At 40.9% G+C, this 288,358-nt stretch overlaps 5 protein-coding genes across 11 annotated transcripts; 1 reads left to right on the top strand and 4 right to left on the bottom strand.

The window, feature by feature from the left end:
* Positions 1–64,588: 64,588 nt before the first annotated feature.
* On the bottom strand, positions 64,589–138,602 carry CLIC5 (chloride intracellular channel 5). 2 transcript variants are annotated; one of them, XM_061460975.1, is made up of 6 exons: positions 136,518–138,602; positions 90,311–90,420; positions 89,834–89,959; positions 88,362–88,468; positions 67,726–67,907; positions 64,589–65,224 (listed from the first exon to the last, which is right to left on the bottom strand). In XM_061460975.1, exons 1-6 carry the CDS (start codon positions 137,157–137,159, stop codon positions 65,057–65,059), a joined length of 1,335 nt encoding a protein of 444 aa, XP_061316959.1. In that variant the 5' UTR covers positions 137,160–138,602; the 3' UTR covers positions 64,589–65,056. The 2 variants fall into 2 exon arrangements, with proteins under 2 accessions (XP_061316959.1, XP_061316960.1); XM_061460976.1 differs by lacking the exon at positions 136,518–138,602 and adding an exon at positions 116,387–116,764.
* A 7,118-nt stretch (positions 138,603–145,720) lies between these two features.
* On the top strand, positions 145,721–154,411 carry ENPP4 (ectonucleotide pyrophosphatase/phosphodiesterase 4). The gene is made up of 4 exons (XM_061460974.1): positions 145,721–145,869; positions 147,768–148,632; positions 149,904–150,074; positions 152,506–154,411. The coding sequence occupies exons 2-4, from the start codon at positions 147,810–147,812 to the stop codon at positions 152,868–152,870; spliced, it is 1,359 nt and encodes a 452-aa protein (XP_061316958.1). The 5' UTR covers positions 145,721–145,869; positions 147,768–147,809; the 3' UTR covers positions 152,871–154,411.
* A 5,805-nt stretch (positions 154,412–160,216) lies between these two features.
* ENPP5 (ectonucleotide pyrophosphatase/phosphodiesterase family member 5) lies at positions 160,217–166,794 on the bottom strand. Its single transcript, XM_061460994.1, has 3 exons — positions 165,882–166,794; positions 161,929–162,105; positions 160,217–160,625 (listed from the first exon to the last, which is right to left on the bottom strand). The coding sequence occupies exons 1-3, from the start codon at positions 166,771–166,773 to the stop codon at positions 160,261–160,263; spliced, it is 1,434 nt and encodes a 477-aa protein (XP_061316978.1). The 5' UTR covers positions 166,774–166,794; the 3' UTR covers positions 160,217–160,260.
* A 6,162-nt stretch (positions 166,795–172,956) lies between these two features.
* On the bottom strand, positions 172,957–246,774 carry RCAN2 (regulator of calcineurin 2). 3 transcript variants are annotated; one of them, XM_061461003.1, is made up of 6 exons: positions 246,668–246,774; positions 239,559–239,785; positions 233,058–233,111; positions 187,839–188,012; positions 184,960–185,131; positions 172,957–177,753 (listed from the first exon to the last, which is right to left on the bottom strand). In XM_061461003.1, the coding sequence occupies exons 2-6, from the start codon at positions 239,781–239,783 to the stop codon at positions 177,593–177,595; spliced, it is 786 nt and encodes a 261-aa protein (XP_061316987.1). In that variant the 5' UTR covers positions 239,784–239,785; positions 246,668–246,774; the 3' UTR covers positions 172,957–177,592. The 3 variants fall into 3 exon arrangements, with proteins under 3 accessions (XP_061316987.1, XP_061316988.1, XP_061316989.1); XM_061461004.1 differs by lacking the exon at positions 233,058–233,111; XM_061461005.1 differs by lacking the exons at positions 233,058–233,111; positions 239,559–239,785; positions 246,668–246,774 and adding an exon at positions 212,834–213,263.
* Positions 246,775–260,373: 13,599 nt separating this feature from the next.
* LOC133273057 (24-hydroxycholesterol 7-alpha-hydroxylase) lies at positions 260,374–286,839 on the bottom strand. Of its 4 annotated transcripts, XM_061460967.1 has the most exons (12): positions 286,472–286,837; positions 279,213–279,348; positions 277,982–278,156; positions 276,125–276,274; positions 275,167–275,260; positions 273,579–273,677; positions 271,553–271,643; positions 270,331–270,464; positions 268,656–268,751; positions 265,759–265,847; positions 262,114–262,201; positions 260,374–261,039 (listed from the first exon to the last, which is right to left on the bottom strand). In XM_061460967.1, exons 1-12 carry the CDS (start codon positions 286,646–286,648, stop codon positions 260,959–260,961), a joined length of 1,410 nt encoding a protein of 469 aa, XP_061316951.1. In that variant the 5' UTR covers positions 286,649–286,837; the 3' UTR covers positions 260,374–260,958. The 4 variants fall into 4 exon arrangements, with proteins under 4 accessions (XP_061316951.1, XP_061316955.1, XP_061316952.1 ...); XM_061460971.1 differs by lacking the exon at positions 265,759–265,847 and having other exon boundaries at positions 286,472–286,839; XM_061460968.1 differs by lacking the exon at positions 268,656–268,751 and having other exon boundaries at positions 286,472–286,839.
* Between the last annotated feature and the right edge of the window lie 1,519 nt (positions 286,840–288,358).

Below are 288,358 nucleotides of genomic sequence, written 5' to 3'. Positions count from 1 at the left end.
GGAGGAAGGAAAAATTCTTGCTCTTAATGCACCATGTCAGGTGTGACCTGCTGCAGCAAAAGGCTTTGGTGTTCTTAGGGTTCCTTATCCAAAACAAGCTCCAGGATGAAGGCTGAAACAAAACAAAACAATTTTTTCTGGCTCAACTGAAGTTTCTGCATTAAGGGTAAGGACAAAGATTTCTCAATGCTTGGGCTGAGTTGTAGAATTAAATTCCCCAGGAATTAACAAACATCACAAAACTTGCCATCTTCTTCTGAAATGCAAGACACCTACTTCTGAGCTGCTTCCTTTAGCACAGGACAGTGAGCAAACACCTAATAATCTTCCTTGGGAAAGCAAAATCCCCTGTTGCACGCATTGTCTCCTAGGAAAAGTACGAGAAAAAGCAGATAGCAGATGACAAGTCTCTCAATTGGCTACTGGAAGGCAGTCATACATTATGGTGCTGAGCCCAACATATGAACATACCAACACATACCAACATATGATGTGTCAGCCCATCATCAGACAAACTTCATACCGAAGCCAGGAGGGGATTTTGTCTCAATGTAATGCCCTTACTCACATCCTCAGCATTTGTTACTTTAAAACTGTAGAAGGGTTTGTTGGTTTGTTTTTTATATTTTTTTGTTGTTGCATTTAGCTTTTTTCCAGTAAGTTTTAAAGGAAAAAAAAATATACAAGAAATTCCTTCCTTTTAACAATGCTGTCTCCCTTTTCTAGATTTGCAGCTGAGGAAGGGTGTGTTCGAGAAGGAGAATGCCAGTTTCTTGAGAAAGCTTTTATTTTACAATAAAAAAAGCCAAATCAAAATACGAACACACAAAAAAAAAACCAACCTGAATAAACCCACAGAAAGCAGGAAATCAGTCCAACAGATCAGAACGCAACAACAAATCAGAAACTAAACAGCAACGTCAGTCAAGCCCCCAAAAAAGGAGCATCAGATTCTTAAGTAAAAGCTACAGAGTGAACCAGATGCCAAACTGATTTTATTATGCCTCCACTTTAGCATAAATAGGCAACTGTCAAAATACAGCATCTTGTCATTCAACAAAGTGAAATTCTACTAAATTGAATCAAGTTGAACAGAGAAATGACTGTAGTTTAGACAGGCTCTCCCTCCCCTTCTGACTTTGTGGGCCTGCTTGGCAGAGCACTCAGGTTTCAAATGAAAGAAATGTGTTGGAATAGAGCTAGTGATGAAAAAAGTGTCCTTAACAGGAACTTCGTTAATTAAACCTCAAGAGGCTGACAAGCCTTGAGCTAGTATCTTGCAGTGTTGGGGTGAGGGGTATATATTACTCAGAGCTACAAGCCAGGTTTATCTCCCACCCCTATTATCAGGACTTGTGGAAGTTTCTTCTGGAATTTAAACAGTATTTACTGTTGGAAGAGAAAAGAAAAGAAACACAACATCAATAAAACTGAGCATGTTGCACTTCTGCTAACCTTAGGGCATTGTGTATCTCTCATCATTTATGAAAATCTAGGCTATAAATTTCAGGGTGATATACTGGTGTCCATCACCAAAATATCTTTCAAAGCACCTAAAGTAGATTAGCCCCAGACTAGCTTTGCATCAGTTTTCATGGACTTAGTGGCTTCTGGCATTTAAAAATCCACCTTGGACAGGATATCCCTTTGGTTTGTCTGTTGATGAGTTACGAGTTTTTCTTAGCTTTCTACAATTAGATTTGATGTTAGGCTGGTGCTTCCTCTAGGTAGAAGAGGACTGGTTGGGGGGTTTTCCAGCATCTTGCTTGCAATAGTAGAAGAGATGGTAAGGAAGAAGGGGTACAGCATTTCCTGAAGATCAGATGTACCTTATCTTTTGTAAGGTCTATAAAGCAGATTTTAGCTTCAGGATTTTACAGTTGTTCTGCCTGCCTTAATGCTGCATGATACTTTTCATTGCAGGATCCTGTGTTCATTTGTCTGTCTCTGAAAGTTTTTCTGAACTCTTTCCATGCCAGATGCTCTCTTCAAACTGAATTTGCCCCAGAATATCACCAAAGTGCTTCCTCCCTTTGTAAATACAGAGCGTAGAAAAAATATTTACTTCTATCATACAAGACATGAAGAGAGTAAGTTGAGGGGAGTTAAGATGAGACAAGGAGCTAGAGGTCTGGTGGAAAACAGGAGTAATTAAGTAGGAGCTCTAGGGTGAAATGGCTCAGATCACACCCTGATGGAGCCTGAAAGCAAGGAAACAGAAGAATGATTGTTGGAAAGTCACATTCTTGGGCATTGCATAGCTGCGTGAACCAGGCCACATGTCTTTTTCTGCAACCTTCATTTTTTTTTCATCTAATTTCAGCAAGTGATAGTGAATTTTTGTGATAATGAAGCAGGGACAGCTATCTTTTCAATCAGGGAGTGTTTATTAACTCCAGTGAATGTCTGTCCTGCACACTGGCAGAGACAATGATCCACAAGCTGGGAAATATCACATCTGATTGGGAAATATGAAATGGACTGTTTTCCCTTAGAACAATGAAGAGGGCAGGAATTAATTGCCACCTGGCTCAGTGTCCAATCATTTGCACCACAGCAAATGAAAGGATCAACAGACCTTGCTATGAAGCTCCTATTCCCCTAAGCATCTGTGGGATTAACATGAGGTAGAGAAAGAAGAAATCAAAGCTTAAAAATTAAAATATTGAAAAGGAGATTATAAAAGAAACTGGTCTGTTATCTTTCTTTTTTCTTTGGCTTTAAATTAAAGTATTTCACACACAAAAGAGAGCATTTTTCAAACAAAAGCCTCAACATCTGGAAATTTCACCTTTTCACCATGGACTAGACAGACCTTCCTTCCTTTCCTTCTGCTGGTCAGTTCCAGCCAAAAGCTACAGTCCAACATCCATGCTCAATAATGTATACAGAAAAAGACATGTACTACGCTACCAAACAACTGGTAGTAATCAGTCTATTGAAATTAGGGGATTAAAAGAGAAAGAGTTTGATCCATTTGCAACAAGAAAATGAACCCAAGGCTATTGTAAAAGAAGAAGGGAAAAATGTAATGAGAAAAATGTATTTTGTTAAACAGAAATTGCTTACTAATATCAAGGTCTCTTCAGGTCAGAGGAAACAGCCAGATGTCTCACTCAAGCTAATAGCACTTTTGCAGACATATCCATCTCATAGACTTTCCACCTCCAGCTGTATGGCTGTTCGAGATGCCTTAATGCAAACGGTCCTGCCATCAATTGTCTCCAAGTAATTTCTCCATCCATTAGTTCAGGCCATATGAAGGTTTGCATCCAAATGTAAATACCAGCTTATAGCCTAAGCCTATCTCTAAGACTTTCATTTGCGGCAAAGAGGAAAAGAGATATTTTTTTTTTAGTTTAATTTTTTTAGTTAATTTAATTTTTAGAAATCAGATAATCTCCAATTTTGTCTGACAGAAAAAGTGAATGGCTTCTGCATGGGATTAGGTCAGTAAAATTATCATTAAGTCAGTCACCCTTTTTCCACAGACCTTTCACACAAAGATTGACGTCATGCCTCAAATTTAATATGTGTAAATGCAAAAATGTCTCCATAGGATCAAAGGTCTGACAGAGGATCAGAGTCAGGCACTCTTCTTGAAGCAATGATTCAGAAAAGGAGCTACTTCACATGAACTCCCCAGAAAACACTATTGGGTAAGGACAAACCTTAAATATGAATAGAAAGGTGGTAGGCAGGAAAGCAATTTTATACAAGTATTAGTGAGACCAGTGCTAGAATGTTTCATACATACATTGCTATTGACTCCAAATTTAAAGAAATTTTGGAAAACTGGAAGAAAGCTGTCAAATTATGAGAAATGTCTTTAAACAAGAAACTCATTCTCCGTTAAAATTGTTCAGTCCATGGAGTTTATGAGCAAGAAAATTAAGCAGTCATGCAATTAGAGTCTGTGAAAATATTCTCAGTGAGGAAACACCCAGGATACAATGGGTCTTTAGTCAATCAGGAATAATGGGAGTATAAACCCTAAAAATTACAACTAGAAATATAACAATGGAAGCGATAAATCATTATCACAAACTGCAAGGGAAGCAATGAAATATTCACCTGCGAAATTTTTCAAGGGGCTATAAAATGTCAAAGGCATATTTTGGCCAGTACAAAATTATGGCTTTATGAAACAAAAATTATTGTAGTCTATAATCAGTTTTCACTACCTTTCTGGCCTTGCATTAACTGACTCAATTAATTTGCTATGTTGTCCCCATTCCAAACTTGAACATCTATGAAACCACTGATTGAACCTTTGCACAATAAATGCATGGTTGTAGTGCTTTGGTACAGCTGAGGGACGATGATGGTATTAATGTTAGAAATTAGTTGCATGGGTCTAGTTTAAAAGTCAATGTTATGTATAGCTTGCATACGTGATGCCCTTTAATGATCTGAAAAGGGGGTTGACTAATTTAGGAGGAGGCTGTAATGCTGTCAGCCTGTGCAGATCTTCTCTCCTAACTGAAATATGCAGAGCAAACTGCTGTTTATCAGCATAAAAGTTCTGCCAAGGGAGAAATGAAGAACTTCCCAGTCTCTCACACAGAGCCTTTGAATTCAGGCTGTCTTCATAGACAGTAATATTAAGTGATCTGAGGAGCCTGCCTTATAGTCGTTCCCAGGCTTCTTTTTGGACTAGCTGGCAGAAAAGATGGGAGGGAAATCTCAGAGAAGGTAAAAGATAAAAGGAAAAGTTTGAAGTGAAATGTTCCAGTTATTTAGCTGACTAAAGTTCACCATCTGTGTAGAGCTGTTTGAGAGCCAAGGAATTTGCATGTTACAGTGAACCATTTATGAAATACACAAATATGTTATATAAATATACTAAGTTTTCTTGTATTTGGGGTTTCTTTACCAGTGAAAGACCCTAATTACACTATTGTTTGTGGCTCTATATAAATCACTCACAATCAGGAATCAACAGATTTCTGAGAAATCTTGAGCTTATGTGGGCAGCTTTTCAGGAGTACGTATAATATACTCTTCAGCATTCACTTTGAGCTTTCATTTCCAAAATGGAACTCTTCCCCTCCATCTCCCCACAAATACTCCCATCATGTTTTTTATCAGCCTGATTTTCAATTAATTTTTTTCTTTTGGACTGTATAGTATGTATCAATATCAGCTCTGGAAGAATAACACAGATTAAAACTTTCAACTTTATTATACAAAGTGAGCTCTTTAATCCAGCCAAAACTTTCTAACACAGAACAAAATCCTCTGGAGTGTCAGGGCATGTTGACACCTCTCTGGGTTTTAGTCAAGAAACATACTTTTCAGCTTAACTTTTTATGTGTGAAAGGCTTTGGTTTTGCAGCTTTTGAGGCTTAGCTGCTGAAATCTAGTAGATATTTTCACATGATGAAGTTCTGGGCCCCTGTGGTCACTTAAAGGCACTGTGTGTAGTCAGAGAAAGAAACAAGAGGAGTTGCCCAGAGCTATCTTGCTATGTGCCACCTTTTGCAATATTTGTCAGTCTATCAGTGTGTACAGCTGTATGTTATTCTGCACCCTGAACACCCACTCCAATCCTCAACTAATCTTTATGCATTTCTTTAAGGGGATCATGGTGGTCATTCAATGCTATTAAACTCAGAAGTTCTTCTATCTCCCCCCTGAAAATCAAGCTCAGGTTTCAGTAAACAAAATGCATGGAGGGGTATGTCCTGGTCTGTCGCTTTCAGTATTTTCACAAATGACTTGCGTGATGGACAGCATAAATGTGAAGGTATCAACATTGTGGGAGAGGCTGCATGCATGCTGGAAAAATGGATTGGGATCAGGATGAGATGACAAAGTGGAGAAACGGTCAGAAAGAACAGAGTGTACTCTAATAACAGCACGTGCAAAAGTCCAAACGGAGGAATAATCAACTGTACAAATACAAGATGAGGATTACCGACAGTTCTGTTGAAAAAGGGGAAGGTATTACAGTGGGTTAGAAATTGAGTGAATGTGCATCAACACTGTCAAGCTGTTAGAAAAAGGTGAACACAACAAAAAGCATGAAGAACTCCTCCTGCTCTCTTCAGTATCAGTGTGTCCCAGATGAGATACAGCTGAGATCCAGTTCTGACACCTCACTTAAGGAAGAGTATATACAAGGAGAAGCCAGAGGACAGCAGTGAAACTCACACAAGGATAGGAGAATGTCTAGAAAACCTGGCCTGGGAGTTAAAACTGCAAAAACCATTTTAAAGAAGACAATAAACCTGCAACAGTTCCTGAAGGTATCTGCTTTATATTTCCCTTTGTGTGCCATGTCCATGAAATACGTTCACTTTCTTACTTTAGCAAACACACCTGAACACGCCTCCCTCTGCCCCCTGTCAGGGATGATGCTTAGGCATATATGTACAGTCCTGGGTCTCCAGGACTGCTTGGAATCCTCCAAATTTGGGATCAATCTCTTAACCTGAAGCTTTAAGTTAACTCCAAACCTGTTAGCACAGTGGGACACTCCACTGCCAACTGCCTTACAGCTTCTCAACGAGGAGTTGGCTGGCCACCAGCTGCTGTATACAAAATAATCTGTGTTTAGGCAACAACATGTAAATGATTTCTTCCCTCTGTGGAGCAGTGTCTTTCCCAGAAAAATTACTAGAGCTCTTGTTTGCCTTTAACTAAGAGAGCAGGAAAGTAGTCAGCTACAAGCTATAAATGCAGATCCATTGTCTTATTTAGCTCCAGGAAATGGCAACTGCTCATCTTTCGGACTGTAAAATTAACTGTAATAAAACATGCTTTCCTAAAAGGGGTTGTGCTTGAGCAGAGCTGAAATAGCATCTGCCTGAATACACAAATGCCCAGGTACTGGATCCAGTCTCTACCGCAGCTGTATCATTTAGACTAAATCAACCATTAGTGTTCACTGGCAATGACTAGTACCTGTGATTTACAGAATTTCTTCTGTACCATGTATGGTAAAACAGCTGAAGGCTGCAGGACCATGTGCACTTCCATTGTATAACTTACTATTGTACCAAGCTAAGGCGTTAGTGATAAAAACTAAAAGAAAAACCCCAAAAATCCAAAACCAAAAAAACAAAGCCCACCAAACAAGCTAAACAACACAACCACCACCACCTCCTCTGCCTTTTCGCAGAAGAGTATTTGGTGTAGCAAACAGTTAGCTTCTGAAGCCTCAGTCAGATCTCTAACAAACCAGAAATGTCATAGGCTGCAAAAACATTTGATTCAGGCATTCATTAGAAACACACACAAAACCACACATACACACAAAGAAACACACAGTTCATATGAGCAGACAGAATTTATATTCTGACAATATTCATGCATGTAAACACTTCATCTACAGATCAATTTTTTTTGTTGCTTGTGTTCTGTTGTTTGGGGTATTTTTACTATTAATCCAAACATTTTTAGCAAATAAAAACGTTGCTGGGGATTTTCTCCAGTGCCATGATTTACAAGGAAGTCTTCTAAGAGTTTTCAAGGAAAATAATGTGCATCATCAGATATAAATATTCATGGCTGCATCCATTTTGCAAATAGCTTTGTTTAAAACAATGAGTGTATTTACGACACTTAGATCGTGTCAACAACTACTCCAAACTGGGTAAATTGTGGCCACTCCCACTGAAAAATCTGGCCTTGACAGACCAGAGAGTGAAGAATCATATGCAAAAATTATTCAGTAAGTAATCACAGATATGGAATATAGAATAAAGAGAATCACGGAATCCAGAAAATGAGATAGAATGTGTTGGTTGCATATGTGCCTGCAGTCAGCACATAGCACATACATCTGATAAAATAAACTGATTTTCTTATAATAGAAGTCTTAGGACAGACTTGAACCACAGTTCAAGTAGTTCTGTCCAGCTGTTCAGACTGATTATGTCTCCATGAATACAATTCAAGCCTGTTTATTCATTTTTTCAGTTGTACTCAAGTTACTACTGAATGAAAGCTGTGACTCCAAGTGTCCTTTTTGTGTTCTTAAATGAACCAGACTATTGACATTTCAGTCCCCTTAGTCTTTAAGCAGTATCTCCAAAGGAAAGCTTTGTTTGAAGTGAAAGTATATTGGATGTGACCTTCAGTTTGTTGTGGTCATTATTAATCCATGTAATGAAGCTAAACCCAAAGGAATCAGTTTTAAACATGTGTTGAACAAATCTGAATGCCCTGGAAAAACTGAGTAAAGGCGAAATTTGAAGAAGAAAATACATTGCCTTGTCTCAAATGTATCACGTATATTCATCAGTCCACTTTATGGGCAGGTTCATGCATCTACATACACACATATATGCATGCACTGAGACAGATACATGCACATACACATCTACATGCATATGAATAGCTTTATGGCAGCTGTCTTCAAATGGCAGTGTTCTCACGGAATCTCCAGTTCTGTTCCTTGGCACACAAGCAGATTTTTCTGCCATGTAAAGACATGCTGTTACGCTGTTATGAGTTTTAATTTTCTGGCGAATTTATTGACAGAAGGTCATGACATCTCAGGGCACCAAGTGAACTCTGAGACTGCAAAGAAAAGTGAAGAGCCTAGATACAGTTAGGAGCTCTTAGTAACTTGTTGAATCTGGTAATCTGATTTTTTCTTGACTTTGGCCTTTGTTCTTTCTCTTAATCAGTGCTTGGAGCTGGTTTGTGTGTGAGATATCTTGGGATCCAACAAACAGCATGAAAGGAAGGACTGCTTTGCCCATTCTTGTAATCCCTTCTCTACAGGAGAGGTACAGACATCTAAATAAAACAAATTGCACTTTCTATATCACCAGACTCATCCTCTATCATGTTCCTTAGTCAAAATGTGTGTATATATGCCTCCAGTGAACTATCTGTGGCGGAATACATGAGAGAGCAGAAGGAATTGCAATGTCTGTCTGGTTTCTAAGAAAGCAAAGGACTTCCAGCCTAGCAAAAGAGTACGTTCAGATTAGAGCACCACAGCTTTTTCTGATTCATTGCCTTGGAGAAGTAAGAGCAGCTTTGGCATATACCCCTGTTATTGTGTGCCAGCTATGACAGAAGCCACACACCGTAAGCCTTACACTGTAAGCAAAAATTTAAGTAAAAATCCACGGCAGTAATTGCTTCTTGTTAGTGCAGCTCCAACCCACAGACTGCAAAAGGTTAAGCTTTTGGTCTAAAACCTAAATAGAGTTTGTCATGTTGGTCCCTCCTAAATACAGTACTCTTCTGTTTAGTTTGTTGTTTAAATCCTCTTGCCAGTGCCTGAGCCTTCTGCAGATGTCTGAACATGGGAGAAGCTTTCTGGTGTCAGATTCATTTTGAGACTAACCATTTATTTTACTTTGGGTTTTGCTTTGGGTTGCTTTTTTTTTTTTTAATTTGTTTTGTTTTTATGTTGACTTTTTAAAAAAAAAATCTTTTTCTGTTCATTGGAATCAGCCTTCTGTGTTTGACATGCAGAAACACACACATGTGCATGAAACAATATTGTGGCCACTTGCCAAAAAAAAGGTCAGGTCCTCAGGACATGAGCTGCTGGATTTGTATAAGTGCACTTATCCACAGTGTGAACACGTTCACCATGGGAGCACATCTGAAAGTGCTGTAACAGAGCTCTTGGCTCTCACCAGGGCTGCCATGGAGAAGCCACAACCCCAGTAATTGCCTGGGCTTTGAAAGGAAAGCAGATTTCTCAAGCACTGCTAATACTTCCTCAAAAGCCTTTGTGCACAATTAACTTGGACTTGGGGAACTGATTGCCGCTAGATAGATCGAAACCAAGGTTATACTAATATTCAAAGTACGGATGCAGAAGCACAGCACAGAAACACCCAGCGGAACCTTAGCTTGCATGAAAATATGTACATATAGAAAGCAGCACTGAATTTATGTTTACAGGCAAATTTCTGTGGTCTATACTCATTAAAAAATTTCCTTAAAAGGCAGTTAAACAGTTAATCCAGGCTACAGCTCACTGCAGAAACTGTGCATAAAAATGTAAAAATGTTGTTTTCTTTCTCTGTATCAGCTTGTGTCCCAATGAACTGCTATAAATTATTCTGCAATACAGATTCTGAGCAGTACAGTTAAGCTCATCCCAGATAAGAAAGGTTTGTTGTTTGCAAAGATGTCATGGTTTTACCCACAGTAATAATGTATCCCTAGACACTGTAATCTCAGCTTGCTCGTGTGAATCCTCGTGACTTGCTACAGTGGGAAAATGTCAGACTTAAAGATGGTTCAGAAGATGTCAAGTTAGTGATCAGCAATGCAGTCTCCTGAACTAACCTCTGGAAACCATTGCACGAAACTCAGAGGTGAAATAAAAGTTCAAGCTCAAGCCATTTCAGCACAGCCTAAACTGTGTTGTTCAAGCTGTACAGACAGCGACTAAGCGTTTCATAGCAATTTCTGTAATTAACAGCTATATTAATTTAACAGAGTTTAAACAGATTTCATTTTCCAATGACAATTTTTGTGAAGCATCTAATTTAAACACATCAGTATGACAATCAGGATATAAAACCAACTTTGGAGAGAATGATGCGTCTTTAAAATGTATCAGACAGCTTGCCCTTTTTTAAAGTAAGAAATTTAAAGGATTTTGTTCACCTGTTCTAATTTTTTGCTTGAAGCTATTAAACATTCAGTTACACTGATTCGAGATTGCGATCACATCTTGTGTGATGAAAAAAAGAAAATGTGTTAGATTAGATTTACTCTGAGGAGCCTGGATCACAACTGCTTCCTACTCACTTTAGAATGAATCTCAAATAATTCCATTAAAAATTATTTTCTGAACCTCAAACCTAATTCATGTCTTATTTACAGGGCTTTTTACAAAGGCGTATAACCTTATCTACCTGCTGTCCTGACATCCCTTGTCAGATTAATGGGTTACTACCTCTTCTGCTCTACCAACTGGCTGACGATTAGATTTGGTTTCATCAGGCATGGCCCAAACTACTTCTGGAATGTCTGTTGCTGGTCTCTGCTTTGATGGTGGGTTCTACACCTACTTCCTATCTTCTACCCTTCCCTTTCGTGCCTTTCCCTTGTCAGGTCTGCCCTGCCTCCCATGTATGGGGCTTACCCCCAGCTGCTTCTTGCTCACCCATGCTAAGTGCAGATAATCTTGTGGCAAGCCCAGGACTTGGCTGATTTCCCTTTAACTTTGCTGACCTTCTAGCTAAATATTTTTTAGTGATTTTCAGACAACTCTGCATCCTAATATTAGCCCCACCTCACCATTTGCCTCACCATTCTCACCATTTCTTCTTGAACTTTCTCCAAATCAGATCTCAGGAGTGTTTTCAAAGGCATAACATAACCTTCCTTGTTTCTTTGGTGCCATTTCTCTTGCTTGCTTTCTATCTTACAGCACTCCTCTTCCTTCCTTCTGATACAGAGGCACCTGTGTTTCTCCTTTAGCAATGTCAGGCCTACCTCACATGGTTTCTTTGGAGATGCTGTCCCTCATTCCTCTGAATTTTTCACTTTTCTGTCATTTTTACTGCATTTTCCTCTTTCATACCCCACCTTAAAACATTGTTCTCCCATTGCACCTCCAAAGATACTGGTCAGGATCTGGGGTGCCAGTGTACTTTGACTCCTGTTTGTCACACTGAGTAGTAGTTGCCTCCTTCCCTTGCGATTGTTGACTGTAGCTATCTGTTGTTTCTTGCCTCATACCTACTGCTGAGGTACATGCTCTCATTACCAACACTTGGAGAGTCGCCAGGACCCACTGAGCCACCAGAAAGGCCTGTGTGTAAGCCATTAGCCATCAACAAACACAATGTAAGACAGCTTAGGTGGTAACTTTATTAACACAAGGTCTGTATTTATACAGCACCTTGTTGGGGACCTGACCCTAAAATTCAGGTGTCCCAGGGGCTATAGTATGACTAATAATACTACTAATCCCATGAACATCAGCAAGGGAATGTTTTTTATTACAATACAGATGCTGATGTTTGAACACAAGGTTTCAAAATCTGCTTGTATTGTAATTTAAAAGAAATGGTTATGCTGTGGAAGGTCCTTTGACCCGTTTATACTTGCTCCCAAAGTGATGTGAAATTCATCCCCTGAAGAAAGACAGTGCAATAAGCCAATTAGACCCCCTAGACCTACAAAGGGTGAGTTATGCCCAAAGAGCGCCTGCATGTTATGAAAGTACATTGGTGAAAAAAAGTACCCTAACTGTGTAACAGTCTCTTTGAACACAATATAAATGCTACTGTGGACCACAGGGGTTAATCCATTACAACAAGGCAATTAGATTTAGTGACTGTTTGGAAGATAAAAGCAGCGAGTCATAATCAATCCTGAGAACCCAGACATGATAAATTTCTATAATTTCCTCTTACTTCATAGATCTGAGCATGACAAAGAGAGTTAGGGTGGAGTGGTTACAGTCCCATGTCAGAAATGCAAGAGGAATTTTATTTTTATTAAACAACTTACATGTGAAAAGAAGTCTTTCTCTCGCTCTTTTTCTGGCAATCCCATTCCAGATGGTGATATATATTTAGCCCTCAAACATTTTGTGGATGCCTCTTGCTAAGCTTTGAATGGCAGCTTCTGTAGAGAAATGGGAACAAAGGCTTTTGTTTTTTTTCCTGCTGTAGCCAGGAGACATCAAATTGAAGGTTCTCATTCCCTATCTTCTGGCTAAATCCTGCCCAGGACAGTTATGCTCTTCTTAACAACTTGTTTCACTCATAGTGGATAGTCGAAAAGCATGTTTTCGGTCTTGTCTAGAGGTAGTATGTAGCATTATGCAAAGACACGTGTTTCCCAAGGAGGTTTCAGTAGTGGGCCAAACAATTTCTGCAGCAGAGAGTGGCAGGTCCCCTAGTCATAAACCACTATGCTGTCCTCAGAACCAAGACCCCAGGCAAGTACAAAAGACTCACTTAAAAAGAAAGCCACTGCAGCAGTTTGAATTGTGCACACATCGATCAACTCTGCAGCACAAGTCATCCAGCCTGGCTGAGGGAGGATCCTGGCTCTCTGACAGTATCCTCCAGCAACCTGTGTGTTGGCATAAATTAGATATGTGAGTTTGGATGCAACTCCACTGATCCCACTGCACTGTGGTATGCCTACAAAGCAAAGGATCTTATTCTCGTAGGATATGAGTATCAGGGTGATGCCCTTGAAATACTGATCTCTGTGAAGTTGTTGCTCAAATTTTCTCTAGAGACTCAAGTTAGAGAAACTGCAATGCAAGTGCAAGTCACTGCCATACCCACACAGCACAACTGCCCTTGGCATGTGCTACCTGGAGCTGATAATAGCTTGGTGGCTCAGATTCCATCACAGATAGTGGGACTTATCTCACCTAATCTTGGCTCTCCAAAAATTAGTGACATAACCTAAGCAAGTCATTGAGATTCCCTCTGCACTCAGGAGGAAAAGATCAGGCAGGGACTAGGATCAGGAGTAAGCAGCTTACCAAGAGCTAAAATAACCCTAAATAAGGGGGATTAATGCCCTTTTAAGGTGCTAGCCATACAGAAGGACTAAGCAATTTGTTTAGACAAGAAGCTTAGCTTTTAAAGAGCTAAAGTTCAGTAAGATAAATACAACTCGTTAAATCTGTACCAAGCTAGAGGCTAAAAGTAAGCTCAGGTACGTGACATCAGCTATTTAGTCTCCTGCTCCCTTTTTCCTTTTGTCTGATGTAAAGTCCCAAATGAAGCAGGTTGGGCTGCACCCAGACATTGTCCTGGCCCCTTGTAGAGCTATAGGTTCAAAACCACCGCATAAGAATTCTCAGGAAGAAGTGTCCTTGTTGGGACAACCCTAACTTTTCCTAGGAGAACACTGACAAGCTGTCTTCTTTAGTGAGGCCACAGATCAGCACTGCAGGAGTAGAGTGCCAACGAAAAAGGTGACACAAAGAGTAAATAAGCTGCGCCCCCCTTCTGTCCCCACGCACGCATCACACCCAGCAATGTGCATCTGCTGGCAGCATTTGAGTAAAGAGAAATGGGCTTAAGCCACCTCGCTGGCTGTGTTGCTATTCAGTGCCTTAAGTGACACATAAACCCCTGTTTGACAACTGGCCTGCATATCTGCGGTGATTCGACCAGCTAACTGCAGTTCGAGCATTCCTGTTCTGCATGCAGTTCATTAGGGCTTTCAGCATTTTTTCTCATTAATATAAGAATATGTGAGGAGGAAGAATATGGTAGCAATTAAGTGCAGCCATGAGTTCTATGAACAGTTTGCTGGAAACCACGTTAATGACTTCATCAAGGCTGAGTGTGCACATTAGCCCAGTGGTATTTGCTTTTTAAAATAAATGTAGTGCTCGGGAAAGATGTCCAGCTGACAGCCCTGAAGGCTGAAGCCCTCTCATAGCCACGGAAAAGATACAGAGAAAGCAACAGTGGGATATACCTCACTGCATTGCCATGCACATATGGGCCTCAAGCCTGTTTCAGAAGGGTCACCTCTAGACTGGCAGAATAATTTGATATTACATCCTTTGCTGCTTATCTGTATTTGGAAAAGGTTCCTGTTTATGCCAGCAGTAACAGTATCTTTAGTGCTAATAGTAACCAGAGGCTGGATTTTCTTCCAAACTGTAGCTGAAGAAATCAAATTACAGCTCTCGAAGAGTCAGCATCATTCTAATGTACTTCTTTGCCTAGTAGGAGCTAGAGGCTCTGAGCTACCTGTAAAGTTAACCTTTCTTGTCTATTTGTTATTTATTTTTTATTACACATAACTTCACACCTCTTTTCCAGGCTGCCCTTTGAGTTTGGAAGAAGTTTCTGATAAATATCATAGAATTATAGAGCAGCTTGGGTTGGAAGGGACTTTGAAGATTCAACCCCCTGCCACGCGTAGGGACACCTTCCACAAGACCAGGTTGCTCAAAGCCCTGTCCAGCCTGGCACTGAACATTGCCAGGGATGGGGCAGCTGCAGCTTCTCTGGACAGCCTGTGCCAGTGCCTCACAATCCTTGCAGTGAAGAACTTCCTAATATCTGATGAAATCTCCCCTCTTTCAGTTTAAAGCCATTCCCCCTTGTCATAAAACCTCATTCCTTTGTCAAAAGCCCCTCTTCAGATTTCCTGCAGGTCCTTTTAGGCACTGGGAGCTGCTCTAAGGTCTCCCTGAAGCCCTATCTTCTCCAGGCTGAACAAGCCCAGCTCTCTCAGCCTGTCCCCACAGTGGAGGTGCTCCAGCCCCTCAGAGCATCTTTGTGGCCTCCTCTGGACTCCCTCCAACAGCAACACATCCCTCTTGTGTTGGGGCCTCAGAGCTGGACACAGGACTGCAAGTAGGGTCTCACGAGGGCAGAGTAGAGGGAGACAATCATTTCTTTGACTTGCTGTCTATAAAATCTGTAAACCTACCCTATTTTCATTACGTTGGTTCTCTTCTTAAGTATTTCCTTTGTCATATTGCCTAAAGAAGATCAAATTGGAAAAAAAACCAACAATCTTACCCCAGTGTCTAACATACTAACCAGCAATGACTCACTGGCTCTAACTCCAGGGCTATCTGTTCACTTGTTCTGACCCAACTGGTGGCTCATGGTCAGCTGTATACTGCAGGAGGATATATTTCAGTCCCAGACACCAGACACCTCCCACTGCATTTGTACACCTAAGAGATGGATAGTCTCAGACTGCTCTCATGAGTGGTTGGCTTTTGAATACAGAAAAGTTATTTTTTTAGACTGTTGACTTCTTAGTGGAAGAAGCCACTTTTAATGCAGTTTATGCAGAAAGCGCAGTGAGGTCCAGGTCTCCTGCAACAACAACAATTCCAGACAACCCCACCAAAAAATTCATATCCAATTCAGGATTCAAAGACCCATAAATTTTGTTCTTGGTTATGAAATTCAGCTTAGATTCTCATTACAAATGATTGCTAAGGCCAGTGTCATAACTGGACCCAGGCCATCCCTTGCTAGGAACTGAATCACTGCACATAGAAAAATGGAAAATTATCAAGTGAAAAGAAAAATACTGCCAAAAAATGTTTATAGACTACCCTTTCATCAAAATGCTATTACCTGTGGACTCCATTCTCAGTACTTAAGGCTACTTCACCCTATTTTTCACATTTTTATTCCATTGTTAGTGAAATCTATCACATGCTGGCTTTGCATAGGTAATATTTCATGAGAAGATATTTGAGATAAAAAGCAAATCCATATTTATTTTTTTATTTCCTCCTCCTCATAGTATATGAGCTAGAAGAAAAAAGAAAATTCAAACACATGAGAGGAAAGAACTTTTTAACACAATGGGTAGTAAGCCTTTGAAATTCATTACTTTTACATAAGGTTACCAAACGTACATGAGGACCTAAAAGAAGTAATTGATTTGAAAGCAACCTTATGTATAAGCAGAGCAGATTTTAATTTTTGGAACAAAAGCCATCGTTTCGTTTCTCATAAACTTTTATGGGTTTTCATGAAGTTAAAAAAATGAGGAAATAATTCATCATGTAACTCCAAACAATTGTGTTCTTTTCAACAGAATTGCAAAATCACAGAACTGCTGAGTCTGGAAGGCACATCAAGAGATCACCTAATCCAAGCCTCAGCTCAGAGCAGGGTCACCGACAGTGGGTTGTCCAGGACTGTGTTCAGTTGTGTTTTGAATATATCTGAGGATGGAGACTCCACAATCTCCCTGGGCAACCTGGTTTTGTATCATCTGCAGCCTTGCTGAGGGTCCACTCTGTTCCCCCAAGCATGTCACTGACAAAGATGTTAAACACTGTTGACCCCAGTATAAACCTCTAGTGCAAGCTGCTGCTGACTGGCCTCCAGCTGTATTTCATGCCACTGCTCACAAGTCTTTAAGCCTGACATATTACATATACATTATTTTTTTCTTAACTAGATTCCATATCGCATGATCCTACAAACATATATATACATATGCATATATATCTGCACACATACCTGAGTATGTGTCTGGCTTTAAAACTGGATATAGTCCTGATCATTTTAGACTTACTCCCTAACTATTCTATGAGTCTATGATTCTTGTATGCAAGCTTGTACAGGATCAGAACTTTTTAAATAACCTATTTGGATCCACACAAGAAATATTCATCTGACCTCAGAGTGCTGGGTATCTCACAAACACAGCGGAGAGTTATGTATGTCAGGAAACTTATGAGTAGAAAGACTAGAAATGGAAACTATGAATATTTAAGCATTTCCTTGGGTTTTTTTGATGTAAATTTCAATGAGGCCAATCTCTTCAGTCCATGTTTTTTTTAAACATTTCCGTACCTCTCAAAGTATCTAAGGTATGCTAATAGCCAGCTTTTATGCAACACAAGCAAACTACACCGTTTCAAGTTACCAGAGTTCCTGCTTTGGAAAATGACACCTTCCTAAGATTTTGCACTTATTATTGTTGAGCAGCAAGGTCTTTTCCTGTGTCTTTTCTGAATTAAAAAAGGGATGTCAAAGGTGGTGGTGAGATGTGCTGTGGAACATAGTTGTATATGAGGAACCATGCATGTAATGTGTATTTTCATAATGTCCTCAGCAACAGCCAAAATTCCGCTTCAGAAGAGCTAGTCTTTCACTTTTTTTTCCTTTTTTTTTTTTTTTTTTTTAATATGGGAGGGAAGATTTCCAGCACTTCTGTGTTTAGTTTCCATATCATGCTTTTGCTGGAAATGTCCTCTTTCCATACAGTACTTCTGAGTCATGGCTCACTGGGAACACTGACTGTAATCTCCTCTTGACATTAAGATGTTGCTGAGCGACTAGAGGATATTTCAAGCAGTGGAATTCATGTTCAGCCACATGTTTGGGCTGACAACCAGTTAAACCTTGCTAGAGCAATATTTTTCTATGCCGTTAGTTTTTATACCAAACAAGGTCCATAGTAATTGGATGCCTCAATTGAGCAAAACTGTTTACAAGAAATAAATCACTCCTGGCATTAAGAAAACACAAGGCCTATGACTCGCAAGCACAGCATCATTCACATCTTTATTTCTCATAAACCTAAACCCCTAAACGTGTATTCTCATACACTGTGACTTGCATGTTGAGTTGTGGTCAGCACATTTCCATAACCCTTTATTATCATGCTTACCTAATCTTGTAGCCATATTTAGCTGCAAATGCATAAGACACAATTTGACTGCTCAAAAGGGGGAAAATAAAAAGAAACGGAGCTGAAGACCTGACACAAGGTAAGCATTTTATTTGCTTAACACCAAATCTTACCTTTAATGCAAAACTCCCAGTGATGCACGAGGACCAAAACTTGACCTCAGGAATGGTGTGTGGCTTTCTCAAGCCACTGGTGCGCCTGACTTTCAGGTCCTCTTTCTACCAACCTACAGCGGATATGAGTTACTACAACTTCTAGCTAGGCTTTCCTGTCTGGAGGTTTCTGAGTTGCACCATGACGTGTCAGGTAAGAGGACTCGTCTGTCACTTGTGAAGCTGTCAGACCTGTGCTCCAGACAAGCTTCCACTGAGTGGAGGAGGAGTGCAATCCCCTGATGACTTGGAGCTTATGGTTTCAGACAAATTTCAGACCAGAACGTTGTTGTTCCATTTTGTTTATGGAGTAGCACCCTCTGCTCCGCAAAGCCCCAGAACACAGCTGCTGAAGGAAAAGAGCACTGAGCAAACCGCTTGGAAGAAAAGAAGGAAATGGAGTCCAGCACCTTCCTTGCTTCCCTCTCCATCACAATAACATGCAAGCAGAGTGCTGGACCAGAACTGGATGTCAACCTTAAATCCCTGACAGTGTCCATTTTTTGTCCAAGTGACAGTGACTGGGTACAGCCTCATGGCCGTCTAGCTCCTTCAACTTTGCAATACAAGATCAGACCCTACTAGAGAGGCTACAGAAACTGATACTCCTTGGAATAGATTTTTTCTTAAGCTGCAAGTTTCTCATCTCAGATAAAATTGATATTCAATCCTCTGAGTGATGCGTGTAGTTGTTAGTTCCTCTTTTGTGATGTAAGAAAAACAGTACTTAGATTTTAATACCCGTAATCTCATCTCTCCAGACAGTTATCTTTTAGCACCACAGCCTTCTTCTTCCTCTCTTTCTGCACAATATGCAGCATAAGAAGGCCTTGATTTTTGACTCAGACCTTTCGTTTCCTCACTGTGGAAAAGAAAAAAAACAAGGTATTTTGGGACTTTAATTAAGTTCCCACACTACAGAACTTCAGAATTTTTCTCTCATATAGATAGCAAAATGTTATAAAAAGCAGAGAGTTTCTGCTCAAACATCAGATGTTTTACTTAAATTATATATGTTACATTGCTGATTGTTTTAAATGGATTGTCTCTGTTTTGAAATATTTTTTCAAGTTTCCTATGGGTTCTCAGCCCATTTTCTAACCCTGTGGATACTCATTGAAATGAGCCAAAATATTTTATCTTAGCTTTAACAAAAAACTATCATTTCTGCAGATGAATAACTAAAAACCTTTGTCAGTCAATCTCAAGAGTGTGTGTGCAGAAATTTTGCTTTCTTCAGAGAAGGTGATTGACTAAAATTAAACGTGTTATTTCTGGTTCTAAAAGCACAGCTTACATGCACATAATGACAATTTTCTGCATTGTTTTCAGTTACTTAGTTAATTTTAAGTTATTTGCCAAACTTCCCATCCTGGAAATGGCTCTTGAAAGATGTAAGTTATGAGAGAGGCCAGAGGATCCCACTCAGAACAGTTACATTTATAAAAATAAATTAAATGGGGTCAGACGCCTTTCTCTGGTCCTGAGCGCAAATGGCACAACATAAATCATGTCTGTGTCTTCTTCTCCTTCCTTCCCAAAACCCCCAGTGCATCATTATCTGCACTGCTTGCCAGGAACACCATGCCATAGCCAGCCAGTACAGACCAGGTGCGTCCTTATTGGCAGCTATCAAAAGCATGCCAGGGAGCACTTTTGATCATATGATCCTATGCTTGATGTAGAGGTAAAATCAGCCCCATGATATTAATGTCTTTGTTTTTTCATCTGAATAATGTTTTTAATGGACATAATTTTAAGGAAAAGTTGCTCCATCATGTTTCCACCAAGATGTACTTATTTTTTTTTAGAAATTACCAATCTGATCTAATATCGATAGTAACATACACCTGACACAGGCTGAGTTTGAATGCAGTGGCTTAGCAGAGGTTTTTCCAGGGTTTTTAAGATTTATGCTTGTTTATATTCTTGAATAAAATAAAATCCTAGAGAGACAACCCAGAAAGCCTCCTTTTATATACTTTGGCTACGGCCAATCCGCTGTCGTCTTCATGCAAACCCAGAAAATTTCACTTTTGAGCTAATTAATGGAAGCGAAGGTGAATATCGCTGTTTCAGGCTCACTTCCATAAAAGCAGGAGCTGGGCTTCTTGTGTGGGCACAGGTTTCAGCTGAGTGGGCAGATTTCCAGGCTTGGTAGAGAGTGCAGCAGGTAGATCTTGTGAGACTCATGACAGGAAACTCTACAGCTACCAAGTGCTTTAAGATGTGTTTGAAGTCTCATCTGTGAATAATCATAATATTTCCACAAAATTGACATAAATTCTATGGTGATTATACTCTTTTCACCTTAACTGTGGAGCCAGAGTTATAAAGCTGTGGCACCGGGTGGCAAGTGTGCTCGTGAAATCGGATAGCCCACACTGTAATTCGTAAAACTGGAGCACGTGTTTGGCTGTTGGATAAAATTGGAACAGCTTAAATTTGTGTCATCAGTCCTAATAATATAAATAACACTTTTTTCCTAGATGTTCATTTTTGCCAATGATCCTCAAAGTCTTTTACAAAGCTGACAAGTATAATTAACTCTAGTTTACAGGATAATAATTCAAGGCACTGAGAAGTGAAATTTCTGGTGTTAGGACTCACAGTCTGAATTTTGCATGCCCTGCACATCAGTCTGCTTTCTTGATGATATTAAATCCAAATATTGGACTTGCAGATTCTGAATTCTTGTCTTTTTCCACCCCAATGCCCTATCAATATTGTATGCGTTATATCTGTCTATAAAGGATTTAGGCTGGTTGCTTAAAAAATCCTATTCATTGTTATTGAAATATTGTTCTACTTCCAAAGCCCTGTGAGAAAAGAAAGCAGGTGAAAAGAAAGCAGGATAACTTTTTGAATGTAGTAATATCACTTTTGAAGTCAATATGTCTTTCCTAAACTGTCCAACTGCCCCAAGAACTGTTGTTCTTTAGAGATAGTGAAATAAGAAAACGCAACATATTGGCATAAACCTCCTAGGCAGATAGATTAAGAAAAGCAATTAGTAGGCATGAAACACTCAACCAGCTCTACTCTTCCTCTAAGCTCAAGTGTTGTCTTTACCCTCTCACATAGCAGTAAGTAGGAGCAGAGCCAGACATACTAGGTTTAAAGGTTCAAACATTTCCTCCTCCCCTGCCCAACAGAGAAGAGAGACGTCCAAATATCTCCAAAGCAAATTATAACGGAGCCAACCACAAGAATGTCCTGACATTTCACAGTGGTTTGCATGAAGCTGGTCTTGCTGTTTTCCCAGTGGAGCAGAGCAGAAGAGACGCAGCTTGGTGCACTTCGACCTCAGCCCTGTCAGCCCTTTCCAGCCTCAGGAATCTCAGGGTAGTTTATGACCAGCTGCCCTCTGCCTCTGTGGCTATCTAGGTAATTAGCAGTGTACCAGAGGGGACTTGAAAGGGTAAGAGCCATGCACTTTGGACCATCTGCCGTCATAAATGCATGGATCTCTTGGTGCACTTGGTGCCTAGATTGCGGGTGGGCGTGTCATGTACATGGCATTGCTCTGTCTTTGAAATGCACCACTGGAAATGCAGGAGGACTACACCAGTGTTTGTTCTTACTTTCTGACAGCTTGGTTTTCTCTAGAGGTTTTCAAGTCCTTTCTCTTGGCTTTGTTAAAAGTGGTTTCCTGTTCAAACATCCACTTTTGACAATATGCTTCATTGCACAGCTGTTGGGGGCAAGAACCACAAAAGGTCTTGGGTGCTTAACTTGTCCTCTAAGCTGTTCCTCTAAGCTCCCATGAAATCCAAATCCCTGTGTTACCTCCCACCTAACTTTGGAGATGCCTCAAAGGCACCATCAGCTTTATTTCCTAAATTTGCCACAAATCTTTGTTCTTGGCACTGATAAATAGCAAACAGCCTAGCCCGTTATGCATCTCTAAGTCCTTCTAATCCTCTTTTAAGTATACACCTGTATTTACCCAGGAATACACTTACCAGTGGGGAGGAGAGGTGATTCAGTAAACTCTAGCCCTTCTTTAACACCACTTGGTGTGGCATATACCCTCTGTAACAGCACTGGGATGAAACTGGCAGGAGCATATTCCTTCACCTGCAGAAGAACTGCATGAGCCCTTAGCTCTGTACCATTCTTCAAAGGACACTGTCCTATAGCATATACATGGCTTTCATATCCTGGCCTACAGTAAAGGGAGCCTATACTTCATCACACTATGACACTATTTTTATAGCTGTTCATAACTTCGTAAATTTAACCATTTGGGATGAAATTTTACGAATGCAGTTCACCTGTTTCCAAAAAAAAAAAATCCCAAGGAAAAAAAAAATCCATTATTTTATAATATAAAACACACCAAAACCCAAATAGGTGTTTCATTAAAAAATTCTACTATCCCTTTTCTCTGGAGCAGAGATTTGGAATTCAGTAAGGGGCTTACCCTACTGTTAGAGACATGCCTTTTCCTGCAAAAACCTTCTCCAGTGAAATTATCCTACAAAATGAGCCTTTGGGAACTCTGAGGTCGCACACACTCCACAGAGACTTTTTTTCAAGTTTAACAGCTTTGGAGTTTCCTCCAGCCCTGAGCCAAACATGAGTTTCCAGATAATTTGCTGCTCTTGGCTGTGGAAGGGGTGCTGGTAATGCTGGGGTGATGGGGGACGCCTCTCGTGTGCTCCCATTGCTCCTCCTGCTGGAGTAGAGCAGCATGAGGGAACCTGCTGGGAAGGGAGATGGGTAACACAGCAGTCGGGTGGGAGATGGGTATAAGTAGGGCAAGGAAGAAATGAAATCAAGTGTAGGCTTTGACCAGTCATTGCTGCTGGGATTGTCTGTTCAGGTTTTTCCCACAATTACTGTAGTTGGTAATTTATATAGTTTTTTAATGAAAATTTAACTCTCTGTGCGAGTTTTATGTTCTGTCAGCTGGAAGAAAAGAGGCAATTCTAATTACCAGGGGAGATATAAGCACAAGTGTTCACAGCACCAGGAGCAGAAAACACATCAAGAAAGCAGATGGAGCCTCTTACAGAGCTCTTTTCTTTCCCTGTAGTCCCCTACTCCATTTTCCCACATCCTCACTTGAGGTATGGTACTGCCATATGGCAGATCCTGGGACTTTATGGTTCTCCTTCACCCCTGAGAATACTGATCCTGAGCATTGGATGATATTGAGAAGAGAAAAGGTGTGATCATTTTATTCAAGACTTTACCATGGACTTTCTGTACATGGACAGAAAACAGTTGCAAAAGCTACCTAAACTGTGGCTTTTCCTAATTTCTTGCTTGCCTTTGTGACCTAAAGCTCTTGAAGCAAAGAGAGATGTGTGCATGCATATGTACGTAACATACATTTTTCCCAGCTAATTTGTGTCTGGGTTAACACAGACATCAGACTGTCTAGTTTAAAAATATACAATATGCAAGGTAAAACTGCAGTCAGAAACTGCCATTTTGCCATGGGTTTCAAAGCTGAGAGACACCACAAATAGGATAACAAGGAGAGTTTCATTAATGCCGTTGCTCAATAGCATCATGCAGCCTTTTTAAAGCCTCAGTGGTGGATGGCTGTCTCCAGGCTCTCTTGTGGTCAAGGAAGTGTGAGGAGCCACAAATGACAGCATGTTCTTGGCAGCAGCATGCTGGCATTGCAGGTCTTGTAGGATTCTCGTACTTCAGGACCTCAGTTTTTCATTCACTGAAGAAGGAAAAAAGGCATGTGCCTGATTTATTTTTTTAATTATTTTTTCTGTCTCCTGCACTTCATGCACCCCCCCCCCCCCCCCCAGTGTGTGTGCGTATGAGTCTGAGAATGAAAGAGGAAACTGAAGTATTTATCTATTTCACATCACTTTTCAGTAATGTTAGACGGAAAATGAAAAAAAGAGAAAACCCATCAAGCAGCAGAAAAGCATTTTAAGAAATGGAGACAGCAGACAACTGAAAACACCTGTCTGTGAGATGGCATCACATTTGATACAGACGTGTTTGAAATTTCTCAGTGAATAGGGAAAAGATCACAATTATTATATGTAGTTGTTTCAGAGGGTGATAGCTGGCTGGATATTCACTTTGAATTTCACTTCAGTGGTTTTCTAGGTAAGTATTTCTCACCACAAGAAGTACTTAATGTTAGAAGCCCTTTCAATACTGTAAAGACAAAGCTCTTTTTTTAGACACTGTGAAAGAAAGACTTGCCTGTTGAGATCCCTGATGGAAGAAGGTGGTCAGAAATCACTTCTGGTAAATGGGAGAGGACTAAAACACCATTCCCTCACCATAAAAGCAACTCGTCATTGTGCTGTGGGCAGCTGTTCTTTGAGAAGGTGGGGAGGACAAGTTCCTCCAAGGCTGGAGAGTATCAGAGCTTCCTCTAGAGCTGGCTAAAACCAAGAAAGATCAAAGTGAAAAGAAAATCCTATTCCTTTAACCATGTCTAAGTAGACTAATACAAAACTGAAGTTTAAAATTCCTTTGGGAGACAGAGATATTCAAAACCACTTTAGACAGCTCAGTTCACGGGCTCAGGCGCACAAGGTGCACATGAAGAGCAAGGGAGGATAAACAAGAAGTAATGAGTTTAAAATTCAACAAGAACAATTTAGGTTTGACAAAGGGACAAAATTTTTAAAGCTAAAACAGCATACTACTTGTGTATTTGAGTTTGTCATCACAGGGTGATTTTTAGAGCAGGCAAACATGTGAAGGACAACATGGATGACGTTCAGCTTTGTCTTCAATGTCTGCTTGAAGTCTTTTCCAGAATTCCAGAATTATATTTCTCTAATTGAGATGTCACATCACACACATAAAACTACATTAGAAAAACATCAGTAAGATTACAAAGCAGGCTTCAAAATGTTCATAAAATCTAGACTTTATGCTTCTCTGTGTCATTTTTCTATCTTTAGCCCCCTGCACACATGCATGATGAGACAGCCAGCATCATTATTATTTCCTGTCTGCCATTTTCATTAGTAACAGTGGCACTGGGTCTGGTTTGTACTGTTTGTTTCACTCCTGTTTTTTTTGTCCTTTACTAATATTCATCTGACAGACTTACAAGTACATCCTGAATGTCCATATTTTGGTCTCAGACATCCTTCTGTGGCAAGTAAGTCTCTGCTCTGACACAGAGGAAAACTATCTGGAGGACTTCAGATTTGGGGAGGCATGTTGTGGGATACAGACTCAGATTTTCTATACAGAACTACAAATTCATACCTGGAATATGCTGTAAACAAGAGTGGTGGGAACATCCAAGCTGTCTGTCTTTGATGAGTGTCTGAAATTCAGATCTGGACAGGGAAAGGAGGAAGCATGATAGCATGGTGTACATGGAGGCTAAATGCCAGGTCTCTTTCTACTCCAGACCCAAGTGATAATTGAAGGGCAAACTAACATTTGTGATGCATTGTCAATGACTGGAGTGAATTTGCTACAAAACAGATTAATTTGTCCATCAGTCTCAGGCTTGTTCACCTAGCACTTTTAGTAGGATGGATTTAAGTCCAGTTTTGGAGTAGATACAAAAGTAATGTTTCACCTCTTTGCTGCTAATGGTGAGATTAAAGGTGTTTGAATAATACAAAGACTGAAGAGATGGTGTAGACCTTTTGTTTAGGCTATCTTTGATTTGGGTCTTCTGCAGTGCTTGGACAAAGACCATCAGATCTAACATGAGTGTGCTTGACCATATGGATATATGTGGTCAAGAAGACCGTACATGTCCATGACTTATAAGTGTAAGCACACAGGTTTGGTTGATTGCCTGTAATAAAGATGTCTTCTGAAATAGAAGAACTTTTAATTGTCTTTTCTACCAGCAAGAAAGGAATTAATCAGATTACAGAAGAGAAGGACTGACCAGTTTGCTGGACAAATGCTCCATCCCTGGCAGTGTTCAAGACCAGGTTGGACAAGGCCTTGGGTGATATGATTTAGCATAAGGTGTCCCTGCCCATGGCAGGGGGGTTGGAACTAGATGATCTCAAGGTCCTTTCCAACCCTAACGATTCTATGATTCTATGATTCTATATCAGTATTAAGGCAAACAGTTAAGGTCCAATAGCAATTTTGGTACATCTCTATAAATTTTCTAAATTTGTATGGGTGTGTACGTTGTATTTTTGGTTCCACAACCAGCTCAAATCTTCAATGCCTCAGAGGAACCACTTTGTCAGAGTGATGGCTGCTCAGGTGACTGGTTATAATCTAAGAAGTTAGCACTTCCCCTAATACAGAGATGAAAAAGGCACTACAGTAATTGTCAGAAATTTATGATCTCAAAATTAGTGGTTTAACTCCCTTTTTGCAGCTATTAGCTCCTTTTTTGCAACTCATTTTTTACCTTCAGCTTTACTTCATTTGATGTAAAATTAATAGGCAGCCCTTCCATTTCTTTTTCTGCTCCTCACTGTTACATGTGCAGTTGCAGACACGACCCTTGAGGAAAAAAGTGTATGTGATGAGATAACTGAAGACTGTATCATAATTTGCAATGCCAGAAGGCAATGTTTTGAAGTTGATTGACATCCTTAATTCTGGCATTTATCACCTTTAAGTGCTTGATTCTACAACTATAAAATATTCTTTCAGGTTGGCTGGACTATTTGTTTATTTATTTATTTAAAAGTGTATCCCAGGTCTCAATAAATCCTTACTCTCTTCCTACTCCATGGTTCAGCAGGTGCTATCGTGCTAACATTCGTTTGGGTCATGGGAAGGGCTAGACACTATTGATGCAGACTATGGACCAACCACTGCTAAAGTTAAGTGGGAAAGTGGTGGCGAGAATAAATGTCATCTTCTACCAGACCTAGGTAGAGGTGAGAAAACTTCACCAGCAATTTTCACAGACATTTACTGACTCCAAAGGAATAAAGAGCAATAGAAATGATGGGAGTCATCCAGACTACAGTGAGCACAAAACCAGGGCTCATTCCTTCTTCCTCTTCCTCTCTGACTTCTCCCACTCTTCTTCCTTCTTCTGACACTTTACCCAATCCCAGGCTTCTCCCCTATAGAGCTGCTCAAAACAGAGCAGAAAAATATCTGGTGTCAAATTGTACATGTGGGCATTTAATGATTCTCTGGACAGGCAGAACAGAAAGACAAACAGGTAAAAGCTCCTAAATAGGTGCACTAGAACATGCAGGGGTACATTTTTCTTTGACCTGCTACATATCTGATAACAGGTTTCATATTCTCACTGTGTTCAGAAACTGTATTAAAAATGTTTTGGGACACATTATACTAAATTTACAAAATCTAGAGTCAGCACTTGCTCACACACATCAAAGCCCCGTATAAACGTGGGCACATTTGACTCCATAGTACAGATGCTAATGTATTTTTTTCCTGTAGAGGTTTTCTATTTGGTCACTCATGTGGTGGAGAAGATACATTTCAAGAAGCACAGTAAGTAAGTTCAGTAAGGCCCAAGGAAGTGGGTATTGTCATCTGTTAACTACCATGTTGAGCTTTGAAGTTAGGAGAAGCCACAGCGCTTACCACACTGCCATGGTCAATTTCTGAGTGGTAACATCTTCCTCCAGATGTCATTATGTCAACCACTGCAATAATGTGCTCTCTCTCTAGCTTTGAAGGTTTTTCTTCCGATCAGTGTCTAGGATTTTATCGGAAGAGTCACGGACCTTGGGGGAACAACTGCCAAAAGCTCACTGTGAAATTTTGCAGGATCAGATTACAGTGCTGGAAAGAGGGTGAGAGTCCAAGACAACTTTAGACAAATCTGTCTAACTCAGTTTATTTGATACAGGTTGTCTGGTTGCACAAAGCCTTATTTCTTTGTCAATATGAAATAAGAAAATATTGCTGCTTAACAACAAGACAATTATATGGCTAGATTCCAACTCAACAGAATGGACCTTGCAGTAAACTCTTTTTTTATTTCCCTTAAGATAATAGTTTTCTCTTCACATGAAGGTCCAGTGTAAAAAACCTTTGTAAGAATGATGCTTTATGAATGACTAATGTTCAACAACTTTTTATTACTCAGATGTCAGATGTTATCAAAACGTCATGGCTTGTCCTCTAATACTTTTTATCCTTTATCTTGTTAATCTCTGTATCCTTTGAGTAACTATTTCTATGGAAAGACCTTTTTAGGTTTGTAATTGTTGTGAAATTAAAACTAGCTTGTTTAGACCCTCATTGTCTCAACTAAAATATGATCTAGAGTTAGCCAAAAACCCTGTGTAGCATTCATTACTATATTAACCTTACCCATGGTCAAACAGGAAGACTGTGAAATGACCAGAAAGTGAGTTTATGGATCCTATACCTAACTCCAGCTCCTTGACCACAACATCATCCTTCTCATAAATCAGTCACATTTAGTTTTGGTTATCCTCATTGATGAGGTTTTGCATAAGCAGAAAAATGTCAATGTTGGGCTAACAGTAGCAGTCAGCTGGGCTATCCCAATCCTCATGTCTTCTGTGGGTTTGAATTGGTATTAATGAGGGCAGGATTTGCCCTTCTGTTACTTGGCCTACAAAAGGATTTCAATATGCAATGCTTGAGAGATATGGACAAGGGGAGAAAGATGTTCAAGGTATGGATTTGTGCAAGTTGCTTGGTCTTTTTGTTCAGTCATTCCTCAACTTTTTTCAGGATAAGAAGTACCATATACTGTTTGCAGCAATCCATGTGTACTAATATGTTTCAGTCAAGACATGCATAAAGCCAATATAGAATCATAGAACCGTAGAACAGTTAGGGTTGGAAAGGACCTTAAGATCATCTAGTTTCTACTCTCTTGTCATGGGCAGGGATGCCCCACCCTAGGCCATGTTTCCCAAGGCTCTGTCCAACCCGGCCTTGAATAAAAAATAGAAAGAGGTTCCCCTCTTTAGGTAAGCATAGCTCTAGAAATAAGTAGTGCAGACTGTGCACAGGATCTTCAGACCAGCAGCAGATATTTTTCTGGAAAATATGGGTAGATGATACATTAATGTTATGCTTTGGCCAGTCAAGTTGTGACCCAGGACAGGCATAATGAAATAAACTGTAACAGTCTGTTAAGTACAGTAAATCAGATGCACTATTTCAAACTTTTCAGTTTTAGACCACAAGGACCAAGTTCACCTTACCATGGGTATACACTAAAATACAGACTTCCACCAAAAAACAGTGACTCTAGATTCTCTTTATAGACACAGTATCATAGAATCATAGAACCGTAGAAACATGGCAAGGTTTGAACTTGAAGGGACCTTCAAAGGTCATCCAGACCAGTCCCCCTGCCAATGGCTGAGGCATCTTCCAGTAGATTAGATTGCTCCAAGCCCTGTCCAACCTGACCTTAAACACTCCTAGAGTAGGGGCTTCCACAGCTTCTCTGGGCAACCTGTTCTAGCGTCTCACCACCCTTTTGATAGAAAAATTCTTCCTTATGTCTAATCTACATCTACCATATTTTAGCTTAAAACCATCGGTCCTTGTTCTGTCACTACAGGCACTAGTAAAAAGTCTTTCTTCACCTTTCTTATAAGCCCTCTTTATATATAGAAAGGCCACTACAAGGTCTCCTTTGAGCCTTCTCTTCTTCAGAAGAACAGCCCCAGCTATCCCAATAGCCAATAAGGACAGATGCATTTTAAAGTCATAACATATCTCTTCCAAATATAGATAACAAAAATAAGAAAGATGAAGCAATCCCTAAGGGATCCCATTTCCTTTGCTTATAGAAGATACCTGGGCAATTACCCTTAATGTTGATATCCCCATTGTATCTTTCTAAAGTTATCCAAGATGAATCTCACCTCAAGTGACAACAAAGGAAACAAATGCAGTCAGGATATATTAACATATCTCTTACTAAATTAAACTTTTAGAGTGGCATATATCAGGAATAACTCAATTCACTCTTAAAGAGACTTCAATTGACAACTTATTTTGAAAGATAGTCTGATAAATGGTGAAAGGGCCCAGTTTTCAGAAGCAGTTTCTCCCAGTTTCACAGTGCATTTTTTGAATCATAGACTGTGTACCCCTCAGGTGAGGTTTGCTTAATCAGTAGTTACTTTCAAGGTCTCCTATTTTATGTATCATGATATTGCAGATTTTGTGAAATGGTGTTTTCATGGTATAAATGACATTGGTTTTCTCTAAAAATCCATTCTTTGAAGTGAAAATCAACATTAACATCAATGCATTCTGATTGGTGGAGTCTTCAGAGAGTCTTTATCACAAACTCAACCACATCTGTCTTTCAAGCAAGTCTACTGACTTTTCTAATGATGAGGAAGGGAGAATGGCAAGCCTGTTCACTTCTACATGTCTGGCTTGCCTCCCTGACATGACATCATTGCTCATGCCCTACTCTAGCATAATCGAGAAGGTCAGTGGTTATTCCAAGCTTCACCCACTCCAGATTCCACCCTTAACCCTCCAAAATGAGTCTTTTATAGTTAAATGATTCACTTATTAGGTAAAATAAACACAAAAATAATGTCAAATTAAAATAAAGTGAAGTAGCATGAAGTTAAATTCAGACTGACACTGAGCAAACAGTCTGGCTGGAATCATTATACCCTTTTGGAAACAGGCACGGATATCAGAGCATGGATCCAATTAGTTTCAACTGGGAGGACCCTTCCTGTTCCTGGCTCCCTGAGCTTAAATCTCACAGTTTAGATGTTCAATTAGAGTTAGGGACAACTCTCCTGCAGTTGCCATCTACAGGAACTCCAGAAACCTGCAAGGTGTTCTGAGTCCAAGACAACAAAAGGAAAGTATTGAAAAGTATGTAATTAATCATTTATAAAAATCTTTAAGACTTTGGTCATGTAAATGCTCAACAGACCATGGCTTCTGTGACAGCTTGGAGAGAGAGTCAAATCCAATTCAGGTTCTCCAAGTCCAAGCACTGCTCTTCATATCCGGAGCCAACAGACAGGCCAATGTACACAGAAGAAAAATGAGTGGAAAGAGCTGTGTAAGGACTGTTCTGAAAGTCCTTAGAAGAAGTGCTAGACCACTTTTTCAGGCTTGCCATTATTAATGGGGGCCACAAATTGTTTAGTTAGATTCACTACCAGACGATTGCTACAAGCCTTTTTTTTGCTTTCCTGCTACATCCCCTTGCCTCAGTCCAGCAGATACAAAATGATATGCAAAGTGGCATGAAAGAGCAAGTAAGCAGTATGGAGTAAGCTTTTAGCTGTAAGTAACTTTCTGCCTTTCAGACATAAACTCCATTGTTGAAGTGGCAGTATCTTGGGGGAAAAAACAAAACCACAAAATTAAGTCGGTGGTGCCACTTTAGGATACAGCTGGATGCAGGATCATCACTGAGCACAGCTATTATTGGTGCCACCCAAATACTAACCCCAGAAGAGGAGGAAAGCACATTTTCCAGGTAAGATAAGCTTCGCTGAGCTCACTGAGGAAAAGACATCTTTCACACTCATTTAGAAGAAAACTCTCAGCAGTGCTTTTAAGCTTTAAACCACTATTGAAACCATATCCAGGGTGTGTATAATAACAGGTATAGTATAACCTTACTTGTTTGTAAACATCTCGCTATCCTGAGAACTGTCAGTGCTCCTCAGCTGTATCACAAGGGGTAACATTTTAAATTCCTGACCCAACAGAACTCAGAAACGTCTCAACAGCTACCTATCATGAGGCAACCATGAGCTCCATGGATCAGATTGGTGTAGTTCTTGATTTTGCACACAGTGAGAATCAAGAAGAATGTCCTGATGCAATTTCAAATACTTGGATTTTTATTTGCATTTTGGTGACAAATAGGGACATTAAATTCCTATTTTCCTGTGGTTTTGGTTTTTTTTTTTTTTTTCGAAAAATCTCAAAGCAAATGGAGTCATAGTACTTCTGTTGGTCTGCACCACTACTGTTCCTCTGAATTCTGTGTATTTGATGGAAAGCAGTTTTCAGATCTCTCTGCTCTACCGTAAATTGCCAATGCACATAAGGGTATTATATATATGCTTAAATTACCTTTCAGCCCAAAGAAAACCAGACATATATTTTTAATTATCAAACTGTTGACTTTAAAAATGGGGCAACAGTGATTAAAAAAAATATTAAAGATGATATCACCATCTCAGCCAAGTGAGACTGATCCAATCAAAACTTGGCATAATCAAGTGGTACGAATTCTTCCAAGCATTCATCATGATCTTTAAAACAATCCTTCATCCAAAAGGCTGATACAGCATCAGTCATCACTCCAAGGAAGCACTAACAATATAGGTAAGAGAAAAGGCAAATGAAAAACTCTCTTATTAAAAATCATGCAGATTAGGCAAGGAATGTCTTAGCTTTGTTTTTCTCAAATATGACAGCCGATGTTGACTACTTGTGCATGTCATCTGTGTAGGGTGAGTGTTCTCTGGATGTGGACATCAGCTTTTCTGCAGAACATTTTCACCTTGGCATGTGGCACAGGCCTAAGTCCACACAAAAAAAAGAGCCATGTCTACATTATTCTTAAGAAAATACAACCAGCAAGATGGTATCTCTGTAGAATTTCTTCCTATATTGTCCCAGGGAAGCTGGAGATCAAAACTACAAGCACAAATGAAAAGAGGTGGAAGGTATCTTTGGCTGGGGAAACTCTGCAGCCTGCCCTTCTGCAAGGGAAAGGCATTCTTGGTGCCAGTCCCACCTTCCCAACATGCCTTTCTGCAAGACAAGCCACCTTCCCAGCATGTCCTTTGATAGCATCTTGTCCCTGTGGTTAATATCGCCACTAATTTGTGGTTAAAATGCTGCCAACGGAATAGTGAGATTTGCTTTGCCCACACACCCCAAGCAGAGCCAGCAGCCTGGCTCTTCTCACAGAACACAAATAACTACTTGCACCTTCCTCACTTTCTTAAAGATAAACTTCTGCCTCACCAGTCTGTCATGATTGTCAGTCCAGCACTGACACAATCCATTGCGATCCCCCTGTCCTTTCTCCACAGTCTTCAAGGGCTAAAACACCCATGACAAAGAAGACATTGTAACAGGTTAGTCAGCCTGTTGGAATATTTCTGGTTTGGAAAGTTTGCCAATAAAAGAATGTCCAATGCCCACCTACATACAAAAGGAAGTTTCTGTAGGTTTATGCCCATAAACATCCTGTTTACTAGGAAAGAGAGATGATCAGGGTGAACTATGGGGCCCAGAACCATTGCTATTGATGACCAGACCCAAAGCATTACGTACAAGACTGTTGTCTGGGTCCAGTTTGTTCCATTCATATCTTCAAAACGAGAAAGTGAGGCATAGAATTAGAGGCCAATTGCTACTTTAGGACATCTCTGGTCTATTCACTATCCCTGTCATCTGAATGAAACCTGCAGAGCTTAACCTTTTGAAATTTCATGTGAGTAACTACTTATTCTACATGATCCATATCTTCCAAGCAAGTCCACAGATTGCAAGCACAACAAGAAATAATGACTAATGTCCCTTACCAGTCTGGAAGTCTGGACCAAGGTGAGACTGCGCAATCATTCACTACTGTTTGTCCTCTGAGGAACTATAAATCTTTCTGTGATTCTCTTATTTTTACCCTTAAAAATACAGAACAGAAGTCACAAAGAAGACTCAGCTTTTAGTAGTACTTAAGATTCAGCATCCTAGCACAATTTTAAAATCCTACCAAAAGAATGTTGTTAAGCAGATGGTATTTAGAAAGAAAACAAGTGATGATTGAAGGGATTGCCTTCATAGCTTCTTAATGATGGATGGTCTGAGGATATTCACCCTACGAGATGATAGTGAAGACTGTAGTCTGGCTCCTATAGACACAGATGTATGTGTTTATATAAGCAAATCAATATGGCTCTGCATGATACCTCTACTCCATTTTTATCACACAACATTGGAGCAACTTCAGAGTCAGCTTCATTTTTTTCAGCCCAAATATTGCCAGTCACTGTTTTATACAATACAGCATATCATCTATATTAGTACTAAGAATGTCTTATAATCAAATACATAAGACCTATTTTCAGTGTCAGACACTGCAAGCTAGTTGAACAGATGCTACAGAAGCTGAAGGCAATGCTCCCATTGACCTCACAGAAATCAGAGAAAGACTAAGAAATGTTTCTGGAAACACCACATTGAGGACACTCATGAAGGAAATATTGCTCATCTTGACCTCAGAAATGTGTTTCCATAGTTTACCCTGATGCAATGAAAAAGGCACAAATCAGAGTACCTGCTGATGTCTATCTTACAGCAAGAGATTATGGCCCCTCTGCCTCCTTGAAGTTTGTAAACAGTGAAGTCCCAACACACTGGCTACTGGTTTGTATATTAAGTTGTTGGGGAGGTGGTATCAATAAACAGCTGCACAGTTAAATTAGTACTGTTTACTGTCAAATTAACAAGGAAAGTGATACTTTCTGCTCTTTGTTTATAACTCTGCACAGTTGGCCCTGGCACCAGAAAGTCTAAATGAAAATGGACAGCTCCCAATGGTAGATGCTCTCCTAGATCAAGCAGAAGGAAAATTTTGTTTGTCTTGTAAAATAAACAGTATCTTTTCAGGTTCATGTGCTCAGAATAACAGCTATTCAGCTGCACCAGCTGTTTTTTATTTCACTGCTAATTGTATGTCTCATTCCTCAACTGACTTACAGGTCATTGTTTGATTGCTGATGTTCACTGAGGGAAAAGGAACAGGAGTCCAGCACACATGTGAGTGCATGAGGTAGTAGAGTAGGGAGATGTTTAAATTCCTGGATGAAAGTTGTGTACATTTGTAGGCTTGTGTTGTACTGAGCTTTAGAAGATACGCCCTGGCCTTTCATCACGCTCCCTGAGCTTTGTTCTTGCAGAGATGGTATGAAGGGGATTCCAGACATTTGCGACAGTTATACTGTGCCCATACATACAGTCTTTTACCCCCAAAATGCCTCCAAAACCTACAAATAGTCTTTGAGCGTAAAGAAATCCTGTGAGCTCCTCAGTTAAAATATAAATTTTGAACAGAATTGAATTACTGCCTTATTAAGATGTCTATTTTGATAGGAAAAAAGTAATTCTTTCCAACTGAGCCTCATTTTTAGACGTGGTTGAGGGTCCTTGCATCAGGAAACCATTATTTCTGCACACTGCACTTCTTGCCATCCACTCACTCTTCTGACATTTTTTCTTTCACCTTTCATTAAAATTCCTCTTGCAATTACTCATTTTCTGAAATCCCAAACACTCAGAAACACAAAATGTTGCCATCACAAAGCAAAATAAAAAAAAAAGTCACAGAAACTGTGCACAAACTTTGTTTATGACAGATTTCTCCCTAATTTTACATGATTTGTGTTATTGTCACTTCAAGACAGGTTTCTGCAAAACACTTGATGTTTTCTGGTGTATATCTGCCTCCTTAATTCCAATAATAATTTTACCATGTATTTTCAAAAGTACAGTTAGGAAAGCTGTGTGGGGAGCTTTATAGAGCTATATTTCTTATAAGAGTAAAAATTGGAGAAAGTAAGTATACAGGCCATCATAGTTCACTCTTTGTCTCTTTTGTTAAATGTTCAGAAACTGTGTGAAAGAGTGTGACATAAATGCTTGGATGCATTAAAACAAAAAGACAGCACTTCTCTGTCCCCAGTTAAAGCATTTTTGTGGTGATATCATGTTGATAAGAACTATGAAATGTTATAAATAAATAGAAACGATCACTAAAGAATGTACTTGAGGCATTCTAACTCATCCATCTCAAGAAAAAGGTCACTGCAAGCATCTTTTGCAGATTACACAAAGTTTATTAGGCAGTTATGTCAGTGAGAGCTGGTCATTTCTCCTGACTTGGTAGCTTACAGATCAGTATTATAGTTGGGAATCCTCACCTAAGTGATTTACTTTTAAATTAGACATGAAGGTTGGGACAAATCAAGCCCAAAGTGCTTTCAAGACACATTTACATGTTCCTGGTCATCCAGACCCCTGTTTTAGTCAGTTCAGGTTTAACTCTAACAGTCAATGAGGTTCATTTTGCTGTAGACATCTACATCTAGTCAGATGATCTTTGGCCAAAGTTCCACTAACTGTACCAGTAAGCTTTTAACTACAATGGTAGTCCAGACAATGAGTTCACAGGTAAATATCTACGTCTATAAGCTCCTGAAAGTACGAATTAAGGTGACGCATAAGTTATTTGCCTAGGTTCCCTGTATTAAGGGTGAGAGGAATGCCCCTTATTCCACACTAAGAGACAACTGTAAAATAACTGATGGGATGTCATACAGCACTAACTTCTGAGGAGCCTTAGATGAATGATTAAAGCTACCTACACAGCTTTGGAGGACTAAAATTCAATGAAATGAAAGAAGGAGGAGAGGGGAAGAGAGAGAAAGACAGAAAGAAAAAAGAAGGAAAGACAAAAAGAGAAAGAAGAGTGATTCCTTTTTTTAAATAGAAAATAGCATCATATATTGAGGAATTACACAGCCATCTTTACAGGCATTTTTAAAGAATAAATCCTTAGTTGCTATAAAGCGAGATATTTGAATCAGGATCCTACCAATTGAAGTTTTCCCTGTGCTTTCATGTGGATGTTTAATGATATACTTGTGATCCAAAATCTTCTGTAATATTATTCCTTCAGTATGACGCTTCACAAACAACTAAACTTCAGAGACAAGTGAAGCAATTTCTGAATACTTCTGGACATTTGCAGGCTGAGCAAAATACATCAGAATAACACAACAGCAAAAGGGGCCTGAGTACCATATCACAGTATCACAGTATGCTAGAGATTGGAAGGGACCTCAAAAGATCATCTAGTCCAATCCCCCTGCCGGAGCAGGAACACCTAGATAATGTTACACTGGAATGTGTCCAGGCGGGTTTTGAATGTCTCCAGGGAAGGAGACTCCACAACCTCCCTGGGCAGCCTGTTCCAGTGTTCCGTCACCCTCACTGAGAAGAAGTTTCTTCTCAAGTTTAAGTGGAACCTCTTGTGTTCCAGTTTGTACCCATTACCCCTTGTCCTATCGTTGTTTGCCACTGAGTAGAGCCTGGCTCCATCCTTGTGACACTCCCCCTTTATATATTTATAGACACTAATAAGGTCACCCCTCAGTCTCCTCTTCTCCAGACTATAGAGACCCAGCTCCCTCAGTCTTTCCTCATAAGGGAGATGCTCCACTCCCTTAATCATCTTCGTTGCCCTGCGCTGGACTCTCTCCAGCAGCTCCCTGTCCTTCTTGAACTGAGGGGCCCAGAACTGGACACAATACTCCAGATGCGGTCTCACCAGGGCAGAGTAGAGGGGAAGGAGGACCTCTCTCGACCTACTAACCACCCCCCTTCTAATACACCCCAGGATGCCATTGGCCTTCTTGGCCACAAGGGCACAGTGTTGGCTCATGGTCATCCTGTCGTCCACTAGGACCCCCAGGTCCCTCTCCCCTACACTGCTCTCTAACAGGTCATTCCCCAACCTATACTGGAATCTGGGGTTATGCTGTGGCTCTGCTAAACTCTAATCATGGTAGCTACTTTATTTAATTCTAACAGCATTTCTGTTGTGTGATGAACAAATGCAGGGTGACTCTAAAGCCAAAGAGGGTAAAGGAAATATTTTTTTGCAAATCGTTGTCAGACCCCTTCAAAAGGAAACTAGGAATGTAGCAAAACTGATCAAAGACAAAAGAGCCTGCCAGCTTTGTTTACTCTCTACCCTCTGTCTGTTGAGGATTGACATTTTTAATATTTTTATTTCTTTTTTAAAAACAATGGTTTAGACAAATGTGTCTAGACTGATGGTAGAGCAAATGTGACATTAATTATGGATTCCTGCACAGTGGCTCAGTGTACGTGGGCAGTCGCCAGTTCCCAGAGAAACAAAAATTGCCAGGCTGCCAAACTGGAAATAGCTGCTCATTTTACCATGGTTACATCTCTTGAGTGTGACTGGTATCAGATGCTTCAGAAGAGGTTGCTGGCACATTGAAGAAGACAAGGTAGCAGTGCTGGAAATATGCTGCTACATTTCCAGCAAAAGAGGTGAATGGAGAGAAGCCTACAGGAAGATCTATTTTCACAGGTCTGCAGGAGGTAGTTCAGACCAAGTCACATGCCAGGTAAAAGCTAGCTGTTGAGAGTGTTTCTGCAACCCAAGCTTGCTCATTTAGTGGCACCCCTCAGTCTGCTCTCACAGGATTGATTTGCTCAGGTTTGTCCACAAGATGATGAGTACACAGAAATAGGCAATACTGCAGATCTTTTACAATAGTGTTAAAATAACTTCCTTTCTGGGAATATCTTCCATCCTGGGAAGACTTTCATAGAATCATAGAATCATAGAACAGTTAGGGTTGGAAAGGACCTTAAGATCATCAAGTCCCAATCCCCCTGCCATGGGCAGGGACACCTCACACTAAACCATCTCACCCAAGGCTCTGTCCAACCTGGCCTTGAACACTGCCAGAGATGGAGCATTCACAACTTCCCTGGGCAACCCATTCCAGTGCCTCACCACCCTAACAGGAAAGAATTTCTTCCTTAGATCCAATCTAAACTTCCCCTGTTTAAGTTTTAACCCGTTACCCCTTGTCCTGTCGCAATAGTCCCTAATGAAGAGTGCCTTCCCAGCATCCCTATAGACCCCTTTCAGATACTGGAAGGCTGCTAGGAGGTCTCCATGCAGCCTTCTCTTCTCCAGGCTGAACAGCCCCAACTTTCTCAGCCTGTCTTCATACGGCAGGTGATCCAGTCCCCTGATCATCCTCTTGGCCCTCCTCTCCATGTCCTTTTTATGTTGAGGACACCAGAACTGAACACAATACTCCAAGTGAGGTCTCACGAGGGCAGAGTAGAGGGGCAGGATCACCTTCTTTCATGTTATTCTGGTTCCATTATGTTGGTGACTCCAAATAAATGTGATTATCAGCTAACAAACTAATGCCTTTCCCATCTCAAGTTACTTTCAGTTGATGTCTCTGATATTCCAGCAAAAATTCCCATTATTAATTCTAAAATGAAATCCTTGTATTTTGCTCAGTTGAATATCATCTTATTTCAGCTTTTCTCACCCTTAGGACATTGGTTGTTGCTGCTTGATACCTCAGTCCTTTTTATGTCATCAGAAAATCTCAAAAGCCTTTTGTGCTAAAGTGACTAATGTCCATATTAAATCTGTTCTTAAGAAATGGATAATGACAAACATTGTCCTTGAGAAAACTGATGTAATAGCCTCCTTCCAGCCAAATACGTAAATTGTTTCATCACACTCATCTTTACTTTCTATTGAGCTAATTTCTTACACATCTTCCATCCAATTCATATTTGATCACTGATCAGCTACCACATACTTTTTGATATCTTGTGGGGTTTTTAGAGGGCAGAGCAAGATATAAACACATGATAATAACAAGACAATATCATTTAGTATAGAACATGCTGCTGACCATACCCTTCTACCCTTCTCAGTTTATACTTGAAAGTCTGTATTGTAATAGTGTTCCAGATTGGATTGTCAGCTTCTGCACAAGTCTCTAGGTAATGTTTTCAGCAAGAAAAAGACTTTTTAACACTTGGGCTCATGGCTGAGCCTAACAACAAAAAACAAAAAAGAACCCTACCCACTCCCCCTCTGCCAAAAAAAAAAAAAAATCCTAAAAAAAACCTTTTTTTTTTTAAAGATAGTAGACAAAATGGTTGAATGGTTGTTTCTTTTAATAAAGCCTCAGCAGTACAATTTTTAGAACTTGCCAGTGACGCAACCTGTTGTTGGTTTGTCCATATTAAAAACTTCCTGGGTTTACTTTTAATTAAAAATAGCTCTGACTGGCAGAAGTGCTGAAGGCTGTAACCTTCTGGTTATCCACAAAACTAGAATAACAAGGGCAATGGGGCAACCTTTCCTCACCCTGACTGTTCTCTCAGAGGGTCTAACTCTTCCCACTCAGTCTAGTGCTGTTTTGCTGAGTCTGACACCAAAACTGTGGAGCTGAATTTCCTGTAGGGATGCCAGGGACAAAACCAGAGTCAATGTGTAGCCACAAAAAAATCCCTTAAAATTTAAGACTCAGAAAAATGACTCAGACTGGCTGAGGAAGCCAATTCATACAGATAACTTTTCTCCATAGCATTCAGGCTAGGGTGAAAGAGGTGGGTGAAAACTCTTGCCCTGTTATTAAAAAAGCAATTTCCCCAAATTCTTCCTGAATGGAATTCTCCATTGCCATGTGTGAGCCACTGGTGAAAGTGCAGCAGTCAGCTCTGCCGGTGCCAGAACCACAGGCGCTAGGCATTGCTTGAGCGTCTCACATTCTCTCCAGAGGTAACGCACCTCCTGAAATCTCTGGTTCCCTACTTTCATCAGGGGTTTGAATATGGAGCCAATCAGAGTAGAGTGGGTAGGGATGGACTGTATGCTTCTCTGCTGTGCCTGATACATCAAGGATCTGAACCAAATTGTTATGGCATGTATGTAGATAGCTTTAACATTCCATTTAATGACCAAGAGGAACCTAGCACATTTGCATGTAGTGTGTCCTCCTGAGCTTAATGAATGCTTCAGGCATGTTTTGACTCTATTCACTGGTGCAAGTGGGCAAGGCAGGTAGAAAGAGCTGGAAAACTAGGGCTCCAAGAGACATGCCAATGGGAATGCCACATCCTGAGGTCTATATCACCTCCATCTCACAGGTAGCGTCCAATTAAATTTCTGCCTGTGTATGGACTGAATGATGCTGCTGGTGTTTTCATGAAGACACTGCTGTGAGTAGAATGGCAGGGTAGTGACCCCCAACAGAGAGGCAACAATCATGCCTGGAACCCATCATTGCCAATTCCACCAGCACTGTTTGTCAGACTCCTCATGCTTCCCCTTTCTTCATCTGGTTTGGCTTTTAAGATTGAACATGTTTATTCAAATCGGCTCCCTTATACCTAGAAGGTGAAAAAAAATATTTTTTATATTTTTATATAAACTTTCTATATAAACTTTTATATAAAATCTTTTAACTCAGACCTTGCCAGTGAAATGTTGCTTTTCTGCAAGAAGAAAGCAATCCTTGAAAGAGCTGCTCCTGGCAAAGATGTATCATGAAGACAAACAGATATGACACACTGAGGAAACTGGAAAGCCCTTGAGATTCTGTATCAAGAAGGGGTTTCCAAAGATTCAAAATGAAGACTTATTTTACCCAAACCAGTCCAAGGAGCATTGCCATACCTGCCAAGCTATGTGACCACATGCAGTACAGCAACAGCAGCAGGAGCAGAGAAGTGGGGAGATGAAAGAGCATATGGGGCCAGGGCATTTGCTCCTGGCATGAACATCAATTCATGTTTCTAAACATGCAAAGAAAATCAAGATGTACAGCATTCCTTTGGAGGGTCCACAGTCTTCACTAGAAGCATTTATTTCATGAAAAACCGGCAAATCTGCCTGGTGTGGTAGGAGCTATAAACCCAGGTAGAGTAAGATCACCTAGTGACAGTGAGACTCTGAATGACATTTTGGGCTTCCTAAGCCACCAAGTTCCCCCTAAGCTTTTTTTCCTCATTTGGTCTGTCTGACACCTTTGACATTGCCCACATTTCAATTTTGTTTTCAAAAATTCCAGAAGAATATTCATTTTCCATGAAATCTTGGGCAAAGAAAAATACCTCTTTTTCCAACTGAATCCATAAGTAACAAGGATGCATGGATTATAGAAACAAATTAACTGCTTTTCTGTTCCCACTGTGCACAGTTGTATAAGTTTACTTAAACTTATTTAGTTTCAGCCAGTAGTCAAGTCCTGAACACCAGTGCACAACAGGACACCAGCTACTTTCAATCAACTTCAATTTAAAAGATGTATCTTTAAACACAGCCTGAGTTTATGCAGGTGGTATTGTTCCATGGATAATTCATTAGTGAAGAAGCTGGAGATACACTGTACATATTCTGTATTCAGGTACTTGTCTTATTAGTATCTCTCTGCGCCTCAGTTCCCCTACCCTTAAAAGACAACATTAATATATCCTGATGTATTATTGATACAAAGTAATACAGTAAAATTAACCAGTCCTGTTTATTTAAGAAATTTAAAAACCTAGAAGTTATATACAGTATTAGTTAATATGCATGCAAATATTAAAATATTTATTACTGATGCAGCAGTTCCTGAAGACAAATAAAAATCTCAGTTCCCTCCTGCACATCGCCATCAGCTAATTTTAGTTTTCAATAGTGCCCCAAAATACTAAAGCTTTGCAAAATTGTTGACTGGGGGTTGCTTGAAAGGGAGTTAAAGGAAACTATTTTCATCATTTTCCTTTGGTTTTTAACCATCTTTTTTCAGCCTCTTTTAATTTGCTAGTACTTTTCCTGGTTTGTTCACACTTGAATAATGCCTGTGTGTTAGGTTGACTTTCTTTGTTTTTCTCCTTCTAGTATATTTTTTAGTTTCTCACTTCTCGTGGGAGGTGATGACCTTTCCCTATCCTCCTCCTGATAAGAAATGGCTATAAGTACTGAAAATAGGCATTTTTCCTGTATTTTTTCATAATTGGACTTTTGGAAAAGAAAATCCCTTAAAATCCTTAAAATAAATAAGAAGCAACCTAGAATAGTTTTTTGTATTGTACTAAAACTTGATTTCTTTATGTGGGTTAGTCTGAGGCTGTTGCAATGAATTATATGTTCCCAGCATCCAAAGATTCTGAATGCTCACTGCCAAATGCCAGGAGTTACTATTAATAGTAAGCTTTGGACTACTTCCCGCTTGGTAAATGACTGTGATACAGACTGGGGTCATACTCAGCATGAGCAACATACACGCAAGACTGCACATTCATAAAATACACATGTACTCTATGAAAACATGGGCCAAAATGCACATGGGCCAAAAAAAAGGGAGATGAGAATACTTTATAGATTGAGAGAAGAAAGAGAAAAGGCAATAGGGGTTCGACAAGCAGCAGTGCAAAGAAAGAGAAGGTGCAGGACTGTGAGACCCTGGTGTTCAGCTGTTCCAAGAATTTCCATCCCAACACGTTCCAGAAATCTACCTCTAGTTGTTTTTGGTAGATACATAATTAAAAATGTCTATGCATTTATACTAGTACATTAAATATAGGAGCAACACTTCACTGGATTGTCCACGTCTACACTGCTAAATACTGTTCCAAAAGTGGTCAGCTGCATCCTTTGCTGCTGCTACTGGGAACTGGGAGCAGTTCCTGCTCTATGCTAACTCCAAGCTCACCACCGGGCCCTGATGGGATAGGGCCAGAAGCACGCTGGGGAAAATTCAGGCAATTTAACAGCAGACGCAACCAAGGGGCTGCACAAAAAAATGCTCCTTGGCACTGCTTAATCTATCAACATAGGTGAAGACACAGTGTATTTTGTCAAAAAAAAACAAACAATAGCAGCAGTAGCAACATAAAGCCATGGATCAACTGAAGGAGCCAAAACCACTATTGCTCTCCCAAGACACTGAGTACTCCACATTTTGATTTCAGAGCCACTCCTAACAAGATGCCTTGAGTCAACAAGGTATTTACTTATTTATTCTAAATTTATCCCACTGTTGAGTAACCAGTCTTTTATCGACTTCCTTCCTTTCCTGAGAGTTCCTTCCCTCACCTCCTCTTCTCTACCTCAGATGATGACACTGTCAAATAAACATTTCCCAAGCAATCCAAGCATGTAGACCTCAAGCTGTCTCTTCTTCGAAACAAGTTTCAGGACTCATTTTTAATGTATATTCAGGGTGTTGGGGAAGCAGAAAGGAGGGGAAATGTGCACAGTGGATTTATTCCTTTTTTGCACTAAAACAAATCCAAACTAATTCCAGTTGTGCTGATGAAAGAGAAATTTGTCTTTGTGCTGCCCAGCAGGGACCTTGTTAGCTACAGAATATTCAACTCCTTGGTTGTCGACCAACACAACCTTACAGTACACAGGGCTCTCTCTTCACAGCCCTTGTTTGGCTCAGCCCTGATTTGCAGATGTCAATAAGAGCTTTTCTCCTGGCTCCAGTGGGGGATGTCTACAGCTTTTGCCTGGTTTGCTTACTACTCATCACATTTTGCTGGCAGCTACATCTACCACTGGAGGAACAAATGTGTTCTCATATATCTCCTAATTACTGACCTATGATGCTGCAATGAGAGGAGCCTTTCTGGGGCTGGAGCGGAATTTGTCCCTTGCAGGGGACAGTGGTTCAGTGAATGTGAGCAGTGGTTCAGTGAATGTGACCGCAGATAATCCTGAGGGTTGGTTAGAGCAGCTGCTGATTGCCCAATCCAGCAAAGTGTGCAAGCTCAGTGCTTCACTTCAGGCCACTCATAGTCCCATTCATCTCCATATGAGATTATTCTTGCTGGAGTTCACCCATCATAAAGCTAAATTAGTAGTCTGAGACAGTCCTCTTGAAAATAGGTTTGTTCCTCCCATTCTAAGACATGTGTCTACAGTCAGCAAGGAAAACAGCTTTGTGGAGGTGCTCATCACATGTCATTGATAGCAGAGACACCTTGGTCTGAGGTAGCCAACATTAGATAAGGACAAGCCCACGTGAAGTGTTTGGCGTGAACCCCCAACTTAGCAGAGTCACACCAAGGTGCACTGGGCTCTGCAGAGCCAACATTCAGCCCTTACTGATGCAGCAGTTCCTGAAGACAAATAGAAATCTTGGTTCCTTCCTCCTGCACATCACAATCAGCTAATTGATCCTGCTGGTTCACAGTAATATAAATAAATAAGCAGACCTGTGATTCGCAGCAGACATGTTTCTAAGAGGGCTTAACATCTTTATGAGTGAAGCTTTTTGCAGAGTGAGGTAACAGTGTCCCATCAGGAGACACCTAGTGCTGCTGACTGAATTCATTGGAAAATCTGGCTCAACCTGCAGAGACCAAATGGGAAAAAATCCAGCTCCTGGGTCTTTAGAAAAACTGGCCCTTGCAGTTCAAAGTTTCTTGTTTATTTCCTCCTCATCTGTCACCTCTTGCAGCCCTACAAGGAGTCAGAAGAAACTCAGTGCTAGAAAATAATAAATAAAGAAATATAGACAATTGTGAAGAGAGTGCCAGCAGGCCTTATTTCCAGAGCTCATCTTCACAGGTACTGCAGACATGGCACATATTTGTAGGTCTCTGGGGCTCAACACTTGCTATTCACAAAGCTGGTGCAACCACCTTTTACCCTCAGCCACCGCATGTGTGTAGCCTATGTGCTCGGGATGTTTTTACTACAAACTGCAGTCATTCCTGGTTTGTACAAGTCCAGGCTGTGAGAAGCCATACAAATCCTCACAATGCCCCTGACGCAGTGATGGCAAACACCAGGAAGCGGCTGACCACCACCAAGCCATGGCTCAGCTGGAGTGGCAGCTGCAGAAAACCAGCTTCAACGCAGGTGGGGATGGACAACGTGAGGTCAGATGTCTGGTCTGAACCAGGACCTCGGTTTCTTTCTGCCTAGAGAGCATTTGGGCACATACCGCTTTAGAGTGACTGAGCAGATACTTAAAAAAAGGAGAAAGTGCTTTGAAAACATCATCTCCTCCTCTGCCTTCTGTGCCCACAACTATGTTTGTACAAATATATCAGGAGCATCAAGAATTTTATAATGATACCCCCTTACCCATGGTTCCAGTTTAAACCTCCATAATAAACAAAACATACATAGCACATCACTGGCACCAGAGTCTATAATTTTCTCTGAGTAGAAATATTACCAAAAAAGAAAAAAAAAAAGGAAAAATAAAAAAAGGCAGGATTACATCCAATTTAGGAAGAAATCTGCACAGATCTTTTCTTCCCTTTCATTAAACTTCTCAACTATTATTAAAGGAAAGTCAGTAGCCAAAAATTCTTTGATGATGACATTGAATTATTTGATGATAGAGTGTTTTGGGAAAGGCTGCAGATGCAGATCACTGGTAAAAATCTTGATTCCCAGGAAGAATAATTTTTCAAACATTAGAATACTTTCCCTTTTGTGAGAGAACACTTTTAACCCTCTTCTTCAAGTGAGCTCTACATTTTGTCTGAAAGACTCTGGTTTTGCAGCTATGAGAAAAATAACATACATTCTGAGGCTTTTTATTCTGAGGCTACAGAAGATTTTGAATGATGGCAAAGAGAAAACAATTACCAAGGCAAGAAATCTTGATACTGCAGAATATGAAGCATGCAATACTCAAGCATTCTGGGAGAAAAGGTATTTATTTTCTTATTTTCCTGCATGAGACATTTCATAAAACCACAAGGAAAACATGGGCTACATAGTGAACAATTCAGGGCTGCGTAACTCCTCATTATTCCAAATTCTACTTTCTATATATCTCTAAGTTTCAAATATCCCTACTGATTTGTTTTTCACTAGTTTTCAGTGCCTGGCTGCAGACACTTTAAAGAACAACTTTTAAAGGTGCTGATCATTGCTGTTCAGAGGATGCTGTCTAAAGGTGCTTCTCCTGGTGTGTCACCTCTGTTCAGTGACAGCGACCTTCTCCCTTACCTTGCCCTTCTTTTTTCAGTCAATCCATTTTTCTTTAAACTTGATGGAAATGCTCCCATTCAGTAAACAAAATGAGCACATCTTCAAGCACACACTAAACTCTATCCCAGATCAACAGACCATATAATCCCTTTGACTTCAGCCCTGGATTTAAAGATAAGTGTGTGGCCATGATTTTTTTCCAAGTGGGAGTCAAAGAAATGAAAGATCACATCCATGCTGCATCTGACCAACTTTGGGCACGTGCAAAAAGAAACCAAGCGGCTGCCTGCACCCATCCTTATGATGAATTATGATAGAATCATGGAACCTTTTAGGTTGGAAAAGACGTTTAAGATCATCAAGTCCAACAGTTAACCCAACACTGTCAAGTCCACAGCTAAACCATGTCCCTAAGCACTTATTCCACCACTTCGCTGGGCAGCCTGTTCCAACACTTTGTAACCCGTCCAGAGAAGAAATTTTTCTAATATAGAACCTAAACTTCCCCTGGAGCAACTTGAGGCCATTTCCTATTTCCCTATCACTTGTTACTTGGGAGAAGAGAACAAACCCCCATCTCACTGCAACCTCCTTTAAGGTAGTTGTAGACAGCAAGAAGGTCCCCCTGAGCCTCTTTTCTCCAGACTAAACAACCCAAACTCCCTCAGCCACTCATCAGTCGTACTCTAAAGCCTTCACCAGCTTGTTGCCCTTTTCTGGACCTGCTCCAGCACCTCAATGTCTTTCTTGTAGTGAGGGGCCAGAACTGAATACAGGATTATAGGTGCAGCCTCACCAGCGGCCAATACAGGGGAACAATCACTGCCCTGGCCCTGTGGCTATGCTATTGCTGATACAGGCCAGGATGCTGTTGACCTTCTTGGCTGCCTGGGCACAAGCTGCTCATGTTCAGCTCTGTCAGTCAGCGCCCTCAGGTCCTTTTCCACTGAGCATCTTTCCAGCCGCTCTTCCCCAGCCTGTAGCATTGTATGGGGTTGTTGTGGAACAAGTGCAGGGCGTGGCACTTTGCCTTCTGAACCCCATGCAACTGGCCTTGGTCTATTGATTCAGCCCATCCAGATCCCTTTGTAGAGCCTCCTCTTCGTGTATTCCTCCACTTCATTCATATTTCATCAGTAGTAGACTGTGAGTCCCTTGTATTGTGTGCCATGGTACTCACCATGTTCACTCAGCCCACTTGTCAGGGGACAGCAAATGAGTAAAGCAAGCAGGGGGAATACAAGGTGACAGTGACTACCAGCCAAAAATAGTCTTTTTTGGTGCATAGGAAGGATTAATTTCTTCTGAGCTGCCCTCTTACTTAAATATGTAACTGCATTTCCAAATACTGGCTTTCAATGAGATATTTAACGTTGGCATCCTGGTTAGTAAATGAAGATTAATTGTTTTGATGGGGTTTTGTGTGTGTGTCCAAACCACCAATTTTATATGGAAAATTTTGAGAAGATTACATTTTTTAATGAGAATTTCCTTTTGGCTGAAAAGTGTTTTTCATTTGGGATAGACGTTGCTCAGAAGAGCCTCTACTTAACTGAGAAGTCAGACACAGAAGATGTATGAGCTGTGCATTCAAATTTTTCAAAAATGTTGATAAAAATTATTGTGCCCTGGGACCTCAGGTCCCCAGTGCAGCAAGAGGTTCCTGACCAAGTCTCTACAGGTGATGAGCCACTCTCATGGCTCTCAGGTACTCCTAGGAGACATCAGGATTACACTGGCCTCACTACAGAGTGGATAAAGACAAGAAAGGTGCCTATATGTGATATCCAATCCTTTGGTTGTGTGCTGGTTTTGTCTGGGATAGTTTATTTTCTTTATGTTAGCAAGTATGGACTATATTTTAGATTTGTGCTGGAGAAATTGTTGATAATACAGGGATGTTTAAGTTACTGTTGATCAAGTAACTAAAGGCAAGGCCTCTTATGCTCCTCAGCCCACCCCACCAGCGAATAGGTTAGAGGTGCACAAGGAGTTGGGAGGGGACACAACTGGGACAGCTGAGCCGAAGTGACCCAAAGGATATTCCATAATGTATGGCATGCTCAACATATGATGCTGGTGGAAGGAAGAAGAGGGGGAACATTCAAAATTACAGCATTTGTCTTCCCAAACAATTGTTATGCATGATGGAGCCCTGCTTTCCTGGAGATGGTTGAACACCTGCCTGCTGACGGGAAGTAGTGAATGAATTCCTTATTTTGCTTTGCTTGCGTGCACAGGTTTTGCTTAATGATTAAACTGTCTTTATCTCAACCCATAATTTTTCTGACTTTTACCCTTCTGATCCTTTTCTCCATCCCTCTTGGGGAAGAGGGAGCTGATGGTAGTGTGGGGCTTAGTTGCCAGCTGGGGTTAAACCATGACAGACTGCTATAGTGGTGGTGGCACAGAGAATATGAGGGTTTTTGATCAGTACTATTTATTAACTGCATTATCTTGCCCAAGTGCTGAGCATGACTTCAACCCTCTACATGAGACAGGAGGTCAAGAGCTAACATGAAGCATGGCAAACAGAACAGGGAGGAAGAAATGGAAATGAGATTGTCATGGTTATTCAGTGTCTGGTATCCTACATGGTTCCAGAAATAAGTGAAGACTTGTGGACTCAGAGGGGAGCTTTTCAGAGCATGGTCTGGCTATAATTTTTTCTAGAACCATCAGATGGCAAATAGGCCCTAAGTAAACACTATTTTTTCTTAGCTCTGGTTTTTTCTCCCTAACCCACTGTCTCTAGGTTTCAATTGAAACTCACCACTACCCTTTTCCTCTCACCTTCATGTCAATGCAGTAGAAAACCTTCCTTTATTTATGCTAGAAATAGGAGGGCACTGATGATCCTTTGCTTCATACATTAATTTCCAGGATATGAGGGCTGAACTACTAACCTGGCTATTTGAGTGATGAGTGAACATCTCTGGACAAGCTTCTCTGCAAATGGAGGCTCCAGTAAGGCATCTTCATCCCATTTGGCTTACAAACACATGGGAGTAGCACAATCACTTCATGAACTTATTACATTATTGACATAGTGTGTCATATTTTTTCATAGAGAAAAATCATTATTATATTGCTACATCACTAGAATACGATGTCAGGCTTTGTGTAAAACCTCTTTCAAAGCTTGTGTGCCAAACGATGCTCGTGTTACCCATTGGTTCTATGTAGATAAACCAAATCTGATTCATTGGCAGAGAAAGGAGGACTTGTCATGGAGGATCTCATCCTTATGCACTTCCCAGGATGGTTTGGTGGCACCATGGTCCCACTTGACCACTGTGGCTTGCGGCACTGGTCGGTACAGTGAATTTAAATCAAGCTGTGTCTCTCCCTAAAAAGTGAAAGGTAAAAGCACATTAAAACATGATTTGTTGAATGGCAACCAACAGAACAAAACTCCCTAGGCAGCTGCTTTTCCCAAGTGTCTCTTCAACAGGCAGCTGGAACGGCTAAAGCTGTAATTGCCCCTTCCATTTAAGAGAGCAGTGCGAGGAGGTGTGCACCCAAAGTAGTCTCTGTCTTGCCTGGTGGGTACAAGAGTCTTATGCAAAGCAGATCTTTGAGTAGAACTGGTGTAAAAATGTAGAGAAAACATTTTACTTTTTTTTTTGTTTACATAAGCAAATATCACATCACCCAAAACCCCTTGGTCCCCCTGCATCTCTTTACAGATGGTCTTGCTGGTCATGCCTGTAGGACCCTGGTACAAAGGGAGAAAGCAGAGTCCCATGTTGCTTTTCCATGCACGGCACAGATGCTCAGCAGTCAATAGTTTGGCTGCCAGAGGAGCCTCAGAATCAGTCTGGTCTTGAAGGAAACAATGGCATTGTTGCCACTGGAATAAACATCCTGGTGGCCCTTTTGTGTTTATCTGGTATTTCCATTCGCTGCTGATTAACCCAGCCAAGTGAGGTCTTCATGTGGTAATTACAACACAGCTCATTTGTGTGTGTTTTACAATGGTGTTGATATAATCCCACTAGAGAACCCCAAGCATGTGCAAGGAGTTCCCACCAGAAATCTAAATAACGCCCCAGCGCTGCTGACAGCTTAATAACATGACAAAGTTCAGCCTCGCTGGATGTCAGGGACAGGAATGCGGCTCAAGCTGCTCTGACCTGGAGCTTTCAAAATACCTTACAGTTGAGGCTGAGCATTTGACAAATAACCTTTTCTTTGCCTGCTCGAACGCATCAGACGTTACCAGGTGCCATGGAAAGGCCACATGCCACTGTTAAAATGTTAAATTGAGTGGCACAGCCATCGAAAGCTCTGGGGAGGAACATTTATCTTTATTATTATTGTTATTAATAATGCAGATATTGCTGTGTGTTGCATTCCAAGGTATTTTTGCAGCACTTAATCATCCAAATGCCCATCTATGGCCCTGATAAATCACACAATAAACCAAAATTCAATACAGCTGTCAGCCCAGACCCCAAGCAAAATCTCAGTGAGCTTAATTATAAAGTTCAGGCAGGGATTGAGCCAGTTTGAATGGGGACGAATGGCAGCATGGCACTGCCATTTCAGGCACTGAGGAAAGGCTGTATCAGCCTTCTCCTCCTGCTCCTCAGTATCCCAGCACTGACAAGCAGCAGGATGGGGACAGCTGCTCATGACATTTCTCATTGTTTTCTTCTCTGGGCTTTTTCCACACTGTTTATTTGCTTCCTATTTATTTTCTCCATTTGTATTATTTCTACTTTTCCTTTTGCTCCTCTCTTTTCCTCCCATCTTTCCCTCTCCCCCATCACTTGTCTTCTATCTCACCATCCCTTTCTTTCTCTTTCCCTCTTCTTCCCCTCCTGATCCCCCCCCATCAAAGCAAGGAAACCGTAACCCAAAGGAAGAACAAGAATTGAACCTGTGCCAATGCAATGGGCCAAGAGGCTACATATGGAACCAGCAAATCACAGAGCCTTGAAAGATGTTAGTGATTTAAAGTTATGTATATTGAAGTCTGGATCTTAAAATGAATCCATAATGGTAGAGGTTACTAATGGGAAGACTTAACTGACAGCAAGCAAAGTTTTTTCTTTAACATTGTTATGGTCCCACAAACTCCTCTTTTCCTGTCCCCACCCTTTCTCTGCTCCCCTTTCTGATTAGTTCAACATCCACGCTGACAATGAAAAGCTAAAGCTGCTGCTTTGTGAATAAAGATTTTAGCCCATACACCATAAATATGAGTGTTACTGGTTGGATGCACAGCAAGGCATCCAACTGGCTCTGACAGCAGTGGGGCTCTCCCTGGGGAATCGTGCCCTGTGGCAAGGGATAGTGAATTTTCCCAGCCGACTGGGCATGGCAGCACATCTCTCACTGCAGTGTGATAAATAACCTCACTAGGACTCTGGCTTCAGTGAAAATGGGGTACAAAAGCCAGCTGGTCCCCTGTGGCAGCCCAAATAGCAACTGCACATATTTTCTGTGATTCTAGAAACCCAGACTTAAAATGCTTCTCAGAGGGAAGGATGACACTATACATGTATACATACATCTATGTAAATAGATGTATGTATGTGTCTATGCATGCATATTCACACACACACAAGACATTACACAAAGAAAAATTACACTAAAACATTACTACACTTGCAAAGTCAAACACTTCAAACTTAGCAAAGACCAAATACTGCTCAGTGACCCAAATGTGCTACTTTTTATACATGAGCATTCTGGCAGAGCTAGGACCTGAAGCAACAGTTGAGGTGCTGGAGCAATGAGCACTCCCAGCTGCACTTACAAGCAGCAGGATCTCAAATACCTGCCTTTACTACTTAGCGTATACATATAGATGTATGTATTTCTAGACTGGGAGATCCTTTTTGGCTCAGGCCACCCAGCACCCTCTCAAACTAAACTGTCCCCAGCATCGTTTGCAGATTCATTTGCCTAGGGTCTGTTTCTAACAAGCAGTTTGCAGGCAGCCATCCAGTTTGGGAGAGTAAAGCCAGTATGGACAGGAGCCATATTGCACCAGTTTGTCTCAGAGATCAGGAAATTCCCAGCACATTGAATTTACTGATACAGCAGAACCCTGAAATTGCTGTTTAGTGCAACATACTGCAAAAAACTACATGTTAAATAGATGAAACTGAGCACCACGATCCCATGATACCATGGCAATTTTAAAGAGCTTCCTAACAGGCTGAGTAATAAGGAACAAAGAAGGCCCAGCACCACACACTGCTGAGAAAACAAATGGCATCACCTGTTCAGGGGTAGGACCTGTGCAGGATGTAGTACGTGAGCTGATGAAAGCTGGTACCACAACCCGTCTGCAAGAGGACATGACTGAGGATTACATGGGTGATCTGAACTCCAGCAGGTTCTTTAAAGTCCTTCTCTTGACACCTACCATGTTCTTTAATGTTGTTTTAACAAAGATTTGAGGGAAGGGAAACTTCTTGCAATAAATTCTTTCTCACACTTCTCAATTAATATACTTTCAGCTAGCTTTTCCCAAACCCTGTGGCTTCTAATAGAATAAATCCCCATTATCTCTACCTGAGAAATCAGGAGCATAAGGACTTAAGCACCAAAGAAAACACCCTTTCTTTTTTGGTTTTGGCTATTTAAGCTTTCCAGGCTGCTTTACCTTCTTCCCTATGGCATTAAATAACCCTTCGCATTCCACAATGCTGACTTAAGGAGAAATTTAAACAGATTAAAAGGCCCTGGAGTGCGCATAAAACACATGGGAGAGAAGGGCTGTGTTTCCCTCTAGTTGCTGAACAAAAGGAGACTGGGCACCAGCATCGTGACACTCAGCCCTGTGATGACAGTGCTGGTGGAGGTGGTTGCAAGCCTGCTGTGGAGTGACTAGACTGCGGGTTTTTCCTTTTCCTCCAGGCTTCACCAGAGAAAGGCTAGATACTGTTAGCGGTGGCTGAACATTGGCCAGATTTTGGGGCATGTGGGTATAGCCCATACTTATTTTTTAAGTATATATTTATTTGATGTTTTGCAAGCATCTGCTTAAGATTTCTGGGCTTATCTAACGGGAGGAAAGAGCCCATTCTTCCCAAAGCCAGTTCAGTGCAAGAAAATGTCATAACACTGCTGGGCCCCTTTGTTTCATCCTTCGCCAGAGGGACTCCATAGTTCCTCTGCTACTTCTTGGAAAGCCAACAGCAGTGGCTGGCAATTAAAGGCATCTGCTGGGCTCATGAAAAGAAAGGCATGCACGAGATATGAAGGATGGATGACACCTGAAATGTCTAAACTCTTGTCTGGCGCAGACTGGACTGATTGCAGTGTGTCTAGCAGGATGTGTAGAGTGTTACAGCAGGTATTGAGATAAAAAAGGAAAACCAAACTAAACCCTCCTTCACAAAACTTCTCCCCCCCTCCATCCCTGAAGGAACTGGTTCCAGCAGCTCTGTGCAGCCTGCTAAGGACACTATTTTTCACATAGCAAGCAGGGAGAGACAACAGTACAAATCCCTTGTCAGATAGAGGGATTAGCTGGGTAGAAGTGATCCTTCAGAGACCAAATGACCAAAGAAATGACCATCAGCATATGCACATGGTTGTGGAAAGGGGAAATGTTGTTCAAAGCAGACATATAAGGAATGATAAAATAAAGACAGGAAAAATGATGAGTGATCCAGCTTGTTACTCACCCCATTTTTCATCATTCAGGTCTGCAATCACAGTCACTCACGCACAGAAGCCTCTTTTCTTACACAGAGCCGAATGAATCTGATGCACTCACTACCATAACATATTACCCAAAGCAGTGTTCGTAAAGCCTTAGACCAGTGTCTGGTCTGTTTGTACAACAAGAGCAGCCAGACCTATAGGTAGCTATTTTTAATGAAATAAACACTGAAAAAACACCACCAGTGTGGCATATTTTTTGTGTGTGATCAGTATGTTAAATCCTAACCTGGGGCTCCTGGCACCACCCTTTGAAGCATTCAGTACAGACCACTCTCAGAGATGCTCATCAGGGTGGCACAGTCTCGTGTGTGTGGTTCTGGCAATGCAGCGACATGATGGACCTGTGTAAGGTGTGAGTTTGTATCAGAAAATGCATGGCAGTGTTACCAATCAGCCACAGCAACCCTAGCCATGGCTGACCCTCATGCAATTGAGTGACCAAACAGCAAGTTGTACTACAGGACCAGTTACAAATTAGGCAAAAAAAAAGCATCACATTACCTTATTTATTCATTCTCTGATATGCCTGATGGTGAGCTTTGCAGATAGATACTCTGGTTTTCCTCCATGCTGTCAAAGGGAACGACTACATCTGCTATAAAGGTGCAATTGAGTATACATTGAGAGCTTAGTCCAAAGGCAACCAGCTGAGGACCAGGGCTTCTACAGTTCTGGACAACTGAATGGCTACTTCAGCACTAGTTAAAGCAGAAGCATTTAACTGACACTTAAGAGCTTGGGTTAGAAGAATCTGAAACAAATTATCATTTGTATACCACACATCATGAGAGATGCTGTACTAGAGGGATGTGGCCCAAAGGTTTCAGTCTTTGGTCACCAGAAAAAAGTTGATGTGTAAACTGGGAGAAACCCTACATGCTCCTCTCCAATTGCAGCTGTTGATGATGAACTGTTGTTATTCCAGATAAATGCTGATTCCCTGTCATTTGCTGTGAAAGGGACTCTGAGCCTTTGTCTCTAATGCTTCTCTGGAAGTGGTTTGCTTTTGGGAAGATAACTTCAAACTTTTGTGCTGGAATAAAATTTTCAATACTTCATATTTATGTATCATAAGCCCAGAAAGGCCATTCCAGAGCCAAGCCACGTCTCACAGCAGAAGTAATATAAGAAATAAGGCAAGTGGAAATCTGTGCCCTCTTCCCGGACCCTCTCCCAGCCTTGATATTTAAGGACTACTTGACCTCAAAACTGCATCTAAACTTTCCTGTTTAAAAACATTAATGGATCTGTTCCTCATGAAGTTGTCATATCCATATTTGAACCCCATTTTAATTTTGATCTGCAGAGCATCCTCTGGTAAAGGTTTCCAAAGTTTAAGTATACAATGCGTAAAAAGGCAGTGCTTTCTGTTTGCTTTTGACTTGCTGCTTCATCGTTTCATTAAGAATACATACTCCCTGATATGAGAAAAACTGAATAATCATTCCCTGTTTCACCCATTTCATTATTTTTTAGACTTATAACACCACCAGTTCTCATATCCTGTGTGCTGCACTTGGACGCTGTCTTGGAGGGAGGTTACTGGTCCAGGCCAAAAAGGTTCCACTAGCTGCACCATCTATACGGCACCAACATCCCGGAGACAGCGCGTGAGTTATACCCTGGCCATGTTTCTTCTTCCAGTACGGATGTAGCTTACTTGTCCTTGCTCTCTTTCCCTTTATTTCTATTAAATCTATTTTTAAATCCAGTGATGAGTATAGCTGTATTCAAGCTGTGAGCACAAGGTTTTTTTGATTGCAGACAAGGGAATGGTGCCTGTTCAAAAAAAAACCAATGGACCAAACAAACAAAAAGACCCAATTAACAAATTAAACAAAAGTTCAGGAATAATCCAATGAGAAAATAAACCATTTTTATTCAAATTATCAGGTGTTAATCACTCTTGGAATATAAGATTATAAACAGCTCCAATTCAGGAAGGTGCATTTCTTCATTTAACACATACTCATTTGAAGGATACAAAAGAAATGTTTGATTATTTATCCAAAAGCTTAAAGTGAAACAATGAGCAGATTCTTCTTTGCTTTTAGAAATTAAATTTGACTATTTCTTCAATAATAAAATATACTACCTATTATACAAAAAGGACATTAATTTTGTTCACAGTTGACAGAATACAGCCGCACAATCAAAATAATAAAAGTGAACTGCAATGACATTTTAATTATATTATTCCTATTATTATATATTATGAGGGTTAGAGCAGCACACACAGGCACTAACCAGGTTCCTTTAGTTTCAAGAGCTGCACATACAGAGAAGAAATATATTGTTCTTACCCGAAAGGTTACAGTCTAATCTAAAATTATCCATTAACAGAGGATGTGCCTCAACTGAAAATCACGGGTATGTGAAGGGATTTCTCCTGCTTTTCTTTCATAGCTGAAGCAGACCCCTAGATACACAATTACTTTTCATCATCTACCACTATAAATAGCTGTTTACAAAGAAATAACTTTTTTTTAAGCTTACAAGTTCTGAGTTCAAAGGTCATTCCTGCTTCCTTCTTAAGAGTTCCTCATTTTGCTTTTACCCCAGAAGTTCAGGTGGTGACAATGCCAACAGCCATTTGGTAGTTCTGAGATTAATGACATTTTGGAGAAGAAAATCCGGTCCTGGACTTGCCTCTGGGCCAACACCTAAAAATCTGAGTGTCCTACCAAATTAGATATTTTTTGCCTGTATAATGTCCCAAAGAGGAACTCTTCCTGGTCGTCATGTTAAGTGTTCACATCCCAGGTTTTGCTTTTAACATCATTTCAATTTTTAAGGAACTGTGTGTCATCTTAGGGCCATTCAGGTACAGGCTGCTTTCATGCTGAACATCGGAAACTGTCCATATACCTCCTAGGACTTCCGTATCAGTTCCTGTTATCCTCTTACAGTGGAAGGACAGTAGCACATACAGTGGGTTTCCCTTCCTCTCTTACAACCTCAGATCCTCCTCAGAGTAACCAGGATTGTGCCCCAAATGAGTCAGGATTTGGAAATGGAGTTTTAAGTTTTAATTTAAAAAAAGCATTTCCAGTCACCCCTGAGTCTCAGTATGTAACTTGATTTGATCTTCAGGCTTTAGAAATGAAAACAGACAACAGAAATTAATCTACTGATCACTGGGTCATACATCTCCAGGCTACACACAGCAGCACCCTGAAAATAAAAATGAAAAAAAAAAAAGAAAGAAAAAAGGAAAAAAAAGGGGGATACCATCAGAGTTCTGAGGATTTGCACAGATGAGGACCCATTCTCCAGAAGCCAAAACAAGGAGCTATTGGGAATCTATTCACAGATTCTGAAAACACATTCACATGCCCAAGCAGTCAGTTTTGCACTAGGAAATGATTGAGTGGGGTTTGGGGTTTTTCATCTTAATTCCTTATGGTTAATAATGCCCAGTAATTTCCAGCACTAAACAATGCAAAATACTCCTGGTTTATTTGAAACACGGGGCTTAGACACAAAATGGGTTTGGAAATGAGAAGTGAGGCAGCGTGGCAGCTCAGCACACTTAAGGGAACATTTTTAAGCCGTTTAGCAGGAGTTTATTGCTTCAGCACAGGAGTCTTTGAGCATTCAAGCACGACAGGGAGTGCATTGTTGTGCCAGAATTGCCCGCCTTGGGTGTGTGTGGTGTGCGGCAAGGGGCCAAAGGCTGTGTTTAAACGCACCCGCACGAGAAATGTGATTTAGGCAGAACAAAGTACACTCCTGTTGTGCCTCCCCGTGATTATAAAATGGATCTGTGTCATTATAAATAGAAAATGACTGGTGACAAAGATGGTGCTTTGACTCACTTCTGAGGCCAAGCTCTTACGCTGTGGTTCCTGATGTCAGACCTATTTAGTGGCTGGGCTGCAGGCAAATGTGTCTGTTTCGGGGTTAGCCATTCCGCATCTCATGATGGCTTAATCTCATTTTATAACAGCAGGGGATTCACTGTGGTCCTTCACAAGCAATGCTATCCGTTCACTCAAGGATGGTCCCAGACGCCTTCTGAAATGCACTGTGACTACTGCAAGACTCAGATTGCTAAATGGCAAATTACTCTGTGCTCCAAAGAGACTGCCAAGCTATCTGGATCTATGAATTTGAGATCCTGTTCCTACACAACTAAATGCTGCAGCTCTTGTTTATTCTAGTGGAAACAAAATGGAAGACACAGAAATAATAGTGGTGTTTCAAGAGTGTAAGTTTTCCTCTTTATGCCACCTTCCATCCTAAAATGATTTATAGCACATTATTGAATTAAATAATGCAGTTAAATAAAGTAAATATATATATACATAGTTTCTATGTTGTACAATAAGTAATTAAAAAAACCAAAACATCAGAGATTAAACCTGAATCTTAAGTCTCTATTGCAGTATATGGAGTATTTTGTCGGTTTATTCCTAAGAATGCTCCTTAAACCAAACCGGAGTCTTCCTGCTAAAATTATTTAATCAGAATCACACTTCTATATATATTTTATACCACAGTTTATTCCCAAAGCTGAGGATAACCTCTCATCTCCTTAAAGCTCTTAAAAACTTCCTTAATGGAAAAGCAGAGAAATCTGCTGTTTGCAAGTTCTATTTGTTTATTGCTTACTTCCAAACTAAAGTAGTTAATTTAATGAAGGGGGGAGAAAAAGATTAATGTGGTGCCCGTAGCCATTTCCCAAATTTTTCAGAGTTTATAGACCTAGGGAGACGGGGAAAAAGCAACTTCTCAGCAGTGGAGCAGAATAGGCTGAAATGACCCTGTGAAACCAAAGTGATTCTGGGAATTAAAGGATGTTCACTCCTCTTATGTTTCTATGCTGCAAACTCCTTTTAGGGCTCCCAGTAGTACCCATTAGCAATAGCCAAGCTTTTCTGTTTTAATTTAATTTAATTTAATTTCCACCAACAAATTCTACCCTGTGGTGAGAATTGACAGTATCATGTTGAGAACCATTAGAGCATATTTGGATTGTTTTTACTCCATGTATATATAAAAAAGAAAAAAAATCCCCCACCCTTCTCAGTATTTTTTAGACAAGCAACTTCATAATAAGAGTGAGGCAGACATAATGGAGGCATCGTTATACTGTGGGATACCACCATAGGGAGCATGGTTGGAGATACAGCAGAACATGCTGTGGCATTACACTACAGCGTGGCCTGGTCCCAGCTCCATTCTGAACCTCCCTATGCTAAACCAGAATGGAGCCTGGCAGCACTGGTGGTGTCCTGCCAGGTACCACTGGAACATAGCTGGTATCCTTTTTCTGTAAGAAGACCCTATATATCACTGCTGCTTCCTTTTCTCCTTAAGAGTTTTCTGTTCTCTAAGGACATCTTCACACTTGAAACATCTTCATGCTTATGTAGCCTTGGGCTCTACTAGGAATTCCTATTGGGAATTCCCCCACTGGGAATTCTGCCACCAGATTTCAAAGGAAAGAGAATAATAATGCTCTTCATTAATATAGGCTTTTCTGTCATGACTTTTAGGCCCCTCTCCAGGCAAGCAGGCAAGCACATGTTTAACATTAAACACACGAGTAGTCTCCATTCACACGCTGCAAGCTAGAAATGCTCATTAGTGTTGGATCATGGCCCCAGCTGAGCTGCTAACACACTTCAACTAGAGAGCTTGGCTGGAGGAAAGGTGGCACTGAAACCTTTCACCATCACTGCTTTCACCATCACTGCTGCACCAAGCTGCACCATCACTGGCTGAGCAGCTTCAGCGTTTCCTTCCCAAGCACTGCTACTCCAATGGCCGATAGGCTGTCCGCTTGGCAGCAGAGGCACAAACTGTTGAGCTGCCACAGTGTCATCATTCAGGGCTAGTTAGCTGATGAGCACAGCTCAAAATACACCATATTCAAGTGTATCCTGTGGAGTATTTTCAGCTTTAGCATCTTTGCAATGAATGGTGAAAGGGGAATGATTTGAGGCAGCAGTGAAATAGCATGATTGCTGCAGGCTCTGAGAGAGTGCTGGGTCCTGTAACACTGTGTGGTAAATGCTTGAGAAGTTACATGGGGCTCCTCAGACCATTATGTTACATGTTAAAACATGGATTGATCAAGCTTTCAAAACCAGCATTGGATGGAGTTTCTGTATATCTTTATGTATCCTGGGAAATACCTAAGCAAAGCCACCTTACACATGGTGGCTTGCTCAGGTCTGTGCAGAAAATCACAGTCCAGACTAAACAGTCTATCACTCTTAGTTTTAAGTATCCCAGATGAAAAGACACATTTTTGTTTTAAACTGCTTTTAATACTGTTTTCTCAAAAAAAAAAAAAAAAATTCATTACCTCCTCGATCTTCTCAACAAGTTTAAGCCTCACAGCTTCCCTGCCTCCTCTGGAATTACTAAGTCATTGCAGACATCAAAAATAATGAAGAGGTGAAAGATTCAGCAGAAAGGCAAAATCTTACTGGAAAAAAAAATATTTCTTGATATCAAAAGCAATTTAAGAATAATGAACATATCTATCAGAATAATAAACAAACTTCCTGATGCATACAAGAATGCATATGAAGGAGGACATAAGACTTTGGGGTTTGTTTTTTTTTCTTTAAAACACCAATTCATTTTTAAAGTGAAAGTATCTATGTGCTTCTGGGGCTTTACATGAGTGGGATTTGCACTGCCTAAACTTTTGCTGTACTTTAAACTCAGCTAAATTAGCCAAACTGTGCAGAATGGGGGCTCTCTTTGCTTCATCTTTCAAGACAGATGGGTTAAGCTGAAACACAGTTCTCCATGTATCCATCCATGAGTATCCTGTTACTTAACACTAAGGAAATGGCAGAATGGTTCTGGCTAGCTTGAGATTGAATTTGAACAGGGATGAGAGATGTGGAAATGTGACTAGGGGTTAAAATTAAATGAATACATATTCAAAATAAAAGCAATGTGCAGTTCAGCTGAACCTTCTTGTAGGAAACTGAGATGTTTAGTTTCTTTGTGATATAGACTCTCAGTCCTCCCTGTCAGTGGCTTTGCAGCTGTTGCAAACATAGAAATAACCTGTAGCTCTATATTCCACACTAGACCTGATAAAGCAGTATTATTATAAGATTCTTGGTATTGGAAGAAAATGTTTGTCATAAGCCCTCATTTAAATACTCCTGAAACAAATACTTCTTTAGTCCTACCTGTACAGCAAGATGACTTCTTGGCAATTCAAACAGTCTAACCGAGAATAAGTGTAACTAATGTATGGGATACTGTAGCACTCCCATACCACTGCTAATAGAAGAAAAATTAATATTAGTTCCAATATGAATGGAGTGCTGGATTGACTGAACAGGGAGCTTTGAAATAAATATCTAAGAAATGTTTGGATGAAATGGACATCTTTACAGACATTTGGTCTGCATTTCAGAAATGTAGATGATTAAATCCACATTGTTGGCTTCTTCCCCCTCTGCACTATGTCTTTCTTTACATCTTGCAAAAAATTTATGAACAAAGTAATTGTAAATCTGCAATGTCTGTCTTGTCACTTAGATTCTTTTCAGAAATGCTGCCTTGCCAATGTAGATATACAATCCTGAATGATTAATATCTATTACTTATAATTCTAAATACAATGGAAGGTCACCAAACATACCCTGCCTAAAGGAGTCTGGAGCCCTTTAAAATCTCACTAGTGATGGATCCTGAGTGAGCTTAAAATCTTAGCAAAACACTTTTCTATGTAGGATTTCCAGTATTTCCTGCTTCTGACTATGGCTAAAGCCAAAAAAGCACAAAGGTGAGCAAAAGATACAGATCTGAAAACATGAGCTTGGATTTCGAACCCAAACAAAGGTCCGGGAGTGCCTGGATCTTGGATCAGCCTATAATAGAGCTATAAGTAAAATGCGAAGTTAGGATGCAGGGTGAGACTTGAATTCAGATAGAACAGGCATAGTAGGTAAAAACTGTTTCATTTTGCTCTTTCTTATATCTTTCCTTTTCTTATATCCATCAATACATCTATATAGAGTATCTTGGGGGTGTTAGAATAATGAAGATATTTAAGGATTTTTTAATTCTTATTAATTAAAAGGAAGGTAGCTTGGGGATTTTCAGATTTTATAATGAAATTCTAGAAAAATTTTACATAAAAATCATCTTAAAAAAAAGCTCATTGCACTAACAGCTCATTTTCTTTTTGTTATAACCTCAATCATTTTTAAACACAGTTTTTTACAAATAGATGCAACTGGAGGTCACTGAGATCAACTGATTATGATTTAGCCCTCTTCTAGCAAACCTAAAGAAAGACATTAGAACATATCAGAACCACAGGATCCAGTAAACTGGTGAAGATTCAGGTGGAAATCAGGTCAGACCCTGAACCGGTTCACTTACCCTGCCTGAGATCTGCTTCGTATTTGGACAATCTTCTCTAAGGAGCTAAATATAATAAGCACATAAGAATCTGCATCTGCCTCTGCGTCTTTATTCAAAGATTCACTGCAGCTGTGATTAAGCAAAAGAACTAACTGAAGTACAAACCTGGAAAAAATCAACTGAGAAAAATGTAGATTCTGTTGATGGGCATGCCCCTAGCGAAATTATAGTGAAAATTAAAAAATCCCAGTGACCATTAATCAGATAGAAGACTTTTCTCTAGAAATGAATTTGCCGAGCATTGCTGATGACACTTTTCTAAACAGGCAGCCATGTTGACCAGTGTGATGAGTGAAAACCAGAAAGACAGACAGAAAGGACTGAGTGAATTTAAATAAATAAATAAATAGTTGCCATAATTAAAAAAAAATAAATTACAAATAATTCCAATCTCATGAAGAAATGTTTTTAACAAGCCACATGTGCTTGTGCAGACACTTCTAATCTCATTAGATTGTTCTGGCTGCTATCAGTGTTCTCTGAGCCAGTTGATTTCTCAGCAGTGTTTTAAAGAGTGCGAGCCTTTGCTCTCCAGTCTAGCCACTGTTAAAATAGCCCATTCTAGGAGAAGACTTGGGAGTTCATGTACTTTCTTCCAAGGTTTTGAAAGTTTGGAACAAATTGACTATTACATGTGAAACAATAGTCAACCACAAACTATCTTCACAATCAACAATCAACATTCTGTTCCCAGCTGGTTAGTGTGAAAAGTGGAATAATCCCACCAAAGCAAGAGGATGGCTTCAGATTGTCATCAGCATCACATGGCAAAGGCTGATTTTCAATCCTGTCTCCAGTCCTCCAGCTTTTTGGTGCCAAACAAGAATCTCTCTGCTGTGAGATTCCCCTCGGTCAGAGTTCACAAGTTTGTGGTTCCCTTCAAATCAGTGCAGCTCTAGCAGATCTCATCAGAAGGGAAGACACCTTGGGTTACATCTTAGCCTTATTTTATCCTTGAAAACAACACTAAATCTCCCCAGACTGAAAATCAAGAGCCATGTGCACTGTTGTACATATCAGGGCAGCTGGGTTTCATGCAAAAGAGCTGTCATTATGAATTTGCTAAAGTAAGGTGCAAATAATCACTCACATAAAACAGATTGTGTCACGTAGATGCTACAGATAGAACAAATAATTGGTTTTAGAACATAATCCTAATTCAGAATCATGTAACCTGAATGGGTCAAACCTGGATGAATGGGACTAAGGCATAATGAATGGATTTTGGCTAGCATACTTGTTGAATTTCTGGATGGAAGTGTGCCTCTCTCTGTTTTAGCCTGCCCTCTCTGAGGGTCTCAGAGCAAACTTCTGGGGTGAGATGATGAGTGTTTGAAAGTGATCCATTTGGAGCCCAACATGAGGAAAATGCCCCCCCCCCACCTGGAATTCATGTGCAGCAACAGCTTTCTACTGCCTATCCAAGTTTCCCAAGATAGCAGTCATAAAGGAACTGGCAACCACACAGTCAAGATGACAATACCCTGCATCGTTTGGTTAGCTTTGCCAATTTCCTCTATAGTCACTGGAGACAATATGCTGTCCCCATTATCACTGTGTCTGCATGTCACTACCAACTTGCAGATCCAAGGTCTGCCCACCCAATTACTTGTTCATTCTTGTTTGTTTAAATATTCAGATCCAACAATATCACGTAAATTCTATGCAAAGTAGCATCTGCAAGTCTGACATACTCGTTCAGGTTTCCCCCTCTTGTGCCAAGTTAAAAACAAATGCCCTATAAACTCTTGGGCCTGCTAAAACAGAATATGCAGTCTGAGAGTTGGGGTCATACGCCTTTCCCCCCAACCCCTCTCAGATCTTGCTCCTGCCTCAAGGATGTCAACAGCACTGGGGAAAAAAACGTCCTTGAAATAGCCTACAGAAGAACCCGTTCTATGTGTTCCTAACTCTTGAAAATTCAGCTAACATCCTATTTTTAAAACTCCAAAGAATACAGGTGGTGATATACCCCAACATGAAAAAAGAAACTATTAAAGTGGATTAATTTCAAATACTGATTGCAAATAATACTAGTTGAGCAAGATCTCAGGTTCAGATTTCAAAAGGTCTCCATGATCCCACACTAGAGCTGCCTTCTCTTTTCTCAAGGGAGAAGCAGATTTGTCCCTTACCCATACACTTGAACAGATGAAGTCATAGGGATGCCAACCAGATAGCATAACAACAAAGTATATCTTAAGGCAACAAGGAGAAGAGTCTGTAAAAGGGGATAATGAGCCACCACTGAGGTCACTTAGGACTTGCTGAGCCGCTTGGCCACGTCTGCATAAGCTTGCTCAATTTCCTTGTCAGCTGCACAGGTGTTGGTGAATTCATCCCTGGCATACGCGTTCTTCAGGTACCGCCACAGCCCTGTCATCTCCGTTGGGAACTCAAAGTTGCGGTATTTCTTTGCAACAATCTAAACAAAGATAAAAGAGAGAAAAAAGTTAATTATTAGTGGTATATCTCCAGATTCTCTTTTAGAGAGCTTCTTACTCTTTCTTATTACATAATTAATCATAGAATCATAGTATAGTTAGGGTTGGAGAGGACCTGAAGATCATCAAGTTCCAACCCCCCTGCCATGGGCACTAATCCATATCACTCAAGGCTCTGTCCAACCCGGCCTTGAGCACCTTCAAGGATGGAGCATTCACAGCTTCCCTGGGCAACCCATTCCAGTGCCTCACCACCCTTACAGTAAAGAAATTCTTCTTTATATCTAATCTAAACTTCTCCTGCTCAAAGTTTGAACCCTACCACTACAGTCCCTAATGAAGAGTCCCTCCCCAGAAATAGGAAAGGACAGAAATGTTTGGAGGCTCAGGGACTTGAGAAACACAAAAGCCTGAAAAGTGACTGTTTGTTGTCCCATATCTTGCAAGGATTCCACTTGGCCTAAAGACACTCTAAACCAATGGCTTGATTACTGTCACCATGTTAAGATTTCTATGGTATCTGAAGTTCATTAATTTTACCATACTGGGTTTGGGGGTTTTTTACCAGTCTTCAGTACATTACTTGAAGCTGAGATGCCACATCAGAAAAAGCTGATAAGCTGAATCATAAAATGCAAGATAGGTTTAAGAGAAAGGTATTAGCAACAATTGTATATAACATATTTTCATATTAATTTTAACATTTATATTTACCATTATATTTTATATATCCTGTATCTGTATTTTTAATGTATGCAATTTATTTTGCCTGGCCAATGATGTCAGAGGATGTAACCACCTACAGCTGTTGGAAGGCTGTATCTGTCTTCATGCAAAAGAAAAATTCAGGGTGATATGGGTACCATGATTGAGAAACCAAGATGATTTAGCAGACATTAGAAACAGAAGTATTAGAACAAACTGGGAGAGAAAATGGTTATTTCAAGACTTGTCAGACTAGGAAATTGTCTATCAAGGGAAATTTTTGATTTCTAAAAACAGTCAGGCCCTTATTCAGGAAAATAGTTAAGTGCATACTTAATTTTAAGCACCTGTATAGTCCCATTGAAGTCAATGGGACTAATCTGTGCTTAAAGCTCGCTGGTGGGTTAAGTAGCTTCCTGGATTGGGACATTTCAGTTTTCCTGTAAGAATATACCATATAGAATAATCCTGCGGTGACAGAATGAACTGCTAATAGGAAGGGATGGATTAGCTAATTTAATGAGTGCTTCCAATCTCTAATTTTTCTGACAGTATAAAATTGTTCCTGGGCATAAATTACATACATATGTGCCACAGAGTTCCCCTCTATTTTTAAAGCACATGGTAGAGCTCTTTCCCATCTCAGATTTCTCAGGACAGTCATGCTCTTAGAAATGACTGTGATTTCTTTTTATTAGCAGGATTCACTTGGTATATGCAAGTCCAAATCCTGTCCTAAACTGCATTTAATTAAGCATTCTTGCCTTCAGTGACGCTTCACACACACATGGGGAAGATAAAACCCACTGGGCAACTTAAGTCAAGATTTTCATAATTTCCAGCACACATCTTCCATCAAATTAAAAACTAATTTACCCTTTTCTTCCATCTGTAAAATGTTTTTCAGGCAATATCCTATGGCTATGCTTGTCTGAGAAAGATTTTAATTCTTTTTTAACATCTTTCATTTCATCCAAGGGGACAAGAACCAGTAAAGGGCCGCATATTCATTTTGCACTGTCTGATTCCAATGTTACCAATGAAGACAAGCCAAATAAAGAGCTAAATTTGTGAGGATATTATCACATTTCTTACCTGGTGACTTATGCACTTTTGTATTGTTTTTACCTCCTTTGCATGCATGCAGTCAGCTGCCAGGCTCAGTTTATGTTTTGGCTCACGGAGCCAAGTTAGACGCATGTCTTTAATTCCTAGCTTATTTGCTTGCCAAGGCCTGCCAGGTACTTGCTTTATTCTAAAGAAACATGTCATCTTATAAATAAAGTAAATGCAACATTTACAAGTCAAGATGATGTACACCGTTTGCACTATACCAGTGACCATTGTACATCTTAAATCCTGGACCTCAGCAGTGACTTTGATTTGCTAACTTCTCTGTGTGAAGTATCAGCTGGAACAAATATTCCCTAAAAAGATGGACTGCTGCTCTTAAGCTATAAATGGATGGGAACTGACTAAAGCTCTGATTTCTCTCTTAAGAATAATGGAAACTAATAAATATGAAAGACTGCTGTTACTTGCAGCAGGGTAAAAATAAAGAGATGAGATACCTAGATCTTAATATTGTCTTTGCCACTAATTAGTGATGGGACAGTTTCCTCATGTATTTAATACATTATTTAAATTACCTTTAGGAAATAGTGAGGAGCAAAGGTACTTAAGGTATCTATGCTGAAATACTTTAGCAGGCAGCTGTCAGAGCAGGACACTTCATTGTCAGATAAGGCTTCTTTGACCATCATATGACATCTTTTACCTTGACAACATGGAGCTTGGGCAGAAGATTGCAGTCAGCAAGGGTCAGGTCATCTCCATCCAGAAACTTGCGTTTAGACACTTTCTCCTCTTCAGTGCTGTCTGCATCAATCTCCTCTGGCAGAGGGGTTCTCAGATAGTCATCCAGCTTCTTCAGAGCCTTCACCAAACCTTTTTCAAGGGCTTTGTCAAAAAGAAATGAATAAGTGATTAGGGCAAAGTAAGAATTATTTAGAAACACCCACTGTCAATGGCTATGGTAGTATCTAGAAAAAAAAAAATAAGGACCATCTTTTTGTTGTTAATTTGCACTCCAAAGTAGCCCAGCTAGGTCTGCCTGAAGGTAAAGTTCATCCTAAAATGGAAAAAGTGGACACAGGAAACTACTGTGCCACGTCTTCTCCTGACTAGCACAAAGAGGTCATGGAAGGAAAGAACAGCTTGTCAGCATGATACACCAATAAAACACATACACCCTACAGCATTCCTCTGGTCTGTTGAGGCCATCACACAGTAAACTGGAGGCCTGTACGCTGTTACTTTATATTTCTAAACAGCTAGGTAGGACTGTAATGAAACAGAATTTCCCAGCATTACTTCAGTTCTAAGAAGCTGTAGTTTTGCAAGTTTCAAATTTCTTCCCAAGTAATTAAAGGCAATAGCATTAATTCTGAAGATGCTAACCAGAGCTCTAAGGAGCTGGAAGATACACTGCAACTGAAACAAAGGTAAGATTTGTGTAATATTGTTGATATTTAACAATAATGAAATACATCGCTACACAGGTGAGATGTTCAACCACTGTTAAGATTTTCCCCACTTCATGTTCAACTTAGGTGCAAATTCTCTTTCTGACACGTCTCCAACAGGGTATCACAATGGAGAGGATATTTTAGACCTTTTACTGAAGACCATGTCCCACACTGCTGCTGGCTCCAGCAAATTCCAGTCTTTAAATGCCACTTAGACATAGTATAAAGAAGAGTACAAAGTTTTTACTTTAAAGTACCAACCCAGGCACAGAATTTGTGTTCTTATACTTTACTGCCTGGATAATAGAAAAAGTTGATTGCAATAATGCACTTACAGAAAGCTGAATGACTGTGCCCATGTTTGCACGGTATTTAAATGTCAAACACTCCGGGGTAAGAAGGGTCTTCTGCATTTCTATTCGAAGGTTGATAAGTACAGGGGAGTCCTTGCCCCTCACAAGTGCCCCAAAGTGAGAAAGCAATATAAATAAGAAACAGCAAGAATTTACAATGTGAAAAAATAACAACATGACTCATGGGCTTAGGGCCAGAATTTCAGCTGGTGAAAATTACCTGTAGTGATTTATACCTGCTGCAGATCTGGCCTGGAGTCAGCATTTAAGGCCTAATCCTGTAAAATGTTATATCCCTGAGTAACGTACTGCCATTTAACTTGGGGAAGACTACTCAATGCTTCAGGTTACTCAGGTGGTGTAGCACTACAAGGCCTATGGAGGTAAATATATTTATGGAGCACCACACAAGCCTCAAAAGGCTTCAGGGATCATCCAGCATAGAGTAGCTTGCTAGCACAGGTAGCTCTGCTGTCAGCCACCCCTGTGCTTTTGGCATGGAGAGAAATGAGGCATGCATAGGGCCATTGAGAGAGCAGGAGCTGGACATCACAGAACATGATTTCTTTGCTGCCTTAACATCCATTAAACCTTGTGCCAGCAGGGGAAGTCAGATTAAGCTGCCTGATGTTTTGCTCCCACTGAAGCCTCTTGGCCAAGCACCAGGAGCCATACCAGCTCTTTTGTGGCTGACTCCTAGACACAGTGGCAAATCCTGGCTTAATTGATTGACTGGAGAAATGACTGCAATCCAACTGAAAACACCCCAACAAACATAGCAGGGAGGGAAAGAATTTTATTTCTGAAAGCAGAGCATCTAAATCGACTGAAGTGCTGCCATCCATGAAACAAAAGTGTTGCCATCCCTCATTTAATCAATCCAAATTGAATTTTGACACTGACATTCTGCTGTCAGATGCTGGCAGTGGTGTCTTTAATTGTCTGCAGCTGTGCTCTGCTGCACAACTTCTACTGAAGGGTAATAATTTCATCGTGTGTAATATACCCCCACGTGGCAACACTCAAAAGATTCAGCAGTCTATGGTTTGACCCATGACACCTGTTGAACAGATAGTTCTCCTTCTCTTGGTCAGCTTCGGACTATGCCCTCTTAGAGTGCATTCATTTAGAGACAGTGGAATCAAATTACTGTTATTTAATTCAATTTTGCTCATCCAGACTTTAGAGAACTGGCTTAGCACTGAGCATTTTCCAGTATCGCCTTCACCCAGTAGGATTGTTGGTCAGCTGAGTCCTCTCTGCAATATTTCCAGTATCGGTACTATGTTAGATGTTTGGTGCTAGCCCATGGGGCCAGTTAGGTGTGTGTACAAAGACAGGAGCAGCAGGTGAGATGCATCTATGTAACTTTTCTTTATAGGTGGGTTTTTTTTGCTCTTACTGATATATCAAAATGCTTCATGGCCGACGCAAAAAAACAATAGCTGGAGTGAAGCCTATTTGTGACAGTGGGAAAAACATCTATCTGGATTCATACCTGGCACTTGCAGACAGCAACTTTCAGCCAGAAATAAGTATATGTTCAGAGTTTAACACATCTGTAACCTTATTCACAGGCACTGCTGGAACCCACAGGATCCTGTTGACATCTTACAGGCAGGGCCATCTCATACCCTGATAGTCAAGAACTGAATCACTACTTGTAACATGAATGACCCCATGTAATTAATCAAAACTCTTCTGATTCTAGTAGATCTCTCATAACAGCCATGAAAATTGAAGAGTAGTGAAGAAGGGCGAACTGCCTTTCTTCCAACTGAATAGTGACAGAATTTTTAAAAGCTAAGAGAATTAAGATCCTAAACCTGCCATTTCAGATGGAGTTCAGGTACAGGATCAGATTTTTAAAGTCTGTCAATGTTTTTTAAGCCATTTTTTGAAATCCATATGCAAACATCCATGTTTCAAATCCTACTTTCTAGGTGCCCTGACAGATTCAGATTTATCTATATGATTTAAGTCATGTTCCTTGAGAAGGTGCTCAGAGAAATGCCCACTGAGAGTAGGAGGATGAATAAAAGAGTCTCAAAAATATTGAAGCAAGAGGTTTCTAAGTGTCGTATCTCAGAAAGAATCAAAAGTATAATGCTGGCATGACTGAGGAACTCCCCCTATGTTTGAATTCACCAGTGACCTCCCAGAACAGAGAGGTATCAAAAGGACAGTTTTTAGTTTCTTAGAAAAAAAACTGGGAGAAGTGCTCCTTGTGACCACAAAGAGTTGAGGTTAAAAGCTTGATACAATGGAGAGCAGTGATGAGTGGCATTCTTCAGGGATCAGTATTGGTTTTGTCAGTGACATGAACAGTGGGATTGAGTGCACCCTCATCAAGTCTGCCGAGACACCAAGATGTGTGGTGCAATCAACATGCTGGAGGGAAGGGATGCCATCCAGAGTGATCTCAACAGTCTTGAAAGGTGCACCAGTGCGTACCTCATGAAGTTCAACAAGGCCATGAGCAAGATCCTGCAATTTCAGAAACATTTAAACAGCCAATTCCCTTGGCAACTTAACCTCTTGGAAACATCATTAAGTAACTACTTTAACTGGTAACAGCTGAGGCTCCACTGCAAATCAATGGGTGGGATTAATCTCTGTGAAGTGAGTAAATTAAATCAGCTTCCTGTAGTCAATGGAGTCTCTTCTACATTTGGTTTAGGTGTCCCCTAAATCAGCTGTTTGGAGAACTTCTCCTGAAGTGTCTAATCTCAGACTTGCATTGTCTTGGTAGTGTCAGGGTGGACAATTCGGTATTACAACACTGAATGGAACTATGCCTGAGGATGTGGCTCTGCTGCTTTTGGAATTTCTACTTCCCCACTCTGCAGACTTTCAGTATTAATATAAAGATCCCAAATGTGACCCATTCTGCAAGAGGAGCCCTGCTGTTAGCTTACCCATGCAACTGCTGCAATGTCTGAACTCTTAGAAACCATCTTCCTGGATAGTGAATTCACCAAGCACAAAGGCACAAGCATTGTATTGCCTCCACGGTGACGTATTTAATGTAACTTCAAATTTTAAGAAGCTCTAGCTGTGTATATACAAAATCCACGGTGGGACCATCTGTCTCATCCTCCACTCTAGGCTATTTATGCAGTCCAAGACAATTTATAGCAATCACAGTCCTGCTGTGTCACCCTACCAGTAGTAAACAACAGTATTAACAAAAAAAAACCCTCACGAACTCTTTGTGATTTTCCTTCTCCCTTCAAAACTATGCTTTATACAACTTTAGTTAAGAATCCTGAGTTAGAAGCCAGAAAAATAGCACTTTCCAACCTCAAAGCAACCACAGAACACTTAATGAATGTATTACCATCTGTCAAATGCACAGGGTGAGGTTCAATTTAGCTGATGATACCTAATTCACAATGACGCTCTGTTTTCAGCAAAAGGTTACTTGATGTTGAACAATGACATTAACAAATCTTGACATGCACAGAAATATAAATAATGTAACAGAAGTTAATAATTGGCAAAATTGTGCTCTCAGTTACACTGACATAAAAGAGGAGTAACTCCACATTGTCAACAAGCTATTCCGTATTTACTCCAGTTCAACCAAGAGACATACTTTGGCTCTGTTACTCAACTCTTCAAGCAAAAACTTCCTTAAACTATTAGCCTGTGCAACTATTTCCAGGGGACGAAGAGAAGCTGTTGTGTCTTGAAGTAGTTATACCACAATGGAACCAAACATGGGAAAACGTAAATGCATGGAGCAATACTTCGGGGGGGGGGGGGGGGGGGGGGGGAAGGAAAGAGTGAGCAAATGTCAAAGATTCATTACTAGGTACTCAGGATGAAATTTTGATCATACCAAAGCCCATGGAAGTTTTGCTGTTGACTCCCTTGGAGTTAGGATTTCTACTGAAGCTTTTAAAGCCAAAAAGGACTACTATTACCAGTTAATCTGACCTCCAAAATAATACTGGCCATAAAACTCCCATCATCACTGGCCATTTCCATCTCTACTTTCTGTGGGTCAAATAAGGCTGAATTAAAGTGGAAAGTAACTAGAAAGTAGTAAAAGAAAAACCGTTTGGAAAAAGTAAAACTGATTCAGGCTGCCCACACCCACAGCATTTGCAGAGGTCAGACAAGGACTCTTCTTCCCCTTCCTTGAACTCCAAATATTTCCTTCCTTGTTCAATGCTGGGACGAAGTGAAATAGCAAAACAGACAAAGCACATAAATGCCAAACTCTGTGGCCTGAAGGAGCCACTGGAAGGCAAATCATTCCATCCTAAAATAGTAGCCTAGGAAAAGCTGAATTACCACCAGAGGAGCCTCTCTCTTTTGAGAACAGGCAGACTGGCTACCTAAATTTAATATAGCTAAAATTAGGTGAGATGACTCCTGTTTTATGTGTCTGAGTGGAACCATTGCAGAATGAGAATTTTACTTGATAGTTATTATGAGAAGAGATGCAAAGCACAGAGGGCACAATAAGAGCATTAAGAACAATTGTTTCTTTGCCAAACTGAACATGAAAAACTGTTTGATTTATGTTATACAAGAGCAAGATTAGTTCATTCTTTAAACAAAGTTTAAAAGCAAACAAAGTAGTTTAAAGAAAAATAACATAAGATTTCCAAACAAGCATGAAAACAAAAAGAAAGCCATGTTTTGGGATGGTTGGTTGAGTAAATCATGCCTAGACATTCCATAATTTTCACATCACTTTTAAAATGTTGGTAATCTTCAAAATTAACATCTTTTCCAAATTGAAAAAAAAAAGAATAACCTTTAGTTTCAAAAGGTTTAAGAGAAAATACTTTCACTTTTCAAAACAAGTCATTCTTCACCAAATTCAACCTACATTTCCCAATAATTCAGGTTACTCACACCGCACACGGCATTTTTCTGTCAAATAAACATTTTGTCACAAAATATTTTCTCCAAGGCAAAGTAAAATACATGTGGCCCTCTTCATAAGAGAATACCACTGAAAGCACAGTGACAACAAGGCTTCGAAGTCATCTAAGCCAAGCAACATAATGACTTTTGTAGCCATCATCTGAAACCACCTGAGACTGACCTCAGCAGAACCGCAAGTTTCTTAATTGTCAAGCCTGGGCAAGTTCAACAATGATACATGGGTACAAAAATGAACAACGATTCCTGCTGCTACCCTGGATCACTGATTGATGCTTTTCCTTTTTACTGCTTTCTTCCACTGCCCTCCAGTAAGATTTATCCTGTAACACACGCAAATGAACTTGGTGAAATATGCAATGAGGGAAAAGGGGGAACAGTACATAAATATTCACAGTCTCACACAAACAATCTGAGATTTATTTTTCCTTTAAAAATACAAACCACCTTTCCTGATCACTTCCAGATTCAGAGTTTGATATTATGTGAGACCCAATACTGTTTTCTGGTAGGAGAGGGAAACCAGCTAAGAAACAGCAATTTAAGGTAAGAAAATATCATTCTACCAGCCTGACAGTCTGATTAAAGACCAACGATTCATATTTTCACTCTCTTTTTTTCTCCATCCTGCTCATTTTTTTTCCAGGCAGGCTCAACAGAGTATTGTAACTTTAATCTGTATAGATTAATTCTTCTTACATGGAGGAGCTGTGACTGCAATATGTACACCACTGTATTACATATTGAACAGCTTGTCTTCCTCCCTGTGATTTCAATATAACCCTTGGGATTTGAGTGCTGCCTTGATTTCTTTTGTTTAGCCATTTCAGAGTCAGGTATCTTGTCTAAGCTGGTTACGTAGGTTCCCTCTCTGCTCAGAGGTACTAAGCATCTCCAGAGAGCAATTCCTTCCAACTTCCTGAGACACCTGATTTAAACTGCTGTGACTCACTCCACACAAGCCCTCCTTGATGCTTGAATTATAGATAAAGCCTAAAGGACTAATTCAGACTAGACACCTAACTTTCAGGGAGGTAAAATTAGGTGAGATGAATCCTACCCTTTAAATACAATTTCACGGTTCACCTAAGTGATGTAGGATTATACCTCCCATTTTATTTCATGTTACTTAAATATTAGGGCTTACTCCCCAAAGTACATTGCCAATTTGAGCATCGCAACATCCTTTCCAGGCATGTTTCTGCCTTGTAAAATCCCCAGCTCTGAGCAGTGCCTATACTGAGAGGCAAATGAGTGGGCAGTCACAAAGAGAACCATTAGAAATTCAGAGAAGGAGGATGGATGTTGTATACTCCCAGGAACCCAAGGCATACAGATGCCTAACTCTGGGCCAAAGGGAGTTTCAGGGTGAGTCACCCTCCTATTAAAGATGTTCCACTCTAGATAAATAATGCAATATTCACTGGAACAGAGACTTCTGCATGTTCCCACAATAAAGATAAATGCCCATACAACTATGCTGAAAGGTTGTGATCTGTTTCTCCTAATTTAATGAATCAATGAATACCTAGTTGTGTATACAGAAGAAAAATAGATTAGTTTTTCTTATTCCTCAAGTCTACTTTCCTGGTTAGGGATTTCTCTTAGGAATTTTTCTTAGGGCCCTGGGGATCGTAATCATCATCAAAATCAGTCAGAGCTGTGACTTGAAAATGGATTTTTACTGCTAGTCAGTGTTCAGGTGAGCTCACACCAGTAGTGGGATGAGCCATAAAAACACAGGTACACACATGCAAACAGCCACACAACTTCAGTCATAAGTTGCCTTTCAGACGTGGTCTAAACCATGCATAAATAGGTATATATATTTCAGTATATGTTGGCATATATGTTCTGTGTATGTCTAGTGAGAGAAATGGAGGTGCTAAACCCCAGGAGCACTTCATACATGACTTCAAGGAACATGGAGCTGAAATACAGTTGTTAGATACCCAAAGCAACCTTAGGAACACAGACACATCAAAAGTCTAATGATTGACTTACAGATAAGGTTCACCTTGCCTAACTTCAGCCATCAAAGCATTAGGTAATTAGTCCAACCTAGTTGTTCAAGTCTCCTTTATAGATCGCAATGAAAGAAAGGCACTGCCAAACGTTTATATCCATATTTTAAGATCAAACTGCCCTTCTGAAATGGACCTATTTCTCTCTCCACTGACCACAAAAGAAGCCAGGAATATTGAATGGCTAATGTTTACCTTTTAGAGAGACTTAGGTGAACTGATCCCTCCCTTACCATCCCTCTTCCATTCCCTCCCTACCTTATCTACAAACTCTTGATGATGTGAATTGATCGATTAGCACTTCAAACCTGAAGTCTAAAATATTTCAGCAGACTTGACTCAAAAACTCCACAGAAGGCATCTCTCAGTCTCAGAGGGACTGACACCTGAATTCCCCAGGTACCCCTTCCTAAGACTGAGCACAATGATCCAAGTTTAAGAGGTTAGCTGGATTTAGGACACCTGAGTCTCTTCTTCTCAAGCTTTTCTACATGACCTATATAAGGTTTAATGACTTAAATTCCCTGCCTTCCAACTTCCTATATATAAAATAACGATAATAGCACTCTTCAGCCACAAACTGTACATTGGTAGAACCAGTATTTTTAGCAATCAAAAAGAAAGAAGTAAAAGCAGTCCACCAGCCACAGACTTACGTTTCAGGTTAGAGGGGGATAAACAGTAAATATGAAACATCTTTCTATTTTTGTGATACCATCTGTCCTACTCCCAGATTAAATTTAGAGAAACAGGTGAATCAATAATGTTTTCAAAGCAAAAAAAAACAAAAAAAAAAATTAAACACATTTTTCAAATATCTAGAAAGTTTGTTTTAACTTGTTTCTAGTCTTAGACTAAAAACTCAGTTTTCTTCCTTCTCTTTTCTTACATGGCTTTACAGTGGAGGTAATAAATAAATGTAATACTTGTAACTTTATCATAAAGAATGAAATTGGAGCTCCTTCAAATGCTGTTTTTTAAGAAGAGAACCCAGGTGTTCCAATGACACCAAAAGAGGGGTTCATTTCCCAGTCTCTTAAGAGGCCAAGTGACCCTGAGGGCAGGAAGCAAGTCAATGTAAAACTACTGTCCTACAAGTGCCCCAGGAAGAACAGCACCTAACGTGCATTTCACAAATCATTGTAACCTTGCAGCAGCACTTCAGTGACAAGCATCACTCCTAGAGCATGTCCCCAAGGGCCTATTCCTGACCCCTGTAATGCTAGTCTTTTGCAGGTGTCCCTAAAACAAATGCAGAAAAGGAGCAGCTGATTTGCATCAGAAAACTGAGAAAAAAACCACCCCAAAACCCAAAAAAAACCCAACCAAAACCACCAAGCCTGGCTGATTATAAAACCACATATGTATAGCATGAGATTATCACTCTTGTATCATGATTTTTAGGATGCTGTATCTGTTTACTCAAAGTGTAAAGTTTTGGTTTACTACCAAAGAGCAAAAAGATGATTCTGGGACTAACACAGGAAAACTAACTACATGCTTTTGCACTAACTTCTGGTAGGGACTGCAACTGGGCTTTAGAGACAGTGCTGTGGGGACCCCTTGTGTTCTAATATTTAAGTTCCTCTACAGGCTGTTGATGCTTGCATCTTTAATATTCTTTCAATCCCAGGCATGTAGAGGAATAAAGTCTGCTTTTGTTTACAGCAGGATAATAATCCCCATTTCACTCCCCTGTTTTCGAGTATGTTATTTAACTTCAGCAATAGTGGAGGGAAGACACATGAGAGGGAAATGCAGCAATGCAGCCCAGAAGCACCTGAGGATGAAGTTTTAAAGCTTATTGAAATCCCACATTAACTTGGCAAATCTCAGTCTCAAATTGTTGCATTTTAATGTTTCCAGTATTTTCTGCCCTTTGTGTCCAAAAATTGTTACTGAGATACAAAAACCATGAGATGATGAGATTTACAAATGACTCACATCTTAATTCTTTTCCATTGTTTTTCTGTTTTTGAGATTTCTTGTTTCAAGCCCCATGAAATTACTTAGAGATCATCATGACTATGCCTCAACTTAACCTCTCTGAAGGGAGCAGAGGCAAAAAGTTATAATTATGTCTGGATGTATGTAAAACTTCCAAGTGCTACTAGGGAGGTCATATTCTCTCTGTTGGAACTGTACTGCTGAAGCAAGTATTAAGAACATTTCTCCAAGTTCTAGTGTCCCCAGTTTAAAAAGGCATTGGAAATCCCAGCAAGTGGTCAAAGGAGAAGAGTGTTTTAATGAGACTAAGAAAAGGCAGGCTTTAATCCATTTCTGACAGAAACAGGAGAAACTGGGATGGAGGAACACAGAGTTGCATAGGCAGGTCATGGCACTTTAAAATCCCTAACATCAACCTTTAGGTCCTGGAACAAGAACTGAAGTAGGTTGATTGTACCATCATCGATGTCACAGAGAATTTGCCATTCAACATTAAGAGTTCATGCTTAAGATGTTTTCAAAAAAATCACAGTATCTTTTCTCCTAGTACGCAATTAATCAGGTGTGTTATGGGCTTCTCCATGGCTATCAGGTCTCTTCTAGACATGGGAATGGTTGGAATGGCAGGAACAACCCCAGGTTCCAGTATAGGTTGGGGAATGACCTGTTAGAGAGCAGTGTAGGGGAGAGGGACCTGGGGGTCCTAGTGGACGACAGGATGACCATGAGCCAACACTGTGCCCTTGTGGCTAAGAAGGCCAATGGCATCCTGGGGTGTATTAGAAGGGGGGTGGTTAGTAGGTCGAGAGAGGTCCTCCTTCCCCTCTACTCTGCCCTGGTGAGACCGCATCTGGAGTATTGTGTCCAGTTCTGGGCCCCTCAGTTCAAGAAGGACAGGGAGCTGCTGGAGAGAGTCCAGCGCAGGGCAACTAAGATGATTAAGGGAGTGGAGCATCTCCCTTATGAGGAAAGACTGAGGGAGCTGGGTCTCTATAGTTTGGAGAAGAGGAGACTGAGGGGTGACCTTATCAGTGTCTATAAATATATAAAGGGGGAGTGTCACGAGGACGGAGCCAGGCTCTACTCAGTGGCAAACAATGATAGGACAAGGGGTAATGGGTACAAACTGGAACACAAGAGGTTCCACTTAAACTTGAGAAGAAACTTCTTCTCAGTGAGGGTGACGGAACACTGGAACAGGCTGCCCAGGGAGGTTGTGGAGTCTCCTTCCCTGGAGACATTCAAAACCCGCCTGGACGCATTCCTGTGTAACATTATCTAGGTGTTCCTGCTCCGGCAGGGGGATTGGACTAGATGATCTTTCGAGGTCCCTTCCAATCTCTAACATACTGTGATACTGTGATACTGTGACCAATGCCTTGGAGTGGTGCACAAACTCTTGCTGAGTAGATGCTTTCCTCACATGTTCAGAGTCATCCTGATTCCAGGTTAAGGTCTGGGAAATAACTGGTTTTGAGCTTTGAGTGGGTGAATCACTGGGGGTTCACCTTCCCCTGCAGTACAGAACATGGACCAGCTATTGCCACCAGCTGGGTATCCCTCACCCAGGATATCTTTCCCCTTAAAGAGGCATTGTGACCAAAGACACTTAAGTTTCTCCTATTCTCTGTTCTGATAGAGAGCAACTTTTGTGTTAAGAGATGAACTCCTAACATGTTTGCTCAATGGGCAAAACTTACCGGAATATAATTTGCAGGAGGCCATAGCAAATAATGCAAAGGTTCTTCTTTCTTCAAATCCATGAAATTCTGATTCTTTTCCGCAATCAGAAGAATCACAATATGCAGACAAGAACTGTGTGTCCAGCTCCCATTTAGTCATCTTATTCCCAGCACTATTTTCAAGCTAAAGGTCAAATATTTAGGATCCAATCTAATAAACAAAATTAGCAACATTGATTTTAATTTATGTCTTGTTTCTTTTTATTCCCCATTATTTTATGAAGAACATTTGCATGCATAAAACAAAAAAAAATCTGTTTTGGGAAAAACAGATTCCAGGCCAATCTTTCTCCCTTTGAAGTCATCAACAGTGTTGCAAACTGACTTCCAGAAGAGCCAGTCATTGGACTCTGTCATGTGATAGCTTGCTCTACAATTGTTAAACATAAGCCTGCGTACAGTCCTCTTGGGACAGTAAGACCAGCTGGGTGCTTAAATCTGGACATTTGCTTATGTAAGATTTGGACACTTTACTGAGTAAGACCATAACTTCATCTAAATCCTTGCTGCGGGGAACATACTTCAGATGCACCAAGTATATTGCAATGAAGGGAGTTACCCACCAGGGTGAAACCATAAAGCAATGAAGTTAAAATTCAATTCTAAATAATAATGTAATTTAGGCCTCCCATTCCAGCAGCGAGGCGCTTAATTCCTCCCAGGACTGCTGCCGCCAAATTGCTCTAATCCACTTCCAGCTGTGCTACTGCTCCTGTGTGCAAGCATGGGAGCTCAGCTGGGAAACAGAACAAAGCATCTGAGTAAAGCCAGCAGCAGTTGGAGGAATATTCAAGCACACAGGGGAAATAATTCCCTCTTAAAGAACAGCATCTGCCAACTACTGTTCCCATTGCAAGTATTTTAGTCTAGGCCTGGCCTGTGCATATACGCCTGTGCAGATTCAGCAAAGGCTTGAGCATATGCCTTTATTTGAGTATATAGAATCATAGAATCATAGAATAGTTAGGGTTGGAAAGGACCTTAAGATCATCCAGTTCCAACTCCCCTGCCATGGGCAGGGACACCTCACACTAAACCATATCAACCAAGTCTCTGTCCAACCTGGCCTTGAACACCGCCAGGGATGGAGCATTCACAACCTCCCTGGGCAACCCATTCCAGTGCCTCACCACCCTAACAGGAAAGATTTCTTCCTTATATCCAGTCTAAACTTCCCCTGTTTAAGTTTTAACCCATTACCCCTTATCCTATCACTACAGTCCTTAATGAAGAGTCCATCCCCAGCATCCCGATAGCCCCCCTTCAGATGCTGGAAGGCTGCTACGAGGTCTCCACGCAGCCTTCTCTTCTCCAGGCTGAACAGCCCCAACTTTCTCAGCCTGTCTTCATATCGGAGGTGCTCCAGTCCCCTGATCATCCTCCTGGCCCTTCCCTGGACTTGTTCCAACAGTTCCATGTCCTTTTTATGTTGAGGACACCAGAACTGCACACAATACTCCAGGTGAGGTCTCACAAGAGCAGAGTAGAGGGGCAGGATCACCTCCTTCAACCTGCTGGTCACGCTCCTTTTGATGCAGCCCAGGATACGGTTGGCTTTCTGAGCTGTGAGTGCACACTGAAGCCGGCTCATGTTAATCATATCATTAATCTCTTTGACTTTGTGATATGTTGTCAACTGATTTTTAGGGGTTTGCATATTCTGTGTCTTGAACTTATTTAAATATATATATATATTCTTTTCTTTTTTTTCTCTCCCTCCCTATGGTATGCTATGACTTCAAAGCTACTTCAGCACAGATGTGCCAGAAAATTGTGTTTTCTAGTACATTAATTGTAAATATTTACAGTTCCCAGAATAGCTGCATCTAAGACTACTATTCAGGCATACCAAGTCCCTGCCTTGTGGGCTTGCAGTCTGATTGCATCTGGACTTACAGAGAGTTTGTTTTTTTATTGCTTTAGAATAGTATTTTTTACATTTCCATCAGGAAATCTTCATACCTTAATTAGCAAGGTCTTAGAAGAAGGAAAAAACCCAGATAACAGGAAGGTCAAGAAACATTCCCTAGTAAGGTAGATATTTCTGAGATTCAGATGATGGTTTGTTATAATTTTAGAAAATGAAAAACCTCTTCCTTCCAATGGCATAAAATTTCAGTTCTTAGTTTTGGCAAGTCAAAAGATATTGGTCCTTAAAGCTGTCACTGGTACCAGACAGAATACTGATGGCTCTGGGACTCTGGCCAGCATGATTTTGAGGAGAACTTTCAAGAAGTTAAGCAAACTTATTTGCAAAGTGCTGTTTCTGAGCATTTTAGAATCAATCTTTGATTGCTGGTTTGAAAGTAGATAAAGTAGGAGAGATGATAAATGCAACTTGCAGTGCTACTTAAGTTAGCACACAGCTATCACCACTGTTTTAGCCATCTTTATACGTGTATTTTCACAAAGAGACAGAGTGGAGACCAGTTTTATTAACATATCATGAGTGAGTTATATGGGTCATCCCAAATGAATGGCAATAAAAGCTTTATATCACACTCACCAACATGTATGTGGTACTTCATGTGCCACAAATGTTGCAGAAAAGCTATTTTACATGTGTTTTAAAGACTGGGGATTTTTTATATTAAGGCTGGTTTGTAAAGCTGCCAGGCACTTCAGCTACCACGAGCCCAACAGTATTCATAGAAACATAGAATCATAGCATCAGAGGGAGTCATAAAAACTTGTTTAAAATGTTCTGAAATAGCTTTTTTGTGCTTCAAAATGCCAAAGTTAAAGATCTGTCATCCTGATATCTTCCATCACAAAGCAAGTCCTTTTCTCTAAAAAAATTTTAAAAGCTATTATCAACTCCTTCCTGGTTGCATGACAGAAAAAACTTAATATTGTCATAGCATAGGATGAATTGTGGCCTGTGCTGGGCCTTGGACAGGTGTTGAGTTTTGTAGTGGAAAAGGGAAAATCTTCAACTAAAGAGGAAGAAGGAAAACTTTTAATGGCAAGTTGATAGACAGCCATCACACACACAAATATATTTATACCTATATATTCATACGGCACCTTGGAAATTTGTACAAAAAGCATAAACCATTAATGTTGGTTCCAAATTAGAACCTGACCCAAGATCCCTGCCACAGGAAACTCACCATCAATACAAGGGCATTCAAACAGCTTTTTAAACTTGCTTTGTCAAAGTCAGGAGGAGTTTTGCCCGGAACTTTGCTGAGCACAGGGTGAAGCCTTTAGGCACGGAATAGGCCAGAAGGTTCAAAGAGTCAGGACAAGCTGCATCAGCTTTTCAGTTATAATCTGACCCCTCTGGAAGTCAGAAGCCAGGTTGGAAGGAAGAGAGGTGAACCCCAGCCCTTCCCCACCAAGCATGGAGATGCTCTGGGGACAGATGTTTTCCTTTCCTACACTGACTTGCTGCCGACCCACAGCATTGAGAGGCTCCTACCCAGGTACATACATCAGCTCAGGTGCCACAAAGGGTCTGCACCGCAGAGCTGTTATTACTGTAAATACTCTGTAGGTTTTTGAAATGAACTGATTTTCTGCTTATTAAGGAGGCACGTAATGACTTCTAAAAAGAACCAGGGCACACCACCGAGTATGTGCACATACCTATGCTATTAATCTAACTCTCTTCTTAGCAGGAGTAACTCCACAGCATAAAACTGATGTAGGCCAGTTTTAATTCCAGCCCAGTACGTGTGTATGCATATCTATCTACTGTATACATACATACACAGCACACGGAGACATTTCCCATCTCACGCACTTAACCACAAAGTGTGATGTAGCTACTGAAAGAGGTGAACAGCATTTAATCACATGTAAGTTAATGATTTAAATGCGCTTTTATTTTTGGCCTCTTGATGTAAATCCAAACCAGACAAGCAGAGTCCTCTGGTCAGACGGCTGGAAATTCCTCTGCATGAAATCATGTTGGTGGTCTCCCAGCTCAGCGCCTTCTGAAGAGCCATACAGTCAAATATCCTTCCGTACCACTAATGAATGCGCCCACCCACACTGGAGCTGGTGCCCCCTAAGAACTCAATTCAAGAACAACTTTTTAAACTCATAAATGAAATCAAAGGGTTCATTCTATGAGCCAAAGAGCTTACAATTTTAGGCGGGACAGTTAATGGGTGGTTACTATAGGTTGTCCCCTTGGTTTGCAGTATACAGTCTCACAAGAAAAAATAATAAGCAGGATACCAAATATGTACACAGCATTCCAATTAATAAAATTTCATCCTCCTCCAATGAATACATACATTGTTGCTGCCCTGGTTACTGTACAAAGCTTGAATGACTTGCCTAACATCAAGCAAAGGAACCAAAGTAAACACACAAGATGCTTGTTTACTTTCCTGTGCTCAAACAAGATTGCTTTCTAGATATTAAACAATTGCTAAGCAACCAAAAACCCTCAAATTGGCCATGAAAACTTGAGCAACAGCATCCAGAAAACAGTTTTTAAGATGACTGACACTAAACTCTCCCAAGGACCCCTGCTCTTGTGTGGATGAGTACTTGTCATTTCAAGTACAAGCAGTGAAGCCTGGTGGCGACGTCTGGAGAACTGAGTAACTCAGTTGTGCCGCTGAAGTGAGGTGTGGATCTAATCCTGCAATGAGGAGATGACTCCTTCAGAGAGGCCTGTTATAAAATTATCAAGTGACACGGGGGGTGGAAGGAATCAAGCCTGTTGTAATTGAAGTGACTTGAAATAATAAATGCACACACTTTCTTTAAACACAGCTTGCCACATCCTGAGAATCTGGAATCAATTCCTTCCCTTTCAAGAAGCTTAAAAGTGGTGGGACTTTGATATGGCATGAGCATGTTTGCTTCTGGGCTTACAGCCCTAGCCAGCCCGTTCCAAGCCTTTTAACGTTTTTATATTATAAGACAGAAAAGTTAGGAAAACAAAGATGGAAAAAAATAATCAGAAATTCAGGGAACTATTAAATCAGGGCAGCCTGGCTGCCAAATGCCTTTGGTAAGTAAATGAATCATGATCAATAACATATTGCCTTACAGACTTACAGAGAAGGTTATCACCTGCTTCTGTGCCAGACATAAAACATAATGGTGTGTGGCTAATGAAGTACTGCATGAATCCAGAGAAATAAAAATGCTGTTTTTCTTTGTAACATTAAAGCATTTTACCTCAAAGTAATTTTAACCCATCCAGAATAAACAAGATTTTCTTTTTCCATGAAAACTTTGTCAAAATTGATAGGTTACTGTGAAACACTTTTCTTTTGATGATGTTGCATTTATAAGAGGAAATTGTCTTGATAAAAGGAAACCTATTTTGTTAAGGGGATGTTTCAGCCCCAATTGTAAAGCTGCTTCCTTTATGTATTCATATATTTGCCAGCAGAGGGTATCACAATCTTAGAAACAGGTATATATGCATCGTTGCATCTTATCCTTTACAGGCAAAAAAAATCAGACATTCACTAAACCAAAAAATTACAAATCTTGTTTCTTCTGTAACTTTTGCACTACCAGAAAAAAAAAACACAAAAAACAAACACAGAAATCATTTAACTAATTAAAGGATGCAGACTCTGTTACCTGTGCCACCTTACCACCTCTCTCAGGATAGGGAATACTGCAATGACATGGCTAAGTGTTGGAATCATTTGAAGTCTGAAAGTGTTGCATGACCCTGACTGTAAACCGTCTTGGGAGGAACACCGCCTTGGTCTTATCTTTAGCATGCATTAAGTTCTCATTAATTCTCACATCCAGTATTCTCATACTGCACAAATCTCATTCATTATCCCAACCACTTCTTGCTACTTTTCAGCAAAGGGGTAATAGCCACAGGCTGTAGTGAGAGCTCATGTTACGCAGACCGCACGATCGCTGCTAAACCAGTATGCTATGAAGAATTATCATACATAATTACACTTAACTCACACTTCTCACAGCTACAGATAGGCTGATGCTACAAATTCCCAGTCTGATCTCCCACGCTTTAATGAATTCACCTCCCTGACTCCCAGTATAAGAGAACATAATTTAAAGAACCTGATGTTTGGTGATTTAACCTACTTGGTAGTCAGCACTCCCCTGTTCCCAACTAAAATAAATTACGATTGTATTTTTATAACAGTCTGTGTTCTGCTTTCTATTCTTGATTTATTAACAAGTCTTAATCTATTTGTGTATTTTGATCATGCAGAACTGCTGTCCCAGTCACTGGCATGGCTTTCCAGATTAACACAAGAACTTGAGTCAGCTGGAATTACGAGCTGATCAGAGGGTGACTGTGAGACATGTATTACATGTATTACCTTTTTCTGAGAGCTAGGGTATATGGGAACAGTTTAAGATTAACCACAAGCAGCAATCTCTTTTCTTTTTGGATGTCACCTGTTCATACGGACACAGGGAAAGGGACATTCATGTACATAAGCACATTTTATATTTATAAAATGCTTTCTATTATTACAGATCTATATACAACTATTTCTATTGTTATATAGAAACAATAATGCATGAGAACCTTCTGCAAAATGACATGCATCAGAGCAGGGCTAGAGCCCTGGACCCCTTTCTAATTGGTCTTGCAATTTAAAAATAAAAATACCCTTGCAATTTTAAAAAATGCCAGTCAAAAAGCAATAGGTTCACTAGGAAATAGGCATCCAGTGGTGTTGTCCTTTCCTTTTGTGTAGTCTTTTCACTGCTCAAGAAATCTAACACATTAACTCATTATTTGCCATCCAAATCAGCCTTCAGAATAACTGCTGTAGGTTCAGAAGAACTGGATAAGAAACTGGGTAAGATATCCCTGAGATAAGGGAAAATCTATTACTGCTTAGCCCTTGAAAACTGAAAGTCAATTTTCCAAAACTGAGATCTACTTCCTGCATGCCTATGGCGGGGGGGGGGACGACTAGATGATCTTAAGGTGCTTTCCAACCATAACCTTTCTATGATTCTATGGCATAAGTCTGCACTGATAGTCCCAAGGACTCCAAGGTCTTCAGGTACTTTACTCTGTTGATAGAAAAAGCATTTAGGTACTACTTATACTCTGCTCATCTCTGCTTTATTCTCCTTGCACTGCAGCACTCCAGCTGTAAAAAATTAAGCTAAAAATTTTCCACTGCTTCAAACACGGAAGTTGAGTATCAATATGTTTAGAGATTGCAGTGTGTCTGGAGATCACAAGATCACAAGCCAGATAACAAAAAGGAGTGAGGATGTTTGAAGGAAACAAAGATTGTTGTTCTACTGCCACTTAACACCTCTTCCCTATAGCCTTAGTGTGCATAATTGCCACTGGGAAGCATTTTCCTTTCATTTTTAAAAGTACCTAAACCAAGAGTCTGCTGGGCAGAACTAGGGAAAGTTCACATTAATCACACTGCAGCTAGTAAAAATGTGCAGACCTGGTCATGAGCACTTTGCAGAGTTAGATTCATTATCTTACAGGAGCAGATATATAACCTTGAATTCTAGCTCTGGTTACAACCAGATGCAGATACCATTTATTACTGGCTGGAGATGCCAGCCCTTATGAGTCCAGATTTGACTGTTGCAGAGTCACTAGAAGCAAAACATTGGGATTATGCAAGTGGACAGATACCTGTGGCTGTTTTAGAATGCAAGGGGAAGCGCAGATGAATTTAAGATTTACAGTTGCAGAGCAGACCATAAAAAATTTGTTTTAAATAGCCAAGATATTTTATTTTTGCAGTAACATCTATTTAGTCTAACTCTTCATTTATCTTCCTTTTACAAATTCCTACAGAGGTTAGCAGAGCATCCCATTAGCATTAGACAAAAAACCACAACTTTTTAGCATCCCTGAGAAGTGAAGCACTATAATTATTTCCTTCTGTTAACAACACAAAAATATTAAGGAGCAGATTGTTATCTGACATAAATCATCATTTACCCATTTTCATCTCATGGGTCAGCCCCAGGCAATGAAACATAATCACACAGATGAAAACTGTGGCAAAGCTGGAATCTGAAAAAATCTAGTCTTCTCTGAATGATACAATACAAGCACATGGTATTTAACACGCCTTAGGTCTGTCTGTGAAATTAGTAATACACAGTAAGATGTACATCAGTGAGTAGCTGCAAGTATTCTTTTAGATCATTTCAAGGGATATAGCAGTGTAAATCCATTAGCTTTCACCCAGGAAGAGGAGCTTAAACTAGCTGAAGTCTTGCCTTTCCAGGGGGAATATGAAGAATAACAGCAGTTTCATTAAGAAGACAGTGTAGGATGCACATAAATATGCATGGCATCCAGCTTCTGGGGAGTTCTTTCTTTTGACACACAAACATGTGAGGAAAAGTCTGAAGCTTACAGAGTGCAAATTACAATTATTAAAGCCACTTCTTTGATTTATTTATTTTACATTTAATGTCTTGCTGTAAGTCAGTTTACATGAGCAAATTAGCTATAACAGTGTAACATAATCCTAAGTGAGCCAAGAGTATGATGGCTAGATCCAACCAATTATGAAGGTTCAGGGCATGAGCTGCTCTCACCCAGTCATTCACTACTAAACTTTCAGTACTAGCACAGTTTTAAACCCAGTCAACACATATTCCTCTAAGAGGTGCCTGGGCAGAGTAGAGGAGGCGGTCAGACCACGAGGCACTTCTGGTAAGCAGTATGGGATCCTGTTCTGGAGGAGAAGCTGGCTCTGTGGACAGGAGCTGTGCCATGACAGTTGGTAAAGGCACTACTAAGTATTCTGCAGCCTGTTTTATTTATTATTATAGATGTAGTTAATGGACATGTGAATTGAGTCCAGTGAACCAATCATCTCATAGTGGTCAGTAGCAGTACCTGATGTCATGTGAACAAAGTTTACAATAAGACTATGGAAGAATGGCAAAATTATTACACATCTAAGCACACAAACTCCCTGGCACATTTAATAATGAACCTACTCACCAGCATTATCCTGCTGCTTGGTGTTTTTGATGTATGCAGAAAATTTGGAAAAGATATCAATTCCAGCAGTGTTTGATTCCCGGTGCTTGGCAGCCAGCTTGGGGTACCTAAAAAGGGAGAAGCAGTGTGGAGAATGACATCTTGTTACCAGCAACATAATGATGATTACAAATACAATTTGCAAGAAGAAAGAAAAAAGCCCTGTACGAGGAACTGCAATTAACACTGTCATTTCTCTCGAAACAGCAGCTTGGCAAGTCCCTCTTAATAATAACTGTGTCAAGGCAGGCGTTTGCATAGTTACAGAGGGATGGCTTCATCACAAAGGTAATTGCGCTGGTGCTTTATGTTACCACAATCCAAGATACAGTGGCCTTAAATCAGAAGGAAGCATACATTTCCAGAAAGGTGCAGGCAAGTTTGGCAGCCAGCTCTCTCCATTATGAATGTCAGTCGTGTCTAATTCCCTATACTGAAAATGTACTCCAGAATGTAATAGTGAGGCATATTAGTATTACCCAGGTGAAGGAACATAAAATTTTCAGTCCCTGAATTGTTTTTTATAGACATCTGGCACAAAGGAATACATCTATTTGAAAGACCAACACAAACGAATGACTCCTAGTGCCTTCAGTGGTCCTGGAACAGAGTATAGAAAATTTAAATATCTGATCTCTTGCCTCAGGACTGGCCTATAGCTGCTGATTCACTTTGAGGTAAAACACCCTGCAAGGAACCAAGCCAATTTTCATTGATTCATAGATTTTAAAGTCCAGATCACAAGCCAGCAATTCCCTTCCCTCCCTCCCCTCTCCCCGCATTATCCTTGTATGAAGTCCAAAACGTTGGACTAACTACGGTGTACCTGGCACATCTAAATCTTTCTTTGGAAGCTTGTTCCAATGGTTAATCATTCATACAGAACAAAATTGTGACTCCTTTGTAATCTGAATTACTTTGGTTATAACTTCCAGTCATGGGCTCTTGTCACTTCTTCACTAGAATAACAAGCACTTTTCTGCCTCCAGAGCCTCTCGTACTCTGTAATCAGTTCCCCTTCCAACCTTTCTAATACACCATAGAGCTCAGAAACCTCCAGTTTTTCACTGTAGAATGCTTTTCCTGGCACAGATATTTTTGTGTGGCAATTCTCAACATCTATTCCAAGTTATTTTTAGCTTTGTGAAATGTGGACAGCAGACCCCTACAAAATTTTTCTAGCATTGGTCTCCTTAATTCTGCATACAAGGGCATCCTGAAATGTGTACAGAGAAAACATTCTGCAGTTATTAGTCATACAAGCAATCTTCACACATGGAAGTCATCTCACTGAAGCCAGTAAGTTTCATAAATAAATATTACTCCTGTAAGTAAAGATTGTAGGATGGAGTGCTTTTTAGGAACTCCTCTTAAGACATCTTTCATTCCTAGGAAATGCAATACTGACTGAAAGAAAAATCGCAAGTTCTTACTTTGGAGGTGCAAGAGTCTCTTCCAAGAATTCCTCAATCTTGTTAACATCTGTCTTGACTTCTCCATTAAAAGTCAAAAAAGGTGGGTGGGTCCCAGGAGCCAGATTGTGCAGGTCAGCTGGCTTTCTGCAGAGACAGAAAAAGTCATGAAATCACTAACCTTTATGGCCAAGTATTTGCACAGACATGTATAGATCCTAAAAAATCAGTTTGTCTTTCTGGTGTTTGCCTTTTTTTTTTTTTTTTTAATCCAGTTTGTGGTTAGAAGACTTTGAAACTACCCCAAGTGCCCTGTTTAATATAAAAACATTCCACAAATGAAAAAAAAAAGAACCAACAACCCAGCCTGAATCCCAACTATTTTATTGTGTACCACAGACTCTCTAGGCTAGATACCAATCTGATTGAACCTGGGAGGGCCTTTCTATAGGCAAAACACTGGATCATATAACTATTTTCAATTAAACTGATTTGTACCTTTTCAGATCAACAGTGGTGACGTTGAACACAACTCCTTTGAGCCAGAGGATCATGAAGAGACGCTGGGAGAATGGGCAGTTCCCAATGCTTTCTCCATCTATCCCAGCCTGAGGGATGGAAAGAGAAGAAAAACAGATTTCAGACTTGTTAATCACTTACCTCCCTCAAGATGGAAAATTGGATGTTGAAAGAAAAATAACCACTTTAAAAATAACCATCAGTGCCTGCTATTTAATACAGTTTATCATCAGCACAAAAATGGAGTTACTCCAGGATTTGGCCATCATCAAGAGCTTGAGAAAGTCGCCTGAAGTTTCTCTTGAGGGGAGCTCTGGGTAAAGGAGGTGTGTCCCTTGCTGATGGCAAGCAGTATCCAGGAGAATATATTCTCTGAATTACTCACATCCCTACAGGACTGCTCACCTTGTGGACATGCTAGAAAATTCGGGACAGGTTTTCTGCTCTGTTTAATACTGTGGACTGCAGCTTGTATCAGCTCAAGGTCTGTTTCACTGTATTATGATCCAAAATGCGAATTTTTAGATTTAAATTTAAACCCAAGCACTCTGGACATTCACTCATTCCTGTTCATATCAGTAAAGCAACAGCCTCAGACACAAACAAGCAGATCTACACAAAATCTCTATTTGAATCCTTCCAAGGTTCAAAGCAGATTTCAGCCACCACCTTCAGTCCATTTCTACCTCTAGTATCTAATGAGCTGCTTACAAACCACTACAAAACAATAAAAAAATGCTAGTGTTAGCATTGAGGAAACAGCCTATTTTTTTCCTGTGAAAATTTATGGTCCTTAGGCATGCAAATCTTGACTTTGAGCCATGAAGGGATACAAATAACACTAGCTGAACTGAGCCAGAGCTGCGTCCAAGGACAACATCCTTCTACAATAATTATGCTTGTGGCCAAAGTTTTCAGGACGATAATGGTTTTGATAGATTTCCATTTTAATTTGTGGTACCATTGTGTTTAAAAGATTCTTTTAATCCTGGTGAAGCAACCAACCTTCCGTTGTTGAACCACATGGGTTGCATAACGGTATTTTATGCACACTGTGCGTGTCTGAAAACGGCTGATGAAAGAGCTAAGTAAATAGATGCCCTTTTCCTTTGGAGAAAATATTATATTACTCTGCTTGCTCTCATAAACTTTATCTTGTTAATATTCAAGCTGTGAGGTAGCATTTGTCTGTCTTAAGGAAAGAATCATTTCTAATTATTGCAGTTCTATGAAACATTCACAGCACAACAAGAAGCACTTTGAGATGTGTCCAGTTGCTACAGATTCAGGCCTTGCATCTGAAATGTTTAGCTGAGAGATTTTATGGATGGCATCAGGAATCTTTCTCATGTCTTGAACATAGCTCTTGATGATTCTGGGTTTAAAAACAAATTCCACAACTCCTACCCACCAAAACACAGAGAGACTGTGCAATCAAGGCTTGGAGACAACCCGCTGTGAAGTTTAGGAATATGTAAAGAGTTTTTCTCTGAGTTAAGACTGGTTTTAAGCACACAGATTCTAGGGGTATTTGGATATGGGGGTACAGTTTGGCTGTATTTTTACCCAGAATTATGGATCTGCAATATGCCTTGCACATAGCACATGCAAGAATCAGCAAACAATGGGGTGAAAGAGTGATATGGCGTGAGGATGAGCAAAAGAATATGCATTTTCCCATCTGCCTGAGGTGTGGTTAGCATAGTTCTGCAAAATTTCTCTAGTTAGTTAGCTCTGATCTTCAAATTTCATGGCAAAACAATGACAACGTTACAATGGGAATATCAGGCACAACTGTATTGCATGCAGTAATTACTGCAAAGTCATATTCATTGATTTGGCTTGTTAAACCATTGCCAAGAACTTTTAACTTCTTACCCTTCCTGAAAAGAGGCAAGTGCTATAGGAGAAAATACAACAATACAACACCAAATTTCTCTTTGGCTTTTTCACCATCTCAAATCATAATCATATCCTTCATAATGGAGCTGGCTAAGTGAGTCTAAACAATATATTATAAACCTAAAATCTGAAGAAAAACAGATCAACTACTGAATTAGAGGGCTAAAGACTGCAGACCAAACAAACGATTCTCATCTTACATGCTCTGTATTTACTTTGGCTTGTAAATTCATTGATTCCTATTCATTCTTCACCTGATTCCCTTCAGAGTGTATAACTCTGATTTGCCAAGTTCTTCAAACACCTTGAGAGCAAAGAGGTCATGTCTCATAGCAACATGCAAAGCTCTGGCCTTCCTTGCAGGTCTCCATCCTTCATAGAGGTGATCCCCCGCCTGTCCGCATCACCTACATCTTATGCTGCAAGTAACATCTTTTTTTCAGGAAAGGTATTTAGAGAGACCATTTCCCTGCTGTCTCCAATTATATATTCTCCTACAAAGGTTAAGGGTTACCCAGATCTGCATCTTTTTACCTGTTCTATATCCTGCAAGGCAATAGTGAAAAACCCTGTCAATACCAGAGAGGACTAAAGGGGCAACAGAGCAGCTGCATGGCAAGGAAGAAACAGGAGTGATGGGTCATGTGAGGCTAAGGGATGCAGAAGTCATTGGGGACAGGAGGAAGATGTGAAGTCTGGAAGAAATAAGATTCACTTGGATATCAAAACCAAAATTAATTGTGCAGGTCAAATGAGGCTTCCAACAGCCCAAATGGTCAAAATATCTTCCCAACACTTCCAAAGGAGTGGGAAACATTAATTGCTAGAGACATATTGGGAATAGACAGAGGAAATTCCAGAAATGAAAGATAAACTAAAGAAAAAGCATGGTATGATCTCTGTTCAAAGCTCCTGGATCTGGAAGCCAGGCTCATGATTTGGGTGGTGTCTGACTCATGGTTTTTGATCTCATGTGACTGGCATAACTGAAAATGCTACCACAAATCACAAGGCAAGCTGGTGACAGAGAAGGGAACAGAGTCAAAATCTCCCCAGCAACACAAATTACTCATTAAATTCAGCTCTTTTTCTGCAGATATTATAGTCAAGGCTCTGTTGGTTTTGTGAAATCTTTCTCATTGCTTCTAAGAGCAGTCAGTAGTTCAGTGTTCAGCACTCAGAAAGAGTAAAAACTTAGTAGATAATAACTTCAGAGACTTATCAGAGAGTCTCGAGACCCCTGTGAAGTATATTAACTACCAGGAGGAGATGAGGAAGAAAAGAGAACTTCCCAGCCTTAGTCACTCTTAGCTTCAAAGAAAAACAGCTTGCTTAAAGCACCCTACTAGTGCCCAAATACAAGCTTATTATGTATCTGTCCAAGCTCAGAATGCAGGAATTAAATAATACCTTCATCAAGAAATCAAACAGTGGATGGAAAGAAAAGAACAAAAAATTGACAAGTTAGAGAAACACCATTTATCCCTGCTATTATTCACAAATGAGCACAAAAGCTTTTCCACATAGCTTCCCTGAAGCACAGCAAAAATGATCAACTACATATAAAAAGGAGGAAGTTGATGATATATGCACTCTCCCTGACAGAAACACCAAATATTTCTGATTTAATGTTTGCACCTAGGGATAGGCTTGAGGCTTTGCAGGCACTAGGATCAAGGACATAGCTTTTAAACAACACTGTAAGTCCTAAAGCTGTGACAGGGTTTCAGAGCCACTTTTTTCCTACAGAGAAGAACCTAATCTGAAAAGGCAAATCCCCAGAGTTGACTGTGGAAGAGTAAACCAGACAGACGTATCTGCTAGGTGAGATTCTGGTTAATGCTTATCCCACTGAACTTTAACTGAGATGCCTAAGGCCAAGGCCAGCATGTACACCCAAAAGACTCACCTTTCACTTTGACTGAAAGCAATCAGTGCCTGAATTCAGGTGTGATGAATGTGGACCTCAGCAATAGAATAGCCTGGAGTTTGTGGAGGCAGAATTTCTAGAGAATAAATGTGCTCCATCTTAGAAACATCAGTTTCTGCTCCCATTGCTTCTCACAAGCTCACTTGCATTGGTTCACCTACTAAAAAAATAAAAATCCTTTTCTACTTCTTCTCCAGCCATTTAGATACTTCACACCAATTGATGCAAGGTCCTGCCCTGGAATTCGGTGTAATCACATCAGGAAACCTCCACCATCATACCAGCTCCTTGTTTCTATCTGAGTAACGGCAAGAACGAACAAGACATTCTCCTTCACTATTTACAAGGTACTCCTCCTTAAATACTTCAGCTATTTTTAATGAATTAATTAAACTTCAAAGATATTTGTGTGCACAACTGGGGGATGTATGAACACATTATCAAGGAACACAATTAAGGAAGGGGGAGGTAGTCTTGCTGATGAGTTTGTGCCAAGTACTTTTGTAAAGTAGAGGTAATATTGAGAGCATCCAACCGCTGCCCAGCACAGCTGAATGCCATGAATAGGGAGCTCTTCTCAAGTTCCAGCTAATGCTTTGCCACAAATGAAATAACTGGAATAAGCTTCCTCACTTGTTCCAAAAATACACCAACACAGTGACTGCAATGCACAAAGACAATTCTATATTATTTTGACTAACCTTAATGGGGGTGGAAGAGAAGGGAAGGAAAGTAAGTTTCATTTCCAGTTATTTCCAAAATACAGCAGCTTTAAAGAAATATACTGTCATTAACAATGACTAAGCACCTAGCTTAAAAAAGGCAGCCCTGGAAAGGGTTCCATATCCGAAAGCACTGTGTTTTCTCCAGGAAACCTGGGTTTACCCATTCTCCTCCTCCTTTCCATTTTCATTGCATTGAGGCTACTCTGCACAATGGTCCAGTACCCTCTGAGACTCTGGGGTGAAGTAGGGAGACATTTTTGATGACACTAAAGCACATTTCTTTTTCAAAAGGTTTTTAACGAGTCAGCAAAATCAGGAAGGCAAACTTACCTCAGTTTCCCAGTAAGGATTAAGGAAGGATTTGATTTCATCATCCTTACAATCAAAATCTAGACTCACATTACACACGGTTACACCCTCCCTTTTAAAATTGGGAAAGCGCCTGCGTTTTGACACTTACTCTCCTTACACTCAGAAGCCAAAGGGGAAGTGAAAATCCTATTTGAAACCCAGAGCAGGCCAGGAAATATCCTATTTATTGTGCCATTAAAAAAAAAAAAACAATCTGCCTTAGTAATTATACCACACACACAATAGCACAAATCTCCATTGTAGAGGAAAATCTTTGGCTGAAACACGAGATCAGACATGCCATGGTATTGCTTTAGTAATGATCATTTTCTTTTCCAGTTTCTTGTCTCTTTCACAACTTCTCATCCAAATGTAAAAGCCAGTAAGCTATTTGGAGTGCCACCAACAGAGAGGCAAGCTAAGAAGTGTATATTCATAGAGCAGCGCTGGTAGGTCTCAAGTAAGAAGTAAATCTTGTAGCACAAGTCCTGTGTATCACAGGCCGCTCTTGTTAACTGTGGCTCCAGTTCAGGAAAGCATTTAAGCATGTGCTGAAATACATCCCAATTCAGAGGAAGTATATGTTTGACTTTAAGCATGTTCTTAAGTCCTGATGATTTCAATGGGACTTAAGTACATAACTTAAGTACTTTCCTGAATAAGGGCCTATAACAACAATAATAAATTTGCTGCGCAGCATTTTAACTTTGTTGGACTTTCCCTGAGATTTCATTTTGCTGGGAGAAATTCTGAGCATCAGCCTTCCAAAGGAGGGCAAGATAGAGCAGAACTATATTCCTAAGCACACACATGGAAATGGACAATGTGCATACATGTCAAAAAAAAATAGAGCATTTGCTAAAAAGACTGTCAGGGTAGTAACAAAACAAAAAGGAAGTGGTGAAATTCTTTAGTCAGCTCTCCAAAAGCCAGCCAAAATGTTGTCCAAGTCTGGCATACATACAGACATATATTATAGATGCACATAAGCTTAACATGGTCTGCACTGCTGGCCAATTTGAAGGGAGCTGGCTTGAAACCCTCGGTTCAAGCTGATTATGCAGCACATCAGTAGAGTTGAGGATCTCCAAGAAGCTGTCATTGTACTTCTCAGATCTCTGCAGGTCTGAGAGAGATGTGTTTGTACCCTCGAGACATTCAGAATTTCCAGGAGATGGAATTGCAGGTTGGAGACCCCATAGGCATCAGTAGTTGAGACACGACAAGTATTTTCATCAGGTTTGGAAAATCATTATTTTCCAGTTTTTCATATTCACACGAATGGCAGCATGGGCAGGAAGCAATCAGTCATAAAGGTCAGCTTCTTCCTAGGGATCCTTTCATGATGGCTTGGGATGTTCACAGTTAAAGATCCATTGACTCAAGCTGGTCCATAGGCCTGATGCAGAGCACATTCATCAGCTGAGGTCCTGGTAGCAGGGCAGCTACATACACAGTGATCAACCTGCACAAATAAGTCTTGGTCTTCCTCAAGGGTTTTGTTAGGGCCACTGGCTACTGCACATGTGCCACGTTAAATATGTTTTGCTTTGAAAAAAACTTTGTGAACTCCCACCAGTCATGTGCAGTTTGGATTTGGAAAATTACAGATTAAACACAGGTAAATAATCTCATCACGTGAAAATGATTCATGCTATTCCATCACCTATTTTCTATAAAGAACTAAAAACGCATGACTTGACAAATACCAACAGAGTAGAAAAGCACAGACTGGTTCGACAACCAAACCAAGAAATGATTTTGTTCCCATTAATATTTGCGGATCTCTTGCTCAAAGTAATGAGAAATTGATAGTAGATAACTAAAGGAAGTGGGAACTGTAATGAAACTTCCTACACCAAAATATATACGTATCTATCTATCTATCTATATGAATTAAGGCTGGCACAAACATGTGTTTTTTTCTAGGAGACCATGTTCCAGCGTGCTCTGCTGTGAGAAATTTCTGCATATCGAGCCTGATTTTCACATGGTGATGTGTAAGGGAAAAGCCCCCAGAAGAGGAGAGTCATTAAGTAACATCAGTAGTACTGTAGCGACAAACCACATATAGCACATCTTTAATGTATATTCTTTCACTATCAGCAAAATGCTGGCTAAAGGATGGGTGGTAAATGCAGGCTGACATTTTCAAAGTGGCTAGCAGTTTTAGATCCTATGAGACAGTTTGAAGTCAGGTGACTTCTCACACGTATCAACTCTCAACACTTGGAAAATCAGGCCATGAGCCACCTAGAAGGAACAGCTTCTCCTTTGGAAGAATATTCTTTGGAGGAGCACACTTGGGGTTTGTCAAATACCTGGTGGAGATGTGCAATAGCTTTGGCCATACCACCTTGGAAATAGCCTAGAGTCCTGGTCTGTGGCTCCCCCCTGCAGTCCAGCTGGAGCATGGGCAAGGTGCTGGGACCATGCAAAGTCAAAAGACCACAGGGTCCCAACCTCAGTGTGCAGCTCAGCCAGGGCTCCTGGCTACCCCATGGCCCACCCACCAGCCAAAATTTCCCGTGAAAATTACTGACCCTCTTTCAGCTTCCCTCCTCACAGAGAACCCTCAGCTTCTCTTCAACAACGCTGTGAACATTTCAAAATCTGGAGTTTAGACTTAGAGCAAGACCTTGAAATTCTTCAAAACCCAAAATTGCCATTCCCATCATAGCTCTTGTTAGCAGATTTATGCACAAACGTCATGGGCTTCTGGACATAGTGAACTGGAAATCTATGTTTCTCTTGGCTTGATGGACTAATACCAATCATCCTTTATGCTTCTTCCAGAGCCTTTCCCAATTAATAAAACAGTTATGATCCCATCATTCACCAGCATCATGGCACAGGATTCTGTGTACCCACATTAGCCCCTAGATGTAATCACAGAGAATAGCTGTTAAAAGCTTTGCTTTTTGGGGACCTATCAATAACATATTGTGAGATACCACAGGAACAAAAAAAGATCTCAAGAAATGACAGGTGTCTTAGCTTAACACATAAAAGATACTGGAACAAATGATTAAACAGTAAGCTCACAAGCACACAGGGAAATCGAAAATTGATAAAGAAAGGCAATATGGACTTTAAGGAACAAATGACATTAAACCAAGCAAATTTTGTTCTCCACCAAGCACAGTAGGTAGGAAGGAAGCAGCCGTTATCTAGAAGCTGACGTCTGTAAGGTTACGGACAGAGCTCCAGACCATATTTTCCTAAACAAAGTGAGGAAATAGCAGGAAATCTCTGCAAAGTGCTTGTGTAAGTGGTTGAAAAAATAGTTCCGGAATAGTAATAATGAAGTTTTCTGTTAGTCTAGAAACATAACAAATAGAGGTACCAGAAAGCTCTGCAACAAGATGAGTCATATTTAATGATTCCATTAGCAAAATGGAGGAAGGAATAGACAGAATCTTGAATTTCCTGACAGCAACAAACATGAAGATGTCATTGTTATTTCCCAGGAGAGGAGCAGATTCCAAAGTGATGCTAAGGAATTTGAACAAAATAAAGTAATTACTTAAATGGAATTTAGGAAAGTAAACGTCAAGGTATAAGACATAAGAAGAACAAAATCTAATATACAGATGAAGAATGGGGAAAGCTACTGAGGTTTTACAAAGGAAGAGGCTGCAAAGGAGATTTTACACAAATCACAAGCATTGTGATTATGAATTATCAGTGTATGCAACTACAAGCAACGGCAACAATATAATGCAATGTACATGCAATGTTCTACCACTACATAACAGTCCTCAAGCATATATAAGACTACTTTACAAATTGGATGATGATCCATTGTTGCTCATGCCCACAGAGAATAGGATTAAGTATTTTGCCTAATCTGCAACAATAGATCTTTAGAGGGAAAAAAATCCAGTGTAATTATAGGACTAACAAAACACAAAGCAGGCTTTCTAAGGAGGTTGTGTAATCTGCATTAGTGGAAGCTTTGAAGAAATCAAGAGGAAAAAAAGGTTGGTAAAACTGGTCTCAAATTATTTCCTCCTGATGCACAGGATGCTTTAAAAATCCTTTCTAACAGTATATATCAGTGACTGACAATGAAGTTGTCCTAGCTAGATGCTTGGTGGGACAGACCTTTGCTTTCCTCTAATCTGCACAGAATGAAGTCTGTCCCCAGTGCAGTCCATGGGAATTTTGCCTGTGACTTTGATGGGGCCAGAATTTCACTCATAGGTTTATTGGCCAGAAGGGACAATTAAAACAATCTTTCCTGACCTTTTGCGTAATACAAACACAGATTTCACTCAGCCTGCAGCCAACATCTCGTCTTTGAACTAGAACATATGTTTTGAAAGGTTTTTTGGAGTAGATGTATGCTAGAGTGGTAGTAAAATCCCCTCTAGTGGTATATGCTCGCACTGCAGGGTGAAGTTCGCATGGAAGGCAACCACAAACCTCACGTTTGTAGGATTTTGCTAAAGGTAGATAACTTACCCCATCAGTTATATAGATTTTGGGTTTTGTTTTGTGGGGGGGTTTATCCATCAGTTGCATTTCTATATGTGGGTTTAGGTGCTGCAAGGAGTCTTAGTCACAGAATTTGAGGAATCCACAGCTGTACTCAGAAAATTGTCACAATTTCAGTAAAAGTCAATAGAGGTGCTCAAGCATCAGCTACTGCTTGGTTATCTCGGATACAACAGCGTATCTCATAGGAAGAGGTAAGGACTTTGAACAGGAAAGACACAAATCCTTTTTAAAGACAAATAAAATTATCCTGAAATATATTCGTACTGGATGGATGGCTGTTCATGCTCTGCAGATACAGAATGCAGCTCCTGCATTTTGGAAACTTATGCTTGTAGCTCCATAGTCTGGTTTTGGCCTTTTGGTGGCAGAGCTAGTACTGGGTTATACTCTTATATGCTTGATCTAATTCCATAACGATCAGTATTCATACAAAATATTCCCACTAATGACAAATACTCCACTGACTTTAGTAAGAGTACAGTCACACTTCGGATTCACTGGATTCTTTCAAATAAGTGACTAAAACCACAAGTCATTTTATGGGCTCTGGAGACAGAATGTAGGAATTAATCCAGTTTAGCTATTCATAAAGCACCAATTATAATCATTTTAAATATTGATGATTCTATATCCTGAGAGCTGATTAGATATATAAAAAAATCATTCCCCTAGGAAAGCTGCAGAAAATAAAATGAGAAATAGATCATTGTCAAAAGGTATCAGAGGCAATGCAAATTATAGTCAAATTATTCCTGTTCCTGGTAGAGATCAGGTGCAAATAAAGGAGTCATTTCTCCAAAGCAAGCTCTGCGCAGAGCTTCAGTTCTTATTACCAGAACCCTGCATGCAGGTTTTCTTGTAAGAATTAAACCTGTGCACATCTGGAACTTGAATGTCTGTTAAAAATCCCTGAACAAGGGACAGTAATCTGGTCATGTATTATATTCTGCAAATGTTGATGAACTGCAGCCAAATTTCCATGCCTCTAAGCAGCACATCAGACTAACAAATATCAGCAGCCAGGTGCTGAAAGTTAATGCTGAACCTGAAATCAGATCCAGGGCTGAATTATTTATTGAAATTCCATGACTTTATTTGCACTATTAGAAGAGAGAGTCACTTGCAGGCATTACAAATAAAGGTCTGAATAGCAGGGTCTCAGTGATAAAGGCATTTACCAGCCTATCAACCAACCCCAGTGTAGGCCATAATCTGCCCCTGATGATCTCATTTTAGATCTTATTTAGCATCATAAAAGTACTGTTCATAGGTGACTTTAAAAGGGATGAAAGAGCAATCAGTAACTCTCAGTTGCTACCCTGCAGTGGGCAGGACTTGGTCTTTCTATCTCCTTTTGCATTTCCAAAGTTCACTGAGCTGCAGAGGGTAGGAGAGAAGCATAGCCCCAGTGAGTGTTTACGAGTTTCACTGAAAGCAGATCAAGTTGCATTGCAAGGAAGCAGCACACTGCAGGCTTAGGCTGGTCTTTGGGTTGATGTCTGCATCTCGGTATGACTTCCCAAAGCAACCCACAATACCTTCAGTAAACCCATCATTTATCAATGCAATGCTTCCAGCATTTGGATCAAGTCTTACTGCCATAAGAATACAAATGCAATATAAATTATTTTTATAGTTCCCATACACTCACAGAGAAATCATTACAGAGTTTACAGTTCAGGTGATACTTTTTCACCTTTAATATTTTCTTATTTGCCAAAACTGCTGTATTTGTTTGTCTGGTCATTTACAGAGAGTCAAATTTAGGCATTAAAGGGGTGTTACGCTACAAGGTAGTCTTTTCTGATAGCCATCTACAAAGGAGGGGAATGTGAATCTCTCTGGATGTTTTCTTAAACAAGAAACAACAGGCAAATTCTGAGTTCATAAATGTAAATACCTGCAACAAAAACAGGAGTCTGAAACATACACACAGCAAGCAAACATTCCTTGTGACTCATCTAAAAGCAAAACAAGCTGCATTTTCAATATCAAATGCTCAGGAAAAAAACTAACAGTGATGATTTCTAAAAGCTACTGAGAGTTTCTGAATAAGTGTGTGTACAGGTAGAAATACAATTCACATGTATTTTAAGGTACAGACTTCTGAAACTGATGTATGATAAATGTAAATATTAAAATAGTTGGATCAGTGAGGGGAGTTAGGATCACATTTCTTGTCCACCCACTGTCTCAGTGCAGGATGATTTCTTAAACCTCTTTGCCTATACTGCTTGCGTCTGTCTGAAGTGCTCCAGTGATGCTGCTTTACAAACTTCCTATAGGAAACAGTTTTCACAATTTACTCAAAACAAATTTTAACTTGATGCTTAGACTGAATTTCCTTTAATTTCATTTTATCCTGTTATCAGCATAAAAAAAAGCTTAATTAAGTTTAATTCAGTGCTATTTATAAAGACAATTCTTACTTTTCTTCCTTTTATACAAAATCTTACCTCATTATGCCATTGCAATTTCCCTAGCATCTCTTCACCTCTTACTGTCCTTTCACTCCTGGCATCCTTGACCATGCTGTCTATTTCCAGTATCATCTTTTTGTTTTGTTCTCATCACTCCTAAGTCCCTCTCTCATGCTCCAAGTGGACCACTCTCCAAGAAGACCAGCAGTGATTCCAGCATAATAATCATACAGTAAAACTCTTCTCCATCCTGTTCTTTCCTATCATACCTTGTCTCAGAAGCAATCACTGACATTTTTCACAATTTTTTCTTGCTCACTCTCTTTACTCTTCAAAAATAAATCACTTTCTTAATTTTGTTTCATTTTTTGCCCCTCATCTTTCAGCCACACATTCTGTTCACTGGCTTCAGTGATCAAATCTGAAATCTCCTGTCCCTTCTCTGACATGGTCACCCAGCTGCATTATTAAAATTAAACAAATCCCATTTGATATGGTGGGAATGGAGTGTGACACAGAGATCATGCCCTCTAAATCCCTTCACCCATTTATTATCATGTTCAGAAGAAGATGCCACCTTTTCCTCCTCGGAAGACAGTCTTCAACCAAGCTCTGTCAGTCACAGAATCGTAGAATCATAGAATGGTTTGGGTTGGAAAGGACCTTAAAGCCCATCCAACTCCAACCCCCTCACCACAGGCAGGGACACCTTCCACTAGACCTTCTAGAGAAAGGCTAATTCTCATCCTGCTTCATTTACGAAGTTTCTCTGGCAGAACTTTGTTTTTTCCTGTGCTCCTGCTCAGAGAAGGCAGCAGCTTCCATTTGCAGGCTGTCAGAGAGCTGTTAGCCTGAACAACTGCAATCTGCAGAATGCCATTCGAATTCCATATGCCAAGCACCCTCTAAGAAAAATTTATCGGTACCTCCAGGGTAATGAAGTAATTGAGAAATTAGCATTGGGCAAGACAATATCTGAACATTTTATGTACATTTGTGTACAGCTAGGCCAAGTTCACTCAAGTACCTGACTCAGCTCTGAAGAATTAGGTATTATTTTCATCTTTACTTACCATTTTCTCTGAAATTGAGGGTTTTTTTCTACTATTGTGAAATGCCAAGCACACAGGTGGTTCTTGAAGAATAACAAATACATAGAAATCCTATAAATTCACATGTCCAATGAAGAGCTAAGCATCAGTCAGTACAATAACCCGTTTTCTGACAGCATCGTGCAGTGTGATTACCACTAACTCTGCTCATTCTCAAAGATCCTAGATATGGCTTTACATAAATGCTAAATCAATATTTAAAGAAATAATTTTAAATAAATAAAATATTTAAATTATTTACAAATTTCATTAAAAAAAAAATAATCCTCAGTGCCCAGAGTGGAACAGATGTCCAGGGGCTGATTCTGAAAAATCCCTTCTTTCCCATGGGAGCTGCAGCAAGGTGCTGCCACATGTGCAGACAAGGCTGAGAGGAGCGGCCAAGGTTGAGGGAAGGAGGCATTTCCTTCCCCTGGAAAAGGAAATTAATATTTCAAGGTTTCTCTCTTTGTCAGGGGAGTGGGACCATGCTTCCTTTAAGTTCCCTTCCTAGTCACAGACTACCCAGGCTCTCCAAGGTTAGAACTGGGTGGCTGTGCACAATTAGCACTTTTAAAAATTGTTATTGTTGCTATTATTATTGTTGTTGATGATGATGTTATTATTATTAATAATATTATAGAATCATCTCTTTTGAGACAAACATTGAACCATGAGGCCATCAGGCAAAGATCATACTCAGGCCAGTGAGACAATGAGGCGTCCCTATACAAACATACCACAGGCCTGCTGGTTTCAGCATACCAGGATGGGCAGATAATACTTCCCAATCTGAAAAAAATCTTCCTGCATGCATGTTCATCTGCCTTTATTGCAGGCTAAATGCTGTGAAGTCAGAGATGAACTAAACCCCAAAAGATTACATTCAGGCACCCTAAGGAGACCCTCATGTCTCCGTCTTGGAGTAGGGGGAGTGTTTAATGCAGAGGAAGCAACAGATCATTTTTGAACCTCAAACGAGACCCAGCTGTAGAACTGGATCTAGAGCCTAATGGGGAGACACAGATACATTGACTTTAAAAAGAAAAAAACAAAAATTTGAAGTTAGAGCCCCTCAATACAAGAAAAGGCGACTCAGTAAATCAAGGCAAAAAGACTATTCCTTGTCAAGCTGCATGGGCGAGTCAACAGTCAGAGTATAAAAGTACAATAAAATTACCCAAATGCCAGTGGAAGTCTGAAAAAACAGCTTAATAATGATGGCATTTGAAGCACTGGGTCCTCTTGGTATGTCCTGAACAGGTAAAATAACTGGGGACAGAAAAACAACTAGAATGGCCACTCTGATACATGTTGTAACCTGCAAGAGTATTCCATGATTCAACCCCTCATCATCCAGGAAAAGCTTTTTAAAAAATGCTATAAATAAAATAAATGAACGAAACAGGTCTTCAGCTGCACACTGAATCAGCAGCAATGGCTCATCACAAAACACAGGGCAGTGAAAGAAACTAATTTCCTCCCATGATATGCATTTGTATCTGTTTGAAGCTGCTCATTCAGCAGCTAAAAGCAAAAGGAAAGCAGTAGCACAACATGCCTGTTGACCCACACAAATTGAATCACAATCTAGAAAAACACCAGCAACAATAGCAATTCATCGGGGCTGGTTTCTCTGATTTCCACTTATTTTAGACAACATACAGGTACAGACACACACCAGCACCCAAAACAACAACAGCTATGTGTGGTGCGTGGTGAGGTTCAGGATGCTTATTTGGGTGTTAAAATGTCATGGGGAGTATAAGCTTGGCAACTGATCTAGTGAAGCACCTGCCTGACCTAAGAATTAATTCAGTATTTTGTGAGGAGTTAATCCACAAGGCTTGAGTAGCTTTTATAGTCATTCCTCTATGTAAAGAAAAATTATGAAGGCAATTTTAGCTGGAGAAGCTATCTGGCTACACAGATATGAACACAAATGTTGGTGCAAATTTTCCATAGGAAATTAAGCCAAGGCAAAACGATGTGCCATGACTTAGGCAATGACAGACAAAGGGAATTCAGCTCTCTTATCTCCAGTCTAGCTCTTCCTTCATCTCAGCCCCAAGGTCTGACCTATAGTGACACAGCATTGAGAGCCCTGGCCAAGCCAGCGTCTCCTCAACCTTTAGAGGCACTTCTGAAGTCTGGCCCTTTCATATCCAGAGAAAGATAAGCAATCGCATATTTAACCATCACCTGAACTAATCATATCCCACCATCACACCCAGGACACCAAGACATATTTTAAGACATGCAAGCAGCCTCTGAATATCATTTCTATCAGACTGTCTTCCACCAAATTTGTGCTATCTATCAGAGACACGGAAATCAAAGATTTCTTCTGTGCTTAAACCAAGCCCTGTTCTGGTCTGACAAGATATCCTCCATTGCAATACCTTCCTGGTTTGTAGATTTTATGGCTTGTTTATTCCTTCATTGACTTTAACTATGTGTTTCATTACAGCATATCTAGTCTTGATCTGAACTAGATGAAGAAAGGGCATGACTTCTTTGCTGGCTCATTCCAATGGTTAATCACTTTTACAGTTACTATTTAAGCTTATTTCTAAGTTGACTCTATCTGACCTTAACTAACTATTAATGTCTTGTTATATTTGCTATCACTACATTAAAAAGCCCCCTACAGATACATTTAATATTGCGGTCAGTGACATTTGGTCTTTTACTTCAATGAGAAAGACTGCCTTAAGGATTTTTTGAGCCTTAAAATTATTCTTCTCTACGTATTTTCCAATATTAAAACACACATTAGACCCATGTGCACTTCAAATAGCCAGCCAAAAGGTAATCTAAACCTTGACCCTCCCTACTAACAGCAAAGGAAAAAAATAAGAAAGCTTAGTTGTGACTAGTATAATTTGTGTATTTATTATTGGAATATTTACTGTGAATTAATTACTAAGCAGGTGTGGCACGTGAACACTGAATCAGTCATGCTAAGTGATAAGTAAAAAACAGAAGACACAAGAGCTATGCCTAAAGGATGTCGCAGGGGACCAGGGTGGTCATACAGAGCACCATTAAGTCAGATTAAAGCAAATGAAAGTCAGCTCTGACCTTGAATATTAGGCTTAGAAATCCTTGTTATATTAATTCAAGCACATACAGGTGAATGCCATGGGCTTCCGTCTTCTGTTCCACACACAAAATTAATGACAATCAAGAATGAGAAGAGCAAATTATGACTATCTGAGCAACTTCATCCTTAATACAATGTCATTTATGCCAAAGTAGCAATAGAAGGGATAGGTTCAACTCCCGCTGTCCTACTGAGGCCTTAATAGGTTATTACAATGCAATCCTTCTGAAATACATTTCAATTAGCTCAAACTGATCTCCTCACAGCACCACTACCTGTCTGGGTACAGTGCAGTGCTAGCACCGCTCCACAAACTCTTCGCTAGAGCTAGCTCACGTCCAGATACTAAATAAAGAACCCAATGGCCTCTACCTGAGAGCAAATGCTGTGTTTCCTCTAGTTTGATATATTTTATGTCCAGGAAATTGAGATTTTCAATATGCTTTGCCAGAAGACAGCTCTATATTGGAGACCTGATCTCATCATATATTCCTCTTCTATTTTAAGTGGTGCTTAGTACGCCATACTGGAATAAGGGTGAAGAATGTTCCCTGCTCCCGCAATATATCCACCTCTGGTGGAGAAGGACTGCTTATCAGCCTTTTACCAAGGAGAGTCTGAATAACTTGCCTTGGCTTGCTAAAGGAGGCAGAAAAACAAAAAAGTAAATAGAAGTCTTGCAAGAACGCAGGTAGAAACCTACTAACATTACAGAGCTTAACACCTTGCAAAATTTGCATGGCAGAACCTTCTCATAGTTCGATTAGAGCTGGAGAAAAAGTAATTGGAAACAGAGTTTGTAAAGGTGGGAGCTATTGCTGTAGTTTTGTAATAAAATAAAGCGCTGAAACACTGACCTGTTCATATAATGGGAAGTCCAAAAAATGTTGATTCAGATTTTGACAACACAGGGGCAATTTTAAGATGGCAAAACATAGCAAAAATGCTATGGTGTGTTACACAACTGTAGCTCAGGTGCTGCATGTCCCAGTTTCTTTTCTGAGTACCTCTCCTTATGCAATTTCTGTGGTGCACCAGAGTCACTAAATCAAAAAATCTGCGGTATATCATGGAAGATCCACTTCAGCCAGTGAACACCACCATTAAAAAGGATACATATAAAAGGATACATATAAACTCATAAACACTCTAAAAGATAAGTTTTGAAATTATTATTGAGAGGGACAGAATAATACTAATTTACAAAGAATCAAAGAGTCAGAGAAAACATCCTATGGACCTTGTTCTACATTTATGTGTGAACTTGCAATCAAGTTGTGCAGCAAACAGCAATGACATGCTGTAAATGCAATCAGGTACAGAAAGTTCTACCCTTAGGTATTATTAGATAAAATTCCTGGCTTTGGATCTGAATACTTTTTGAATTATTTCTGTTCCACTGTAATAAGTTTAAATGCTTAAGTGTAATATAAAAAATCATGCCAGGAATACATGATGCTGATTAAACTTATCAGACCTACAAAAATCTCAGATTTTTTTAACTCATAGCTCCAGATGTAAATATATATCACTGTTATTGCATCTAGATGAGTTTTACTGTGTGTCATCAAAATTGCATCTAGATGAGTTTTACTGCATGCCATTGATACACAAGTGCAAACAAATGGAGAGGCCAAGGAAGGAAAGGGAGTAAGGAACTATTTTGGACTTTGCCCACATTAAATTTTACTGTGTCAAACAAACCACTTTGAGCTATTTTCAAAGTACCTACTATAACACCTTTAATACCTGCTCTGATTTCCTAGTTTGCATAAGATTTATAGATTTGAATACCAGGACAAGAATGAATCCAGCACAAATCCAAACCCTTCCTTATTCCAACTGGTTGACTTTGAGTCAGCCTTTGCTAAAATAAAAAGGATAATTGAATCCTTCTGTTATTTATGTATAAAACTGACACTCAGACTCACAGGCCTTTAATATCTGTTTGTTGAAACAAGAGTAATTTGAAAAATCTTCTTCCTGAATATTGGAAATGCTAATGTTGATGTTACCTCTTTGCAGCATTGCTGCGATTATTTTGCTGGTATCTGCCAGATTTTGAGGAATTATGGGTCATACAAGAACTAATATTGTTGCCATGATGATCAATATGCTATCTGAAACAATCCTTACACAGCCTTCCATCAAGATATATTTGACATAGCCAGGTGAACTGATACTAACATTCACTCTGGAGCACAGGCAAACGTACTTCCTACTGGCTCTTTTGGAAAGGATCCCTGAGTATTTTTGGGATGTTATGTCAAATGATCTCTGTGACATTTGCTGTTCGGGAATAGCCACCGCAGAGCCATATATTGCCAATAAAAGTTTCCTGGGGACACTTACTGGAGCTTCACTGTCATCACTGAGCCATGACACAACAACCTGTGAGCCTGATGAGATATCTGCTGCCAGAGATGGAAAAAGAGCAATCTGCAGCTAAACATAGAGCGCCAAAAGCATCCTGGTGGTGATCTCTAAGTAGGCACAATAAGAATTACAAATATCCCCAGTTTCTCATGGTAGAATTAAAACACTGTGTTTACTAGGTTTGACTATCAGGCTCAGAAAAGCTGTAACAGAGGAAGGAGTTAGTAGGTGGTGTTTAAACAAGATCTCAAACACACTTAGAATCATAGAATCATAGAATAGTTAGGGTTGGAAAGGACCTTAAGATCATCAGGTTCCAACCCCCCTGCCATGGGCAGGGACACCTCACACTAAACCATGTCACCCAAGGCTCTGTCCATCCTGGCCTTGAACACCGCCAGGGATGGAGCATTCACAACTTCCCTGGGCAACCCATTCCAGTGCCTCACCACCCTAACAGGAAAGAATTTCTTCCTTATACCCAGTCTAAACTTCCCCTGTTTAAATTTTAACCCATTACCCCTTATCCTATCACTACAGTCCCTAATGAAGAGTCCATCCCCAGCATCCCTACTGGCCCCCTTCAGATACAGGAAGGCTGCTATGAGGTCTCCACGCAGCCTTCTCTTCTCCAGGCTGAACAGCCCCAACTTTCTCAGCCTGTCTTCATATGGGAGGTACTCCAGTCCCCTGATTGTCCTCGTGGCCCTCCTCTGGACTTGTTCCAACAGTTCCATGTCCTTTTTATGTTGAGGACACCAGAACTGCACACAATACTCCAGGTGAGGTCTCACAAGAGCAGAGTAAAGGGGCAGGATTACCTCCTTGGACCTTCTGGTCACGCTCCTTTTGATGCAGCCCAGGATACAGTTGGCTTTCTGGGCTGCAAGCGCACACTGAAGCCGGCTCATGTTCATTTTCTCATCAACCAACACCCCCAAGTCCTTCTCCACAGGGCTGCTCTGAATCTCTTCTCTGCCCAACCTGTAGCTGTGCCTGGGATTGCTCTGACCCAGGTGTAGGACCTTGCACTTGGCATGGTTAAACTTCATAAGGTTGGCATCAGCCCACCTCACAAGCATGTTAAGGTCCCTCTGGAACTTAAACTGGCCTAAATCTGCTGCCTCTGAACTCAGCACTACAAACCTGACTGGCTTTTATGGCCATGGAATATAACCCACCCTGAACACTTCTGAAGTCTTATCCATTTGAATTAGGGATCCAATTTCTAAAGACATTTAAAGAAATGAATTTATGGATATTCAACAAAGCATTTGAACATTTTTTATTTTAATCAGATGTTTTGATCACAATTAACATTGATACTGTTACTACCAAGCTCAACAGAAAGCAAGTAGTCACAGAGATTTATACGAGGAAACAAACTGTGGCACCTAAGGCTGTCACTCACCTTTAGCTTGCTTAAAAGACCAGAAAAGCAAAGAGGGAGTGTTTCCCTGATTTAACTGTGTCTGTAGTGGAGTTATTATTTTGAACCGCTATTCGTCATTCAATTTTAGGAAGCCTGACTCTCTTCTTATGCTCATTATAGATATATTAAGCCTCTATGGGCCTCAACCCAGTCATTCATGATTTGAAATGACCTAAGCAAGATAGGAACTGAAACTGAGCCAGAATTACACTGAAACACCTGAGCCCCTGCATGGAGCTTATGAAACATGTTTATAAATGTTTAAACAAACCCAGTAAAGCTATTCTCCTCCAGACTGCCAGTAAACCTTGTAAATTTGGTAACCTCAGTGCCAATGCTGAAGGCCAGTGCAGTAGAAGAGGAGACTTAGGCCAGTGATCATACATTGCTTCACCAAAATAAGAGACATGAACCGTGGTGCCCACCCCTGCTTGATAGCTCTGAAGAGATGAAAAATGCAAGGTTTATAATAACCCCTGTGCTCACACCATGTCCAGGGTGACAGCTGAGAAGTGCCAGAGAGTGCATGCATTTACCCTATACGGTGACTACATCCCTCTCAAAGCGTGAAAGGTTTGGCCAACCTCATGACCAAGGATCCGCAAAAATGCTATTGTTGGTCTTTCAGCCCCAGACAGGTTTAACCAGATGTGTCGGTATCGTTATTCTTCCTTGTGCTTTTCTCTCTTTAGTATTTCCTCTTTACCTAGAAAGTTTCGCTGAATGCAGGAATGATTTTGTATGGAAGCCAAGAGCTGAGTTCATAAAACCCAGTGAAATACCCAGATTTCTCAAGAAACAGAAATTCACTTTATACCATCCAGATCTGGTTCTGATTTCTGCTCTTCTCAAGGGCGGTCTATGAAGCAAATAAATTACAGAAACTGTATTATTACAACTGGCGTGGTGAGCTGACCCTTGGCTTAACAGTAGGTGCCCACCAAAGCTACTCTATCACTGCCCTCCTTAGATGGACAGTGGAAAGAAAATGCTGTGAAAGGCTCATGGGTTGAGATACGGGCAGGGAGAGATCCTTCACCAGTTACCATAATGGGCAAAACAGACTTGGGAACTCTGTTTCATTTATTACCAATCAAATCAGAGCAGGGTAATGAGAAATAAAACTAAATCTTAGAAACACCTTTTCCCTGCTCTCCCCTTCTTCCCAGGAGCAGCCTCACTCCTGAATTCTCTACCTCCTCCCCTCAAGCAGCACAGGGGGACAGGGAATGGGGGTTGTGGTCAGTTCATCACATGTTGTCTCTGCCACCACATCCTCCTCAGGGGAGAACTCTTCACACTCTGCCCCTGCTCCAGCGTGGGGCCCCTCCCACAGCAGACAGTCCTCCATGAACTTCTCCAACATGAGTCCTTCCCATGGCCTGTAGTTCTACATGAACTGCTCCAGTGTGGGGCCCTTCTATGAGGTGCAGCCCTTCAGGAGCAGGCTGCTCCAGCGTGAGTTCCCCACATGGTCGCAAGTCCTGCAGCAAACTTGCTCCATTGTGGGCTCCTCTCTCCATGGGACCACAGGTCCTGGTAGGAGCCTGCTCCATTGCAGGCTACCCACAGGGTCAAAGACTCCTTTGGGTAGCCCTCTGCTCCAGTGTGGGGTCCTCCACGGGCTGCAGGTGGAGATCTGCTCCACCATGGACCTCCATGTGCTGCAGGGGCACAGCCTGCCTCACCATGGGTTGCAGGGGAATTTATGCTCTGGTGCCTGCAGCACGGCCTCCCCTCCTTCTGCCCTGACCCTGGTGTCTGCAGAGATGGTGCTCTCACATATCCTCACTCCTTTCTCTTGCTGCAACTGCTCCTTCTCCCTTTCTTAAATACGTTATCCCAGAGGCACTACCACTGTTGCTGATGGGTTCAGCCTTGGCCAGCAGCGGGTCCAACTTGGAGCCAGCTGGCATTGGCTGTCAGATGTGGGGGAAGCTTCCAGCAGCTTCTCACAGAAGCCACCCCTGTAGCCCCCCTGCTACCAAAACCTCACCATGCAAACCCGATGCAATAGGTTAAAAGGCTCCTGTCAAGTTCTCTCTCCCAGTTTGTAAAGTCATTATTTGTTTTCATAACCCTGAAATTCTGAAACTGAAATGAGATTCCTTATCAGAGAAACTCATACATTAAAACCACAAGAGCCTTAATAGCAGGGAATGAATGGCTGTTTGTGCCAACCAGGAGTTACGGGTTGTTACCAGGAGTAACGTTTGTATTTGTATCTTCCTTCAAGGCTACATAGCAGCAGTTCACCAAAACCCAAACCAAGGTTAGCCGCAAATCACCTTTTGGCAGACACAGTTTCTGTGAAAAATCCAAAAAATGCACAAAAAGAAATCCCAGAATGCATAAAAATCCTGCACCTCACTGGAATAATCTCTGGGATAACTGTGTCCAAGGCTGAGGAGAAGGGCAGCTACACCCTCCCGAGAGCAGTGACTCCTGGGCTTTTGATGGAGCACCCTAAATCAGCAGGATGAGTGCTGTGTCCTGTACAGCCAGGCTCTCTGATTGACCCACTCATTCTGTGATCCTCCCATATGGATTTTAACAGTTTGAATTACTGCATGTAAAAAGAGCACCATTCCAGTTCAGCTGTTACATTCAAGTATGCAGGTGCGAGATTGCCAGGAAAAGCTGAGTATACCTTCCAACAGGGTGTCATTTATACAGACGCACTTTGCCCCAGGTTAATTAAAATCAACCTGAGTTACAACAAGCCAGGTTAAGCACTGAACCAGCGCTACCTCCCGATGCTCACCTCCCCAAGGCTGCTGCCGCCAGCGTCTCGCGGTACCGCACAGCAAGCCTTTTCCTCTGGCAGCCTCTTCCAGTTCCTTGTCAAACAAGTTTAGAGGGGGAATCGGAGCTGGAGAGTTTCGGTGTTCACATAAGGCCTGCTCACACAACCTGCAGATCTGATTAAGGGGGCACCATCTCCCCGGCAGGCCTCACCTTTGCCCGTTCTCACCAGCAGTCTGCTTGTGTCCTGCCCCAGATTTGGGAGGGTTTACTCTCAATCAAGCACCTCTTGCAAGAACAAACACTTGTTCACAAAATGATCTGATAGATCCAGGTTAGGGCACTGTTAGAATAACAGTAAAATCAATGGGGATGATAACAAGATGTGATAACCATGTAACCTGTCTGTGCCAGAGCAGCTCAGCTGTGTCCGAGTGGTGCCCAGCCTATCTGCACAGCTCAGGAGACAGCTAACCTGCATTGGGTTACAGAGAGGCTCTTCTGTTTACAATCACCTCTCTACTTGTCTTTTTAAGGTTAAACAGAAAAGTGAAATACAGCAATTGTGTAACACCTTTCGTTAACCTGAGACAGAAACTGCCTTTATTAGAGATTCCATGACAGGTGAAAAACAGCCCTTTCTGGTTTGTTTGTGCTCGTGGAAGATACAGTTTCCTCCAGGCCACATCTCCTGCCCTACATTTTCTCACTGATCTCTGCATTTTCTGGCTGTATGTTCTTTCAAAGGTGGAGGACAGAACTCTTTTCCTTGAGTAAAGTATTAGGTCCACAAAAATCAAGTGATGGAACGCTCACCGGCCCCAACATCTCCTGCTATTTGAACTGGCCTCAAGTGTGGTTCAGTATATTTAGATGTGTCACTTGCCCCAGTATCTTCTACTCATACAGAAATTGTCACCTTTCAGTTCTTTCCAGCATAAAACAAAATGCCTTCGCCTTTGCAGACTCTCTCCTGTTCATCTCCTCTTAGTAATATCATAGAACCACAGAATGGTTTCGGTTGGAAGGGACCTTAAAGATCATCCAGTTCCAACCCCCTGCCATGGGCAGGGACACCTTCCACTAGACCAGGTTGCTCTAAGCTGCATCCAACCTGGCCTGGAACACTGCCAGGGATGGGGCAGCCACAGCTTCTCTGGGCAACCTGCGCCAGTGCCTCACCACAGTGAAGAACTTCTGCCTAAGAGCTCATCTCAATCTCCCCTCTGTCAGGTTAAAGCCATTCCCCTTGTCCTGTCCCTATAGGCCCTTGTCAAAAGTCCCTCTCCAGATTTCTTGTCAGCCCTTTTATGAACTGGAAGCTGCTCTAAGGTCTCCCTGGAGCCTTCCCTTCTCCAGGCTGAACAAGCCCAGCTCTCACAGCCTGTCTCCGTAGCAGAGGTGCTCCGGCCCTCTGAGCATCTCCGTGGCCTCCTCTGGACTTTCTCTGACAGGTCCATGTCCCTGTTGTCTTGGGGGGCCAGAGCTGAACACAGTACTGCAGGTGGGGTCTCACAAGAGCGGAGAAATTTCATGCTCCAGACGAGATTTCTGATCCTGTTTCTCTTACATGCTCCTATTTTTCAGCAATTTCCTCATCTCTTGTTGAATGTTCTCTTTTTTATTTTCCAGCTTCTGAGCTGTATAACTTACACACTCTGGTTACATTATACAACTTTTTAGACTTTTAATTAAATTAATGGCACCTTTCCAAAACATCAAGAATTGCAATTTTTCAACCTAAGTGGAAAGTCTGCAGGAAGATACCAATTAATTCTTTTGCTCCAGCTCTGCAAATTCTGGGTTTTATGTGAGAGTCTTTATGCAGTTCTGTGACATACATTATGCAGGAAGTCACATTACTAAAAATGTTCTTTCTGGAGTTATAAATCTTCAGGTGATGGCATGGCTCAATTGAATGCAGTGCAATTTTTTTCTAGTACCTTATGGACCCAGAATTTCATGCTATGAATCTGAGCAATGACCTTCACTTTAACAGCTGATGCAGTCAAAGCACCATATATCACAAACACCCGTATCAGCCTCAATAAAATATCGTGGGCACTAAAATGAATCAGTAGCTAAACGTTTTCATTCCAGAATATATTTGTGATAAGAGAGCGCCAAACAATCCCACTAACCTATTTTTTAGCCCACAAACATCTCTATTAAACTCACTCTCATAGAAACTGCCTATAGGAGGCAAAGTGTCTGGGTATGTGGACCCATGCTGGTCCATTTTAACACACAAAGGATCTACTGGGCATTTATGAACCAGAAATTCTTGTAAAATCTGTTTGCAAAGGAAAAAGACCTTGATGCTGGCTCTGTCAGAAAGGCTGCACCGAACTGACTGGTTTTGGAAGATGCGTGAAAAGGCCATGTATACACACCATGGATGTGGCTGACATTTCAACTTATAGCCCAAAATATCCGTCTGGGAGTACAAAGCAATTATATACCCTCAACTTGACAGAAGGGAGGGGATGGAATTTTCTTTCCCAATCATCCAGTACTTTGTTTACAAAGGGTCTGATGTAACTCCTGTATATTGATAATAATCATATTGATTTACAGGGATGGTTTAGGCTCTGAGAGACCAGACACCTGCATGTTAGATGCGCATAGTGGATTTCAGGCTCAATGTACATAGAGCTTTCAAACATGCTCTGAACATCAAAAAATCTGAGCTCTTCACTGGGAGTGAAGAGTTTGCATGAAGTTTGCTATTAATAAGGTTGTATATGTAATATGTTTGAACATATGATTTTAATGGCAAGATTTTATTAGCCCAAGACTAACAGATGTACCCAATCTGAGACATTCTGAAATCTTACCATGTGACAGATGTACTGATTTTTCTATATTTTCATTATATCGGTTCCTGTTCTCTGTTACCCTTGCATAAAATCAGCATGAGCTTCAGTCTGGGGAAAATGAGAATAAAATCTGCTTGCTTTTTTTTTTTTTTTTAGGAAAAAGAAACAACAAACAAATAAACAAAAAAGTATTGCAGGAAATAATCAGAATATGGCCAGCTTATCTCAATCCTTTTTGGTTCACTTTCCGCTAGCGTTTCAGACCTGACAGCCTCTGCCGAGGTACCAAACCATGGTACCCCTCAGCTCTTCCTGCTTTCTTCCCAAAACTGGAGAAGGAAGTCAGGATTCTTAGTGGCTAAACTAAAAAGCCTAAAGTTAGGACACAGCACATTGCAGGCAGCAGGCTAAGAATAACAGGACAAATTCACGAGGGGAGAAATAGCAATAAAACACAGGAACTCTGGCTCTCCCTTCACAACATTACCTAATTCTAATGTCATGAAGGAGAAAGCAGTACAAACGTGTGCGCAGGAGATAACAGGCTGTCAAAGCACCGCTTCCACTCAGCGCCAGAGAATTAAAGTTTGATTATTCAGTAGAAGCCGAGCTGATCTGAGAGTCACACCAGCGTCCAGTTCACAGTGCAACTTACCTTCACAAAGAGCTCAATTTCAGGGTCCTTTCCTTCCCCATTAGCAGCAACAGAGTCTGTCATTTTTCACCCCCAAGGCTACCGGCTGATCTCCCGCTACCAAGTGGCAAAAGGAGGCTTCAACTGCACAGCAGGTGGGTTTCCCTTCCAAACAGCTCTCACAAAGCTCTTAAAACATCATTTGTAAGGATAAGGCTCGAAACTAGCGCAGAAAACAAGTTTGCGGGTAATAAATAAATAATTAAAAGCATAAGAAAAGGCAGGCAGCACAGCAGCAGTCCCTGTTAGGGCTGTGTAGTCCTTCAGAGCAACAAGTGCTGCTGTGCTCTGGTACAGTATCTCATCTGTCAGAGCCGCAGTTCTCGCTGCCTGCCCAAAATAGCCCAGAGCATAAAAAAAGAGGGTGGGGTTAACTCACAGGGGAGGAGACAAGCTCCTGGTACCTACGGCAGGATCAGGCTCTGAGCGCATAATTCTGCTCTTCCCCAATTTCAGTGTTTCTGTTGGTCCCTCCCTTATTCTACAGCTGGGATCACCGGTGATGGGAAGAGGGAAGTTCTGCCTCAGGCTGGTTTCACTGCTTTAAGCAACAGTGATGTTTTCTCCTTCTTTTCTAAAGAGTGTTTGTCCTGCTTCTGGCTGTTCAAAGTCCTAATACTGCTATTGCTAAGAAAGGTAAGGGGGGAAAAAAAGCCTAATTTCCTCCCCGTGTGCATTAGCTGTTACCTTGGTCCAGGAGGGTGCTGAATAGCAGAGCTCTGCCTTGGCGAAAACCCCTTGTCGAAAACAAAGAGGTACAGAACCCAAAAGTGTATACTCTCAGGTGAAAAAAGCACCCATGGTGCCACCACTTTTGGATGAGTTCAGCAGGAGAGGAATGAGGTTACACAGGAGAATGAAGAGCTTCATGGCCTTGGGAAAATAAACTATTTTGGGTCCCATAAGCATTTCTCAGTGCTCAGAGTGCTGGCTGTAGAGGGGGGACAGGAGTGATGATGTGCTGGGGTGGAGTATGATTGAAAACTTTCAAGGGCCTCAGCCTGCTGTTGACATACTGTTGTCATCTATACTCCCTTTCTTCACCCGGCATTCCTTGTGTGGCTCAGAGGTCACCTCACAGCAACCCTAAGCCAGAGGTGGCACTGTAGAAAGGACTGACACAGCTTAAAGGGAGTGCTGGCACAGGAAGGAAGAGCAGGCCAAGGCAAAGGGGTCGGTGGGACCTCCTCATCATTGCCCTCAGTGCCTGGGGGTACTCCATCCACACTGCCCTCTGCTCCTGTTTGGGGACCACCGCAGCTCGCTCACAGGCTGTTGGCCACTCACACTGCCAGCCATGAGCAATTCTACCTTCCTTTTCTGACAGAGAGACCTTCTGGGTATAGTTTTGACATGATCAAATGGTTGCCTCTCCTGAAAATGCTCTTAGCTGTGTGCTTTTGTGATGATCTCTAACTCCCTCCCGTGACCCCCAGGCATTTGACACAGGTCCAGAGCAGCAGCAGCCAACATCTCCATGGCTTTTTGGATAAGCTCTACAGGATTTCCCCACAGCTGTCTCATGTGCACTCCACGAAGCACTGAAATGGTTAACAAGTAAATCTCATTATGCTGTTGCAACTGTAATTACAACATAATCAACATTATAATTACTGTAAAAGTGTGCTTATGGTTTTTAGATCTAATTAGCACTCATTCAAATAACTGGAAGGTTAACTGGAAGATAATTAAGTGTTATTACTCCTTTGATTTCAAATTTTTACATGTAATTTTTGGAATAGGCACATTAATTACCAAACATTTATTGTATAATTATTCCTAGGCCTACCGGCAAACTTCCAGAGACATGGGCTAAGTGTACTTACATGTGGCAAAAAGAATCATTGCATTGTAATGATATATTACAGCTATAAAAATCTGCCAGAAACCAAAGTGTAGTCACCCTATCCCTAAAATCCATCCCTAAGTAATGTATTATCATCTATCACAGAATCACAGAATGGTTTGGGTTGGAAGGGACCTTGAAGATCAACCATAGGATTATATGATTTTGGTTTTGCTGAAAAACTGTTTGGTTTCATTTGCACCTCGTGTGATGACATAATTTCCCTTTAATGAGGGTTTCTGGAAACAAAGGGAATTGAGTCATCTTGACTGAGGTTACCTTTAGCTCCAGCCTCATTGAAAACACTGTTTTGATATAGATAAGTGCTTTGAACAGTTTAAATCACAGGAGAGTATATATCAACTCTGGAAGAGAGAATACTTCTAGCCATGAGAACAGTAAGGAGGTAATAGTGCTAATGCTAAACCAAAATGTTTAAATACAATCAGCATTCAAGGTATCAGTGCTTATAAGATGTGATGCATGTGACCTATTTAGATGCCTATTTTAGAATGAAAATATGTGCCCTAGAAGTGCCTATTTTTTTTCACTGGTGATAAAGGCAGCCCAGGATAACAAGCTTAGATAAAGACATTATTATGGTCAGACAAATCCTGCTGTAATTATTAAGTAAAAGAAATCTGTAGCTTTAGTGCCTGATTTTTATGCACGTGTTCTCTCCCACTTCAGAAGTTGTGCATACCTTGCGCTTCTGCAAGTTAAAGTGTAGAGGTAGCAATTTTGGTAGAGATTCAATGTGTCAATACATTTAAATCCCTCCTTCCCAATTACTGTCTGGGTTTAGTGGCACATTATAATCAGTTTGCAAGACAAAGGTTATTGTGCTGAGGCTCAGCAAAGCAGAAGGGAAACTGTGCAAGACAGAGAAAGGAGCTAAGATGCCCTGAAGCCGTCTCCATCCTGACCCAGATATAACCTAGTGCAGGAACAGGCCTGACCCCATCTAATTCAAGATGCTTCTGGGCAGCAGTGCCCCTGGAAGGTCCCTCCCCCGTCCACTTTCACCTTTGAGGCACCACCTTGCACTCATCCCCTGCCTCAGGACTTGATATGAGGTGCTCAGGGGCTACAGAAGCTGTAGTGTGGATACCACACACCTGTTATTCCAGCTGTGCTTTAAATTTCCACATAGAAAATAACCCAGCCCACCTCAAAAACTTTCTGACTTTCAGAAATCTCCCTACAGAACCCTAGAAGAGACCAAGAAAATGTGTCCTTGCTCATATAAATGCTGTGGGGTTTTTTAAATAAATCCTGAAAGCTGGATTTAAGATAAACAATGTAGGAGGCAGTGAGTAGGAGGAAATATAAATATATATATGTGCACTACTTCAGGAGTCTATTCATGCATTTACTGCCTTGCTGTCATATAAAACTGACTTATCACTTACATCTGGGTGGAACCTTTTTGACTACAATGGTGGTTACTGCCTACACAGCTCTGTTTTGTGTTGTGAAATCATCTCTTTCTTCAGCCAAATTAAGGGGAAGATACTGATAAATAATTAGTACACTCTTATTTTAATGCAAAGAATGGGTCTCTTGGTTTGGCCTATCATTTGCTCCAAAGTCAGAAGTAGCAGAGGCTTTGAGTTACGTACAAGAATATTAGATACTGAATTATGAACTCTTCATAAGCCAAGACATTATAGTTTGACAGTTTTGAGCTATATAAGCGAATATGAGCATGTCATCCCATTAATAAAAGGACAGCTTCAGAAAAGGAACCGCCACATCTCCACATAAGACCTCTATTGTAGCTGAACTCTGACACGCTATCAGCTTTCATGAGCCTGATCCAAGCTTCACTTCCAGCAAAGATTTGTTCTGAGGGGGTGAATCAGAGGCCAAGCATCCAGAATGTAATTCTATCATGGAGTTCTCCAGCAGACCGCTAAGTTACCACGAAGGATCATGGCACGGATCTCCCTTGGTAATGCCACCCAGCTCATTCTGTGAGCAGGGTATTACAAGTTGTATACAACACAAGTAACATTTTTCATATTGTGAAAAAACCTCCATGATGGATGAAAATAATAGAAGTCTTCGTGCAGCTGCAGTAAATGGCATTTGAGGCTATGATTTTAGCTGGGAACTATTTAACTGCTCAATTGCCTAGAAAAATACAACTAAGCAGCAACCAGGCACTAAGCGAGCATGTTTGAACAGGTTGTGACAATATGTCTTCCAGGAACAAACTGAATTACTGGGAATGTGCAACTGCAGTTATTGCATTGCTGGCAGCTTCAATATGCTACTTATTTCACAAGTTAACAAATGCAAGGAACTAATCCAATAAATTTAATTTCATTTTGAATTACAACGTGTCACTATCAAGTTCTTGTTTAATCTTCAGGAAAATCAAAAGGGATTTATCTCAGATATTTGGGCTCAGACTGCATGTTCCCTGCCCTAGATGAACAAGACATGCAATGATGTACAAAGTTCTTCTCCTCAGCCTCATGCCAAAGCTGGGTAAGCAGGTATTTTCCCTCAATTCCAGAGATGTACAGTGCCTAAAAACATGCTGGTTTGATGGAAGAACTGTGATTCTGTTCTTTCTTATAAACTGTCCCACTCTCAAAAGCATGCCACAAAAGACAATAAGTGATACAACAAGCATGCAGACTGAATGACCCAAGGTGGGGATGGGTTGGCAAAACCTAGGCCAGGAAACTTTGCAATCATTTAACTGGCTAATTTGACATAGCCCACTCTGTATCCCCGGATATTATGAATCCATTATAGTCACAAGGTACAGCAGATCTCCTTCATCTTTTTATGAACATGCAATATTTTAGCTCTAAAGGTCTCTGGCTGTTTAATGAAATGATAGATGACTAGAATCATCTCAGACAGGATTTTTGCAAAGTGAATTTTTCTATATAGTTATGTTCTCACATGGATGCAGTAGCAACCTTTGCTGTAGCATTAATAAGCATTAACAAGCATTAACACCCTCAAGATATAACCCCACTGCTATTCAGTGTGAAGAGGGATTTCATTATGGATAATTATCTCAGCAGTCATGTTGAGACAGTCACAGCTAACCATTCACAAGGAAGTGCAACTTAAAAGGTACAAAATCATCTCCTAACGATGTGCTCAGTAGAGGGGCTTCTAGAGGGCAATAGTTTATTCCTTTATTTCTTTATTTTGCTATCATTCCCAAACTGTCATTTCTGTTAAAAACAAAAGGTATTTCTAAACAGGGCTGAGACTGCTCTGGAAAGAGGTATTGTAGGGGATACAATGGAGAGCATTACAGATTGTCCCAAACTGTGAGCTATATGGACAGTGATGAAAGGAGGAATGTAGATATCCTCAGCCCTTGCTTTTCAAAATAAAACCTCCATACTGTTCAGCATGATGAAGAAAAACAACACCAAGTAAGTGTGATGTACATGTTATTGTTGACTCTCTACTGTCATACAACTATAGTGACATTTTACTTATAAGTTTGCAACAGAGTAAGTAATGTATATCCCTGTTTTACAAGTGTTCTTAGTGCAAGTTCCTATTTAGATTATGATAATTTCTTTGAATGCTTCTTGTCATTAATTAAGTCTAAATTAATTAGGATTTGCTCCATGAACAAGGAAACAAGGATTAAATCTCCCCAAGCAAAAGACAAGCACACAACACACTCTCCAATACCAATTATGGATTATTTGCAGCAAGTGTTCAAAATGGTATGTACAACACACATGGGTCTCAGGCTCGGTTTCAATTACCTCCAGTAGGTAAAGCGCAAAGAACACACAATTGCTGCTGATTTTGCTTGATAGATTTGTGTTTTGCTCTGTTGTTCAGCAAACAATTCAGCTGAAAGCAGAAATTACTTTCTATATTCTGAGGCACATTATTTCTAAAAGATGAAGCCTTTAACAACCCAGTTTGAAGTTCCTTGTGACTCAGGCTAGTTCCCATGGGTTCAAACATTGGCCTCAGTGATGTTTAGTTGTGCCAGATGAAGCCATAAAGAACCTGTGCATGGATTGTGTGTGGATCTGCATAGCGGTACAGGATCCCCTATGGTGTATGTATTATTCAGCTAAAGAAAGGACCTCTGGCTTTCTGCTCCCTGATAAACCCACTCTTATTCCGTGTGAAATAGCAGGTATCAACATCTTTACATCTCTCCATGGCAGCAAAGTTTAACCTCTGCTTATGTTATGGTCCACCTCCTCAATGGCAGTACCATACGCCTGGGTTAACGCAGGTGGCTGAGCTGGAGCCTTATAGTGAACTGTAGAACTCTTCCATTCTCCTTAGAAAATTGCCCTCATTCATTTTTCATTTCACCTTTTGGTACTTATGTGATAAGGTTTCCATAAAGTTTGCCAGTGAACAAGCTCACTTTCCTTAGCACATCACTTCGAGCTGTTATTAAATGAACGGTGCATTGTTTGGGGCTGTTTTCCTTCTTTCTTCCATATAAGAGCTCACCGTCTTGAAGCACCTGACATTGACTTGGTGATATCTCATTTCAGTTTTTGTTTGTTGATGGACCCTTTTCCCTGCAGAGTTAATGCAGACAACCAGGATGAATCAGAGTAATATGGTTAGTTGAGCACAGAAGTGAACCCCTCATCTGCATCTATGCTCTCACGTTAGTAGATTTTTCATTGGTGACCACCATGCACAGGTTACTAGGACTAGAGACCATGTCCCACATCCTTAAAGTAAAGAGTGGCGTCAATTGTTAAAGAAGAGCTTAGATTAAGACTGAAAGGAAACCTTAGCGTGAAATTCACTCTGAACACAGTCTGAATAGTGATACAGTCTTTTTTGAGCCTGTCAGAGTTGGGAATACTGGGTGGTTTAACTAGAGAGATGAAGATTTTTACTTTTTTTCTTCTTAAGTAAAAAATTAAAAAAAAAAAAAATAAAAATCACTTTTTCCAAAATTCACAATTTTCACAGAGCATCTCGCAGGCATCACTTTTACAAGGAAGGTGTGGGCCCTCAGTTGCCTGGAAGCAACCTCATAGATCACCAAAATGCCCAGTCATCTTTGCAGTCTCACTGCTCTGACCTTGGTGACGACGATACAGGTCTGTGGAAAATGGACTAGTTTTTCCTGGGAGACCTACATCAGTTCAGAAAGTGCTAATTAGATACTATTAGCAACATCCACTCATTCCTAGTCAAGCAGCAAGTGATGCCAGACTAACTAAGAAATATATGTAAAGCTACCTCATGATGTTGAGAGAAAGCCTGAATTCCCCTGCAGAGGATGGCACCAATAAGAGCCTCTCAGCTTATCTCTTGGCTTCATGTTAACTCAGAAAACTGGCTTTCAGAGAGGAAAAGCAGAAAGTTCAGAAGGGTGAAGTTAGATGTGCTGTAATGATTGACTCAGCTCTGTATCTCAATTAGGTGGAAGCCAGTGTGGGAGTGTCTACCACCTCTGCTCATGCTGGGTCTCCTGACCAGGAAAAAGTTGACTTCAGTCTGCAGAACTGCTAAACCATCATCTTCTTTTATCTAGTTTGACACAGGAGATCTCTCAGCTAAGACAGCACAAGGTAATTGAATGTTCTTATCAAAGGGGAAATGGCTAAGCAGTTATAAATAACCTTTTCAGAAAATAAAATGTATCAAATCAAAACTGAAGGCAAGTTAGCTGGGTCATGTTAATCTTGCAGGATGTTATAAACCTTGCAGTGTATTATTATAAACCAGAAAAAAAACACCAACCAAAAAACAACCCAAAACCAAAACTCTAACTAAAATAAAAGGGTATCTACACATACAAATTTCATAGTGCAAAGTTTCATAAAAACAGAGAACTTCTGGAATAAATACATGAGGAAATAGTTTAATATTGATAGGGCTGATACTGCCACCAATTTTAAAGACTTCCTAATGCTTTCCCAATTACACCCTGTTTTCAATTTAATGTAACTTTCGCCAGAGTTTCAAAGAGGAGCTGTTCAATGTAGCTATGTCCCTTCTTTATTCATCCAAAGCACTTCAGACACCCAAAGGTTTTTCTTGCAATGCAATCAACCACTGAAGTCTCTGGTCCCCCCAAGACTACAGTTTAAAACAGAAGACAGGCAGAGTTTGGCTGGGAACAGAAAGGCAAGGAAGTGACCCGATTTCCCCAGAACCAACAGCAAGGCTAAGAACACTCCCAAACTCTTCAATGTCAGCTTAGTCAAACCATTGTCAAACAAAACCACATTTGTTTTTCCAAGTGTTCGGAATTCCGTCATCATAGAGTATGCTCCTCATACAGGTAATTATGTGAGCGTATTTACAACATTCTTGCACACAAACCCGCAGATATTCTGCGGGCACACTTCCAAAGACATTCCTCCAGCCCACCTGTCATGCTCTGCTCAGAAAATCTGGCCTTCAGTTTATGTCTTTTTTGTATCTTTGAAATAGAACTTGGTTACTTCCCCCATGAGTCACACAGTCCAGTGTGTGTGTCCTTACTTGAGGAGTTAATTGTTAGGGGAATGAAGCAGCAGAATGTGCTTCGGTCATATATTTGCCGGGGCTTGGAGAACACCGTCTCCTCCCTCGCTGGCAGTCAGGAGGCAATGCCAGGACAGCCCTGCTGCTCGCTGGGCTTTTATACCAGCACTATTTTTAGCTGTTATCAGCTGCAGGGTGCAAGGCCAATCAGCGCCGGACGCCTGCAAGAAACTCTGCTCCCGTTCAAACTTCACTCGCCCTGCAGCCTCACAGGGAGGAGCCAAATGACTGCATCTGCTACTCCAAACTGCTGCCCTGCTGCTGTTCGCTATAGGGGCCCATTAACACAGCAACGCGCCAGCGCACCGAAGTGCACGAATAGTTAGGACCATCATGAAGTTACTGATTCAACAGATAAGCACCATGTTTGGTGAATATAAGTAGACTTCAAGCACCTCATAAAGTCCATTAAAGTATGCAATCCTGTGGGATGATATATATATATATGTACATATAAAACAATCTGTGTGGTTTTTACAACACTGTTCTTTTTTATGTCACCTTGTAACTATGCACTATGTAACTAGAAACCACTTACTGTGGATTATTTACAAATCCATGTGCTCACCAATGAAAGGGAAGAAAGACTAGTGCCTCATCAAAACAGGACACAACTAAATTTGTGCAACAAAGTTTTGATACTGGGCTTTTCCCAGCATATTTATTTAGTGACTTTTCACAGAAACATGACTTTGTAGTAACTTTAGGCTTAGAGAAATGGATGGTGGGGTTAAATAGTTTAGACATAGACCTCCAGAGTTTTGATCAAATACATCTTAAATCCAACAATGGTACAAATACATGTGAGCAGAAGTCAGAATCACAGAATGGCTGGGGTTGGAAGGGACCTCTGGAGATCATCTAGTGCAACCCTCCTGCTAAAGCAGGTTCACCCAGAGCACGTTATACAGGAACACATCCAGGCAGGTTTTGAATTTCTCCAGACAGGGAGACTCCACAACTTCTCTGGGCAGCCAGTTCTAGTGCTCCGCCACCCTCAAAGTAAAGGAGTTTTACCTCAAATTCAGACATAACTTTCCTTGTTTCAGTGTGTGCTCCTTGCCCCTTATTCTGTCACTAGGAACCACTAAGTGGCTGACCCCATCCTCTTGACACCCACCCTTAAAATACTTGTATGCATTGATAAGATCCCCTCTCAGTCATCTTTTCTCAAGGGGAAACAGGACCAGCTCTCTCAGCCTTTCCTCATAAGAGAGATGCTCTGGTCCCTGATCATAGCCCTTCAGTGGACCCTCTCTAGTAAGTCCTTGTCTTTCTTGAACTGGGAAGCCCAGAACTGACATAGTACTCCAGATGTGGCCTCATCAGGGCAGAGCAGAGAGAGAAAATAAACTCCCTTGACCTGTTGGCCACATCTTCCTAATGCAGCCCAGGATACCACTGGCCTTCTTGGCCACAAGGGCACATTGCTGCTGGCTCATGGACCAAAACTCCCAGGTCCTTCTCCACAGAGAAGTGACCCAGCACTTGCCTTCATTGAAATTCGTTAGGTTCCTCTCCACCCAAGTCTCCAACCTGTCCAGGTCTTGCTGAATGGCAGCACAGCTTTCTGATGCAATAGCCACTCCTCCCAGTTTTGTATTATCAGCAAACTCAATGAAGGTACACTCCATTCCTTCATCCAGGTCATTGATGAGCAAGTGGAACAAGACTAGACCCTGGTACTGATCCCTAGGGGAACACTGCTACTACAGGCATAAACTAGACTCAGCACTGCTGATCACAGCACTGAGCTCTGCCGTTCAGCCAGTTCTCAATCTGCCTCACTGCCAAATCATCTAACCCACACTTCCTGAGCTTACCTATGAGGACGTTATGGAAGACAGTGTCGAAAGCCTTGTTGAATCAAGGTAGATAACATGCACTGCTCTCCCCTCACCTACATAGTCAGTCATTCCATCATAGAAGGCTACCAGATTGGTCAAGCATGATTTTGCCTTGGTGAATCTACGCTGACTACTCCTTATAACTTTTTTTTCCTCTACATGCTTAGGGATGACATCCAGCATGAACTGTTCCCTCCCCTCAGGAATGGAGGTGAGGCTGCCAGGCCTGTGTAGCTTCCTGCATCCTCCTTCTTGACCTTCTCGAAGACTGCTGTGATATTGGCTTTCCTCCAGTCCTCAGGCACCTGCCCTGTTCTCCATGACCTTTCAAAGGTGATAGAGAATGGCTTAGTGACAACATCTGCCAGCTCCCTTGACACACGTTTGGCTAAATGATCTCTAACCCAATCCTCCTCAACCAAGGGAAAGTGGTAGAGGGTTGAGACCATTACAAAAGCAGTAAAAACTGAACCAAAGAAGGCATTCAGTAACTCCACCTCTGTAAGAGAGAAATTAAATACCTATAAACTGAGATGCAAACTTCTGCTCCTTCCATTTGCTTCTGAACTAGTTCTCAAGCTACAGCGATAGTGGTGAGCTTCAGATTCTGAGATTTCCCAAAGAACAGTAACATGGAGAAGTGAACAACCCCATCCAAATGCCAATTAAGGATCCAGAGAGAAGCCCTCTAAAGCTGTTGAACTTAAGACTGATGCCTGGTGTCTGTGCCTACTCTTAACACCAACGGGACAGTGGGAATCATGCCCTGCTGATGCTCTGCTGGCAGATCAGGGAACCTTACAATTGTGTCAGGAAAACTGTTTCTGAAAGGAAAACAGGTGTCAGGATAAGTGAAAAACTGAAAAGCACCAAGAAATTAATGAAACTTTCTGTCTGACTCTAATGTGTTTATAACAGGACAGCTCACCACAAACAAAATGATGTGTTTACTTTAACAACCATAGACATCATAAACCAAGAGATTATTAGAGAATCTTTTATGCCATTTGTTTAGTCTAGCTATAAAAGTAGAAGTAACCTGAGACAGGATGCAACTGTGAAAAAAAGTCACTTTGTGGAAAGAAGGTACATGTGGAAGGGGATTAATATGACAACTGGCAGAAATGGAGACAAAAAGGAATGGCTGGTTTAGTCCCAAAACATCTGAGGAAGTCTAAGCCTGAACTGACTTTAAAAACTGCTAAATGAAAGAGTGAATGCTAATGGACCATGCTGGCACAAGAACAAGGAGGTATTAGTGGCATATGAATAAATGTCATTTGGAAATTAAGGTGTCGAACCATCACAGCAGTGATGTTCTGAAACACATTTCCAAAATGAATAATAATAGCCACTTAGTTTTTAGATCAACATTGATCAGTTTATGAATTATGTATTACACGATGAGGCTGTCTGTTTCATGGATCTATTTCATATCCCTAAAGGTCACCTCCAACCCTATGAAATGTTTTTCAGATTACCAGGAACCCCAAAAAAGTGATTTTGGTAAGTGCACAGAGACCTTTCTGTGCCTTATGCTTCTAAACCTATAACCAGGAAAATGTTTTTCTCACAGGAGATATGTTCTTGATTTTTACTCCATTAACACTCATAGGTTGCTTTGAGGTTACTACATGGAGGCTGCAACAGAAAATCAATTAACTTGTGAATCGAAACCCTGGTTTCAAACACTTCTTGCCTGTACTGACACCTGACCTGCGCACTAACCAGCTCACTTCTCATCTGCTCCTGATTGTAGCATTGTAACTTCACAAAGGTCACTGACATCTTACAACATTATCAGAGATCATAGAATCATAGAATAGTTAGGGTTGGAAAGGACCTTAAGATCATCAAGTTCCAACCCCCCTGCCATGGGCAGGGACACCTCACACTAAACCATGTCACCCAAGGCTCTGTCCAACCTGGCCGTGAACACCGCCAGGGATGGAGCATTCACAACCTCCCTGGGCAACCCATTCCAGTGCCTCACCGCCCTAACAGGAAAGAATTTCTTCCTTATATCCAATTTAAACTTCTCCTGTTTAAGATTTAACCCGTTACCCCTTGTCCTGTCACTACAGTCCTTAATGAAGAGTCCCTCCCCAGCATCCCTACTGGCCCCCTTCAGATACTGGAAGGCTGCTATGAGGTCTCCACGCAGCCTTCTCTTCTCCAGGCTGAACAGCCCCAACTTTCTCAGCCTGTCTTCTTCATACAGGAGGTGCTCCAGTCCCCGATCATCCTCATGGCCCTCCTCTGGACTTGTTCCAACAGTTCCATGTCCTTTTTATAAAGATGTACCAACAGTACAAAGTCAATCATAACTGTATTATTAATTGACATGGAAAGGATTACCTAGAGATCAAAATATAAAAATCACACCTTTAGACAACAAATCAATGACTCATTTTAGAGTGACATGACACCTCCCATTATTTTTTTCCCACAGAAGGTAGTTTCATAGAGGTTCATAACATCTGCCATTAGACAGCTGTAAATATTTTAAAAGTTGCCACTGATACAGGAAAAATATTCAGGGCTCCTCTGCAGCCACAATCACAGTGCATGAGAGGACATAAATATGAAAAATATTTCTAAAATGGACCATTAAATAAAGTTGCAGGGCAGTGGAAAACTTTCCTCCAATACAGCGTTTTATGACCCAAAGAAACAAAGCAAATTTTCTTTTCACAATTACAATCTTAAGCTGTGTTGGAACTGGTAGCTGGGAATGCAAATCTAGCATATTAAGTTGGCTTTTCTCTTCTACTTTGGTGTCTAAAATGAAAAGTAACTATAAAACAAATACACTTGAAAGAAACATATATGGGGGTGCTGTTAAGAAAGGGATAAAGGTTGACGGAAGTTAAAGAAAGCGTGCTGGTTCTCAGTCTTGGAAAGACACTGAAATGTATTAGATTATTTTATCTGAGTAAATTAGTGAACAGCCGAAGTGCCCAACATTGCAATGTTTGTTTGCTATTGCACTTCAGCTGTTGCCGAGTGTGGCCACTGAGAGAAAAAGGAAAATTAAATAGCCTGGAAAAAAAAAAAAAAAGTTAGTCTGAAGTTTGTTTTCAGATACTCATTACCAGAATTAACTTCTAGTCTAGTCTAGTAATCCATGCTTTGTATTTAGGCTGTCACTGGTGGCATTCAGTTTATTTAACTTCAGGTGATAATGCCATTGTACTCAGTGAAAGTTTATGGCTTGATTCAGTTGCCTAAACCCAGCAGCATTTCAGAGACCCTAGAACAGCTGAGGAAACCTGTAAACATATATGAGAAAGGATCTAAGTGAGACCCTTGGCAGAGGCAGCTGGAGGCCAGGAGGGAAGCCTTAAGACAGCATTGGACACCTGGTGGTGTCCAATGGTCCTTACTCCTATTGAGTAAGGACCTAATTAGAAAACTGAATTAGGTCCTTACTCAATAGAACAAATGGCATTTACCAAATAAACCCCACCCTACAGCTGATGCCTACGACCACAAATACGAACATCCCTTTGCACTATTTCAGACAGCTTATTGATGTGAAAGGAGCCTAGACTTCCTGCAGAGATGCAGTTAGCAACTTAGCTTACAGACGCACCTTAGGCTGGGTGAGCAAAATCCAACCCTTCATAGAGTCAGAGAGAAGTTTGGGTTGGAAGGTACCTTGAAGCTCATCTAATTCCAATTCCCCTGCATTGGGCAGGGAGACCTTCCAATAGACTGGGTTGCTCAAAGCCCCATCCAGAGCAGAGCAGGAAAGCAGCTTTTTGCTTACAGATTCCAAATATTTACATGTATCAGTTGCAGTTGCTCTGAAGTGATTATCTATTATTGGTTTGAAAAACGTCTGTCTCAGTAGAGCTGCTCTTTAGCTACTTCTGCAATAAACAAAAATAATACAAAACCCTCTGTATTGGACAGAAACTATTTAACAATGACGATGCTGCTACATAGATAATTTTTCAGGGACAGCAAAGAAGTAATCAATCCACAAATCCACAAATTTTTCTCTTGTAAAATGTAGGAGCTGAGATGTTTCAAAAGAAAAGAACAACCCAAGCTGGTACAACAGTCTTATTTCCAGAACATCAAAGAGAAAGTCACGAAAAGGAAAATATAAGGAAATGAATAAATAAATCCTGTTTTCATTTTCTCTCAGTATGACCTACATATTTACATTGTATTTGCAATTGCTGCAATCACAGTGCAGTAACAATTTCCTAGACAATAAAGGTACTTATTTTGAAGCTGTTGCTACGTTACTGTGCTATACCCAGCCACAGTCACTGCTGGAGCCAAAAGCTGAAGGTGGCATGGGAGTGTCAGCTGAAAATTGATTCATGGACCTTTCTGGAGGCAGAAAAGGTGCATGAACAATGCACAGACTCAGCAGAGATCAGAAGCAAGGCCTTTTACTCTTTGTATCTAAAAGATTAACCAAATTGCTATGCCCTGCTGCTAAAGCGCATGTTATGTTTATGACTGATAGCTGAGAACTGGATGTTACCTGTAACAGAACGGCCATTTGCTAATCTTTCACACACGCACACAGTGCAATTCAGATAAGCATAAATCAAACTATGAAGACGCTACAGTTTTCCTCCTCAGAAATAAAGGTTGCATTGCTTCTAGGTTTATATGTTAGATATAAGATTACCCATGACAAGGTAGAAGAGCTAGCCATAAAGGCATGTTGTATCTGCATAGCATGATGTGGAGATGCTGTAGGTGTATCTCTAGTCTCTGAGTTAGTAAAGCAAAAGCATTGGTGATAGTCCCCTCCACACAGGATTTATATTAAAGCAATTTTCTGACTCCAAAACCATACTGTTTTCAGGGATGGGTGATCAGAGTCTGGTTGCACCACTAAAAGAATCCTAGTGTTCTTGGAGTCAAATGGCAGGCACAAACTGTGCAAGAGTACTGCATTACACCTGCTGGAAAACAGGCGAGTGATAAAGGGTTGAGACCATTACAACAGCATTTACTGGGAAAACATCAGGGCTAGAACATGAACTTTGCAATCCTAAATAGAAGGTTAAAGGATACATAAATACGCTAAAATACAGCAGATAAAGTGTTCCAACTAGAGAGCTGGACAGACAATTAATTAAAGAGGTGCTTGCTGCAGTAGATTTTATTTGCACTGCTAAATACACTACCTGTACCTGAAAAATGGAGCTGAAGAAATATATAAGTTAACTGGTAAAGGACAAAAAAAGAATCCCCAACTCAAAACCAAAAAACAACAAAACAACCCACCCTAAACCAAAAGAACCCACAACACACCAAACCACTCCAGTTTAGAAATGATGACTCAAGCTTGAAGGCAGGATGAAAGAACTGAATTTGTTTAGTCTAGGAAAGCAAAGACTGAAGGGAATTTGATATATCTTCTAGTACATAAAGGACCTATCTATTAAAATACAAAAATAGCTCTGAGCAACAGGATTTTAACAAAGGAAAATTTCTGTTTCAGGAGAATAATTAAGCATTGACAGAGACTAATAGGTGTAAGTGCTGAATCTGCATCACTGAATGTTTTCAAAGAAGCATCTGCTGGGGATAGTCTAGATAAGGCTGAGAGCAGGAGAACACATCACTTGATATTGCAGGCTTGTATTTCCATACTTAATTGTACTTGTAAACTGTCTTAAGTAAGACTATTTTTGAGCAAAAAACATCTGTTAATTTCATTTAAATTATCAAAAAAGCCAACATCCTATCACATTAGGATATTGGCTCCCTGTTAGTGATTTCTTCTGTGCATGTACTAACTTTAGCAAAAAGCCAAACTGCTATAATTTTATGTAAATATAGAGCATTACACCTACCACCTGGCTTCAGCCATTTTCACAAGGGTAGGACATGGGAATGCCTGCACAGAGAAGCTGTGGATTCTCCACCTTTGGAAATACTCACAACCTGACCAGACATGGCCCTGGCTCTGAGTAAAGGGTTGGACTAGACAATCTCCAGAGGTGCCTTCCAGCATCCATAACTCTGTTATCCCTGCACAGTGACTCAACATGCATGTTCACCATGCTAAATGAGTGCATTAAATTAGTAGTGTTTGCACTACACAAGGTGTTTACTGCTTGGGGTGAAGAATTACCTTCCTTCAGGGACCTGTGCTCCTGTAGCACAAATGTGTACAGAGAGGGTACAATCTGCAGGTTGTCAATAAACCAGAAGGGCAGTAATTTTCTTCTGAAAAGAAAATAGAGGGACTATTCTTTAAGTAACAACTCAAGTTTCACAAAGACAAAAAATTAACATTTTCAAAGAAACTCACCCATCGGAACACACACTTGGCTAAACAGGGAAACGCAGCCTACAAGTGCAAAGGCTGGACCTCCGAGCAACAGGTACAATCAGGCCAAGCTGTCCTCTGCACTCAGCAACATAGCCTGTATGTCCGTCATATTTCCATTTACATTGCAAAGGCTTTTGTTTGAAGAAATTACAATGTTACTGAAAGGGCATTAAGATGGCGGTTACAAGCCTGGACATGCTGGATTCACACAAGCATCTCCATTTTGGCATGTGCTATATTCTGCTATTAAAGGTACAGGAAATTCCTTGATGAAAGCCAAAATAGCACATCCTGAAATAGTCTACTGGCAGTGACATAGTTGCCAATCACCAGTGAAAGATGAGCTAACGTGATTTAAACATTTTCTTGGTGTCTAATAACACAGAATGGGCTACAGAAAAGATTATCCAGTCCAACTGAAATTATGGTCCTATTGCAACAATATAATATCCTGACGAAGTTGAAATTCTGTCCGAGGCAGTGCACTGCAACTAAGCCAACTAGATGGTAAATTAGATGTCATTTAATCTCCCACTTCCTCTGGTTTTCAGTGAGCAGCGACCTCTGTCTGGCACTCACATGTCCAGCCACTCACACATACCGCTACGAACAAAGGAAGAAATAAATAGTGGCAACTGTCATTACCACTATTGTCCCACAGCAAAAGGTCCTGCTGTTAATGTCTGCAGAAAAGAGCAAATCCAGAAGGTATACCCAATTTCAGAGCCACACTGGTTTCAGGTGGACCACTGGAGAAGGGAACAAACTATGAATAACAGGCATTGATATAACCGAGTTGATTCCTACATGCAAGAAGCAATAGCCCTCAGGTATTTCACAACTGTTGTTATATATTACTCTACGACCTTCTGTTTTATAGGCTTTTGCTATCTAGACAATTAAAGATAGCAAAGCTGGATCTGCACTCCATGGAGTTAGTGCTTTATTACCTTGATACCAGAAAAAAAGAAAAGCAAATATCCAAACTGAAATGTCGCTCATTTCTCAAGGAACAAAACGCTGTCACAGGAGTTCAGGTCAGCCACCCATAGAGCAGTACCCAGTACCCTGCCTATCAGGCCTCCAGCTCCTGCTGGGAGAGGATCACCTGAAAGACTCATGTCCCATCTTCCAGCTAGGTAGGGATGGCCTGGGGCTCAAGGACACCTTAAAGGCGCCAGGCACTTATGTTTTGGCAAGTGAGTTGAGTCCAAAGTTTGCACTTCTCTCTAGAGCTGCTGCTAAGCCCCTTTACGAGATCCTCAGCTACTCTGTACAACAAAAGCAAGGAAAAACACTTCCTTGATCCTTCCCCAGGACAGTTCTTTTCAAAATACCCCTCTTCTCACCTTTCAGAAATTCAAATTAACCCATCATCTCTGCTCAGGAACATCCACACTCCTTTGCTTTTCTTGTGCATAAAGAGAGGACATCATTAGTTTGAAGCAAGAGGAATGTGGAAGAATAAGGAATGGAGATTATTTTAAAAGCAAAATGCAACACTCACGTTGCTAACACCCGTGTTGTTGCCAACAAACAAAATACAATCGTTATGACTTTTCAAACATGCATGTAGGACTACTAGCAGAGACATAAACTTGAACCAACACCATAGATCTTACTTTGTCTAAATTATTAACATAATTTTAGCAACAACCATGATCCAGTCACAGAAATAGGACAGCTACTGCTGCAGTCATACAGCGTGTTATAAAGTTAAAAAGGCCAACTGCCCTCACAGATGGCTCATAGACCAATTCTACAGAAACCAGTGGCAGTAAGCATGGACTCAGAACGGTTCATGACCCAGCAACTAGTAGATACTCCCTCTCCTGAAGGATGCTCACCTTTATACCAGATTAGCTGCAGTTATATTAAAATTCAAGAAAAATGGCTGAAGTTGTACAGTTTGTCTTATGCAGAGTAAGACTGAGTAACCTGACAGCCATTTCTGGTTTTGCTGGTTGGTTATTGGTTTTGGTGTATTTGGTTTTTATGTTTTGCGGTCTTTTTGTTTGGGTTTTATTAGTATTATTATTAATTTTTGTATTAGTATAATTATTATTTTTGTATCAATAATTTAAAATATCAACCTTTATACAAAAATTACAAAAGCAGTCATGAAGGACTATCACATAGAGAAAAGAGACATGAAGGGGGCACAACATCAACTTTTCATGGAATCATAGAATGGTTTGGGTTGGAAGAGACCTTAAAGATCATCCAGTTCCAATCCCTTTGCCATGGGCAGGGGCCCAGGTTGCTCAAAGCCCATCCCACCTGGCTTTGAACACTTCAGGCACCCTGTCATCTACAGGAATACATAACAGAAAGGAAAAATATTTAAATCATATCTTTCTTAATGCATTCAAGAGAATCTCAAAATTTGGTTGACACTTCATGGAAGCACTCTTCTTTATCCTACCCATGAATGTTGGATAACTTTTTAAAGCCGTTTTCCAAGAAATCGAAGGTTTACAAGAGAAATCAAATGAAGTATTAGGAGAGTCCACCACGCCATTTGATCTCCCCTAGCTCATACAAAATAATCAGCATTTCATACCAATGCAAATGTTACAGTGTGCCCTTGTTTAAATAAACTAAATTAAACAAGTACAGACATTGCTGAAAACACTTCTCACTATGTGTGGCAATGAAATCTCTCAGCCTGCTTTCAAAGAATCTGCCAGGGAAGCTAAGGAACAGATTCTGGTAATCTTATTTATGTTATGAACTTCACAAGACTTCTGTAGAAATAACGGCATTACACTCACAGTGGATGGTCCTGTTCAAGGGAAACAAGAACTCAAAAATTTCTCTCAAGTAGTTAAAAAGGAGGAACTGTCAGGTATGTATTATGGCCTAATAAATACTGGAAATGGTTGAATACAAGAGCTTTTATAAAGGGAAGTGTAGTGTTTACTTAAAAACACAGATGTTTATGGCTTAGAAATTTAAGTTATACTACAAGTATTTACAAAATACTTTTTAGAGAAAGTGTGAAAGTCCCCTCAGTAATTTCTACCTAACTTGAAATTAGTTTAAATTGTCACAGAAACACATTAATCTGAACACTTAAAGAAATAAAAGGAAAACCACTTTCAGGGATGAGCATTTGTAGAAATTTTATTGCCATTATTTAAACCATATATTTAGCTTTCTTCATAGCATTAATAACTTTTGAGCTAAAGCTACAAGCTAAATAGTGAAATACAGAGATATCTAAACTAGCTTAACTAAACCAAGTAGTAGCTGTCTAGCTGTAACAGCAGGAGATTTCACAGAATAAATAAATTGCAGCAACAATCAGAATACTTTTACCACATTCAGACATCCACTTGAAGTAAAGAAATCCCAGTCATCTTCACACAATACAAATCTCTTCCTGTACCTTAAGATGTAAGAGGTAAGTGAATGAATTGACCCCTACAGGACACAGGCAGCAGAGTTGGGAACAAAGCACTGAGTAGATGTATTTTACTGATTTGGAGGACACATACACTGATTTGGAGGACACATACACTGATTTGGGGTTTAAAACTGGTGTGTTCTTAGGAGCACTCAAGCTCTTACCTTTACAAACATGAAAATCTCACAATCTTCCTGAAAGTTGTCAGTTTCTCCGAAGTTATTGTTAAGAGGGAACTTGAGGGAAGTTGAAGAGTTGGAAGAAGTGCTCCGGCTCCGACGCAACTGGAAATCCAGAGGAAAATGCATGTTGCTCTTAAACATCATGCCCTCTACATGTTTATCTTCCAGAGTTGGGCTCATCAGATCCATCTCCTGGTATGGGTGGTCTTCTTCAGCACCATGGTGAGATGAAGAAGAACCATCCTCCCCATCAGCCCCATGCTGAAAGGCCACAGAATTACTACAGCTATCTTCTGAGCTGTCCTGGCTACTATCCATGCTCTCGGGGAGAGTAGTGATGGAAGAAGGAGATACTGGATCTTCATGGACATGATCATAAAGATTATCCCTTTTGTCTTCTTTAGAGCCCTGAATCTCATAGATATTGGTGGTGTTAACATTTTGATAAACATTGGTAAAGACCTGATCTTCCATGACTGCTGGCTGGTGAGTTTTGCCTGCCTGCTGGTACCTTACAAGACTGCAGTTAAAGTGAGATGTTGACAAACGCTCTTCAGGAGGAAGCAGAGTCTGTGGTGTGCTTTCTGAATGCTCTGCTACACATGGCAGATCTCCAATAATCATTTACTGAGAGCTATAAATCAACAACTACACTTCCACTGAAGTAAAAGGGCTGTCTCAGTTTTAACCCCTTTGTTGATCTGGCTGCTGGTTACTATATCTTAGGAGATGGAATCACTTGTTGTTCATCAAGACATAGCCTGGCCAAGTACAGTGATGAACAGATGAAGCACCTACAAAGCTATGGTAAAGAAATATGTACTTTTTCCACAGGAAGTCAAAAATAGTTTTACTGGCAATCTTATGCATATTTTGTGTAAAGAGAAAAAAATGCAGACTTCACCCATTTACTCATATTTTCAACCCACAAAAACCTAGCTTCAAGGAAACGCAAGGCAAAAGTGCCTCAACAAAACAAGCAATCACCTGCACATTTTCTCTGGTTACTTACAACATCATTAGCAAATTATAATAATTTATAAAAAAAACTACAAATATAAAAAATTATAAAGTGGCATATCCATGAGAAAAAGGCATCAAACTTGAACTCTTTCTAGTTTTGACAGTGGTTCACTTGACTGTGAATGACTCCACATTTAACAACTTCATCCTCTCATCTATAAACTAGAGCCAAGACTGTAAAAGACTTGTGAGCTACCCTGCAATCTAGGAAGGGGAAAAAGAAACACTGAATAAACATTAACTAATTGTTGTAACTGCATACTTAATTTATTAATTACTTGTAATCACATTCAGGTTATACATCTCCATGTCATAAGACATAGACCCAAGCTGCCAAAGTTGGGTTAATGCTGCTTGACTTCAGCAACCTAGTTAGCCTCCTTCTCCACGGAGTTCCTTTTCTCTAGAGGATAGAGACACACAGAAAACCCCACTGAGTCTAAAGCAGAGGAATACTTTCAGCTTTAGCATCCTTCTTAAAGATGGATACAGATTCCAGAGCATCTGAAATCAGTCGAGTTGAAAATCATTACAGATTCAAATCTGAATTTATCAAAGTTGTGAGAGCTTCAGACCCGATTGACTTTTTATCTAGATGTTTACTACATCTGGATTATATGGATTGTTACAAGAACTGTTAGGATCCAATTATATTTAATCTTTTGGGGTTGAGCCACAATTTACATTAAAGGCATTTTCCTCCTGACGCATCCTTGTAACTTCATGAAAGGTAATTGCTACAGCAAGGCTGGATTTGTAAAAGAAACACAGAAGAGGGATTAAAGAGAAGGATTGTAATTGCACCCATCTCCAAACAGAACTAGGGGGACCACACGCTTCTTTACATTGTAGAGTAGCAGGTGCTTTCTGTCTGAGATTTATAATAGTAATTTACTGTCTTTATTCTTATATTGAACTCTTTAGACAACTATAAAAGTTCAATATCAAAAGCAAACCAATACTTCACCTTATCAAACTTAGATTCAAGTAAGGTTCCTAGATAATGCCAAAAGTGCCAAAAACATAGTCACAATCAGCAACACAGTAAAAGACGCAGGTAAGTATCAGAGATCAAAGATATTTCTTAGCTCATGAGGGCACCTCAGAGGCTTCAAGGATATCTAACCCATATCAAGGCCTAATTTCAACTATTATTACCCACAAATTCCTGCCTGGCACATGCAGTCCATCAGCAAACAGAACTCCACAATAATCACATCTCCTATCACAGAACAGAACAATCACATCTCCTATTTACACTTTCTGTATGTAATTCAGTCAGAATTATTCATGTGGAAATCCTAAATAAGAGATTATGAAATTTGTGCTGTCATCTGTACTGCAAACTTCAAGCATTCCACACCAGCTATTAGAGTGATAAAAAAACTGACTTAAAATCATGAGCTTAACTTACTAAAGCTCAAGAAACTTGGGAAAGCCAACAAGCCAACTAGAAAATGTTATTATTTTTTGAGTATTTTTTACTTTTATGAAAACACTTGCATTTCTTCACATTTTTAGAAATAAAAATGTATGTCTACCTGCATCTGTTCAACTTGCTCTGAGCATGGATAAGCAACTCCCTTGATCTTCAACCCTTCTTACAAAGTGCTCTTGCAGGATTAAGTATACTGGGATTGTAAAAATTCCCTCCTTAGTCACTCTTCTGGCAAATAACTTAATGAAGAAAAGAGAACACAGGCATATTCATGATGCAAAACAAAGAACAAAGTCCAGTTGCACAGCATTAAATCCAATGACTGACTTCTTTTTTTTCCTGCGCAAACACAACATCAGCAGGAAGCAGCAGCACCTGCTGGAGGGTATAAAATATCACAGGTAAAATAAGGAATAAGAGACTCATGTTTGAGTATTATTTAAAAATAAATAGAGTTGATGTGGATTTCACAAGTCAGAAAACTTCTCCTTTCCTCTGCCCCCTCCAAGAGCAAAGAAAAGTCCCATTCAGCTCCAAGATCCAGATTTCACTCTTGTGACAGGGTGATAACACCCCAGAGTAAACTTGATCACATTTATGAATTTATCCAGGTGAAAATCAGGTGCATTTCAAGTCATCTTATGTGAACCCACTGCTGGTTTATAACCCTTATATTTCATCTTCAGGGATGACAGAAATAATTTTGGTGCCATAATTCTAAAGTTAGGTTTGTAAGAAACAAGATCAAAACTGAGGTGTCCACATTGTGGCTTTGAACATGACTGTCCTATGCTGCTTCCCCCCCACTCCCAAGCTGAAAATGCTCTGTTCCACCCCAACCTGAGCAGCAATTGGCCCCTTCCAGGTAACTCTCCCCAGTTTCTGTACTGGGCATGACGTGCTGTGGTATGGAATACCATTTTGGCTAGTCTGGGTCAGGCATCCTGTCTCTGCTTCCTCCTGGCTTCCTGTGCCACTCCTCACTAGCAGAGCATGAGAGACTGAAAAGTCCTTGATCAGGGCAAGTGCCACTGAGCAACAACTAAAGCATCAGTGTGTTACCAGCATTGTTCTCAGACTAAAGCCAAAACACAGCACTACACCAGCTAACCACTAATTCTTTCTACAGTCCAATGGACAGCAACAGGCACCTCAGAGACCATGATAAAAAGAGATGAAAAAAATTATAACGAAATTAAGTATATTCTGGAGATGGTCTTTATTGCTGCAAAAGTCAGTCATCTGAGCTCCTTCAAATAGGTATCTTCTCAGACAGCAAGGCTGGAATTCACCTACATTTAAAAGCCTAGAAATGAACTCCAAAACTCACACTACGAACCTAGATAATTGCCTGGCTCACTCTACAGAGAAACATAGAGCTCAGTTCAGAAGCCCCAGAACACATACAGGCATTTATTGGTATTTGAGTTTGCACAGACCAACTTGGTTTTATCTGAAAGCCAGAAAACATAGTAAGGGCCCTGACACACTTAGAATGGTATGTTAAAATCACTGAAGCTGCTACTGAAACTTAAGCTGTTCACCCTTTAACCCTTTTTAGCAGCAATCAGCACCTCCAGCTTAAAATAGTCAAGCAGAAGACTAGCTTGCAAAGAAGTTCCTATACTGTGAGAGTATGTTATCCGAAGAGGAAGAGAAGGGTAGAAAGAAGGAAGAGTAGCAAGAATGTCAGCATACCTTGCATCTTCTCAGAGATTAGTAAGTAAAGGCAAAATGACATATTGCACTATTTAATTCAGATTCCTAATACAAGACTTTTTCCTGGGTACCCATTTAGGAAAGAAAATAATTTGCCTGCCTCCTAGACATTCCACAGCTCTGGAAACTCCAACTCATCTAGAAGTGCCACAAGCAGCTTCAGTAGTTAACAGCCCTGTTTAGAAACAGCAACCTGTTTCTATTGCAGTTTCTCAGGAGGCAATTTTTAGTTGGTTATTGCTATGATTTTAGTGCTTTAATTAAAAGAATCTTTAAGTTTTATTTATTCTTCCTGAAGATGCTTCCACACTTTAGCAAAGAGCTTGTAAATCTTTCATCACAACCTAAATAAATTGAGGTCTGTCAGTTGCTTGCTGTAAAGTAGCTTTGTCCAGTCCTAACAAGAAAACCTAATAGTTAAAACACCTGCGTATTCTTGGAAACAGTTGAAACTGAAACTGAATGATGGTGAATCTTTTTTATGTCAGTAGAAATGGAGGGATCTTTTTTTTTCTGTTCTCTCTAGAAGAATGAGAGAATCAAGTTCCTCTATCCAGTTATTCCCACAGACATCAACACTCACAGACCTGTTTGATAGGAACAGACTGTGAAAAGCAGCACTATAGCAGTCCAAGCATCTGCAGCTCCCCAAATTGTTTCAAGATGGGAATGACCTGGTGAGGAGGAGGAACAAGACTGTTCAGTATGTGCTCCAGCCTTTGGATGGTCATCTTTGGGCGCCCAAGAAGATCACTGGAACCTTGCTGCTAAGAACGGCTACTTTACAAAGGACAAGAAATTGCACAGATACACTGACAATTTTATCTGTACTGCTATGTGTCTGTATGGAGTTAGCATGTTCTGAAACATACGCTTCAGCTCAGTTTCACAATAACTGTTGACATGTGCAGCTTTAGTAGTTTCTGCATTCTATTTAAGACATGGTACATAATAAGGAAATGAAAACACACACTAAATAACATTTCAGAAGACAGTGGTTTGGTAGAAGACCTTGATCATCTTGCTGTTCCACACAGCAGTCAGGCCTCCAGAAACCCATTTGCTGCTCAGCTAAAACTGCCCTGGATGCTGCCAGCTAGCTCATGAGCTCAGGACCACGCTGATAACAGTGATTCATCTTCACCCAGATTTTGCTTTGCTACTGACTGCAAAAAGGTGTATTTAAAGCCAGCATATCAGTAAATTTAACTCTGCAGAAGACAGATGCTTCTCCATTGGGAACTAGTCAAACAATTGAAAATTATTTTGCACAGGACACTCAACTCTCATCAACAGCTTTTAGATGTTAAAAATACCAGGAATTATCAACAGACATTTGAAAATCTGCTTTACCTGCTGAAGGGCCTAAACAATTATTCCTGACTTGGATGTTCCAAAGCCCTTTATTTGTGGTCTTCCAGGTCCTTTTACAAAACTTTCCTTGGTTTTCTCTCTAGCTCTACAGTCAGAAACTCCATTAGAAACCTGAGAGACTAAGAAATATTGGCTTTTTATTCCCCCAAGTGCTCCAAGGAAAACATTTCTGTTGGCCTTTAAAATCTGGCATCATTTCAAATCCTTGTTTGCCTCTGAAACCAAACATGCTTAGGAAGCCCAAGCAATCTGGCTTCAGGCTCATTTATGATGGAGGCTCTAGTATCCAAAATAGAGAAAGCAGAGACACCACCCTACTCTCTATCACCTTGTCATGCAGCCTTCCGGACATCATTCCATGGACAGCTTGAGGAACAGCAGAGTCAAAAGCCCTTTTTCACTTATAGCCTTCATATACAACCTATTTCTTGGAATAAATGGGCACTAAAAGCTTAACATTGAATACAGTCTAACAGGTGTTAGTCACCTAAAACTTCTACTGTTTTACAGAATGTCTTCCCATTTTTCTTCACCTCAACTGTATAAAGATGCATCAAAACACAGTAAATGGATTAAAAAAATACTCAGCAAAAATGATCAAAGAGATTTCACCACATAGACAAAATTAAGGAAAGAAAAAATAAAATGAAAAATGCAGGAAAATGTGCCTCTGTCAATATTCAGTTATTTTAACTCTTAAGTAATGAAAACGGCCTGCTTTTTCTTAAGAAAGAAAATACCCAGCTTATTCTTAAGACAAGTATCTGAACTACCCATGTACAACATTTTAGTTTTCTTCCAAATAAATAAGGAGTTGTTTTCCCTCCATAACACTGACAACAGGAAGGTACTGTTTCCCATCTAAAAATTAAGTGTTTTACTAAACTTAGCCAAACACTGAGAATATTTTGAGGTTGCCTACCCTTTACTTCCCATCATTCACTGAATACCACTGACACAAACCAATGTTTACCACTGTAAACGGAACCAAGAGATGTATTAAATATACAATACATGTTGGCTAGCCCAGTTCAAAGTCCAAAGTTGGTGTGGCATGCTGCTTTTATGATGTGTCAAACTGAATACATTATATTAGGCCAGGCTCATGAATAAGTGAATACTGCAAATAGGTTTCAAAATCACCTGGGTAAGGGTGAAAAAGATTACTCATACCTTTTAGCACTGAATAGCTGAGTTATTATGCTGCCAAACCAGGTAAACAAAAGAGCATTGGTGCTTAAAATATATTTGTATCCCTGCATAAGGTTTCTAAGAAGACCCCAATCGAAATTTGATAAAATTGGCTAAAAGATGACAACTGCTATGTGCTCCCCTGACCTCTAATTCACTCAGTGTAATAAATACTTTGAAGGAAATAAATTGGTAAAGGACACTTCCCTCCTCCACATGATCTACTGTTGTGTGCATATTTACAGACCTGAATTAGAGTGACAAGCAAACAAAAAAAAAAACCAAGAAGAAAAAAGGGACAAAAGACAAAGTCCTTGACTTGAACTTGACAAATAACATGGAAATACCTTCAAGAAGTCTTATAAGCTCACCTGGATTTTTTTTCCTCCTGTGTTTTGCCCCACCTGCTACATTTCCCTAAATCAAGGTGAATCATGCGGCATGCCATTTTATTTGGCTGACTATACCACACCATTAAAGCCACTCCACAGTCAGCATGCAAAGGTAGCACAACCTGCCAAACTCATGCATATATAAAAGGCATTAGAAAGAAACAAGCTCAAATCTATGAGGCGTTGAGTATAAACAAGCTAAGAGGATGCACAGTATGAAATTCTTTTAAGTCTGCCATGAAGTTACAGACAGGTTGTCTTCCCAGTTTTTATGATGAAATTTAAAATGGAGTGATTATTTCTGCTCTGTGCTATCAAAGGACAATTATTTTCTCTGTTCAGGCAGAGCTGATTTCATTATTATTCAGCACCAGTAACTTGACAGCTTTTGCAGAATTACTAACGCCTTCTCATAATAAAAAGGAAACCCAAGGACATGTGAACTATTTGCCTTAATTTATGAAATAAACACCAGGACACAAAACAGATCTCAATGCATCATACCATAACATACTGCTTTGCTAAGAGCAGCAGTGGTATTCAGCATTCTTACATGCAAGAGCACAGTTCATACATACATATTTACATACGACAATTCACAATTTCCTTGTATTTTAAGTTTTAGGGCAAAGCAGCGTGCCACAAGAGAACGCAAAAAGGTCACACACAGGATACAATATGAACAGTCACTTTCGGAGCTGCACGGCCAAACTGGTGTCCCAGAGAACAGGAAACTGATAATCACGATGATAACCGCCATTGCCTCGCAAAGGCCACAGCCTGGGGCTGCTGCGACGCCTGCAAAGGAGGCAGGTTACAGGCATCCTGGGGAGACACATGAAAACTTCTAGTCACACAACCGGTCACAGCCTCGCCTTACCTGGCAGCATCCTTCTGCAGCCACCGGCACCCCAGCAAGCAGTCTGTGCCCCAGGAAAGCTCTGACCACTCACCAGCAGGACCCACATCCCAGCCCAGAGGGGCTAACACCTCTCATAAACCCCACGTTGTCCCACAACCTGCCACATCTCCCTGCTTGTGACAGCTGCCTCCCACAGCTCGCCTCAGCTCTCCTCCCATCAGCCTCCCACAGCCCTGCTCCTCAGTCCCCCACAGCTCCCTACAACCTGCCTCCACTCAGACCCCCTTAGGCCCCTCACCTCAACTCACATCCCCCCAGCTCCCCATGATTCCCTTCAACTCACCTCAACGTCCCCAGTTACCTTCAGCGCGCCCCTCCCCTCACTTCTCCCCAGCTCTGTTCCCCCGATACCTCTCAGCTCCCCTCAACCTCCCCAATTACCTTCGGCCCTCCCCTCACTTCTCCCCAGCTCTGTTCCCCCGATACCTCTCAGCTCCCCTCAACCTCCCCAATTACCTTCAGCCCTCCCCTCCCCTCACTTCTCCCCCGCTCTGTTCCCCCGATACCTCTCAGCTCCCCTCAACCTCCCCAATTACCTTCAAGCCCTCCCCTCACTTCTCCCCAGCTCTGTTCCCCCGATACCTCTCAGCTCCCCTCAACCTCCCCAATTACCTTCAGCGCGCCCCTCCCCTCACTTCTCCCCAGCTCTGTTCCCCCGATACCTCTCAGCTCCCCTCAACCTCCCCAATTACCTTCAGCCCTCCCCTCCCCTCACTTCTCCCCCGCTCTGTTCCCCCGATACCTCTCAGCTCCCCTCAACCTCCCCAATTACCTTCAAGCCCTCCCCTCACTTCTCCCCAGCTCTGTTCCCCCGATACCTCTCAGCTCCCCTCAACCTCCCCAGTTACTTTCAGTCCTCCCCTCACTTCTCCCCCGCTCTGTTCCCCCGATACCCCTCAACATCCCCAATCACCCTCAGCTTCCCCAACTCGGCTCCCCCCGATCCCCTCCACGTCTTCCAGCGCAACGCCCACTTCCTGCAGCCAATCAGCGCTCCCGCCAGCGAGCCTCCAACCAATCACATGCGGCAGAGCCCCCCGGTGCCGCGCCCACCCGGGCAGTGCCGGTGCTGCCGCCCCTAAAGCGGTTGTGCGGGGTGGGTGACGGGTGCGCAGGCGCTTTGCTCGCCTCGCTTCCTGTCCCGGTTCCCCGCCGCGGCCGCTCACCTCCGCGCCTGTCCCGGCGGCGCTGCCAGCAGGAGTGGGGCCTTACAGTGGGGTCGGGGCGGAGCAGCGGCGGCCGGGCAGCAGGGAAGGGGCCGACAGCGGGGCTGTGGTGAGTGGTGCTGCCTGAGCGCAGAACGGGACAGGGCCGAGGGACCCCTCCGGGCTCTGGTGGCTGCGCCTCCGACCCCGCCGGATTTAGGGTGAGGGGAAATGAAGTATTGTCGGGCTCCGTGGAGCCGTTGCCGGTGTGCGCGGTGAGGCCGGAGACCCAAGGGCCCGGCCCGTTGGCTGAGCGGCCCCGTGGTGCAGGCGCTCTGGCTCCAGGAACGCTGAAGAGTGGGTGGATCTGCGGTGACAGTCCGCAAGGTAGCGCGTTCCTGACCGAGCCGAGCAACAGGGGACTTGGAAGCCTGGTTAGGAGGTTCAGCATAGCTGTAACCATAGAATGGTTTGCGTTGGAAGGGACCTTAAAGCTCATTTAGTTCCAGCCTCCTGCCACGGGCAGGGACGCCTTCCACTAGCCCAGGTTGCTCAAGCCCTGTCCAACCTGGCCTTGAACACTGCGAGGGATGTGGCATCCCATGCAAACAGGGATGGAGTAATGCTGATGTAGTGTGTAAGCCAGAAATGCTTAGCATCTTTGGAGCACATCGAAGCTAATGCTATGGTCTTAAGCCTTACTGTGCTGGGTAAGGCTTAAGCCTTGCTTCTGTTTTTTAAAGCAATTGATAACATGAAGCAGGCAATTCTCTGCTCCACTGCTTATGTAATTTCTTCATTTTTGCCTCTCTAAAGGGGCTGTGTGTCACAAGCCCTCTGTATTAGAAGATACCTTAAAACTATTTTGGACTATCCGTTCTTCAAACATTTGTATCTTCTAAAGAAACTTTAACTGTTGGTTTGGGGGGGATTTCCTATGCTTTGAATTCCTCTACTTTCATTTTTGAAGTAATGCACTCACAGTTTCCAAGAGTTTGGGGAAAAGGGTTGAGATAGGCCAGAAGATATTACTCTAGTTAGGAAGATACCTGCTCTTCCTCCTGGAATCACCCTTGTTTGTGCAAGATAAAGGAGAAATTTGCTGGGGTGGGTTTTACTTTCAAAAAGTAAATACACTGTCTATCTTGCAAAGGTTTTTGTGAAACCTGGAATTCGCCTCCTCTTTCTTAAAGTCTTATAGAATAATTCTGAACAAAGTACTCCTGTCACATAATAAGTTTAAGGATAAAAAAAAGGCTTACAAATCATGCCTTGTTTCATAACAGTAGTGAATTCATTGGTGAGAAACGATTCATACTGAAGGTTGCTAATTTTTTTTTTTTTTTTTTTAGTTTTACTTAGAAATATGATACATAGAGAACAGGTTTAAATGCTGTTATGGTAGATGTGCAACAGCTTAGAAGGAAAACAGAAGTTACTCCTGGCAGTTTTATGTACAGAGTAAGCAATGATTAAATAGGAGTGTTGAAAGGCTCAAAAGTCTTCCAGCAACTCAAGAGGGTGGAAACTGTGGAAAAAGGTAGGAACTGTGGAAAAAGATGGGATGAAAAGGAAAAATTGTAATTACAGAAGAAAACAAAATTCTGGTCTGAACAGTGATGTGTAATGAGCATTTAGAGCTGCAGAGGATTCTTAAATGTGGAGCCAGAATTGTTCAGGTGTCTGTGCTTGAACATGAAGAAAAATACTGATTGTCTTTGAATGCAGAATCATAATAAGACACACAGAACGATGGAGTGATTGCTTAAAAAAGAGAATTCAATTCTTTTCATTTAGTCTAGAACGAAAGAAAATCTCATTGCTCAGTTGTTTTAATGTATGAAAAACTATGACAATATATGAGAAGCTTCTGAAGTCAGTAGGAAAATCCACTGTTGACTTCTGTGGTTGTTTAAACAGGTTATTTTGCAGTTATCTCCTACAAGCAAGATGTACATGATGTCTAGGTAGTTAAACTGGTTCCAGTACAATTACTTTGTGTTACATGCCTTATCTTGAATTTTTCAGGTGCATCTGATTACCTGCTGTAAATATTTTGAAGTATCAACAATGAACTCGATGTTAACATTACTTTTCTCTGGAATAGTTGCCTGTTGTGCTTGCTCTGTGAGTGATCCAGTATCCAGGTTACTCCTTGTGTCCTTTGATGGCTTCAGGGCTGATTACTTGGAAACCTATAAACTTCCTCATCTTCAGGAGTTCATCGAGGATGGTGTGCTTGTAAAACAAGTTACAAATTCTTTTATCACCAAGACTTTCCCAAACCATTATACCATAGTGACAGGTTTATATGAAGAAAGCCATGGCATTGTGGCCAATGACATGTATGATGCAGATGCCAAGAAGAAATTTTCACAGTTCAATGATTCGGATCCCTTCTGGTGGAATGAGGCAGTTCCAATTTGGGTGACAAATCAACAGCAGGGAAATAGAGCAAGTGCTGCTGCAATGTGGCCTGGTACCGACGTAAAAATTAATGATACAACCCCTCAGTTCTTCATGAAGTATAACTTTTCAGTAACATTTGAGGAGAGAGTGGAGAAAATCGTTGCCTGGCTGAACAGCTCTAATCCAGTTGTCAGTTTTGCTATACTGTACTGGGAAGAACCGGATGCAAGTGGACACAAGTATGGACCAGATGACACTGAGAACATGCGCAAGGTACTAGAAGAAGTGGATAATCATATTGGTTTCCTTACCAATAAATTGAAGGCATTAGGTTTGTGGGAAACTGTTAATATCATAATAACAAGTGACCATGGAATGGCCTCCTGTTCAGCAAAGAAGCTGATTGTCCTGGATAAGTGCATTGGGCGCAACAACTACACTCTGATAGACAAGAGTCCAGTTGCTGCAGTGCTGCCAAGACAGAGTATGTTTTGGTTTGTTTCTTTGTTACTTGTTTAAGTCATACACTGAGAATTAAATGTTGTTTATCTTGCTACTAAAAAGTACATGCTATGGCAGATTGTTCACATCTCTGCAAGGTGAACTACAGTGCTTTGGCAAGTTTGACATAATGAGTAAGTTAAAGAATGTTTATTTAGAAAGTACTTTGCTTTGGTAATCAATGTCAAATTGTTATGGGTGGTAAAGATGGTCCTAGTACAGCTTGTTGAAAAAGTACACAGGCTCTTAGTGCGAGTACTGCATTCAGCCCCGTGGCCCACGAGACAGTAGGGATATGGACCTGTCAGAGCAAGCCCAGAGGAGGGCCATGAAGATGCTCATGAAGACAGGCTGAGAGAGCTGAGCTTATTCAGCCTGGAGAAGAGAAGGCTCTGGGGAGACCTTAGAGCAGCTCCCAGTACCTAAAGGGGCCTGCCAGAAATCTGGAGAGGGACTTTTTACAAAGGCCTGTAGGGACAGGACAAGGGGAAATAGCTTTAAACTGACAGAGGGGAGGCTGAGATGAGATTTTAGGCAGAAATTCTTCCCTGGGAGGGTGGTGAGGCCCTGGCACAGGGTGCCCGGAGAAGCTGTGGCTGCCCCATCCCTGGCAGTGTTCCAGGCCAGGTTGGATGCAGCTTAGAGCAACCTGGTCTAGGGGTAGGTGTCCCTGCCCATGGCAGGGGGGTTGGAAATAGATAACCTCTTTTAAGGTGTGATTCTATGCCTGCTGTCTTGTTGCTTGCTTAGTCTATATGGTTATAATTCACAGTGAGCGTGAAATAAACCCTTGTGTTTATTAAGAATTTTTGTACCTTGGAGTAATTACTAACAGGCATGTCATGACAGTGCTGGTCTCAGTTTCCATATCTGTGGCCAAATTGAAGCAATTCTAATGAACAAAGTGATATATATAGTAACAAAATCTACTGCCTTGGTGTGTGATTGCCTCCTCTTGATTTCTCTGCCTGAATTTTGCCCTCCTGCTTTGCACATTCAGGTGGGTTAATTCAACTGTAGTTTCAAAACCACAGCTGTGAGGTGCCTTATTGAAAATAAGAGCAAATAGTCAAATTCACCTTGAAACATGTAGTGTTTCACTGGGGACCTGAACAAATAACTTTTCTATGTGCCTTTTAAAGAGTAATTGTTTTGAAAAAAATAAAAAATAAAAAATCTCAGGTTTAATGACAGGTAATCGCAGTACCAGGACATCATTTCTGGCTGTTTCACATGCACTTTTTTTCTTGGCAGACAAGGAAGATGTGTATAACTTACTGAAAACATGCAACAGTCACATGAAAGTGTATCTCAAAGAAGAAATTCCAGACAGATTTCATTATCGTCATAATAACAGAATCCAACCCATAATCCTGGTTGCAGACGAAGGCTGGACCATTGTGCAGAACGAGTCACTGTCAAAATGTAAGTGCATGTCCCTCATTTGTGCTCTTGGTGGCTAATGTTGATAAACTGTCTTGGGTTTATTCCAGCCATGTGCAGGCTGGTCCCAGTTTAATGAGTGGAGTGCTAGCACTGTGCTTCTTTAGGAACATCTCAGCATTTTCTAGAACATTATCAGCCTGAGTCTGGAGTGTTTTAATGGATATGGAAGAGATGGGGGATATTTCTTTGGCTAAAATATGTTCAACCTAAGAGTTATCTTATGCAAGTCAGCCTCAAGCTTCTACTAGAGGTGGTTTAGCTCATTTTTGTTTATAAAATATATATATATAAGAGCGCAGATTGAAGCATGCCAGACACAATACTTAATGCTACAGCACATATAATAGAAAATAAAAATAAATGGGGTGAAATATTAAAAATAATAGGAACACAACAATAATGGTCAAAGAAGCCAGAGGTCTTCCTGTTAGGGGTATCAAATAGCATGTTTTAAAGAGAAAAAACAAATGAGATGTTACTTCATAGAGTGCACTGCTAAGCTGTGCATGTTTTTCCTGCTACATGTTATGAATGTCAAATTGCATATGTACATACGTGTAGGTGTGATTATGTATGTATATATATTTCCAGGTGTTTCACATGCAGGGTTGGGTTTTGGCAGACAAGAGAAATGTCTATAACTTACTGAAAAAATGCAACAGTTACATGAAAGCCACAGGCTTTAAACTGACAGAGGGGAGATTTAGATTAGATATTAGGAAAAGATTCCTTACTATGGGGGTGGTGAGGAGCTGGCACAGGTTGCCCAGAGAAGCTGTGGCTGCCCCATCTCTGGCAGTGTTCAAGGCCAGGTTGGACAGGGCTTTGAGCAACCTGATCTAATGGAAGGTGTCCCTGCCCATGGCCGGGGGTTGGAACTGGATGTGGTTTAAAGCCCCTTCCAACCCAAACCATTCTGTGAATTTATGTTTATTTGTACAAAAGTACTGTTTTCAAAGTATGATATGTTTCTATTTTAATTTCATCACAGATTTGGTACAATCATCTTCAAATTAGCAATACTTGGCACACATGTTCTCTAATAGAGGTCTCTTTCTTGTTTATGGTTAGATTCATTTCCATGTACCTAAAAATAGTTAATAAGTCTATGTTTATAAGTAACAGCATTGTATCAGTTGAAGTGAAATCACTTTTCAAAACAATTCTGCTAGCCAACGCTTCCCAGAAGCAGGCAGGGGCGCTTTTAGCCTAAAAGGTTATTTTAAGCATTTATTGTACTTGTCATCACAGACGGAGTGGCAGCATAAGAAGTGGCTAGTGTACCAATTCCTACAGTGTTCCTGTGTCAGCACACACCAGCCCTCCCACTTCAGGGGTGGAAGATAGGAGTCTTTGTTGGAGTGGGAACTTGGAACAGCTCTGTTCAAAACAAGAGAGCAGTAGAAGGAAAAAAAGTGTAATCTGGAAAGACAGGACTGCATTAAAACAAGCAAGATGTGGTGCAATAGTAGCTTTGTGGTAACAAATGTAATGGTGGAAAACAGTAAAAAGGATTATTGAAGTACACTGAAGTGGGGAGTGTGACCTAATCAATAGGAATCTTGACATTTCACATAAGAAACTTCAGTGAAGGAGCCAAGGAGACAGTTCTCAGAGACTCATTAACTGTTAGTGAGAAATGAACTCAAAACTTAAATGCAGCTGCTCAAATACTGTGCTGTGTTTGCTTTGAGAAATTTTTAGCATCTTGGGCAAATTTTCAGGCATATTATTAGAAAATTTAATTATAGCTGGGTTTTAGCTCTTTATATTCCATCAAAAATCTGAGTATTTCTTAAAAACCTACCAAATATCCAATTACTGGTGGCCTTATAGCCACAAACGTTCTGTTGTATGCCTGTCACCAACACTGTCGTCCTTTGACTGTGTTTTGGTTTTGACTGCTTGGGTGTCCCTTCACCTGAAGTACGTAATCTGATGATAAGCATGATTTGAGGGTACTTCACATGCTGGAACTGAACACTGCTTAAGGAAAAGTGCTTGGCTTTTAAGAAATAATTAAAATGTCTGCTTTGCAAGGGGGTGATACCTGTCTCAAACCTGAGAAGCACAAATCTACATTCCAGTTACTGACTTGCAGAGTGGCCACTTCCTTTTCAACTTTGACATGAGAAGTGGGAAGGGGAAAACTGGAAGTGTTGATGGCTGAAAAAAGATAATGGATGGGGAACCATGGTGCAAGACCACTATGGGAAAAGACTTCTGGGGACTGGGGAGGAGGGAAGGAACTCTGGGGTCCTTCTGTGTTTGATCCAAGAACTGCTTTTATGGTCTGCATTAGTCTTTGGTTACAACATGTGCCTTTGGGGGGTGGAGGGAAGGGGAGGGGAATACTCAATATGCAAACAGAAATTGTGATTTTAACTCTATAAACTTTGCCTTTCTCCAGTAGGTGACCATGGCTATGACAATGCTCTCCCAAGCATGCATCCATTCCTGGCTGCTCACGGGCCTGCTTTTCATCGGGGTTACAAGCAGAGCACAATAAACAACGTTGATATTTACCCAATGATGTGCCACATCCTGGGCCTGACACCGCTGCCCCACAACGGCACTTTCAGTAACACCAAGTGCTTGCTTGCTGACCAGTGGTGCATAAACCTTCCAGAAGCTATTGGGATAGTCATTGGGGCTTTGATGGTACTGACTACCTTCACCTGCATTATTATCATCTCCAAGAATAGAGTAGCTCCTGCAAGGCCATTTTCCAGACTTCAGTTACAATATGATGATGATGACCCTTTAATTGGATAGCGTTAGGGAGCCTTGTCTTGCTTGCTAAATAGGGATTTCAGGAAGAGAGTTTGCACTTGCACTGGATGGCATTCTTCGCACTTTAATGGTATATGTATAAAATACTGTACAGCCAGATCTTGCTAACTTGTTTGTGTGTGCTGCCTGACTAGTAGTCCGGTAAAACATGAGCCAACAAAACAATGAGCAGGTGGCATTCTGCTTGAAGAGATGCTTAACAAAATAAGGATGCTTAGTTTTTCAAAGCCTTTGACCACTTTCAAAATGAAATCCCAGAGTGTGAACTAGCCAGGATATAGACTAAGTGGATTTTTTAACACTTGTAAATGTGGGATAATATTTTGATAATTAATGAGGGTTTTGTATTAAATTTAATGTTGACTTTTAGTGTTCGTGTACATGTTTTGGAAAGATGTTTTTTATGAGGGTTAAAAGTTACTTCTGTTTGGACAGTATGTTCTGATTTGTTTTTGAATTTGGGCATAGAAGGCGTAGAGAAGATCCCAATACTTCTGTCTCCACACTCAGCCAGCAATATGACAAGAAGCTGGTGAGAAGGCAAACGGAAGTCAGCAGGAGAAGAATTGGTGCATATCACTTCTACTTTGAGCAATAAAGTTTGTGGTTCAGCAGTTGTAACACTGCGCAGATGGCTCTTGACATTTCCAGATGTGTGCCTGTGGATGATTTAGTTCCTGCACAGCTCCAGTTAGGATGGTACCACTTTGCTTATCTCAGAGATCTCAGTTTAAACTGAGAATCCCTCAATAACCCAGTTTTGGGGCTGTAGGGGAAAATTGCTGCTTCTAAATGCTGTGGGAAGTTTTTCAGGTATAAACTCTGCTAAAGGTATTTTTTGTAATAGAGGTGGTTCTGCCCCAGCTGGTAATAATCTTTTGAAGGCTGTCATGTGCTAAAAAGCAACAACTGGAAGTTTGATATGCAATCATCAAGCAAGGATTCTAAACTCTTTCTTTAAACCTTGGAAATTTAAAGGGAAAAGTTAGTTTAGTTTTTGAGTTAAGATCTGTTAGCTGTAGTGTCTGAATTGTATAGATGCAAAGTTCTAGTGCAGACCAGGGCTAGTGTTCTCTTTATTTGAACTCTTGATTCCTTGTTAATGGGCAAGTCTAATAATTTGCTGTAAGAGAAATTGATTTAGAAAGCCTTAGTGCTACCTTATCTTTCAGTGAGCAAAGAAGATGGATTAAATTGTTAATGCTGTCCCCAAAAGAGAACTATAGTTACCAAGTGCTTTTCTTATAAGTTTGACAGTTGAAAAACTGATTAATTTGAAGTGACAGCACTTGGGTACCTGGTAGCATGCAGCATGATTTCTTGTTTGCAGGCTCAGGTTCAATGCAGTTTGGTGTTGGCTACAGCCTACCTTTTCCCTGACTTTGGAGGGAAGGGTTACTTTTAACTGCCCACTTCAAAACTCGGATGTATTTGGGGTTTTTTAAATTATTTCTGGAAGTCTGACAAATTAGTATCTTCCTCCCTGAGGATTCTGTTGTACTGATTAAAAACACAATGCACAAGCTAACCTGGTCTGTTTTCTTTTTCCTCCCTCTTAAACTGGTAGCTCCTACTTGCTGACTAATGCTTTACTCTGAATTCATCTGAGCTTAAGAGAAGTTCAGGCCCCTTCAGAAATCAGTACTGTTACTGACAGTGTAGTGGGCCTTAGACTGTTATAATAGAGCAGTAAGAGGACTGAATAGAGAAGTCACTTTCTCATCCTGCTGGAAGATTTAAAGTAATTAATTACATACAATAAGAGGTTAGGTTAAGGAGTAACTATAAATGAATGCTTTATAGCATCTCAGGCTTAGAGATGCTGTAAAAAGGAGGATGCTTGAGTTCCTTGGAGAAAGTTGTTAGCTTCTTGTTATTTTGCTTAAGAACACATCCTCAGCCTTTCATCATCTGTACATAGAAAGGCTTGACTCAACTGAGTTACCTGTATCTTTCTGGCAGACTCAGTAAAAGGACTAAACTGTTCTCTACCTGTCAGAAGGGTTATTTTTAGATGCTAAAATTAGCACAGTATATGCTCTTCTCTATTCTTCCTCCTTCCCTGAATAGCTGTCATGCAGTGCGACTGATGTGCTTTCAGTTCCACTGTGCATCACTGTCATGGGCCAGGTGTCACAGTTGCCACCAGGATTTTAGTTACCAGAAATGTAAATGTTGACAAAGTACAGTGGTAGGACTCTAATCTGAATATGCATATTGTCAGAGATGAAAAAATCTAGAACTGTATTTCTCTTCCTAGCTGTAGGTAGCCCATTCTGACAAAGAAGAGCTCCTATGAAACCAGGCAGCAAGTGGTAGTTATCTAACAGAAATGCTTCTTACCCTCTACTCCTCCTCCCTTTAGTGTTGGGACTAAACAGTGTTATTGTGGAGAAGGGTTTAAAGAGAAAGCTGAAGTATTAAGAAATAGGATAAACTATATTCTGGTTGCATTGCTAGTTATCGCCAATTCCAATTAGAGTGCCAAGTCTTCTTCCTGGCATAACTGGTGCTGGCAGGACAGGCTTCAAAGTAGCTCTTGTACAGCCAGGATTTCCTACAGATAATGTACAAATAAAGGACCTAGAAGAAACCTCTTTGTCCTTAGACATAAAGTTGAAATATTTAAAGAAGATTGTTTTTAGAAGTTAATGCCTAAAACATGGTTCAGTATTTCCACTGTCCAGTTATAGTGTGTGAATTACTGCTTGTGAAAGTCAGCACCTGATTTCCTTTTAAATAGTTTGTCTAAAACACAAACATAAGAAGCCATGACTTCCCCCTTCCTCAAAGCTGTGACAGAGGACATGCATACCCTACAATGGTTTGTGGCAACATTTAATGACTTGTGAAACATACACAACTCTGCAGTGTTCATACAGGGCATATTAGTTTAGGGGAAGTTCTAAAACTAGCATAAAGGTTTAGAAGGGAATGGGCAGTTTCTAACACTACTTCCCAGCAATGAAGACAGATGTTCCATTATGTTGACTAGCTTGATAAAGGAACTCTCAACACTGCATAGAGAAGCCTTTATAACATCCACCCCTTGGGGTTTATATGTTTTTGTCCTTTTGCACTAAGGAAACGGTTCCACAACTGATCTGATTCAAGCAACTACAGGTCCAAACCATTTGCTACAGAGGAAGTTTAACTTGCTGTAATTCAAAAAGAATGTAGTGTCTACGAATACAAACCAACAGCATTACATACCTCCAATGATGAGACCACAAAGGTTTGCTTTAATATGCCTGGTACCACCTTTTATTGAAGAAAACAGTAAGATTTGTTAAGTTAATAGGATTCAGATCAGGACTTCATTACAGCAAGGCCCATTAGAATGTGGTGCTTTCATGTGCTTGCAACAATTGTTGTAGCCTCACATGTAATAAACATACATTACCTTTACTGTAGTGCAAACATGCCCTTTCTGGAAAGATGTGTAGAGCAGCACAGGTATGGTCAAGCCCACATTTGTGGCCATTATTTAAGCAGGAAAGATGACGTGGCAGGAAGCCTGTGGCATCTGCATTTTACAAAGCAGCAGGACTCAGCAACTGCCTGTTTGTCATTCTCCCAGCACACAGTTCAGGATTGCGTTGTTCCACACCTCTGAAAAGTCACTCTGCACAACCCTTGGTTGGCATTTTTGTGCCCCTTTTTGTTTGAGCCTGCATTTCTTGCAAATAACATTACTGCAGCTCTTTCTTTACCAAGGAAACCTGCACAGCTTGTTTTGATAAAAAATTATTACCATTCCTGGTAACAATAGCAAGGTGGGAAACAAGAGGTCTTTTAAGAACTTTGACCCAAATGTTCTTAAGTTCCATTACACTTCCAGTTATTTTCAATTACAGATACACTTTGCAGAGTACATGAAATATTTGGGATACATATGAGTTAAGGCCATTCTCCCCCAGCCATCCCCCCACAATTCAAGTCTTTTCCAGAAGTCCTTTTAAATGGAGCAAGCACCCAATGCTTGATAGCTCTATAGCAAAGACATATTTCAACTTCAACGTTTCCAAACAGAAAGAAACAAAACATTTGACATCTCAAAGTATGCTTCACAGGTCAGTAACGAAAGACAAAATAATGCAAGCTTCTGTTTCCAAGCTTAAGTTACAAGTAGCATGCAGGATACTGAAACCCATTTCCAATAAACTTGTTTGTACATCAAAAAAGTGCCATATACACAGAAACCAAATCCCAGATCCTCCCCCGCCAAAAGGTAGCCTGAAAAAAATCTCCCATCAGAGAAAAAGTTGCTATTTTTCTCCAGGGGCATCACATGTGCTTTCAATTTCATTAAGCATACACCCAACACCTTAAAACAGTGTTTAACACTGACTAGTTAGCATATTTGCCCAGAGGTTCCTGCAAATACACCTCAGCAATAAGGGAAACATGTTTAAACCTACACCTAAAATACCTGCATGCTGAAAGATTCCCTTCTGTTTCCTACATAGTTTCAATTTACCCCCCTCAAGGAAGGGCCTTACAGTGCAATACAGACCAGTGGCATCCAGAAGAATTCTCATGCTTGTGTTCCCAATTATTATAGGTATTATTATTCCCAAACCCTTTGTTAGGGGAAACATACTCTTCCATTGTTTTATGTTTGTGCAGGTGAGTCCCAAGATGACTGAACAACACTGACCAACTCTTGCCTCCCCCTTAAAAGCCAGGGTCACTTGGCCCATGATAGAACTACTCTGGTCACGGTTAAAGAAGCTGGAGTTTAATGATCACCTCACAGACTACAATCCAGTCATTTTTACCTCTGTGAAATTACTGCAATAACAATATTAAAGCATAATGTTTCAAAGTGAGAAAGCGTGTAGCTGAAGTAGCTACAGGGTATGTTTATAGCTTCTCCAGTTTTCAGTTACTCCCTTGACAAAGCCTGTAGATCTTTCTTCAAACACAACATTTATGCTAAAGCTTGCTTTTAAGTTACAAATAACAAAGAAAAGTTGGACTTAGTGCATCAAGCTGCTGTCTGCCACCCACTTTTTGGAAGGTAGCTAGGGAAGTGATAAGTTTACTTTGCTGATGCCAGCTAAAGCTGAATGCTGCAGGGGCTTCTCAGGCTGACAGATGGAGGCAACAGTAATGTTCACAGCAGTTTCTAGAGTGTCTGGGGAAGCCCGAGTAGAAAACCTGAACCTCTAAATTGTGACTTAAGACATAGCTAATGGTCAGCTCCACTAAGAATTTTACAGTGCCAGATACACCTAACTCAGGTGTTTTCCTTCAGTGTTTTCTTAAGAAAACGGCAATGTATGTAAAGAAGGCAGCAGTACACAGAACAGGAAGAGCAGGACTGCAGCGATGAATCAGATTCTCATTAGGCTTCACACATATCCCTAAATCAAGGGGCTGTCTTCCACAGATCTGCTAGTTTCCTGTCTTCCTACAGCTATTATTACAGGTAGACTTTCAGCATACACCTTAAAGTGGAGTATTTCACTGCCTTCCCTCTCAAGCATCCACTGCACTGTGGTCTGTGGAAACCTTCCACATCCGTCTGCAAAACCACTTAATGCCAAGCAAGTGTCCCTGTCATCACAAAAGAATCCAACAGGTTGTTACTTCAGACACACTGAGCACCAGGCAGTTCGGGACATGGCACTGCAGAGTCATCCCTGAGGCAGTGAGGCGTATACTTGCGTTTGAACTCACCAAGGTGACATTCAGTAGGTCTGGAATTAAGTTCAGCAAAATGAGTTTTGTACTTCAGTTAGTCAGCTTGTTGCTCCTTGCTAGGACTGCCAGCAACCCTGCACCTGCAGCCTTACACTGTTAGTCACACCAGTAGTTTGACAGATCACATCTGAGGCCAAGATGTTCCCACCTTTGCCCTTCTCTGGGTGCTGTGGATAAAGCAATAAATTACACTTGAAATACCAGACTCACAGTTGGTGTGAATTTTGAAAGAGTTTCTTTCTCCTTCAGGCATTGTAGTCAGAAGCAAAGTGCAGAGAAATAGTCAACTCATATAGGGAGGGGAAAAACAACCACCAGCTTCTAAATAAGTCAGACAACTAGACAACTTTTCTCACTTCAAACCCCTAAGGTTTCATGCAAACCTTAGTCAGCAGCTTCTCGCCTCCCATTTAAATAAGCTCACCAAAAACCCCACAGCTACAACAGCAAAAGATATATTGCTCCATGCAAAATTATCAGAGCAACATGTAGTTTTGATAACCCATAATAAGTAATTTTCCTTGACAGAGACTTTCATCTGGAAGAACAAACCCCAGTCTTACGCCTTTTTTTCATATTAAAAGTGTGCTTTTTCACATTTAAGATATGGATATTCCTTAAATTGTGTGTCTAATCATATTCATCAAACTCTAAGGTCCAGTCAGATAAAACACAAGACAGCAAGCAAAACCCACACCAGAGGAGAGTCTCCAGATGCTGTCACCCAGTGACAAGCTTGACAGCACTTTGAAGACAGCTTGCACATGTATGTTCCTTTCCTGATTCATATGCCTTATTCTGAAGGAACCCTCTCATCACAGAAATATGGAAGAGTCCATTTGGATATAAAGGTGTTGTGTTTGTATATGTCTTTAAACTGCCGACTGCATGGAAATCCTAGAAAACTTAGTCCAGTGTACAAGGAACAACAGAAAGACATTTACCTCAAAGCATACCTAAAAAAGACCTATATTTACCTGAAGAAACCCCAAAACAAAACAAAAAACCAAGCAGTTTAATGCTGACTGCTGAAGGCAATACCGCCTAGGTTCTTATTCTGGGGCTATAGTTAACACAGTAGTTTAAAGAAACACGCCTAACTCTAAACTTAAGACATTTAGCAGTGCATGACCTAGCTTAATAATAATGTTGTTTTTCTGCAGGATTTATTCTGCCAAGCTAGCTGCAATGGTGATCCATGCAAAAGCTTCCTTGGTCATGGAATAAACACCCCAAAGAAGTCTAGTCCCATTCAGTTACTTGTTAGAATCCAAGAAACGAAAAAGAACTTCTCAAAGGAAAATAAAAAGGGGGGGTGGAGGGGGATTAAATCACCACATAATAGTCTGTGAAGTGCACCTCAGCTGATGTTATTTCCCTAAAGTAGGTCAGAATTGGGTATTCAAGATCTACATGTCTACATACATACAGTGTCCCTAAGAGTATTTTCAACCCCTGAAAGATTAAGTGGCTGTAGGCTGAAACAGAAACAGGCTCTTTCTCTGCACACCTGGTATGTATGCACTCCACTGGACCAATGGATCAGCACCCATTTCCTTTTATTCCACGCATTTATGCTGACCCACCTCTATCCATTTTTGTGACTTTTTTCTTTTGTGTAAGCTTACATTAAGCATCAAACAGGAAATAGTACCATGTGTTACTAATCTTGCAACAGTGGTTGGGCAGCTTCAGTATGTTTCATTTGCATGGTGTTTGCTTGGATGAAGATAAAATGCTTAACAAAAATTGCAATAAAAACCATAACAAGAAAGCTGCCTAGAAAGACTCCTAGAACAGTAGCATAGGTGTCTGCTCCAAAGGGAACTTCTTCAGCAAGTATGTCTTTCACAGCGTTGAATGAGCCATTGTGTGGCAGCGGGTTAATACCAAGCAGATGGCACAATAAAGGATACAGGTCTGTAGAATTCATTACTTCTTTAGTGGCATTCTTTCTGAAAGCAGGCCCAAATGCCAAAAAAATGGGATGCATTTCTGGTAACATGTTGTCATATCCATGATTACCAGCTGGAAATGAAAGACAGATAAAGGTCAATATTCTGAAGCTGCAAAACAAGCATTAAACTTTTTGCTAAAACTAACAGAACACAGAAAAGCGACAGACATCATTTAGTCTTCCACAAGTTTTGAGGAATCATTTTGATAAACAGCATAAATGTCTCCCAGCAAATACCAAGTCTCAGAACTACAAAGAGAAAATGCCTTAGGAAAAAGAATGGAGAACACTATTTTTAAGAAAGAAAGAAAAATTAAAAAAAGGCAGGCTCACAGGGCAGTAACAGCGCTGCCAATGGCATGTTGGGCTACACCCAAGCTTCATTGATTTTGCCTAAGAAAAAACTCCAACTTTGCAACTCTACCAGATCTCTTGGGGGGAGAGAGGGAGGAAGGGGAAATCCATGTAAAGACAGACCAACTGCTAGTAGCTGACAGAACTTAAGCTGTGGCTGCTTGGATGCTTTGTCCACTTTTGTGCATGATCTGCTCATCAACAAGGGAAAAGTTTACAAGTCTCACTAGTGGGTCTCCAGTGCCTTGCAGGGCACTGAAAACCCTGCACATGTAAATACACCTGTAAGCACAAAAAGCTGCTCTCATCATCTATCAATAACTGAAGTATTTGTCTTACAGGAAATACCCTTCAGCTACATAACCAGCAGCAAATTTAAAAGGTTTCTAGTTAAGAAAGTTAAGAATTGACAATATGACACCTTTATTTTTCCTCATACCTAACCAAAAGCTACAGTTTACTGTCTCCATTCTACCTATAATAAAAGTGAAACCCCAAGGAGAGGAACTGAAATGTGGGGATTTTTTCCTCCAGGTCACCTAGAATGCATCTTAGCCTACAAGGTAAATGACAATCACTGCTGTACAGTAAAACACAGCATTTGAGGACTCTTTCTAGCAATAGAATAAGGTTACTGTAAGCAAATACATCCACAGAAAATGAGGACTTTCAGAAAGCATTCTTGTATTTCCAATGCAACGCCTCTCCAGCAAATAAATAGTACCTGATAAAACAAAGCAATTCATCCTCTACTTGGCAAGCTCACTTACAACTTTTAGTTTCTTTTTAATCTCTCAGAAAGTGCTTGTCAGTTTGCTAGATCTTACAATAAGACCTCAAGTGTGAGGCCACTACAACACGTGAATGATCATATCTCAGTGAGTTTTACTTTTTGAAATGGTAAGTCCAGTTCCTCCTCCTTCATCCCATGGGAAAAAAATTAAATTCCACACACTTAACTACAGAGCTTTCCATCCCAGTCTTAAAATAACCAAAACACTGTAAAGACAGAATACTTACATTGAATAACATCAAACTTATTATACACAATTTCCCATCCTTTATCAGCCACTGCTAAGATTGGCTGAATTCTCCTGTTGTGTTTGTAATGTAATCTATCTGGAATCTGCTCCTTTTTATATACAGTCATGTTGGGATGAGCATTGGCCAAAGCTTCATATACTTCATCCAGTTTGCCTTCAAAGAAACAAAAGACAAAACTTAAACATAGCGGTATGCTTACTGAACTCATCAGCAGATTAAATACAATTGGAATAAGAGGGCAAAATGCACTTCCCCAAAAGTTAATTATATCTGTAAGAGGCAAGAGTGGATTAGAACGTGCACAGAAGTTACTGTGAGAAATCCAGAGCATCATTCACAGTGAGCTCACACCTGGCACTGCCCTTCACAGCCTATTCCCAAGCAGTAAGTGCTAATTTAAAAAAAAAAAAAAAAATCCCTGGTTTCATAGTTACCAGAACATAAGCTTCTGACAGGAATGAGTCAGAAGCATTCCATTAACACTCACGGAAAAGAAACCAGATCCTCCTAGCTCCATGCAAAGCTTGAAAGCGAGAAGATAGCTCCTAAACCTGTTCATGAGGTAACGCACATGTTAAGGCCATATTCTGCTTCCCCTCAGTTGGCTATGACAACAAATGACACTTTTTTAAATCAGTTTAATTGTTAACTGCTTTCCTTTAGAAGGCCACAGAGAGCACCACTTTGTTTCCTGGCATCTCTGAAAACTTACTTCTGAGTGAGCCCAACTATTTTTCTTCTACAAGACGCTCCAATAAACAGCTACATATCTGACCCCATTTGATTCCCAGTTTTGATCTTCTACCATTCTGATGACACGTTTAGCTGATTTAGAAAGAGCAGGTAGTTTTTTTGCTCTGCACCACGTATCACAGTATTAGCAATTAATTGCTTAGGGATAAGCACAACTAGCTTGTATTAATCTTTTAACAGAAGCCCTCAGGTCACAGTTCAGACACCACTAGTGCATTAGGAGCTGTACAAAGATTTCAGAGGCCTAAGCAGGGAACAGGGGACAAACAAAGGGACAGGCTGGACTGACAGGTGAAACGGCACTTCTGGCCTGAACTGTGTACTCAACAGCAGCTAACATCGCTACACATTCGCTTGTATTCTTAGCCCTACTCTTTTCCTTTCCCTAGTCATCTGCTGCATAGGGAGTGTAAATCCTCAAGAGCTGTACTAACACTAACAAATAAATAAGAATTTTCCACTGCCAATTCTTTATTTCCTTATTTCCAGTTTCTGAGCTTTTCTTTCCAGTAAAAGACACTGAACAGCCAGAAAGCAGTTGGACAAGCTGAACACCACCAGCGAGCAGGAGGGAGGAACCAGGACATCAAGATAGTAATACAAAAGCAAGTTCAACAACCTACATCTGAGCAAGTTTCTTCAATTCCACCTCCATGTTGGCCAAGATTCCTGTTAAGGGCTATGCAGCGTATATAACAGACTTCTGTTAGGCACCAAGTAACTCAGCTCCATGACTTATTTAAGTACTTTGTGCTACTACACACATGTGCAAGTCAGTCAGACAGCAGAGTTCACAGCTAGTCTCCAAAGGCCAGTTTCAGCCCTACAAGGTCTGAAGCACAACTGGAAGACTTTTACATTTCCCTTGTGGCCAACACTGCCATTTTTAGCAGATAAGGGGAATTTTAAGTACATCCTGTCATTTTGACAACTTATTTCTGTCTAGTTCTGCCTTCACAGCCACATCCTGCAGCAGGTGTTCCTCCAAGTGAGCTCTTCCCTGAGTGTCTATCCCAAGAAACAACTGCCTTGATGACCACCAGATCAAGTGCTTAATTTGACCTGTCTGATGCTTCCTGAAGTATACCATTTACTGGATGGAGTTTTGCATGTATCTCAGGGGAAAAAAGTTTGGGAGGAGGTAACCAATGACTTCAAAGAAAACTTCTCCATTTGCCTCCTCAGTTCCTAGGATCCAGTATGGAGATTCTGAAGGAAAACTGGAAATGGATTAATGTATAATGTTACTTAACTCAAACTGGCATAAAAGAACCTTAACCATAAAAGAAAGAAACTTAACAGTCTTGACAATAAAGGTCAAGATGAGACAGCAGAAGTCCAGATATGATAGAGACAGAGCAACAGGGAAAAGGACTCCAATCTAGCATTTCTAGTATTAAATTAGTAACAAAACTAATTTTGTTATGCCACTTTTCTATGTGGGATAACAGAGAGGAGAAGCCCCAAATACAGCAAACTATGATTTTTACACTAAATTAACTCTTTGAATTAATGTATGATGTTATATGCAAGAGGTCAGCATCACCAGCTGTGCTATAGGTACCACGTTCATGAACATATGCTTAGTTCCACACACACTAATACACCATCACAGTTAAAGAACAGCTTTAATCCATCTCTCAGGGAAGAAATATGCCACCAAACAGTAAAAGCAGCAGAAACTGCTGCATGTTGAAGCGTTCAACATTTTTCTCAATGTCTCACTAAGTTTTACAAGCAAGACAAATAACTCAAGGAATCAGTCTTAGGTACTTGTTATTTCATACCTAAATGGTTTATAATAAAAATTACAGCTGGTAACACAAAAGGAAGGACTTTTAAACAGCCTCAAAACTAATTCTTGTTTATTGGTAGTGTAATAGATACCTGAACCTCTCAGCAAAATCAAACCCAAGCTATTTTGGAAATGGCTTTTTTACTACTCTGTCATCTAATTGCTGCAGAGATACTATTTCTTTTCAGCATCTAGCAGGAGAATCAGGTTATGCATCTTTTAAGTTCTCATCTACCGCATTAGGGATGTTTCAGCACTAAAGTTTACTTTTACAACTCCTTTATTTGGTAACGAGAACATCCTGATCAACCTTGTTTGTCTCCATTAGAATGGGACTCCCCAACTCAGCTCTTCTATCACCACTGACAGAAACAGCACTCAGATAGAAGAACCTGATTGCACTCAGGTAGCAAATGACTCAGTCTGGATGTACTAACCTTTTAGTCTGGAGTATTCTTCAAACTAAAAAATGAGAGGAGACATTTGTTTACATATTTAAAGGTCACGTAGGTCTGCAAAATATCCTCTCTGCTGGGGCATTAAGTAGAGTGCTATCCACTAGTAATGCAAATGTTACAGGCATGCCTTTCCAGAAGGTCACCTTAAAACTCAACTTCCAAATTAGCCCTGCTGCCCATACATAAACCTGCTATTTTCCATGTTAACACATTCGCACCAGTTATAGCTTTTGATCATCCAACTAAAGAGCAGCATCCCTACATCACTACCCTAAACATACACCTGACACTTAAGCAACACTTCAGTGACTGCAACCAGACTTCAGGTTTTGATTCCAACAGTGTTCTTGCCCATTATTATGACAATAAAAATGGTATGAACATAACTGGCTATTAAAAGTGATGGGGAAAAAACTGAACTACAATAGCTGGCAGCTGATCAAACAGCAAACACAGGCTTTCTTTTTATCACAGGTCCCCATCTGGTTTCAGTTTACTGTTTGAGTTAGAAATCTAATTCTTCCATTATGACTTTAGCCATATCATTTTGATGAATGGCAAGACATGTGACATTCAGTTGTTATCTATCTAGAACACCATTCATCCTTCATAATGCTTTTAGATTATCTTACTTTTTGTAAGCACTAAAGGATATTTGGCAATATTAGTCAACAACAGACAAATTGCTCACAATTCATTTCAGAAATGAAGGCTTTTGACAGAGCTAGCAAAAAAGGCTTAATCCAGGCTTTTGACAGAGCTAGCAAAAACAACAAAGGAGTGATCCTGCAAGTACTCCTTGTTCAAGGCTGACATCCTACTGGCATCAGTGGCTGCTGCTGCCACTTTAGTTAAGGAACAAAGTCTGTAAGTTTTCATATTCAAGTATTTTCTTCAGAGAATTTTACTGCTGTAACTCCTACCTTCTTTTGGCAAAATAGCTACCACAGGAGAATTCTCAAAGATTTTATAGAGCTCTCTATTCACATACTGATCAAGCTCAATGAGCCTTTCTGAGGAAGACTCTGACATTCCATGATCGCTTGTAATTATGACATTTACCACATCCCATAGCTTTGCTTTCTTCAGTTCGGACAGAAGATATCCCAGCTTTTTGTCAATATCACTAATTACAGGCCCCATAAGTGGGTTTTCTGGACCCAGAATATGGCCCATCTCATCAGGCTGTTCCCAGTACAGGAGACCAAAGTTTATGGGCTCTTCTGATGTAAACCAGTCAATAAGCCTAGCAACTCTATCTTCAAAGGAGACAAAATAGTTGTAGGGCATATAATACGTAGGAAAGACTCCATGTATTTTCACATCTGTTCCAGGCCACATGGCTGCGCCAGTTTTATGTCCTTCCCTCTGGTTTGTTATCCATATTGGTGTGGCTTCTTCCCAGAACTTGGAGTTATAGACAGCCATTCTGCTCAAAGAGAAAGTTTCATTCAGAATAGGATCATACATCTCATTAGCAACTACACCGTGGCTTTCTGCATAGAGACCAGTCACCATTGTGTAATGATTAGGATACGTTTTCGTTATAAACACGTTAGTGACCTGTTTGACATGAACACCATTCTCCATGGCATAATGAAAATTGGGAGTTGAGGCTTTACAGATGTAATCCCATCGAAATCCATCAAAAGATACCAGCAACACTTTGGCCTGGGCTGGCTGGAGAGACAATGTGCTTGGAAGAAATGATAAGAAAATTGCCAGGACTCTCCATAAACAGTTCATGGCTATTCCGAAAGGTATTCGTCCCTTCTTCGGAAGCAACACGGCATCTGTTGAGCAGAGACAGAACATTTGTTTGCGTTAACCTGTTTATCAAAGTCATAACTTAGTTTTAAGAATGAGTAGCTAAAATATTCCTTCTGCATTTGTACAGCTTGCCTTACTAACACTGACACTCCAAACAAGACCTCGTACCTATCAGTTATACTGATATCCCAATTTCAGAGATGGGAAGTGAGACACTACAATTTGTTGGATGAAACTCAGTTTGCAGAGCAACTTCTTTACCCAACATCACTGCTCAACCTCTTCCTTTTTCCTTCCTGCTCCCAATACACAGGAACTCCTGCTCTTGCAATCTGACCAGTTCTTAAGTATTTCCTCTACCCAAAGTTGTAAGAAATTGTCCTACAAGAAAACTTCTGTTTGTTAAGAGTTAAGATGTAAACAGGGGCAGCTCTCACCATGAGAATAACAAGGTCCATCTCCACCAGAATTTTATAACCCCCATAAAAGCCAATGAAGCATTAGTGCAAGAGTGGCACAGACCACATACCTGCAGGGCAATGGATGGAAGAAGGAAGCACAACACGGTAACTGGTGGAGCCTGCACCTGCACAGCTCCCATCAGGGAGAGGGAACCACCTAGAAACCATCATAGCTTCTAAGCCCCCACACTGGGTGTGCGATTACTAAATGTACAGGTAATCTAGTGGGGAATCTAGAAAACAAGCTTTGAACTTCAGACACAGTCATACATCCATTAAAAGGCTGTGCTGCTTACAAGGTGTCAGATCGGGTTAGACAAAGAGCAGCAACGTCAGTTTTCCCAACATTTTATCACATCTCTAACCTGATTATAGCTTTGCTACAAAACCAAGCTCTTATTAATCCACTTACGACCAAAGGTCACTTCTTGTGTACAGACAGCTTTACCAACAAGAACGTACACAAGTCATACAAGCCGGTGTACAGTTTAAGTTCTGACTAACCACTTATGTCCCTACAGGGACTGCAAAGAGGTGGCTGGAAGATTCAGTAGTACTGCATTCAGTGAGCCACTGGAAATACCACATCTCTCAAGTGTTTTCTGTACTCAAAGCTGTAAGAAACTGGCCTATGAGAAAACTTCTGCTACTAAAATTCAGCTGGAAAACAGTGCTTCTGTAAGCAGTAAATCCATATTAATATCCATAATACATTAATACCCTACTTCATATGAAAAGTTCTAGTGTAACAGGCATCTGAATGCCGCTGCAGTGATGGAACAGGATTTGTCATTCTGGTAGAACACAAGATATCTTCCATAGGGAATTTTCCTAGTCCAATTCCCAGAATTCCTCCCAATATACAGCACTGGAATACATTTACACTTGGAAAACAGTGTAAACTTTCCCCTGACCTTGTGTGTCTCCCAAAATTAACATCCAGGCCTTCAGTGCTGCTAAGAATGCACTGACACTTCAGAGGCATAATCCCCCTTCCAGCAAACACTCCAGACCTGTGGGGCTGCATCACTCCACCCCATGTGGGATTTCTTTCAGCTGAATCTGAAGGAAAGGAGAACACGCCATTGTGTCCACCTGAACCCCAGCTGCCAAATTAAGTGCAGCCCGGGACTGACTAATACATTCCCCCTTCTTGGGAGTGACAAATACAAACTGAAGTCCTCTCAAGGGAAATTAGGTCCATCCTTCTGAATTTGACAGAGTTCATTATCACAGAATCATTAACAATACCGATGTCAACATCCCAATCCTTTAACTACATATTTAAAACGAATAATCATGTCATTTGTTTTCTTTTTCCTCAGGGCCATCCCATACTGGTCTCCCCTGGACACACCTGAGCACATCTACTGACCCAGGTCTCTCGGCGGCTCAGCACTTTAAAGCACGGCCCTGAGGGTCTGAAGGGGCTCTGGTGGGACAAAGGCACCCGACTGCCCGGAGCAGGGAGCTGCCGCACCGCCACACCAGCACCAGGGACGCGTCCGGCAGTGCCCTACACAGCAGCCCCCACTCGCGGCCAAACCAGCCCCGCGAAGCGCAGCCCGGTTCAGGTACCCCGCGCTGTGCACGCCAGAGCCCCCTCGGCCCAGGGCAGCCCCCACCGCGGCCTAACCAGCCGCCTCCCCGCGCCGGAGCCCTCGGTCCCGCCTGCCCCAGCTCCTACCGCCCCGCGCCAGAGACGAGGCCGCAGAGAGCCGCGGCCCCCCATTACCTGCCGGCAGCCGCGGAGCGCGAGGACGACTCGGCCAGCACGGGCTCCAACCCCTCACCGGGCTGAGGCTGCGGCACGGCGCTTGGGCGGTCTGAGGAGGGCGCGGTGTAAAGGGGGTGGTGCGTGCCATGGATTAAATAGAGAAGGGCCGGGGCGGGCTCGCTGCGCTTCGGGCTGGCTGCGAGGGTAAGGAGCGAGGTTCGCTTTCTGGGTATCTGCAAGTACTTCTTCAGTTAAAAACAAAGAGAATTGATTCAGGTGTTCTTGCATCTGCCTTTTTTCTCCTCTTGTGTTGTGAGCCTCTAAACTCTCAGGTTTTTTTTTATGGCAGGTACTTTTTTCGATGTTTCCGTGTTCAAGCCCCATAGCCATGCCCTGGAATCAAGGAGAATTAGTTTTTCATCCTCATCTCAGTAGAATCTGAAGGGTTAAAAATCCAAGCTGGGTTTCCCCCCTTTAACAGCTGAGGGATTGTGCTATAAACAGGTACAAGCCCGTGCCTTGTGTATGTACACAAACCTGGCTCTCTGGCTGTGTACAAAATCACTACTGGTGCATAGGAACATGCTTTGTATTGATCACTTCACAGCTGGCACTACCTAACTTGTACGTCCTGCTAGTGTAAACAAGAATTACAATGCAAAGAGAACAAAACCCATGGGGTTCAGGGGGTGTTGGGTGTTTTTTCTCATCCTTACAGGATGAACCTGCTTTCTTCTTGATGGCAACCTACTGGAGCCTTCACATCTCCGACACAGCAGATCATTAGTAAGTAGGTAGAAAAGGGTTACCCGTAACCTGGGTGCAGGCTGTAATCCAGGTAAGACTGGCTCCTTTATGTGCGAAGGGACAGCTTGGCTGCATGAGCTCCAGATCACTGGGCTGGCCAGGCTTATGCAGGAAGGGACACGCTCAAGCTTGGGACAGTGGCAAGGTCTGATCATTGTATCTAAATTCCTTCAACAAGTGTGGTATCTTCCTCCCCTTCACCCCAGCTCATAGAACTATAGCAGGGGACAAGGCTCTTCTAATTGTTTTCTATCTTTACTTTTCCCCCTTTATTACTGTTGTTCTGTTACAGATACAAGATGGAGACTAGTACAAAACTGGAAATACATGTTGCTGATTTGGTTGGTAGAAGCTGTGTGGATGTGGCTTGTGTACGCAGAAAACTGATTAGACCACATCTGTAGCATGAAGATCATATGATTCCTGACCCACACCAGCAAGCTGTGTGGATGTGGCTTGTGTACACAGAAAACTGATTAGACCACATCTGTAGCATGAAGATCATATGATTCCTGACCCACACCAGCAAGCTGTGTGGATGTGGCTTGTGTACACAGAAAACTGATTAGACCACATCTGTAGCATGAAGATCATATGATTTCTGACCCACACCAGCAGCTTGGGAGAAAGGGGTAAGCAGGGAAAAGCAATTAGAAATTTCTTTCTCATGAGACCCCCCCCCTGCAGTCCTGCATCCAGCTCTGGGGCTGCTAGCACAAGAGAGATGTGGAGGTGTTGGAGCCAGTCCAGACAAGGCCACAAAGATGGGCAGAGGGCTGGAGCACCTCTGCTATGGAGACAGGCTGAGAGAGCTGGGCTTGTTCAGCCTGGAGAAGAGAAGGCTCCGTGGAGACCGTAAAGCAGCTTCCAGTGCCTAAAGGGGCTGACAAGAAATCTGGAGAGCGACTTCTGACATGGGCCTGCAGGGACAGGACAAGGGGGAATGGCTTTAAACTGAAAGAAGGTATATTTAGATTATACCTTAGGAAGCTCTTCCCTGTGAGGGTGGTGAGGTGCTGGCACAGGGTGCTCAGAGAAGCTGTGGCTGCCCCATCCCTGGCAGTGTTCAAGGCCAAGCTGGACACGGGGGCTTGGAGCAGCCTGGTCTAGGGGAAGGTGTCACTGCCCATGGCAGGGGGGTTGGCACAGGGTGAGGTTTAAGGACCCTTCCAACCCAAACCATTCTGTAATTCTGTGGTTCTGTGAAAATTGCACCTCTGTGTACTGAAATCTCAGGCTAAATTCCCTTCAACAGCAGGGTGCTGTGTCACACCTAATAGTTAATGTTATTAGCTAGGAAATATAGTACTCACATTTACCATTCAGCTTTAATTTTGGCCTCTCGTCACTCAGATCCTGAGGCCTGGGGAACTTCAGCAGTGACCTGCACTCATCTGCAGTGGCTGGAGTTAGTCACTAGAGGGTAGAGGTGTATATGGATTTAAGGCACTGCTCTAAATAGCTGGAAATGATAATATTTGCCTTGGAAGTAGGAAATGGCTCAGCTGCTTAAAACATGTAAAATGAAAACAAAGCATGATCAAGGAGTTTGTTAATTCCACCAAAATGTTTAATACCATAATAGATTTTCATTGAAGTACAGAGCTAATGTGAATATTTGTACAAAATATGTGGTTAAAAATAGTATTGATTTATAATATATACAGATATGTCACATCTGTGTCAGAAATGCAGACACTTGAACGAAAATATGAGTAATGTTTTTAAATCTACAACAACATACATGAAATATTTCTGCAGCTACCCACAGCAGGACAACTTGCCAAACTGACACTTAAGGATCCAACAGTCATTACAGATGGCATTTCTTTCAGAAATTTCTGAACAAGAACTTTGCTGTAAAATGGATTCAAAACATTTACCTTCATTAACCAGATAGTGAAGAGAACACACCTGTGTGGCACTAATGTAGACACAACTTTCTTGTACTAGTTAAATGATCAATTACAACAATTTGTTAAAACAAGGCTGATTTTATGGTGTAGAGAAGTTTAATCCTTCTTGCTGGATGCTCTGGTGAGTGAGGAAGCTCCAGCTCGGGGACAGCAGATGGGGCCATCTTAATAAATTCTTATTTGTAAAACCAAGTTTCATGAATTTATATCCTGAAGTTGTAAACATCTTTGTTTTTCATTAACTTTGAGGCTGCTCACACTTCACAGCCTTCCCAGCCTTACTCCAGCAAGAATCTCACTGACAAGTGTCCCTGATTCTAAGCTTTGTAGCTACTGCATTGGTACACAATCCTTTATTAAGATGACTCTTAGCGTAGCCCCAGAATCTCTGTGTAGTGACTGAACAAACTGACAAAGGGGAGAGACAAATCAAGGCCATTTTTTAATACTTTCTGAGCATCTCTGCAGTGGAGGCATTCAGGGTTCTTGCCCTTCCTTTGGGAGTGCTGCTGCTGTTCTACCTCAGTGCAAACTTCCCTGCAAGCCAAAACAAATATACTCAACACTTCAAATAGACGTGTGGGAAAGAGCTTTTACAATGCGGAAAGAGCTTTTACAATGCTTCCTCCCTTGTAATTTTAACCCTGAATGCTGCAGTCTACTTGTATTTTTTTTTTTTTTTAAAAAGAGCATAGCTTACGTTAGGAAGAAAATCTTTTAAGAGAAGCCTGGAATATGTGAAAGCTGCTGTGCTCCCCCCAGATGATGTGCTAAACCAGGAAAAGCAGTGTTCTGTTTTGGGGTGTTTTTTTTAGGGTAGCATACCTAGTTCTTTGAGAGCATTGCATGAGGATGAGAATAAATGAGGGGCTGACTGGGGCTTTAATCCATACCTGGTTTTACTTTTTGGTAAAATAGAAGTAGTATTTTTTAGAGAGAGGGGAATTAAGGAACGGCAAAGGTCTTAAATTCATATTGGTACATGAGATCAAGTCTTAAATGGCTCAATGTTGAGTGGTAAAATGTTTACCACTAAAGAAGAAACAGAAATAAACTTAGTAAGGGTTCTTTAGAGGATGCGATCTGAAACCACTGTAACTGTAGTCAGGATGTCCACAACAACCTACTGAGGCACTGAAGCTCACTTCCAAGTGCACAGTCCAGTGCCAAGCAAGAGGGAAGAGCCACAACTGGCATGCAAGCAATGCAGCATTTCAGGGAGCAGGGTAACAGCCTTACTGTAGTTAGAAAGCTCATTTGTTGCTCAAAAGTGAAAAATAAATTGGGCCTCCTATAGTACATTTTGCTTCTGAAGAACACTGTGAGAAGACAACTACTGTTTTTTTTAATCAAAATACAGAGGCTAAGATCTGCCTCTTCAAAAGGAAGCAGGGAGCTCAGAGCTTACATTTCTAGCAAGACTTATAAGCAGATCTAACTTTCAGAATCATGAACAATCATCCTCTGAGAAACAATGTCTTTTATGCCAGCCACCCAGACAAAAACAATCATTTTCTAAAATGCATATCCCAGTGATGAAATACAAGAATTTCACAAGACAGTTAACCAGCAAATTCATCTCCTTGTTTGCAATCCACTGCAAGGTTCAGTACAAATTGACACAAGAGACTACAAACAATTACTTTCAATTTTTGTAATACTTAATGTTAACAGAACTTTTTCCCCAGCCTGGATAGGAGCTGGTTGCCATCCATGTTCCTCACTCAGGCACTCGTGCCCACCGCATTTACCAGTTACTATAACAGCACAGTAAGAACCACATCAGCTGCCAGGGGTGTGCTTTTGCCCAGCAGAGGTTGTGCTCTGTTTTTTTTTTTTGCATACACCAAGCCAAATCCACAGCAAACCAGTGCAAGCTCACATCACTCTGTGAAACTGCACAGAAACAGAACATGGCATATCCTGCCAGCGAGAGGGCTGCTTCCCCCCTAATTGCTACTGAAACAGAGTTTGGCCTAGATCACACATTTAAGCATTTTCAGTTCTACCAGTTAGGAGAGCAGTGGTATGTACCACACTAGTCAGTTATTAATACTTTAAGTCCTTTAAATGATGCTTTTCAAAATGCCAACGCAAGCAGAACACAAAAATATTGTTTGCCATATTTATTCATTTAAACTAAGCTCTTAACACAAGTGTAAAAGTGATTAATTAGCCAATAGCTTTGCAGTAGTCCTATAAAATATGACTAAATAGAATATCTCAAAAGTATGTACAATAGAATGAAAATGCTCACATAAACCATCAGTGCTCAGACATGTCAGTGTCATCAGGTCTTGCAATATGGTTTAGTCTGTCACTCTGTACAGTCTTTTTGAAGAAAACTTTTTTACTGTTACTAAATAGGAAGGACCAGGGAAAAGACCAAAATATGAATAAACCCATCCACCCCCACCTGATGTCAGATCAATTAAATGTTAAACAATTTATGCATGGGGCACATATTCACACTATAAAGCACCTTGCAATAATTATGCCTGTAATCTTGTTACAGTTGAGGAAGCAATGCTCTTGCCATGTTTTCTTGCTGAAAACAAAGTGTGCTTGAGGGTGTATGGGTATGTTAGGAAGGGGGGAGTTTGTACTACCTTGCCTTCATTACAAAAATCAAGGCCACAGAAATTCTTTCTTCTAATCCAAAAGCACAGATTCAAAGATACCCTTTTGCCATGCACTGTAAATATTTTCATGCTTTTAACTGTACTTAGGAAGTCATTAAAATTTTTATCTTGTATCTGAAGAGGTGAGAAAGGACAAGCAGGCAGCAGGCAACAGAAATAGCAGCTGTACTCCCTGATTCCCTGCCTTTATTTCCAAGCAACTGCAGCCATGTCCACCCAACAGCAGGCCCCAGGCCACTGCTGCCAGCTGCTCTCACAGGCTCCTGATTCAGAAATGACATTAGAAGGATGCTTCCTACATCACTGTTCAATGGCAGATGTAATGTAACAGAGATTCCATTCTTCTAACACTGTGGACATCCTGTGAAAAGAGTGTGTCAGAAGGACTGAGCTCGTAGGTGCTACATGAAAGAAAATGCCCACTGAAGTAAGCAGGGGCTCTGCCTGTGCATTACTGAATTAAACAGGACAGCCTCTCCTCCAGATGGTCAGTGTGTTTTTAAAGAAGCCTTTCTTCTGTGATGGCAAGAACATGCCTCTAGCAAAATACCAGGTTGCCTCAAGAGGTAAGTGTCACGAAAGCTGCTACTTTTATGATAGGGATGCTATTCCATAATACCTGAAACATTTTTCTGTGCTGACCATTATTTTATCATGAAAATGTGATCTATAAGCTTTGACCATAGCAACAACAGGCTTCTTTGAGTTTTCAGGTTTGTAGTTGTGTTTCTATTGTACACTTCACCCAACGAGCCATATTCCACTCCTTCCTGGGCAGTACTGAGGAGTTTTACAAAGACAATGAGGAGTCATTACATGGGACTTGTTTTTAAATCTGTCTGAAAATGCACTTTGAGGAAAGCACATCTAAGATCCAATGCTTTAATCTGCTGTATAGTTTTGAATCATTTGAGGCCAGAGTCTGTATTCCAGAATCTAGTCTCTTTGAAGTTCGAGTTCATGGATACAAGGATAAGATTTGCCTTCCAATGCTTTTGCATGTAAAAAACTCCAGAGTACCAGCTTTGATTGGAGATGATCTCTGATCACTTACATCACTTGAGGATGGGGCCAGTAATTTCTTCTATACAGCGAATCTCAACAAAAAAATCTTATGTGTTTAAATTTTACTGTCCCTGTTTTAAGTGTTCTAAACCTCATGGACCTCAGCATTGTGTATGTTCTCAAAAAGGACAGTGGTGTTACTCCTAAAATCTCGCAGGTGGCCTCTGATGGTGTTTTCAAGAGGAACACCAGGTTATAGTCCCAGGGCAGCAAGTGCCAATTCATTTATTGAAACCAATTCCAAATGCACCTCTGAGAAAGTAACTTAAGTGAAACCTCTAAGGAGTTACTTTAAGACAAGTTTACACATATCATGAAGATAGTGAAGCCTCATTTTTTTTTTCAGTCTCTGCTGTAAGAATGTGCTTCTGTTAGTGTAACACACACACAACAAGGTCCATAATGCAGTAATAAGTTTCGCACTGTAGATATATGCTAAGGAAAGCACTACATCTCAACAGGAATATTAGGGGCTGTGGTGGTCAGAGAATGAAGTGTATGAGGATGGTGAATCCTCAGGAAGGTCTTAGAATATTCTTACCATGCATGCTGAGAATGGCATCTCCACTCTTCACTGACAGAAGAACCTGCTTTTCTTCCTGGGAGTACTGCGGAGCAGATGGATGCTCCAGCAAGGGGGGCTTCACTGTGCTGAAGCCCATAGCCTCATTGCTAATTAAAGGTGGAATTGAACCCTTCCTCAGAGACCAGATCATTAGTTTTTAGGACAAAAATCTTGATTACAGAATGTGAGCTGACTTTTCAGATCCTAGAGCGAGCTTCCAGGATGCATTTAAACAGTGGAACCTCACTGTGCCATTATAGTCACTTTTGGGAGTACAGCTGCAGTTAAATTAGCTTTAAAATCCCACTGTATCTTACACATATGCTCAATTTCCTGCAGTATTAATTTCAGTGGAACTACTCATGTGCATAAATTAAGCGCATGCTTAAATATATGCAAAATCTGAGCTCAAATGTCTAGAAAATATGTTCTCAAAATGACAAGTGCGCATAATAAAAGTAGTCATCATGGAAGGTCTGTCAGACAGGGAATTCAGTATCTGCCAGCCACGATGAAAACACAGGACAGTTCTTGTAACCCAGTATACACTGCAAGTGAAAGAAACATGCAGGAGGGAGTGAAAAAAAGGGATTCAGTTGCATGCAGTCTAATTTCAAGTGTGTAATTATGGTCCTGTTTTCTTTGGCCAAAAAAAAAAAAAAAAAAAACAAAACCCGAAATCAACAAACACCAACAAACTTCTCCTCACCTCCACAAACCCAAACTGCATACAGCTCAAAAAGGGCTTTAAAGCACACAAGTGGGGAAGTAAGAGATCTGAGTATCAGAGATGTGGAAGTAATTATTAACAGTTTCAGGGCTACTCAACACACCATTAGGAAAGCATTAAGCCTGTATCATTACTAGAACTTACAGCTATGACAGAGAGCCATCAGTTAACTTCTCTTTCTTCCTCAATCTCAGGGAGAAGTACCACTCATATCTTTATGGAAGACAGAACAACAATTCCTGTTGATATTTTGGCTCACTCCTCTTTAAGAGAAGGACACTGGACCCTCCAGCAAGCTGCTGTCTCTCCCCTCAGCCCAGAGAGCTCTATTTCACATCCCTGCCACCATTAAGGACCAGTGAGCTCTACTGGTGGGAGAGGGTGTTTCTCTGCTGCTCCCAAAAATGCTGCAAAGGTAGTATTCCTTACAGAAAACTCCAGGGGGGTGAGAAGGCCACCGAGCTGCTAATAGATTAAAAACAACACACATCCCCCCCTTAACAAAAGAATTACAAGGAAAAAGAAAAGACTAAGGTCTGCAGGGGAGCTGGGAGGGTCAGAGAAGCTGGCTGCTCAATGAAGGGCAGTAGCAAGTATTCTGGGAGTTTGAGTATCAAAAGCTCGGTATCAGCCTAATTGCCAACCTGAACAATCTCTCTGGTAGTGGTGTTTCAGCATGCAAATTAGAGCTGTGAAAAAATCCTCAGACCAAAACCCTCCCTTGTCTCTTCAGCCTTGTTTTGTCCTTTCCAGAAAAACCTGTCCGTTGGTGTGTGATATGGTTACATATACAAAGATCTTTTTCCTAGCCCTTTGATTACATAGGCTTGATTACTGTGAAGGGGTTTCAATGAGTAGTGTCCTGGAACTCAAAAGGCGATGGCTGCCTTTCAACAAAACAAAGCAAACAAAAACCAAGAGCTGTGCTGGAGGAGAGAAGTGCTGCTTCTGCTGGAGAGGCTCAGTTAGATACAGGAGGTGGCAGACCAGGGCGTCGAGTTTGAATGATTTTTGGCTTTGGAGAATTCTTTGGGTCCTCGTCTTCTTCCATGTCACTGTCGCAGACATGCACTACCACACTGGGAGTGGACTCTGTTCCTGCATGCAGCTCATACTTCTCTCCTGGAAGCAGAGGAGAACAGTTAGATCAAAAGATAACAACAGTCCACATAGTAGCACAGGCCATGGCACTCTTGGACTGCAGAATATTCCTGCACCTGGATGCGGCAGATGAGCTTGTGCTGCTCCTAAATGTAGGTGAGGGCAAGCATAGCTAGACTGCATCAGCTGCCACAACTGATTGATGCCCTGGGTGGGGCATGATCATTGGTCTACAAGGCATAATAAAATACGCTGATATCTATACCCTGACTGGTGTTTTGCACCAATGTCAGTGGCCCATGGCATCAGTGGGGGAAGGACAAAGAGGAGAGAGAACATGGAAGTTCATGCTTAAGAAGAGGGACTGGATGTTGGGTTGGGGCTGTCTTTTTCTGCTGTTGGCTCCAGTCCCATTTAAAGCCCCTAGATTCCGCAACTTGTCACCTCCAGAGAGACATCAACACTTGGTCCAGTTGCTCCAGAAATACAAAAATACACATATCTGCTTTAGATGGATTTTGAAGTCCAAAGCTCTTTAGCCACGGCTGTAACAAATTCTGTCTCTGCAGATGAGGTTACGGAGTAGGCTATAAATGCTCACTAGCAGGCAAAACAATTAAACAGTACTTTAGATTTGCTAACTACATACATTTCCTATTTAAGTCTGCACACAGTACACCTGCAAGGAAGATAAGGGTGACTTAGGTGGTTACCTGCAGCAGTCCACAAAGGAAAATCAGTATCAGACATAGGACTTTCAGTCCTGCATTCAGTCTGTTGGCACTGCATTGTGTTTTGGAGTGTACATAGGATCTAAGTAGGTATTGGTTATTAGATTGCAAGGAATTAATTTAAGACTGTAAGGAAAATGTCCTAATGGTGACATGTCTGACAGCATGACCTGGACTTTCAGAACTGACAAACACCCATTCACTGCACTAAAAACTAGAAACCATTTGAGATAATGCCCTGTCCCCCTTGTCATCACTCTTATCTCCCAAGACCCACAAGTTACATTAAAACAGGCTTACAGTGACCATATGCACACCTCATAGCTTGGATTTTTTTTTCCGTAAGACTGCTCCAGAACCACTGCTTTTTGCCTGCAAAATACTCTGAAACGAGGAAGGTGAGGTCCCAATACACTGAGCTGGCCTGAATTTGTGGTGCAGCAGCTCCTAAATGCCTGCATCACTAGCAGAGCCTGGCAGTGCTAGGTGTTGCACTATGAAAGTGAAATGGCCGCTCTACCCCAAAGCACTTGTAGTTTGCTGGTGGTGTTAATTTGGGATTCTATTTATTAGCAACTTTGTGGCAGAGTGATTCCTGTGAAGAAGAGGCTGCAGGTTTGTCCCCTCATTAGCACACGCAGTTCTGGGACTGTGCTCACATGCTGTTTGCGCTGACAAATTCTTGGTCCAGATACGACCAGGCAGCTTACGATTAGAGGACATGCTGCATTTTTGCCTAAAAAATCAGAAGCAAACTAGTGAATAATAGCTGGAAGTCAGGCATCTTGCTGTGAGAAATATTTTACTGCTGTGATACCATTAATGTTGACATTTAACTGCTCTATTTTTGGCTACCTTTCCTCTGAATCCAAATTGAGCAAAGCATTACAGGTCTTGCTGATAGGCTGAAATATAAAAAGAGGAATAGCTTGGTTGTGCTGCACTGAGAAATTATACGGTTTTGCTTTGCCTATTTTCCCTGCGGGCTTCAGCTAATTTCTCAGCTCTGGGCTGACGTCAATGCTGCCAACCAGCACTGAAGGCTACATTGGTCACTGTCAGCTACAAGCAGCTCTGCAGTGCTGTGCGTATGCAGCGCCAGGCCCTTTGCTCATACACCAGCACTGAGAAGTAAATCAGATTCACTGCCCTCTTAAAAGGTAATAATCGCAGTTCAAATGCCACATTCTTTTACTGTTCAAATCCTTCCCAGAAGGGCTCTTTCCGCTGAAAAAGAGCAGTGAAAATAAGTACAGACACAAGGAAAAATATTCAGATGCCTCTGGCACAAGTAACTGCAATAGCAATTAATGTCACTTTGCAAATCAAAATGCAATGCTCCCATAAATTAGGGTTTTAAGGGACACAGTTATTTCTGAGCATAAATGAGCTGCAGACTCAATTCTGTACTCACAATTATTCATGCCTGCAGAACTGTGGCTCAAACTGCAGAACACATTTTTATGGCTCAGCTAGGAACAGTAACTAAGGGACTACTATACAGCTGTACTTTGTTCCTAAAGGTAACCATTGTTTGGCGAAAAATAATAGGGTAATAAGTACAAAATAAAAATCCATTCGGTACAGCCAGATTACATCTTCCCTTCTGCTTTTCACTATGTTTTTTTCCTTTCCTCTTAATGCCTTCAGCATGAAAAAAGAACTAATTCCACAGCAGCTAAGCTACTGGAATAATGGTTGAATCGCTGCAACTGAGATATAGTTACAAGCTATAGGTTGTCCCAAGCTAAGAGTAGCAGGTCGAGTTAGTATAGATAAGATTATTTAAATAATCACGTAAGCTGAGGTAACAGCGGAAACACATAAATTTACTCAGAAAAATATCACCCAATTTATGCTCAAGCATTTTAACTCTGCCTTTAGGTTACAATGCAGAGAAGAACTAAGCTGCAGCACCTCCATCATAGAGGTTTGTCAGAAAATGTTCCTAACAAACCCCTGAAAATAGCAGCGATGTTCCTTTCCTTATTTGATAAGAAGAAAACCCAGGAATTTGAAGTTTCACCATTCAGCAATGGGCCTAGCTGCTTTTGTGTCACTTGGCACTACCTTTTGCAGCCACACTAACCATAAGCAAAGCTACAGCCTCAAGTGACACAACAGAGATGACCACAAGAACAGCACAAAAACAGTGTAGGGTATTTCAGAATTAGAAATAATGGTATGTGATTTTCTATCCCTTTCTGGATCAGTACTGTGACCTTTCATTGATGGTGCACCTCTCATACAGTGAGGCACTTTTGTCCAGTAAAAAGGATGTTCATATATTTAATTAATAATGAAGAAATGGTAATGATACTGTGCAGTTACCTCATCCCTGATTCTGACTCATGATCAAAGGTTAATGGGTTCAGAGCTGTCCACTCCATCTTAACTATGTCACTGCCATTATAAAAAGACCTTCCACTTACAGTCTCTTAACGCAAGTGCTTTACAAATAATATGGTGCAAATAATGTTGGTCCTTTGTATGGGTGCACGTTTATGCCAAGGAGAACCCATCCCGTATAAAACCTCTGCTGCACGGATCTGCCATACACAAAATAGAGGAGTTGCTTTCTGGAAGCCCACTGCTGATATTGCAGAAGGGCACCCTCCTCTCCTGGCCAGAAGAAGGCAGAGGGAAAGCTTTCTACACCCAGCAGCTCTCCTGCACCTGTCCCTGGCAAGAGGAGGGAATTGAAGAAGCAGCCACAGAACAGAGAGGAAGGACAGAGATGGAAAATGTTATCTATCACCCATCTTCCTGCCCCTCCAACCCCTTTAATCCTCTCTGGAAGCCATGCAAGGTATTTAGCATTTCCTTTGAATCACTGAGAACAAACAGGAGGGTTTGACAACAGCTGGGCATGGAAAACTTGCCATGGGAGACACAGTTTGAAATCCCTGTGTGTGGCATTTTCTGGGTAGGGTCCTGCTCTTCCCTGTTTTCACTTTCCCCATGCAAGGGTGAACCAAACCCAGGGGCAAGAGCTATGCATTCTCCTCAAGGAAGCCAGCAGGACCATGGCAGGAACAGCCACATCTTAACTGCTCAAAGACAACAATGAAGCCCTGACCCAGCCCCTCTTCTGACCACTGATCATTCACAGACCCAGCAGCCAAACGACACAGCCTGCTGCAGGGCCTCCTCTGCATACCCAGAGATACCACTGTGGACACAAGAGCCATCGTGTGTCATACTTTGGAATGGTGCTTTCATAGTGTGAAAAAATGTGCTTTACATGACCTGGAGTGTAGCCTGAGGGCATTGAGGAGGTGCAAAGCCTGCTGAAATGCTGATGACAGACTGGGAAACATGGAGAGAACTGAAACTGGTACAAACTTGTCTATAGGGGCTACTAGAGATGATGCCCAGCCTGCACTGGTTTTCAAACGTGCCTGAAATCGTGGGGACGAGTGCTAACTGACAGAGGGCAAAATCACACTGGGGAGCACATGGAGCAGGTGAGTGCTCAGGACCCTGACCCACAGTGTGTGTTACTGTACAGTGCAGAAGAAATTGGGGTGACAGGTTTGAAAGAGGCAGTGGGGGTAGAAGGGAAGAAATACACAGGTTAGGAAGTGGACAGGGAGAAGGTAGGACTGCTTTCCAGAAAAGGAGGGGCTTATTCTAGTGCCATGAGGATGGTTCATAAACAAATGGCAGAGCAAACATAGCTGCCTTTTCTTTGCTAGGAGCAGCTCTGCTGTTTATACATAGCCTAGACCTGGAGACTGCCCCTGTATCCCCCTTACAAACATTTCTCATATGAAATTATTTCCTGTATTCCTCATCAGGATGAAACTAAGACCTTATAAAACACTATGGAAAAGACATGAGGGCTTAGACTAGGCAACAGCTTGGTAGGTTGCAAGCATTCCTGTAGGAAAGATGTAGGTGACAACCAGACCAGGCAGAGACAGAATCTGGGCCTGGTAGGCAAACAGCCAAACTACCACCCCGGTTAGTGCAATGCTTTTATACCTTTGACAAGCTAGTGGAAGTTCTCTTGACAGTGGAAGTGTTTTTCATTAGAGAGATTAACATCACGCTTCTTTATTTGCAATATATTGGAAAAATCCTAGGCTGGTGGTCAGAACCAGGCACAGGCACAGTTCCTGGCTCTGAGTGGTCTACAGCATTCTGTTCATGCCTCATTTAAAGCTCAACTTCTGCATTTGCAGAGAGTGACAATATACATCAATCAACCAGAAACTTTATTAAATATGCCACGATCCTCCCTAAGAAGTAAATGCACCCTCACTGATCTTAACTGAATGTTGAAGGAGCACAAGCCAGCTTCCCTTTGTGCACAGCAGAGATCTTTTCCATTAGAGCTCTGAGATGCCAAACAGCCACTGCTGTAAGCCACAAGGAAAAATACAACACGTAGCAAATCTGTTAACTAGCTACCAGCCTATTCACGTTAGTCCAAAGCCAATGTCCCAGCCTTTGTGCCCAGGATATAGAGGAGATGACCTGTACTCATGGAAGGGGAAAGTAGCATGGGTCTGTGTCCAAGTGGTGTATCTCACATTACCAGCAAAGTAGGTCAGTAAACCCCATCTTATATTGAGGAGACAGAAAGAAACTATTCACTATTTACATGCTTAAATGAATTTTCCTGGTACTTGGATATTGTCACATGTTAAAGACATAGAAGTCAAGCTCCAACATTCAGAGTCAGTCAGCATTTTTTCATAGCTGTTAACCATAGTTACATGTTTTAATTGTGTTTCTTGAATGAAAATAAAGGATCTAACATAGCTGAGGCCAACAGTTGATGTACAGCACTGTGTTTTACTGATGTCCTACTGAGAAATGAGGTTTGGTGGATTTGTTTTCAATGGAATGCTAAACACAGTAAATGCACAACTGAGAACTGCAACACTATTTTAAATCCGGCACTGCAGTTAACTAAAATTGATCCCTCTAACAAGTGCTAAAAATAGAAAGACAAGAGCACACCATGACTTTTCATATTGCTCCCTTCAGGCTCCTTAACTATGGGTGAATATGACCTTCACGCAAAGCTGTCCCAGAGGGTGGGACAATGAGTGATATTTCACATTCCGCTGCTCCAGAACAGGAATTGATTTATTACCCAGCTAGCTTGGGAATTCGTTTACGTGTTTCCATTTATAACAGTGCTGCATCAAAGGAAAAAAACCCAAAAAACAAAAAGGAGGCTTTTGTTTTTTCATTTATTCACCAGTTTAGAAGTAAAGTATCAATTCTGGAAATAATAATACACAATACAGTATGAAGCGTTATGCCTGACAACCTTTTTCTATGAGCTGTCCTGCTGAATGGGAATAAGCCGCAGGGATCTCTGATGTACTCCTGATCATGCATTTTCCCCCTGCGAGAGATCCCATTTGAAAAAGATGTGAGCTAATCCTGCACCTCAGCTCTGGGTTACTCTGGTACAGCTACACAAAGGCCCCAGTGATAAGATGCTTGCAGTTGGAAGCTACTCTCGGAACAAGCAAGCAGCATGTTTGGTTCAACTGCAGAGAAAACAATTCCCTCATCCCACTAGAATATAAAAACTAAACTGATGAATTTTCATTAGCTCAGCCACCCCCCAACTGTTACTAGATTGCATATGAAGTGTTTTATTTCAGTATGAAAGTAATTTAATAAGCTATTTATCCTTGTGGTTTATGAATGTAAATTAGACCAGTTTCTAAGTAATATTGCTTAGACCTGAAACTGGAACCTTTTCCCTTTTGAAAATTTTAAAAGACAGTGCTTTAACAGCTTTGAAAGAAAACTGTTGTTAAAGATGCCTTAAAACAAAAATAATCCTCTCCTAGGAAATTTTTTTGTTTCATCAGATGAGTATTTTCTAAGGTAAAGCATTTTCTGAAAATCCCAGCTAGCTTCACTTCCTGGCATTAGCTGAAGATGGGAAGAGAGAAGAAAGCCTATCAGCATTACCCACTGACATGTATCTTATGTTCACAGAGGTTACAGATTACCAACGATTCCTCCTCCAGACAGTTTACAAAAAAAAATGGGCAGTCCTAGGAGAGCAACCCTGCCAGGATTGGGGAATGGCAGTTCTCTCCACTCCAGGGGAAATGCAATGATGCCTAAACATTACATAAGGTATTCTGCACCTTAGAATGCAGTACTGAGCAGATGTGATTTAAAGCAAAAACTCAAGTTCATGGACAAACATTTGTCCAGTCCACACCTAAACCATCAGTTGGCTCATCTAAGCACAGACCCAAGCATAATAAAATGTGTAAGCAGGCTTTGATATGCTATTCAGTCAGACATCACTAATGAGCTGCAGATAGAATTCTGTATGTATATATGGTAAAATTCACCCTTAAGCAAAGAACCAGCTGACATGCACCAACTTAAATCCAAAGCTTTAATGCCACTTACAGGCTTTATGCCAACTTCCTTACAGTTATTATCTACGCTGCTATTTCTCATCTCCTTTTCCTGACACATTTTCACACAAGAACCACATGCTTACCTGGTCCTAGCTTAGAAACTGCATAAAGGAGGTCGTAGTTGATGACAGGTGTTGCATCATCTATTGGTTGCCACCCTACAGGTGGGGAGGCTGGAGGCGAGATGAGAAACTGTTTTGCAGGCTGCGGTGGTGCCAAATGAAGCTTGTCTCCATCTGTCTCAGAGGTCTGAATCTTTAAAGAATAACAAATACATTATTTAGTATAGGATAGAATCATACAATAGCTTGGGTTGGAAGGGACCTTTAACGGTCATCTCATCCAACCCCCTATGTAGGGACATCTTCCACTAGATCAGGTTGCTCAGAGCTTTGTCCAGCCTGACCTTGACTATTTTCAGGGATGGGGAATCAGTCACCTCTCTCTGCATAACCTGTGCCAGTATCTCACCACCCTCATTGTAAACAATTTCTTACTCACATATAGTCTCAATCTCCCCTCTGTCAGTTTAAAGCCATTTATCCCTTGTCCTGTCCCTACAGGCCCTTGTAAAAAGCACGTCTCCAGATTTCTTGTCAGCCCCTTTAGGCACTGGAGCTGTTCTAAGGTCTCCCTGAAGCCTTCTCCAGGCTGAACAAGCCCAGCTCTCTCAGCCTGTCTCCACAGCAGAGGTGCTCCAGTCCTCTGAGCATCTTCGTGGCCTCCTCTGGCCTTTCTCCAACAGCTCCACCTCTTTATGTTGGGGCTCCCAGAGCTGAACACAATACTCCAAGTGGGGTCTCACAAGAGCAGAGTAGAGTGGGAGAATCCCCTCCCTCAACCTGCTGGTCACACTGCTGGTGATGCAGCCCAAGGTACAGTTGGTTTTTCCAGGTTGCGAGGGCTTATTGCTAGCTCATGTCCAGCTTTTCATCCACACGGGATGGGTAAACGGAACGATTACTCAGATCATACACTTTTAATGCCAAATGCCACCCAGAGAGGGTTTCAGTGTCAGTCTCAACAGAGAAGGTCTGGAGATGAATTTCATTTAAATGCTACAGATGGTTCCTCTACAGTAAATGCACTGGGGGGGGTGGGGGAGGTGGGGTGTTATATGAACAAAGCTACAATGTTTGTGCCTATTGTACATGTTCTGTGAGGATAAATGCAAAGCTTTGGTATCCAGAGCTGCTAGTTCAGAGATTTTTGAGACTGAAAAGGTAATTGTTGTGATCTACTGGTCTAAATTCCTAAATAAACACAGACGTTAGAGAAGAAACCAGTAACTCCTGCACCAAGGCCTTATAAGTAACTTCAGAAAGATTTCTGAAGATCTGATTTCTTTAGCTGAAGTGATAAAGGAATCTATCACGTTCTTAGTCATTTGCAACTAGTTGTTCTCATTTCATTTCCATCTTAAATTATGTAGTTTAGTTACTTCTCTTTTCTGGTATATTAAGGAAGGTTCCACATATTTGAGCAAGTTTACAAGCACCTTGAGCCCAAAAGCAGTAACCTGCATTTGCATGCTTGGGACAGCAGCCTCTTTGCAAAGAGCCAGTTTGGTTCTCTCAACATCATGTTCCCCAGAGATTCTAGCTCTTGAAGTGCTTATTTCAGACTGGCCCAGGCCCATATAAAAACACACTGCTCCAAACACTGTGCTGCTTCCGCATATCCATTCCCTGGACACAACTAACAGGGTCTTTAAAGACTGCATATACTGGAGAGCATAGTGTAGATACCCAAATGGCTTTGCAGGAAATCAACTCAGATATGGAGACTAATCACTGTTATGCACATTCTTCTTTTCCTTGTGCTACCCAAGTTTTCAATTAACCTCTTGGTAGTGCAGCTGGAGTGAAATGATGCTCAGATCTGCTTAACAGCAGCTTTTGAAACCTTTCAGAAAAAAAATAAATAATCAGAGCCAGATCTAGATATTAAGGCATCTAAAAGGGGATTGAGGCAGCTTTTCAACACCTAAAGCCAACTGTAAAGTCTTCTGAACTCATCCAACCTGTTAAACATACTGTTTTGTTTTGTTTCTTTCACCAATGTAGTTTTCCATCCTCCCAAGGTCCCGCTTCTGCCTAGGCTTAAATCAGCTCTTATCCTGACCAGACTGCAGAAACTCAAAATTCAGCTGCCTCTTAGGCTTGACTGACACCTTCCAATAAGCCTGCTCTTAACCCCAGAGCTCTGAAGGACTGATCTAGCAGCTCAAAGCACACTTATGTTGCTTATGAGCACCAGTGAGTATCCCATAAGCCACAGTGGCCACAGCAATTCATTAAAATACATCCAGAAGAGGCGGTGGCCGGGTTCTCAGCCTCCCTCACTTTTCTGTACCCTGGATGAGGCCTAGTACTCACCCAGGCTGTGGGAGATCTGGGTTCTCTATTTCTTGGCCATGGAGAATCAAATCCTCAACTGAACCTTCCAACAGATGGATTTAATCACCTATGCCCCCAGGCTGGGGGTATGGCTTTTCCTGTACTTTCTTCCCTTTACTGATACTTACTAAATTCCTTTTAGAAAATTCATACATGTATTCAGTAAGAATAAAACAAAAAGGGGGGGAGGAGGAAGCCTGACTATGGCTCAGGGATACAGTCAAATAAATAATTCAGCCCTACTTTTTTTTAAGAACTTATGATACTTCACATTACCACGCTTTTATGGTGTAGAGAGTTATTCACAGAAACTACCCAATGTTGTAAAATCAGTTCTAAGCCATGTAACCTCTGTGTGTTGAATAAGCAACTTGGGTCCTGAGTGGTCCTTTAAATTTACTGCAGGCCCACTGGTCAGGTACAGCTCAGACAACATAAGGACATTTGAGAAATCTTTTAGCAGAGAGATTGGACATGGGAGAAACCTTTATTACTTTTATGCAGCGTTACTGCTCAATACTTCCATAAAAGCACCAACAGAAACAGACACCAGATTTCATTACCTGTGCAAAATACAACTTTAACTTCTTCCCTCTGAACTGTGTTTCATGCAGCTCTATTCTGGCACGAGCTGCTGATTTGGGATTACTAAAGTTTATCCGCACACGCCTGAAGCTTTTGAAGAGCTGGAATGTCACGCAGTCATCATAGGCACGGAACAAGCCTTCAAATTTCTCCTGCAGATGGAAAAGAAAGAATGGTGATCATTTACTTTGTGCTCACATCAGCCTGTGTCAAAGGATCATCTGAAACTTGACAACTCTTTAACCAAGGGGTTTCAGCCTGTGGCCTTTGGGGGTGAGTGTCCACAGACTAGCGAAGGCTCTGTGAAAAGAAACTAAGGAAAGCACTGGTCTGGAAGTGCTCTGCAAAATGTTCAGGGGAAGGATTCTTCAAATTGAGAACCCAGAAGCTATTGAACTCATAAAAGTTGAGTGAAACTGCAACAGTGGCTTATGGAATGAAGCTGAAAAGGGTGCATGACTGAAAACACCAGACAACTGTGGTCTCATCTGTACAAAAGCAAGCATTGTGCTGAATCACAATGGAGTCAGCAAACAAAGTCAGGTTCATTGTAACTGAGCTACATTCACATCAACACAGCAGGGTTATTTGGTATTGCATGTTATGGTTTTTTGATGCTTCTGTCATTTAAATACTTAGCACAGATACACTCATTTCTTGAGAGTTCCTGTAGCAGCATGGAAAAAAGCTAGGGAGCTGAAAACAGTCACCTGACCCAAAGACAAATTTCAGGCTTCAAAATGTTTAGCCGTAGAACCACTTTCAAAAGCAGATGACATAAATGTGAATATTTTAATGCTGTAAAGGAAAGGTCTGAGGTGTTGCACATCTATGGACCTAGAGATCAACAGAAATTCAAGGTTCATTAGCAGCCTTGGAGGATCAGACTTTCTCTGCAATTTCTCTGTAAATATGCAAACACAGAGGACTAGTTCCAAATCGTCAAATAAAACCAAAGTATTTACATCAGTTCTGACACACTTGCACAGGTCGTTTCATTCACAAGCATAGATTCATAAAGTGTTAAGACTGAAAGGGAGCAGTTACTATGTAGTGTCTACTTTGTGTCTACTCAGACTTTCGACTGCTATCCAGTGAGTCTCACATAAAGTTCCAGCATTTTAACTACTATAACCAAGACTTAAAGTCTTTGAAGATGGAGAATCAGCCTGAGCAAAGCTCTTTGTTTTAAGGGTTCTTTATCCTGAAAATGAAGCGTTTGAGATGATTTGCCACACCATTTCATACACTGAGCACTGTTACGTCAGCCGTTTGTAGAATTCCAACAACCTAATGTTTTCTTTGATACATCTGCAAATAAGCTTTAAAATATAACTTATTTTCTTCTCACCTAGGAAAAAAGTTTATTTTCTCTTTGAGTGGATAAGTTGCTAAGGCTGCATAAGATGAAACAGAAAATGCAATTTATGTAATCTCATCAAGACCTCAAGTTCTCATCTGCTGATCGTACAAAGTGAGAGAAAGAATCCAGAACTTCTTGGAAAAATCACAGAATAGTTTGGGTTAGAAGGAACCTTAAAGCTTATCTAATTCCAACCCCCTGCCATGGGCAGGGACACCTTCCACTAGACCAGGTTGCTCCAAGCCCCGTCCAACCTGGCCTTGAACACTGTCAGGGATGGGGCAGCCACAGCTTCTCTGGGCAATCGCTGCCAGTGCCTCACTGCCCTCACAGGGAAGAACTTCTGTCTTTCAAATTAACCTCCCTGTGGTCTATGAAGCTTTCATGATTTTCATTTCATCTGACCTCACTCACCCCTTCCTCTTACCACAGGACATACTTCAGAGGAATAAACAAAAAAGAGGAGAAAAAAAGAGAGGAGTGGCTGGTCAAGGGGAATAACGGCAAGAAGCCTTAATACCACAAACATGATGGTGTTGACAGGTATTCAAGGTATTATAACAGAAGTCACATATGCTAAAAATAAGCAGCAAAGTGAACATTTCCTAGTCATGAACATTTCCTAGCCCCTTGTAGTAGCTATCAGTTTCCCTACAAGTCAACAATAAAATCATTCATCATATAAAAAAAAAATTTCACCAACCATGGAAGAAACCATGCACAGACTTGTCTGGCAACTGGGAAGTAATTATTTATTATGACTTACTGTTTGTTAGGGTACAGATTCTCCCTCTATTGAAAAAATGGTATTTTCTTGTCTTTTGTGCCTGCCCTCTTTGTGACACTCCAGAATGCAGATCTTGGTGAGGGTCATAATGCAGAAGAAGGGAAGACGTTGAGTTCAAACTTGGGCCCAAGAACAGTGAGCACAAGGAATGTTTTGGGCACATTTCTGGACAATAATGAGACACACTTACATTAGGCACCGAAAGGGATAGATGGGAGTATCTCTAAATAAAGCTGATTAAATACTGGACACCAAACGTGATACAGGGAGAACATTAAAGTGCTATGGGCTTTATTCTGCTTACTTTTCAGTTTGATACTGGCACAGCATTAGAGATTCAGCTTTGATTAATGCTCCAAAAAATGCCGTGGGGAGCAGGGAAATCAAGGCCTCTATTTGATACTAATACAGGGCAGTCTGTCCACAGTGGGACGCACCTACTGCACTGACTGAAACTGCATCTCCCATTAAAAAGATTCATACATCTGAATTTTTCTTCATTTTCAGCTGATAATAATAATGACCTCAGCAGAGGTCATTAATCATCAACTGCAATTAATGGCCCTCAGCTGCATTTAGAGCCATCCAAGCTCCTCCTAGCTTGATATTAATTCCCAGGAAATGCCTTATGCCTTAATTGCTATTGCCTGTGATTTCTAATATCTGTTGCATGTACTTATCTGGATAAAAGTCTTTCAGACTCATTCCAACCTATAAGAAAATGTATCATACGCATTTTAAAGACCTAAGAAAATTCTCTCCCTTTCAAGTTTTGTGAATAAATTATTCAAGACTCATAATCCTCTCAATTCAGGACTTTTAGGATTCAGTATTCTTTAAATACTTCTAGAAAATGTGTCTCTGAACGTTCAGAATACTTCGAAAACTCTTGACAATAAAGCAATGTCCAAAGTTGAGCAGCAGCGTTGCTACTCAAGTCAAAATGCAGAAAGTCATGAGATAGGCATTTGTGGGATTTTGGACTGTCTCCATTCATCCCAAGTGTGTCTCTGTGAGACCTGATTTGCTCTGGCAAATGCAGTTCGTTTTCAGTTGACCAGTTCTGCAGAAGTTTTCTCTCTCATAGGCTCCGAGCCATCTCTTCATCTTGCTATTCCTTTGCTAACACCAGGCACCTTTCCCCAGTTCTTCCCTGTCACCTTTCGTCAGCTCTCATCACCCATCATTCACCACCTCTAGCAGTTTCTAAAGTTCTTTTATTTTTTCATTAACAGAATTAGCACAAAGTGCGCACACACTAATTGAGGCTGCTGGTTACTCAAGCTTGATTGTTATCATTTATGACAGCCAATGCAAAGGACAAACAGAGCACCATCCATGGAAGAAATGAGCACTGGTGTGATAGACATGAGCTAAAAGCTTCAGAGTACAAGGGCAAAGCTATGCACTCCTGGACTAAAAACCATCAGTACTACTAAAGGGGAGTTCACCTGGGATCCAAGATCCTGTCAGTCACATGATAGAAGTCATCAGTGAAATGCAGCCGTAAGGAGGCAAACAAAATACTGAATGTATCTGGAGAAGTATTTCCAGTAAAGCAAGGAAGCTATTGACAACATTGTATAGAGCACTATTACATGTTATTAAAAATGCAGGGTTTGTTGCCTGTATCCCAGACAGATTAAGCCAAACAGGAACAGACTCAGATAAAGGCTACAGGGAATGAAAGACTTACTGAATAAGAAATGAAAATGCTTGGCTTATTTAGCAAAACAAAGCAAAACCTGAGAGGAGATGGGACAATCATCAGTAGTTTACCAGAACTGTACAGAATAAAGACAAAGTATACTGTGCAGATTACAGACTAGGAGACTATGTCAGCATGAATCAGGTGGAAACAATTTACATGAACAGGTGTAGCTCAGCAGTTAAAGAAGATTTCAAACATCAGAGTATTGATCCAGAAACAAACTTCCAATCGCAGCAGTGTGGAGAATGATTTTTTTATAAAGATTGAAATCGGTTAGTTGATGGGAGGGACTATGACAAAGTATCCCAACAAGCATTGTAAAACATGACTGCCTGAATTAGCAAGTGAATTGGGTTCTGACACAGCAAGTTCCTGTGATTTATTTCCAAACATTTCTTTCATGAATAGCTCCATTGGTATTGTGTTAATTCAGGACAAAAGCCAAGGCCTAATTCAATTCAATGGAACTCTTTCCACAGACATCAGCGAGTGTTGGATTAGAGCCCTATAACTCAGAACACAAATTACATTTTATTATTCAGTGTGTTTACACTCATTATCACCCTTGTTACACATTTGATTTAGGAGATGGCTGTGATTTAAAACTTTCCTAGAATTTTGGAATCAAGGCTGCCTGGTAACCTCATAGCAGCCTTCCAGGATCTGAAGGGGGCCTATAAGGATGCTGGGGAGGGTTTCTTCATTAGGGACTGTAGTGATAGGACAAGGGGTAACGGGTTAAAACTTAAACAGGGGAAGTTTAGATTGGATATAAGGAGGAAATTCTTTACTGTGAGGGTGGTGAGGCACTGGAAAGGCCTACCCAGGGAGGCTGTGAATGCTCCATCCCTGGTGGTGTTCAAGGCCAGGTTGGACAGAGCCTTGGGTGGCATGGTTCAGTGGGAGGTGTCCCTGCCCATGGCAGGGGGGTAGGAACTTGATGATCTTAAGGTCCATTCTAACCCTAACTATTCTATGATTCTACAATTCTAAATACAGCAAGCATTCTTCCCATTTCAGTTTTTCCTGTTCATTTATATGAGGATAATACAAGGAACTAAAGGTATACGACAGAGAAACAGTCATAATTTACAGTTATAGAATGATAGAACAGTTTGGGTTGGAAAGGACCTTAAGATCATCCAGTTCCAAGCCCCCGGCCTTGGGCAGGGACACCACACACTAGACCATGAAACATGTTTTTCTTGAAATTAGCTCTGTACCATATACAAATTTGCCTTTAAGAAATAAACTCATACCTCAGAGTGGAATGTGGTCTGTTTACACATAGCCAGGCTGGTGAAATAGCATAGATCCCTCACATGTGGCACAAGAAGAAAGATGGAGTTTGATAAAATGTTTGAAGGCGAAGCACTAAAGAGTTTAGTAACAAAAACAGTGCACAAACAGCTCAGTAAGGAAGATACACATACCAGTTAATTCTAGAGGGGATAAAGGAGTTACTAAAGCAGTGCACATTTAAAAAAAATAAAACTACAGAAACCTAGAAAAACCTCACCTGGAAGTAATTTCAGGACTGGGATGCATCAGTGCTACATGAAGGGTATTGCAATGACCTAGTCTGGGTATTTTGTATAGCTTTTCTCATCCAGGAGTAAGGAAGATGGAGCAAGCTGGAAAAGCAATGGAAGAAGACTTCAAGGATGATTAGAGAAGTGCTGAGCATATCATGGGAGGTAAAAGTAAGTGATCTTACCTTGGGAAACAGTAAGTAAGGTATGGTGTGTTTCCTGCTACATCTAAGGAAAGCAGTAGTGAAGTGCAGGGAAATGCATTATCTGAATTACAATAACCAACAGCACTGGTATGAAACAAAGACTTCCCATTAAAACGTTCAGGCTCCAACTGAGGTTATTTAGCATTAAACCTGTAAAATTTCAAAATGCCATTGGCCCAGGAGTAGCAAAAAGGGTAACTACTTTCGTGAAAGGGGCAGGAGGAAGATTACAGGACAGCAGTATGCATTTCTGTAGCTCTGAAATAAAAAAATAATTACATAATTTGTAATCAGAATTGGGTTCACATCAAGTGCTTTTAACAAGTCTTTCATGAGCCACAGAAACCAAGCAAACAGCTTGATATAAGTCATACGTGAAAATATCTTAAATGGCATGACCTCCTGCAAGTAGCCAGTATAAACAACAGCCTAATCAACGATCAAATTCACTGCTTCTAAAAAGGTGAAATAGGAAACTTTGGAGGCACATATGGAAAAGCCCTATTGATTTGCAGTTAACATTGTGCTGAAAAAGGAGGAAATACTTTAAACAGATTACGATGATGATCAATGAAGAGCTCCATGCTCTTGTTCTTATGCCTTTATGAAATGGCAGGAGAATAAATTACAGATTTATCATCCAGGGATACTAAGGCACAGGCCTCCAGGTCCTAGCTTTTTATTTTGCCTTTCACTGAAGGTAGCTGTAGCCTAGAGTGTGGCATCTTCCTACTCCCTCCTTACCAGTGGGATAGGATAGTATTTGAAGAAAATACTCAGAATGAATACTACTGTCTGAATGCTGGTTTGAAGGAAGTTTCTTCTGTTATCAAAGGGGACGTCTCATACAATCCCATAGGTAGAAACAACAACAAAAAATGCAGTAGCAAACTGTGTCTTTCCATCTCTCTGTCATTTGTCAGGGTACATTTTAAGATGGTAACATTTCTACATGTGAGAAACTTTGAAAGGGAGAAAAAAAAGTGGTTTTCACCTTGGTACTCAGTGCAAAGTTCTGTTCATCTTTTCCTGAAGCTGGATTAGAGCACTGAAATAGGGGTGAAAAGAGCTTGGGTTTATTTATTTGAATGATGCATAGCACTTCCAAAATTGCACAACAGCCTGAGTACACAAACAAATCAACCCAGATTCGCTACCCTGGTTCATGCTATTTGTTGTTCTGTGCTTGGCTTTCTGTTAGTTTTAAGGGGTGAAGGGTCAGGTAAATTATGAGCCAAAGATTAAACAAAACAGTATAAGCCAAAATAAATTTTGAGGTTGAACTTTGAGAAGAACAGATTAAAAAATACATTAAATCTTGCTGCTTTTGGTTATATCATGACCGATTTACTTGCATTATTGCAATCCTGTGAATGTTAAGGGGGGTCCTAATACGTTTTAGTTTTACTATGTGAAGAATACACATTTTGTATTCCAGAGGTGATGCCAAGTGACCTGGTTGCTCTGCTCTTTGCAGTGAACCAACCCTACACAGAAATGCAGTGACTACAAAGCGTGCCTGCACACAGCCGTGCCTCATGGCTCACACATGCTGTCACGTTACATGGGCTGCTTTGGAGGCATCTGCACAGAACTTTTAGATCCTGAAGGCTGCAATCAAGGTTTTGCACCATCATTTTGTGCTAAAATCATTCCAACAGCAGAAATATTTGATGTAACGCTTACTGCTTACAGATATGGTATCTTGCTCCAGACAGAGACTTTGAGAAAGTATAACAGAGATTGCACTGTGGTGTAGACATTTGTACTTCATCATCTCACAAAAACTCATGACAAAACTAGATAGGAAACAGGAAGAAGCTTGATAAGTTTTACCTCACACCAGGACTGAGGCAGTAAGAGCCATCCCTCCCTACCAGTCCTCCTGCGCAAGGACAAGTCCACCAAGGCATGATAGCACTGCAGCAGCACCGCAAACCTCCTGGTGAACAAAACAAGACAGACTTGCATCTTGAAAAATCAGCTGAGCTAAATAAACCCCTGTTCAGCTTCCAACTCACCAGCACAACAAAAGGTACAGAGATAATATCTATCCCAAAGCTTAATGGAAACGGCATTCACATTTCAGAAGAGGCTGACAAATGGCAGGGGCACAGAATTTTGCTGCGTTGCCTTTTCTGTTTTTAACCAGCTCACATCTCTGTTTACCTCAATGTGACGCACATTCCTCCTGCTTAGCTCCACTGATCTGGAAACCAAAGGCTCCTTCAAGATGAAATAAATTGTTCCTGTGGCAATGCCAAGGGGGTGATTTAATATAGTTTGGAGACTTCTCAATTCAATTTCACACCCAATGACTGAGCTAAAAGAAAAATCCACACTTTATGTTTCTTCTTTATAGGAGCACTGCTATTTTACTGTATCACCAGAAACAGCTTTTCTGAGCATCCCATATTTGAAGTACTCCAGTTCCAGATGCTGCATTAGCTCACTGAAACGCTGGAAGTGCTCTTTCAAACCAGCTGGCCAAATGCACATTATATGACTATATCTATTAGTTTTGCCCCCAGTGCTAGGGAGTGTTCTATAGAAACATCATTCTTTGTTCGCAGAGAAGCTATTTCTGATTCCTGTGCTGGCTAGCATTTTGTGCAACATCACTAGATACTTCCTTTTTTTCTTCTTGCTTGCATCATATTTGTCAGAGTAAAAAAAGCAAGAAGAAAGATCAGTGAAGGATTTAATGCAATTTCTGTTTTCCAAACAGCAGCCTTACATTTTAGCTTAAGAATGATAAAAATAATGATCATAATGAAGCCATGAGGAAAAAAATCAGACAGTCCTGAAAAAAAAAAAAAAAGCTTTTTTATGTTTATTTTATTTTAAGAATTCACACAATAACTGTGTAGATAATGTATTCAGTGAGCTCCAAGGAGCTCATCTACATTGGATTTAAGAATATCCATAGTATCGATTTTATCTTGTTGCAGCAAACATTTAAGCCCATCAATTAATTGATAGCACAAGAAACAAATTACTGTGTATATGTTTAGCCTGTTCCAATAATTCCTAAAGTTCCTATTATTGTAATCTGGCAAACAAAACTAAGGAAGAAAAACAACCTTAATTAGTTTTTACCAGTAGCTATGTTTCTGTCAATAAGGGTGTTCCAAGGAGCAGATCTATACAGCAAAACAGCTGGTGCTGAGGACTTTCTGAGCAGGTTCTGTGGTCTGAATGCCCATCAGCAGTTGGAATATATCAGGCACATTACTGGAGTGCACCTTCTGTATTAATTTCATCTGAAAGACAACCAGCTCATGAGCTGCTCTGTGACGTGGACGAAAATATGGAGATCAACAGGAAAACTGCCTCATGAGAACCCCCAACTCAGACTAAAAAAGCTAATGTAGATGCAAGCCAGGATCTCTCATCAGAACAGTCGGTGGCACTCCTGGAAAAGCCAAAAAAAACCCCAACCAAATTCAAATGCTAGGGACAAGAATAAATAAGGGACTGGTAGTCAAACTGGCACAGGGAACGAGGATTAGATTTATGCATTAGCTGTGTGAAAATATTCATACTAACTGTATAAACTTAGGGACTGTAAGAAAAGCCACATAAAATTCCATCTTCTTATCACACTATTTTTTATTGATCTTTGACAACTTAAGTTTCATCTCCTTAACCCTTCTGAGGTATACTACTCTCCTCCTCTGTGTGGTGACACTGAGGACAAACTGACTTGTAGTCACAGTGCCCACTTACAGGCAACCATGGGAGCTTAGTCTCAGAAGCTTAGTACAAAAATCGCTGCTGAAATGTAGCTTCAAAGGAAAACAGCCTACCTGGAGACAAAAATGTAGAAGTCAGATTTCACTAAAGGTGCTGCTGCTAAATGACTCTTGTAACCCTTTATATGAATACCATTGACCAAATCTGAGACCAAGACTAGTTCCAGCTGAACCTAGGCTCTGTCAGGAGTTTAGAAAACAACGGGGTCTGTTCTGAACCTCACGACTCAACAGGAGGATTTCCTTATTGACTGTATTTCTTCCATTAGACACAAGCTATTGTCCAAGTCTGAGACTGATTTGATTCAGCCTTACCCAGGCTCCATTAGGAGTTTATAAAGCAAAGGGGTCCAGTCTGAACCTTGTGACTCAATGGGAAGGCCTCCTTTACCCTTTTCATCCTTGACCTCTATAAAAATCATTTTAGCTTGATTCTACCTCGATTTGCCTTTATACATTCCATTAGACACAGGCTATTGACTGAGTCTGAGAGGAGGGAGGGTCTCCCTTACCCTTGGTGTTTTCGGTCTCTGTATCAATCACCTTTAGCTTGTTTTTACAATTTTCCTTTGAATGCTTCATCTATAAATAACAAAGTGAACCTTGCCATCAAATTCTGTTAAGTCGTGCTTTTATAAATCATATTAAAACTGCTCTTCGTAATACCTTTGATGGTCATTCTTTAAGGAACCCTAAACCACTCATTTTGTAACAGCACCTCTGCCCTAAAACATTAAATAAAGAGCTATTCTCTCTTGCCTTTCTCCCTACTACTGCAGCCCACGCTCAGTGGGCAGAATCTGCAGTGCTATGACCACTGTCTAACGCTTTGGTTGTACTATTTGACTGTTTCTTATTCTTGCCAGTCTGTCTCGACCATCTGTCATTCGCTGTCTTACACTTCATTTGCAAATTACTCAAGCAGGTCTGTCGTCTGTCTACATTTGAACAGCTAGAGAAGCTGCAGCCTTTGAAACTGGAGTCTGTCTGTACAAGGATACATCAAGGTCAGTGATACGCGATCCCCCGTTGAGCGACTGAATGGAGTCTGTTGCAAACCTACATAAACTACATGTGAATGGTGTTTCAGGCTTAATGGTATACAAAAAAAAAAGTATCAGAAATAAACATGTAAGGAAGAGGTACAAAAAAACCTCTAAAACACTAAGGAAAAAATCATCATTGGGCTGGAAAAGAGTAAAGGTGTGCATAAAGGGAAGTTTTTGCTTCCTAATGTGACAAATAGAGGCATATGGGAAACTCCTTATAGGATCCATTTCAGACATATTCTGCCTCTTGTACATCCAGCACAGTATAGCTGATGGAATAAGAGTACACTGGTCTGCAACACACCAGAACTGAATGGATGACACATGCAGCTAAACCAAATTTTACCCTGATGGCTGCATAAGGATTTGAGGGTGCAGGATCACACAAGAGATGCTTACACCACAGCACAGCTTTCTGCATTTTGCCCTTGGTTAATACAGCAAAGCACTTCACATCCCACTAAACAACAGAGATCAATACAGTTTTCTTAATAGACATTAACTTGTTCAAGTTCCTAATTTCACTTTAAAATAGAGAAATGGTCTAAGTGGGAAAAAATAGATAAAGGAAGAGGAAAATAAAGTGAAATAAACAACTTTAAAGCATAGTTCAGAAACTATGACAGCTCTTTTAAACTGAGAGGTCCAGAAAAAATGTGTTGAGTTGCTGCAATATCTTAAGCAAAACTATTTCCAGAAAAGGCTTTTATGATTCATGAAAGCCTCATTCTGTAGTTTGCCAGTGAAAACCTACCTTCATCATCAATTCTCTATGTACATTTTCTTTTCATACTGCTTTGCTCTATATAGACCTTCCTTCATTAATTGTTTACAAGAAAACATTTGAGCTTGATGCATTTATTTGAAGAGGAAAAAAGTCTTACTTTTATTATTAGAAAGGATATAGATTTTCCTTACAACAGGAGCTGTGCTGTCAAAAATAGAAAGACACCAGTGGGTGTATGTATTTTTATATATATATATGTATATATATATATACACACACATTTAAAAAGAGGATAACTACAGGTAACAGTGCGTTCCTCCTAACTTCAAATGGCAGAACTTCCATAGACCTATTTATACCCTGCACTGAAAGAGGCCACTATAAAAGACTGCAAAGTATATCATTCTCCCACACTCACCGATTTGGTGCCCTCAGAGGAGCTATAATCTGTGAGAGGTACAATTGCTCTTAATGCTGTTATCACTCTGAAAAGTTGAACTGTGAACTTGATTTTGCAGATCATGGCAGAAAATGGATGGAAAATACCTGCATAAAGAGAGATGATACACTCATCCCTCCATGCTGCTTCTATACTGTCACTGTAATACTCACTTCAGCTCTGTCCTACAAAATATTGAAGATGCTTTCCAGTTTGAATAAGCTTCTGTGACAAAAAATGTGCTTGAAACATTCTTACACTTAAGAGAGGCTGTCTTGTCCCCCATCAGAGGTCACAGTCTTCAGAGGACTGCGGGATCCCAAGCATCAAAGAAATGCCATACAGTAGTCTACCTGCCTAATTAAAAATCCAGCATATTTTCATTTCCAGTATAAACCACAATGCTTAATTAGACTCTAACAATTTTACAGTGCTATAGTACCTAATGAAATCAAGAATTTAGCAATTTTCAGAAAACTGGGCTTGTGCAGGCCAGAAGAGGGGTTTTAGTTGACAAGCAGCCTCACAGCACCAGGAAGTGGTCCTGAGAGGACAGACCTGGTCTCTGTAACAAGTACATAAGGGCAGTAAAAGAAGCAATAGTTTTTATCTGCCTCAACAGCCACTAGTACTGTCCACTACTAGACAGAGTATAGGCAAGGGCATTTGAGTCTTACAGTGATTTAATTGTTTTATTAGGCAGATGGAAGAAACCCCAGGGTGAAAAAGCAAATATTCCTGACCAAACTGCTCCCATGTCATTTTTCAACCAACTGGATAATTTCCAATTGGCACAGATTTTCTTTAGAAACAAGAACTGGAAAATATACTAATCCTATCTTACAGCTAAAAACAGCACTGCTCTTCATCAAAATCATTTTCATTTCCTGATGTGAAAAATTTATCAGTAACAGCATGATATTAAAAAGATACTGGACTGGCATCATGAAACTGAAGCCACTCATCATAGACACTGCCCTCTTACTGATTGCTCTGGATAGCAGCAAGCCCAGTGACTGGCGAGCAGAGTGGTAACTGCATGAATTTTTACTCATTTTATGAAAAGTAAAAAAAGTAGGACATATAAAAATAATTAGTACCCTGTAGCGTCCAGTTTCTTGCCCTGTGGCACTTTTTCACGCTGCCTCTGTGTCAAAGAATGGTGCGTGCCTTGCAAATGCCATCATGGGAGTCTATAATGTGTTTATCTGCAGTGTCGGAGGCAAATGTGTAAACTTGAGAAGTCTGGCTTTGAGGACAGTGAGATTTTAAAGCCCTGAACTTTGGTGCAATTAGATTCTAAGTGACATGAGAAGACATGGGAATATCAATTTTAGGGGAACTAGTCAGTCAAAATAATAGAATCACAGAATAGCTCGGGTAGGAAAGGACCTCAAAGCGCACCCAGTTCCAACTCCCCCTGCCATGGGCAGGGACACCTTCCACTAGACCAGGTTGCTCCAAGTCCTATCCAACCTGGCCTTGAACACTGCCAGGGATGAAACAGCCACAGCTTCTTTGGGCAACCTGTGTCAGTGCGTCACCACCCTCACAGTAAAGAACTTCTTCCTAATATCTAATGTAAATCTACCTAAATCTAAAATAAAGGGAAGCAACCTGTTCGCTACTGAGGTTACATCTTCCAGACCACTCAGCCTCACGCATGGACTACACCTGCAAATCACTACGTTGCAGAAGCAGTGCCAACTGTAGCCTTAAGAACAGAATTTACACTTTTCAATTCAATTGAAATTGAAAATTGTGTACCTAATAAGTTTGGGATACTAATATATATTATTAAGGACAAATCTCAACTATGAGTGAAAATTTCATCCTAGAAGTCCCTCAGCAGAGCCCACAGACTCTCTAAGGGACACTCAAATCAGAAACACAGTAGATATGGACTTCCTACATATATAAACCTTTAATCTGATGGAAAACATTTAGGGAAGAATAACCTTATCTATAGGAAAGGTACCTTCCTATAGATAAGTGGTCTCAAAATATAGTAGCTCAATATATTGAATATCTGCAGCTATTATCAGCCACTCCATTTTAGACACCAGTGCACACTCCTATTAATTATCTTTTTACCACATTTATAACAACTATTTATTCCCAAAGTAAATTCTCTTTATCCAAGACCTTTTCTTTATAAAATACTTAAGGTTCCTTTGCTCTGCTTCTGGTTCACTATAAAACCACATGAACTATAAAACAGAATAATATAGTTAAAGCTTTAGCAGAAATTTTAGCAAACACTGAGCCAATGACACTAAAAAATATTCTGTATTGTTGTTTCCTAGGATGCAGTATGCATTGAGTACTCTTTTGTTTCAGGACTGCCACTTTATGCCAAGCAAATGCTTTTATTCAGCAACACTTAGTGAAACCAAACTCCTTTCACTAGCCCAGGAAATATCTCACTAATCTGGGAGTTAAAATTTTGGGCAGGTAGTTTAAATCACTACAGTTTTATCAGTCTAGTTATCTGCTACAAAAGCAAGATATAGATATCTGAGCATGTTTCATTTTTATTCATTTATTTAAAGAATTCAGACAAAAATGCATCAACCTTCCAAACCTCTAAAAATAAGTACGCCAATAATTTACTGCTAGTATAAGCAGCATACTTATTACTGTTATGGCCCAGTGTTTGGCATTGTTCCCAGCTGTTGTGATTAATAAGAATTCTGTTTAATTCAGTGATTCTCAGATTATGGTTCAAGGACTAGCAGTCACTTGCAGAAAGCTTCCTGGTTGCACAGCCCTGGAATTCCTCTAATATAATCAGGTGTTTCTAAAGATAAAGGTACTTACTACCTTTCACACTTCAGTGGTTTTCTTCTTAGGATCTGTGAACAAGATGGCAACATGAAATCTCATTTTTAGACAAAAAACGTTCATCTGTAAAGTACAACCAGCCTCAAGAGACAAACATTGCACTAGCACTGGCCAGCTTACTTAAACTGACCCGCAGCCACATTAGCACAGAACCCAAACCAGGAAACCACCACTCAACAGGATTAATGCACCCAAGAAATCACAACAATATTCACAACTTGAGAGCTTTCAGTCAGCTTGACAACATGGCCAGAAAGCAGCAGGTCAAGGGAGGTGATTCTGCCCCTCTACTCTACTCTCATGAGACCCCACCTGCAATACCGCATCCAGCTCTGGGGGTCTCAGCACAAGAGGGACATGGACCTATCGCAGAGTCCAGCAGAGGCCAAGATGATCAGAGGGCTGGAACTTCCAAAGTACTTACAAACTTACTTCCAAAATTTAAGTCAGATAAAATTTCTATAATTTTCCAGACCCTTCCCCTCCTCCATTCAAACAGAAATGCTATTTCTTTCTAACAGCAGTCTCTCTGTAACCTATGAATTCTCAAAGATAATTTCAAATGGTAGCAAGATTATTTCAACTGTATACTAAAGCATTCTTTGGTAGATTTTATCAGGTCCTGTACACTTGAACAACTGTCTTATCTCTGCATTTTTAGCAGTTTATCTCTGCTCTGGCCGCTACTAGGGTTGGGTTTTTTCTATTAATTTAGCTGCTTATTAGTAAAGCAGTTTATATAACACTGTTCATTATGCATCTTGCTGTTAATGGATTTGCACATTGTTTTCCTCTCACTTTTTCTGCATCACCAGACTTTCCTTGTTCCTATTTAAATCCTCAGTTAATTGAAATCGATTTTGTAATTTTGCCCACTTGGTTTTCACTTTATATATAAAACCTTAAACTGCTGTAAAGCAAAAGTCGTATCTGATCTAGCCACAACAGTCTCCTAATGTATGTCCCATCTGTCCTTTGCATCAGGACAGATAATCCCATTATGCATTCAACAGTGTCTCCTTAAACGCTAGCTCCCATGCACTCCTCAATCTCAGATAATCATCTTAGGAGACAGTATTTACCAGCTCCATAAAGGTGCTGAAAATGACTTTTTAAAACATAATAATTTTCCTTTCATCCGATCTCAGACTCTTCATTTCAAAAGCTTGCTTCAAAATAACTTTCAGTGAAAGTACTTGACATTATTAATTTCTTAATTGCCAAGATCAAAATCAAGAATCAAATACAAATTAGCTACCTCCACTTGCTGAAAAGAGCGTGCCCAGAACATTCCTTCCTGTTTGGCTACTTCCAACAATTCAGAAATTACTGAGTTTTATTTCTAGTATCATCTACCACAATGGGCAGAAACAAGGGAAAAAACACCCTTCCTTCTTGCATTTTAGAAGGATCCAGCAGAAAGCAAGACAGAGAAGGTCATGATTCTATGATAAGGTAGGAATAAGATATATTAAAAGGGCAAAGATTTTTTTTTTTGTAGGGTTTACAAAATAGTTTCTGTCTTACACATGCATATGTAGCTGAGTCTTTAATTCCTTGTAAGACATACAACAACAACAAGTTTTGAGGAGGAAGCTGAGAACAGCAGTAACCCACAGTAACAGTTCACAAAGGGATTTTGTTATGTGGAGGTGGAATGGAAGCCTGTGGAATGTTTCAGGACAGCAGAAAGCTGTCAAGATTAATGTACCTAAGGTTTCAATGATGCCAACACCTGACTGGTGACAGCTTTTGTCACGAAGTCCTCCTTTTCTTGACCACCGAGTTTTGTCAGCATCTTGTGTCAGCTTCCGCTCTCAAAATCCTTAAATCATTCCACTACACCATAAGAAGTCAAAGTCATCTGTTCTTGCCTTGGTCTTCCATTGAGCATTCTTTTTTTTTGTCAATTCTCCATCCATCCTAACTTCTCTGCCTCTGCCATCACTCAATCATAAGGCCTGCCACAACCGACCTCCCTGCCACAAGAGTGTTCTCCATTCTTGGTCTTGCACCACAGAGGCACTTTTGAAGGGGGGAAAAAAAACCTATCATCATACAGGCTTCCCTCCTCTGAAACTTCTTCCTCATTTCAGCCACCTTTTTAAATGACCAACTGCTTTCCTTCTCCCTCAGGTTAAAACCACAGCTCAGAGGACTTCCACCTATCACCTGCTCCTTAAAGATAAGTGCTTCTTTTAATGCTCCTCTTAGAGGGAGAAAGGCAATTTCTGATGGTGGGTTGATTTTGGGTTTAGGTTTGGGTTGGTTTTGGTTTGGTTTGTTTTTATCAGCAAATAAAATAATAACGCCCAAAACAAAATACACACACCCCAAACAAACAATACCCAGTTAAAAAGGGCACCTGTCAAACCAACAGCTACAGAGAAGTGGTGCTTAAAACAAATTTCCCAGTATAGTTCTAACTATTTAGACAACGCAAAAGTCTGTATTCTGATTGGTTATTGGTTTTCCCTGAGAAACATGGAAAAGCAATCAATACTGAAGGTTCCCAGGCAAGAGAATACACACCAAAGGATGATGAATACTTGAAGCTGGTAAACCTGGAATAAGACTTATACAGCAAATGAAACAATCATAATCTTATCTCCTCCATAAATGGAATTTCATTTCACGAGAGGATCAGCAGTTCTTTTACTACAGTTTGTTCATCTGCCTGCACACCGGCATGTCCAACCTACATGAATACAAGGACAAATAAGATTTTGCAAGGTTACCACTGCTCTGGGCATGACATGGGTATAACACAGCAGAGCTCACCACAATGCTTGATTCAGCTGTTTGAGTGCCTCCACCTTTTATGGCCAGCGTATCAAGATTACTCACCACAATATATGAAGCAGACGGATACCTCTGCAAGCGACAAATTGAGCTGAAGAAATTACTGCATACAGCTGCCTGTTGATCCTGCTCTGAGCCAACAGGTTCACTGTGTTTCCCAGCTCAGTGATTGTTATTTCAACAGATAGGACTATCTGGTGCTGCAAAACTGGAGGATTTTTCATGCTGCAGTACATTTCTCTGCCAAATGTGAAGCCATGCTGCAAGATAAAGTCCATCTCTCCATCCAGATGCTGTCATAACCTCAGGCAGATTCTGAAAGGCAGCAAGGTTGGACCAGTTTCAACCCCTCTCTTCCCTTCCCAAAACAGACAGTAACTAAGCAAGGCTCCTTGTTGTCTGGCTAATGTCTACAGCTCGAACAGCATTTGAGGTTGAACATCTACAGAACCTGATACATTCTAATCCACTTTCCTAATCAGAAAACTTACTTCCTGGTTCCTTAGTTCTCCGTCTGTAAATGAGAACACTTGGAACTTTCTTTGTACAACACCACTTTGAAGTTTTTCACAACTCTGGGAGTACAGAACAGACAGACTGCCATAGAGATGCTGCTGCACGCCCCCCCCCCCAGCTCTGCAGTGTGCCGTGCAAAGGTCCCGCAAGGACAACGGGGCTGTTGACTGCTTCAGAGCTGCAACAACCAAGGGCTTCTCCTTGATTCAGCACCAACAGAAATTCCTACTGGGGGCAGTTAAATGCCTCACAAGAACACTGATGCTGTGAGAAGATGACCTGTGCTTTCAGGAATTAACATGAACAAAGCAGAAATCAGCCTGAATTATAGAGGGAAAGCATAGGCTGGAAACAAACTCAATGGCTTCATGTGCATTTTAGAACCACTGTCAATGAGGAAAAAAAAGGGAGAAGTTTGTGTTTGGCCTGAAAAAAAACCCTGCATATATAATATCCTATACTGAGGGCAGCTAAGCTGTCATAGAATCATAGTTAGAGCTGGAAAGGAACTTAAGCTCATCTAGTTCCAACTCCGCTGCAAGTATTAGAAGCAGCAACTGAGGCTCAAATCTATGATCTACACCAAAGAAGAGTCAAGACTCAACACTAAGAAGTCAATAAAAACAGTTACTTTAAGGAGGGTTAGACAGTAGAGACTCAGAAGTCTCCCATGGAGAAATTTGAATTCAGTTGGCATTTAGAAGAGGGTGCACACTGCCAGCCATGTCAATGGGGAAACATTCAGAAGTCCACGCACAGAGTGCTGGCACCACTATAAATAGGTGGAAGGAAAACACAGAATCCTGTAGCAACTGAGCACTGACTAGAGACTGAGCTTGGCAAGTTTCTGGACCTCAGCAGCTTGTGTGTTAGTCAAAGGTCTGATAAACTGCGGCACTCTTCTTGTTCATCATCTCTTCACCAAGGAAGAATTACTGCTTGAGATCACACTGTCATGGTTGTTTGCATTCTAGCATATGATCAGATAATATCTTCCAAAGCAAATATGTTGTTTAGCACATGAATGGTCAAAACTAAGTAGATTATTTAATGCCTTTGGCAGAATCACTCCTAGAAAATATTAAAGAACTGTCCAATCACAAAGCACAGCCATTAGTCTATGTGCAAAATAATGCATTAAAGAGATACACATAATAAGGTTGGTGCAGACCTCTGCCCCAAAACTTGAAAATTCTTTCAGTATCAAAGTTTAGATCACGCTATGAAGCAGCCAACGGTATCAGCAAAGCTTGAGACAAAACACTGCACATACACATTACCTGCAGAGATGAATGAGGCTATCCACTAGGGACATGAAAACAATGTGTCTCTGAAATGCTGTTTTTAAGAAAACCACAAAGAATTTGGGTATTTCACCTCTATAGGCTCTACTGGGAATTCTAAACAAAATAATTGCCTAAAAAACTCAGTATCACACTTGCATGTGTATTAAAAGTACCTCAATCTATAGCTGTACTGATTAATTCCTAAAATCTGCTGAAGAAAATCATCATCTCTTTATTGCTCCTTACATAGGTTGGGCCATTTATCAGCATAATTGCAAGCTCCCTCTTACCTTATTACCTGCCTTGGATTAATGCTGCATGTTCTAGCAATGCATTCTAGCTGTTACTTATTTTCATTTGATGACAAATTGCTGATTGTCTTGTTATCCTTATGAAAGGAAATATCTTCATGTGCCTTCCAACAGAAAGGAGGATAAAAAGAATATAAAAACCTCTGACTTGTTCTGCTGTTCACTGTTAGTATTAAAAGGGTGAAGAATGAGAAACAAAGCATGCCATATTCACAGGTGTGTAAGCACCTGCAGCTGCAACTGACCTCCAGTGAAACAGCAGCATTCCCTTCTGAATCAAGAAAAAAGCAAATACAAATAACTGGAGGTAAAAAAAAGCAAATACCAGTAACTGAAGGTTAAAAAAACAAATACAAATCACTGAAGGTTAAAAAGGCAAATAGAAATAACTGAAGGTAAGCCTAAAGGCACACCATGACACTTAGAAGTCTAACAACTGTATTACTTCTTCTTTGGAGATTTCTTAAGGAGTTCACTTGCCTTCACATGGGGCTGTTAGAAAGACAAAGGCAAAGACCAATCTACTCCTGTTAACACTGGTTTCTAGCAGTGCTTCAGTCTGCAGCAGCACTGGGTGCATGAGCCCCAGGTTTGCTGGCTCAGAGTCTCTGGGCACTGACACTGAAGCTGTGCAGCAGGGTCTATGTGCTGGAAACAGAACTACATCTGGGAAGCTATGAAGACCAGAGTAAACAGGGCTACCACAACACTGAAAGCAAAAGGTATCTCTCTGGACAGGGACCTGCTTATTTAAGTCCTAAATATTTCTGTTGCTTTTGAAATTTTTTCTTATTTAGAATATAGTAACTACTATGAGATACATATATATAGAGAGAGACATTACAAACCTCTTAAAGGTGGTATCTTTTATCTTTCTAACACCCTTATTCTACATCAGTTATATCAACATTACAGCTTTTTGAAGGCTAGAAAAAGAGGTTATACTTTGCTCTCCAAACCAAACAGTCCTATTTTAAAAGCATTATTACAGGTGGAGTAAATGAGCAAGAAAGCTAAATGTTTTCATTCTTCCTCTTTGTTACTTACTCTAGATGAAGACAGACAGTAAGCAGAGATCAAAAGACATACATATCTATTTCTCAAGCAGAACTACTGGATCTTGAAGATTTCACAGATGCAACATTATTTGCAAATAGAAAGAACTATCAAGTGCAGGAAATACTAACAGAAATTTTAAAGCAATCCTTTCAAGCCATCAGGGTATTTTCTGTAGTCATGCCGCTGTTTGATTTCCTCCTTATGCTCCCAGTCTATGGAGTCTTACTGAGCAACAGTCTTCCCACAAATCAAGCTCATGTGACTAAGCAGAAGAACCTGCAGAAAAGAAACCCTGAAACTTTCACAAGAAGTCATGATGTTTGCCACTGGGCAGCTGGCAGCATCCAGAGGGGTAGCAACACCCCTCCAGCTTGCTTCACATGACTCTAATCTTCGAGCACTTGAACTTTAAACCTCAGAACATCTTTATGAATGAGCCATTTTCACAAATTGGAGGGTTTTGTAAGTGGAGAGCAAAACCCACAAGAACTTAGCATGTTTTTGCCCTCTAGACTCAGAGGTTTAGATACAATATCACCCTGTTAAACCTCTTAAAGGCAACTGCAGGGCAATGACTGATCTCCAAACCATCCATCCCAAACAACTAGCGTTATCAGTGTGCTCACCAGAGTGTCTGAACTGAATAATGAGTTTACAGATTGACAGACATTCCACTCCAACTGGAATTAATCCTCCAAAGCAATAAAGTCACCACAGTGAAACTATTTCTCCTATTCCCTTTTGCTGCCTGGCTCATGTCCACATTGTTTTTCCCCTGCATTAAGATAATGGTCCTATCCACATTACTTTACATTATTCTCTTCAGATACAAATTCAATCGGTCTAGATCATAAATATTTCTTCTCTGTTACAGTAGTGCCTTGTAGCCCCAGTCATACCTTGATGCCAAGAGGAACAGTGCATATGAACTGAAGAGAGAACATGAATTATGAATAATATATGACTATCTTACTTAGAGTAAGAAGTATGAGTTTAAATTCTCTTCCACAAGTTTCAGTGATGTCTGTAATTTCTCTATTAGAAATAAACAAGATATTCATTAATTGCTTGCTTATGTAACAAAGATCATTACATAAAATTATCACCTAGAGGCACTGACAGAAGAATTGTAATTATCCAGGTGAACTTCAAAGCAGAACTGCACTTTTTGAGCTCTATGGTTGCCTTCTCACCTCTGCTGTTCCCGATACACAAGCCCGATACAGTTAGCAGCATGTTGATTAGCCTGACCCTATTTTGAGATTATAGAACGCAATTCAAAGCATCAGCTGATCAAAACCAGAAGGCCTGCTGGATGAATTCATGGATGGTAAACCAATGGTGTCAGTGCTGCAGGCCAGCTGCCAGTTTCAGGGCATCCAAACAAGCATGTGTTTCCTGAAAGGATGAGCCATTCCCAGTGCTGAAACTAGAAAGCTTTGCCTTCAGTACTAAGTAATCACTCACAGGCCAAATGGAGGAAAAGAGTATTTCTGAGCTGTATGTCAGATGCTAAGAGCCTACAGAATAAGGTCACTTCCACAGGTGGAAAAGCATTAAGACAAGCCATTCAACTCTGCCCCAAGCCCTGTGCCAAGCAGCAGGTGTTGCTTCTCTGTGTGAGAATCCTCCAGCACTTCTCTTGAAGAGTAGCAAATACAAGGAATGACCATTGCCATCTGCTGTGAGAGCTCCTGCTCCACAGCCCCAACACAAACCCTGCTCTTCCAGCACAGGTCTGGCAAATGGGGCAGCTCCTCTCCAGCCACCCACCATAAGCAGGACAGTGGTGGCTCAGTACAGCCAGCATCTTTCTCTGGAGCCCCACATCAGTTCTAAACCTACATTGAAATGAAAGCCATCTATGCTGCAGGCAAATCTAAACCACAATCCTTGCTCACATTAGAAAAGTACTTCTACAGTGCTAATAGCTCATTTTAGGAAATCTCATCAAACAACACATGTATCATGAAATCCTTAATACATATGTTCTACCACTGAAGGAACATTTCCTTCGCACTGCCAGAAGGTTCTCTACAAAAACAACTTTCCCCTGCATGAAGAGCTGTATAGCAGAAGACAACTGGAAGGACAATAGCCTAGATTTCAGTTTCCAGTAGTACTTGTGCCTCCCAGTTGGCCGGCAAAAGGGCTGGGCAGAGCAGTACTCACAGAATCATAGAATGGTTTGGGTTGGAAAGGACCTCAAGATCATTTAGTTCCAACCCCCCTGCCATGGGCAGGGACTCCTCACACTAGGTCACATCGCCCAAGCCTCATGGGAGAACAGAGGAAGGGGAGATGGCAGGATTGATGTGCTTGCTTTTGCTCTTTTACTTCAGTTTCCACATCCATCTCTTCTCAGAAACAGCCTCCTTCCTTTTCAAACTTAAAGCTTGATGTTCTCTTTATCCTGCCAAAGCCAACACAAACATTATCATATTGACTGTGACCATTCTGTCAACAAAAACCCAACATCTTGAAGTGAACCCCTTTTGCAGTCAAATAAAACCACTGTATTTTGCTGCAGTTCTCCTAGGAGTGAGCAAAGAGCAGCAGATGTCTCCACCTTTGGATTATCAGTAGCGCTGAAACTTTTACAAAGGGGATGCTACACTACAGCCTGCTGTGTAGCAACTGGGGCTGAGAGCAGGGCTGGCAAGGCTCGAGCACGGGCAGCAGGCGTGCTGCGGCAGCACTGCATGCAGCCTCCTGCAGTCGAGTTTGGGCACAACTAAGTGAAAATTAGTCTGCAGTGAGCTGTGGGTCACCAAGGACAGGCTGCTTCTAGCATCTAAGCCAAACAACTTCAAAGTAGGCTTTGCGTCTAAGCTGCACTGCAGTCTGCAGTGAAGTCCCCATTGGAAAAGTACCCAAAGTCTTTGCACTCAACATTTTAATTCAGACATCAGTAAAAAAAAAGAAAAATATAAAGGCAGTTTTAACTATAAGTAATGAAAAGGATTACAATTTCTGTAATGTCTCTGTAACCCTTTTGTTCTCTTTTACCTGTGTTCCTGGGCCACACTTTCCAAATGCTGCAGCTTAAATCAGGCTCCTCTAAGTCTAACCAAAGTCCATGGAAGGCTTTCTGCTGATTTCATGGAAACCAAAACTTTGCTTTTTCATTGCTACTGTCATAAATAAGGATACAAGAGATCACTACAACTCTAACATCTGGCATAGTCTTATGTTGAATGTCGACATGTCACTAAAAGACAGTTGCTCCAGATACAAACTCATCACAACACAGACGTAACACCTAAATAAAAATATATATATATGTTCTTAAGGAAGAATTAAAAAAAAAAAAAAAAAGGAATAAGCAGACAAACATTTTACTACTTCAAAACACTACAGAAAACATGTCCCACTGCAGGCAAGGCTGCTCACCTGAACCATTCCTCTGAATTACTCTCTATTTCATCTATTCATCTATTTCATCATTCCTCTGAATTTCATCTCTAAATGCAGTTTTAAACTGTTAAGAAGAAGCTTTTTAAATTAAGAAGAATCTCTTGCTGGCAACACAAAAGCATCTGTACAAAGTACACATGACAGCACCTGGTAACAAATTAACAGGGAAATAAACCCCATACTGATCTCTTGCAAATAAAAGTGGTGTTATTTCCAGATACTTCCATTAGCTTCAATGTTTGACTCAGAATTAAACAGCACAGGGATTCAAAATTTGACCTCCAATTAAATCCTTTTCTTCCCTGTTCCATTTTTTGAATACTAAGAGCAATCAGATTAGGAACTAGCGTTGTCTGTATCTTTGTCCTTTAAATAAACTGCTGGATATCACTGTATTATGCCTATGAGCTCTTTCAGATGATCTTTGAAAAGCATACTTAATATTTCTCTTTCAAACTTAATTTGCAGTGATTTTCTTGCAGCAATATGAGAATAAAAGAAGATGATAATTGATTTCAACAGTAAGCAATTACACAGGATGACTTTTCTATGGCAAATGTCTAATTAAGAGACAATTAAGAGCCCACCTTATCAAGCCTTTAAGCATCGCTTCTGAGGTATTCATAAGATGCGCAAGATGCACAACTTTCTGTATTCTGTTATATTGCAAATTCACCAAAATACTGGCTCCAAACTTTTAACCCCTCACAAAAAATTTATACTTGGACACATGATCTGGATCTGAAGGGAAGAAACAGCTTCTGTTCAACTGAGAGAAAATATGTGAAGATTATGAACATTGATAAATAACATCAGTGGCAAGGCTGACACTGGGCTAAAAATATCTCACCAAAAGTAACAATGAATGTTTTTTTATGAGTATGAAACATGCATATACACAGATGTCAGTTATATAACCCATTTCTTATATCATTAAAGAGTAAACACCAGCCTATTCTTTCAGCTTATGAAAACACAGTAAAAAGCAGGCACATTTCTCTCACATATTCCTCTCCCCTAATTAACAGATTTTTTTTTAACTGCGTGACTTTTACTACTGCAGCAGAATCACATCTGCCTCCTTAGTCTGAATTGCTACATACAAATGCCTATTGCTCCCAAAGGCTTTTCTAAGAAGCGTCTGTAACAAAAGAATTGTAGGCGCATACCTTAACCTCTTGGTTGGCAAAAACCTCCACATCAACCCCACAGGCAACCAGAGTGGAGATATCACAGTCCATGCTACGGGCTGGCATCCCCCTCTGTTGTACACAGAGTTAGGCAACCTCGGAGTTACAAATGATTAGAAGAAAAAAACCAAATCTTCACGTCAGTATAGCAGTTGTACAGTCCAAGATCCTGTTTCAATGCTGACAAGAACTGCAAGCTTCCGACACAAGCTCTTTGCACTTAACTGAGTTGCTCCTTGCTTTTCCCCCGTACACCCACCAACTGAGCAGGCACAGCATAGTAACAGCGCTATTCCATCTCTCATGGCAATGACATCACCACAAAGACTGACATAATCTAAATCTATTTTTTTCAACCCTTTTATCTCTAGGCAGCACAGCGGATCAAATTGAACATGATTATGTGCTAAATCTGAACTCAGACTAAATCAATTCAAGCAGCGTTCACTGGCAACTGAGTCATAGCTGTTGTTTCAGCTGAGTGCTTATGTTGGCAAAAAAGATTGCCTGACGCTGAAAGGTCCGCTCGGAGTGTAAATTAACCCGGCATTTAGAGCCACTAAGCTCAAGGTAATGTTTGTTATACTGCAAAACCTACAGCAGCATACTAATAAAAAACCCTCAAAGAAACAACCAGCAAACCCCCTAGCATTCTGTTTTTAATAGCTCTAACTCCTCTTTTTTAGTAATGCACACTTTATAACCCCACACATGAGATCATCATGGTCCTGTCATCAGGAGTGATCAACATACTGCAAATGTGATCCCAGTGCTTAGATATACAAGTTGAACTGTGACTCATCTTCAGAAAGATCAGAGGCATGTACGTGTGTGATTTGGTAGTCAATAGCCCTTCAAAGAACAGAACATGAAAATTTCCCTTGAAAATAGGACTTTGCACTAGGCAAACCTTTATACCATCTGTCCTTAGAGCTGCTCCTCCATGAAGGTAACAGTATTCAACTGAAAGAAACAGATTTAGAAGGGGAAGATGTTTTACACCTGCTGACTCAGTGGTCTGTTTATTCTTTGCCATTTTATTTTTTAATGATAGAAATAAAATACCTACAAATTCAGGAATTATAAAGTTGATCTTTATACCAGACTTCACTATTTTTTTCAGAAGCACAGAATCACAGAATGGTTTGGGCTGGAAGGGACCTTCATGACCATTCAGTCCCTGCCCCCTGCAATGAGCAGGGACACCCTCCCCTAGACCAGGTTGCTCCAAGCTCCATCCAACCTGGCCTGGAACACTTTCAGGGATGAAGCAACCACAGCTTTTCTGGGCAACCTGTGCCAGTGCCTGACCACCCTCACGGTAAAGAACTTCTTCCTAATATCTAATCTAAAGCTCTCCTCTTTCAGTTTAAAGCCATTCCCCTTTGTCCTATACCTGCAGGCCCTTGCCAAAAGTCCCTCTCCAGGTTTCTTGTTGGGCTCTTTAAGCACTGGAAGTTGCTCCAAAGTCCCCCTGGAGCCTTCTCTTTTCCAGACTGAACAAGCCCAGCTCTCTCAGCCTGTCCCCATAGCAGAGGTGCTCCAGCCCTGAGGATCTCTGTGGCCTCCTCTGGACTCGCTCAAGCAGGTCCACATCCCTCTTGTGTTGGGGGCCCCAGAGCTCTAATGTTTTATTTTGTGATCCATAAATTACTTTTAATTGTTGCAAGCCTAGAGATGACATTTTTTCCTAAATCAGATTAACAGGTGGAATTAAAATATTTAACTATTGATACAAACCTAGCAGCAGCACCTAGCTCAATGTAAGAGGCTGTTCTGCTCAACTCTGTTTCACTGACAGATACTGCAGCTTTTTTACCATGGTTCTGTGATGCTGCCCATAGTTTGCTACTGATACTTTTAACTAGGCTGCCTAAAACTGTATCAGGTACGTATGCTGAACTGTGGTCAGTTTGGGCTGCAGACTACCACACCCTTAATGAACTTCAAAATCAAGACATGTGGAGAAAATATATCAAATTCTTCGCATCAAAACTGTGCATTCAGACACCTAAAACAGAAGTGGCTCCAGAGCAGACTCAAGCCACCCAGCTTCTTTCCTTACTCTTTTTGCCAGCACTGTAACTGGTAAGTGTGGGGAATCCCAGAGCAGGTGATAACAGAACAACTTTTGTGGAGTAACCCACCCTTCACCCGTCCGAGCTGGCAGTAGGGTTAGATGCGGATACAGAAAGGCTGAGATCTCTTATCAGAACATTCTTTTCCAAGTTCTGTTAAATTAATTTCCCACTTTTTATCTTGCTTTTTTAGTAGCCCCCTCACCAGTGATCACAAACTAAGATCCAGAACCAGGACACAAACACATCGCAGCAATAATGGTGTTACAAACCAAGAATATACCAGTCAACAGCCATGGACAGGGCAGTACAAGGCAGCAAGTTAATACGGTTTATCAAGATAATCAACTGTTTTGCACACCAGCAACTTAATCACTGTCAAGCTTTTTCATAAACCACAGGAAAAGAAAGAAATTTGAAGTTAACATTTTTGTGTATGTTTAGAGGAACTTTTATTTGCATATTTGAATCACAGAATACCACATCATAAGGAATCTCAAGGATCATCTGGTAGCAACCTTTCTTGGCAAAGTATGGCCCAGACTAGATGTCCCAGCACCCTGTCCAGCTGAATCATTAAAGTGTCCAGTGCTGGGGAATCCACCACTTCCCTGGGGAGATTATTCCAATGGCTGATTGTTCTCATTGTGAAAATTTTTCCTCTTGTGTCCAACCAGAGTTTCCTAAGGAGTAACTTGGGCTAGTCACCCCTTGTCTTCTCCATGGGACTCCTTGGAAAAAAGGGAGTTTTCATCTTCTTTGTAGTCACTCTTTAAATACTGGAACATGGTGACAAGGTCTCCCCTGCACCTTCTTTTCTCAAGGCTAAACAAACCCAGCTCTCTTAGCCTTTCCTCACAAAGGAGGCTTCCTAGTCCTTTGGTCAGCAATATCTGAGTATTGCATATACATGATATTATAGAAAAAAAAAAAGCCCTAAAAATGCCCGATTGAAGCTCCAAGTGGGCAGGATTAGAAAAATCATGAGATTTTTCATGAGAAGTTAGTAAGCAGTTATCAAAGGCCTTGAAGGAATCAGTGAAAGCAAAGACAAGTCACATATATCTGAGCCTAATGAAAAGTTTAGCAGAAATGAACCAACAGGATGAAAAGCTGAAACAAATGTTTGAAAAAGATCAAGAATGACATGGTGGGGATCATTTAAGATCTAGAACAGCATCTGAAGTGATGCTTGTCCTAAGTATGGTTTCATAGCAGTGATGGAAAAAAGATCTTACAGTACAGAGCTACACTGAACAGTTCCATCAGAATTTATTTCATTTTTTCATTTTTAAAACTGTCACCTATCGATTTCAATTGCCTATCTCCTTAACCTTCTTATGAAAACTGGTATGCAGTATGCAAACTGACCTGTTCCACATCATCATCATTCTTGTATGTCTACTTTCATCTTCAAAACAGAAACACTGAAATTTTCCCACTCCATCTGAGTAAAGAAACTGTACTGAGATCACAATTACTTTTCATGTCTAGTTTCTTCTTGCCTAAGCACAACCTATTTTTTCCCGAGCTCACTAGGCTATTTTAGTGAGCTCTTTAGAGAGACAACCTATTTGGATTTTCTTCTTGAAAACAATGGTTAAATAGCAGAAGAACTCTGCAGAGTGTTTGCACTTTAACTTATGTCTTTCAATATACATTATATTCTGTTTATTACTACTCATTTCTCATTTGAAATCAAGACATAATCCTATGGGAGATTTTTTATCAGAGCACTCTACAATTCCATATTGTGTCATCTAAGGTTAATAAAAATAATAATATCAGATTAATAAGTTTTTCACTATGAGGGTGCTGAGGCACTGGCAGAAGGTGCCCAGAGAAGCTGTGGCTGCCGCATCCCTGGCAGTTTTCAAGGTCAGGTTGGATGGGGCTTGGAGCAACCTGATCTAGTGGAAGGTGTCCCTGCCCATGGCAAGGGGTTGGAACTGAATGATCTTGAAGGTTCCTTCCAACCCAAACCATTCTATGAGTCTATGATAATTTAAAATTGATTGAGTGCTTTCTCCACATCATGAGACTTCGCTTTCAATCAAATTTAAAGAAAGATTCTTCTAAAAAAAAAAATAAATCTCAAATCAGGTTCTATATGGTCTTGCTAAATTCAATTCACCCAATTTGCAAGAAAAAATAAAGCCATATTTCATGCATACTTTAAAGTATCACATTCAATAAACAGAAATTGCTATAGACACACATGCACTTCAACATACACATAGAACTCTTTCAGTAGGTTCTCCAGATCACAAACTGCTGCAAATCACAGCTTTTGTACTAACACGTGCATAAGAAAGCCACAGTCTTTTTGGCACACGCTAAGCCAGAGGATTTGTGGATCACATGTATACCTCAAGGCTTCACCTGGAAGTTAAAGGCTAGACAATATATGGAATATTAATACTGACAACTACAAGCCAGTATTTTCCTTCCAAGAAAACAGTTGGTGCTGAGGACCCAACATCAACTGTATACCTATTTCAAGAGGAATTATTTTAGGCTAGTTCTAGTATGCCCTGTGGACTGGTATACAGCAGCAGCCCAGCAGACAGAATCCTGGAGGTTTCCTCTGGTTGAGGTTCATCTGAAGGGAACCCACATACAAAGCACTCTGCGATGTGAGCCAAAGCACAGATGGTGGAAGGCCGTTTTAGAAGAAAATTACCTGAACTAGAACGCTAATACAAGTGCATCCGAAAGTACATAACTCTACTGCTGTTCCCTACCAATTTTATATTGGGCTTAAGACTATGACCACTAGTTCTGAGAATGGAGAGAGAGCAGAGAGTTTTGAGCAGTCATTCAGAAGTTTCTGAATTCATTTCAGGTTTTGTCCAGAGTAACAAATTAAAAGGGCTCTATTCACTATATAAGAATATCCCAGGGGAGCAAATTTAAGAGCAATTGAGACCCACTTGTATATGTAGGCTGAGTATGGAAATACCAAGTTTTTACAGTGCTGTGTATAGCCATCAAGTAGGGTAGAACACAGAATACTACTGATTAAACATAATTCTGGGTGGTATTTACTCTTGTGAAGGCACAAGAACTAAAGTCATCCCATAGCATCACTTGACTCTCTGATGATCAACACTGATGATGATCATGTCTTATACTTGAATCAGCAATCCACTTCCAAAAGGCAAAAAGTTCCCCATATCAGAAGGAAAATAAGTCATGCTGTTCCAGCAAGGGACAATCTTGCATTCTGGATTTGTACAGTGCCTGGGATAACACAGTCGTAATGTATAACCTTTACCCTGGTGCATGGAGCTTTTGTTTTTCTACAGCGTTAATACAGTTGCAGCTGTGTCTCAGCTCGAGACATATAAATAGGACTACAGATTTGAGGCTTTTCAAGCTCAATTGTCAAGTTATTAAAATAACTTGTGCAAAATCCTGACCCTCCTTTTGCAAGCAAAATACTGCTTAGCCTTAGGGAAACTTCACTGTCTAGACTTCACAGTAACATCAGCCACATTGTAAACAAAAATACCAGCTGAATTCAGAAGCAAACGTGACATTTTTTGTTCACCTGATGAAGCTTGTGCTCATCATTACTAGTAATAGATTAATTATTTCTGTAGCAGTTCTGCTTGCAGGTGCAAACCGTATTAAGGGGCTGTATAAATCCCAAACAACAAAAAGAACCCCTTCATCAATGACCCCTTGACACCTGAGAGAAACACCATGAATGGCTTCACATTATGCCCAACTTATATGTTTTTAATTATGAACATCTTAATTGATCTCATTCAGCCAACTACACAAGTCAGAAGTATTTAAACCAGGCTCCCTTACGCACTTGCGCTAGGAATACACTTTTACAAATATAATCCTATTTTCTAACAGAATTATGGAGGATAAATACTTCTAAAAACCCACAAAAACTTGGTAACATAAGAGACAGGCCTGAAAAAAGCCCAGGAAAAAGGTTCTCCCAATGTCTGTGTCTGCAGCAGAAGATAAGAAAGGCCAGGCACACACATTCTTCAGGAGCAAAGTTAGCTCCTTCAAAGAGGTCTTTCATAAAGACTTTAACAGAATCTGGAGTACTGAAGACTGCATAGGGTTCAGCTCAGCCACAGAAGGAAAAAGAACATGCACAACTATTTCTTTGCTTATGGCAGTGAGCATTGACTCATGCTCAAGTAGATTACCCTCAAAAGGACAGAAGTAACAGATAAACCCAGCGAGACGAATGCACAAGCAGCACATCAGACTGCTGGGCCAACAACTGGGAACTGAGGGGAGGGAGGTCCTCTCATCTCTAGCCACCCTGCAGATTATGTTCTGATTTATGAAAGGGTGAACAATTGGCACTCTGAAGACACAATTCAGAGAGAGACGTCTGAACGCAAATGAGGGAGATTTGAAAGCAAATGAGATAAAACAGATTACTTAATGCTATGAGCTAGAATTAACAAACTAGATAAACACACTGTTACCTGGAAGTAACATTCCCACTCTATATTCCCAAACAGAACTGTCATTAAATATTATGTTGTTAAATTATGCCTCTTTTTTTCAACAACATTGTGAGGGTTTTAACTCTTGGTGTATACCCTTTTTAATAGATGGAAAAGCCTGAAGATTCCATTAATATCCACTAGCAAACTTCTCCAAGAGAGGAGTCAAAAGCTGAAACAATAGTGTGTTAAGCCAGAGGATGCCTATCTGCCCCAACTTACTTATTCCTAGGTTCTAAATTACTATCCAAACTTCCTGAATTTTCAGAGGCCATGGGACACAGCAGTACCACAGATATAAAATAAGGCACCTACAGCATCTCTGAACCACCCATCCCCTGAAGATGAACTATACATTAAATAAAATACTTTTCAGATAGAAAATTTAACTGGCATTTACAGTGAAGAAGGAACAATGAATTATCCAACAGCTACAAAAGCACTGACTTCTCCAAGTTGAGTTTGACCCCCAAAGGTGAAGTTTCTGTAAATCCTAAATTGGCAACAAGTGTGGAAAAAAGGACTTGGATTCATCCCTTCTCATTACAAATAATCATTCCCGTGGGTTGAAGATTTTTAGAGACAGAGAATTTTAGCCATAGTAAAAAAGAAAATGGAAGTTTAATTAAACTTAGAATAACCCTAAATCAATAAATTCCTCATGCATGCAGAGAAAATCCCTAGCTGAACCATGCCTTGGCTGGCCTTGATTTTTTTGAAAGGTAACTTTTCTACATTGTGTTGATATTTTGTGTTTCTGTAGGCAATAACTTTCTGTTAGTCACGCTTCTAGATCTTAGATCCGAGGGTCCAAGACTTATAAAATAAAATAAACCATAAACATTATGAAGGATTTCTCCCTCCTTTAATAAGGATAATATTAAGCACCTCAAAGACCCACATACGCTAATGTGAGAATACTTCAGTGCCTGAATAAATGACTATGTCGTTTAGGCAACATCATTTTGCTGTCTCATTTAGCTACACACGAGTTTCAACTCTGAGTCAGAAGTGTTCAATTACTTTAACATAGCAGCATCATTCATGGTCCTTAGCTTCCAAGTATATGCAGGGAGGCGTGAGGGGGTGGAAACCAGTGCATGAGTCTTCTGTCTGCGGGAAGAGATTACAGATCATTCCATGTGCCAGATCCACACAGGATAAGAACCATTTTGGTTCCCAACTACAGAACCCTCTCTCTTAAAATGCGCTGCCACAGTTCAGAAGTCAGGATATTCTTGATTCATTTTGTAAACAGATGACCACCTGTGGAATACACAGAATCATAGAATAGTTAGGGCTGGAAAGGACCTTAAGATCATCAAGTTCCAACCCCCCTGCCATGGGCAGGGACACCTCCCACTAAACCCCGCCACCTAAGACTCTGTCCAACCTGGCCTTGAACACCGCCAGGGATGGAATACATAACACATGCAGGAATCCCTGATAAGAGAATGAGATCGTAACCCTGCAGTGTAAGCTAAATTTATTTGCAGCCTGTCTGCATAGTATCATAGATAAACTGAAACCTATGCAGTTTTAAATTAAAAGAACTAAACATAGATCCCCACATCCTGGCATATACATTGCCATTATAAGCGACAAATCTGGGACTTAATTTCGTTGCTTCAGCAAGGATAGCTAGTGCAACTGGAGATGCCTTAAGAGGATCCATGCATAGGGTTGACAAATGTGATAAAAGACCTCTGGAAGACTCTTCTCTTCTGAACCATCAGCCAAGAGGCTCTTTAAGATATTTAATTAGCACTAATTCGGGCAACTGAATGCCTCTTATACACTCAATGGACTCTAGAGTGGAATTTTGCTGACCTGTCACTTGATGTGCAGTTTAACATGAGCTGTATTGCCCTCTAACCTCTGCTGACAGCTACAGAAACTTATATAGTGCGTATGTACATACGTAAAAGATGACATTTAAATTTAAGTGTTGATCTTTAACTGAATCCTACACATAATGTTACCACTGTGACTAAATTTTTTCAACAGCAAGATAGGAATGGTGATACCTACTATGTAGATGTAAAGCAATGTTAATGTCACATATAAAATACATTTCTAATTAGTAGATTCTTATGCTAGCCCAGTGCACCGAGGGCTGCAAGAACCTCTTGAAACCTCAGGCTTCTTAGTTCACACTGGGAAGATGGAGATGCTCACAGGCTGGCACTGAAGCAAGATGCTGAAGAGATGGATTCAGTACCTCACAAACTACCTTTGTGACCTTGGATGAAGAACACACATTCAGAAGAGCTCAGAGCCCTTGTGCTTTATTTGGATTTTAAGTGTAAGCTGGGCAAGACAGGTACTCTCCGTTATTAAATGGTTTTTAATGGATGATGGTGCTTGGGATAGGCCTGTAATACTCCTGCCAAAAAAATCCTATGATTTACAGTTATCCATGAACTCTGTTAGCAGTTTCAAGATGTATTTTTAAATCATTTCCATGTACTCTCGCTTGTCTCAGACTAGCAAGGGTATTTAACATGCCTGTATGTTTTCCTTGTCATTTCAGACACTTCATCACAGCAAAATGCCCTTGAAGGAAGAGCCTGGAATGCTCACTGCTGTGAGAGACCAGCCTTATCTCTCAGCTGCAGCTCTGCACAGGACACACAGGTGAGAGATTTAATGGCTGTGCTGAGAAAACAGTGCTTATTGCCAAGCCAGCAAAAGCAGTCAAGTTCAAAGGAAAAAGAAAAAAGGAGTAAAATGTCAAGCAGCATGCAGCCAGCTAATAATGAAGTGATGAATAATAGATTTCTTACGCAATTGCTATTTTATCCTGATATTGCAGGGTAGGTATTTAGTTTGCTGCCACACTTTAAACCACATGAGTTTCTTGATCTGTTAATTCCCTGATGCAGCTGCAGACAAGGAAGAAAAAGTGTTCATACTTGAGATTTACCATATACAAATACCCATTTTTGTCTTCATTACAGACAGAAGACACTGTCCTCTGTTTTGATAAATTCTTTGCTATTATTTTGTTATTTATGTTCAAAGGACAGATTAAGATTAGGTAATAAGGGACCCAAAAGTCAGATACAAAGCTTCCCCAGTGGCTCTCAAGTGAAATGTGAAATCTGTTAAGGAAGTTGTGTTCTTCCCCCCCCTACAGCATGTACCTTATGGTTGGGAATAAAAAAAGAAAACTGGGTAATTCTAAAATATCAGTGAACTTGTAATTTATTTATAAAATCACCAGAGTCTCTCCCCACAAGGCTGATTTCCTGATTTCACTAACAGAAGAAAGAGACCATGTCGGCACATTTAATTGCCTGTATCTTACATGGAGATGTAAGAGAGCAGATTTAGTTTCTCCCTTCTCCTCTCCCTAAAAAACTGACTTATTTTCCCACATAGAACTTGAGAAATAGTCATTTCATTGACCCAGACCAGGAAAGGACCAAACCACACTTCATTCTTCTGTTTTGCACTCTCAGTTTACTCAGTATTTCAGTAGTTTTAGAAAGTGTGATACAGCTCTAAACAGATATTAACTAAAATAAAAGAGCTAGTTCCCATATAGTCATCTCACACATGAAGTACCAGTACCATGGTCATTCTATATGTTAGTTCACTCTAAGAAAAAAGGGCATTACAATGCCTTGTAAATATTCAATTGTCAGTAATTAAATAGCAGATACATTAAAAATATGAGTGACAGAAAACTGATCTTATTTCAAAGCAACCTATGTATATTTAAATGATCAGCTTCTATCTGAAACATGGAGCTGTGAACAGTGCTATTACACAAAACTACATAGTTTTCTAGTAGAGGAACATTACCATACAAAAATTCTAACTCATTCTAGTTTTTAAAGTCTCCAGGAATAAAACCTTAAGTATTTCTGACTTGAAGTATATCTGGCCAAATTAGAGCTACCACTATGATGCCAAATACAGCAAAAGCCCCCATGTGTACAAGTGCAGATTTCTCCCACTTTCAAAGAACAGTATCTGCAGTTACAGCAGTAAGCTAAATCTGTAAGAAATACTCCAAGTTTTGATGTAAAATCTACACCTTCCCCTTATACAGGGAATTAGAGTTTATCACATAGCAGTAGACCACTTAGTTTTCTCTTTAGTCAATTTAATTAGAACAATGTAAATAAGATATGCAAAGAGATAACATCAGCACTGAAGCACTCAAACCAATCAAACTATTAAGAGTTAATACAACAGCCTGAATTTACATATAATGTAAATTCTTCAGTTTGTTAGTATAAAGACAAATAATTACTGATTTATTACCATACAAATTTCTGGAATAAAATATTTACTCAAACTTCATGTACAAAATCAAAAGTAGTTCCTCTGCCCCTAAATGCAGAAGGAATTACAGGTTAAGAACTATTTTAGCACTACTTCTAGAGAAAAGCTGAGCAACTAAATACTACTTTGTAATGCAAAATTTAAAAGGACAGAAAAAGAACGATGCTTTCCCACCATTTTAAAATCAGCACCCTCAAACAGCAATTTTGCATGCTGCAACTAACAGAATAATGTGTTTTTAATTTACATTTCTGACTTTATAATTTTATATGTAAAAGTGATGGAGAATTCAGTTGTACAGAATTTGCTTTGTCTGGAATTGAAATATTACTTCCTTCGGTGAATGGGAAGCTATAGGTGCTGTTATTTTCAACTTTAATTTATACAAGTGATCTTGTATAAATTATTTATACAAGTCCATGTAGTTTTAAATTCAAATGGAAGAACAGAAGATATCTGACAGATACTTCATTTTTAAACAGCAGATACAAAGAACCAAACCCAAGCTCTTTTCTTCCATTACCTCAGATCTTCTCTATTTATGACTGTACAGGATCTGCTGTAACTCAGGAAGCCACTGAAAATGCCCGAACTGGAAAAAAAGAGTCTCCTGTGTTCCCTCTACAGCCTGTTTTTACAGAGTAAAGTTTTCTAACTGCTTCATTTTTGTCTCTTACATTACTTTTGGGATCTCATTATCTGAGTGTTTTCTTGGTTTGGTGCATCATTTACAAACTCTAATAAAAAACATCTGAAACTTTCACCTCAAATCAAAGCCAGTGGGTTTAGATTAACCTCAGATTTGATCAATTTGGGGTTGTGTCACCAAGTCATAAAACCACATGACTGGACAAGAATAATCACAGCTTTCCTAAATATAGGTACAAGTGCAGTTGGCAAGCACAAGCCTACACAACTTCAAGAGATTTGTGGAAGATGTTTTTAAAGAGATCATTGTAATCCATATACTCAAATGCTAAAAAAACACAGCAAAAGTTTCAAGCTAGTATCTTTTTGAAGAGAATCTTTAGAAGATTTTGTCTAGCAGGTTTATTTCTGATAAATTTGGGATCATAGAATAGTTAGGGTTGGAAAGGACCTTAAGATCAAATATATAAGTTATCTGATACATTACTAGCCAACAAATTGTTAATGCAGAGAAAATGAGATTGGTATAGGAACTGTTAAGTATAGAAAAGGATAGCAATGCATTCAGTGCCAACAGAGGAAGTACCACTCCAGGAAAAGGCTATTAATACAGCTTCCATTGAAATGGATTATTAGCAGTAATTTTATGTGGCATATTAATGCCAACCCACACACAACCCATACAACAGACAAGCACTAAACAAAACTGCCAGTGGCTTAAGGTTTTCAAAGCCCAGAAGGATCAAGATTGGGACTACAATTTATCAAAGACCAGCAGCATAGGTAAGGAAAGATCACCAGCACTTGGAAAAAGCCAACACAGTCCCAGGTCTCAGCAGTATACTTCCAGAATAAAGACAAATCATGTCACTTCACCCGAGCTCAACACTCAATACAGTTTGAAGAAAAGATAGATGAAAGATGACAATGGTATAGCAAACAAATAGAGCTTTTTATTTAATGGCAAGTCTGTAAGATGTCTGTGGGAATGCTAACTGGACAGCATGATTGCCATTGTTGTTGGAAAGAAAAGGACAGGAGTAATTTGAAAGATTTTTAAAGCTAAGTGTGGGAAGGAAGAAATGCAGAGCAAAGGTGGTGATAAACTCCAAATGGATCCATAAAACAGTGGCATGAATAAGTAAGAGTGTCTGTACTGGAGAGAGGAGAAAGGAAGCCTGGGCATACTCCTATTTCATATTATTCTGCATCATCTGCTAGTTTAGAATCGTGATCACAATGATTCATAAGGAAGAAGCTTAACAGCAACATTGAATAATGAAATAGCATGGGAGAAAGTGTGGGAGTTGTGAAACACAAGCTCAGCTAAGAGATCATTATGGGTGATACATTTCTTTCAGCCATAGAAGCAGGGGGAAAGCAGAGTTCTTGAAATTTGCTGAGCATGGATCAAATTAGATTGTCTTGGTTTGTCACCTGGAATCAGGACATAGATTGCAACATAATCAGCATAAAAGAACAAAAAGGACATCAGAAAAGGAACAGGAATTTGGTTTCACTCATTCAAGTTTTTACATTGCCAGCAAAGCACACGTAAGTGTCCATTAAAATGGGCCAGCTGGATTTAAGGAGCCAGATAAGAACTGCGAAGCTGAATTAACTCCAGCTTTTGAGCCGATTACTAAAATCATGTGAAAAAAGCAAATGACCCAAGGCAACTTAAAGAGGGTTCCTTCCAGGAGAGACAACAAAGCACAGAACAATAGGTTACATTTTATTTAAATTGGGAATACAGTATTAAACCCAAATCTGACAGAAGCCCATTAATAACTTACACTAAGATCACACTGGAAGCTATTTTACTTACATAGAGCCCAATTTTAATTTGGATAAAAACTTCAAGAAGTGCCAGTTGAAGAAGTGCCCAAATTTGTGTGATAAAATTATTCTGATGACTTAAATCAGCACAAGCAATTGATCATTTTAAATTAACTGGTCTGCAATGATAAATTTAAGTGTGGGCAAACAGGAATCAGCAGAATCCTGATCATGGCTCCACTAAGGGCAAATTGTGCCTGACAAATTTGGTGGCCTTCTACAACAGGGTTACAGCTCTGGTACATAAGGGAAGATCACGTACCTGGACTTGTGCAAAGTATTTGACACTGTCCCACACAACACCACTGTCTCTGAACTGAAAAGACATGGATTTGGTCAAGCTATGAACAGCACAAGTACTCAGTCTTCACATTTTGTTCAAAACATATTGCTAGTTTACTTAAATAATTGACTACTGAATGTTTTAGCTGATCCCATTCCTCTAAGCCAGGCTGAAACTGTACCCACCTTATGCATTACCTTGCTTTCCAAGTAATCCTATATACCTCAGTAGGGCTTTGCCAAATAAGACAACAAACATACACATACATGAGGCAGACTTCAATCATAATGCAACATCACTAGCCCTGGCCACAGAAAGCAACGGGAACAAGTCCAGTTCTAGCCAGAGAGTCAGGAGGAGGAGATGGGACCAGAGGTAAAACTAGAAAGGCTGCAAACTATGTCCAAGGCTACAGTGCTTGTCCAAAGACAGGACTTGAGATAAACAGACCTATGTAATTCAAGCCAGAAATAAAGGCTCCATCCTGAGCTTAAGAGGAGTTCCTGGATCAATAAGCAGGAGGTGAGACAGGTCACAGTAACTGAATCCTGCTGGTGATACAAACCAGCATGTGCTGGCCACACATGTTATTAGGCAATAATTAAGCTATTTCAAGGAACCTGTTCTGAAATGGCTGTTGGGAATCAGAGCTGACAACATGGAGACTTCCAGACTCTGTGTGGAAGTTCTTAGGGAAAATACTGTTTGTCCTCAGCCAAAAGTACGTCATGGGCCATTTTAACAAATTGGTTGAAAACATTCTCTCACATTATAGTGCTGGAACCCTTGCCAGAACATTATCTGATTTACAGCAGCAACACAGCCTAAGACTATAGCATTAGATATTACACTTTCATGTTTATTAGGATTGAATTTCTTCTTGGTAGATACTCGCTGACATTCAGTTGAGTGACCCACAGCAATACGTCAATTTAAGTTTTCAAGAAAATTATGACAAGCCAGGCAAAACATAAGTTTCCCTTTAAAACCAATTTAATATACAGGCTATAAACTGCTCTAGGGTCTAGCTAAACTGCACTCCTTCAGTTTGCCCATTCTCTCAGCTTTGTTACTAAATCAGGTATAGCCAACTATTTATACCACCTTATCTGGTAGCACTGCCAGTTTGCTCACTGAGGACAAAGAAATCTATTTTACTAGGTTTGCAAGCAAGCACAATGAAAAAATTATTTCAGGCTCATATCCTAGCTATATACAGGATACCACAGATGGCATATAACAATGACAAGCTGTACCTGGAATACTGTGTTCAGTTTTGGTCCCACTATATAAAAGATGTGGTCAGGCTGGAGAAGGTCCAGAAAAGCCACAAGGATGATCCAAGGACTGGGTAGCCACGTGAAGAAAGGCTGAAAGAGCTGGATTTGTTCAGCCTTGAGAAAAGGCGGCTCAGGGAGACATTATCATCATGTTCTACTGTGTAAAAGTTGGCTAAAAACAAAACAAAACAAAACAAAAAAACCAAAAAAAACCCACGAGACTCCCTTTTTACAAGGAGTCACATGGAAAAGATGAGGGGTGATGGGCACCAATTACTCCGGGGGAGATTCTGGCTGGACACAAGGGGAAAAATTTTCCCATTCAGCCATTGGAATAATCTCCCCAGGGAAGTGGTGAATTCCCCAGTACTGGACAATTAAGATTTGGCTGGACAGGTTGCTGGATCATCTAGTCTAGGCCATACTTTGCCTAGATAGTTGGACCAGATGATCCTTGAGGTCCCTTCCAACCTGGGATTCTATGATAGGGAATAAGGAAAGAGTTCAGAAATGTAAAGAGGTTGAAAGCTAAAAAAGCACATGGCTAGAAGCCGAGTTCAGATGAGAAGCCGCAATACATTGCAAAAATTAAGATCTAGGTTCACCCTAAGCAAAAACACTGCAAAGTAACACTGACAGTAATAATTACTCTGTGAAACTATTTTGCAGGTCTGAAATGAAACTGAAATACATGTAGGGTAACCACTGCTGTTCACATTGCACAAAACAAGCGAGGATTAAAAACTATAGTTTGTATTTAACATTCTAGTGGCGGGGTATTTAAAATGACATTACTTAATACATGTTATCTTTCAGTCCTCCCACAGCTGAAGAGTTGTGTGGTACCTGAAGGAGTCAGCAGATGGCACCCATGGCACTCAATACAACCAGAGCACACGCATTCTGATGTCCTTTCATTCATATACAGTAGACTCTTCACAGAAAGTGTGGGGTTTTTTTCTGCACCAGCCAGGATTTTCCATAACACAGCATAAACAGTCTAAGTGGGTATAAATTACGTTTATCTTCAACTATCAAGGTGACTTGCTGCATGATCATTAGGAGCAAGGAGAGATCAGAAGCAAAATAGCGCTTTTCACTTACAATGTTTTAATCTCAAATTCCACAATATTGGTGGGTTTAACCAGTTTTCACAAGTGATGCATCTGTGTGAGAATCCCAGTTTCAAATACTGTTGTACCTCATCCTACATATACCTAAGATATGACCTCAAGAAGAAAAAACAAAACCCAACAAATAGTCCACATACATACAGATGATGGTTAGAGATGTATCGTAAAACAGAAACACAAAAGGCATTAACAAAAATCTAAAGCTTGCCTAAAAACCAGTATCACATTATAACTACAACTCATGTATTACAGGTCTGGGGTTAACAGCAGTCCATACGCTACAAGGATAGCTGAAGATCTTTCAAAAGCAAGAATGAGCAGTGAGAGCATTAACTGCTAATGCAGAATTAGAAGAAAAAGCAAGATAGGCTGATCTCTTTGAAAGATTTGGTACCTATCCAGAAACCATATACCACCTCTTTGCAGTACATAGCACACAGAAAATCCCAAACCACTGTCCTCACATGACTTTCAGCTTATGAAGAATTTTCTGAAAACCCAGTGCCTCTTAATGTTTGCATCTGGACTCTCCTCCCCACCATTCAAGATCACAGAATCATAGAATGAATAGAGATGGAAGGGACCTTAAAACTCATCGAAGTTCCACCCCCAGCTGCAACAGCAGGGACACCTTCCACTAGACCAGATTGCTCCAAGCCCTGTCCAACCTGGCCAGGAACACTGTCAGAGATGGGGCAGCTACAGCCTCTCTGGGCAACCTTTGCCACTGCCTCACCACCCTCACAGGAAAGAACTTCTTCCAAATATCTCATCTAAATTTCCCTTCTTGAGGACTGTATTTTCAAGCAGGGATACCATGGACCCAAAGCTTTCAAGAAGAAATATCTTGAGAAATAGATAAACAATCTGCATACAAAACAGTCATGAAGAATAAAAATGGGAGAGACATAAATTACGTGACTCTTATCATGGTGTCTGGAAGCCAGCCCCATAGTGCACACCAGCCTGTTACCAAAGCCTTAAAATGGGGAACAACTTCCTCTCAGTCAGGGCTGGGACCCCATTTCCTCAGCATCTTCTTAAGTTCTTAGTTCTGTTCTTCCCTTACGAGCCAGCCAAACACCAGAAATGCAGGGAAGAAATGATCATACATCTCCCTAATACTAGTTCCAGTAACATCAAGCTCAAAATTTCTAACTGATTGCATGCCACAGTCTAACAGTATCTTTATGCTTTTTAGACTAACTACAAAACCAATTAAAAGAAACACATACCAATTTGCATCCCCCCTCCTGCAGTGTAATAAATGCCTTCATTACACTCTTGCCAAGGATACTGTAATTTCTTTTTCCCATAATGCTATCGTATTAACTTCCAGCTCATTAGTCTCTATCACATGAAAAAGGTTTGCTCTTATCCCTCTGAGACACACACATAACATCTACAATAGCTGCAATGCCTCTGCTTCTGTATTAAGTTTCAAAGCCCGGTACAAAAGTTACGTAATTTAAGCAGCATAAAGCACCTATAAAATGCAATCAAATTAGAGCAAGACAGCCTACAGTTAAAAGTGATCACATTAAAGCAAGTCAATAAAAAAGTACAAGATACATTATTGCCAAAGCCATTCACACACTCATACTACACAGGAAACTAAGGATTTGAATGAACTCCTCAGCTGACCGAATGGTAAAGTTCATCAGCAGATCTGCTGCCCAAGGAGTGGACCTGAGAACATAGCCATAGAGAAACCATTGCACTACTGCACCAAATGCTAGAACTTCCATCAGCTGCAAAGAAGCATGAATTAATCTGAAGAAAATGTGTTTTCAAATGTACAGAAGTAACTGATTATTCATTTCACCTTGATTCAGCTCTGAATATGATCTCTCACCTTTGTGCTCAAGTCTGTGGCAGAACCTGCCTTAACCAATGCCACAATCCTAAAGCTGCTGCCTCACAGTTTTCCACTCCGTTATTACCTCAACTTGCCTTCAAGCATCCCTCATTTTTCTAAGACATTTCTACCCCTATTAAACACTGACATATTAATTACATTAAATTCTGGTGCAGTGTTGTTAATGTAGATTTTTTTATGAAACATTTGAGAAGTTCATTAAAATAACTGGTAAAGTTGTAGATTTACTGTTTTGAATGACATTAAACCAAAACATGACTTCTGTAAATGCAATATCTTTATGCATTGGTAATGAAAGCTGACCTTCATTTAGAAGCCTTTTCCTTGGTCCAGAAAACTGATATCAGCACTTGTGGATGGATTAGGAGCTCTGATGGTATTAAAATAAGGAACAGCTGCTGCCCTAACCACATTAGAATGGCTTTACTGCACTATTTGATTTCTATCAGCTACAAAACCAGTAGTTTTGTTGACTTCAGAATGACAGCTTGCTGGAGGGAGAAGGGCAAAACTGTGTTTGATTATTAGCAGATATCAGCCGGTAAGAACTACTTAGTGGAACAAACCAAAGACTTTTCTATAAACTGCATAAAAGCAGCTTTTCCCTTTTAAAGATGTAGCTCTTGCTTGTGCCAGCAGATATAAGAAAGGTTGACTTGCTTTAATACACACTGTGCCAAGATACGTTTCACTTAGATACATGGAAGCTCTTGTAGAAATGACTGCTGGTTTATTCCAAGTGTGACCTGGTGTCTATCTTCTTGCTTTTATATCGCTTCATAAAAACACACTGCACCTTAGATTGCCTGATAAGCAAAAAGGCAAAAAAAAACAACCCACCAGGTATAACACTAGTCAAGAATAACAAGTATCACCAGTTATGATAAATCCAACCCTCACAAACTTGGTAGACATGAAATAGAAAAAAGCTGCATGAAATATTGCTGCTAGGTTCTCTTATCATCCCCGAAAGCAACATACCCTACTATCATCCTGGGGAAGAAGAGGCTCAGTATTCCACGTATATGCAGTCAAACTTGCAAATATCTTCAAGCAGGATAGTCAGGAGGAGAAAAATACAGCCAACAAAACTTCTCCGTCAGCAAAAGTCCTTGGTTGAACTCAACATCCCAGTTAACAGTGGTAGGGAATTCAGAGGGAAGACACACTAGCCTCAGCATTCCAGGCCAAATCTCAACTTGCTCAAAGATTAAAAGGCATTTGAGTCCAGGAATTTAGTTCAACCAATTAGAGGAGACAGATGAGTGCAAAGTGGAACTTTAAATCTAGATTTGTACAGTGTTTAGGAGTAACTAAATTAGACCTTCCCACAGCTTATCCTTCTATGTTCATTGTGCTAGAGAAACTGACTTACAGGTAAGGCCTCTCAATTCTCTCTGGCTCCCAGAACCTGTGTTTTCTCATGCCACAATTGATAGTCCCTAAACCTTTACATGGATTTACCAATACCTTTGTTAAAATCTTATTATTCAAAATTTTATCTATAGGAGCAGAACTGGTAAGAAAATTGCATCCCTATAAAAAAAAAAAAATTACTCTGAATGTCCTTTCCCAGGAAAGATTTCCCACCCACCCTGGTTTCTTGAGATAATGCATTCCCTCTAGACTGCAGAGCAGAGCATGAGCACAGAAAGCCAATGCTAAAAGAATTTTTCCATAGTTGCTCTTAAGGCGAAAAGTACATTTCCAAATTTAAAAAGCAGACAGTAACTGCTGTCTTGTGTGTTCTGGAAAGAACATTGCTCAATTTATTTTTGTAATTTACAAACAACTAGTATTGCTTGATGCTCTGAAGCACTACTGCAAATTTCAACTGCAATGAACGCAGGCCTACCTTTAACCCAGTTGGTCTTTCGCCAGGCACATTCTCCCATCAAAACAAGGGCATTTGTACCACCAAGCACCCTGTGCAAGGATGGGAAAATAACCCCAACTACTGTATAAATTATTAGACAGCATCCACATTACAGACAGTGGTGTTTCAGGCCCAGAAATTCTTGGTAGTCTTTTTTTTTTTTGATAGGTTGCTTCAGTTTTTTTGTTGCTTTAAACACATTTTCAGAGCAGGAATCGAACATTGATTGAATAGAATAATATTTGGAGCTTTGTAACTCCTGGATAATCACGTCCAAATATACCTTCTACTTGCATGGCATCAAATAGGCATATGCACAGGATCAACCTGACTGTACTGTTACAGCTGCACAGTGTTCTTCTTTGTGTTTCTTCAAAGGTTATCAAATCATAAAGTTTATGCACCTTCCCAGAAAGACAGCAGAAATGCTGAAGCCTTTCAGTAACAGCCAGAATTACCTAAGAAAGAAGATGGAAGGAATGCCCAAACCAGACTAAGCTAACAACTCCTTACAGTTCCATTAGAAATTCTGCAGATCACCTCAGAGAAAATTGGTGTCAAACCCTTTATAAAGACATAAATGCAAGTTGTCTGAACAGCAATAAGAGTAACCTTAAATAATCTCCTTATAAATATGTATTAAAATTCTGAATACACAAACCACACCAAGCAAAATTCATTTTCTTCCTCCCGACCAGAAAGAATGCTCAATAGTTCCCAAATGTCAATGAAAGTTACCTTTGCTACTGTTCTTAGATATAAAGAAGTTCTTTCCTGTGAGAGTGGTGAGGCACTGGCACAGGGTGAGCGCAGAGAAGCTGTAGCTGCCCCATCCCTGGCAGTGTTCAAAGTTGGACGGGGCTTGGAGCAATCTGGTCTAGCGCAAGGTGTCCCTGCCTGTGGCAGGGAGCTGGAACTAGACAAGGTTGAAGGTCCCTTCCAATCCAAACCATTCTATTAAATATCTACACCTCTTTTAGGGTGCAGAGAGCACTTGTATAATGCTGCTGAAAAACCTGGGATTATCACTCTAACAGTCAGATGGGAACTCAGATGCCAAGCAAAAGAGGTCATAGGTGTCTTCAGCAGAAATACTGTATTAGACCGAGATGGTTTACACTGAAAGTATTTGAAATTAGTTACAGAATAAAATATGAATGCCATGGAAATGCATACTTGTCATAGCAAGAACAGCCTCCTATATAGCTTTTAGTTCTTAGATGTCAGTAAACTACCACCCAGGGAAGAGTACAAGACAGGATTCCCAAAGGGCAGCTACAATTCATGAACTGCTGATGGACACTGCTCCCGCAGCTTTTCCTTGCAAGCTGTCTGTATTTTTATTTTAGTAGATGCAAATACAGTATGTAGTAGAGAAACACCTTTTTTTTTTCCCCCAGAATGACAGGGAATAACATTAATCCATTTATAAAGCAGAACAAACCCAAGTGGGTAGAGATTCCACAGCTCAAGGCACAGTCTTCTTCAAGTGGCAGTTTCTGATACTGTTATCATATCGACAGATGAAAACCTTACAAGGTAGAAAAACTGAAAGTAAAACAAAGCAGCAGCAAGTGTACCAGGAAGGCAGAATGAAGCCTGCATTCCTTTCCAGCCTTGGAGCGGTGACTTCATCTTTGCTAGGGTGACCTTCCACTGAGACCAGGCTTGAATACTAATATTAGACTAAAAAGAAGTATGCCACCCTCTAAATATAATGATGACTCAACACCTAGGGGCTCCAGTGATGTAATGTGAAGTCAGAACCTCTTTGATCATAATCGAGATTTTTAAAAGTGAAGGCAAAAGGCACAGATCTTCCCTTGCAGGAAGACTGCCTCCTAGAGCATCTTCTTGAATTAGCCTGGAGGAAAAGGGAACCAAAGAAACACTTCACACATGGCAGCAGACACACTGGTTTCCCTTTGTTTAAAAGGAGCACTGAAAAGACACATTTCAATTACATGCTTCAGAGTCAAAGCATCAGTAGAAAGGTTTGTGTTAATCCTAGAAGTGAGAAGTTAACAGTAACCCAGCAGACCACTGAACTGTCCAGTGTCTTTTACTGCACCTTAAAAATAAAAATAGCAGCGTGCAGATGCGCTTTGTTGAGAAAGCCAAATTCCAAGTATAAAAGAAAAAAGCCTTTCCAAGTAAGGCTATAGAGTTCTCTTAAAGCATCAAACTTGAACAAATATTCCAGCACTCACTTGAGGTAGCCTTAGATCTTTTTCAATGCCCAAGATCAATAATACATCTTTTTAAAACAAAGGTAGTCTAACACAGACTTCTGTAGTAAAAGCAAGTCATCATCCAGTATATGTGAAAGAACCCCTCATGAAAGAGGTAACCGTTTTTGTAATAAACACCATTAAACTAGAATTATCTTTTCCATTGATTTGTTAATTTGACCTCTTTTTTCTTCCCTTTCCCACTCCACCTCCATTAAGCCCACTGTTCAGGAAATGCATTCCCCAGTCTTGCATTCACACACTGACCCTCCTCTTCAGAAGAACTTTTTAGGATACACTTCATCACAAGTTCCAAGAATCACAAACTGGTGGAGGTTGGAAGAGACCTCTGAAGGCCCATCTTGAACAACCCCCCTGCTCAAGCCAGCTGTCCAGGACCATATCCAGAGGCTTCTGAATACATCTGTGGAAGGAGACCACACCACCACCCTGCGCAACCTGTGCCAGTGCTCTGTCACTTTCACAGTAAGAAAGTGTGTCCTTATGTTTCAGTTTGCACCCATGGCCTGTGGTCCTATCACTGGGCACCACTGAAGAGAGCTGGGCTCCATTTTCTTTGCACCCTCCCTTTAGGTGTTAATACACACTGATAAGATCCCCCAGAGCCTTCTCTTCTCCAGGCTAAACTCTCCCAGCTCTCTCAGCCTTTCCTCATAGGAGGTGCTTCAGTCCCTTCATCATCTAAGTGGCCCTTCACTGGACACTCACCAGTATGTTCATATCTCTAGTACTGAGAATCCAGAACTGGATGTGTCTGGTCACTATTTTCTCCTGCAGAAATAATAATTTAATAATTATCAATAATAATCTCTCCTATTGGTTTTAATTAAGTTAGCAAGAAAAAGCACTTAGTGGACTTCAGCTACCATTTCCTAGGCAGCTTCACCATAACTAAAATGCTCAGAAACTGATTTTTCATTCTTTATCCGAAATACAACTATCAAGTTTAATAGCTGCTCCTCCTGATTTGAGCCAAAATAGTGGCAAAAGGAAGAGCATACAGCCTCTAAACAGCTTGAGGAAACACATCCTTCCCTCACATAAGCATATTCTAATAATGTCAGTTTTGTGTAAGTAGTTCCTGAGGCATTACAGCATCTGAAGAAACCATCTTAAGAGACAAAGATGCTTCACTTTGACAGTGGGCTTACCAGTTTCAGCCTGAAGGAAACTACAGTCATAATACAGAAAAGGATGTTTTTATGAAACAGTGATATATGCATAACAAATTTACAACAAAAGGTTTACTATCCAGAAAGCCCTAGGGGCTACGTGCAGCAATTAACTGTTAAAACACACACAGACATCCACCCTTAGGAATAATCAGTCATGCCCTTTGGCTCCCCACCACAGTTGCTTTTTCAGGAAAGATAAAAGGAGCAGTGCCTCCCATTCAGTCACACCATCAGCCAAAAATAACAGTCTCAATTTTGCCATATCTTAAGTAGTCCCAGCAGTTTTTCCAAGAGACATGTGGTAATTATCAGGGTTTAGGAGTATTTTCTATTTAGTTTCTTTAGAGAAGGATTTCCATGACCCAACAAAGCCAGTGCTGCACACTTCAAAAAGCCTCCCCCTACCATTAACAAGTTATATGCTAAAATAAATGATCGTAACACAGAACAGTTATGGGGCACAACCGAGTGTGACCCCAGATTTGGAACAGGGTTGTTAAGATAATCTACTTCTCCACACCTTTGTTGGCCTTTAAAAGCTAAAAAACTCAGTATTTTCTAGTTGCATTGTAAAGAAGGTACAATTCTATTTTCTATACGAAGGAGCAGGCTATCCATGATAGGAGTGGAGATAAGCAAAACCACACCCCCACCTCAGCTGTAGCAAGCTGATAGCGTATTGATGCTGCTAAGCCATCATGCGCAAATCCTTAAACGCCTGTATCATTGACCCAGATAGGGCATTCTCCTGACCAAGAACACAGTAAAGCAAATGTTGAAAGCAAGTATTTTTTTTACTAGATACTGTTACTGTAGCAAAATCAGATTACACAGCCAGTATAAATTTATATTTCCCCTTTCTTCTTCCAGTGTTTAGGATCAGGCAGTGACTCCTGAGCAGCTTTCTTTACACCAGATGGCAATGCTCATCTTCAGATTCAGGGCCCACAACTCTTCAGACTCACTCTGTGTTGAGACCTTAGGGTGCCAGCCAGGAGAAGACTCGAGCCTGGCCTGATACAATTTCTTAAAGAACATGGCCTTCAGCTGCAAAAATTCCTCATCTTCAGAAAAACAAAGGTCCAAAACTCAGGTTTCCTGCAGATGCCATAGTCACTCTTGATAAGGCAACACTGGATCCTTTCCAAGAAGTGCTGTACAGCCATATGAGGTTGGTGAAAGTGTATAAACGATACAGAATGCAGTAAGATCAGACAATGTGAATCAGCTTATCCACAGTGCTGGCATACATGCAGGTAAGTGTTACCCCCAGGCTGCTGCCAGCCCCTTCTCAAACACAAACTGGAGCTTAGCCTGTATCTGACACAGTACTTAAGTGTCTACAAGTTAAAACACAAAGGAGTTATGGCATTGGCTTTTAAAACCCATCTTTAGAAAGAATATTGCTTAGATATTTGCATATTGAAAGACTGAATTTGACAGTTCAGCCTCTTAAGGCACTTTAGCAATGTAGCTTTAATATTGTTGCATGCCAGAGCCACTTAGAAGCTTATACATTTAAGTATTATTTATACAGCACATTCACAGACCAAATCTAAACAACCTTTCAAAATGACAGGTTTCTCTGGCTTTCTTTACCAGCTAACTTGTAACTTCCAAACCAATCATACCTCTATTTTCCTCCTAAAAGCATAGGTCAGGAGTAAGAGACAAAAGATACACTGCAAAATCATTACTTTCTGTGGAATGGATAACACAATGAAACTACTACAAATACAACCACTACTGTAGTATGTTTTTTAAAAAGTTTAGTGTACCACTACTTTTACACGGGATCAATATATAACTGAAGATATGATTATCAGCAGCATTTATGGTGTGAGATTTTAAACTTCAGCTTAGTAACTTGACAATATTTTATACTGAATTCATGTATGCTCTTATCATGCAGCAATGGTTAATAATAGAAAGGATTACCAGTATTAATCAACTGGGAACATAAGTGCATGTTCTACAGGAATAAAAATCATAATCAGCTCCCCAGGTCCTTGGATTTAATGAGAAATCTGAAGGTAATCCCATCTGGTTAAATACAGATTTATGGGGGTAACTACTTACCTGCCAACAGAGCTATTCAATCTATGTCATTGACAGCTAGTTTACAGAAATGCACATGGAACAGAATACCCACCTCCACAACCCAGCTGCTATTCTTAAGACATCCTTAAGCCCTGCAAGTCTTTGGGGATTGCTTTCCCACGTACTTACATAATCATCCACTCCATTTTCTAACTAAGCCACCAGCTAAATGCCAGAATAGAGCTCTCAGCGAAGAAAGCTCAGGAGCAAGTAGGGATAGAATCTCTGCAGGAGACAAAGAGATTCTCTAGTTCTGGGCACACTTCTTTTTTCTTCCTTTAAAATTATACTTTCAAACCCCTTCAACTTAAATGAAGCTCATTACTAAATGGTTCTGAAATTCCACAAAATGGCACAACATAAGTGCAGATGTGCCTATAACAATTAGGCTAGACTATTTCATCAGACAATTAAGCACAAAGCTATCGGTTTTCCATTCCTGACATCTCCATCAGGAAGAATACTAGGTTAAGAAACAGGAACTGAACACTTCCTGCAAAAAGTTGATTTTTATAAAATTATTTTTATATTAAGATATTGTTTTCAACATTCTGTTTTAGTCAAACTACAGAGTTAAAAGTAATCTCGCATAGTTCTTCTTGTCTTTGTTCTACTATCATTCATTTTAGATTTTTCAAATAAAATAGTATTTCAGATAACTTAAAACATTTGAGACCCTATCATTCATACAACTGCCTGAAAGGAGGTTATAGTGAGGCCAGGGTTGGTCTCCTTTCCCAGGTAACAAGTGATAGGACAAGGAGAAATGGCCTCAAATTGCACCAGGGGAGGTTTAGATTGAATATTAGGAAAATTTTCTTCACCCAAAGGGTTATCAAACATTGGAACAGGCTGCCCAGGGAAGTGGTGGAGTCACCATCCCTGGAGGTGTTTAAAAGATGCGCAGATGTGGCCCTTAGAGACATGGTTCGGTGGTGGACACTGCAGTGCTAAATTAATGGTTGGACTCCATCTTGGAGGTCTTTTCCAACATAAAAGATCCTATGAGAAGATACAGTAAAGGCAGCCTCCCATCACAGTGGTACGTGATCAGCAAGTGGGAGAAACTTTCACACGTTTAACTTTGCCACCTCCATCACAACTGCAGCTACAATTCCTATGAAGACCTGTACCCACATTTCAGTATTCTACAAATCTGAACAAAAGAACATTTTTGCTCACCAGAGTTGATAAAACCTTTTTAAGCTATTGAAATACATGTCATGGCAGAATATTGTTGTCACCTTAGAAAGAAAGCATAGTTTGGATCCATTTTCTTTGTACAAGAAAGATTAAACTGTTTCACTGAAACTGCAGTAAATACAAACATAAGGCATATGTTTCTCATGTATTGAAAATATGGAAAGCAACACTTTACCTTGCTGTTCTCATCTTCAAACACAGACTGGTGAACATTACAAGCAAAGAGAGAATTCGGGAGATCGTTGAAGTCAATTATTTCATGAAAATCTTCCTCTGCAAAGCATCTCTTTAAATCGCTGTCTCCATTTATAGAGTAGAGCAAGAAGTGTGCTCCATCCTCTGCGATACAACCATAGTGACCCAGGCCACGCATTCCAAAGAAGTACGAGTCTCCCCTCATCCCTGGCAACAAGAAGAGACACAGTTACACTACACTTCAAAAATATCATATGCACAAGTTAACCAGAAATCCTTAGTTTCGGGGGTTAGTTCACAGAAAGCGTACTTAACACTATTTTAAGGCAACAATTGGACTCTGAAGCAGCCACTAAAACTAGTTTCACCAAAGGGTGAAATAAAGGGGATCTGCTTTAGTTTTAATTATTAGCACAGAAAAGACCTAAGCATACCAGCACAAGCTGCTGAACACAACCAGAAGCGTTATTTCAGTGCCCTTGCCCTAAAGGAAAATACTGGGTTGTATTTAGGTTTAAGAGAATCATGTTTGCTACTGGGAAGGCAGGCTGGTGCTTCTGAATTCACAGTCAGCTTAGAGAAAAAGTGTAACGCGTTGGGTAAGATGAAAGTGAAAAAAACTTCAACAGTTAAAAAAAAAGCTAAGGGAAGAGTGGACTTGAGAGATGATTCTCAGCACCCTTTAGGAAAATCCTGCTGCCTTTGGAGCCTTTACTCCAAATCCATCGCATAGAAAGGTAATGTTATGACACACAAGTAACAAGCCCATACATCAAATACTATGCCTACTATTGATAACAACAGTAAACTTCATACCAGCCAAGAGGAATAAGTAAAGGTCCAATTAATTATTGGTGTGTTAATTAGTATAAATTCAGGTATTCATCAATCCTTAGTACAGGTGTAATACACATCAGCTACAACCTCTACAGAGCTCCAATAAGCTGACTAGAAGTCATGGAGAAGCATAATAAATCCCCTGATACTTTTGTTTCTTTTAATCACAATATGTAATCATTGGCTGGTTTTCCTCCTCAGAATGAGTTAAAGAATTACATAAACAGTATGCTCATCTGTTTCTGATTTACTCTACTGCATGCTTGCTATTCTCTATAAATAGTTGTAAATATTAGTTCAAATACACTATTTAGGACTAGTGTCCAAAATTAAACTCTATGGGCTTATTACACTTAATCTTGGTAAAGCAAAGCTAAATTAGTTCAAAGCTTGATCCATTCATTTAAGAGGTCATGGGATCAAGGCCTAATCAGGTCATATTTAAGAGACCAATATAGAAGACTTATTTCTGAAAATTAAAAACTGAACAGAAAGACACAGGAATATTAAGTCATCGTTAATGTCTTCTTGAATCAAAACCTACCAAAACCTGTTTTCTTAATCAGTGCTTATGCAGCTGTGCTCAAGTAATGATTTTCTTAGGGGAGCAGGGCATTGCTTTGACATTCTGCTCATTTTTAAAAGTGATAAATTTAGCCAAAGAAGATGGAAAGGGACATGGCGGCAATCTTTGCACCCCAAAAGGCAGCTGCAAATGGAGAGAAATAACTTCTTGCTGCCAGGGCTAAGGCAGAGAGGCTAAGAACCACACTGGTACCAACACATCACCAGACAAAGCCATGATAGCCCTTGACAGTGCTAGGTAAATGGTTAGGACTTGATGATCTTAAAAATCTTTTCAAACCTGCACAATTCTACAGAGCTAGTCTGCCATGCCTGTGCCTTTCATATAACTTCATTTCTGCTGCTGCTCTGAAATGATACTTGGCTGATAACAGCACATCATACCGTGACATAAGGTTACAGAAGTGTCAGTAATTTTACTGCTGAGGTCTCAGGGCTAACAACAGAAGTCCTCAAGAAAACAAGCTGAAGTCATGCTCCAAAAGTATCAGTTTAGAGCACAGAGTCCACGCTTGCCACACTCTGATCACATAACAGAGACAGATTTACTAGCCAGTATTATTTCTCACAACAGCTAAGGCTGGAAGGGGCCTGGACTGGGCACCTAGTCCAAACCACAAGGTCAGACCAGGATAACTCAGGACCTTATCCAGAGATAAGCGCTGTACAGCAATACCACTCAGAGCACATGTAGCGATCTGCAAAGAGCTGGCAGGTCACAGGATCTTAACTGTCCTCCTTTTCCAGGTACCAAAGTATGTTACACAGCTAAAACCAGAATAGTTTTCTAGTGCTTTATTCCATGCATGTGATTTATGAGGGAGGGGTTGAAAACAAGCAAGAGTGCAGTGCTGTAAAGAAGCAGGTATAGTAGGAAAGCCTCTGGCCAATTACCTCCTTTTACTGTATCAACCTAAGGATGGGTTTTTAGACTATCCCATGCATACCAGTAATTTCACCAGCTCAAGCTGGTATTAGCACAAGTATCTCCAACTAATTTCAGTTTAGGAATTTAATTGTAACGGAAAAGAAAGCCTAAATAAGTGGCAAAAGAAATGCCTACTTCAACAGTAGGCATTAATGTAGTAGGAACTCAGTATCACAGCAATACTGCCTCTGGTAATTGAGCCAACTCACTTGAGCCTAGTATTACCATGAATTTCTGTATAAATGTACCCAAGTACGTACCATGAAAAATAAGCAAAACTCACAGCAGCCACTACTGGGGAAGACACTTAAGTTCACTCCGGCAGAGAATATTAATAGATCTTCTACTCCAAACACAATCTCTAAACATGCTTACCATCATGTCTAGCATGTGCTGAGATTCATTGCTTCTAGGTTTATAAAAATAAACTTCAAGCCCAATATGTTACAAAATAAAGTTTACATGCCTGAGAGTATGAAGTACTTCATTCACAACAGGCAAAGTTCTTTCAGTCAGTGAAAATGCTGACTATTTTAGAGTCATACTGGCCAAGAACCTTCCCCCCCCACCCCAAACATTAAGCTGGAGGAGTCCAGTCAGCAGAAGGGGATGTTTCAAGCCAACTTTACACAACAGACTCAAAAGTACAAAGATGACACAAGCTGATACTCAAAAGTTGAAGGAATTTGGATTACGAACGAACATTCAATAAGCATCCTAGCGAGAAGGGGAAAATTAAACCAAACTGGGAATAGCGAAGTTTAGGACCCACAAGAATGTCCTAGGATATAATGAAAGCGGGATCTGCTGGTTGAATGGAACTTGGAGGGGACAAACATACTTGAATCAGCAACATTTGTTAGCACACTTCAATGCTTTGGGCTGTAAATTCAGACTGAATGGACAAACAAGCACTTCTGCCAAAACATGCAACATAATCTGTCAAGTACTTCAGGCTTCTTGCCCCAACACCAGTCATTTTCCTACACAGAGGAGGGCCCCACACAATCTTTTGTAGTAAAGAAAGCATTTCCTGCTCCGATTCATGGCACAACCAAACTGATACAGTTAAAACACCAGGCCTAAGGAAAAAAGGTTGGGTTTAATTCTATGCATAAAGTAGGTAACTGACCTGATCAACTTAACAGCTGTGTAAATATTTGTAGCAACCAACTTAGGCCCAGTTTGGGAGCAGAGAGACAACAGCAAAGGTTGGAATTGTACTTTTCAGCAACTAACCTACTTAAAGAATTCATGAAATTATAATCTTGAGTTTTCACAGCTCCGCATGAACTTCATAATAAGTCACATATGGGACATTATCTTCAGCCAGTCATGAGTTGGAAATCTTACCACCTTCTGCATCATAAATAACTTTACACATATATATAAAGCAAATAACTACACATCCTTTATTATGTCTGTCAAACTACTTAAGGCTCAGGTATTTTTTTGCTGGTAGCATTTTGTAGCTTCTTTGAATTTACTTAGCTACAGGCAGTCCTCTGTCAAAAAATATTATCTTCCTGATTATTCTACTAATTTGGAACAAAAGAATTTACATTTCAAATCCCTTAAAATAATTAATTCCAAATCATGTATAAACCATGAACTGCATTGTCATATAAAATAAACCAAATTACAAGTCATCTTTTATGTAACTATAATACAATCATGTGATCACATTCCCATTTATATTAAAGCTCCTTTCCACAACTGCTGACAAAATAAGCTAACTCCTCCTCTCCTGTTGTCCTTCTTATAAAAAAAGACAACAACCAGAAAGACATCCAAATAAGAATAAACCATTGTCATCTTGCCTTTAAAATGTAAGGACTCCAAAGAGAGCTGTGCATTTGCTTCTCCCTTCCCAAATCAGGATATTTTTAAACATGTAAGATACCAGGAGCTGTCATCCAGAATTTCAAAAGAAGTAGCAACACCATAACAGCAACACTAAGGCATCATCCAGCACCAACATTGATGCTAAATTAGTTCACCAAGATCTTAACAGGGACCACACTAGTAAACTCCATATCAGAATTGTTCCCCTTCAAAGACAGAAATATACACAAACCTGAGCCCAAGTCCAAGTAACCTAATGCTGATTGTTTGCCACATCCCTTTATCCCCTGTAAATAAAGTTCACCCATATGCAATCTGTGTTTCTATACTATTTCTGTATTTGGTGTAGGGTTTTGACCTTAAGCCTTCACATCAAAAAAATACTAAATTACTTGAAATTTCTCCTCCTGTGGTCAATGTGTGTAAGAGCTTGAAATCTGTGACAGTTCAAACCACGAAGCAAACACCCTTCCCATAGGAACAATTAGGTTATGTCAGTGTTCAACCCTACAGGTACTGTAACTGAAAGCTCTGTAGAGATTCCAGGTGGGAGCTAAGCATTCACTCTGTCACCTCACTATTTTTAGACATGCTACACCTCTAATTAAAATTAACAGAGACTAGCAAAATTTCATATTCACTGGCAAATAGCTTACTGAAAACTGTTATCAAAAAGTATTGCTTTTTTAGCGTTAAACCAAAAAGGCAAAGATGTACATCCTGTGATGGAGTCAAACCCCTACAGAGCAAACAACTGCAGCTGAAATTTTGCTAAATTAAGACAACTTTAGCACATGTGTCTGAATGGACCAAAGCTTTATATACCACCAAGCATGTATAGATTTATCCATGTTTCTTATGGAAAATAATAACGCATTTCTTTGGTGACCATTTTCCATTTTTAAGAGGTCTTAGGAAGAGTCCCTGAGGGACATCAAGAAACAGGGACAAATCTTTTGAAATTGCTAGGAAACTTTACTTTTTTTTTTATTAAACACTGCTTGCCATGACAAACATGGCTAAAAATAGACTAAAGCAAACAAAATGGTACAAATAGAAGCTTTAAATATAATCATTATAAACTAAAAGTACTATTGAGTCCCAAATACAAACCTGGAAACCATAATCTACAGGAATTAAGAAAAGTTTTGGAAAAAAGAAAAAGGGGGGAGGCAAAAAAATGTTGAAGTTGTTTTTCTAGAAGGGTCCAGAAGAGGTACAGGGATTCTACCTCTGCTACTGAAAGTACAAAACCAAACAGCAAGCTATACCATAATTTGGGGGGGGGGGGGGCAGGGCAAGATCAGTCTTTGAATAGTCACTGAATTAACAATAGCACAGTCACCAGTTCCTGTCATGTCAGCCTAAGGATGCAGCTCCTGCTGAAACACCCGGACCCACAGTGAAGACTTCAGCAGAAGGCACAAGGATATCAGGGTAGTTCAGATAATAGTAGCCTGTTAAAATTTCATTCCATTCTGCAAAATTAACACTGGACACAAATATTATTTTTATGGGGTGGTAATTCTTCACTGTGGAAAGCTCCCATCCACTTAAATTGATGTGTTTTCCTCAGAGAGAGCAGAAGAGAACCTCATGTGACAGGATTAATGAGCTGTTGTAGTCTCAAAAGTAATACAGACTATAGTCACCCCTTCCCTCAATCTGCACCTCAGCATCTCACACCTGGACATGGACTATTCCCCTTACAGTAATAAAAGTTACTGGTACTGTGGAGTCCACTTGCATTTTTAACTCTGGTTAGCACCACACAAAAATAGCCTCAACCTCCACTATTGCTCTTGCAGAAGTGGCAGATATGAGGAAGAGGATTTTATTATTATTTTTCCAAACACTATCTGGTGCAAATCCCAAATATTCTAATCCTTTCCATTGACATTCTAGTCATATTAAATTTAGCTGAGACTTTGTAACTATTTTTGGAAGCTTTTAGCATCCAAAGGGACTATTCAGTTTTATTCATCTAAAGCAGGGCTGGCCAGCTCAAGCAGTTCAAGACCTGCATATTGCTGTGCCTCCCATGCCAAGGATGTATCCCGTGACTAGTAAAGGAACTCTGTTGGCCTTGGCTTGCCAAGTAGTCTGTACCTGAAACCCTGGAGAAAACAAGCCAGCAGACACTGGTGCTCAACCCTACTAAGCCAAGACTCCAGCACCATTCCACAATGGGAAGATGATACTATGAGCAACCAATGCCAGGCATGAAGATTTTACACATGGTTCTTACAGTCAAGAGCTGAGCCATGATTAATCGACCACTACGGTTACCATGGTAACATTAAGGCATTCAAAGAACAAAAATCCCCAAACCAAAGAAACCAGAACAAGCTTTTGGATTACCTTCACTTGGCCTCTACACTACACTATTTAAAGCAAGCCAGTTTTATAAGGGACACACAGCACTACAACATTGCTGGCCTGCAGCCAGACCTGTCACCTCACACAGAGGTCAGTGGAACACATTTAATAGCCCTCTAGCTTGTAATGTGAAATTCATAACTAGACTCCAATTCCTACCAAGACCTACTTCCCTTTTCCCTGCTAGGAAAAAAAAAGGAAGAAATCCTGTATGTCAGTACCATATGCAACAGGAGCTGTTCACAGTGTTTAACTCCTAGAAGGTATTCAACACTGATGACTTGGAATAAAATGTCATTGTTTCCTTGAAAAGAATTTTCTGCTGGTACACACAAGTGATTTAACATAAAAAACACCAAGGACACCAATGCACCGACAAGCATTTTCAAGACAAAATAAGCCACCAAATCTAAGTAAGCACTGTAATATTTGGAAAGCAGCAAAGAAGCTATATCACATAGCTGACAACCTTCTCAGAAATTTAAGGAGAATGGGACAAGAAAGGCAGCACTTACTAGATAGCAAATTTGATAATTTCCATAAAGTAATCTTCTGTCCTTTCGACTATTTGTAGTTTTTGAGATTTATACTCTCACAGTATCCAGACTTCCATCTGTTCAGGAATGATGTGCGACCATATAATTCAGTTTTACTGCAAGAATAAATGCAGCAGAGTTTCTTTACAGTAATTTGTATTTCCAAGGAAAAAGAGCTTTCCTTTTCCACAGAGCAACCATTCTAAGTAGGTAAACAACACTGAGCAAACCAATTTATAAGTGCAGAACTCGAAAGTTTAACACAGTGGCACAGCACAGCAAAGCATAACCTCTGATTAAACTTTAGTTTACACTTGTGCAGTATGATGTCTCTCAGCTGTATAAACCTACCATGCATTTTCCTGTTAGGAAAGTAGATTACACTCCAAACTCACGCAGTAAAATGACAAAATACTTTAAAGGAATACAAAAGAATCTAGGAGAGGCGTGTAAACAACAAACCAACAATTTCGGAGAGCTACATGGCCTATAGACATCACACATCGCTGCGCGACACTGGACAACTTTAAAGCAGCCCAAGAAGATTCTCCCTCAGAGATACGAACTTCGTTGCATGCACCCCAGCTTTAAGGTGCACGAGTAGCCGGGACAGGTCCGCAGCGCTGCGAGCACCCACCTGTCCCGAGCCGGCACTCATCACCTCCTGCACGGCCGCGACCCGCTTCCCGCCTGCCCCACATAGCGGGTGCTCCAGCACCTCACCAAGCTGCTCCTACCCGCACCGGCCGGTCCACCCCCCTCAGCGCGCGGCTCCCCACCGCCAATCGCAGGAAAGCCCCGAGCTCGCCCAGCATCCGAAAGGCCTCCGGCGAAAGGAGCCCCGAGGCAAGCGCGGGTCCCGAGGTAGGGGGCAGGACAGCGGACGCCGCAGGGAGAGCCGGCGGGGCGGTTACATAACCCCGCCAAGGCGGGCGCACACCGCCAGGTCGGCAGGGCAGGGCTGCAAGCGGAGGCTCCTTCGCGGCAGCGGCCCTACCCTTACCTGCTGCGGCTCGACCGTCCTGCACCTGGCCGCCCGCCTCCCCTCAGCCCCGAGCACCGGAACGCGCTAACAACTGCTCACCGAACAACACACACCTCTCACTACCCACTCCACTACCGCGGGGCCACAAGCCAATCAATAAACCCCTCCACCCAAACGGACAAGAGGGAACCACCAATAAGAATGCGAGGAGCAAACTGGCCCCGCCTCCTTCATGCCCTGGCCACGCCCCTCACCTCCCACCGCTTCGCGCCGCGTCTCGGTTATCGGTGCCGTACCTCTGCTCTGTGGGGAATCAGGGGAGCCTAGCGGGTGTTTCATGGCGGACCCGGTACACAGCGAGGGGTGGGAATCCGGCAGCGGCTTGTGTCGTGTTACCGGTGCGTGGCAAACCTTCCCTCCCTCAGTGTGTTGGTCCCCCCTGCCGTGAGGTGTGAGGTGGGGTGAGGTGAGGTGGGGAGAGGTGCAGCGGGGAGAGGTGCAGCGAGGAGACGTGGGATGGATGTGAGAAGGGTGGGATAGGTTTAGATGAGGTATAAGGAGGAAATTCTTCCCTGTGCGGGTGCTGAGGCGCTGACACAGGTTGCCCAGAGAAGCTGTGGCTGCCCCATCCCTGGCAGTGTTCAAGGCCAAGCTGGACACAGGGGCTTGGAGCAGCCTGGTCTAGTGGAAGGTGTCCCTGCTTGTGGCAGGGGATTGGAACTGGATGAGGTTGAAGGTCCCTTCCAGCTCAAACCATTCCGTGATAGGGCAAAGTTAGGTGGGATGGGGTAGGGAAATGTGGGATGCAGTAGGGTGGGAGAGAGGAGATGAGAGTTGGGGTAGGGTGGGATGGGGAGAGGTGTGGTGGGTTACAGAAAGAAAAGGGGGGATGGATGCTCACACAACGCCAGTGCACCTCAACATGGTGACAAACCTCTGAATGCCCTGTGGTGCCTCTGGGGGATGGAGGTCACAAGCACCATTCCCACCTCTAACCCCCAACCAGGAAACTGGCCCTTGAAGTGAGCTCCGTCTCGAATGGATCCAGTTGTCATCCCTTCTTCAGGTTAACAGGTGAATAAGGTGTACCTCCCCCTTAGAGATGGGGCCAGAAGGTACATTTGTAGGACACTTAAGGAACATCAAGGTTATAGCAGAAAAAGGCTTGTCACGCTCATGATTTTAAAAAGAAGAGAAAGCATTCAGATGCCCCCAAGGCATGCTTTATTAAAGGAAGGTCTATTTTCTCTCTTCCAGCCATGTGTTCAAGACTACTAAGCATCAGAAGCTAATGCTGATTTTCTGCAGTCTTCACGTTGGAATGTAATAGAGATTTAATCAATAGGGTGATACAGAAATGTAAATAGGTTTTTGTAAAGCTGGCTTTGAAAATCTATAGAATATAATGGAGAACTAGAAGACTCCCATATAATTGTTAAATACCCTATAAAAGATCTGTGGAAGGAATAATTCTCCATTAGTTAAAAAGAAGTATGCCATTTATAGCAGCATTTACCAATAACAGCATAAAATAACTGTTGTAATGAATGAGATCAATAGCATATCCCACCTGATCTCTGCAAATATGTACGAGCAATGCATTGTAGGTTGTTGTATTTGCAAAAGAAGAGTTTCTTCCTGGTCCCATTAACCAAGAACTGACTTATACCTTGATGCATATGTGGTTTAGACACCTTTCAGGCTTTCTTCTTTGGTTCTAATTTTATTTTTTAATATATAATAGGTAACTGATAGTAGTAGTTATTATTTCTTGTTTTAGCCTTGTGCCTAAAATGTGAATCCCTGACCATGGTTTTATTGCTTTAGGCACTGTGTAGAAGAGAAAGCAAGCTATAAAACCAAGATACCACAATACAAACTAATCAGGTTTTAAATCAAATTATATGCTTATCATCTTGGGTTTTGTTTTAGGAATTACACCTGGTAGGATATCTTCCTTTGTCTCCATTTACATGTGTTCCCTTTGCATAATGTCTTATTTTAATATTCTGAGTAGGAAGAGCTTTTACTGTCCCAAGTCTTATGTTATAAAATTTCCTTGTGTCTTCTTACCCCCATGCCTCTTAACCATGTCTTGTTTACAGTAGCCAGTCTCAAGTTTTATTCTTTTTCATATTTTCATATTGGGAATAATATTTTCATTGTGATGATATTGCCGTACTGTATGCTTTCCTTGTAGTAAAATGGGAATCTCTACAGTTATGGAAACAAGCTAACCCATGTTCAGAAAAAATCAGGAATGCCTAAATCAGTACTTTGGCTTTTATATGCATCCAGACATTATTTCTAAGATGAAGGAGGAAAAAAACAAATTCCACCATTTGCAGTAAAAATGCCTTCAGATTAGATAATAATGAGAATGGCAACAATTGCAGGGGCTTTAATATCCCCTGTTGCAAGCATTAAACATTTCTATTAGGGAAGGTCACAAAATAATACATTATTCAGACATGGAAAAATGGCACTGCAAAAATAAGAGACTAATAGTATCTAAGAGACCGGTCTCTTTGGAGTCACACCATTTACTCACTTAGGCCCCAGTAGGCAACCTGTGCTTCCTAAATGCTGTGGGTATTGTCCCACAGCTGAAGTGGTTGTAGAGTGCCAAAATCTGTAGGAAGCTGAAATTCTGGAAAGAATACCAAAGGAGGTGATGAAACAGCTGCTACTTGCAAGATTTGCAAGCAGTGCTGTAGTCCTGCTCCCACAAAATGAGTGGGAGTTTTGTTACTGATACCTTAGAGCACAGGCTTAGCCCATCTCATCCAAATCCTGAGCTGCTCATTATCTTCACTCTGCACCTGCTTCTTATCTCCAGATTGCATCTGTAAGCAAAAGTGGCCTCTCAAATGTACTGAAGTAACACTGGTGAATTTCAACGCAACTGAAGTACTGCAACCAAAATGTTTTTCCCCTCTATGTTATGCTGGCTTCTCAACATCAAAATACAAACACTGACTCGGTTCTGCAGCCTTTGCAGGAGCTTTGGTGACAAGAGCTTTCTCTTTTCAGCAGAAATGAGTAATATCGCAAAATCTGTAGAGTCTCAAGAAGTGAATGCTTCTTTTGTATTTGTACTCACTGAGATAATCCCAAATTCTTTGGCCAGATATGGATGATGATTTCGTGCAAATGTCTGAGTCTGGAGATTAGAGTGGATAAAGTAAGTAAAATTAGTGTTGACTTTATCAGCATTAGCGTACCCTTGATTGTTTCAGTTACTTTTTTAGCATATAATAATACTGTTGGATCCCTCTACTCTCTATCTTATCTCCAGCAGCCAAGACTAGATGCTTAGTAAAACAGAGTAAAAAAAGAAGACCATGTATTCTTCTCCTATTTACCTTATGATTTTCCAGCAACTAGTGAGGTAGGGAATACTGGAATTCAGGATTGTATCCAACCTACTACGCTTAGTAGCTAACAGTGGTCCTGTTCTCTAGGAGTTTGTCTTTAAGTCTTTTTGAGCCCGTTTTTGCTTTTGCTTTCCTCAGTGTGCTGCGATAATTCTTAATTGTGTAAGAGCATTTTCAAGTCTTCCTAATTGTTTTATTATGGTTTTTTTGTTGTAGAGTCAGTAAATGAAATTTCTTATCTGACCTTCTCACCATCATTATTTTGCAGACTTTAATTGGATTTCCTTTCAGTTATTCCCCTTTCAAGCTGATGCATTTTTCTCTATTTCCAGTGTGAAACTTTACCACCATCCTCTCTATTCTTTCTGATTTTACTAGAAAGCACTACTGTCTTTAAAACTTTAGTTCTACTAAAATGACTTGAATTTTGGTGGATCTGGAATAGGCAAGAGCTGTGTGGCTGAAGGACTCAGAACTCTGAGCGTATGAGTCTGATGACTTTGGGAGTCCCTTTGTCACATAAGAGGGGAGCTTCTAATTCTGAATGTTCCATTCCCCTTTTTGAACACTTACTAGCCCCACATAGACATTTTTAGAGAGCTTTCCACTTCAACCTCCAGATCTCCTGCAGCAAGGTGATAGCTCAAACCAGTGTCTATGTATGCTGAGCTAGGGTTATTTTTTTCCCATGTACATTACTTTGCACTTATCACTGCTGAATTTCATCTGCTATTTTATCACCCAGTCACTCAGTACAGTGAGACAGCATTGCCTCAACACCTCTTCAGTTCTATCCTGCATGCATATAGCAACTGCAAAGCAGCTTAGATACAACATATTGCAGATGTTTAAGTAGAAATGTGCAAAGCAAAGACTGTCTCTTCTCACACCTCACCCCCCTTTTTTTTCTTTTTCATTTCTCGACAGATCATTTTGCAGTTTCGGGTACAAGAATAATAATTGCACAAATGCAAAATTGCTGCAGATGAGAATAGCTTGCTGTAAAATTGCAGTCCCTGTAATGCCCTTGCACATGACACTCCATGAGCAGGTTTATCACGGAGCAGGGCTGTTTCCTTCTGTGGGGGTTTGGAGATGCAGAAGAGCACAGGGATGCTGCTTCTCTCCAAATCTGGTATGTGGGGGTCAGGCAAGTGGGGATAACCTGCGACACCACTCTGGGAACCCCTGAGCTCCCAGCCTTGCAGTGGTACAGGCCCTACAACTGGCTCTGTTGCTCCCTAAACCCTTTCTCTGGTATGACCCTTTTGTTCCTGAGCATCTTCAGGGCCAGGCAGGAGGCTCGTATTTTTTAAGGCAACGAGAATAGGAACAGAGTCTTCACATCTTCCATCCACTACTGAGAGTGAGGATTGCCTGAAGAAAAGTCTTTCTTTATGACTTGACATAGCAAAAATTCCATATCTAACATAAAGTGCCACAAAATAGAGCTTTATTACCTTACAGCTAACCCTCAGTTTTGAAAACAACAAAAATGCCATGTCCCGATTTCCGGTTAAGGAATATTTTTAACCAAGAAATGTTTTTTTAGCCTAGATGCATGATAGATTGAAGGAGAAAATGGGTTTCATTGACTTTTGAAACAATCTCTATTTCAAGAAATAAAAAAAAAAAAAAAAGCCTTTTGTTCTGTAACAAAGAACACCTTTAAGTACAAGTACAGTTCTCTCAAATCTGAAACATTATGGCCAGATTTATATTCTCCCATTTGAATGAGGACACTGGAAGATGAGGAGGGTTTAATTTTGTTGAAATACATGAGGTATTTAAGATTATTGTTTTCACTTATGTGCTTTCTGTTTCTTCTCAGTTATCATCATCCCTATACAAAATGAAGGCAGCGCTGCTTCTATCTCTGTACATACCTGCTCCCAAAGCTATGACCATCTCACTCTGGGGAGAAGAGGGATGACAAACTGCAGAGGTGGAATGGTAAGGAAACCGATTTCCTTTTTTCTTTAAAAGATTATTTTTTCCTCTTGATGTCCTTCTTTCCTCTTGATGCCCTTTGAGATTCTGCAGACCTTCTCTCTGCAGAATCTCAAAATGTTGTAACTGCTTCACTAAGGTCAAGGCCTGTGCAATACCATGCAAATTCAAAAGCAGTCTTGGAGCTATAGTCACAATTCAACAGCGTGAATGCTAATGTCGGCTCCAGTTCCTCAAGAATGAACTGTGGTTTGTTGCCCCATGTTAACAAGTACAATCACTTGATTTCTAGGATTTACCTAATCAAAATTAAGGGAGCTAGAATATCTGACTTGTCAAAATGATCATAAGGTTATAGAGGAAATGACAAAAATGCCAGACAAGTAAAATCCAGGAAATGAGCACAATTTAACCAGAACATAAGTTTAGCCTCTGAACATAATGTCTCATCTTTCTGATGCACTGATTTCTTTATTTTTTAGACTGAAATTCTCCCAGCAGGAAATGTCATATGAGGAAGTGCTGAACATCATGACGGTATTTAGCAAGTAATTCTTACCACCTCTCCTGCTAGTTCTTAGATTTGTGAAGAGAATTATTAGGAGTGACTTGCCCATTGTGACCCAAATGGAAATAAAAAAAAAAGCAATGAGCCATAGCTGTGTGACCTCAAGCCAAACGCTTCAAACTCGTGGACCTAAATATAGACACCTAAATAAATGGCCTGATTTTCAGAAGCAGTGTGCAACTCTGAGAGTTCTAGGTGCTCTGAAAAATCAAGATGCTTATGTAGGCATGTAAATACAGACTGAGCTGCTGAATTTGTTATTTAATCTGCTTCAGAATGTAAATAATTAAGAAAACAAAGGTACTACAAATACTATTTTTACATGTTATTTAGGAAACCACAGAGTGTAATTAACTGTGAGAAACTAATAGCTAATAGCATGGAAATTACTGTTTATTAATTGTTGAGAAGTGGAATTCCCCTAGTTCTGGAGCACAGCTAGACAGCTTTGATGGAGAAGTCCATTGTACTAGATTTCTTTGCCTTTTTAGTAATCTTTATCCATAATTACAGAGATTGACATAGAAACGCATTTAAAAATGTCAGATTAAGGAGTTTTGTTTATATTGAGAGAACTTAAAAAATTATATGTTTCATCATCTTAAAGTGTGATCCATGGTCTTAAGGCTTTTTGTATTTTCTTCCTGAAATCATCATTCCATTATTTTGACACTTCTAGGTGACTTTTGAAGGCATAACTGGAACATCACCGGAAGCAGAGGACCTGATCTAGTTGAAGATGGCCCTGCTCGTTGCAGGAGGTTTGGACTAGATGATCTCTGTAGGTCTTTTCCAACCCAAATTATTTTATGATTCTATGATTGTGAATTATGGGTTATTGGTCAGCACATGACATCAGATGCACATTCAGTTAATAGAAAATAAGCAGCTCAAGCAGGTAAGTAACAACCGAGACTGTATTTTTGTGTCTGAATTATGCCTAGAAGTAAAAACTTACACACACAGCCTGTTTTGACACTTCTACTATGACATGTTTTGTTTAGACACATTATATTAGTGTATGCTTATATATAGTATGTATTATGGCATCACTGATTGACAGTTGGCCCCTAGATGGTGCCAGTACCTACAAACTGCCAGCCCTTGTGCAAGGTGAACACTGGAGATGGCAAAATGGAAATGGTCTTTGTGACACAGATATTCTTAGGCAGTCATACTTTCCACGACACTGAGTCACTGCATCAGAACATCTCTGAAGAGAGTCCTTCTGCCACATCACCCAGAGGGAAGTCTCTACCCCTTCCTTCTGCTTTCTCAGCAGTGTGACAGAGCTCCAAAAGAGATAGCTAGTCCATCCAGTCATTATTCCCTACCTAAGCATCAATCTGCCAGTCATACCCTTTTAGTACTGCACTCCAACTTTAAGCTTTCCAGATATTGGGCAGCCTGGATATCTGAAAATCCTGAAGGAGAGAGTATACTGGGTTTACAGCTGAGCTGGGAAGGGGGAAAAGGGCATTAGTGAAATTCCCAGAGAGGATGGGAACAGTAAAGGGAAGTTTAAAAGGAGAGAAGAAATGGATCCTCTGGTCTAGATTCTGCTCTTGGGCTGCTCCATGCCTCCTCTGGAGGAAGACTGCTCTGCTGTGAGTTCATCATGTAAATCTGCAGAAAGGGCCTTGCTAGAGGTGTCCCATTCAGCAACCAGCCTGCCAGCACCAGGTTGTGAAGTACTCAGTCCAGAAGGTCAGACAGCCCCAGCTCCCACCTTTTGCCCAGCTCCCACCTTTGACCCCTGTACAAAGTTGTCAACACTGGCACATCTCCATGTGGAGGGATAAATGTATCTTGTCATGTGCAGATCAGTGCTGGCAGGTGTGGTAGCTCAGGATGCTTTAGCGATTGCAACTTTTGCTATGTTCTGTCACTTGCATTTGTCCTGTCTTGTGGGTATGTTGAGAACTCATTACCCAGTTTATTCCTACAGACCCATGTGCCTACATGCGCTAACCATTCATGTCCAAAAACCTCAACCAGACTGCAAGGCCAGAGTCTGTAAGAAAAATTTAGCAAAGCTGAATATGTTGATGAATACCCGAAGGACAGAATATAACCATCTCCTGCTGATTCAGGTCTTTCTGTTATTTTAAGAAACAACCAGATCATTGTGATAAGACTGGCTTTTAACAAAGTGGTTCTTCATTTCAGTTCATGGTAAGCAAAGACGAGTTGCCAGGTTTTCAAACAGTAAAATATTCTTTGGTTTACTTTTTCAGAAAAATGAAATTCAAACCTCAGGTTTAATGCCTGAAAACACCCCTGTAATGATCCTTTTTTATCTGTGTATTATTCCAGTTGTATAAGCAAACTTAAAATAGTAAATGATAATACCATGATTTGGGCAGTACCTTGAGCTATAATGAATTACTTAAGGAGTAATTAGAATTAAAGTAGAACTCTTTAAGTATCTTGCACTGCTCATCTATTCATTTTTAACCTGGGAATCACACTTGGGCAGGCATGTCACGATACTGAAAAGCACTTGTTTTTCTTTCAGTATCAAGCAAACAGAAGGACACACAATGCTTTTCTGAGCAATGATGGTTTTCAGAATAAAGGCCAGATAAAAGGCCAATGCCTTGAAATTGCCTCTGGATGTGTGTCAGCAGTAACAAAGACCAACACTATGAACCCACTGAAACTTTTGTGTTTAATCTGGAAGAGTCAAGTCTAGCTATAATTGAGACCTTTGACATGAGGAAAAGTGACAGAACTCTGTCTTCAGCCTGGAGCACACTTTACCAGTGCAACACATCACAGCTAGAGGAGCCTGGAAATTCCATTTCCTGATCTGCATTTTCAGAATGAGGCAAAAATCTCATTTCAGGTGGGAATCTGCTCGTTTTCTCTTCAGTCCACTGCAGAAAGGTACAGCAAGCTCCAAATGCCCATCCATAGTCAACTTTGGTATGCTAAGCTGGTGCTCAAGTCACTTCTGAGCCGGAATTCCCTTCCTTAAGCTAACCAGATCAACTCCAAGGCTTCACAGGCTTAGCAACATTTTCATCAACTTTCTGATGCAGCTCTGATGTGTCTCAAATTTATCAGCAGCCTTTTGGAGTCACAGCCAGGGTGGTTACAGTGCTATCAGTGTGAGATGTAGTTCCTCCTCTCCAGCATGGAAGTTCTCGTTTTCTCATACAAAATCCATGTTATCGCCTTCAGGCATAGTATCCCACTGGAGCTTGAGCCTGATTATTTGCTTATTTGCCATGACTCCTTCCTCACTTGTCCTTTTCAAAGCTGCAAAGATTGAACAGCAATAGTTGCACTGTACCTGGACATTAAAGCTCTTTTTATGCTTGTTGCTCCAGTACTCTGCTTGGTACTTGGGAAAGCTGATGTACGAAGTTTCTAACGCAGTAAAAGCAGCACATGAGTGAAAAAGCCTGGTAGAGCTTTGGAAATTTAGAGTATAGATGTAGTTTCTATCTCACAGGTAGCTGCTAGCAACCTTCTAGGTAACACTCCTCCAGAGTGGTTGCTCTATGAAAAGATGTATTTTTACTCAATAGGAAACTTGTCCATAGTGTTTAAATTCCAAGCTTTGCATTAAAACTAAAATATTTCTGAATTTCAGCATCCTAAAAAGAGTGAACTAAAAGATTTAAAATATTTCTTCTGAATATTTTGACCGTAACTCTACAATGTCATTTACTAGTAACATAAATATGACAGTTCCAATTCAGGACAGCACATAGCTTATGCAGAGTCTTACAGACATAGCTTACCATCCGTAAGCAGGCTTGAGTGCTCTGATGAATATGAGCAATATTTACAGCTTTTAATCCATATGGACTTTACAGCAGTGGGTAATTCTCATTGTCACCCCAATGCCTAGATGGGGAAATAGAGTCACTGAGGGATGAAGTGATTCGCTCAAAAAGCACAGTGAGTCAATAGGAGAGCTGGGAATAGAGTGCAGAATTCCCTGCGTTATCCATTGGAGTCCTTAGATAATATCATTTTATAAATGCTCTATCTTTGTAAAGACTTCAGTGCTAAAATTATCTTCCCAGGACTCTCATGGAAACAAGATATTTATAACTCCATTAAGCCTTTCCTAGTAATTTTATGATCAAAGTGAAAAAAAATAAGTAATGCTGTGCCAATCAGTCACATGTCCAATGTCATTCTGAATGGCTGCCATGATGAAAGCTTCTCCTTGGTTGTCTCCATTAAACACTTGCTGTCTTTTGAATGCCTTTCCTGTGTCTAATTCCTCTTCCACTGCATACCATGGAGGGGAAATATTTTTTGCCATGTGATGAGCCACACATTTAGAATGTACCATATAACTGGGAAAGATGCTTGCTGCCAGTAGAGCCTACTGGTTTATGCTGTAAATGTGACTTTATTGTTTGCCAGTTTCACCTAAAATGAGCAAAGCTACCTCAGTATTTCCACTTTCAAAATTACAGCACAGATGCCAAGACCAACTATAAACAGCAGGTTAGTGACTGAGGCATTTGGACCCTGGTTCAGCAAAGCACTCAAGCTTGTGCTTAAACTGAAATCCAGTCTCATTCTGCAAATCCATTGGAAGTGTTTGCTTAAAGCCAAACACATGCTTAAGTCAAGTTTTGTTTGGCACAGCCTTAGGCACAGCACAGAGCTAGGGCCTTAGAATTAATTTCTTTTTGAAAGGAAGTCATTATTTTTAGCTCACCTCTCACTGGCTTCAGCCATATCTTTTAGTCCCCAGATATCTATTTTCAGGAGGTATACGTGCTAAGCCTAAACTTCTGGTTTCTGTGACAATCAGTGGCACAGAAAAGATATCGAATACCGTTACTGGTGTAAAGAAAGAGACCACTTGAAATACTTGACTGCTAAGTACAGATGAGAGGGGCCTTCAGTGAGGCTCATTAGAGGGGAGACATAAAAGAAGTTGTGATTATTCTGGGAGGTGGCTGCTGATAGCAGGGGTGATCTTTTCACTGTGCTGACTGAAAAAGATTCACTTGGTCAACAATTTTAACTCAAAATGTTTACATGATTTTTCTGTCAAAAATTTCCACAGTAAATTTATGATTTCAGGGAAGATGTTTATGTTCTTCTCAAAGGTATCATAAAAGGTTTGGCAGCAATGTGATAGTTTGTGTTGTTTTATCCTGAAATTCTTTCTTAATATATAATAAAATTATTAAAGGAAATTTGATTTCAAAGAGTTTTATAGCTCACTTTTAGCTTTAGATTTCTTCTCTCTTGTTAAGCAGACTCCCGCTGTTCGTTTTTCTGGCTTAAACATGGGAGTTACTTATCCCAACATAAATGGTGACCACCATACAGTCCTGGCCAGCTCAACCGCAGGTTTTGCTCAGGTAGGTCTGGCCTATGGCACATCTGGAGGAGGAGCAATTGCATTTTCGAAGATGTTTTTCTGAGGGATGCCCTGATGTATTCCCTTTAACTTCCACACTTCCTACAGAAGGTAGAAATACAAGGATAGGTCAAAATAAATGATTTGATTTCTTTCTGTGGGCTTAAAAATCTCCTGCTTCATACGCCCTTGTGGTAGTGGAATGAATAAAACCTCATTCTGACTTCTTCTGCTGAGCTGTAGAAAAGCTTTCTAACGGTGGGGAGAGTTGGGTAAGAGGACAAATTCCCAGGGAAATTCAACACTGTTGTATTTAAAAGCAGACTGCACAAACACTTCATAAGAATAATTTAGATACTGTTAATCCACTCCTGAGCAGGGTTTCATGATGACCCTTTAATACCCATTTAACCCTGTCCCAGTGGGAAAGTCTTCCCCTTCCCCAGAAGCTTCTGAATTCCCAAGTAGAAGACCCCATTTAGATCTATCACTTGGCCACCACATTGCTTTACTAATCCACCTCTCTTCTTTTTTTCTATGTAGGAAAGTATGGTGAGTGCCTGGAGCTGTCATCCCTTATGTGACAGCCACATAGTGATGGGATCCCTGAGTCAAGCCCACTTTTCTTCACTTGCTTGCTTGGTATCTCTCTGGCTGTCAAGAACAGGTACTTCTTTCCTGCCAAGAGCCCACACTTCAATGAAAATATGTCCTGCCTTTCAGGACAAATATTCTCATGATTATTCTAGACTGGCAGGGAGTTGCTAAATCCAGTGGCCCAACAGAGGAGAGGCTTTTCCTTTTCTGCTCCTCTGCATATGGTGGGGGGGAACACAGTTGTTATCACACACTCCAACACTATTCTTGTGAGATGTGGAAGGAAGAAGGAGGTACTTCTCAGCAGAAACAAGATCATACCAGGTCTGAAAAATCCAGCAATATGCCAAAGCTACACCAGACGTGTGACTGTATTTAGGACAGGTTAGAACCCATGTGCAGTGGGGTGTCAGTAAATCTTCAGTAATGCCTTCGGATGCCTTTAATTCATTGTAAACACACTGATGTTGACCTTTAGGTTATACTTTCCTTTAGGGATCTGTTACTTTAAAGTCAAGCTTGCCATTGCAGTATTTTGGTTTTTTGAGTTATACATCATTGTTGTATCCATAACTGCAGAAAGCCAATTGTGTAATCAATTATACAATGTGTTATTTTCCTATGGACGTTTTTCCCATAGTTTTACTGCTGCTGAAAGCCCATTTGTGTTTTGTTTTGTTTTGGTGTGGTTTGGTCTGCTTTTTTTTTTTTTGCAAATACTTCTAAAATTATGAATAATCTTTACTTAAAAGACTAAAATTACATGCTAACTATTATCATGTATGAAACCTGACAGCAGTTAAAGTGTTGGTATCTGAACTTACTTGACAGTTTCTTTGAACAACTTTTACTAGGTATTCGTCATAGGTTTAAATATTTTTGATTTGTGCACTATTTTCTGTAAGTAAGTCATGCTAAAGTGAAAGCAAAAATGTTCCAGATATTAGACAACATTATAATGAATAGCAATAGTTTTTCTTGCAATCACTTTTCATTAGAAACCAAATATCAAAATTCAGCTTTTATTCATATTCATGCAAGGACTGATTCTGAATCCTGTGGAGCAACTAAAGCTCTGTAGAAATTCTAGGTGCTCCAGTGGATGAAGTCCCCAGTATTTCCTCTGCTTGCAATTTTTCCATTACAAATGCATTTTATCTGCACCGACTGCAGACAGAGCAGGCCATGCAGATTTCCAAACACAGCAGCTTTTTGTCCTGAATGCTCGGTCAGTGAATTTAGTTTATACACAGCTTTGGACCATCTGTGAATAATTGGCCCAAAAGTTATGAATGCAGCAAGAGAGCTTGATTTTTAAATACTAGGAGGTAGGCAACCAGGTGAGGAGCACAGCTACAACTATACTGCTATGGCACACCACATTTAAAGTTGAAATTAAGAACTGTTAAGGCAGAGAACCTATCTGAAGATGTAGGACAGGGAAGCAGCTCAGTAGCTGTCTTTCCGGCATTTATACTGGACCCGGAATGGTGCCATGGGTTGCTGCGTCCCCACCAAATGTAAGGGGCTCTGCAAAAAGAAGAAAATGGGTAAAAAAAAATTTAAGTTAGTTCAGTTAATGGAATTATCATTGTGTTTTAATGTTAAGATATAAACGTATTCTTTGGTCTGAAGAGGATGAAGACCAAATATTTCTTGGCTTTGCTGAAGCTACTGTGTAGGGCCTTCATGATGACTTTTTATTCCACTTATTCTGATAGAGGATGACACATGAGATCTTAAGAAACTCTTAATGATTTTGAGTATCTTCACCAGCATAATTGCCAATTTACAGTGAACTCCATTGGGAGCTGGCATGGCAACACCATCGTCAGGAAGAGGCAACCTTCCTCATATTCTGGGTGGATTCACCACCACTGCTTGAGATCACAATCTTCAAGGAGAACAGAAGACTGAAGTTCTCTGAGCTGCCAACTTCCAGCCTAAAGGGGCAATCCTACAAAGCCCATGCCAGTCTAAAATTCTCCCTCTTCTCCTTGGCATTTTAACCAAGTAGTGTCCTTTTAGGTTGTGACAGGCAGACATGCTCATTTAGCAGCAGTCCCTGTTTGTGAGGAACTATGACTTTTAGAAAGTGCAAAGGACACAGTGCAGATGAGAAGGAAACGACTGCTGAGAGTGGAGACTGCACCATTCTCCTTCAGTGGTAAAATCTATCTATTTCACATCTTGTCTTAGTGTAATCCATTTATTCTCCCACCACTGAATATGTAGTGGAAGAGCACTATGAGGGCTGCATCTGATTTCATATCTTTAAAGTATTAATAATCCAGATGCTAACTGGTTTTGTGAGTGGCAGAGAGCAGTTATAAAATCTCTTGTAATGTTTGGGCAATGATGAGACAAAATACTCTTGTAGATGCTTTTTTTGTATAGGCAGTGCAGCCCCACAGCATTGCTGGAGCTGCTCTGGATTTTCTGAATTACAACAAAGATTGAGTTATTTGTTACGTGTTTTATTAACATTCCCCTCAAAATTCTCCTTCATTATACATAACCACAGCTGAGCACGGCTGTTCAGCTGAGCATAATGAAGGAGGAATATAAAGATGTGGAATGCATAGAAAAGCACGGGCCTTTTACCTCCTTTGGTACTGCATCCAAAAGCACAAATTCATATCTGTATAGGAATAGCACAATGAACAGCTGGATTTCCATGATGGCAAACCACCTGCAAGAAAAGGGAGGAGAATGTTGACCATTCAGCCTGACCATCTCAAGTGTGTTATCATCAGATAAGAAACAGGGTGTCTTTGGCACGTTACATTCCATTCTTTAGTTCTGCCTGGAAGTTTATCTTCAGTTGGAAAATGTGCTGTAGCTTTGTTCGGTTCCATTACTCAGCAAAGAACATGGATGTCATGGCTACCCCTTCTTTCTGGTGAAACGTTAGACTGACAGCATCCCCCTGACACCCTATTTTAAAACAGACCCTTATCATGATGCGTATTTTTCCCACTGTAAAAAAACACTAATGTTCTAGCACTCACTGACTTGAAATAACTTCATAGGAGCGAGAAGACAGTCAATCATGGACAAGACTATATGACTAATGGTGCTATATAAAGTTATATATACAGCTGGGAGCCTGATGACATCAGAGTAGCTGTGACAGTGGGAGTTACTATTTAATGCATCACCATCAGAATGCAGCATGAGACACAAGGGTGTGATTTTTGCTTCTGCAACACTCTCAGAAAGGCCCTTTTTACTCAGTCCAGGGAAGATTTCAGGTAACTGCAGTGAACTCCTTCAGGCTATTATTTTTTAAAGCTGACATGTACAAGAGCTTTCAGCATTCAGGCGCTAGGATGCACCTGTGCCACATCATGGGATTACTCACTTGCAGAATTTAGACGAAGTCTAAAATACCTAGTGAAAATGAGAATACTCCCTTGCTGTTCCACACAGTTTATTTTCCATCATCTGAGAGACGCTGGAAAACTTGAACAGCTATTGGGGAACTCACCAGGGAAAAGACCACATGACTGCACATGGCGTCAGCCTGGATTTGGCCTGGCAGGTGTGAAGAGGAAGCTAATAAGCCCCACGAGACACAAGCTGACTTCTGCAGAGCCATCCAGATCTGCGCGCTGAACCACCCCCTGCTCCAGAGTGGGAGGATCTGTGCTTGTTCTGGCATGGCTTCATAACTCAAATTATCTCTGTGATTTCACTTTGGAATTACCTTGAGGTAGGGAGCTTTTGCTGACCTTGAGCTTGGGGGAACACAGTGCAGGGATATTTCAATGGAAATTAGCTTGGGTCAGGCAGGAATTCCTAGCCCAAACTCTGTGCCAGCAGCACTGAGCAAAGGTGGGCTTCCTACCATCACTGCACCACTGGCACAACACAGCCCTGGAGCCCTGGTGCTTGATGTCCTGCCTCTGAGCCATTCTCTCTGTTTTGGCACAGATGTACCATGATGCAACCAAACGCCCAAATGTCTCTAGGTTGCTCTGCAAGTGGAAGTGCCTCATTTACAGAGGGCTGTCCTTCAAACCCAAGCACAGCTGGATGTGGGCTGACCAGCTCCGACACCTCTGTACCCACAGTGGGGGTCATCTGCAATGGGTATAACCAATACTGGCTGCAGCACTTCCCACCATTAGAGCTCCAAGTGCTTTTCCCAACAGGCTGCTGCTGTTATTCTGCTCGGCACACACCAATGCTGAGACACAAGGGTGATAAGCAACATGCATGTCTGAGGGTGGCCTGAGGGACAGCCCAGGAGTGAAAGGCAGGACTGCAGAGTCCCTGTGCATCCTTCTGACCCACAACACATCATACTGAGCAGCTAAATGCCCCCTACTTCCCACCCATCTTACATATTCTTGACTGAGTCTTAGACCAGTTTTCCTGTAAAAACTCTGAGTTGCTGATGCATTCCCATTTTATTTAGTGACAAGGGGGCTGGACAGATGTGTGCTTTCTGAAATAAGACCCCAATGCACTGCTACATATTTGTGTTGTGCTGGAACACTGGCGCCCAGCTGTGGATTGAGGTCCTACAGTAAATGGAGTCTGAGAATGAAATCACAGCCATTGTGCTGAAGGATTTACAATGTCAGCATAAGATAGGAGACATCAGATGGAGCCATGCAAGATAAGCACAGTTGCACAGATAGTAGTCACCTGGTTAGACAAAAGTAGCTTCACTGCCATCAAATTTTCCTTTAGGTAAAAAAGATAGCACAGAAATGGCTTTGTCGGAGCTCTTCCCACATCAGTTTTCCAGAAATTTGCCAAGAAAGTTATTTTCTAGCTTTCAGTTTGATTAAATTAGCTTTAATTTTATGATGAACATCTGCAATGGAGAAATTAAATGTTTAATACATTTCATTTATAAATCCCAGTATGAATTAAATGGAATTAAATGAAAATGCATCTTAAACTTGAAATATCATTATTTCATTCAGCCGTACCAAGGAAATCTGCAACCTGGGATCTGGAAACATCTCTTGATGTAATGTTAGAATGATGCTGAAAAGCATGAAGGTGTGTCTTATGATGTGGGCTGCCAAAGGGTTTGAAAGGACTTTTTTGCATGTCAGCAAGAAAAAGATTCTCCCTCCAATGTCTATGCAGAAATGTTACAATTTTCTTTCTAACCACGAATGTATTTTAAAGATACTATCAGAGTACAGAGAAGAGCCTGAACAAAGAAATATGTCAGTATATATAAACAAGCAGCTTTCACAAACATCATTTTGCAGCTTGTCCTGGACTGGTGGATGCCTCTTGTGAATCCTGCTGCCGTCCTTGCTGGGAATGAGGCTGTGCTCATATTTAGCTCAGGAACATGGTACAAGTCATGGAGGTGAGTGAGCACTTTGGCAGGCCTAAATCATGAGTGCAGTTTTGTTCATATTGTTTATGTCTTTAATGGCCTCACAAAGTTTGTCTGGCACTCATGTCCAGCCTGCTGTAGGGTGCAGATTCAAGATTGCTGATCCTCTGCAACACCTTCCAGATTCCTTGCTCCACATGGGAGTTAAATTGACTAGCTCTAGGGATATGTGGTTACTTGCTTCATTGAGAAGACCAGGTTTTGAAAGCAGAAGATTCAGCATAGAGATGTTTGAATACAGAATTGAGGAGCAGCTGGCTCCCTGGGACTTGTTCCAGGAAGAGGGACAGCAGAGAAAAGAGCAGAAGGAATGCAGGAAGCATCGAGGCAAGCATTGCTGGAGGAGTGAAAAGAGACAAGATCTGCAATTTAAGCCATCAGACAATTGCGTGGGCTTTAATGCAAAGACAAGATTCAAACAGAGGGGAGCCATTTAAGATATTAAGATATTCGTAAAGATGTCAGTGGCCTCATAGAGGATAGAGAGTCTTAGAAATGTTCTTTAGATTAGTTTAGAACTTTTTAATGGCCACCTAAATGCCCATGTTGCTAAACTGGCACGTTGGTAAGTGGAAAAACTCTCCCATAATGAAAAGATGCCTCAGCAGCAGCAGAGCTAGGCTGACCTTCCTCCCTGGAGAATATCCCTTGATACACTAGTCTCAGATTCTTTTATATTGTGACTTAACCTGTCTTTTCCAGGAATGAAACCACTTTCAAATCAGTTTAAACAAGGTCCAGATAATACTGAACACTAATGGACTGACAAAGAGCAAGGCAATGAAAACACTTTATCTCCAAGTGTAAGAGGAGCCCAGTTCAAGAGAGTTGTTCTCTGCAGGGTTTGGGAATAAATAAACCCCAGCTGTTTCACTGACCTTCCTGGACACTGATGCTTCCCTCCTCCGAATGCCACAAAGCTGTCCAAGAAAGCATTCTTCTCTAAATTTGCCTCTTTCCAACGATCCTGTGGGAAGAAACTTTTTTTTCCAAATCAGCCTTATATAAATAAAGCTTAACTTTACTTCTCCAGGCTAAAAATGACCTTGGACAGCTAATCCTCAATACGAAGTTGCACTAATGCCATTTTTTGGGTTTGCAATTCAACCTGTTAAAGTCTGGACTCAAAAGTCAGCACCAGCTCAGGAAAAGAAATAATCATACTCAGGTGCCTCAAAGCGCTGCAGAGTTTTTCAAGCTCACGCCTAACACATACTTCTTACACCTCCCCATTTTTCTAAATCCTGTGTCTTTAGCTATTGAAATGTGTATAAAAATGTAAAAGCATAACTTTCTCCTTTTAAGTATATGCACATTCAAAGCAATTGCTCAACCAGTACCTTCCCTCAGCCACAAAATTGTATCATGGCACACAAATGGCTCATGCACATCTTGCACACAAACCACTTCCAAGACACTGTGAACAGACAAATGCAGCTGTAACACAAGAGAAGGGCAAGGATTGCACAGCTCCATTCTCAGGTGCGAGCCAGTGTATGTGAGAAAATGGACCATTCCCAACAAAACCAGTCTGTCTGTTCCCAGAAGCCTCTTTGCTCATCCTAAGTTGCTTTAAGAAAAAAGGAACAACATAAGGAATGAAGCAATAATGGAAGTTTGGGTGGGTAACACTAACAAAAGTAAATCCTTTGAATGCTGGGTGACAAACTATAGCACCCTCCAGAAACAAAGTGCTACTCCACTAAGGCCTTCAAATAACACCCTGTCAGGTTTATGGTGGCTAACTCCTCTGATGAAGCTGTCTTAGAGACGATGTAATATTGTGTTTGCTTATTTTGTTTATATTTCAGCCAGGGCTGTTTATAGCTTTCTGAAGAGGAAATCTGTTAGAATCAAAATCCAGTAAAAGTGATGAAGCAAGGCAATACACTTGGAATGGCAGTGTCCTCTTCCTCACGGAAAAAGGCTGAGTTTCTAAAAAACAAGGTAGTTTGCTTATTAGGAATAAAGTTCCTAAAGAAGTAAGCTGCTGCATCAGGGTTTCAGATTTCAAACTGGCAGGAACTGTTATTAGGGATTTCAAACTGGTGAAGAGTTTGCTAGAAGGGAAGTTTTGTTTAAATTACTTCTTGATGTATTCCTATAAAAAAGACAAACTGTTCTATTTCGGTTGGTGCTAAAAAGAGCAGTTACAAGCCTGCCCACACAGCCACCTGGGGTGGAATAATAATCAAGAAACTCTAGATGAACTACTGAATTAGCAGAGCTAATACCTACCAGAAATCATCTGACTGGAAAGACCAATGAACCTGGGTAAATATGTGGAGATGAGTTATACAACAAACAAATGACAAGGAGAGGAAAGTACCTGGAATCAAAGAATCACAGTATTGTTTAGGTTGGAAAAGACCTCTAAAATCATTGAGTCCAACCATTAATTTAGCACTGCCAAATCCACTACTAAACCATATCTCTAAATGCCACATCTACACATCTTTTAAATACCTCCAGGGATAGTGACTCAACCACTTCCCTGAGCAGCCTATTTCAGCACTTGACAACCCTTTGGGTGAAGAATTTTTCCTAATATCCAGTCTAAACCTCCTCTGAAGCAACTTGGGGCCATTTCCTCTTGTCCTATCACTTGTTACTTGGGAGAAACAGCTACAACCTCCTTTCAAGTAGTTGTAGAGAGCAATAAGGTCTCCCCTGAGCCTCCTTTTCTCCAGACTAAACAACCCCAATTCCCTCAGCTGCTCCTTATAGGACTTGTTCTCCAGGCCCTTCATCAGCTTCATTGTCCTTCCATGGACCTGCTCCAGCACCTCAATGTCTTTCTGTAGTGAGGGGCCCAGAACTGAACACAGGATTCAAGGTGCAGCCTCACCAGTGCTGAGAACAAGGGGACAATCACTTTGCTGGTCCTTCTGGCTAGGCTATTGCTGATACAGGCCACAGTGCCACTGGCCTTCTTGGCTGCCTGGGCACAAGCTGGCTCATGTTCAGCTGTCAGTCAGCACCCCCAGGTACTTTTCCACTGAGCAGCTTTCCAGCCACTCTTCTCCAAGCCTGTAGCATTGTATTGTTTTGTGACCCAAGTGCCAGACCTGGCACTTTGCCTTGTTGAACCTCATACCACTGGCCACAGTGTATCCAGCCTGTCCAGACCCCTCTGCAGAGCCTTCCTATCCTTCAGCAGATCAACACTCCCAGCCACCTTGGTATCATCTGCAAGCTTCTGAGGGGCAGTTCATCCAGGTCATCCCTGAAGATATTAAGCAGAACTGGCCCCAATACTGAGCCCTTGGGAACACCACATGTGACCAGACACCAACTGGATTTAACTCTTTTCACCACTACCCTTTGGGCCCAGCCATCCAGCCAGTTTTTTACCCAGCAAAGAGTGCACCCAGCTAAGCCATGAGCAGCCAGTTTCTCCAGGAAAATACTGTGGGAGATGGTGTCAAAGTCTTTACCAAAGTCTAGCTAGACAACATCCACAGCCTTTCCCTCAGCCACTAAGTGGCTCACCTTGTCATAGAAGGAGATCAGGTTAGTCAAGCAAGTTGGGTTCAATAAGTAGAGTCTTTCAATGGTGAACTTTGAATCAAGATCGAACAGATATAAAGAAGTACCAAATCATTTGGAAAATATAACTGAACTTTTGGAGTCTTGCTTATTCCTGCAGGCTCCACCTTTTTGTGCACATCTCTGTATACAAAACCATCCTCCAGATAACAAATTTAAGCCAATTTGTCCATGTGCCTTTGTTGTGAAATAAGTAGAGGAAAAACAGCAGAAGAGGACAACTTACAGGTTTGAACATTTCTGGGTCAGGAAAGTATTTTGGATTCCTGTGCAACCAGTATGGTGACAACATCAGCATGTCACCTGCAGGGATTGTGAAATTCTGAAAAGGAGAAAAAAATCTAAGAAAAGAGAAAATCACAGGTTTACATCATAAAACAGTCCCTCCTCTTACTACTTCACAGCTCTTTCACAGCTACAGGTTGGGAAGAGAAGAGATTCAGAGCAGCCCTGTGGAGAAGGACTTGGGGGTGTTGGTCGATGAGAAAATGAACATGAGCTGGCTTCAGTGTGTGCTCGCAGCCCAGAAAGCCAACCGTATCCTGGGCTGCATCAAAAGGAGCATGACCAGCAGGTTGAAGGAGGTGATCCTGCCCCTCTGCTCTGCTCTTGTGAAACCTCACCTGGAGTATTGTGTGCAGTTCTGGTGTCCTCAACATAAAAAGGACATGGAACTGTGGGAACAAGTCCAGAGGAGGGCCACAAGGATGATCAGGGGACTGGAGCACCTCCCATATGAAGACAGGCTGAGGAAGTTGGGTCTCTTCAGCCTGGAGAAGAGAAGGCTGCGTGGAGACCTCACAGAAGCCTTCCGGTATCTGAAGGGAGCCTATAAGGACTCTTCATTAGGGACTGTAGTGACAGGACAAGGGGTAATGGGTTAAAACTTAAATAGCGGAAGTTTAGATTGGATATAAGGAGGAAATTCTTTACTGTTGGGTGATGAGGCACTGGAATGGGTTGCCCAAGGAAGCTGTGAATGCTCCATCCCTGGGAGTGTTCAAGGCCAGGTTGGACAGAGCCTTGGGTGGCATGGTTTAGTGTGAGGTGTCCCTGCCCATGGCAGGGGGGTTGGAACTAGATGATCTTAAGGTCCTTTCCAACCCTAACTATTCTATGATTCTATGATCCTACTTTTATCAGCAGAAGATCCTAACCAAGGATCAGTGAATGTCATACATCCACTGTGGGCACATTGTGTTCAGACAGATTCTTCTTGCTGTTGCTGGTTTTTTCCCATGAGAAAGATGTGAACAGTGGAGAATGGGGAAACACTATTTCTGTTCCAGTTTGTTTTTTTCAGGTATTGAAATAATAGGAACATTATTTCTGTCTTTCCTGCTTTTTGAGGTACCCATGTGAGCTGGGACTTTTTTCTAAATCTTTTGTTAAGCACTTCCTTCAATGCAAAGAAATTCATAGAATGTCTTATGTGACAGTAGATCTTTATACGACTTCAGTAATTTCTTAAATAGGCATGAGCACTAATTCCTTGAAGTGTTTTTCTCCCAGACTTTTATTCGTGAGATTCCTGAATGCTGGCATTTCCCTTCTGAATGGCAGTGAAGAGGACAATCAGAACAGAAGGAGTTTTATCCATTACTAAATTGTGATCCCTTCTCCTATATCAGTTGTGTCTGATTGCTATTTTATATACGGTCATCACAGTATCTCCAGCTCAATTCAAAATTGAAGGTAAGACTGTGAGAAAGGGAAGCAAAACTACTCTTAAATTCTTGATGACTACATTAATGATGATTAATAAATCTTTCAAACAGAATATGTATGGCAGATTGTGGAATATCTCTACTATCTTAATTTTATCCAGATCTATTGGGAGGCCCCTCTCCAGACAAATCATACAGCATCTTCTGGGGGGGGGAAAACCCACCAAACCTCACCTGAATTCTTACTGGGTTTACTACTTTCTTGGTGATTGCACCTGGAGACCTCAGCCTGATGGCTTCCAAAGTGCACCATTTCATAAAAGGGAGCTTCTTAAGGTCCTCTTCTGAGACATCTATTTTATCTTTACCTGTTGTGGCATGAGAAAAAGACTCTCTAAATATGAGATTTCATCCTTGTTTTGATACATGCTTATATGTCTTGCTTTAGAACTGCTGATAGAATACTTCAAGAGTTCAAAAATCTCATTTTCATCCAGAAATTTTCTTTATATTTCAAAGCAAATTAATGGACCAAAATCAGTACAACTTAAGAAAAGCCACTGAAGATTATTTAATAACTCCAAGGAAGGTGTAGATGTGGAATTGGCCAGAAGAGGGAAAACAAAGGTCAGCTTGTAAATTAAGAGTTGCTGGACTTTTTCTGCACATGTAGGGATACTACATGGAAATCTGAGGGACTGTAGACACCAGGATGAGAAGCCACGGCTTAGCTCTTGAGCTATGTTATCACTAGCAAATAAAACAGGTCCAGGAGAAAGGCTTAAATTAAGCACTGGTTTGTGATTTGCCTTATCAGTTAATTATTGCCATGTTTCTTGATATGGTTTTGACTCATGTCAACTCAGAGTCTTCCATGAAAGTCTAAGCATGGTTCAGGGGATGGCAAATGTGAATGACTGCTCCCAGTAGGTGACTGTTTTTTGAGGGAAAGAGATTAGTCTTGTGGTGGGTGAATCATGCTGGACAAATTCACCTCAGATGAGAGAAAAGAGAACAGTTTCTGGCCTGTTTTTCTACAGAATAGCTGTCAATCTCGTGAACATCACACCATAAAAAGCAGCTGAATTGAAAGAGCTCACCTGACCCTATCTATCATAGATGCATGAAAGAATCACAAGACTGGCTAATACAAATCTAGGTCTAAATGACAAGTGTGGAATGAAGAGACAAATACATGCAGTTCTTCTTCTACCTTCTTTTGCTAACACCAAAGGTGGTTTTGCTTAAAAATATGTCTTCACCATATGTTGAGTAAAGAACTCAGAGCTGGATCTATGTTATCAGTAGCACTGTTAGCAGCAATATTCATTAATCTGATTATTCATTATTATTATATTAGAATAATTATTATATTATTGACCCAATGTGTCCTGTGCTGGGCCAACATAGAATAAATGATTTCTAGGTTACAGAAGGACCCTGCTGGATTTATTACCTGCTTTGCCAAAAACAGAAGCCAGGTCTTCCATGATTTTCTTGTAAATGGAAGGATAAGCGAGTATGAAAACAAGGGTCCAAAAGGCAATCTAAACAGAGACAAAAGTACTTTAACTCAGGACTATGGAACAGAATTACAGCATCTTTGTAGAAGATCACTGGGGCAGGTGAAAACATTTGCACTTTTTTGCATGTGCCTGTTGTAGTTGGGATGCACAGGGAGCTGTGCTTCCTGGTTAAATCCACATGTAAAGACTCAGACCTTGGGAGATTATGTCTAGTCATCTGCTGTGTACTTCAGTGAATATTATATAGCTTTGGCTTTGAGCTTTGAAACACTAACTTCTTTAATTACAGATTACTAGGTGTTAAAATGAATTACTAAATCATTGAGTATGATTAGATTTATCCGCATGAATGGGAAAAAGAATCAATAGTAAATTCCTACTAGTATTAGCAGAAATGAGGTTAAATAATTTGCAAAGCATTGTCACTGAGTGGCACTAAAACGAGCAGGAAAAGTTTTAATTAATGGCAAAACAAGCAGTAGCATATCCCCTTTAGAAATAATTTGCTAACTGATTATGCAATGAAGTTGAAAATCAAGACATTTAGGAAAGCAGAAAATCCTCTTAAGTAGGATGAAACCAGAAGGACTTGCAGCACCACCAGGAATCGCTTTCTCGTCTTGCTGAGCTAGCAGGAGATGAGGTCTACAGACAGATCTGGTCATGGGCCATCTGTGCTGGTGAGGGATGAGAACTCTTACTGGTATTTCCCAAATAGCCCCACATGAATGCTGCCCTCCTTCTGCAAAACAAAGCTGGTAGCTTAATTTTCTTGTACAGCTCTTGGATGCTGTGGCTTCACTTCATGGGCCAAGGAGGGATGGCTAAATTGTTTTAGGTAAAAGGGTTTAACATGCTTGTAAAAATACCCCCTTGGAAGGTAAAAGGACCTTTTTTTGTCATTCCCATCACCAGAACTGTGGTTGTGCTCCTTGAGGTCCCTTCCAACCTGTTATTCTATGATTCTATGACTATTCTGAGAAAGAACAAAATATCTGTATGTCTATTTGCAGCTGAATACTACAGGAATAAGTAATGATAGTGTTGTGGAAGGAATGTCAGTTATCCCGGTAACAGACAGCAGGCTATGCCTCTCACTTATGCCACCATGTGAATCCACAAAAACCTCACTGAAATGGATGAAATTCCTTTAGGGTAAATTGTAGTAACATCCAATCTACAAACCCCACAGATAATATCCATTAGCAGTACATACAAAAGTAACTTCTATCATTTGTTTTCTAAATCACATCTGTAACAGGCATAACTGTGCTGGAAAGAGCTTAGTAGTCATGCTAAATAAAGGATGTTTTTGCTACTATGGCTTTTTCATCTGAGAAATTCCTATAAATGTCTTTGGTCAGCCTAGGCTGTGTTAGACACATTGGACTTGTTAGCATGCTTATATCTGTACCATTAATCCATCAAATACATTTCTAACACAGACAAAAGTCAAGTGGCAGTAGAATCAAACTACCACTTTCCTTCACTGGAATCAGCACTGGCATTTGTACGGCAGATCCCGCAAAGTGAAAGAGCCAAAATCACTCAAGGTTTTATACACAGATGAAGTTACTCTATATTATGTTTTAATATTCTTTACAATTGGTAACATCAGGCTATGTAGAATAGAGTCTCAACTATAATACAGCCAAAGTGCTTCAAAATAGAGCTGAATGCTCCTCACAGCTGAAGACTGTGATCTTAACAGCTATGAGACATGATCCTGAAATGCTATGGTAGGGGACATCATAATTTAGGAAAAGTACAAGAAGAACTTTCCTTGTCATGGCATCTGTGACATTGCAGCCTGGGTATATTTTGAGTGATGCATGTGGGCGTGATAATCCCTTCTTTGGAATACACGCAGCGTGTGTGACCTCTGGTTTGAAGGCTTTGCTTCCCAAATACAGGCATTTGAACAGGGTAAAGTGTTTCTCTAGCTGAGGTACTTACGGGAATAGCATTTGCTTGGGAAGCCCAGAGCATTAGAAGACTGTAATTGGGAGCTAGGTGTCTTCCTTGCAAGTTATCCAGGAGATGTTGCAGTAACGTCTGTTATAAATAAAAGATAGTAACGTGCATTTCCAAAAATATATTAAAATCTAGTTTAGGGTAGGGCTTATGAGAATTCAAGGATATAATATATCCTAGTTAACATAGGACTAGTTTATCAAAGTAATGTTAGTTATGGGGATTTTGCAGTCACGAAGTAGAGATTACAGATGTTAAGAGAAAATGAGACTCACTTTCAGCAGCAGCAGGCCAGAAGAAGTCAATGCACTACATGAATCCCTACTAAATACTTTCACTGCCCTCCATTTTCTTCAAGTTTTTAGGGGATTTGGTTCCCTCACTCCCAATTGTTTCTCGTATATGGAAGAAAAAAAGACATCTCTATTCTAATTCCTGCTCTACTTCTCTAAAGAACCTGAAAATGGGACTGAAAAAGTTGAATGAATGGAAATAGAGAAAATATTCTCGCTGTTCCTGCCAAAATGGTGTTTATTACGAAGAGATGGTCTGATACATCAGCAAACTCCCTAATTTCAGGTGCTTTATTAGTGACCAAACCAGTGACTGCAATTGCTTGATTTTTTTTGAAACTATAGCAACTGTGTAATGGTCTAGGATCAGCTTTGTTTATAGTATTTCCTTAAATACAGGGCAGCCATGCATTCAAGGCAAAGCTTCCTGCCTGCTTTTCAGAGGGGAAAAGGTTGAACTTGAATAAAAAATGACCACTCTTTTTCCCAGATTCCCACCCAGTCTAAGACACCAAGTTTGTGCCTCCTGCTTCCTGCAGTTCTTTACCTCCCACAGACCCCTCTCCAGCCTTCTCTTCTTTCCCCAGTTTTGCTTTACTTTATGAAAGAAATTGTGGCATGTAAAGCTTTTAAAGTCTAAATAAAACCTGGTTTGTTTAATGGTCTGTTCTATAACCATTTGGTAGAGCAAAATTCCCAGGCCAGTCTGCTGTCACGTTTGTCAGCTGTATAGACAGAATTCCTGCCATAGCTAAGGAGAATAACCAGGGAGACAACTTATCACAGCTTTTGCACAATTGGTATTTAGGGTACTTGGCTTCCAATCCAGTAATCTGCTATTTTCTACTAGTCTGGCTGCTGGAGGATCTCCTCACTCCACACCAGGGTTTAAAAATAGCACCTGCAAGGTTTCGAAATTTCACAGCATAGTGCCCTCAGAGAAACAACTGAAAAGGTCTTTCACATCTTTCGACTGCTCATTGCAACTGTGATACTGGAGCCTGGCAATGGGTCACAGCTCTGAACTCTTGGCTTTAAATTCCCCAGAGGAAGATGCCGATTTTCACAATTGCAGGAAATAAAATACTTTGAGGAGTGGGACTCAAAATTATGGGTCTGTCCTAATGTAGGTGACAGCAATACTGCACAATTAAGGTATAGCTATAAAATCTGAAAGGTTTAGTTTGTTTCTTCCAGTACTGAAATAACTCCTGTCCTCTCCCACTTCAGTCAGAATACACATGAAGTCATGTTATTTCATAGCCTTGGATGTTTACCTTGGATGTGGTCTCTGAAGGGTTGGTCCTTTCAGCATCCAACACTACTTTCTCAAATAATTTTAGAAGCCATGTTTTGGATTTAGACCAGTTCCTGCAAAGAAAAGCAACAAAACAACAAGCACTTAACCGAGGCAGCACAAACTAACATTTCCTTTTCCATGAGAAGGACTCCTTGTTTTTTTTCCAAAAGCCCTGGGCAGCAGTCAGTCGATCGATAGTCAAATGTCAGTCTGACTGACATGAGGAACTCACTGACATGAGGAACAGTATGTCCGGGACCTTCACCTTGGCCAGACCTCAACCTGCAGCCAGGACCTGTGACTGCAAGACCCCTAGATTTTCCCATCTGTTTCATTGTGGCTTTGGACAGATTGCTTATACCAATCTTTTCAAGAATTATTCTTTCTAACAAAATCAAGGCCCCATTTTTTAAGCATCCTCAATTCTTTCTTAAGGCTATTTTGAGGCGCTTAAGGTGCTATCATGGCCCTGAGGGCACCGAAAGGCTCTGCAAACACTTTCCTCAGGGTTTGGTTTCCTCTATCCAAAGTCAACTCTGTGACAGTAGAGTAGTGTAACCTGGCATCAGTCTGCTGGGAAAACAGCTATGGTGTGGAAAAGAGCAGAGAGATGCCTTGCTGGGGAGCCCCTCAGCTTGGGACTTAAATTTAGGCTCAAGCCTTTGCTCTTTGCCCCATTCTGCTAGTCCCTGACAGCTCCAAGGACCCATCCCACCTAAGCAAAGCTGTTTCTGCTTTATGCCAGGAAAATGCACAAGACAAGGTCAGAACTGTTTTGAGGCATCTAGCCAAAGGCCTGACCCAAGGACATGCCGTCAATAAAGACAGTGCATCATCCTCCAGGGAAAATGTCTCTCGTGGCTGATATTCCAGTAAGCAAAATGTAATGGGTACCTGTAACGGGTACACCACAAGCATCATCTCTGCTCCATTACCTCAAGAAGCATTCGGGCATCTGAGAAGCGTATTCAAAGTCCTCATCATACTTCTGAAAATGTTCTTCAAACTCCTTGATTTCACTCTGACCTGTTGGGCAGATGCCTTTCCCAAACAGAGTTTCCACCACTGCTGGATACATGACATGCCTGCAAAGACAAGTTCCGTATGATTTACAGGCTATGGGGAAGCTGTTGCAGCAGGTTTAGGTCAGAACGCAGCATGCTGAATTGCCAACACTAGAAGGTGTGGGACTCAAGGGTCATGCCAGTATGGAAGGGCTGGCACAAAGCTGATACCTCATGCCCTCATTGAAGATTTTAAGCAGAGGATGGGAGATACATGGGTCTCAGGCTAGTCCTCTTCACATGGCTGAGCTTCGTCAGTTAGTGTTTGATCGCTTGAGCAGTGGCAGAAAGGCTCTGGGCACTGAGGTCCCTTTCTCCCTGTTAACCACCCCTCTTATTTCAGGTTAGCCCATGCAGATCTTCTGGGAGTTGCACAAACGCTTCTGCAACCAGGCACCCCAACAAACCCTTCCTCTGGCTGCAGCTTCGCTGGACAGAACAATGCTCTTTTGTTTTCTTTTTGTCTCACCCCTCCCCTGATTGCTCCTCTGTTATCCTGACAAATCTGAGCTCCCTTTCCAGACCACTTCACCTCTTTAGAAACCCTCATGCAGTCTTTGCTGGGTTGCAGCTACTGCTAAATATATATTTCAGGCAGTGACTCTTTCGCTTTCCTCCTTTTCTGAAGATCACAAGGACGTTGGAGCCACCTGCTGGCTCTATGGATTTAATTCTGAGGCAGATAAATAATTATCCGGGGCATTGCATACTAATTCTTTTCCCCTGCCTTGTTTGGCAAAACCATAAGAACAGATCACACACCCCCGATTTACTGTGGATGATTTTTCTGGATTCTGCAATCTATCATCCAGCATAAAACTGGGGTTTCTTGAAACACTTTAAACAAGTAACAGCTGATTTGGATGCTATGACAGACATGGCAGTGGGAAGAACACCATCTGCCTGAGGCTGCATCAAGGATGTAGCAGGATGGGGTGATTTTAGATGAAACCCTGTCCACTCCGTGCTCCACCTGAAACTGTGAAGCAGTGATGAGCATCATAGAATCATAGAATAGTTAGGGTTGGAAAGGACCTTAAGATCATCTAGTTCCAACCCCCCTGCCATGGGCAGGGACACCTTACACTAAATCATATCACCCAAGGCCATGTCCAACCTGGTCTTGAACACTGCCAGGGATGGAGCATTCACTACATCCCTGGGCAACCTATTCCAGTGCCTCACCACCCTAACAGGAAAGAATTTCCTCCTTATATCCAATCTAAACTTCCCCTATTTAAGTTTTAACCCGTTACCCCTTGTCCTATCACTACAGTCTCTAATGAAGAGTCCCTCCCCAGCATCCCTATAGGCCCCCTTCAGGTACTGGAAGGCTGCTATGAGGTCTCCACGCAGCCTTCTTTTCTCCAGACTCCTGACAGAGCTTTTCTAAGGCTGAAGAGCCTGAGCTCTACCTGCTTTACAGTAATGAGGGAGATTTAGTTTAGATATAAGGAAGACATTTTTTACTGTGTGGATGCTGAGGCACTGGCACAGGTTGCCCAGAGACGCTGTGGCTGCCCCATCCCTGGCAGTGTTCGAGGCAAGGCTGTATGGGATTTGGAGCAAGCTGGTCTAGTGGAAGGTGTCCCCGCCTGTGTCAGGGAATTGGAACTGCATGATCTTTAAGTTATTTTCCAACCCAAACCATTCCATGATTCTATGATAATATCTCTGCTTCCATACAGGATACCCATACGTTAGACATGAGCTGCAGAACTCCCTTACCTTACCAGGTCATTGAGGTCACCTGTGCCCTCCGTGCCGAGGTGTGTCATGTGCTCATATAGCTCCTTACACAAAGTGCCCGTGAACATATGCAGATTAGAAGGAGCCATTTTTCCCTTCAGCATGCTGTAGAGGTTACCGTGGTTCTGATAAAATGCTTCTGCAGGGACAGAAACTAAATACAAAAAGAAACAGAAACATTTTGGAAAGCAGATGTACTACAGGGTAACAACTAATTATTACTACAAGCTGATTTTCAACTCAAATGATGGGACAACATACTATTGCTACAAACCTGGTACACATAGGTGTGATACCGGGAAATAAAGGGTTAACATTGTGCCTGCTTGCTTAAGCAGTCGCTGTGCTTGGTGAAGCAGAACCGTAAGAGTCAAAGTTGGTAGAATGGTGAAGCAGAGTTGTAGGAGTTACAGCTGCTAGGCAGAATTGTAGTAGATAAGATTCCTAGCTTAATATTTAAGACATTCTTGTTCAAATAGTATCTTTAGAAAGAAAAGGAACAAAAGATAGCCAGAGTAACAAAATTTGCAAACTTGACAGGTTTCTTCTTTAAGGTACATAAAACCGGCTTGTACCGAACCTGAGGTTTGGACAGGGGCCGAAACCCTATTGAGTCTGTGTGAAAGCAAGAGGTTACTCACGGTGATGAAGAGGAACTACAGGCCTTCATCCTCACGACCCCATAACAACCACCACCAGGAGGCACTGCACAGGCGCACCAATGGGACGAATGCCAGAAAACTAATTATAATACTAGACGGGAATAGGCTTTGCGTATGTATTAGGCGTGAAGCAGTCTCATGTTTAGGTAATCATTACATGTAATATAAACGAGCTGAGTGGCAAAGGAGGGTGTGCATGGTTTTGGAGAAGCAACCCCCACGCGCCTCAGCGCTGAATAAAGCATACCTACTTTACAACTCTAACGAGTTGTGGAGTCAACCCGCATATCAGGTGGAGTGTCTGGACACAGAAAAGGACCTGATCTCAAACTGGGAGTGACTGATGATGAAAGTAATAACAGTCCCTGCATCAGAAAGCCTTGATCCCTTGAGGCTGAATCCAAACCACTTTACAGGTTTACAGTGCTGGATCCACGTGAATAAATTTAATTTCACCTTCATTTCGTAGCATGGGCTTTGGGTAGGGCAGTAATGTCCCTGGGTATCCAGATTTGATTTCCATTAAAAAAGAGCAAGGTCTCATTTACCTGCATTCTTGACAGCTTGTTGGACTGCCTGTTCAAAATTTAAGTCTTCAGATTTAAAAAACACTTCAGCTCCTTCTTCATCAGTCACAAAAGTGTACCGCTTTCCCAGAGCAAATATTGTGAACACAGGCCCGTGCTGGAACAAAGAAAGATTTCATATTACTGTATTGCTAACACGTTTGATGGGAGAACGGCACTTTGGTGCTGCTGAGAGCTCAGGAGGGAGGACCTGGTGCTTCCTGCTCTCTGTACACCTTATCTCAGAAGCGCACAAAGATCAGCATGAACCAGACCAAGTTTGTAGTCTTATGACCCAGAAGGGAACATGTGTGCCTGCCTGACCAGACCTCTTGCAGAGTAGAAGAGATTCCTTCTCCGAGATTAACATTTTATATTTGAATTACATTACAGTTCAAACAATACAACCTACTTGGGGTTTAAGAACCCAAGTGATGGATTATCTACTGCACCCCTTGGCTGCCATAGCGAAGTACCCACATTGTAAAAATCCATGATCCTACCAATTTTAATCTGCAATTTTTTTAACAAAAAACCTACTCCTGCCTATTTTTAATATTTTGGTTTTTCCTTTCCCTTTGTTTTCCCTTTCCTTATTTAAAGGTTCCGCTAATACCAAGGATTTATTTCTTGTACAGGTGTTTAAAGATTAGTATCTAAATAACTAGCAAGCTTTGAGCAGAATAGATGGAGTTTGCTGAGAGTTATATTCAGGGAACGTTTTTGATGCCATAAATCATTCTTTCATTTGCCCTTAATTTAATAGCCTAGAGCTCTCTTAGAACTTTCAGCAGTAAGTATCCACATAATTATTCTGAATTCCTACATTATTTAAAAGATTGCTGATATGTGTAGATACTCTAAGCTAGGAAACAAATGCACAGTGTCTGCTGGCTGTAAGATTTAGGCATTAAAAAAAATCAAAATTATGAAATAGAGCATCTTTAGCATCTTTTTCTTAGTCAAGGCAATTTCTGCTTGCAGGAAAAAGCCTTGGAAATAAAAACCACAGCATTTACATTTATAGGCACACCATCTTCTCTTGGCAAAGTTACTGTGCATAGGGAAAGGTTTAGGGCTTTCATAACATCTCTAAGCACATGAAGGAACTTGATTTTGTTTTCCAGGTTACATTGCTAAAAAGGGTGAGAAGTTGTTTTCTGTTGATTTGTTTGGAGCACTGAAAAGCCTTGAATCCTCCTTGCTCACATGGTTTATGCCACTGACTTTAACCATTTCTTTTATTGTCTGTGTCTGTATTGTAAAGCCTGCTCTTTGAAGGAAAAGATTCCTCTTGGCATCAGTTGACTTTTGAATGTGTCCTTCAACTGTAAATTATTAAAGAATGACTGTTTAAACTCTGTGCAATAATAAATAAAATACTGTTTAATAATAGCTAAGGTTGCTTTCTTAACAGGTAACAGCAGGTCTTCACCATCAGGCTGGACAAACCCCAGTGAATCTGTGTTTGGGCTTAAATTAGATATTTTAAATTTTATATTAACACTAAAATGTACTTAAAGCAATTTTAAAATTAAATTAAATTTGAATTAATAACCACCTGCAATAACAATTAATTATTCAATTAAGGTCACACTCAATTAAAATTAGAACACTTTATTTTAGATGATTACATGTAAGCAAGATGCCTAAGCTCCCACTATATGCAATCAGGGGAGCCTAAAACATGATTCACCTGACCAGCTACTGCACCCCTCTATTTCTGAAGGTGAGCAGAACTGCCCTTAGACTCCACTGACAGGACTGGCTTTGTGTCCACTGTTCATCAGTAAAGCTGGATGTTTTACCTGTAAACATCTACACAAACAATCTGATTTGGATCTCACCAAATTTCCTGCAATCTATTTAGAATAATAAGAATTAAGCCAATATTGAATGAAACTGCAATAAAATAAAGCCCTATAAAGACCTCCTGAACAAGTCAGCTTCATTGAACAGTGCAGTGATGGTGGATATTCACAGACATATCTTTCAGAAGGGAAAATTTTGTGTCCCAACAGGAAATTACAATAAATATGATAGCAAATCAATTACATTTAAAATTAAAATACTAAAGAAGGTTTGAGGATCAAACCACTAATGGCAATCCCCATCCCCTGTAAGACAGACTTTTCCAAGCACTCAAGATGCAGGAAGTTTCACAGTGTGTTGCTGAGCCTGATAAATGCTCAAGGTGCAAAGAAACCACATGGGGAGGAAGCATTTATGTCAGTTTAACGCAAGTCCCACACTGGAGCCTTTCACCCAGTGTGACAGATGGAGACTTTGTATCAAAGGAAGTATTAAGTAGAATAGACTTAAACAAGTGCTCGGTAAAACAGTGATAAATATTTCAAGTTAAAACTCTAGAGGATTTGAAATATGAAGTCACAGAACTACCTACTGTGATCTGTTAAATCACCCTCAGCAACAGGAGGATGGACAGGTGAACATGGTGCCTTTCTAAAGGGCTCCTGAGGGAGGACCTGGGAAGCCTCAGAGTCATTCCAGTACTCAACATATTTTTACAAGCATCATTAAAGATAAGGTTTAGCAGTTGATAAATAGGATGTACTGAAGAAGAGCCCAATACAGCTCTTAGGAAGACATAAGGATATGTGGCCTTAAGCATATTCCTAATTCATTACTTAGAAGAAGGAATCAAAAGTTTTCTCATGATCTGGACTCATTTGGAAGTTTAAACTATGAGATCTAGAAACATTACAGAAGAAGGCGGCCTAGAAAAATCACATTCTGAAATGACTCCAAGATCTATTAGCGCTCCAAGTGGTAGTAATTAGTTTAGAGCTCTCATCTTGCTAGGAAAGGAGAGGAGAAAGGACAACAAACATCTAAACTAATCCTGTGCCAACATCTTCAGTTTAATATATCTCTGCCCATTCCATCTCAGCAGGATATACTGAGGGAGAAAAGGCAAAGGGATGCACAGCAAGCATGAATGAAAGTTTCAACAGAAAGATACTTAGATCCTATGGAAACGTGAAAAGAGAACAATTATTCCTGGGTTCTCATAATGTAAAGGCTAACGGGCACCTATTTAATGGTTTAAAACCAGACAGGATACTTTATATCATTCATGGTTAAATTATGGATTCACTGCTGTGGAATGCTAAGAAACAAAAATTACACACACAGTAATAAAAGAGACTAGGTTATTGTAGTCAGATCTGGATGCAAATTCCGGCCTGGGAAGTCTCTCAACCGTTGACAACCAGAAGCTGGGAAGAGGGAGTAGAATGCAGTGTATTCTCATCTGGGCGTGCTCCTTACACTGTTACTGAGCATCTACCAATGGCTGCTATTCGAGAGAGACACTGAATAAACAGGTTTTTCATGTGTCCCAGTATAATTACGCTGTTGTTCTAATGCAATAAAATCAGCTACTGGAACAAGCTGTCGGGGAGCTCTGCAGTTACCATCTCAGTGGTACGGGCGGGTAACAACAAAGCGTGGGCGCCGCCTGCCAACACTGCGTGCCTGTTTACTGCTCTGTCTGAAACAGTGTTTGAGGAGACATGCTGACAGAGATATGGAAAGCAAAATAAAAATGCTCTTAGGAGTCAGGGCCTATGAAGCTGCTTTCACTCCTGTGGTTTTCCCAAAGACTGGGAAAAACTGCACAAAGCAGCAGTGCTGTGATGAGGCACAGATCTGAGCCTATACAAAAGTAATACTCCAGAGAAATAAAACTTCAGGATGTTCTCCAAAGTTCCAAAGAAAAGAAATTGGGGAAACAGCCTGTTTTCCCAGGGGTGCTGCAAGGCAGGGAGCAACCACTCTCAGCTGAGACAGCTGTGGTTAGAATCACAGAATCAATGAGGTTGGAAAAGACTTTTAAGATCATCAAGTCCAACCCTTACTCCATCACTGCCAAGTCCACTACTAAGCCATGTCATGGCCTCTACGTTTTTTTGGAACCTGTTCAGGAACAGTGATTTCCCCACTTCCCTGGGCAGCCTGTTCTAATGCCTGATCACCCTTATGGTGAAGAAATTTTTTCTAATTTCAAATCTAAACCTCCCCTGGTGCAGCTTGAGGCTGTTACCTCTTGTCCTATCACTTGTTACCTGGGAGAAGAGACCAACCCCCACCTCACTACAATCTGTTTTCAGGTAGTTGTAGAGAGTGATAAGGTCCTCCCTGCGCCTTCTCTTCTCCAGACTAAACAACGCCATTTCCCTCAGCCGTTCCTCATGAGAATCGGTCTCTAGTTGTGTCAAGAGTCACGTTGGGAGCTAGGTGCACTGGGCTGGTTTTCTCTCCTCTGGCGTACAATCACGAGTTCAATGTCATGTCCCCTCTCTATCAAAGGGACTTTAGAATTTTGGTCTTCAGTGTATAGGACCAGGCTCACAGACCATTAGCAACTCAGATGTGGCCACGGTCTTTGGAAACACTCTACCAGAAAACCTGTCTTCTCCTCCAGCCTGTTTCCCCTACACCAAACCTCATCCAGGATGCGTGTCCCTTGCCAGGTAACGCAGTGAGCCATCCCAGACGCAGCCACACACACACAATAAACCTGGGAGGCATCCAGCTGAGTCCTGGCACCATGTCCCAAACACAATCAACACACTGAGAGTGATGTATGGATCCATAATCCATACAGTAGTGCAGAACAATCTCATGGGTTTCGTTGAGCTTTTCTTGTTAGCTTAATTAACAAACTGATGAAAAGCATCTGAAATTCCTGGTTTGAGCAAAACCTGGTCTAGTGGAATGTGTCTCTGCCCATGGCAGGGGGTTTAAGCTAGATGAGCTTTAAGGTCACTTCCAACTCAAAACATTCTATGATTCTATAATTCATAAACTCTTACCATGTTTCCATGGCAAAGTGTGGAACCACAGCCTTTGAACCCCTCATTGAGCAGCTCTCCCTGTATTTTGTGTGGCATGGTGTCTCCAGTTACCCACCCTGCCCATCCCAGATCACTTGCAAAACCACTTTAACCAGGCAGCTTTAGGAGGAAGAGGTGGTATCTTTTATTAGACCAGAGATTAAATATTTTACTGGACAGGGGATCTTTCTTTTTTTAGACCCACTGATGACACAAGGGGAAAACCAGACAATTCTGCAGCCCCCGTCTTGCTCTGTAGGAGGAAAACAGAAACTGTGAACTTCAAGCAAATTGAGGCTGGAAGCAGTGGAAGGAGAAAAAGCACTGAGGGATATAGACAAAAGGGCCAATAATAATAAAGCTAACTTTAAGAAAGAAATGAGTGTCACTTTGACAGAATGAAGAATTAATCCGGGGGAGAAATTTTCTAATTGTGAAAGACTCCCTAGAAGGTAATGACCCTACCAAGCCAAAGAGTTTTTACACTGCCCAGAGCCTGCTGTTTCTGCACTTTTATGAGGGCAACTTGCTTGTACTAAGGGCACTTAACCTTGTTCTGGCAATATTAAGGAGTGTGGAATTATTGCAGATATATTTTGCAATCCTTGTAATGACTGTTAATGACCTTTTGGCAGCAGCACTTGTTTTATTTGGCTGCACTCTGCTAAAGTGCCTACTCCTTTAAAAGGGAGCAGGCAGGAAAAGGCTTGTCTTTCCAGGCCTCAGCACAGCCCAGTGTGGGTTGGTGGGAAGGGAGGGAGAGGTGCCTGGGGTGTTTATAGAGAGGAAAGGAAGAACAGGAGAGCAGGGGCAGTAAGGGTAAGATCCTGCTGCAGCCAGCCAGCCAGGGAGTGATGGATGGAAAGGTCCCTCCTGTACCAGGGGGACCACAGGGAGAGGTCAAGTCACAGGGATGCTGAGTTGCTGGACTAAGAAAAAAGCCAAAGGAAAGGTCCTGTCTGCAAACACACAGTAAAGGGGAGAAATGTAATAAAGCCTCCTCTTCCTGCTTTGCCTTATTCAGAGTTTTCTCCCATTGGAAATGTTTTTTACTCTAGTTTCTGTCCCAATAAAACCTGGGCTTTATAAAGTCCTTCAGGTGTCTCTGGTGTGTTCAGAGGTGTCAGCAGCTGCCTAAAGGGCAAGTGAACATCAAAATTAACCAGAGACCCAGCGCCACCAAGCTTGCATTTGTACTTCAGAGTATGTAACAGTTTTCGCTCATTCAATCTGTGAATGAATTCCCAAAAGGACTCTTCTCTCAGGTTTTGTCTGTTGGATTTTGGTGTTGTTTTTTTTTTTTTTAAGGATTTCTTCTAAGAGATTTTGTTAAAAGCTTCCTGGCGAAAAAAAGGCAACTAAAGGAAGCTTAAGTCCCGGTGAAACATCTGTCCCCAAAAAGAATTGCACTGAAAAGGAGTCTGGCAAGCTGCTTTAATCTGTTTGCCACCAGGATGTTTTCAATACAAGCAGATTTCTAACAGCCTTCAATTTGAAGAGTCAAACAAATACTATCATTGGGGTTTTTTTTAAGTGAAGCTTGACCAGATTGTTTAAAGGATTATGTGGCTGGTTTCTGCTTTCATTTAACACCACAAGTTTATCACAAACATGGCTGAAAAGAAGTATTTAAATATATGAAATCGAATAGCTCAAAATGAGAAAGCAAATTTTAAACATCCTTTTTTTTTTCTCAAATTTCAGGATGTTGCAGAGGTTTCATTTTTAGCTAGTTTGTGCAAGAAATGGGCTGTGCAATCCTTCAGTATCGGACACGTGAGGCTGACCACATTGCAGTAGCAGCTGCCATCGCTGACTGAAAATGGGAAATGGGTTTTACAACAACTAGTATTAGCTACCTAGAAATTAATCATTTAGGCTCTGTCTATCAGACAGACAGAGAAAGAAAAGCACATCTAGTGGGTAAATCTTCATACCTGCGTTTGGTAGGTGCATCAGGATGGAAAGAGTCACTTGCCAAGCATACCTGTGTCTCCTGAATGCAGGGGGACAGAAGCTGGCACCAAACAATTTCACCTAACTTTAAGCATGCAAATAATTAACTCCCGGTCCCAGCGCCCAGCACAGGACTTTCCACATTATCTGAAACCAAGATTAACATGTAGCCGGACTGCAAGAGCGAAACAGCAGAGGGGCTGGGTGAACAGAATGATCAAAGCACACAGATCACGCCTGCATCAGAGCCACAATTTAGCAACGTTACTGGGATAAAGCCAATCCTTCACCAGCTAAATGCTCCTCACGTTATAAAGTGTGACAGGAAAGGGACAAACTTAATGTGGGAGTTTCTCCTCAGCCTTCCCCTGCACGCAGCCACCCTGAGCACACGCCCATGAGCAGGCACACCGCCACAGCCATTACCTTGCTTCTAGCTTGCTCTATGAACTCCAGAGGAGCCTTCCCGAACTGAAACGCAGCTCCAAACCAAGGGATCCAGCCCCTGATGCAAGGAGGGGAGCTTGGGTTTCTCAGCTGAAACAAAACAGCCTTGACAACAAGAAGTCCCAGGATTGCTGCCAAGAGGAAAGCAAGAGCCATTTTGCCTCTCTGCTGCCTGCCACAGCACCCGTGCGGTCGCGTCAGTGAATAGGGCGTCCTTTATCAGTTGCCAGCTGATCACTGCCACGGAGACGAGATGTCAAAGCACCAACCAGCCCAGTCTGGGGCTTGTTTTTTAACTTGTGCTGGACAAGGCAGAGTCAATGCTCTGGGATGAGGACCAACTCCACTGCTTGCGAAACTTGGATGCTGCTTTGCCAAATCCCTAAACTTCGCACCCGTTGCTGAAGGCTACCCAAGCAGGCAGGGACACAGCCAGGGGCTCTGTGGCAAAGCAGTGTGTCACTTTCTTCAGTTAAAACAAGTATTTTTGGCAACATCAAGATCACAAAGCAGAGAGGCTGTAATTTGCAGACATTTGGTTTTCATTAAGTCAGACGGCAAGAAACTTCTGCAAGTGTCACCTGAAGCAGTAAGCCCTATGAAAGGTATCTTTCACCTGCCTGATAACAATCTCATTAAAGGCTGGATGTGTGTCCAGTGTCTGAGGGGCACAGAAAGGCTTCGGAGGTCAAACTGACAGTTAAAAACATGATGGTGGCCCCTTTAATATCACTATAATGTCAGTAGACATTTCAGAGAGGTCAGGTTGATTTGTGTGTGTAGAAGTATCACACTAACACTATGTACAGAATTCAGTAGTATAAAAAGCCTAGGAAGTGTGCTCACAGCCTGCCCCTGCACACACTCAGCGTATGTGAAGACAATACAAAACTAGGAGGAGTAGCTGATAGACAGATGGGTGTGCTGCCATTCATTGGAGCCCCAACAGGCTGGAGAAACAGGAAAACAGGGGCTTATATAACCACAGAATACAAGGTTGGAAAGGATCTCAAGAATCATCTAATCCAACATTTCTCGGCAACAAAGTGACCTCATGAAGTTCAGCAAAGGGAAATACCAAGTCCTGCCCCTGGGTAGGAATAAGCCTACCAGTACAGGCTGGGAGCCACCTGGGTGGAAAGTAGCTTGGCAGATCTGGGGTCCTGGTGGACACCATGTAGAGAATGAGTCAGAAATGTGCCTTTGCACTCAACAGCAGGCTGGGCTGCACTAGGAAGAGCATTGCCAGCAGGTCATGATCCTCCCCTTCTGCTCAGTGCTGAAGAGATCCATGTGGAGTGCTGGGTCCTGTTCTGGGCTCCCCAGTGCAAGAGAGACATGGACAGACTGGAGTGAGCCCAGTGAAGTGCCAAGAACTTCACAAAGGGCTGGAGCATCTGTCATTTGACTACAGGCTGAGGCAGCTAGGCTAGTTCAGCCTGGAGAAGAGATGGCTCTGCTGGAGCTGTCTTCCTCAGGATTTGGGAATGTATAAACTCCAGCTGTTTGACGGACCTCTGCGAGCAATGGCCCTTCTCTGCTCCACAAATCACAGCGATGTTCACACAAGTGTCCCTCTCCAAGCCAGGCTTATTTCAGAGATCCAGTGGGAAGAGAAAATTCTTTCATCACTGCCATATCCAAATCTGTCTGGTTTATTTCCTCAGACCAAAAATGACCATGGAGAGCTGCTCTCTCTGCAGGATACAGTTTTATGGGGTTCATGTGAAGGAGAGATCTAGTTGGTTTCCACCCCCTAAAGCACTAGGTTAAAGAGAAGAAAGTGTGAGACTGTTTGCAGAGGTCTAAGGGATGAGAAGCGATGGACACAGGATGCAACATGGGAAATTTTGACCAAATATAAGG

Source organism: Pezoporus flaviventris, unplaced genomic scaffold (genome assembly GCF_033815535.1).
Source record: "Pezoporus flaviventris isolate CSIRO_AGI_PZ_B2104156 unplaced genomic scaffold, CSIRO_AGI_Pfla_v1 ptg000031l, whole genome shotgun sequence".
Classification (NCBI taxonomy): Eukaryota; Metazoa; Chordata; class Aves; order Psittaciformes; family Psittacidae; genus Pezoporus; species Pezoporus flaviventris.
Note: the sequence above shows the minus strand (reverse complement) of the source record. Positions and strands in the feature narration are given on the sequence as shown.

What these genes read in the sequence shown, in the direction of transcription:
- RCAN2 (XM_061461003.1), bottom strand. Translation starts at nt 239,783, where the DNA reads ATGAGGGGAGACTCGTACTTCTTTGGAATGCGTGGCCTGGGTCACTAT. An exon ending in TCTGCTGTCTTTCTGGGAAG is followed by an intron (nt 188,013 to 233,057) that starts GTGCATAAACTT and finishes TTCCATCTGCAG; the next exon opens with GAGAAATTTGAAGGCTTGTT. An exon ending in TAAAGTTGTATTTTGCACAG is followed by an intron (nt 185,132 to 187,838) that starts GTAATGAAATCT and finishes TATTCTTTAAAG; the next exon opens with ATTCAGACCTCTGAGACAGA.
- ENPP4 (XM_061460974.1), top strand. Translation starts at nt 147,810, where the DNA reads ATGAACTCGATGTTAACATTACTTTTCTCTGGAATAGTTGCCTGTTGT. An exon ending in TGCAGTGCTGCCAAGACAGA is followed by an intron (nt 148,633 to 149,903) that starts GTATGTTTTGGT and finishes TTTTCTTGGCAG; the next exon opens with ACAAGGAAGATGTGTATAAC. An exon ending in GAACGAGTCACTGTCAAAAT is followed by an intron (nt 150,075 to 152,505) that starts GTAAGTGCATGT and finishes GCCTTTCTCCAG; the next exon opens with TAGGTGACCATGGCTATGAC.
- LOC133273057 (XM_061460967.1), bottom strand. Translation starts at nt 286,648, where the DNA reads ATGGCTCTTGCTTTCCTCTTGGCAGCAATCCTGGGACTTCTTGTTGTC. An exon ending in TAGAGCAAGCTAGAAGCAAG is followed by an intron (nt 279,349 to 286,471) that starts GTAATGGCTGTG and finishes TCTTTGTTCCAG; the next exon opens with CACGGGCCTGTGTTCACAAT. An exon ending in TAAACCCAGTAAGAATTCAG is followed by an intron (nt 268,752 to 270,330) that starts GTGAGGTTTGGT and finishes TCTCCTTTTCAG; the next exon opens with AATTTCACAATCCCTGCAGG.
- ENPP5 (XM_061460994.1), bottom strand. Translation starts at nt 166,773, where the DNA reads ATGTTCTGTCTCTGCTCAACAGATGCCGTGTTGCTTCCGAAGAAGGGA. An exon ending in AGCTATTTTGCCAAAAGAAG is followed by an intron (nt 162,106 to 165,881) that starts GTAGGAGTTACA and finishes GTTTCTTTGAAG; the next exon opens with GCAAACTGGATGAAGTATAT. An exon ending in TAAGTTTGATGTTATTCAAT is followed by an intron (nt 160,626 to 161,928) that starts GTAAGTATTCTG and finishes TTTCATTTCCAG; the next exon opens with CTGGTAATCATGGATATGAC.
- CLIC5 (XM_061460975.1), bottom strand. Translation starts at nt 137,159, where the DNA reads ATGATTATTGGAGATCTGCCATGTGTAGCAGAGCATTCAGAAAGCACA. An exon ending in ACCACTGTTGATCTGAAAAG is followed by an intron (nt 89,960 to 90,310) that starts GTACAAATCAGT and finishes CTGTCTCTGCAG; the next exon opens with AAAGCCAGCTGACCTGCACA. An exon ending in GAGACTCTTGCACCTCCAAA is followed by an intron (nt 88,469 to 89,833) that starts GTAAGAACTTGC and finishes CTCCCTTTTTAG; the next exon opens with GTACCCCAAGCTGGCTGCCA.